This window comes from Ursus americanus, chromosome 15 (assembly GCF_024610735.1).
Source record: "Ursus americanus isolate L20-20 chromosome 15, mUrsAme1.1.p, whole genome shotgun sequence".
NCBI classification, from domain to species: domain Eukaryota; kingdom Metazoa; phylum Chordata; class Mammalia; order Carnivora; family Ursidae; genus Ursus; species Ursus americanus.
This window is the reverse complement of record NC_142141.1, coordinates 34745080-34992369: the sequence shown is the minus strand read 5'-3', so window position 1 is coordinate 34992369 and position 247290 is coordinate 34745080. Positions and strand designations below refer to the sequence as shown.

At 40.8% G+C, this 247290-nt stretch overlaps 2 protein-coding genes across 5 annotated transcripts; both read right to left on the bottom strand.

Moving 5' to 3' along the window:
• Positions 1 to 4115: 4115 nt before the first annotated feature.
• C9 (complement C9) lies at positions 4116 to 59859 on the bottom strand. Its single transcript, XM_045787320.2, has 11 exons — positions 59678 to 59859; positions 46893 to 46998; positions 46370 to 46514; positions 45967 to 46114; positions 38714 to 38852; positions 27214 to 27480; positions 23003 to 23243; positions 20199 to 20324; positions 18296 to 18474; positions 9570 to 9795; positions 4116 to 5236 (listed from the first exon to the last, which is right to left on the bottom strand). Exons 1-11 carry the CDS (start codon positions 59752 to 59754, stop codon positions 5178 to 5180), a joined length of 1713 nt encoding a protein of 570 aa, XP_045643276.1. The 5' UTR covers positions 59755 to 59859; the 3' UTR covers positions 4116 to 5177.
• A 12132-nt stretch (positions 59860 to 71991) lies between these two features.
• Positions 71992 to 229831, bottom strand: DAB2 (DAB adaptor protein 2). 4 transcript variants are annotated; one of them, XM_045787321.2, is made up of 16 exons: positions 121577 to 121819; positions 100411 to 100539; positions 93471 to 93657; positions 92135 to 92274; positions 91324 to 91422; positions 89484 to 89615; positions 89076 to 89156; positions 88549 to 88575; positions 88250 to 88303; positions 87779 to 87841; positions 82464 to 83117; positions 81313 to 81475; positions 76698 to 77330; positions 76032 to 76141; positions 75361 to 75428; positions 71992 to 73770 (listed from the first exon to the last, which is right to left on the bottom strand). In XM_045787321.2, the coding sequence occupies exons 2-15, from the start codon at positions 100432 to 100434 to the stop codon at positions 75366 to 75368; spliced, it is 2430 nt and encodes an 809-aa protein (XP_045643277.2). In that variant the 5' UTR covers positions 100435 to 100539; positions 121577 to 121819; the 3' UTR covers positions 71992 to 73770; positions 75361 to 75365. The 4 variants fall into 4 exon arrangements, with proteins under 4 accessions (XP_045643277.2, XP_045643280.2, XP_045643279.2 ...); XM_045787324.2 differs by having other exon boundaries at positions 82683 to 83117; positions 121577 to 121818; XM_045787323.2 differs by lacking the exons at positions 100411 to 100539; positions 121577 to 121819 and adding an exon at positions 229512 to 229831.
• Between the last annotated feature and the right edge of the window lie 17459 nt (positions 229832 to 247290).

The window sequence follows — 247290 nt, the reverse complement described above, 5'->3', positions numbered from 1 at the left end:
AACAAGTAAAAGAAAAGGTCACATTTGAAAAATCTATTTCTGCTTTTGACATTCGTTCGTTTGTTCATTCATTCATTCATTCATTCATTCATTCATTCATTCCCAGTTTCCTTCCCAATAGTAAGGTTAGGCCAGAAAAGTTGGAAAATAAACAGATGTGCCTTGGGATTTTACAGATTCAGAGAAGATGACAAAGGGGAAAATGCATCTCTTGAGTTCTTATTCTTTCCCACTGCCAACTAATTGCAGGTATGAATATACTCATTTTCCTAGTTTGTTGTCTGTTTAATTTAAAATAGGAATATTTCCATTTCAGTAAAACATAAATATTGGTGAAGTCTTACATTCTTTTCTTTATTTTTTTAAATACCCTATTTCATAAATTAGAATTTGTCAGGCAAGAAGCCTACCTAAATATAAAATTATCTATGACTTAATATAAAATTAGCTATAGCTGGGTGTAACCTAGTGACAATTTTTCTTTTGATCAGAAGAATACAAATGTTGCTGTTTTAAATTCTACAGTACCTCTTGGACCTTAATACTACCACTTAGCAACGGTATAAGGAGGACTTAAGAGTATCTATCATGTAGCTATGAAACAAATTTATTATAACGTAATTTGTGAGTTGATTCATTGTCATCCTAACCCTCTTTTTTTAAATCCCTTCTAGGTTGATTGATTTTAGTAAGCTACCACATGATTAAAAAATATTATTGATCTATGCATGATACTGGGAAAACTGGATATCCATAATGCAAAAGAATGAAGCTGGAGTCTTACCTTGTACAATATAAAAAATTAATTCAAAATGATCAAGGACCTAAACACAAGAGCTAAAAAAAACTGTAAGACTCCTAGAAGAACACACAGAGGAGAAGCTTCATGACAAAATTGACATTGGATCAAATGGCTTCTTGGATATGGCACCACAAGCACAGGAAACAGAAGAAAAATAGGTAAATTAGATTTCATCAACATTAAAAACTTTTGTGCATCAAAGGACACTATCAATAGAGTAAAAAGGCAACCCCAGAATCAGAGAAAATTGTTTTTTCTGTTTTTAAGTTGTATAGATGATAAGGAATTCATATCCACAATATATAAAGAATTCCTATAACTCAACAACAAAAAACAACCTGATTAAAAAATAAAGGACTTGAATAGATATTTCTCCAAAGAAGAGATATAAAAGGCCAATAAGGACATGAAAGCATGCTCAACATTACTCATCATTAGGGAAATATAAATCAAAACCACAAAGGATACCACTTTTGTATCTGTTAGGATGGCTATTATTAAGAAACCTAGAAAAGAACAAGTGTTGACCAGGATGTGGAGAAATTGGAGCCTTTGCGCATTGCTGATGGGAATGTAAAATGGTGCAACTGTTGTGGAAAACAGTATTGTGGTTCCTCAAAAAATTAAACATAGATTTAACTTATGATCCAGTAACTCCACTTTCTGGGTATATACCCCCAAAGACATGAAAGCAGAGATTCAAAGAGGTATTTGTATATTCATGTTCATTGCAGCCCAAAGGTAAAAGCAACCCAAGTGTCCAGCAACAGAGAAATGGACAAATAAAAATGTGATATATATATATATAATGAATATATAAATATAACATCAATATATATATTTCATTGCTTTTTAAGGCTGAGTAACATTCTTTGTTGTATATAGGGAAATTCTGATATATGATGAAAGATATTCACTAAGTGAAATAGATGCAAAAGGACAAATGTGCTATGATTTCACTTGTATAAGGAACCTAAAACAGTCAAATTCAGAGACAGAAAGTAGAATAGTGGTTATCAGGGCTGGGGAAGTAAGGACTGGAGGGTTATTTTTTTTTTCCTAGGTGCAGAGTTTCAGTTTAGTATGATGAAAAAGTTTTATGATGGATAGTAGTGATGGTGGCACAACAGTATAAACATACTTAATGCCACTGAAGTGTACATGTAAAAATGGTTAAAATGGGGGCACGGGTGGCTCAGAAAATTAAGCGTCCATCTCTTGATTTTGGTTCAGTCATGATCTCAGGGTTGTGGGACCAGGCCTGGCGTTGGGCTCTGCACTCAGTGGGGAGGCTGCTTGAGATCATCTCTTCCTCTCCCTCTGCCCCTCCCCTGCTGCCTCTCTACAAAAAAAAATGTTAAAATGGTACTTTGTCACAATAAAAAAAAAAATTACTCCTCTTAAAAAAAAAAATCTCTGAACCCACTACGTATTTGGAGGAAAGTACTAAGCCATTCTGCCATAATACATTATTCTCGGTTTTTAGATTTAATCTTCTTGGCTTTCTTAAATGTCACAAATATTAAAGTCACATTCGGAAGGATTTATGTCAATAGCTTTGCATAATAACAATAGTAACAGTTACCATTTATTGTTTGTCTACAAAGGCCAAAGTCATTAAGTGCGTTATCTCAATGAATCAACACAAAAATCCTATGAAGGGAATATTATCACCCCTGGAAGTATTTTAGGGCTTGGGGATTTAGTAACTTGTCTCTTGTTAAAAAGCCACACCACTCCCTTCTCTTGAATCATTTCACTGCTCTTAGCATGGTAGTGGGTAATGAACATGAGGCGGGGGTGGAGAGGTTGGGGGGAGTTGGAGGTGAGCAGAGATAGATGTTTGTCCTGTGAATTGGTTATATAGGTGTGCTTGTGTGTGATTGAGGAGAGAATACTTTTATTTCTTTTAAAATAAACCCAAGGTAAGCCTAGTCTCTCATCCACCATTTTGGGTTATTTTCATAAATAACTGTTGGGAAACTAACTCAAGGGTGCTGTCGTGGACTGTTGTATGCCCCTCCCCTTGTGTATACTAGTCAAAGGGCTTTGGGGAGACAGCGGTGTAAAGCCAGGGTAAGGATGCCGACCCACACCTCAAACATTTATTAGTTGCCAAGCATATGATGCTATCTACCAGGTGATCAGTAGAATGAATAAGCTACCTGAGTTCTGAGTATTAAAAGGGAAAACGGTAGCGATTCTCCAAAGCTTCTTTTCCCATTAGGCCCAAGAGAATATGAATGCCCATCCAGCGTCTCAGGGTCCTTTCGATAATGGCTAGGGTTCAGGGTAATCATCAGAATGTATGGCCTGAAACAGAGGACTGTTTTCCCCATGTTTCTTTCCTTGAGTTTGTGGTGTGCCCTCCTCAGAGAGCGTGCAGGGGTGGGGATAGAGCGTGCAGGGGTGGGGATATACTGCGCCCCATCTGCCTGGACCGAGCTATACCTTTCCTTCTCAGGAGTCTGCTTCCTCACAACCACAGGCTGGGCTGAGCCAGGTAAGGCTTGGCGGCCCGGAGGTCCTCATCTCCCCCAATTTCTCCTGATTCTTCCTCAGTTTAGGTTTATAGACGGTCTTCTAGGGGCTGATTCCTGTTGGGCAGTTTCTGGTGTCTCAGTGGTGCACCCTGCTGGAAATGGTCTCGAGATCCGTCACTTGGGAAGGGAAGTTGGAGGATGTGGTGGTCAACAGTGAACCTGCACCGGTCCCTCCATTTCCGGTAGGAGGGGCTCTGACAAATCATTAAGCAGACCCTGGGGAGTCTGGTTGAGGCTCAACTCTTTTCTTGTTTGACATTTATAATACAAAAGAGCACAAGGAATTCTCAGATTTTACTCGGTAGGTCCCCTTAATTCAGATGCTCTACAGCAGAGACTCTCTCAACAGAGAATTGTCTAAGAGCTGAGTTCAGTATTTGCATGCATTTAACAGATCAGAATTTTTTTTTGATTCACCCAGGTTTCTGGGGGCAGGGAACAGGAATTCTTTTGAGCTCCCAGGGTTACTTTCATAACCTAACGGGCCAGGCCGGCACTTCTATGTTTAGAGCTCCATCTCCATAACACACCTAACATATTAAAATGCATCTCATGTCCAATAACCTTTTTCTTTGTTATTTAAAAAAGAACTTGAAAATTATTTTCAAAAATTTTGCTTTTAAATTGTTTGCAAATAAATAATTTGCTGTGATCTTTCTGTAATTACGTGCATTCTGAATTTGTGCAAAGTGAGAAAAATGAACAAATTTATTTATAAATGCAGGAAATGTTTATTAACAATAGCAATTAATGGAGTCGACAAGGTCATATTGTTTTTTTATTTAACATTTATTAATTTTGATTTTGCATTTTTTCCTTTGTATTTTGAGTCTTATTTTTAGGGGAAGTCTCAGACCTTTTCAAAAGTTCTGAGGCCTTAAAGTATCACAGTATTTAAAATCATACAGTCAGTTCCCTTAATCACTTTCTCTCTTTTTTTTTTAGAAGATTTTATTCATTTATTTGACACAAAAAGAGAACACAAGCGGGGAGCATGGCAGCAGAGGGAGAGGGAGAAGCAGGCTTCCTGCTTAACGGGAAGCCTGATACAAGGCTTGATCCAAGGACCCCAGGATCATGACGTGAGCTGAAGGCAGATGCTTAACCGACTGAACCACCCAGGCACCACCCCCCCCTTAATTACTTTTTTATGTGGGTAGCCTTACCTCATACAATTCATAAGACTGGGTATTAGGCTGGACATATGAAATTGCTGGTTATTTGTTTTATTGTGTTTGTGGTTTTGGGTTTTTTTTTGGTAAAATATTACTGAATAGAGGCAATTTCACATGATTTAAGCTAATTGTTTTGGTTACAAATACAATACATTTCTTCCCTTGGAAACCTAGAGTTAAACTGGAGAGCTAAGACTAACAAGAGCAGAGTGCTCTGTATGCATGGGGCAGGCACTTAGTAGGTATTTGCTGCATGAATGCATGCAGGTACCAGTGAATGACCCAATAAGAACTAACGATGTACACAAGAATGAAATTGCATGTTACGGACTTGGGGTAATGGAACTGGTGGAACATATTAATCATACAAAGCAATTGACAATTACTTTTAAAGCCAACATTCTCTTTTTAATTTAATTTTGTTTGTTAGCAACAGACTGGCATTGCCTATGGGAGAAAGCAATCTTGGCATAGTTCACTGCCGACTGCTCATTCAAGAATAAAAAATGGAAACATCAGAGGAGTTTAAGGAGGAAAAGAAGCATTGTGGATCTGAAAGAGGAGATTTCAGAGGGCAATAGGATGTTCATGTTGCTTTTCATCTGGCAGCAAGAACTATCTCCAAGGGCAGGATCCTTAATTGGAAAGTCCTGGTTTTTACTTTTCTTTGATCCCAAGGAAGTCAAAAGCTTTATTTGTTGTTTTGGCTGGAAATCCTAGAGAAAACAAAGGATTATCAAATCTTAATGATTAATAAGACTTCAACTTTGGGTCCATCCATCCATTTATGTATCCCTTTATTCTGTTGCACCATTGTGTGCCAGATACTCTCTAGGGGCTGGGAATAGAATGAGGTTTAAGATATAAGACACATTTCCAAACTAGAGGGATATTCATCTTGTGTAGAAAGATGAAATGTCATTAGTTCTGGAAAAGCAGAGGGAAAAGTGCTCAGGAAGCATAGGCAAAGAACTGATTCTTGGAGAAATTGGAGAAGATTTCATTGAAGAGATGTTAATTGTTGTGGGTCCAGAAGGAAAGTTTTCCATGATTAGAGTAACCAGAGGATGAAGAAGAAGAATGAGGAGAAGGGGAAGAAGAGGAAAAGAAAAAAACAATCATGCCCCGGGAAGGGTCCACCACAAAGGTTCTGGTTTAACTGACGTGGATGGACATCTGTGTTTTTCTTTCTGGCCCTTAAAAAAAAACCTAACCAGGTAAATCTAGAGAACGTTAGGTTGAGAAACACTGGTGTGGAAGGAGTAGAAACACACAAGGGGAATAAAGGGACAGGGGTTGGATTGGTTGATGAGGGAGAAAATTGGAGAGCATTCTACTTTAAGTAAATAGCATGTTGAAAAAAGATGATATTTAGGGTTTTCAATCTCATCATGGGAGCAGATCCAATTTAAATGGAATGCTGGAACTGAACATTTTGCAGAAAATGGGATGTCTGGAAGAGATTCCTTGAGAGAAAGATTCAGCAAGAAAGATTTCATCAAGGAGCTGGTGGACCATCCTGAGTCAGGTGTGAAAAGTCAACTAGAAGATACTAGCGTCCTTAAAACTACTATGTATATAGGTGGAGGGAACTTGATCTTCATTACCTATGAAACACAAAATGTGGCATCTGAACCAAGAGATTTACATAAAAAACTGGTGCAAAATGAATGAAAACAAGGACCTCACAAGAAACAAATTAACCCTAAGAATACTCAGAGTAACAGGATTCCCGCAGGAAACAATTTCCACTGAGGATTAAGCCTGTAATAAGAAATTATTGAGTACACAGAAAAAAATGCCATGAGAATGAGTTAGTACACTTAATGGACAAAACAAAACAATTGCAGTGCGTAAACTATGTATTCTGGAGCAATTTAAGAGAGACTCCCAAATGAACATGTTTAACATCTTCAAAGAGATAAAAGTAGGAAAATAGTAGAGTAGGCTAGGATTAATTAAAAATAGATTAAGGTCTTGAACATAAGATCTGAAACCATAAAGGTCTTAGAAGAAGACATAAGTAGTAAACTCCTTGACCCAGGTTTTAGCAATGACTTTTTGAATCTGACACCAGAAGCAAAAGCAAAAAAAAAGCAAAAATAAACATCAAACTCAAAAGCTTTTGCACAGCAAAGGAAATCATCAACAAAATGAAAAGGCAACCTACTGAATGGGACAAAATATTTGCAAACCATATATCTAATAAGCAGCTAATACGCAAAATATATAAAGAACTCATACAACTCAATAGCAAAAGAAAATTCAATTAAAGAACAGGCAGAAGATCTGAATAGACATTTCTCCAAAAAAGACATACAGATGGCCAATAGGCACATGAAAGATGCTCATTGCTAGTCATCAGAGAAATGCAACTCACAGCTACAGTGAGTTATCACCTCACACCTTTTAGAATGGCTATTATCAAAAAGACAAGAAATAATAAGTGTTAGGATGTGACAAGAAATAACAAGTGTTAGTGAACCCAAGTGCACTATTGATGGGAACGTGAATTGGTGCAGCCACTATGGAAAACGTTATGGAGGTTCCTAAGGAAATTAAAAATAGAACTACTAAATAATCCTCCGATTCCACTTCTGGGTATTTAGCTGAAGAATATGAAAACACGAACTCAAAAAGATATACGCACCCCTATGTTTACTGCAGCATTTTTTACAATAGCCAAGACATGGAAGCAACCTAAAGGTCCATCAATGGATAAATGGATAAAGAAACTGTGGTATATATACACAATGGAATATTCATCCACAAAAAAAGAATGACACATATGGACCTTGAGGGCATCGTGGTAAATGAAATAAATCATACAGAGAAGGAAAATACTGTATGATTGCTCTTATATGTGGAATCTAAAAAACCGGAAAACAAAACAAAACAAAACACAAAACTCATATAGAGACAGAGAATAGATACATGGTTGTGAGAGGTGGGGGTGCGGTGGGAGAAATGGGGAACTGTTTTTGTTTTACTTTAAATAAATTGAATAAATACTAATAAATAAATAATAAAGAAAGATCTTTAAGATTTACTGTAAGTCATAAAAGCAAGACATGGATCAACGTATATACTTTACTACCATTGGGTAAAGAACAAAAATGGGGAAAGAAGGATCTCTCTCTCTCTCTCTCGTTCATCTATCATCTATCTATCTATCTATCTATCTATCTATCTATCTATCTTTCATCTATCTAAATATATGTGTTTTTTTTTATTTGCTTGCATATAAAAAAGATGTAGAAATAGACATCAATGATAATAATAACAAATAGTTTGTGAACACTTTCCCCAAGTTCAAGTTCTTTATTAGTCTTTTACATGTGTTATCTTACTTCGAGCCCATGAGTCCCAAGCACCTTCTGTCTAGTTTTTGTTTTTAATTAAAGCAGACACATAAAAATCGTGTTTTAGGTAATTGACCCTTCTGTGGCCATATCCATTTGGAACAAAAATCAGCACCTTGGCGAAGTCCGCTATATACAGAACAGACGTAGGAAGACCAGGAGTTCCTGCTATCATTAGAAACTCATCCTGCTTTAGGAACACTACATATCAGATAATGGAGTAACATTCAAGGGATCCAATCAGGCTCTGCAGCACACAGCATTCCCTTGGAAACAGACCCTGAGAATCTGAGTTTGTAGGCAGCATATTTATTTGTGAATGCTCTTGGGAAAAAAGGCTGCGAGGAATGTAGAAAGCAAAATTAGGAATAAGGGGAAGTTCAATTGTGATGCTCTGGCAACAGAGGCTTCAGCAACTCGCACGGGGAGCTCTGAAGCTGGGTGGTGCTTCGGAGCTGTCCTCGTTGAAGCAAGAGGGCTGGCTGCTCAAAGACCGAGCACACCCAGATACGAGCCTCCCTCAGGCGGGGAGCATAACCTTGGGTGTGGTCGCTCCATTGTTACAGGGCAATTCCTGAGGAGAACTGAAATGTTGTGTGCAGTGTCAGCAGGTAACGCTCCTAGGAGGTGGGGGGATGGGTGCTCGGTCCTGAAGGGGGATCTGGGCTGTACACCATGACACCCTCTACGGAGTCTTAGGGAATTCTGAATGCAGGAGGCATCAAGAAAAGACAGAAGCTATAGAAGCAGAGGGGATAAGAAAGTGATAAACTGAGTCATGATAGTGGTAGTGTCATCACAGTATTAACAACGAGGTAACTAGGTTGCTACAACAGGTTTTGGACATCTTGAGAGGCTTTTGTGTGTTTCACAATGATAAATGATATTTCAGAGCTTCATAAACACCAACTGTAATTGGGGAGACAGTTGTTTATCCCTGTTTCCTGCAATCTGAAAAAGCGAACCTAAAAGTCATAGGTCTTAGGGATTCAACTTTGAAGTTCATCTTATTCAAGGGTATTTATAAGAACATGTGAAAAAACTTCTCTGGAAAATATAAAACATTTTTAGAGAGATTAGGAATTTTGCTCACTTGCTTAAAAAAAATTGCGGTTGACCCTTGAACAACATGGGGGTGAGGGGCACTGACCCCCCCCGCACAGTTGAAAATCTGTGTAGAACTTTCGACTCCCCCCCAGACTTAACTACTAATAGCCTCCTCTTGGCCAGAAGCCTTACTGATAATATAAATAGTTGATTAACACATATTTTGTATGTTATATGTGTTATATAGTGTATTCTCACAACAAAGTAAGCTAGAGAAAAGAAAATGTTATTAAGAAAATCGTAAGGAGGGGAAACCACACTTACAATACTGTACTGTAAAAAAATCCACATCTAAGTGGAGCCACGCAGCTCAAACCCATGTTGTTCAGGGGTCAATCATTCCAATTAAAGAGGTTTTTTTTCATAGTTCTGCTTAAATGCAAAGGTGGCAGATCTAAAATCGCATGCTCAGTGACATATAAGTCTGATTTGTCCATTTGCATTATTCATTCAGTTTATCCTCCATTTACATGGATAATCTGGAAGTTTCATACAACTTAGTTCAAGAGCTAGTTTTCAAATTAAATAAGCTTAAAACGCACAGTTTTGTCCCTAATGATATATCATTAGTTGTTCTTACCTAAATTTTTTCCTTTACTGGTTTCACAGGCAATCCCCGTAAATGCAATTGGGCAGGAGCACAGGCATTCTCCCTCCAGCAGAATCACAGTTCCTCCATTTTGGCATGGGTCGCATTTTCTCACACTGAATTCATTGAGGTAATCTTCGAGGGCATTCTCCAAATTTTGTTTCTTTAGATGTGCATCCTTTATTTTCACCGGAACCAGATTATAGATAGGAGATAGCTGCAAGAAAGCAAACCATTTAATTTTAGGACTTTTTCTACTGATGAAGCTTGTGCAGTACCATTCATTGAATTAGTTATCAATTCATACATTCAATAAAGGCTTATTTAATGATTGGTATTGGCAGATATGATGTTAGCTTTCAAGACTATAGTAGTGACCAAAACTAAGCATGATCTCTGTGATCATGGAGATCACATTACGGAAGTAAGAAGACTGATATTAAAATAATCATACAGATTGTGGTGCTTGGGTGGCTCAGTTGGTTGAGCCTCTGACTCTTGGTTTTGGCTCACGTCATGATCTCATGGCCATGAGATGGAACCTGGAGTAGGGTCTGTGCTCAGTGGGGAGTCTGCTTGAGATTCTCTCTCTCCCTCTGCCCCTCCCTCACTCTCTCGCTCTCTAAAATAAATAAATAGATCTAAAAAAAAAAAAAAAAGACTATAGTAGTGACCCAAACTAGGCATGTCTCTGTGATCATGGAGATCACATTACGGAAGTGAGAAGACTGATATTAAAATAATCATACAGATAAACTTAAAATGGAAACTATGGTAGGTGCTAGATGGGATGGGTACATGTGTTTTAAAAATGCACAACCATGGATTTAAACTTTTCACAGGATCATATATTGACATTATTTTGTGAATTGTTTTTGCTGCCTCTTCCGCTCCTCTTCTCTCTAGCAGGTAGCCAGGTGCTCACTATCTCTTGTTGAAGTGGGGTTTCTGTGCAAGGCCAAGAACAGAAAAGCCCTAAAGGCAAATTCTTAACTGGTCTTTTTTCCCCCCTAAAAGCCTGAACTCATTGAGAAATTTTTGCAGGGAGAAGAAGTGTGAGAAGAATGCCACTGAGGGAGGAGATTCCTCCAGACTTAGTATGTCCCTCAAGTAGCAAAAAAACTATAACTAGGTCTCTGGCAGCTGTTTTGGGAAGTAGTGGGAACTGTGGTGTGCCCCTAGGGAAGCTAGGTCCATATCAAGGTCCACATCAAGGTCCATATCAAGCACCATATCAAGGTCCATATCAGGGACCACGGATCCAGTGAGCAGGTGAGTTTGAACAAGGAGATTACCACCACTGTGGACTAAATATTTACATATATCATATTCCTAGTTTCCTAACAGAAGCATCAGTGTTCTTGCATTAAGTTGGGCAACAAGGAAAGATCTTCCTCAACTCCGCCTGACACGTGAATAAAGGATGAATTTTCTAGCAGCATGAAGGGATGGGATCTCAATGTCAAATTTAATTAGACTTAAAGAAAATGAAGTAAAATGATTTATTCTGCACACTTAAATTCATGGATTAAGATACTTGGTTGTTACAACTGATATAGGGAAGCTTGGAAAGGCTTCCCTGAGAAAATGACCCTTAAGCTGAGATTTGAGGGTTTGAGGGTGCTGGGCCAGAAAGAAGAATATTCCAGTCATACAGAATTCAAAAAATTCTTATGGGGGGGAAACCATAACATATATTGAAAGTGTGTATCAAATGTCTATATAAGCAAATTCAACTGCATGACTCTAAAGAGCTGAGTAAATAAATCGTTAGAAATTGAGGCCCTTGAGTGGCATAGCACTTTGAAACAAAGTGCCACGAAATTTAAAAGAAATTGGAATCCAAAGACTCAAGAAAGAGGACATAAAAAATACCTACCACAAATTAGTGCATAAGAGTAATGATGGATTAAACAATGTCAACTGATTTTTTTTCCTCTGAGGACAATGACAAAAGCTGAACAAATAAACTAAAATTAAAAATCTGTTTGAAGGCCCTGGAGAACGAACGAGGTCACGTTGATTGGGCTAAGATCTGGGAGGAGGTGGAAATGCAGTGAGGTGAGCCTAGTGTTTTGGGGCCACATTCCCCTTGACACATTTCCTAATTTGGGAACAAGCAGCAGAAGGGCTATGGCAAAAGAGCACAGATTACTGGGCTGGGGAAAGAAGGTTGGTATTCAGGGACAGCAAAGAAAAACAAGCCATACTTTGGACTGGGACCCAAAGGACTACAACCCTAGAAGTTAAAGGGAATTGGAAGTGGAATAGGTCTGGCAAAGACTACAGTCTGGTTTGTATTAGAATAATCTTGGGGGCACCTGGGTGGCTTAGTCAGTTAAGCGTAAGACTCTTGATTTAGGTTCAGGTCTTGATCTCAAGGGTGTGAGTTCAAGCCCCTCATTGGGCTCCGTGGCATGGAGCCTACTTAAAAAATAAAAATAAATTAAAAAAAAAAAACCAATAATCTTGAATCATTGTAACCCCAGAAGCTTCCCAGATGTAAATATATATTTTCTTTGGAGGAAAATAAAATCATCCCAGGCCTCAAGCTATTCCTAGAAAAAATTTTATTTTTATTTCTATTTATTTGGGTTTTTTTTGGAAAGGGAGAGAAAGCAGAAGCAGGGGGAGTGGCAGGCACAACAGGCAGAGGGAGAAGCGGGTTCCCCATTGAGCAAGGAGCCTGAATCAGGACTCGATCCCAAGACCCCAGGATCGTGACCTAAGCCAAAGGCAGACGCTTAACCAACTGAGTCACCCAGGCATCCCCCTAGGACAATTTTTAAAGTATAGTATCCAGCCCCCCAAAACAATAACTAGGTACACAAGGAAGCAAGGCAACGTGAATCAGAACCAGTAGGAATACTAGAAACTAGAAGCAGAGTTGGGAGGATGTCATGATTTGAGTGATCAGACTTTTAAAGAACTATGTTTACATGAGCAGGGGGATAAAAGAAGAGATCAACAATTTTAGCAGGAAACTGGAAATTATTTTTTAAAACAGAGGATTTGGAAAAAATAAACAAATAGAACTATTATAACTTGATATTATAATATTCCAGTTAGTGGACTGGTTACATAGCAGCTGTGATACAATGAAAGCAAAGCTAATGAACTGGAATATAGGTCAGGAGAAAATACTGACAGTGAAGCATAAAGAGATAAAAGATTGGGAAATACAAAAAGAGGGTAGGAAACATAAAAGATAGAGTGAGAAAGCGAAAGATCCATATAACTTGAGTCCCAGAAGGAGAGAATATTTAGGAAGCAATATTTGAAGAGCTAATGGCTAAGAATAAAACAAGCCTGGGGCGCCTGGGTGGCACAGTGGTTAAGCGTCTGCCTTTGGCTCAGGGCGTGATCCCCGCGTTACGGGATCGAGCTCCACGTCAGGCTCCTCCACTATGAGCCTGCTTCTTCCTCTCCCACTCCCCCTGCTTGTGTTCCCTCTCTCGCTGGCTGTCTCTATCTCTGTCAAATAAATAAATAAAATCTTAAAAAAAAAAACAAAACACAAGCCTATAAAAGACAACAAGGTGCACCCCAGTAATGAGAAGCGAGGTTACAATTTTTTCTTTTCAATGCAGGCATATCCGAGTAAAATTGCTAAAAACAAAGGCAATAGACTAAATCTTGAAATCATCTTTTTTTCTTCAGATTTTATTTTTAAATCATCTCTCCACCCAACATGGGGTTCAAACCCACAACCCTGAGATCAAGTGGGCATGTTCGACTGAGTCAGATAGGAGCCCCAAATCTTCAAATCATCTTAGTAAGAAGGCATAGTACTTTGAAAGTAGACTGATATTTGATTTTAATAGATGCAATCAATAATATAAATTGTTCTAGGATAATGAGATATTCATAGGAGAGTTTTTAAAAAGATGACCTTGAAACTTCAATCTCACACACACAAAAAAAATCTAGATGGATCGTACATCAAAAAGTAAAAGCAAAACAGTAAATCTTCTGGAAGTTAGTATATAGGAGAGTATCTTCAAGACCTTAAAGTAGGGAAAGATTTTAAATAGGATACAACAGCACCAACTATAATGAAAAGAAATACACATTTGATTATGTCAAGATAAAAAAAATCAACATTATAATTCCTGACATGATGTTCTGGGAAGGACACAACATCACTTCTGTGGTATTCTTGCCAAAATGCATAACCTCAATCTTCTCTAAACCTAACTTGAGAGACATTTGACATAAGAGGTGACCAAAACTCATCAAAACATGTCAAGGTCATGAAAGACAAGAGAAGTCTGAGAAACTGTCCTAGGATGGAGGAAACTAAGCGGACATGACAACTAATTGCAATGTGGGATTTTGATTGGATCTTGGAACAGAAAAAGGATATTAGGGGGAAAACTGGTGAGATTTAAATAAGGTCCATGGGTTAGACAATGTTCCTTTTCTGATTTTGATCAACTGTACGATGATTATGTAAGTTGCTCACATTAAGGGCTGCTGGTCTATAGGGTGTATGTGAACTCTGTGCTATTTTTATAGTTTTACTGTCTCTACTATTTATGCAGTTCTACAGTAAGTCTATTTATTTCGAAATAAAAAGTAAACAAGAGAACATCTGTTATAAAAAAATATCCTAAAGAGTGAAAGTCCTCAAGTGAAAGAAAACATTTATAATACTTTTAAGTGCGAATAGGCTCATACACAGCACATGCCAAGCACTTCCACAGTCCACACAAATGTTCACCAGCACACAGTTTTATGAGTTAATATATGAGATTTAGATTTCAACGATGTCCTCTTTATTTGGAAGTAGCCTCTTACCCATGTTGCCACATTGGCATGAACGACATAAGCATGTGGTGGAGTTATTTTGATTTTTAGGAAAAGAAATTCATCTTATTTTACCCTTCAAAGGAAAGTCAAGGCCAGATAATCTAAGATACAGGAATAGAGGGTCATGGCGAAACTACAGTGTGGATGAAATGCATAAACAGTGTTCCAGGAGATAAAGATGAAGGTCGGGCAGTGACCACAGTCTGAGAGAAGCCTCAGACCCTGGAGGCAAAAGTCCCACAGGAAGACAAAGAACAATTAAAATGTACTTCGGGAAGTCTTCCTGAAGAGCCACGTCTTTTTCTGACGAACTCTGGCTCTCTACGAATTAAGAAAACCGTTCTCATTTTTCTAGATATATTTTCAGTGGAGGTCATCTGTCATGAAACTTGCCAACATACAAATAAATGGAAATATAATTTAATATGAAGTACGTTGAGGTTTCTCACAGGTTTCCAAACGAATCACACTATGTGCCAAATGTAGTTTTGTTGATAGAAGGAGTGTGATTTTCACCCCTACGCAAGAGAGTTCGGAATGATTTTCGCTATGTGTTTATAACCGTAATGGCTACGGCACAGAGCGCTGGTACTACAGCTCTTTAAATGCTTATGCTCTTTAACACCGGGGCGTCACTGCTCAGAGTTGTCCGATAGAACAAATGCGGTAGGTAAATAGTTCATATGACTCAAGTTGCTCCAGAAAGAGCTTCATATAGCTTGACGTGTGGGTGCGTAAAGTTGGTTGAGGGAAATGAGAAAGGGAGAATGGAGGATGGAAAAGGCAAGATGAAGACAAAAGCAACACAAAATTCATGCCAGGAGGACCCGCCCATTGGCATGAGCTGGGTCACAAATTTAGGTATATTTTCTAGTGCATTGAGTAAGACAACTGAATGCAATGGTCACACGCATATAAGAAATATTTACATGATTCCCAAGAGAAACAAAATAAGCCTTAAAACTGAGATTAAAGAGTAGACTTTCCCATGAGTTCTCATAAAGGAGACATTGTATTATGTAACATCCTTTCAGTAAATAAAGCAGTGGGTTATATAACTTTGGTTTTTCTAATGCCGAAACAGAACTTTACAGGAAGCCAGCTCGCTCTGCGCTAGCTGTGCTGATCTCGGCCGCTTCGCTCTAGAGGAAACAATACACTTCAGATCTCTCAGGCCATCATTAATAAATGTCATTTCCTCAGCTGACATGTTTTAACTAGTTTGTAGCAGTAAGCTTCAGAAGAAACCCAGTTCAGCTATTGTGTTGAGCTAAAATGTAGAAATGTTGTGTTAACATTCAGGCAAGCCAGAAATAGAATTAATATACTTCCATGAAAGTTGAAGCTCTGACAAAAGTCAATACTGAAGGCAAGGCCCTATCTCCTCTGCATGAGGAAGGGCGGAGGAAAAAATCTTGGGCTGGGTTAACACGTTCCTCAAGAAGAGGTTTGGGGTCTGCTGAAGCCCACAGGGAAAGCCATAATCAGAGCCACGAGTTATTTTTATTTATTTTTTTCATAGTCTTTATTTTATTTATTTTATTTTATTTTTTCATAGTTACTTTAGCATGGGAAAATATGTTATGCTATGTTATGTTATGTTGTGTTATGCTGTATATAACTGTTTTACTTAGAAAATCTCTGTAAAATTCTTTAGAGTGATATAACTTCCTAGTGTTTTCTCCAAGATAAGGTGTTTGTAACCTAAATACCTAGATAATTGATTTACTTTGCTCAGAGGATTAAACATAAACCAGTTGATATTTCAGTGTAGGTGGGGAGGGGTTTTGCCAGTTCTTTAAATAATTAAATGGAAGGGTCAACTATTTTAATATTAAGACCATCCCTGGTGTTTGAACATGTCATCCATAGACAATAGAATGCTTCAACTTACCAAAGAATTAATTAGTGATTATAGATTGTTTAATTACCTCATGGAATAGCTTTTAAGTCAGAAAAACACTTCTACCGGATTTATAAAATCAAAATAATTTGCAATCTATTTTAAGGTCAAACCACACTGTATATCATACCTCTTTAGGGATTTAAAGGCCACGCAAAGTCAATAAAACACATAATATTTTACTGTTTTCTGCACTTTATCTACAAGAAGATACTTTTTTAAAAAGTGGTTCCTTAGTGACTTACTATGGTTGTCATTTTCTTAGGTAGAACATTCATATGAAAAGTCCAGGCTTCCAATATATAAAGAAAAGAACTTATACAGGTAGTTTAGATGGAATGCCTACTATTCTAAAAATCTGGAGATCAATAGTTGCCCTTGAAAATAGGATAAATTATATTTTGCCTCCAGCCAGTGGGACTGTCCAAACAGAGTTGACGGAGGTCTTTGAATAGTTCCAGCAAATTTAGCAGTAAATCTTCAGCAGATGCTTTATTTACTTGAGATTTTTAAAATTGGCTCTAGAATATGACAGATGATGATTAAGACCTTCTCAGAGAACAATCTTGGATCCCTACAAAGACAGCTGAACTTTCTTTGTAGGGATGAGAAGACAAGCCGGTTTAAGTGTCCATGTGGATGTAAACATCTTTCTAAATGAATTATTTTTTCATTTAAGATATTCTGACATAGATTTATTTTTACTGAGTTCAAAATAATGAATTTAAATGTGACTTAAACATAATAAAATAAAAGGCTGTCTTCTGGGTACTTGGGTGGTTCAGTGGGTTAAGTGCCTGCCTTTGGCTCAGGTCACGACCCCACAGTCCTGGGATCGAGCCCCACATCAGGCTCCCTGCTCAGTGGGGATCCCGTTTCTCCCTCTGCCCCTCCCCCTTATTCTGCTTTTTCTCTCTCAAATAAATAAATAAAATCTTTAAAAAAAAGAGCATCTCTTCTTGGCCAACTTATTCCCCCTGTTTGTCCTACTTTTGGGGCAAAATATTTGAAGTTTCATAGATATGTTAGCTCATCTAAATGGCTAGATTTCTTTGACTTCAGTGGAAAGCAGATTATAATCTTCCAGTTTCTGAGTTCTTCCTCTACATAAATGTGATGGTTTGGATAGCTTCACTCACTCTTTAAAGACAGTAAAATGGGATGAAGGAACAAAAATTCCCAATAATTAGTCCTATCAAAATACCAACACAACTGTAACTCCAGTTAATCAAACCAAAGTCGAGGGTTGTCAAAGATAAATCTGACCCGAGGGAAAATTGTGTAACCTACAGGGAAAATTGAAAGCTGTAAAAGGAAGTAGGAAAACAAATAAGGAATAAAGGAAACTATATACCCTTTCTAGTAAGTTTGGGGAGCAAGTGATGGGGCTAAATGAGACTAGCATTTACATCTTTATAATTACAATGCAGTTTGGTTCCCTTAGAAATAAGGACTAATAGGTTTATAAACTGAAGACTGTAATCAAGATACAAAAAAGCCAGAATTTCTGGACCCTAAGAACTGCTCACCCTATGTCTTATTTTCTGAGATCTTATGAACTTCCCTTTCATGAAGGCCCTTCATGATTCTCCTGTTTTGGAAGTGGTGCTATTGATGTCCCCTGAAAGCAAGGGACAACCAGGGGCAGATGGAAGGTAACTAACAATTCTTGGGCACGTATTTTGTCCCAGTCTGTGCTAGGGGCTCTATGCAAGCAATGCTGCTAAATCTGCAAAATAAACATGAAGCCCTGGAGAGTGTAGTGTTGCAGAGGTCAGAGAACTTGACACATTTAGAGGACAGAGACCCGAACTCAGTCCGGGTTGGTGTGATCCCACAGGCCATGCCTCTCCTCTCTGTCCTGCTTCTTTCCAGGGATGAGATAGGAGTGCATTGGAATGCTCACATCTCCTTCAGATGAAGTTAACTGTTCATTTGAACCCACAGTTACATTTAATGAGAAAATGTAAAAGTCTCCTATTTGAAAATAAACATTCCTTACTTTTTGGTTTATGAGCACTGGGGCATCATTTAAGGAAGTGGCCCAATTTACAAAGTCAGTCATATCCACCATCTCGGGTCCTTTGAGAAGCTTCTCTTTCAGTTCATATGCGTATTTTTGGGTTCCTCCTCTTATGAGTGAAATAACATCATCTATGATGCCATCACGAGTAATGTTTACTGAGAAGAGAAAGAAGATATAAGTGAAACATTTATAGTTCTGTGACATTTGATTACATTTATTGAACCCTTTCATAAAGTATCGTCTAGTATATTTATTGAATTTTATTTATGTAATTTTTTCACCCCAAATCTCCAAGAGCAATTTTTATTATAGCCAATGGTAGACTTCAATTGTCTTTAAAAAAATAAAAACAGTATGACAGTTGAGATACATTGATGATTCCAAGGTCATCACTTATCCACTTGCACACAAGGAACTACACATGACTTTGGGCTGTACTATACTATACAGTTTTGGTTTCATACTTACCTTCATAATTACATTTTTATAGGCTTGTTTTAAATGATTTTAATATTGTGAAAAATCAAAAAGTGTAAAAAAGAATCAGGTGAAAAGCAAAATTTATCTCCATCCCAAATTCCTACCTATCTCTCTCCTCAGTCTCTCTCTCTCCAGACTGAACCACTTTTAACAAAATTTGTGAATCTTCTAGAATTATAAATTTTTTGAACTGGAAAGGAATTTCAAGAAGATTTTTGTTTATCCTTCCTCATTTTTATAAATGAGAAAACTGAGACTCAGACAGGTGGAGCGACTAGTCGGAGACTAGCTTAAGGGCCAACTATTGAAATTAGGACATTTGATGGCAAGTTCAGCTTTCTTTGCATTTCATCAATGGTTTCCAATCATGGCCACGTGTTAGCTTTTAAAAATATCTGGCTTTTTTCTCTCTGCCTCCCCACGGTCATCTGATTCTTTAAAGGTGAGCCTCAACCATTTGTAAGTCTGAAAATACTCTAAGATTAGAGTAAAAACTGAGAACTCCAGCACTACTTCAAGCTTGTAAATCTGCTAAATATTACCAACATGAGCAGCATTTATACCAAAGATATTTATATTTTTAAAAAGGTTATGCACTGATTGAATGTTAAGGATGAATTGGGATATCTTTTCCCCCAGTTTTATTGAGATATATAGACACACTGTAAAAGTTTAAGGTGTACAGCGTAATGACTTGTCCTACACATATATTGCAAAATGATTACTACAATAAGTTTAGTTAACATGCATCACCTCATAGAGTTAACAAAAAATTTATTTTTTCCTGGGATGAAAAACTTTAGTATGTACTCTCTTAATTACTTTCATACATACCACATGGTACTGTTAACTAGTCATCATGTTGTACATTACATCCCCAGTATTTATTTATCTTATAACTGGAAGTTTGTACCTTTTGACTCATTGGATGAAGGTAGATTGGGGGTTTTGAGTCAGGTGGAAGGCTGAGTTAGGGGAATGGTTTTGGTCTTCTCCTCTCTTAAAGGTCACACAGGGTCCTGCCACTAGCCCATTAGAAAGCTTTGTTAAAATTAGGGGGAAGAAAAGAGATCTTTCCTGAAGACATTTTTCTACCATTGGCCTTCTACCATTGCCATGAAAAATATGAAATCTACAATGACCATAGTGGAAAGGCCTTTCCCAGAGCTGTACGCTGTGTGACCTGCACAATGGTGATTCCAATGAATGCATGTCCATGGCTTACTTGTGCTTATAATGGTTTGGAAACCACCGTAAAGATAAAATAGTTTTGAAGCACTTTAAGTTTTTTTAAATAAAGAGGATACACAATAAGGAGAGTTTACAGTGACAGAGCACTGCTCATTGACAATTCCTCCTCCTTTTTTTTTAAGTAGTGAATGAGTTAGGTCATACTTACCATTTCCACCTTCACCCCTCTTTAAACAATCATTTTTATTAATCTTTCCCTTGACTTCAACTCCAGCTTTCAGAGAAAAATCCAGATTAAATCCGAGGCACCTTTGTACATCCCTTATTTCAATACCTGTTCAATGTATTTAGTTGAAAATTATTAAATAACATCTATCAGCATCACAAATAAATTCCAATTCTGCTATTTTGTAAGAAAAGTACTTACTGGGATTCCTAGATGTTATTACTAAACTCAAACGCAAGGTCATATCTGCCCTGCTTTGTCCTTGCATTAGGATCTAGTGGCCTCCTTCTGAATTTGCTTGTCAACTTAATAACAAAGGACATATACATTTACAGCTTGTTTGAAAGGGACATAAGAACAGGGCAGTTATAATAAAGTCCTTTACCTCTGCTAACATGGAAGGGAGACAATGACATCTAACATATATTGAATGCTTATCATATACCCAACATCATTCTAAGCATTTTGTATGCATTAATTAATTTAATCTTCACATTGGTCTTTTGAGGTAGGTTCTATTATTGTCCTCATTTTGCAGATGAGGATATGGAATGGCAGAGCAGATAAGTAATCCGCCGATGGAATTCAGCAATTAGCCAAGTTAGTATTTGAACCAGAGTTGTCTGGTTGTTAAGCACTTCTCTGTGTTGACTTCAGAATTTGGTCGTGGGATGCATCAACATCTCTTGATCCTCTTTGGAAGACTCTGTTCTTTATTAAAGTAGCTAGTTTATTGCTTTGAGCAGATGGCTTATATAGAGGACAATTTTGTTTTGGTCCTATGAATGTTACTTAGTAGATGGCAGTCTCGGAAGCTGACTCACTGTGGTGTGCAGATGCTACAGTTACTGGGAAGAAAAATCCTAATATTTAATTCAAGTATATAATTTATTATCTATTTAAAAGAGAGAATAATTATTTTATTTTAAGGGTAAACTGCCTCAGTTCATTGACCATGTCAGTTTTCACTCTTATTTATCATTTCAATGCCTAAATGTTTTATGGAAAAGGAAAGGGAGAAGTTGAGTTAAACCAAGGGTTTAAGTTGAAATTTAGAATTAAGGATCTGGGGCATTCAGGCATTCATTTATTCAATAAATATTTTTTGTGTACCCACAACTAGTGAGAACTTGAGAAATACCAGGTGGCTTTCCTCACGAGAAAGGGAGAGGGAGGATAAAAATGGAAGACGATGCTAGGAATCCAGAACACTAGATTTCTAACTGTAACCTAAGAAGCATAAAGGCTTCGATTCTGAAGATGGGGATGAAAATACCTAAGTGATCCCAACGAGCTTAGATTTCCTACCTCCACTGTGGACCTTTTCATGTTCAGACAGGGTCTGGACATCCCAAATTTAGGTGCAGGACATGGCTTGGTCCTCAGGTATTGCCAATGAAGAAGTGAGAAAGACGGCTTCCCTCTCAAAGATACCAGAACCGACCTAATGATCCTTGTCTACTAAGGCCAGAGGCTAAGTAAATTTAAGTGGGTAGGTCTGAGTTATCCAAGATTAAAGATTTCAGCCCCTGGAGCTTTTTCACCAAAGCAACTCTTAGCCTGAAGTGCTCCTTGTGTTTTGATTATTCTTGCTGAGCCTTTCTCTTCTGATTTTCAGGTTGCTTAAGACATAGTCCTCTTGTGTCCCCCACCCATGTGATATCTATCAAAATAGCCTACCAGGTAGGACTCATGAGACTTCATTATTCTACCTCACAGGATATAGCCCTGTAGGCAGTATAAGCCAAATAACCTCATATTCCACTCCCCCTGGCAGTGCTTCTCCCTGCTCAAGACTGAGGCATCAAGAGCAATTCGTTCTGGCCATGTCATATTTGTTTCACCTATAAAGTGCTTACCAACTGTGGGGGCAATGTCAGGCTCTAAGCTCATAGCCATATCCCATTCTTCACTTGACACCGATAGAGGCTACAGGAAAGGAGCCATGGAAACAGTTTTTGGCAACACTTCCCTCCCTAAGAGACACCCTGAAAAACTTTGAGGGCAGAAAAAGGAGATATGCTAGCACCTATCTCTTCTTTAAGGAATATTATAAGTAGTCATAATGACTCACAAAATAAATAATTAAAACTTATTAACACAGTCACTTTGCATCTACTTTATTCTTAAAAGGCTTAGATGAAGCTGTTAGGCCAGTATGGTAACTATGTAGTACACAGACATTTCCTGTACGTGTGTCAGACATTGATGATCAACCATGGCCTTTTTTCCATGTTTCAAGTGTGGTCAGAAATCTACTCAACTACCACCCTATGATTAGACTTGTCATAAGATGAGGTAAAACTGATTTTCTACCCTTCCTTTAAGACACTAGACTTATACGATCTTAACATTACTTTCTTCCTCCTCCCTAAAAGAAAATTGAGAACAATATTTTCCTTCCAATACTGAAGAATCCTTTGGAAGATAAGTGTCATACATATAATTGAATCAGTTTATTGATTAAGAAATAGATTATGTAAATTATGTCTCTTGTACTTTTTTCACTTTTTAAATAGTATTTCACTAAAAGTAGCATCACAAGTAATATTAAGTTACAGTACAATTTTGTGCATTTCTTAACAGTGCATGACCAAGTCATCTTGTTTGAGATAGAAGTCAATTTGTTGTTTGATAGGGTTTTAGATGCCAAAGGGAGAGAGTTCTCTCAAAGAAGCAGGTTATAGGACTTTATTTTAAAGCTTTAACCATTGAAAGAGATTAGCAATAGGAATAATGATTGGTTAAAACAGCATTAGAAGTTAGAACTCTATTTCCAGGTATACCTTTCTCTTCCATCGATGCTTTATCCAAAACATATATTAGTTCATAGAATCCTCCTAGAGACCCAGAGCTACTGTAGTGGGTTCCATAGGTTTCCAAAAATGCAAAATATTCCCCCTTTGCATAGGTAGCTGGCAGAGCTTTTATATCATCCAAGAAAGTTGTTGTCAGCATGGCATCACGACCTCTCATCACAAATCTTCCCAGATGAATTAATCCTTTCACATGCAGAAACACTTTTTCCTTGGTTGTAGAACAAAAGAATAAAAATAGGCGTTTCATCACCACTATTTCAAATTTAAAAATCACAAAATTTAGAACTTCCCCAGGCAGTAAGTGTTTTAGCTGTGAGCCTAGATGACCGCCTAACCCAGTAGGATGGCAAACTCAAAATGCGATTAGTCCCAACTGTTGATGAAAATGGGCAGCAACTGGAACTCTCATCCCCTGCTGGTGGGAATGTAGAGTGGCCTGATCCCTGTTGAGAACTGCTTAGCAGTTTCTTAGAAAAGTAAACATACATCTACCCTGTGGTCCGCGATTCCACTTCTACATAGTTATCTGAGATCAGCGACAAAATAGCCCACAAAAAGATCCATACGAGACTTTTAGAGCAATGTTAGTCAGAAGAGCTTAAAACTACAAACCACTCAAATGTCCAGAAATAGAAGAATTGGTCAACAAATTGTGGTATGTTCACAAAAAGGAATACTAGCTGGCAATAAAAAGGAACAAACTACCAATACATGCAACAACATAAATTCATCTCAAAAATATTACGCTGAACGAAAAGAGTCAGATAAAAAAGAGTATGTACTGTATGATCTCATTTATATGAAGTTCTGGGTCAGGTGAAATTCAGCTGTGGTCAGAGAAATCTGAAGAGTAGTCGCCTCTCAGGCAGTAGGGGATTGACTGAAAAGGGCATGAGGGAATTTGCTTGATGGAAATGTTCTATGTTTTGTTTGACGAGGTAGTTACACAGGTGGAGACAAAAGTCAAAATTCAACGGAACTACAGACTTAAAACATTGCTGTTTGCATTTTATCACTTGTAAGTTATACCCCACTAAGCTGATGGTAAAATGTTGGCAATGGAAGGAAAAGTAGACATTCTATATGCAGCCCAATCTCCCCATTTTGCAGATGGGAAACTCTGATCCAAAGGCATCAAGTTATTTGCCCCAAATCACAAACCTAGGTCTCAGGTCTCCCCGCTCCTTCCACTATGTCCTTTCCATTTCTGATAACAAAGAGAGGATAGACAACATTTTAAGACATGAAAGCTAAACAAGTGAATAGTTAAGCATTCCTAGGGATGATGGTTTAAATTTCCAGGAGAAAACTAGGGCAGTGACAACTATGTGTTTCAATGCCACAGACTGTCCCAGTCAAAACCAAACTAAATTCACACCTATGATTTTGTAGATGGTTCATTTAAGTTTCTCCTGCTATAGTAGCAGTTCACATATGTCGATTACATGGAAGTTTAAAACATTTTATTATTTTTTAAAAGTATATCTTGGTGTATATGAACATCACACCAAACTTCCTGTGTTTTAGAAGAACAACTGTTCCCACTGTATGACTTTGGGTGATGGTCAGTGATTCAGTCTTCAACAACAATCTTAAAGAAACTTAATCCATACATAAGAAGTCTTATGAATTCGCCTATTGATGATTGCATAATAATTCTCGGTGGAGTCTCAAAGACACACAAAACTATTTGGATTCCTTTTCATTGTTGCTAAAATTAGGAGCTATAGCTTGTCAGAGAGACATTAACGTTCTTTGGCTCAACTTATTTCAGAGGTAGATCTTAGATCATTTCTATCCAAATATAAAGTTGCTTCTTCCATCTTAGATAATAAAAACAAAAACTCTCAGCCTCACTTGTCTAAACATTTGCTACCAATTTCTTTGCCCTCATTAGAAGTGAAATTCCTGTAAAGAATCTTCTATACTGGCTGTTTTCAATTCTTCTCTTTCCAGTTTCTCTTAAATCTAATTCAGTCATGCAACTCTCCTCACTACTTCAGCAAAACTTCTCTTGTCAAGGTCGTCAATGACCTTCACAATGCTAAAGCCAGCAGTGGTTACTTCTTAGTCCTTCTTCTTTGACACATTAGCACGTTTGACACAGTTCATTACTCCTTTCTCCTTGATAAGGTTTCTTTTTTTTATCTTCTAGGGAAGTTCTTCTCAAACTGTAAAGTGTGGACAAATCACCCATACAATCTTGTTAAAATGCAATTCTGATTCAGTAGGTCTGGGTTAGAGGCTGAGGTTCTAGCTTCCCTGTGATGCTGATGTTGCTGACCCATGGACCACACTTTGAGTAGTGAGGTTCTAGGGCATTCTACGTGCCACATCTTGCTGTCCTCTGCTGGTTCTTCCTCTTTCACCAGACCTCTTTCTATCGAAGTTCCTAGAGTTTAGTCTTGGATCTCCTCTTTCTATTTACATTAACTCTTAGTGGTCACAGGAAACCCTGTGACTGTAAGCACCATCTACCTATGAACAACTCCCAAACCTAGAGCTCAATCCCAGATCTTTTTGCCAAACTCCTGACTTATAACACCAACTTCCTACTTGACATCTCCAAATGAATGTCTAACAGACATCTCCAACCTAATCTGACTGAAATTGAACTATTGTTTTTCTTCTCTCAACCTGCTTTACCCGAGTTTTCTCTATCTCAGTTCGTAGCAACTCCATCCTTCCAGTTGCTGGGGTCAGAAACCGTAGAATCATTCTTGACTCTACACCTGTTCTGTCTGTCTGCACACACCTGGATTCCTGCAATAGTTTTCAACAGACCTTCTTACTTTTGCTCTTCACTCTCATAATTGCTTCTCATTTAAAATATACTACTGTATGTCAATCTTCTATTCGAAAAGTTCTACTGACTTCCCGTGTCACTCAGAGAAAAAGCTAAACTAAGAACAGGCTGTGAGGCCCTTCACATCTTGTTCAGGGTAACCTTTCTAACCCGTTCTCCTTCTGGTTCACTTTGGCCCAATGGGCAGGTATATTCCCACCTTAGAGACTTGTCTCTTAACACTTCCTTCTGCAATATACATCATCCCAACTATGACTGTTTGGCTATTTCCTCTCCTTCAAATCTTTGCTCAGATTTCATTTCCTTAATGAAGTCTACAATGAACTTTCTTTTTAATATTGCCACTGGCCCAGCACTCTTGATTTCCCTTGTGTTATTCTACTTTTTGCTTTATTCCATAGCACTTATCGCTTTCTGAATACTATATAGCTTGTTATTTTGCTATTATGTTTATTTTGTCTCTCTCTCCCTGCTGAACTGTCAGCTCCATGAGGACAGGAATCTTTTTTAGTTTGGCTCACAAATGTATTCTAAGCCCCTGGAACAGCACCTGGCCACATAAGAAATCCCCATTAAATATTTGTTGTAAGATTTAAAGGATTTTCCAACTGCATACTATGGATAGGTATGCATATTAATACAGAGACAAGGTACAGAGCCATACAAAACAATTGTATGATTGGGCATAAGTACTAAGAGTGAATTATTATTATTTTTAAAGGGGAGAGCATATCTAAACAGGTGACTGTGTTATCAGAAAAGGAAGAATGAACGTTTTACCAGCATCATACTGATTACAGAAAGTGTCTTGTATATTTCAAAGGTGATGAAACAAAATTCTAAATCTGGATTAAATATAAAAAAACAAATACATTTTCAAAGCCTTAAATTAAAGGTATGATTACAAAGTAAGCAGACCAATGTCATATGCAATGTGTACAATTTCATGGCATCGTTATTTTAGAGACGCTTTCCAGTAAGTAAAGAGTCATCGGTGCAACGCATTGCAATGAATTACCAAAATTCCTCGGTCTGATTCTTCATTGTCATTCTGAAGACGGTATAAATTGAACAGTCTATTACCACAGTCTCAGTCCAAAAGTATGCTCCGAATTCTTAATACACTTGTTCTCTGTTCATCACCACCGAACATCTCACCCCCTTATACTACTACAGATCCCATGAGGCTCTTCTCCAGTTAGCATTCTTCTCCCTGACCTCCTAGCTACGTATTTGGGGATTTGTTGAGTATTATTTTTCTCTCTCTCTCTCCAGGGAACTCTATCTGCTCCAAACACTTAAACTTAAAAGAGGGGGTTTGGTTAGTTTGAAAAATATCCCATTATATCCTGTATATTGTGTTTGGTCTTACCTTTTTAGAAGAATGTGTCAAGAACAGTTGGTAAGTTTCATTTTTGGAATATGTAAATCGAAATTTACTCTCCGCATTTGTAAGACTGGAGTCTTTTTGGTCAGAATTTTCTTTAGGTATACTTTTAGACTTTTCAATTGCTTCGATAGGTGTGAATTTTAAAGTTATATCTGCATTAAAATTTGACGTCTTCTGTTGGACAATTCTTTTGAATGCCTCCATCTGTTCTTCATAATATTCAGTTCTGACATTTTTATCGGCTTTTGTCTAAAAGAGAATGATGAAACTCTGTTAAAAACAACATGCAAAAAACCACCCCAAATAAACACAGATGAAAGAAAAATCAAGCAATTCTTTGAAAGGTATTTGAGCAAGGGATTTAAGAGTGAAACACTGAAGTGACATTGCTGGGCTCTGATACAGACTCTGTGACTCTGAGGACAGGGCACAGTGATCTCTCTGTCTGGTTCCTGGTCTATGAAAAAGCGAGGTTCACCGTACTTAGCCCAAAGGCTGTTATGAGATAATGCAATGAGATAATGCATATGAAGGGCTTAGAACAGAGCAAGCTTTCAAATGTTAATATGTTAATAATTAAAGAGCAATTTGCATAACAGATGCACAGTATACTTATCATTTGTGTAAAAAAAGAAAGGAAGAGAGAAATGATAAAGCCAACCCTGACTGAAGGCTTCTGGGCCAGCACTGCTTTGAATATTTTGCACATGTTAATTAATTTAGGCAGAAAGGTTAGGACTTGAGCTGAGCACTCTCAACCTTTATACTCTCCTGTCCGTTAATACGTACGTACCTACATACGTACGTACGTGAGTAATAAAAAACTAAAAAAAATTTTAAAAAAAGAATAGGAAAGCAAGCAGGCGAAGAAAGGTTTCTGTGTGCACAGAGAATTACTGGAAAAATCGACAAAGCAGTGTTTGCCCTTGAGAAGGGGAACTGTGAAACGGAAATCTGGAGTGGGCGCAAGCTTATATTTCCTTGAATAATCTTTTGCAATGTTCAGACTTTTCGACTGTTTTTTTTTTTTTTACCACTTTCATTTTTGCATTAAAAAAAAAAAAAAACACCTGAACTAAACAACCTAGTTAAAAATGAAAACTTTCAATTGAAGAATTCTTTGCCAACTTGATTATTGTCAGGTATCAGTGGAAGGTTTGTTGATCTCAGTGGTTAAACTCTTTGCAGAGGTCCCCTGCAGTAATACTCTTGTAACCCTGGTCTGAGAAGGAGCCACCCATCTCTTCAGTCAGCAGCACAGATCAGATTCCTTAGCATACAGAGGGGGACTGTTCTGCGCAGGCAATGCTATGGTCTGAATGTTTCTGTCCCTCCACAAAATCCACATGTTAAAATGCTAATGCCCAATGCAATGGCGGGGGCGGGGGGGGGGGCTTTGGGAGGAGCCTTCATGAATGAGATTAGCACTGTCATAAAAGTACCCCCCAGAGCTCCCTAGCCCCTTCCACCATATGAGGATGCAAGAAGTCTGTAGCCCAAAAGAGGGCCCTAACTCAAGCAGACTAGCACTCTGATCTCAGACTTCCAGAACTCCTGATGTTCTCATCTCCAGAATTGTGAGAAATAAATTTCTGTTTTTCTGAGCTATCCTGTGTCTGGTATTTTGTTATACCGGCCTGAATGGACTCAGACAGGGAGGCTGAAGTTACCATCTAGTGGGAATGACTACAATGTGTATAATTTTCATTAAAGCTAAGCATGCTGGAATAAGTGGGTGAGTAAAGGGGTGATATAAAGGGGGTGAGTAACCTAACCACATCACTTCCCTGCTTAAAATCTTTCAGGCTTCCCACTGCTTTTAGGATAAAGTCTAAACTAAACTAGACTTATTCCGAGACTTATGCTTTCCCTGACTGTATTCCAGCCCCTTAGACACATTTTTTATTTCCATACCCTATGCTTTTTCCCACCACAGGGCTCTTTTATGCTGCTTTTACTTTCTGGAATGTTCTGTGACATCTGCCTTCCCCGCCCCCAATAAACCAAACACACACATATTCTCCCACATATACATTCTATATGGCTTGACCTGGTTAATTCCTACTCCTATTTCAAGTCTTAGCTTAAACATCACTTCTTTAGCGGGGAGGGGTTTTCCTAATCCCACAGACTAACAAGTCTGTTTTCTATAAGCTCTCATGTCTCTGAAAATAAAACAAAACGCAAGGTGCCTCGGTGACGCAGTTGGTTAAGCATCCAACTCTTGGTTTCAGCTTAGGTCATGATCTCAGGGTCCTGAGGTCGAGCCCCACATGGGGCTCCACACTCAGTGTGGAGTCTGCTTAAGACTCTCTTTCCCTCTGCCCCTACCCCCTGCAGGCTCTCTCTCTCTCAAGTACGTAAATCTTAACCTTAATCTTAAATCTTAAAAAAATTTTAAAAATGAAAAACCTTTTATTTTATGATTACTTGTTTAATAGACTTTCTGATGGTAAGCTCCAAAAGTCAGGGAACGTGTCTGTCTTACCCACACACCGCTATAGCCTCACCACTTAGGAACGTGCCTGGCATATAGTAGATGCCAACAAAAATTTCTTAACTTTAATGCAGCTAACAATAATAACTAATGTTTATTGAGTGCTTACTCTGTGCCGGGGGCTGTTAAAAGTGGTTTAGATAGAATAAAACATTTAATTTCTCACCTTTAAGATAATTTCTGTAATTATCCCCATTTTACCAATAAGAAAACAGGTTAGGAAATTTGTCCAAGCTCACACAGCTAGCATTGAAACCCAGAAAGTCTGACTCTGGGGCCAAGCTGTTAATTCTTCTACAACCCTGCCCAAGAGGGCTCGACCAATTCTGGCTAGTAAAATAAAGGACTCATGGAAGAGGTTGCCTTGAACTTGGCCTTGAAAAATGAATAGGATTTCTGTTGCCTTGAGATCTAAGGCTAGTGGAATTGTTGCCGGGTGAACTGGGGAGACCCTGGGCTCTAGGGCCTGAATCCAGCCCATCCGGAATGAGTCTCTGAAGGTTCTTGGTCATGACTCGGGAAAGAATTCGAGGACAGACACTCAACACAGTAGATAAGCGTCACAAAGCGGAAAGTTTATTACAGTGAGAAGTACACTCTCAAGATAGGAGAGCAGGTGAGCTTGAGAGAGAGCTGTGCACTCTGGGGATTGAGTTTCTATCTTTTATTGACAGTTGTTAACTAGGGGGTGGAATGTTTATTGGGGCAGGAAGCAGGGCTTTGCACTTTTTCTCCCTAATTTGATCAGGGGTTTCCTGTCATGGCACCTGCCCTCTTGGGCCTGTCTGGTTTGCTCTGGCTTCTTGTGGAGTGCTGCCAGGATAGGCCTCTTACCTTCGCGATAGTGGACCATGACTTCCTTGTTGCTGACTTCCAGGTATCCTGTTAGAACGTAACTGCCTACTCTAACAGGAGCCACCGAAGACAATTCTACTCAGTCTTCAGTGCTGAAAAGGGCCAGAGCTGAGCAAAATGGCACCAGAAAAGCACTCCCTAACTCTCCAGGAAGGCCATGCTCTTCCTGGTTTACTGTGTGCTAATGGGCTGCAGGATAGGGGTGGTGTAATCTGTAGGCACCTGCACTTATCCTGACTAGCTAGGAAGAAAGAGGCACTGGCAGAGATGAACTTAGCAGTGTGGAGGACTGCTGGCAGTTGTAAGAGAATATTGGTCAGGGTATCAGTTAGGAGGCCTTTGAATGGTCCTGTCTGACTCTGCTAGGATGACAGTAGTGAGTAGAGTCTGAAACAGTGAATGTGGGGTCACTCCAAAAAGAAGTCTGAGCTCAATGACAGGCAGTCAGAGATGGACTAATACTGGGAATCATCATGAAGAAAGAGCAAAAAATCCTTGAAGCGAGGCCAAGTGGCAAGATTCTAGAAAGCAGGATGATGCAAGGATAGAAGCAAGTTTCTTTATGAAAATTAAAATAAACAGACACGGAGAAGATGAAATTAGAGAGAGGGGCAAAGGGGCTTGTGTGTTCCAGAAGGCCCTGCATATTATAAGGGTCAATTCAAGCTCTCCTGTTTAATGGTTTATCCAACTGATGCTTCTTGAAAAGAAAAAAAAACACTATTTCTGGAACTGGGAGTGGAAGAGATAGAATACAACCAATAAATATTTCAGAGTTCACATTGAAGAGGAGAAGGTAGGAGAGCTGGAAATAGAAGGTAAAAAGGGAAAACTGTTAAAGACGCACCTAAGACTTTGTACAGGTAGATAATAAGAACATGTATTACTTATTATGATTATTAAAGGCATCTCTCACTAGTTGAGAGAAGGAACATGGAAAGAACAAACTGACTGCCATCTCATGACCCACCCTCAGCCAAGGTACTGAGCGAAGCCAACCCCATACTCCCAATTCTTCAGCTACTAAATTTTGGGGTAATTTGAAATTTAGTAATAGGTAACAATTATGGTTCTTCTCCATTATTTTCAAGAGATCATTTTCTGTGCTAGTATCTTAAATGTTAATGTGTTCCAGGACTTCATTCTCTACGTTCTTTTCTCTCTCATTGTGCACTTCCTGGATGATCTCAAGCACCCTCAAGATTTTAATGATTGTCTGTATGCTGATGATTCCTAAATTTCTGCCTGCAATTCAGATCCTTCTCTCTGCCTGCACATAATGTACTCTTCGCAGGATCACTCCATCTAGATGTCCCACAGACCCTCGCACTCAAAATTATCAAAATCCAAATCATTATCTCCTTCTCGGAATTGACTTTGACTCTTCTTTGGCAGATTCCCCACTCCCTGACTTCCCAGGTCTTTTTTGATGGCCTATCATCCAGTGGGGGTGTACTTTGACTTTCTGTCTCCATACTTGACATCCATGGCGAGCTTCCTTTGTTATGGCTAGACATGGTTTTAAGCACTTTGCACTTATTAACACATTCAATTCTTTCAAAATCTTATGAAGTATGTATTATTACCACCCCACTTTATGATAAGAAACTGAGATTCAGGTAGGTAAATAAGTTGCCTAATGTCTTATAATGGTAAGTGGAGGAACTTATCAGAATTTAAACCCAGGGAGTCTTAATTCAGAGCTGGCCAATTGACCATACGCTACACTTCAATTCATTGAACTCTTTGTTCTTAAATATGTTAGATTTTTAAAAAATGCTGGATTTCATTTCTTCATTTCAGTCTCTACTATTATAGATACAGTTTAGTCTTCCATCATTTCCTTCTTGGACCATAAAATAACCTCCTTGTGTGGTTATCTCTCTGGCCTTGTCCTTTTGAAATTCATGTCCACAAAACACAATGATTTAAAATGAAGCTTTGACCATGTTGCTGTCCTCAGCGGTTCCCCCTCATGCTTGGGATCATGTGTAAATTACTAAATATGGATATGAGCACCTTCATTATTTGATTCCTGCCTGTTACTCCAAATTTGAACTCATATTAGTTTATCATAGACCATAGTTCCTTACAAAATAGCAGTTTCTACAAGACCAGTCTTTTTTTTTTTTTAAAGATTTTATTTATTTATTCGACAGAGATAGAGACAGCCAGCGAGAGAGGGAACACAAGCAGGGGGAGTGGGAGAGGAAGAAGCAGGCTCCCAGCGGAGGAGCCTGATGTGGGGCTCGATCCCATAACGCCAGGATCACGCCCTGAGCCGAAGGCAGAAGCTTAACCGCTGTGCCACCCAGGCGCCCCTTCAAGACCAGTCTTATTGTTCCTTGGAAACATCCATATGCAACAAACAAACCAGCAGGTGCATAATAAGCCTCAACTATACACTGCCCAGACTTCTAAATGGACTCAAGTTGCAGGAGAAAGTACAGTTGGAATGTTCATTAATGACAATTCCAATGAAATCTTTACTTCATGACGGGCTTTTACCTTCGTTAGAAGCATTAGCTTTTAAAGAAAAGATGGCTGGGGCGCCTGGATGGCACAGGGGCTGAACAGCCGTCTCCCTTTCAGCTCAGGTCATGATCTCAGAGTCATGAGATTGAGCCCTGCGTGGGGTCTCAGCCGGAGTCTGCTTGGGATTCTCTCTCTCCCTCTCCCTCCACCTCTCTCCCCACTCGCTCTCCCCCCTCTAAATAAATAAATATATCTTTTTTAAAGTAAATATTGTTAAAATACTGCATGCGTTTATTTATTAATTCAGTAATCATTGTTTTGGCAAAGAACACAATGGGAGTTTCTCAGGAGGCCACAGTCAATAACTAGAAAACTTGACTTAGGGTGTGTGTGATGTGGCGCAATAAATCCTGGAACAGAAAGGAAAGCAGAGGCTATTGCATTAATTTGCAGATGGGGCATCGAACCAAAACAGAGAATTTAGAGGAGAAAGCTGAGGGAGGAGTGGTAATCAAAAGCCAGGTTAAGAATGACCTTTTTCTCCCTACCACAGAGATTGATTATTATCCTGCTGACTGTAGGGAAACACTCGCTCCATTTCAGCAGCAAGGTGATAAGACCAGATTTATCACTTCATACTGATGTGTGTGGAATGAATTGAAACTGAGCAAAACTAGAGGTTCTAAGCTGATAAGAAGACTCTCATGGCAGCCCAGCTGAGAAATGACAGATGTCTAAAGCTGTGGCGATGGCAGTGAGAATGGAGAAGTGGAGACAGATTCAGGAGACATTATGAAACAATGGAACTTGGAGGTTGATTGACTATTGTAGGCTTTGAGGGAGATGGGTCTGTAGAGGAAGTCTTTGGGATGATTCCCAGATTTTGAATTTGGTGATTAGGAAGATATTATTTCATTGTTTCATTGTATCCATTTAAGTGAAGAATTCAGGAGTAAGAATCAGGGACCTGGGTGTAGGAGTGGATGTCAGCTTTGGGTATGTTAACTGTGTGATGACTGCACGCAACTAGCTATACAGGTATCCAGTTCGGGGGGAAGCATGGGCTGGAAATACAGTCTTTGTAAACCATCAGGTTAGAGGTGAAAATTGAAGCCACAGGAGGGAATGAAATCAACCCAAGGAGAATATGTAGGCAGAGACCAGTGAAACAAGGCAAAGTGGGAACTCCGGTGAGACCTATATTTACGGGCTGTCTTAAGTAAAGGGAGCTCCAAAGAAACATCAGTATGGACTTGGGCAAAAGCAGTTTGAGCAAGAAGGTAATAGAGATTTGGTGTTGTGGTTGTACTGTGTCCCCCCAAATTCATGTGGTAAGTCTGAAGCCCAAGTACCTCAGAATGTGACTTTGTTTGGAGACACAATCATTAAAGCGTTAATTAAATTGAAATGAGGTCATTAAAATGGGCTCTAACCTAATGTGACTGGTGGCTTTATAAAAAGAGGAGGTTAGAACTCAGACCAGAGGGAAGAGGCTGTGGAGATATAGGAAAAATGGCATCACAAGCCAAGGAGAGAGGCCTCAGAAGAAACCAACCCTGAAGACATCTTGATCTCAGACTTCTGGCCTCTCAAATTGTGAGAAAATAAATTTCTGTTGTTTGAACCATCCCGTCTGTGATACTTCGTTATGGCAGCCCTAGTGAACTAATATAGTTAGGGACTTAACGGGACATGCAAAAATTGAGCCAGCAAATGTAGGTAAGAAGAATATGTGGAGATGGGTGTTTCCTTCTTGTGTTTGTGTTTTTTTAAATGAGAGTCTTGAAGTATTTATTCATATATTAAGGCAAGGTAGAAGATGAGAGAGAGAGGGGGGGGTTGACATAAGGCTTAAGAGCATAACTAGCAAGGTACTTGGCATGAAATCCAGCATATGGAAAAATCCAGCATATTCTACTGAGACAGAACAGAAGGATGTTAAGGGTGGACTGAGTGAGAAGCAAGTTTGTACCGAAGGACAACTTTGAAGAAAACATTAGAAAATTCTTGTCTAAGCTTGGGTAGTCTCTGTCAAGTTGAAGCTCATGCCATCTACTGAGCTCAAGATCAGAATGGTCAGATAAGGAGCTTGAGGGGGTTGCTGGAAATTTTTAACCACCTCTGTCGGGATTGGGGAGGAGTGCAGCCTGGGGGGAGGTGTTTGGACCTGCTGGGCTGTGTGGAGGCCCTGGGTGAGGCTATAATGCCACCAGTTCTTATATCGTTATGATTTTCTCTAAGCAGTACAAGTTTACAAGAGGGGCAGAAAAATAATAGGGTTCATCTAAAGTTGGAGTGTTTCTGGATTATAGAAGGAATAGATGGCAAGGACATTGATAATATTATCAAGAGTGGTCAAAATGGATCTGGATTGATTAGAGGAAGGAATTGAAGACCCCAGGAGCAAGATAGACTGGGAGGAAAGCCAGTGCTGAAGAGCTGGGTCTTGATGGGGTCCAAGAGTAGGTTTGTGGTCATAAATGAGGGCGAGAGCTGAGAGATGGGCCAGTTGCAGTGAGGCAAAGGATTAAATGTTGGATTTCCCAATGCCAGAGGCAGTACAGTTCTGGTGAACACAGGCTAAGGATGTGGTTCCAGATGTGAGTGGTTCCAGAACAGATGCAGGAAGTTAAGAGGCAACAAAAAGTTACTTGTAGTCCACAAGATATAAAAGTTACCCAGGATTTGGGTAGGATGCGGGGTGGAAACGATGACTAGAATCCAGGTGCATTTTACAATTCTTTGTTGATCTCTTAAATCTTACATATTCATGGTGACCCAGGGTTAAAGAAGATGATAATGAAATCCTGAAATCTGTTTAAAAATTGTTACTTTCAAGAACAAAAGTGGAGAGGACCAAAGAAAAACAAGGGAAATGGAACTGATTTGTACATGTCACCATCCTTGTTTTCTTCCCCATAATTGCAGGCTTCGGTGGTTCTTAGTTATTCCTTCTTCTGATTTATTAAATAGCCAGTAAACCCCGACCTGTAATGTGACTGTTAATTACACATTGAATCATAGCAAAGTCTTTTACTAATTATATTCTTTAAGAAAAGAATGATAGCAAATATTTACTGAGTGTTTGCTATGTGCCGGTGACTTCCCAGGTGTTTTAGACTGATTTATCTTTACAAAATGGGCATCAGTATTTCTATTTTACAGATGAAGGAACTGAGGCATGATTACCCGATATCTTACTGCTGTTTAGATGGGATTCCAACCTACGTAGTGTGTTCTGGAGAGCCAGAGAACCAGGGCCACGTTTGAGAGAAGAGGCACTGAGGTCAGAGTCAGATGTCATTATTAAGAAATATTCCTCATACACTGATAGTTTGGTAGAATTCTTTCAAAAAAATAAAAGACAGTAAATTACTGTCAATGAGTAACTAAGCCAGGATTTAAAAAATTAATTCATCCAATAAAAATTTGTTGAGTATCACATGTATACATATACTGAGTTGGGTATTGGTATAACAAGCTATAGGGAAGTATAAAATGCATTCTTTGCCTTCAGTTACTCTAATAAAATACACAAAAAAGAAGGTAAGCTATTCCATTGGCTATTAGAAGGTGTAGGAAAAATTCTTTCTAAGAAATCAAAATAGAGATTTCCACTGAATAAGCTCATGTTCTTTTACGTATGGTGGAAACAAATTTGGCTATTTCCCAAGACCGTCACAGAGGAGAGTGAGGCGAGTATCAGCAGTTGTGGTACCAAGGAGGTGGTCTGGGGACTTCAGCAAGCCCCCAGCCAACTCCATCAGCACTCCTCCTCGGTTAACATCGACTCAACATCCAGGCCCACAATCCCTCTCTGCTTTTTTATCAACTTGATGCCAAAACTCATTTGGAGGCATTATCCTGATCTGAACTGATAAAAAGTTACTACAGGGGCGCCTGGGTGGCACAGCGGTTAAGCATCTGCCTTCGGCTCAGGGCGTGATCCCGGCGTTCCGGGATCGAGCCCCACATCAGGCTCCTCCGCTACGAGCCTGCTTCTTCCTCTCCCACTCCCCCTGCTTGTGTTCCCTCTCTCGCTGGCTATCTCTATCTCTGTCAAATAAATAAATAAAATCTTAAAAAAAAAAAGTTACCACAGTCTTCATTCTCCCACTTTGTGTAAACATCAGTTAGTTTTGCTGCAGAAATATTAATGTGCTTGGTTTTGAGATGTTGCTCCCAACTCCCCCGGGGGTATAAGTAATATACGGGGTAAGCAACACATCACCTTGGAAAATCCAAAATACTGAGTACAGAAACCCGTCTATTTCCAGGTTTGTAAATAAGAGAAAACAGTGTATTTACTCTCCGAATGCAGCTTCAAGATCAGTCATGGGCAAGATCCCGGCCCCGACCATCTCGTGGCACTCACAGCCATCCCTACCCCTAGAGAGAAGCTAAGAGGCTGGTCACAGTGACGAAGACAGGAAAACTGTATGACGCAGACCTGAGAACTAAAAACCAAATAAAGTTAAGACACCAACAACCCCTCTTCCATCAGCAATGACAAAGGTCACCTTATCTCTGGAGTATTCTTTTTTAAGAAAGTGGAACATTCATAATACCCTTTAGAAAGACGATCATTTTCCCTTCAAAAAAATGTGCTTAAAGAAGGTAAACCTTCTTTGAAGCATGAGGGGGAGAAATCAATAATCCAACATGTTCCCTGAAATTTGTGGGAAAATGATTCTATGAAGAGAGAGAGAGAGAGAGAGAGAGAGAGAGGTAATGTGGTCACATGTGAAAGAAATGGCAGTCAAATAGTCCAGACTTTAAAATCCTTGATTCACGGGAAAGCAGGATTGCTTCAGGCTGCAATGGGTAAGGACTGTTTTACGACATTGTTAAAAATAAAATAAATACTAACTACATTTATTTAAAAGTATATGTGTTTTGGAAACCATTGAGAGTGACAACAGCGATAAAGGACTTTGTGAAAACTGAATAAAGTGAACTTTCTGGGTCGCCAATGGGACCATGAAAAAAACAGATTACTATAGCACCTGGTTCAGAATAAGCTAATTATTATTCTTTATTTAATCTTGCTTAGACCAAAGAAAATCTCTCTAATGGTGATAAATATTAATCTTTTAAATGGAATGGTCCAGTTTGTGGATGGTTCTAGAAAATCTAGGTGACTTTCAGGAAGGTGATTAAGTTTAGGGTGGCAAAGGGTAGAGCAAAAATCATTTTAAGAAATCGTTTCACAAGAGCTAGAGGGGTTTGAGGTGAATGAAAACAGCCACTCCCATTAGTCAAGCAGGCTTTGTCAAGGGGAATGCTGAGGAAAAAACAAATGTCAAGATGGGTTTTGATTGGTAGGCTAGCCAAAAATGAGCATAAATAGCATGAGCAGTGTACTTAAGTCATCATTAATTTAATTTTTAGTTTTATCAGAATCTTAGATGGTTCTTTTTATGGAGTCTAGGTATTTGCCAAAACTATCACCAAGGGCACATTACTGAGGGTTGATTGTAGACCACCATATGTTTTCCAAAGAGCTCAAAGCTACAACTCTTCTTTCTTCAGTCAATCTTATATTCCCATCAGATTCTTATTCCACTGAACTTTTCACATTATTTACTATTACATTTATTGAAGTGGCTTTTCAGCTAAAAGCTGAGCAATGTGTTTGCTTCTGAGCAGACTTACTTCATAGGCCAGAGAAGCCACGTTCCAGGGTCTGCGGTAGTAGACCAAGGTGTTTCCATCCCGAACGCGGTCACAGAGTCCATTGTAGTACTCGTTGTCAAAAGGTGTGCTTAGGGGATCCATCCCTAAGATGTTGATGCTGAAAATGAACAGAGTAACATCAGATACAGAGATCCCTGGAGCTAATGTGAGGCAGTCTTCTGTAGCTGGGAAAAGAGAGAGCTTTGGCTCATGTCCCCATCACCCCATACATGCGTGATATAATCAGGAACAGAAGCAAGAGTCTGCTCGCTTCTGCTTTCTGTCTCTGGCAGCAAGCATACCTTAGGAAGGCCTCATAAACTTCCAGGCAACTAGGGCACTGTTGAGAGCACAATGAAAGAAATGCAATACCTAGGGAGCAAGGGACCATCTGGCTCCTAGAGTCTTAACTCCACTGCTGTAACTCTTCGCTAACCTCCCTTAGTGAGCTCAGAGCCAACTCTGTAATACCACCTATTTAAATTATTTGAGAACAGAGCATCTCAGGGGGGCAGCATAACATATGCATGTAATTTTTAATCTATGAATCAACATTGGGGCTCTTTCTCTCCCCATTCTCTTTAAATTCAAGCCTTTTCCTCCAGCTGTCTCATTGCTTGTCAAGAACCCCATTCCCTCCAGGCTTATATTATTTCTATTATACTTTCCAAGGGGAAATACAAAAATGTCAGCATCCCGACAAAGCATTCTCAAAAGTTCTACTCTTTCCTCTCAGCAAAATATTTTTATTTGGCAAGCTTTAATTCAGAAACAGAAATCTTATTTAGCTTAAAAAAAGTGAAGTCTGATTTGTAGACCTAAAAGCAATGTATGAATAAGGAGCAGTTAGTTCTTTGTGAAGTACACTTCTGTGAATCAGAGGAACGGTCTTTGCTGCTAGTCTGGAATATATGGCTCCAGACCAGGGAGGCCAAAATAGAGGTTTGATCTGCACATCTATAACCGAGTTGGACACAAAAGAAGAAATTCTTCCATGGCCCTAGACCACATCCCAAACTCCAATGAACTGGATTATAAATCTGGATGGTGGCTTCAAGAGTAATTTGTCAAAGGGTGTAGATGGTTTACGCTCAAACCCACTGCTAATGGAAGAACGATAATTGAAAGAGTATCTTACTGCCAGTGGGCTGTTAAAAACATCTTCACATAAATGGCACATTCTTTTTTTTTTTTTTTTTGAGATTTTATTTATTTATCTGAGAGAGAGAGAGAGAGCTTGAACGGGGGGGAAGGGGCAGAGGGACAAGCAGACTCCTTACTGAGCAGGGAGCCTGATACAGGGCTTGATCCCAGGGCCCTGAGATCATGACCTGAGCTGAAAGCAGACGCTTAACTGACTGAGCCACCCAGGTGCCTCCAAATGGCACATTCGTAATAAAACTTTGAATCTACAAAGAAAATGACACTATAGCTCAACTTTGAAGGGAGGTAGGTTAAGGAACCAATTCAGGAATATCTTTCTCAGAACTAACTGTATAGTTAAAATTAATCACTTCTGACTTTTTGCTCTATCAGAACCGTTCATGAAAAAAGCTATGGCCCTGAAGTTCAACATAGGGCCAAAAACTAGACTTAGCTGAATAAGAAAGAAAAAAGACATTATTATCTGGTTTCCTTTTTCAAGCAGCTAATGCCTCATGGTAGGTTAACATTCCAGCTTCACTTCTTCACCCATCCCTGCATCTACAGCAAATGAGTCATACTTTTTTTTCCCCTTTGGTATGACTAAGGTTTTGATACAAAGACATGGAACACTGGAAACAAAGGATCTGCGTTTGTTTCTTAAACAAGCCTTCCAGTACATTTTCTTTGTTCTATAGTGAACTTGTCCTTCATAAATCTGCATTAACAGAGACCCTGTACCTCTTCACTTTCAGGGAACAATGACGTTAATCTTTGTTTATAATGATGATTAACTCTTCAGTGACTGTGATAGCTACGCAGAGTGTGCTGTTTATAGTAAATAGTGAGTAATATTAAGAGAGTTAATACACAGTCTTTGATCTCATGAAAATTATATGCAAATTAGGGAGTTCGACACACAACCGCCAATTTCAAAAAAGAGTCCAAGGTCGAATGCGCATGTGCCAAATGAGTAGCACAGGTTCCCAAAAAGGAAGAAACCTCCTTGGCAGGGTCATAAATAGAGGTTAGAAGAAGTAGATCTGATTTGGGCTCTGCAGAATGGTGATGGAAGGGCAGGAGGAATGGTGTGAGCAAAATCCTGGAGGTGGAACTGTGTATGCCACGATTTCAGGTAGTAGTCTTCAGATTTTCTGCTTGTCTACTCTATAAAAAATTATGATAAATTTTGCCTACCTGCACAATGTTAGTGTGACATGTAAGATTTTTCATCTTAAGTTTAAGTAGTTGCAAAAGATATAATTTCTCAGCATGCTCTAAGTATTTATATCTTAAAGTACAGTTATTTTGCCTCTTTTAAAAATAAATCCAATGAACTATCAATGCCATAGTGATGGTATCGAATCACTGCAATGATTTTATTTCTTTAGCAACTAGACATTTTATAGTAGTCCTTTTGATTCTTTATTTTTTTAAAGACACTTTCATTTTTAGAACAGTTTTAGGTTCACTGCAAAATGAGTGAAAGATACAGAGATTTCCCATATGTCCCTATCCCCTTTTGATTCTTGAATCCATATTTCTGTTCCATTTTCACCACAGTTGAACCTAATGTAATGTTATTTTAGCATGGAAGTTTTAATGGGTCACTTTTTAAAATATTTTTTTGTACCAAGAAGGTATTAATTGAAATTTTAAAATTATTAAGTATCCTTTGACTACCAGGTCTAAGTAATTAAAAACTCCTATTATATAGTTATATTAGTAGCGGTATATATAAGTATATTAAAATTTTTAAGATAGCTGACACACATAAGTAAACTTTTTTTTTTTTAAAAGGTGTCTCAATGAAATGAATGGGGCATCTTTTTAAATTAATTGATTGGTTCCTGCCTTCATGGATGAATGTTACTTATTGCTAGAAAAAGACAAGATTCAGGATCAATTGTATTCCTACTTTCTATTTTTATAGACGTAATTGTTGAGAAACTTCACTCACGTCCATCAGTGGAAAAGAAGAGAAGGAATTTTGTCATGGCAATGTCCCTTGATTCTTTGATCTTCTGAGTTTTGTGCCAGAAAAAGATCACAGACTAGTCTTTCATTAAAAATTGTTTTTATAGCCCATTATCTGATAATTGATTACAATTTCTTTCAAAAAGAATTGGAGATCAGTTGACTTACAAGGCACTGGAGTCCAACTGAGCACCAGGGTTTGGAAATGTTTCTTGGTTCTTCCACAACAGAGTAAAACTGAGATGGGTGAGGGGGGCACTCTTCTTTTGAAAGGTGAAAGTTAGGTGATGGTAAAAGGGGAGGAGGAGAGGGGAGAATAGGCTTCTCCCCTTGGATGTCACTGAGTTGTTAGGTTTCTCAAGTTTATGAAAAATATGTATGTATGGAATCAAAGATTGACTGTTGCTTTGATAGGTTAGTTAAGCCACTAACAGTTGAAAACGTACCTGTCTCCCCCTTAGAAAGTCTTTTTGCACCCCCACAGTATGCATACCCCACTTCGAAGGTTTTGTTCTGCAGAACAGCAAATTGACTAGTTGGCTGCATCCATCTGGAGAGTCACAATGAGGCTGCTCCACAGTCTAAGGCACGATGAGGAAGAAATGTTTCAAAACTTTTGACTGGGTTCCACTACTACAGAGACAGCCAGTCTAGTCTAGAATGAGCCAATTTTTTTTCCGGCCAAGAAATAGGAAAACTTCTCATGGATGGAATGTCATCGCCGGGGAAATAAAAACAGCATGCGTATTTTGGCAGCGCCTCGAGATGCCTGTGTCCATGTCGGCATCTAGAACCACAGGCAGCTCCAATTTACCAGGTGAACAGAAAAGAACCCCCCTCCGCAGACGCGGTGCTATGCTTAGATCACAGGAAAAAGTAATTCATCGCGTACCATACCTCATTTACAGCTGGTTTGGATTTGTATTTTTTCAATGAGTGCAAGATGGGTTGGGGATTTCCCTAAACACTTCTGGAGAATCTCAAATGCCTACAAGGCAAGAGGCGGAAACATTTGTGATACAAGGGAATTCTGCTGGCATTAAGAATTTAAGGCGGAGTCCTTAAGATGAGAAAACAGGTATAAATTAATGACTGTGGGTACTTGTGACTTTCATGGGTAAAAGAGTCTGATTGTACGTGACCGCTGATAAGACTTGCTGAGATTTTCCAGGTTGGATTGCAAAGAAGCAGGTTATAAGCCTGTTCCTACGACTAGGATGTTTACTCCTATTACCTCTATTCAATATATCCCAAGGGCCTCTTAGAAGAATAATGGTGATGTATGTGTAAATAAATATGCAATGTTCATGGGATTGAAGAATATCACCAACATAATAAAGCATGTCATTTTGAGAACTCTTCTTAAGTATTACTAACTGATTTCCACTCTTCTATACTCTTAATTTAAAAATTCAGGTAATCAATAGCAACTTAAGGAGTTTCATTTTCTAAGTAGTTTTGCTTTGACGTTAGGGTGTTGACTTACAGGCTTTGCAGTGATGCGGGGAAATGATGTGGGTGGGGATGAGCATGGGGGGCACGGTGAAAAAATACAGTTTTATAAAAGTCAGGGAAACTTGGGTTTAGTTCCACTAAAAACTAAAGAGTTCTGCTAGAATCTAAGGAGACTAAACTGGTCTTACTTGCTTCACTCACTTTTTTTTTTTTTTTCCTGTGAAGTGAATATAATACCTCCCCTGACAACCTCAGGACTATTATGAAAAATTAACAGAGAAAAAAATGTAGAAAAGAAAGTTCAAAGTGTTATGCAAATGAAAGCTGTTGGAGAATAATAGGCTTTATGAAGACTAAATTAGTTGTAAATAATCGTTCATGGTAATGGGAATTTAATAAAAAAACACTGGTGGATTTATTCTATGAGGACCTACCTCATTTTTCACCTCTTCAGCCAAACTTCCTCATAGCTGGGGCCCCACCCACTTGCTTTGTCGTGAAGACTCAGCCCTGCGTCATTCCCTGTCACCAGCCCTTACCGTGTGGCAAAGCATGATGTAGTTAGCCAGCTCTCTGGGATGCCTCATTATGAAACTTTCTAGCAAATGCTATATAACAAATTTTTCTTTTCTCCGAACCAAGAAAAGCAGTAGATGATGGATGATTGTTTTTCAGCCGAGTGGGCTAAAATTTCTATATCCTTTTACAAGGTGTAAATTTGCATTGAGCAAAAATATATTAATATATGCAATGCTTTGCTTCAAGCCCGTCTGTTTAGATTAAGGAGAAAACTGTTTCTGGGATCCCAAATAAAGCAAAAATAAAGTCATAATGGACTTCCTCCACGGACTCACAGTCTCTCCCTGAGGAAAGCAGCAGGAAGAGTCAGAACTCACTGGAGTGTGCAGTGATCTGCTTATAGGGTTTCCGACAGCCCCCTTACTATTTACTGACAATTATTAAAAGAACCCCGTATGTTTGGAGACAAAGAGTGTACACTGGATTCAAGACTCCTACCTTTAGGCTAAGGGCCAAAGACGCTTAGTTCGTGAGCAATACCTGGATGCTGCTAGGACAAGATTTTATAACTTGAATAAAGGGTGTGTGAAATGTTTTATCTGGTGCCTGACTCCTGGTACCCTGGGCTTTTCTCCTTACTGAGAGTTAGCAAGTGCAAGCTCCATGTGGCTTAGAGAGAGAAGACATCTCCGTTTATAGCCAAACCCGCTCCTGAGGCCTTACCTTAGGAACTGCCCCCTACCCTGGTGTAGGGTTTCTCAGCCTGAGCACCACTGACGCTGTGGGTCTGGCTGTTCTGTGCCCTGCACCATGCTTGGCACCATCCAGGGCCTCTACCCACTGGATTTCAGCAGGGCTCTCTCACCCCCTGGGTCCTCCATCCCATCCCCTATGGTTGTGACCACTAGAATCATTTCCAGACATTGATAAATGTCCTCTGGGGAGAAAATCACCCCTGGCTGAGAACCAGTACCTTAGTCCCCGTATTAGTCTTGCTTTTACCATCACCCCCATCTTCTTCCCTCTCCTTATCCCCATTCCCAGGACTTGAGTCCTGACCCTGAAGTTATTTCTAGGGACCCAGTTTCAATCTTCCCTGATGGCAAATGACAGTATTTTAGAAGCACTTATTTTCATTAATTCATCAACTGGTTGATTGATTCACCGATTTGTCTACCTGCCCCCACCCCCCTGTGTTTACGGAGCACCTATGACCAACCAGGCACTGAGATTATGAGGTTGATAAGACACATCGCACATGCCATCTCTGTCAATAGACCAGTGGATGCGGGAAAAGCTGTGTCTCTGTTGAGTACAGTTGCCAACAAATCTACTGAAAATATCTTTACTGAAAACAGCTCAGAATAACAAATGGAAACTATGCCATGGACATCCCTGGAACGGTCTCTCACTATATGGAACAGAACAGAACACCACCTCGGGCCTATGTCATTTTCCTAACTCCTACAGCACAGATCTCTAGGTGACGACGGTCTTTATTCTGTAAAACTCTTGAGTTCTAAACTGTCAAGACTTCTCATCCAAGCTTAGCTGGCCAGAGCCCCTATGTTTTGTACAGAGAATGGGTGAAACTTGCCTTTGTAATAAGAACCAGAGTCTCAACACCATCCCCATCTGTCATGAGAACTGCTTCTTCTGCCCTTTCCTCTTGGGTCGACTCTACAACGCTGTTCCCTCCTGAGAACGTCTGACCAGGTGTAGGTCTGAGGCAAGTCCCCACGGAAGACAGCCTTGCCGACAATTCAAATACTTGAATTGCCAGACCTACCCCTGACAATTCAGTGTCAAGTGTTACCACGTCACTTCGACATTGCTGTGGCCTTCCCGAGGTTCATAACCTAGGTGCGTCCTGTCCTGCCGGATTCGAGAAAATCACCTATCATCCTGATTCTACCGACCCCTCCTGAGGCCAGGCAGTTTGTCCAAAGGATCTTGAGAGACTGATTTCGTACTTACCTTCTCTTAAGCTCAAGTGTGTTGCAAGCAGAATGCAGACCCGGGGTGGGGGGGGGGCTCCTCTGCCCCCCACACAGGCCCTCCACCACCCCAGCGCGGTGGGAAAGATGGAGGTCCCTTTCGCCCATCTGCATCTAGAAACATTTAAGCCAAATACAGACCCGTAGCCTGCTGTCCGCGCCAGCTCGGATTCTTCCACAGCCCTCTCACGGCAGGGGGGACGGGGGTCACTTTCACAATCATCCTCGTCTGAGAAGTCCCCGCAGTCATTGTCACCATTACACAGAAGCCGCCTCTTGATGCATCTGCCTGCGATCAAAATCAGGAAAGACGCGGTGTGATTAACGCCAGATTTCCTCTCTCTTCCTGAAGTGGGCAAATGGACTTTAACGATGGGGGGAGGGAACGGGCACACAGTTGAGTTCTTTGCACAGCATTCACAGACAGCCGTTTGACCGGCCCCTTTCGCACTTGCAAACTCCAGTGCGTAAGAGCGGGCTTCCTTCTTTTCAGTCCTGAGTGCGCACAGAAGCCCACGGTGAGCCAGGGGGACGCAAGGATTACCTGTACCGCATTTAAAGTCATTGCCACAGTCCTCCTCCACGTCTGCACAGGCCTCAGTGGGCTCGCACTGTCGTCTGTCTCCCAGAGCGTCTACGCACTTCTGCCCGTTATATTGTCCGAAGATCTCAATGCTCCTTGAGCGGAACTGCACAAAACCAGCTGGAAATATTAGAATTTCTATGGCCAAAAAGGGATAATGATCTAAAACTGCATCCACAGCACGGTAGTCCTCTAGACCCAGTTGAGTTGATGGTTTTAAGCAGTCACTAATGTTAAAGTAACACCTCGCCTCCTAGGGTTGGCCATCTCACTGCAGAATCCGGTTCCTCAAGGCAGGCATTTACTACTGTGTGCCACGCTGAGATTTCCAGGCAAAGTGAGCCTCATCTACATAGATATTTATCTTTCCTTCTCAGGTTGGAACTCAGCGGGGGGCTCCCTGCCTCCTAGTTCTTTTCCTGGAGATGCTGGCAACACAGTTTCCATTTGGGGTCATGGATGGGGAATGACAATGAACACTTACCATTTGTTTGAGGCAAGGGTCACATTCCGACCATTCGCTCCAGGAGCTCATTCTGCAGTCTATGGGTAATGGCCTTTCATTGTCTTGTGTTATCTGTGGGGCATAACTAAGAAAACAGGACATGTCAACTTCATGGCATGATGTGTGTCTGTGTCCAAGGAGTCTTGCCGAGCCAGTCTGATTTACTTACTACTTTTCTTTTTTTTTATATAATTTTTTATGTTAGTCACCATACAGTACATCCCTAGTTTTTGATGTAGTGTTCCATGATTCATTACTTGCGTATAACACCCAGTGCACCATGCAATATGTGCCCTCCTTACTACCCATCACCAGCCTATCCCATCTCTCCCCTCTGAAGCCCTCAGTTTGTTTCCCAGAGTCAATAGTCTCTCGTGGTTCGTTCCCCCTTCTGTTTACCCCCCCTTTCTTTCTTCTTCCCTTTTCTGCCTTCCAAATCAAAAGACTTATACTTTTTTTTTAAGATTTTATTTATTTATTTGAGAGCGAGATATAGAGCACGAGCAGGGGAGAGAGGGAGAAGCAGGCTCCCCGCTGAGCAGAGACCCGGGGATCATGACCTGAGCAGACGCTTAATCGACTGAGCCACCCTGGCACCCCGCAAATCCAAGGACTTATCCTTTAACTAGAGCTCTCATTTGACATTTGATCGTATGCTGCTTTGTGTTTTCAACTGGTCTTCTTGTTGAATTCTTGTACTGCTCTGTGACTTAACTTCCAACCTAACCACAGTTAGTGATGGTGATGAGGAAAACGGGCAAATCATCCTGCTGCCTGTTTCACACTGATTCGTCTTAGATTTCCCACTACCTTATGAGCTCAGTGAGGCTAGAGACCTTGTTTCCCTTTGCATCCCCCAGAGTCTGAAAAAGCCTCCAGTTGCCTGGTTTTCTTGCAAATGTAAGCCAGCGGGCCCAGCCGCTCCTGTAGGAAGCTCCTGGGAGCCCAGCTGTCCCACCCCGCACTGTGCATGTCCTAACTGTAAGCCTCATCACTCTGCACTCTGCTTCAGCACTGACCCCTCACCGTTCTGCATTTTAACACCTCTACGTTGGCCCTTATAGCCTTCCCTTCCACCCCCAGACCCAAGCTCAGCTGTGCTTTTCTGGCTTTGAATTTTCTTTCTTTCTCAGTTCACCATTTTGGATCTCTTCTGGTTGCAACACCTCCTTGGATGATTATCTCCTTCAATGAAAGAAAAACAAAACAAAACAAAACCAAAAGCAAAAGCCACTGAATAAGAATCCTATAAATGCTCTGGCCCGACTTCCCTAAGCTAGCACCTGTCCTTCTAGAGTGCAGCCTTTTACTCCAGAGGGCTGGCCCGGTAAGGCCAAGACCTCCAGAAAGGCTCTAGATCCCAGTTCTTCTCTGAGACCTTGACCAATCGAATATGTTCTCCATTAAAACTCCTCCTTCCTACCAGTTTCTTTCCATGTGTTGTACATTGTGTTCAAATCTTTGATACTAAACGGAAACAAGCAAATGAATGAGCAAATAAAACCCTCTCTGTGAACTCTACATTTCCTTTCAGCTGCTCCCATTTCCCCCTGCCCTTCACAATGTCACTTCGTAAAGGAATTATTATCAACATATTTATGTTTTTCTTTCATCAAAAAAAAAAAAAAAAGAGCTGCATCTCCTCCTTCAACCTGCCATGCCCCTTTAGGTACCTCTTAAATTCTCTCATCCTTCTAGCCAACTTTCTTTTTCTTTTTTTTCTAGCCAACTTCCTTGGAAGGGTAGTTTGCACCCTGTCTCTTACCCCTTACTCCCAATCACTGCTCAGCCCTCCTGCCCCAGGGACACTGCTCTGGCCAAAGTCAATGATGACCGCCATGTGGCTCACTTGGTCCTTTCAGTGCTTCTCTTACTCATTTCCTCGCAAAGGTCAATGCACTTGGCCATTCTTGCTGTTTAAAACACTCTCTTCACTTGGACTGAATGACACTAAACCCCTACCCTTTCTTTTTTCCCTTCTTTCTGTTTTCTTACTTGTCCATGTAGACTCCTCCTCCTTCTGTTTTTCCTCAAGGCCCTCTCCTTAAAGCTTTTTCTTTTTTCTCTCAATACTTTCCCAGGGTTTTGGTTTCCATGCATATGCTAATGACACTCAGAAACAAGTCTGCAGTCCAGACATCTCTCCTGAATTTTAAGCTCTTGGATATAACTTCCAACTGGACGTCTGCACTTGGACTTCATTATGGTCCATTGAACTCAGCATATTCCCAAAACAAATTCATTATTTTTCCTCTCCTTTCAAAGCTGTGCCTCCCCCTGTACTTACTATCTGGGTGACCAGCACTTTCTTTTATGCAGTTGTCCTGGCCGGAGGCTTGGGTGCTGCCCGTCTTATCCTGCGTCCCTCACACTCATCGCCTGTAGCTAATCAACCATTAAAATCTGTTGTTTAGTCTCATAAATGACTCTCAAATCCATCCATTCTTCATCTCTGCCAGACGCTTCTCTGCTCTATACTAACATTACATCTCTCCTGGATGACAATAATTTCTTGCTAATCCAGTTTCCATAAATCATACACAGGATCTTTTAAAAATGCAGGTTTGATCGTACCACTCCCCTCCTGAAAACGTTTCTGTAAGCTTCCTATCCCTCTTAGGATAAAATCCGAATTTTCTAACATGGTGTGGCAGGCAGAATAATGACGCTCCAAGATGTCCACGTCCTAATCCCTAGACTCTGTGAATATTTTAGCTTCCATGGCAGAAAGGGTTTTGCAGATGTGATTAAGAAAGATTATTCTGTATAATCTGGATGGACTCATTCCAAACATGTGAGCTCCTAAAAGTAGAATGGTTCAGGGAGATGTGAAGACAGAAGAAGAGGCAGGAGAAATTCAAAGCACAAGAAGGGACCCCCCTGGCTATTGTTCGCTGTGGAGGTGGAAGGAAGCCATGAACCAAGGAAGGCAGGCAGCCTGCAGAAGCTTCAAGAACCAAGAAAATGGATTCTCCCCTAGAGCCGCTGGAAAGGAATGCAGCCCTAACGGCACTTTGATTTTGGTCCAGTGAGACCCCCCCTCAGACTTCTGACCTGTAGAACTGTAAGATAATAAATTTGTATTGTTTTAAGGCACTGATTCATGGTAATTTGTCACAGTTGCAATGAGAAACTAAACATGGTCTAGAGAGCTCTATATGGCCGCTCTCCTTCCTAATTCTTCAACCTCACTTTCTCCATCAAAGCTTTAGCCACATTGAATTTGAAATTCCCAAGATAAGCTACTTTTTCTTATGTCTTCAGGCCTTTCAACCTATTTCCAGTACACTACAATGATCTCATCTTGGGCATAATGGGTTTTTCCCCCCGTGAACACTTCTTAAACTCCTTGTGTAATTTATTTTTCTCTGTACACATTCTTATAGAATTTTGTTCTTCCTTATGTCATAAGCACCTTGGGAATGATATATTTAATTTAATTAATTCACTTACTCATGCATTCATTCATTAATTCGTCAAATATTTATTAATTGTCTCTATCTGCTAGGCATGTGGGATATAATGGTGTGCAAAACAACAAAACAAAATAAAGCAAAAACAATGATCCCCAAACTAAAGGAGCTTATATTCTAAATAACAGCATCAGTGAGCTGGGAAAATTCTAACCCTGCGTGGCTTGCATATCAAGTTCTTGGAACATAGTAGGTGCTCAGTAAATGTTTTCTGAACACGAATGAATAACTAAGTGCAAGAAGGGACAGGAAATTCTTGATCACGTTTTCTTCGGCAGATCTAAGTCTGTATTTCTCTAGGCTACAATTTCCTGGTGAACCACCCACATCCTACTTGCGCAAGACTTGTCTGTCAGTAAGGCAGACTTTCAGACTGGAGACATCATTTTTGTAAACCTGACTCTTGCCTACACCATCCAGAAAATCAGGGAGTCTGATAAGCTTCCATCTTTTAAAAGGACAGGTTAAACCTATATTAAACAGGCTGCCAAACTTTGGTGAACCTGTTTTCCCGGAGCCTGAGTATTAGTGTGTATCTGAAAGTACATGGCTGAGAAATTCTCTACAAGAACTTTTCCATAAAGCTAAGATCTCCTCTGGAACTGATGGGTCTCATCAAGAGGCAACAACAGATGCACCTTTATCACCTACAGCAGTGGGTGTCAACACATTGCATATCGTAACCCTCAGATAGTAAAAATAGGAATTGTGAGATTGTGATCATCCCTCCAAAACAATTAAATCAGGCTTTCTGAGGATGGGCTCCAGGCATCAGACGTTTTTATAAAGTACCCCAGGTGATTCTCATGTTCATACACTGTTGAGAAACACTGCTTGGCAGCATCTGGAGGATATTCGTGAAATCTGAAAGGGTGCAATTCAAGTAGGTTGGGGGTGCCCTTTATATCAAGCCCAAACTTGAAGCTATCACTAACCTGAAAATGTCACTGAGCTGGTTTACCATTGGTTTTGGGAATTACTCTAGGCTCCATTTATTAATGTCTCTATGGATCTTTTCAATATCTTTGTTTCTCCAATACTAGTCCTGTCGCCTTCAACTGGATTACCTGCTCCTATCTACCGTTTTTGTATTTATCACTTACTCAGATAATCTGGTTAGCATTTTGTTTTAGCATCTCCCCCAAAGAGATTACTCCCTTGGTTCTAGAAACTGCACCCTATAGATCAGTGACATGATACTTGTATCTTTCCCACCTGCCACCGAGAGCAGCTTCAATGAATAACTAGTTCAGAGAGAACAGTGCGGACCGAAGGATCATCATGGGAGATAAAATCCACTGTAATCACTCCAGAGTGAGGAGTCCTTTGCTGGGCAAGCCTAGAACCCAGCCAGTGATGGGGGCTGATGAGAAAGTCTACTCATCTGTTTCACGCACTGGGGCCAGGATCCTGCTCCAAAGATATTGGCATCGCCCATAGACTGTTCTCTAACATCCTTTACATAAATAATAGCACTGCATTAATTACGTACACACTGACTGCCTTCTTTCTCAACTTCTACCTTAAGGAGCGCTTTTCTTTTCTACAGGTTTGACTCACACTCTGGATTTAGTACAGAGCTCTGCCTTTGACCATTTATTGTCCTACAAGACCATGATTTGGATTCATCCCTGGAATGACCCTAACCCCTGAATGACCCCATAGGAAGGTCCTCTGATCACACCCTCGTCCTGGGAGTGGGACTTACAACCCTCCAGATACCAGGAGCAGCATATTTGCTGGCTTACTAGTTTTGTCATAACCAGATACCACAGACCGTGTGGCTGAAACAACAGAAATTTATTTTTCGTAGTTCTGAAGGTTAGAAGTCTGAGATCAAGCAGCGTGTCTGCTGCGTGGGTTTCTTGTGAGGCTTCTCGCCTTGGCTTGTAGATGGCTGTCTTCTCCCCGTGTCTTCCCATCATCCTTTCTCTTTACAGCTGTGTGCAAATTTGCTCTTCTTATAAGCACTCTTCTTTCAAGTCATGTTGGATCAGAGCCCACCATAATGACTCCATCTTAACTTCATTACCTCTTTAAAGACCCTACCTCCAAATACAGTCATATTCTGAGGTATTGGGGGTTAGGACTTCAACATATGAATGGAAGGGGAGGGGACACGATTCAGCCCACAGCATGCAATAAATTTTTTTTTTTAATTAAGCAGTTTCTTCTATTTGTCTACTAGTTTTACTAGACAATTTTCAAGTCTCATTTTCTCATTAATCTTTTATTTTGTAGGCATTATTAGTTCTCTTTAACAGATGAGAAACTAAAACCAGAATTATACTACTTATCCAAAGTTGGACAGTTAGTGGCAAAACTGGATTCCGAATCTATGTCTCTCAACTCCTAGTTCACTGCAATGTTGCCCTGTTCCCCTGTCACCAATCAAATCCTTTTTGAAATGACCTAAAAAGTCATAGCATAGTGAATACTTTTCAGATGTAACAGTCTCATGATTTTTTAGACATTTGAAAATTCAGTAAGTTAATGAGAATGTTCTCTTTCTTTCCCCCTCCCTTTCTTTCTCCCTCCCTTTCTTTCTTTTTCTCTTTCTCTCTTTCTCTTGTTCTTTCTTTCTAATATAGCCATTCTAGGTAAAGCACAGCAGTTGGACAACGTGGTTCTTGCCTGGATCTGTTTTAAGCTTAAACCTAACTGGTGTCAAATTAGGCAAAAATAAAGTGAAAAGTGTGTGAGCGTCTGGCTGTTTTCCTTTCATTGCAGATACCTGGTTACTTGGTGGCAAAATAAGAAAGACTCTGGGGAATTATCAGGAGGAAATAGTAGATAGATTATGCAAAAGGCATGTGTTCCTGAAATGAATGCATTACATAAATATGAAGAAAGAAGACAAGTGATCTTGAATAGCTCCTTCTGAGCTCACTGTTCCCTCCTGGGCTCCTCTGACTCACGAGGTAGATAATGTTTCATGGCTCAAGGACTGTGTAAGTACAATGCTTACCAACTGCTGAGTTATTAGGCGGAGTGGAGAGGTATCCATAAAGCACTTTCTGGATTCTTAGATGAAATGTGTTTATCAAGTAAAACATATCGCTAAGTGTTTTAATCTCAGCTTGAAAGTCACTTTCCAGGTCAAAGTGATGTATGTCAACACGACAGGAGCTGTAACTCTGGGCCAGAAATGCATTACATGCAGGGCCATTGATGTATGCCTGCTCCCGTCTCCCGCCATGAAGTTTCCAGCTTTAGAAAAGGAAACCTCAGGAGCAGCTCACGCTCCAGGACACATTGTGGCAGACCCAGGCAAGAAAACACCTGCTGTAGGAAGGAATCTTTTTGTCAATAAATAAGACAATGTGGCTCCTTTGAGTGGAGAAATATAAGCTAACTAGCACTGCCTTCTTAACCCACAGATCTGCCAGTTTGCTTAGTTCATGCAATTCATCAGGATGAGAAGATAATATAACAGCGGTGTCCAACACTCATTTTTTTCTGGACCTTTCCTGATTTCCCAAGTTTTATTTAAGGGCTCCTTTCATGTGCTCCTGATGAGCCAAAATTCAATGACCTTTATGGAGGGCCTGCTCTGCGTCAGGAATGGTTCTGGCGGCTGGAGCCTACGTTCTAGTGGGTGAGGTACAATAAACGAGTATCCGGCAAATATAACATGCAAAATCAGTGAAGACATACAAACTGTAAAGGAAAATAAAGCAGGGTAAGAGGCTAGAGAGGGCTCTAGGGCTGGGGTAGAGGAGGGAGTTTTCTTACATGGGGCAGTCAAAGAGCTCTCTCGGAGGAGGTGTGGTGATGTAAAAATGTGTTCACAATTGTTTTGATCTTTCTTCCCATCACAGATGGGGGCTATGTGCCCTCCATTTAAAGCCAGTAGCATCTTTCTTAATACCTTGATGAGTAGAATGCAGTGGAAGTGAGCCTGTATGACTTAAAGGCCAGGCTTGAGAAGGCCATGCAAGTTCTGCTGGGTTATCTCAAGGCATTTGCTCTGCAAGCCTTTCCCACTATGTATAAAACTGACTACCCTGAGTCTACCTCATGGAGGACAGAGACAAAGAGAGTGGTAGAGAGATAGATTCTCAAGGAGAATCAATTGTTCCAGCCTCTCATGGTTTGGGTCTTCCCAGCCCAATGACAGATATGTGAGTGAAGAAGCCATCATAAGAATCCCAGGCCCAGCCACCATCTTACTACATCCATGTGGGAGACCCATGGGAACCTCTTTACTGAGCCCACTCAACCCTTGGACTCATGAACCAGTAAAATAATTGGTATTGTTTTAAGCTGTTCTCTTGGGGCATTTTGTTACATAGCAAAACATGACCTGAACAGAAGGTGATGCTTGGTTAGATACTTGGGTGAATTCAGAGAGAAGCTATGTGAGTATCTGGAAAAGGAGTGTTTTATGCTTGGGGGTAAATAAGTGCAATGGCCCTGAGACAGTATGTCGGAGGCACAGAAGTACGGTGACAGAGCAGGGCAGAAAAAGGAGGGTGGCAGACGTGTCTGGAGAAACAGGTAGGGTGCAGCCCCTGCCTTATAGGCTATGCTGAGGAATTTGGATTTGATTCTGAGCTTGGTGGAGATTCTTAGAGGAGTATGAGAACAGGAGTAACACCAGAGTTATGTTTTCAAGAGATTTAAAAATGTCTCTGGCTGCTCAATGGCAAACTGACTAGCGGGTGTGGGCGAGGTTGGACGCAGGCCAGAAATGAGAGTGATTTGGGCTAGAATAGTCACAGTGGAGATAGCAGGCGGTGGGCAGATTTGGGATATATTTTGAAGATAATACCAATAGATGTGCTGTTAGATTGCCTGTGGGAAGGATGCAAAGAGAGGAAACAAGTGTGATTCCCAGGTGTTTCCCTGAGTAACTCAGTGAGTAGGGGTGCAGGTTGGGTGAGGTCGGTAGAGAAATCAGGGAATATTTTGGAATGTTAAGTTTGGGATGCCTGTTAGATTTTTCAAGAGCTGCTGACTTAAGTAATTAGACTTTGTGTTCAGAGAAGTGGGGTGCACCATAGATATAAATTTGAGAGTTGTCAGAATGTAAGCGCTACGTCACTCCACGAGGCTGGATGTGAGTGCGTATGTCTGGAGTAAGGGTGAGGATGAGCCAACATTTAACAGAAATGTGACAACATGTCTGTAGGCTGATGGGGAAGATTCAGTACAAAGGGAGCTATTGATGATGCAGGAGAGAGGGGGCGGAGTTACAGGAGCAAAGTCCTTGCAGAGGCCAGAACGGATGAAGCCAGTGTCCACGTGCAATGGTGAAAGCCACAGGAGCGTATCTCCCCCAGCGTCACGGGCTTCACTCAGAGGCCTTGGCTGAGTTTCAGTTGCTGTGTATTTGTTTATACTCCTTAGTAGACTGTAAGCCCAGTGAGGGCAGAGACCCCTTGTAACATGGTCAGTATTACACTGCAGTTCCTGATGTAATATCTGGCCAGTGTTGCAAACTCAACAAATATTTGCTGTGCTACCTGGATGAATAAACAAACGGCCATCCTTGTCCAATAGTAGTTGATGAGTAAATATCTGCTAACTTGTATTGAATATGAATATTAAAAACACAGGTGTATACAACCAAAGAAGGAGGGAAAACTGACATTTTGGATATCTTCGATTTAATAATTAAGCCTCGCTTTTCCGTTCACAGATGTTTGGGTACTTTTCCAGATTGTTGAGATAAAATTTAACTCCGATAAATGGAATGATAATTGCTAACATTTGGGAGTGCTTAGTTTATGTCAGAAATTCTTCGAAGACTTTATTCTTATTACCACACTTAATTTTTACACCAGCCCTATGAGATCCCTATTATTAGTATTATCACACTTCAAAGATAATGAACTGAGCCACAGAGATGGTGAGTAATTTTCTTCAGGTTACACAGCTGAGGGCACTTGGTGGGCAGGGTGGGATTCAAACCCAGGCAGTTTCTCTCCAAGGGCCACCTACTGGCCACTCTTGGCACTTCTAACATCCAGGTTAGTGCTCTTTCTTAACTATTTGAATAATGAAGAATAAGATAAATATGGAAATTATATCTATACCAAAAACACCACCTATATAATCAAAAGACGAATGACAGATTGGGGGAGATGTTTGTAATTCATACCAGAGACGACGGACTAGTTTATAGTGGTCATAGAAATCCACAAAAGAAAGACAAGAAGCTCAATGGGAGAAAGAGTAAAGGACATGGAGAGTCACAAAGGAAAACATACACATGGCCTTTAAACAGATAAAAAGATACACAACGTTATTGTGGGAATCATTTCATAATGTATAAAAACATTGAATCATCATGATTTAAACGTGAAACTAATAGGATAGTGTATATGAATTATACCTCAATTTAAAAAATAATAAAAAGGGAGAGGGAAATTAAAACTATTTCAGAATACCATTTTGTTTTTTAATGTGTGAGACTGGCAAATATCGAAATGTTGCCCGAGGGCTGTTGGCGAGGCTGTGGGTCAATAAGTACTCTCATACTCTGCTGGGGAAAGTGGAGAGTAATACAAACCTCCCGGGGCCACGGGGCAATTTTAGCGAAGTGACAAAGGTGATTTCCTTTTGACTCTGTTACATCACTTCTGGGAATTCCTCAGGTGTATTATCCACTTGCAACATGACATAGGACTAAAAATATCCATTGCAACATTGTTTGTAGTACAAAAGATTGGAAACAACCTAAGTGTTCATCAAAGATGGATTATCTGGACTGCATATCCACACAGTGGGAAATTAATCATTTGTAAGGAGAATTGGGAAGTTCCTCTTAAATTGATACAGCAGGGTTTCCAGGATAGATAGTAAAGGAAAAAAGAAAAAGCAAAGTACAAGATAGTATGTAAAAGAAAGGGGAAGAATAAGATTACGTATGCCTCTGTGCTTTAATCTGCACTAAACTATTCTGGAAGGATGTACAGAAAGCTAATGAGAGTAGCTGCCCATGAGTACAGGGTAGGGCAGGAGGGGGTAGGATTCTAAGCACTTCACATGTAAGAACATATATCTCATGAGAAGTTATGGTTAGGGAAATCAGGACTTCTCAATGTATACCTTGTTATGTTTTTTGATCTTTGAACCATGTAAATATGTTGTTATTTACAAATTAAAAATAAAATATAATGGTAGCTGTGTCCATGGAGCCCTCAAAGGTGGCCCGTCACAGTGCTAAGGACAGGGCATGAATTAGCAGGAATTTCACATAGCAAGTCACAGTTTTATTCCCACTTTGCAGGTGAGGAACAGATTTAGAGAAATTAAGGACTTTGCCAAGGTCACATAGCTAGTAAACTATGGACCTTGCGATCAAACTCAGGCCACCCGCTTCCAGGACCTGCGTTAAGATCTATGAGTCTGCCAGCGCGCTGGTTGTAACAATTCTATTCTACTTTGAGAAACCTAAGAGAGGATGCCCCGTTCATGACCTGTTCTCATGGGCACTCTTACGTTGGCAAGCAAACGATTCTTGATCTAGCCCCACAATTCACCGGTAGCAATGGCTCGCGGTCACTTGGCTTCAGGTAAAGTATGTGCAGCCGGGTGATATCCCCTGAAGCCTAGCTCTAACTCTATCCCTTCCTTTCCTCAACCAGAAAGCATATCGAAGTAATAGCGAGTTATTATTTTAAAGAATATTTCACATACACTGAGTTTTGTGCCTGGCACAGTTGCTGTAAGTACAATATACGTATAATAATGTAACTGTCACAGAGACTTCTATTACATAGGTGCTATTCTTGTCACTACTATGGGGTGAATTGTGTTCCCCGACCCCATCCCCCTGCCCAGAAAGTTGAAGTTCTAATCCCTGTACCTCAGAATGTGACCTTATTTGGAAAGAGGGTCTTTACAGAGGAAATCAAGATAAAGTGAATTATTTAGGGTTGGCCCTAATCCAATATGATTGGTGTTCTTATAAAAAGAGAACATTTAGACCCTGACAGACGTGCACAGAGGAAAGATGATTGAAGATAGCCCTGTGGTGACAGTGGCAGGTGCTGGAATGAGGTAGCTGTGAGCCAAGGATGTCAAAGATTGCCCGCCGGCAGCAGAAACTAAGAAGAATCCTATCCTGGGTCTCAGAGGGAGCATGGCCCTGCGGACACCTTGATTTCAGACTTCCAGCCTCCAGAATCGTGAGGCAGTAGATTTCTGTTGTTTGAAGCCGCCTGGTTTGTGGTACTGGGAAGTGACTACAACTGTCATCCTACAGAGGGAACCAAGGTACAGAAAGGTTGAGTAACCTGCCCAGACTTACATGGTTTGTTCCTTAGCAATGGCGCCTGGGGCTGAGTTCAGGAAGCCTCCCTCCAGAGGAGTGCTCCATTCTGATCGAATCTGTATTTAAAAAAATACTTGCAAACTCCAGTTCTCTGGCCAAACCATGTGTCTCACTTCGCGACAGATCTGAACATTCTGTTTTGACCTCAACCCTCCATGAAGGGGCAGAGCACGGAGTGTTCGAGCGGGTCACCCTAACAAACTCCTAAGGAGGGCCCTGGCCGTGAGGGCGCTTGAAGCCAAATCCGGCTCAGCGGTGCAGCTGCTCAGAGCTGGGGGGCCGCCCAAGGGGGCTGTGAGGTCCTCCCTGACACAGCTGAGTGCAGCCAGGACCCAGGGGCACGAACTTCAAAGTGGTTGCAGCCTTCCCCGCCACCTCTCATTTTGGATCAGCGGGAGTCTCAATCCAGGAATGCGGTTGTTTAAATTATTTTTTTAACTTAAGAAAGGGTCAGGCTAAGTACTAGAAGGCTAAGGCAACTTTTAGTAACTGCCTTCCCAAATCCCCTTTGTCCCCGATGCCCGGGTAAGTGAAAATGTTTTCTGAATGCAACAGGGCTTTTTAGCTCAGGAGTGGGGGTAGGGGCAGAGAAGTGATGGCATGAAGGAAGGGGGCAGAAAGGTGTGGTAGACATCGAGGCAGAATGAGGCAGAGTAATCTTTCTTTTAAACTTTTAGGATGTGAGAGACTGATATACTCAGGCTTATCAATCACACTCTGGTGAAAACCAGCTTTGTTTCAGAATTCCGAGTATTGAAAGACTATCTTGGCCTTCACATTTGAACGCCTTGTTTAAAAGAAATTGCTGGAAATGGCAACAGGTGTCCTTAGAGACTCTCAAACAGACACCCCCCGCACTTTTCCTCACCCTTTTGCAAAGTTTAAACTTTGGGGCTATCTGTCTCAATGTGGGCTGACATTTTTTACCTACTTCACTGTTAAGAAGTAGACTTTGAAAGATCAAAGCCTGCAGTGAAATTCCAGAGACAAATGGAAAAGCGACTCACCTAGGAGTGGGCCCAGCGGTCAGGACACTTATTTCTAAAATGCATAGTGCAAAGGCAAACCACTGGCCCGCAGACATCTGCTCAGGTGGGGCGGCTCCGTGTGGAATGGCCAGACAGGTCCCGCAAGGCGTTTATCTGCAAAGGGCCGGAGAACTGGCCCGACAATTACTGCTTGGTTTTGGTTGGGATTTTTGTCAAACTGGGCTTCCTGGGAGCCAAAGTCCAATCCAAGGAGAGTCATGTTGTAATTCTTGGCTTACTGTTTTCTCATATTGACGAGTGAATTCCAACAATCAGCCCGTGAGTGCTGAATTGACTAAGATTAGTGAGAGTGTTGAAAACAAACAAAAACCAAAAAACAAAACAAAACTCCAGTGTTTCTCATCTGGGGAGACTCTGGGAGGAAGAATGAGAGGGTGTGCCATTTGGGGAAAAATGTGTCTGTGGATGATTCTCAGAGAGGCATAAATTGGTGAAAGAAATTAGTCAAAGAACTAATGACTGGAACAGGAGGCAGGGATCAGGGACCGATGTGGCAATCTGAGGCTGAGCCGTGTGGGTGATCGCCTCAGGGGTGCCTCGGAGCGCAAAATGCAGTTACAAAGCTGGATTTCTTTATAGACGTGGTGGATCTTTCTGAAGAATCCAGGTAAACTCCCGCAGGCACGCACAGTATCCCGCGGGAGGATATGTTCTCCTTATCTCAGAAATGCACTTGTCAGCAAGATAGATTCGGAGATGGAGCAGTTTGCTCCCATCCATCCTAGAGGACCCCCTTCCCTACATATTTTCACTTTCCCTGGGACTTGTGGAAAGGGTAAGGTGTCTTTCTTCTTTCTTTCTTTCTTTCTTTCTTTCTTTCTTTCTTTCTTTCTTTCTTTCTTTCTTTCTTTCTTTCCTCCCTCCCTCCCTCCCTCCCTCCCTTCCTTCCTTCCTTCCTTCCTTCCTTCCTTCCTTCCTTCCTTCCTTCCTTCCTTCCTTCCTTCCTAGATTTTATTTATTTATTTGACAGAGAGAGACAGCCAGTGAGAGAGGGAATACAAGCAGGGGGAGTGGGAGAGGAAGAAGCAGGCTCTCAGGGGAGCAGGGAGCCTGATGCGGGGCTTGATCCCTGGGATCAAGGCCCTGAGCTGAAGGCAGACACTTAACGACTGAGACACCCAGGTGCCCCAAGGGTAAGGTGTTTTCAAAGTGCCGGAGAATGTGGATGTCAGAGCTGCTCTTAAAACACTGCTTGTAAGGTAGAATGACCAGGACCTGCGCAAAGCCATTGATACCTCCCCCCCGCCAAAGAATTCTAATTTAATTGATCTAGGATGGGACCCTGCATCAGTATTTTTTTAAAGCTTGCTGGATCATTCAAATGTGTGGCTAGGTTGGTATTTAGAATGACCAGCTTGAGAAACAGTATTTCGCTACGTTTCTGAAAAAATGTTTGCTGACACAGGACTTAAGGGGCCTTCATCAATACTTACTAATTACAAAGAGGCAATTTTCAAACATTAGCACATAGGCAGTCTGATAAAACAGAGGGTGGGGTTGGAGGATACCAGACAGTTACTTTTTCCGGCACTGCCTTGCCTTTCCACTAATGGTCCTACTCAGAGTAGAAGTTATTTATTCTCCTCAGGCTTTCTTGCCTCCCTTTCCTTTTCATGTGGAGAGTTTGGGGTCTCTCATGGGGCTAATTTCATCAGCTCCTGAGCTCGTCATCAACCTGCAGACTGTGCAGAATTGCCAAGTAATGAGGTGATTCGAAAGTGGGCAGCAACACTCGTCCTTACGCCAGTGATGAAATCGATGCCCAAAGACACTTCTTTCGAGTCTTAGCTAATGACGACTGGGCGGCACCCAGATATGGTAGGAATCTGTCCAGTCTGATGTAGCAAGGCTGAAGACTCTTACGTGGCTCCCGGGACCTGCCAGGATACTTATCAGAAAGAAGGATCTGGAAGCAGGCAAGATAAGATGATGTTTTATGCTAATTAGACTTAATGCTCATTGGTTAGACTTTGCGATCCTTGACTTGATAATTAGATATGAATGGAGATTGAAAATCACCTCTGTCCTAGGAGACTGACTGAGCTCCCCCCACCCCCGCCCCCGCCCCCACATGGAAGAGGGAAGGAGAATTTCACAGCTGGCTGGTTGAATGCTGAATTGTTCTGTAGAAGTTCTATTCATTTTATCCCCATGGTTCAAACTAAATGTAACGTAGCAAAGGAATGGGAGCAGTAGAATATAACAACAATATATTATTATATATATTATATTTTATTATATTTATTGTATGTTAGTGACATGTAAAATACAATATACATTTCATTTTTGTAGTGCTTTTAACTCTTCTTTGCCCTTAACAGCTATTATGTACCTGACATGTTTTAAATGAGGTTTATACTTCAGTTATATCTAGGGGAAGTGAAGCATGCTAGACAAGAGAAGTGAAAAGAATAACATTTTCATTTAATATGTAATGGCTTTCAAAGAAAAGAAAGGATAAATGTTTATCAAACTTTTCTAATGTGTCAAGCTAATAGACATATATATTATAGCTAACATATATATGTATATGTATATATATATACATACGTGTGTGTGTGTGTGTGTAATTTAATCGTCAAAATAATCCATTGCACAGTTGAGGAAACGGAAGTGCACGGAGATTACATCATTTGTCCAGCATCACCCATCTGCAGTTGCTGAGAAACTGGCATTTGACCTTGGTTGTGCCTGACTCCACGTCTCTGGCTCTTCCCACAATACATCAGCTCTGTTGCTGTTATTATTTGAATTATGTCACGTTAAACAACATGAAACTATAACTTTTCTCATAAACCCTCTCAACTCCATAAAAGGTAGCCTTCCGGTTTAGCTTTACAGATGAAGCGTGGAGAAATATGGCCAAGGCTATGTGGACAAAGCGGCAGAGGTGGGATTTGAACAAACATGTCTTAAAATCCTGATGCCAGAGTTTTCCACTCTGCTGAGGGCTCTCAAAGTTTTCTCCACTCGGGACCCTTAAATTTTTTTTTTTTTTAATTTCCCTTTGGTTTCAGTTTGCTTGGGAACTTTGTGGCACTAAATTATATTTATTGCACAATAATAATATTTTTTTCCTGTTTTTAAGGCAGAGCCACGTACATGTATACATTAGAATGTGTGACCATCAGGCAGAAACACTTAATTTTTACTGAAATGATGTAAATGTGTTGGGCATAATTTCCATCTGGATCTCTTAAAGTGATGGAAGCTGTTTTTTGGAAGTTTATTATTACAAATTTCATGGACTCCCTCAGTGTCCAGGGATCCCAAGTAGGAGCTGCCATCTCATTCCGTATCTGTTTCCAACTGAATCCCAAAAGATCTACGGGTCTTACGCCACTACACTGAAATTATAGTGCTCTCACTTAAGACACACACACTTGCCGGAGGGAAGTAGAATCGTCAAATGGCAGGCATCTTGGTTTGGGGTGTGTTCTGCTTGCTGCTATATCCCCAACATCTAGGATGGTGCCTACCACTATTAGGCTTCAACAGACAGTGGGAATTATGCATTAATAGATGAATACATAAATACAGATGAGGAAAATGATGTCCAGGAAGGGGAGGGGACACTCCCAAGGTCACACAATCGGCGGTGGGGCAGTGTCAGATTCCAGCTCTCTTCACTGTTGGTTCTATACCGTTTTCATTACAGCACTTTCAAACAAGCTCTTTTATAAAGAGAGAACAATTTCTCTATGGAGTGGTTCTGGGGCTGTGTGTGAAAGTTCAATGGGAGTGATGTAAGTCTGGCGATCCCTTTACACTAATAGGAATTCCTGAGGCTCCGATCTGTTTACAGTCACATGGAACTACTTAGGGCCCCCTTGATGGCATTATAGCGCTTCATTTAAGAAAGACTCAATACAGTCCCTTTTTCTTTTGGAGTTGACAAGATCTGGCTATACCACCTTCTCCCCTTCTGTTTATCAACACGGTTGACTGTCTACATTCACCCGAGACTTTTGACACGGTCTTCTCTCTCTTTCCCTACTCTAAGTCCGGCCTTTCCTTCAGTGATGTCAGTGCTCTCTGAAGTGCCGCCCACCTCACTCTTTCTTGATCAGTTCTATGAATATTTATCTTCACCCCATCTAGCCCACTGTCCTAGCGTCATTCTAGCACCTCTACTGCCTTCTTCTTTGCAAATGTCAGTGTCCTACTGTCTGACCATGATTTCCAAGTCTTCCGGTTACCTCATCCTCATCCTCTCAATATCCCCTTTCTCCTCTTTTTGAACATCCAGCTCCTTGATTTCTCCATTTTGGGTTTCTCGTATTGCTCTTGCCTTGGTTAGCCACACTCTTTTTGCAGTCTGTGTCAGCTTTCTTCCCTTCCTACATGGTTAAGCTCAGCCTATTGCTGTTTGCCTTGGTCTTTTTTACTCCATGGAAGACCTCCTTATTGCTAAATTTGGTGGACACTTCTTAGCCCTGATCTTTGTCCCGTAGGAGCATCTGACTTGACTGGCTATTCTTACGCTTTAAAACTCTCTGTTCCCTTAACTTCTGTGATCCAACATTCCCTGATCTTCTGCCTCTCTTTTGCCAGCTCCTCTCCCTTGTCCATTATACGATGCTGATGTTCCTCAGGGGTCTCTCCTCTACCCTCTCCACGTCTCAGTCTAGCCCTTCTTATCTTACCCACTCTTAAGATTAGGCCTACTCTTCAGAACCAGAAGTCTCATGGTTGAAGTTCCTTTACCAGAATCACCTGGGTTCTTGTTTTAGAAGTATAGATATCTAGAAGCGATACTTTTTGAAAAATGCAAATCTTATGGTGTTATTTCCCAGCTTAACAATCTTCAAGTACTTCTAAGAAATCTCAAGGTGGATTTTGATTTGCCTATGGTAATTTGAACTTGCTGTGTCTAAAATCATACACCTAACTCTTGCCCTGTCCCTGTCAAGGAAGCTCTTTTTAGAGTCTTTATTTTCATTAATGAGTCACCATTAACTGTTTTTCTGGTTTCTACATCTGGAAGTCATCTTTCTTTGTATTACATTAGTGTTTTGACAGTCTGCGAAGAGGTAAGCGGGCTCATAATGGGTACTTCATAGTTATTCCATGGTTGTTTCAGAGTCACTGGATGACTGGTTGATTTCATTTGGCTCAGGTATGTTTGGTTTTTGGAACTTGGAACTTTGACGAAAAGAAACTAGTATCTGAGGACAAAATTAGATACAGTTTTATCAGTTAACAACATGAAAACCCAGCTAAACATAATAAGGAATAATGTTTTGCATATCTTAAATTCTCTTTTATTTTCTCTTTTAAAATTATGTTTTCTTGACTCTGCAACCTCCAGGCTGAACTGTGAGGCTTATTGCCCAGGGAAGGAGATGGTGGAATAAAGCAGTGATTGGTCACCTGTGAATCTCAAAGTAGTGGGGATAGCATGGCTTGTGATGTAGGGAATGGGAGAAGATGGCCTCTCCTACTGGAGCAGAGCAGTTGTGAGAGGGAGAGAGGGACGGGGGAGGGAGGCAGGCCTGGAGATGAGTGTTCGTGGTAGGTTTTCAGGCCACACTCTGGAGTGGGGCCAGCATGGTAAGTAGGTTGAGGTCAGAGACAGATGTTTCTTTCCTTGCCATCTGGAACTCTGGGAGAGCAACTTCTAGACTTTCCCAGTATGGGGGAAGCCAAACCAGAACAAAAGTGGTTGTGGTGTGTGGTTGGGCAGAGGAGGGACTGAATTTGGCTTCATAGGTTTCTTCGGCTGTTGTGGGCCACAGAGGATACCAAGAAGTTCCCAGGCTCTCAGGAGGGATAGAGAGGGTAGCTGGCAAACTTGCTGTCTCTCAAGGACAATGTGGGCCTAGAGTTGAGGGCAGAGGGGCAAAGGCACTCACATGCAGATCTTGGAGTCCAGTTAGTGAAGACCAAGGTGGGGGCCCAGGCTTCGGGCAGAACCACTAGGCCTTGTAGGCCCTCAGCTGAAGGGTGGAGAGCAGACTCCATTCTTTAGCCAAGAGTATTAGCTACAGACCCCACACGGTAGTAGCCACGTAGGTGAGGTGTATGCTGTACAGACCGGAGGAATCCGAGGACAGTACGAGGACCTGTCTGAGGGTCTAAGCCCCTTCTCAACGTTCCTCTTCCCCCATCAAACGAAGCATCATCATGGAGAAGAGCAGGAAAAGGGGAAGAAATGTGAACCCCTGGACACATAGCCGAGAAAGAGAGTACCCTCAGAGGGAGTGATCATGGCTGGATTGGGGTTGCAGGACCCGACTAAATGTTGGCATTCACACCCAGCAGACGGGAAACCTGTGAGGAAGAGCACATTGGGGAAAGAAAAAGAAGAAAGAAAGAAAGAAAGAAAGAAAGAAAGAAAGAAAGAAAGAAAGAAAGAAAGAAAGAAAGAAAGAAAGAAAGAAAGAAAGAAAGAAAGAAAGAAAGAAAGAAAGAAAGGGAGAAAGGAAGGGAGAAGAGGAGGGACAGATGGACGGAGGGAGGGAGGGAGAGAAAAAGAGAGAGAGAGAAAGGGAGGAAGGAAGGAAGAAAGGGAGAAACCATAACATGGGTACATTTTTGCTCTCTACCCCAGTGCAGTGTAAGCAAATTTTTGGCCCAGTTTAAGAAAAAGTTTTTTTTCTTCTCCAGACATGTTTTGCTAATCCTTCTTCTCTAGGGGAAGGGCCAGTCGGTAATTACAGATGATTTAACTCAGGAACTTAATCCTATTTCTGGTCTGGCATCATCTCCTCCATTTTTTCCTCTTTACTGATCTGCACTCTTCCCTGCCACGGGGCCGTGTGTGCACTGCTGATGGGCTGCAAGGCATCTCTGCTCCGTGTGCGCTGGTTCAGTTTCTATTCTCCGCAGTGCAAGGGTTTGTGTTTGTCAAATCAGAAGAATGAAGGAAGTCATCACCACTAATAGGTTTTTTAAACCCTGAAGAACTGATAAGGAGAGAATGAAAAAGCACTGTGTAAAATAAACTGTGTCATGAATACATAATTTTGATTCAGTTCATTAAGAGCATGATACCATTGGGGGTCCAATTTTATGAAACATGTACACAACAGTATGACTGTTATAAAATTGGGCCCCTCATTGACCGTGGAACACCCAACTAGCCTGCTGGTGAGCGGATGCAGGATGATTTGTTATTTATGATGTGGAAGATACTGGAGAACATTACTCACAACACCTCTTTCCTGTGAGCAGTCTGCAGCTTACGTTAAATATGCGGATGGGAAATACCTGAATTAGAATGCTTTGTGTGAGGTTAGATCGATGTGTTGCATTTATAACAACTAGATAATTCAAACTTTTATGTGGTACTTAATTCATTCTGAAAATGTGCCCTGAAAATCCCAAAGGGGGAATCAAGTTGCCTAATAAAACATAAGCGTAAGCATGTCATGAGGGGCATAATGGTTATAGGAAGTAGAAGAGGAGAACAGGACTATGAAGAGAAGAAAATCTTGGTGAATGGAAGATAAGCCAGCATAAAGGCACTGGGGCGAGTTTTAGGGGCAGTGGAGTGCTGGACTGGTGAATCTGAGGTTAACTGCAAGGACACCGGGCACTTCAGCCACTTACTAGCTCTGTGACTTTGGGAAGTTCCTCAGTGTCCTTGTGTATAAAATGGTGGTGGTAGTAGCAGCCCACCTCATGGAACTGACTTGGAAATTAAATTGCTTATTGTAAGGCACTCAGAATACTGCCTGTGGGTGGTAAATGTCAGGTGGGTGTTTGCTGTTATTATTCAGTGACTTCGTGGACCATCCCTGAATCCGGGCCGGCTTTCCAGATTTGGCAGTTGTGTTTTCAGGGAAGTGAAATGAAGAATTGCGAAGCACGTCCTCAAGGAAGAGCTCAGGAGTTCTCCCGTCCTCCCTCCTCCAGCCTTCCAAGTGAGATGGTGTATCACTTTGGCATCCAATTACATCATGCCAACATTAAAGCCTCCTGGTCGGGGGCTTTTAGTTAACCCGCCCCCTTCTAACTTTTATAGTCTCTGGTAACCCTCATGATACTAACACACAGAAACTAGTCCTCTGCATTCTTGAGCTTACACCTTCTAGTCGAAGTACCTTGACATTGGTCTTGCTGACTGTGCTTTCCATGTGTGGGCTTCTCTTCTGCCCTGAGGGTGCTATGTCGTCAAAGACTGCTGTGATCTGCACTTGGAGGCAGGCCAAGTTAGGGTTAAACTATCACCCAGGCATGTGGGAGACACATTGGCTGGCTAATCCATCACCTATTTCCAAGGCCCTCTTGCCAAGGCAGGCTTCAACGGCATGCGACCTATGCAGTCAGACCAGGCTCAAGCACTCGAGAAGGCCCCGTGGTTGGTTTCATGCTCTATTAGTGCCACCTTGGAATTCTTAATTTTGTGTTTGGACTTTTGTTTTGAAACCAAGTATGATTGGAAAATGGAGCACGCACACGAGCAGAGGAAATGTACACTGTGTCCCTTCTCCATGCGACCGCATTTGCACAGAATGTTGATGTTGCCCCATGAACGTGGAATTCAGGTGGACCCATGATGTGTGGGAGTTCAATGAGTCAAAGCAAAAGTGAGAATCAGGTTGGTGTATTATACCTAGCATTGTGTAAGTGATAGCCCCGAGATGTCACATTCTCCTTTTGAACCAGAACTTGCTTCCAACACAAAAAGAAACACGAATGACCAAGAAACCCAATCAGATCTTTCTTACTAGCAGTGTTACTTTTCTGCATTAGCCATCTACTTATACTAAAAATAATATAAAAGGAAAGAAAAGGATAGAGTCACCCATAGTTCTTCTTTCCACCATTTTTCTTTACTCATTAGTGAACTGAAGGGTAGCATGTACTGGTAGAATGTTCATATACCAAGAAGTGAATTAAAAACAGTTGAGTTAGTTGTGTGCAGTGTTTCTACTATTCTGGTAGGAATGAAATACATACATTAAGTATATATGCGTGTATGAGTTACGAAATACAAGTTATATAATTTCAGCGATTCCACTTACCAGCTGAAGATTAGCAATAAAATTCACACTAAAACTTCAAAATTTCATTTCTTTTTTACTTAGAACAACATTAAATAGCAAATAAAATATGTCATAATAAAAAAAAGGTTGCAGAAGAAAGGATGTGTTTATGCATCAACGTCTTTAATGGCACTTTTTCCCCTGGTTTATGAACAATGGATCCTCTATTTTAATTTTGCCCTAGGCCCCATAAATTACTTAGCCAGCCATGTCTCATCCTTAACTACTTTCACTATAGAGGTTGGCAAAGCTAAAAGCTTGATTTCCCATTCTCCTTTGCACCAAACGGTGTCCATGTGACTGAATTCTGACCAAAGAGACATAGCAAAGTAATTGGGAAACCTCGAAAAAACCTGAAATGCCTGATACAAGGAGCAGACTTTGATTGTGCTGCTCTTTCCCATTCTGCCCTCCTTGAATACTAACGTCATATTTGAAGCTGTGCAGCCATCTTGTGACCATTAGCCAAAACCATGAGAATAGAAAGCCAAAAGGCTACTAAAGTTGGGGTGAAAAGCTAACATAGAGTCCATGTCCTTGAGAGCCTTGTTGAGCTGCTCAGCCAATACCAGCAGCCATCAATCTAGACTTTTTATGTGATAAAAATAACATGCTACTAATTTTAACCACTGCGAACCTTTCCATTGGTGTAGACCATTCATTACCGATGGACACATGGGCTATCACGTGACAGTCTGTTCCGAGAGTTTTCATCAAAAAAAGACAACTCTTCCTGCTTCCAGCTCTATCATTTCCATCATCAAGCCACTAGGCCAGTCTCTCAGGCTAGTGAGGGAGGTGGGGAGACAAATATCATATCAGCTTTCCATTCCCCTCCTCCTCCCTCTCCATTAGCTCCTGTGTTCCAACACTTGTCTTAGCAACCCCCAAACCAAAGTCTCTGTGATAATCAATTAGCGTTGGTAGGTACCTGGTAGAGGTAGCCTCAGACACACCCCAGAACCATCCACAGCTCAGCTTCAGCCCAGTCGGGTCATCATGTAACTTTTACAACAGCAATAATTTCACTTTCTTACAATTAAGGTAAAATAATAGTAATTGAAGTTAACCAAATGAAAAGAGAATGGACAGAAAACTCCATAAGTAGCATCAGAAGAAAACTTAGTCATGAAGACTTTTCGAGTCAGGTATTTTTTCTGCTTTTATAACCACCTCAACTGTGGTCAAGGCAGAAACCCAGTTTCTTTGCCACGGAGCAACCCACACTGTCATCTCCTTGGAGACTGGAACTCATATATTTCAGGGCACAATAGAGGTTTAGTAATGAAGCACACAATTCCAGAAAAGCAAGGGCAAACAAGGGGCTCAGGCCCTCATTAGGTGAGATGACACATGGCTGGCCCTTGGCCATCAGCCTGGCTGTAATTAGGACATGTTAACAAGGCCGCTGCTATCACACAGCCTTGTGTGTGTCTGAGTTTGGCATATCGATTTAGGACTGAGTCTTAGTTATTTTTAATAGAAGAAAGTTAGTTAAAACAACATTTCCCAGCAAGAATTAGATGTTTTACTATTTAGCAATTTCCTCCAATGGTAATAGCTTAAATATTTACCAGGGACTTTTAGGGAGCTCCTGTCTTTTACTAGAAGACTTTGTATTGAACCTATTCCGGGAACAAGGGTCAGAGTCCTCACTCATCAGTTTATTGCAGGGTCAACCGAACTTCTGAGTTAGCTGCATCCTCTGTTCTTTCCCCTCCCTGCTTTCAGCGCAGGACAGACACAGAATTTGCTGTGTTTGGCTCTCTCTAGACACCATGGTTAACATTTTGATGGAAGAGTTCAAAATCACGGACTAAAAAGATATCCCCACCACGATGCACAGTTTTACAATAAAATACCACAGAAGTCACTCAAGAGTTGGAGGGATTTTAAAGCATGGATGCCATTCTCAGATGAGATGAAACAGTGAGAGATCCCACCCCACAGAATTATGATATCAACAGAAAGAAATTACGTTGTGTAAATGGTAAAGCACTTCATAGATGCAGGATTATCTCGAGAAAATCAATACCTTCTCCCTTTGTATTGCCTTTATGTGAGGAATTTGGGGGGCATGCTGGCTGTTCAAGTTCAGCTTTTAGCTTAGATCTATCTGCTGCCTCAAAGAAACCCTCCTCCAGGTATAATAGGGTTACCTTAAAACCTGAACTTCGGACATATGGGTGTGACTATTACTATTACTAAATAGACTTACAAAAAAGAAGTCCGCTTCTACTGTGCAGAGACACTTCAGTAAGCACCTCTCCCTGCTTGGCCAACAGTAGTTCCTACTGCACTGAAATGAGTGTCCTCCCCTTGTACGTATGCGCAAGGGTTAACCTCTAGCAAGATCTTACCGATTAAGCCACATGGAAACAGCACACAGGCTCAGTGGGTCAGACACACTGCAGAGCATCTGGATAAGCCAGATAATTTGTGCAACATGTTCTTATCAGCAGCCTTCTCCAGCACATCTGTGGCTTACTGGAAGCTGCTTTTGTGTCGAGTCTGTTTTTCTATATTCTACTCATTGTTGGCAGAAGGGGACCAAATGTTTCAATTAAGGGGAAAGGGAAGGCAGTAATAATGAACAACCAGCCTATAATCATAAATGCCTGTCAATGATACCCACCTGCTCCCAAGTTTGTCCTCCTCCTTAGAAAAGCATAAGATCAAGCCTTTGTACTGAAGCAAGTCCTGCCTCAGGGTCATCTTCCCAGGAGATCTAGGTCTTTTAAAAAAAAAAATGAGAGCCTTGAACTTTTACACTAAGGGAGGGTATTTAAGAGTGTCCTCGTGCTAAAGATGTCTGACCCTGGGCCTGCCCACCTCACACAGAAGTTCTCCCGAGTGGCCTACACCAGCCTAGATCAGTCCACACAGTTGTGTCTTGGTGAGGTCAAACATAGCTGAATCAAGAACAAGGAGAGGCAAAGGGTAGAAGGTGTGAACCAAGAGCTCATTAATAAATGATTTTTATACTAGATGTCAGTAGAGGTGGTTCTGATACAGGTCTTATCCACTGGACTCCCATTAAACTCCCAGGAAGGGAATATGTGTAGGTGGGGAAGAGGAGAATGAGGCACTAAAAGATATCCGACAATTGTTTACTCATGGTCTTATTTCACAGATTTCCACGTTCTCTTCATCTTTGGGACAGTCCAGAAAGTACTAATATTTGCTCACCTTGGACTGATATATTTTATACCTTGACTGTGACACATCAACTCAAAGCGGGGGTCAAGCGTAAGAATAAACTGATGCTAACACATGAGATTTGGCCATTCCAGTTTATTGAAATGAGTAAATTTATAGCTCTATTTGCATACAGAAAAGTGCACAAGAAAACAAGGATGTACAAAACAGCTGTGTGGCTGATCACCCATTTCAAAATTTGTCCACTTTCAAAAATTCTACTACCTAGAAATAATTGCCTCCAGTTGAGCACATTCAGGTATTTGGACATATAAAAAACTATTTTCAGTTCGTGTTTATAATGACTGAGTAGGAAGCCAGATGGAAAATTATGCCATACATGATCAGCTATTGCCATTAAACATAAAACCACAGGACTTCAGCTTGAGCTAGTTGGGGCTAATCAATAAAGGTTCGTGAGGCCACCATCTTGTTTAGATCCTGAGCAGTCATCCTCCTCTTCTACCTAAAGGTAACGTTGTATGGTTGATTAATACCCACAAGAACCTGAGCGTTTAAGGGTCAAGAGACAACATTTAACAACCCAACATAAACATAACAAAATGAAACTCATTTTGGCAAGAACAAATCCTTCAGAACTGTGCTAACGATATGACTGGAAATGAACTGGGAGAGTTTCCAAGGTTATGAGGAGGAAAAATACTGCAGACGTTAGATTTTCAATGAGAACACCAAATACTTGTTCTACAGCTTCTCTCCCCTCCACCCAATCACCATCTATCTTCCTCCTAACTATGAGATTGTGGCTCCAAGCAAGTTTTCCAGTTATCTGATAAAGGTCTAGCGTGACCCCATATAAGCACCTAATATATTTGGCACAATCACATTGAACTTTCTGATGTGTTGGCTCTTCAGAATACAGTCCTTCATTGCTGAGTTGAGTTCAGTTTTTCTTTCGTTTGTTTCAATGTGAACTGCTCTTCTGGAACTTCAGCTCGAGAGGATGGCCTCCTATTCCACAGAAAGGGTAAAGGTTGTGTCCATTTGCACTTCTAGTTATGGGATTTAGCGATTACTGAGAAGGCAGAGATGTTTCAGATCCATGAATCCTTAGATTTTTTTTTTTTTTTTTTGCCCCATAAAACTCTGTTGCTTGTGGAAGGGAGGTAATGCTATATAAACCTGGGAGCAAAACTGACTGAAAAAAGAATCAGAGGGAAGAGGAGAGGAGAGACAAATGATGCTTTTCCCTCATTTTCACTGTCTAGCAAGAAATTGGAAAAAAAAGAATAACAATTTTGCCCTTAAGAGAAAATAATCTTCAGAGAGAGAAGTTATATTTTTAAAAGGGTTCTTAAGTGTGTCAGATTCCCAAGTATCTAAGGAAAAGTTGGACTTGCTCCAATTTTACTTTAAAAATTCTCTATAAATGTTGATATGAAGCAAGATTTAAGAAGGTGCCTTGTTATACTATAACCTTTAGGTTTTAGGCTATAAAACAGAACCCCAAACAACTTCAAACAGTAAGGATTTTAACATTTATTCAAAACGGGTCATCTGAGGAGTTGTGGTGGCTGCATCTCCCAACTGAGGGTACATGGTAGAGTGTTCTAGAAACACACTAGGCAATGGTTCAAGTAGGGAAACTACTTCATTTACATTTAAGCTAGAGAATTTAGATTCTTAATTTATTTAAAGCCATAGATTCAGTTTAGCTTTAATCTAAACAGAAAAGTGAAAGGCATTTTACAAGTGGAAGAGGCAGCAAGCAATAAGGCAACAGATAATACGTCAAAGCTGGAACGAGAGCAGAGGTCAGGACGTGTCTGGCTATTAGCTTTGTCCTTGACTACTAAGGCCAACCTTTTTGTTCCTCTGGACAGTCAGCATATCAAGTTCCTAGAGAAGTACAGAGAAGAAAAAAACCCGCGGTTAGAATTTTTGGGTTAAATATCAATATTAAATATCAAATCATCATTTAAAACCTCAATAATTGTATTTCCTAGGGCTGATACGAGAGGCTTAAATAAGATAATCAATGCAGAACGTGCAATGAAGTGATTAACACAAACGTTCAATAATGTTAGCTATTTTCTCCCATGATCGTGTTCCCCCACCTCCGACCCCAGCCTGTAAGCTAAACAAGTTCACCAAAATAATCCTTCCTTCAGGACCTAAGAAAGAAAGGGCCTCCAAGGAGACCTCTCGTCAATGCAATTTAGTGCAAACAATCCTCCTAGACTCTGGATGCAGTTTATTCCTATTTGTCCATGTTTGCCTCCCTTGGAGACGAGGGCGAGGATGAGTCTCTGCTGAGACTTCTAGCCCTTCAGCATATTACACTGCTCTATCAGCATTAGAAACCATCAGGCTGCTTGTAACCTGGAGCTTTTCCTCAGCACCAGAGGGGGACTTTTTAGGGCTGGAGTGGGGCCCCAGAACTTGCTTTTTCAATAATCTCAGCCCATTCTCTGAAGCTGACTTTACAGAAAAGCCTTTTAAGTAACACCGTAATTCTAGAAGTCAAGGGAGGGGCAACAATCCAAACTGCAAATAAAGTCAACCTGACTATTCATGTCAAATTTAAGATATTTGTCTATTTAAAATAATTAAATTCTAGATGGGTCAAGACAGGTTTTAGCAGGAGTCCCACCTGGCTGGGGCAAGACTGAAGAAAATGAGTTTGGTCCCTCTCGTTCTTTTTATTACTCTCCCGTACCAGCTAGGCCCTTCCTCCTCTACAATGCAGCCAAGGCTTCTTTCATCCACTAACTTCAATCTTCTGAAATCAGACAGAGTTGCTTCCACTCACTGTTGATAAAGAAAGGGTCACGCTGAGCCATCCCAGGGTCTCAGTCTAAGGTAGTTACACCTAACAACTTACCTAGGATAAAATCTAGGATAAAATCTACCTGCTGACTCATCTGGTCATATGCCGCTCATATGAAGGAGATATGGGCAGCGGTCATCACTCTTGGATTTAGTACCTTCAGACTATTTTAGACTAACTTTGAGACCACTTACAGAGAAATAAATTGATTTGGGAGGTGGCATCTGGTCAGCTGACCTGTTCTATAGTTTCAAAAGATCTTCAGATTTCCAACCTTCTATAGGAAACTAAGTAACTACTAGGAGGCTTTGCAGTCACTTCCGTATGAAAGTAAAAACAAAACAACTAGAAAGCTATTATGTGTTATTACGTTTTATTGTTATGCAAAAATGTTATTTTGAAATATCAAAAACATAGGCTATGATAGAAATCCATATCCCCATGGATATGTTACTATTTTGTACCATGTATAAGAATTCTATTCTTAAAAGCTCAGCTTAGTCATTACTGAATTAGTTAAGCGTAGGTTTTCATGTCTATTACTTCTAAGGTACAGAGATTTAACCTTGTACCAGTTCTAAAATTAAAATTCCACCCTCACCGGTGGCCCATGCCATGCTTTCTTACCAAAGTTAAGCTTAATAGGATCTTCTACTTACAGAAGTTAGGCAAAAGGATTTCCGAAAGGATCCCTATATACATCAGAAGATGTGGGTTGAGGAGCCATCTATGAAGATAAAATCATCCAGTCAATAAGTTTAATTACAGTTATGAAGAAAAAAAAACCTCTCTATAAGTAAGACTTCTCAAATTCCTTTAAAAATCACTCAGGTCACAGACAAATCAGATATTATATGGGTCTGCAGTGATTTGTGTTTGCCTGCTTACACTTCGTGATGCATATTTACTATTTACATCCAAATCAGGGTTCACACGACTCATGCTTGCCTCTCCAAAATGAACGGTACTGTTTCTATGAGCTAAAGGATCGAGGGCAGGAAATCAGGAACCTAAGTCCTTGAAAGATTTTTAAAGATAGTATTATTTTGGCTCAGTTTTCTCCCAGAGTGCTTTTGCGAGCCAGGCAAAGGGAGATACAAAAGACTTTTTCTATGTGATACTCATTTCTCAAGCTCAGGATAGCAGCCCCTGCAAAAATAGTCTCTCCTCAGTCTGAGTTGATGTTTTCACTGCGATGGTTCTCAGTGATAAATCTTATTTAAACATCCGTTAGCACCAAAGAGTTATTACACAAACAAGATGAATTCACGACGCAGTAGCTCTGCGTGGCGGTGCTTTGGCTCAACAGCTTCTAGTAGTTGATACTTACAGAGGCTTGGGAGGAACTGAAAGGATCTTTAGAGAAAGGGTTCTCAAATGCGTTGTCAGCAGATTTGGTAACTGGCAGGGAACCTTGTCTGGGAGCTGGCTTTGGTGGTTCTAGAAGACAAAAACACCAAGAAGTTAGTAGACAAATTTTTCCCAAACGTAGGCAAAAGTCCTCTCATCAAGCTTATCTCAGAAATTAAATTCCATTCTTTTGGAATTTACATCATGGAACAAAAATCACCACCAAATACTAGGACTCCCGGTGATTCTTACAGCAAATTCATCAGAAGAGGAGGCAGGTATATATATGCATATGTACCTGCAGTGGAAGACATTCAGAATTCCCTCACTAACTCGGTGGAGTGATGGTTGAGGCTCTGTTATACAGCCTTCCACGTGCCACAAGCCACTGACTTTCAATAGCTCTTGGCAGCCCTTTTAGGAATTGTCACAAGAGGGCAGCATTGGGCCAGCCCTTAGAAACAGCTAAGGTGAATAGTTGGCTCCATAATGTAACCAGTCAAGTTGTCTCCATAACCACTGATTACCAAAGAGAGCAAGAGTTAGGTTATTGGTGGGTGGGAGAGGGTTCTTCCAAGGACTCTGTGGGCCCATACGACAGGGGAAATACTCATTGGTAAGGCAGACAGAGAAGTGGGTAGCTTACCATTGATCTTTTTCAACAGCTGATTAGCATCAAAGTCATCATGGTCTGCATTCTCCTGAGGAATGCCAACTTTGCTGTTGAAATAACTGGAGAAGGCACTTGAAGTCCCAGAGGAAGTCTGCTCTCCTTTCCTTGCAGGCACAGCAGGTGGCTGCCGCAGTTGGAAGTCCTTAAACATTTCTTTCACTTCTTTGACTTCTTTATCACCAAGTGGGTCCAAGGCAGTGAAGGCATCACTGGAGATGTCCTTCGGAGGGCCAGTTCTGGGAGGTGGTTGAGGAGGAGCGACCAGAAGAGAGGAGAGCATAGAAGGGGACTGGGTAGACACAGCAGAAGCTGGAAAAATATTGCTCTGGAAAGGGTTCCCCAAAGGGCTTGTTGAGGACCAAGTATTGGGTGCCACAGATGCTGATGGGCCCCAAACAACAGGGGCTGGAGGAGAAGTTGAGGCTGCAAAGGATGAAGGCTGGCTCCAACCTGGAACAGCTGGGCTTGTGGTGAAAACTACTGGCTGACTGAATCCTGAAGGCTGACCACTCATCATGGCTCCTGGGACCACTGAAGTGGACTGATTGAAGACTAAAGATGTTGGGTTCCATGGGCCTGCCTGAGGGGGGCTAACTGGTATACCACCTAAAGAAAGCAGGAGAAAGGACTCATCAGGACACAAGCTTGAAGAGGATTCTTGAGTTTCAGAAAGCACAACTCTGGGTGGGGGTGGGAGGGGCATTTACCAGGCATTTACATGGCAAACACCTTCCTTAAGCCTTAAGGCTGACATGGAAAAAAGGTCCAGAGAGATTAAATCACTCTAAAGATTAACTAGCTAACACAGAATAGCTGGCATTCAAATGTTGGTTGCATTTTGAAGCCCTTTCTTTCTACCACAGATTTTTAAACTATTCTCATTAGAAGGATAATGCACTCCATAAGGACCTAGTCATGAAAAAATGAGTACTTATCACAATGATCCATTTCAAACAGCCAGGACAGAGCCTGTTGATAGCATGAATGCATTTGTTGAGTGAATACATTTACATAAGCAAACCATACTGATTACGAAGTAGTTAATTAAGATAATCCATTGGGTATTCTGAGTCATTGATTTGATCTTTTCATTTGGCAGCCGGCTCCTGTCTGGAGTCTTATGGAAAGCAGCTATCACGCGTGTATACGCGGCCTCAACATGCTTGCATCCTGAAGAAACCATTTCAGTTTCCTTGCTTTTAAATGCTGCCAAGGTTGACACAGCTATATAAAAGGATGATAAAATGTGGTTGATGCCAAGATAGTTTTAGACTTTTACACATATAAATGGAGGAAAGGCTGGTTATCCTGGGAGTGCTGTTTCAAATAAAAGTGCTTCCTGCCATGTGTCACTCACTAAACCTTGCCAGAAGTCAGAGCACAATACTCAGAAGAGGCAGGGAGGGAGAGAAGACAACATGAAGCAACCCCCCCCCCCCAAGACCCTAAGAACACAAAAAACCAAAACCTTCTGAGGTAGCTCATTGCCTTTGTCCGGGCGTCTAATCTTTGTGGGGGAATGGCTCCCTCTCTGCGTCTTCGCCATGTTGATGAAGACTTGATGAAATCACTAAAATACAGGTCTCTCCAAAGTTTTCCCCCTCTTCTTGAGAAGCTCATTCCCTACAGCTTGGTCTCATACATAGGACATTGTCTCTCCTGCCTCTTCCCAAGTATATGCCACCACAAACAAAAATACCTAAATTCAGCCTCGTAGCTATTCATGAATGATGCTCTGCTCTCAAAATCTGCTTGCTTTGAGCTTTAGAGTAAGAGCATTCTTAAGTTATGAAAGCTTTCTAACTGAACTAAGAAAAGGCCTCCAAACTTCTAACCTGAGTTAGGAATGTTTTGTTTCCAGAGTGAGAAATATTTTGAAAGTGACGTTCAGGGGCTCATGTAGCAAGATATTCTATCTTAAATTTTCTTAGTATTGAAGATTGATGTTACTTGACTCAACTGTATCATCATGAAGCCTATTCATCTGGCCATGAAGCTGTCCGGTGGGCTCAGAGACAGTGGTAGGTTTCAGAAAAGGTCATCTTACTAAATGAACATGCTTGTTTTTGAGGTTAGGGAACTGGGTACAAGAATACTGATTATTAAAATTGGGAAGCTCACGGTCTGTGACAACAGAGAGTAAAACTCAGGCTTACCAGCTCCAAATCCAGTGCCTTATTCTCCTGTTCTGCCTCCTTGGTATCAAGGGATAAAACTATTTTTTTTAAATGGAAATTAATTCGAATACTTATTTTGTAGTTACAGAAATCAGACTTGAGCATACATACTCTTTTCACAACTAATCAGGGGAAAGGTCCTCTCACATTCTATCGTATGGGGTTCTAAAAGTGGGTTGGGTTTGAGCAAAGTGATTGCTAGCACCTTAAAACAAATTTATTTAAATTTTGTTAACCAAAGCCAGAGTCACTCACTGATAATTTATGCCAACTGGATGTGCAAATTGGGTAGAATTTTATCTTTTTTCATGTTGGATGACTTGCTTTCCCTTAGGAAAATGTAAGGCTTTAGTCATTGATGGTATTAGAGGAAGTGGTGGTAGTTAAAGAGAAAAATATTATATCTGCCAGGAATTAAAGGCTTTCTCAGTATATGCTTATGCCAGCCTTCATTCCCATCTGATGGATTTCATGTGTTGTGTTTCCAAGATATTTTAGGCTCTGCTGGAGAAAGTAGAGGCAAGGGGTAAGGCAAAAGAAAGTGTGGGTGTAAGAAGTTAATTTGATTACCTTCTGATGCTAGATTAAAACACAGGGTAGCTAGTCGAAGCGGAAGTCTCAGCTTTCTACAATACCCTCTCCCCACCCCCAGTTCTCCAGAAGAGAGAGTCCCCCAGCTGGGTCTAGCGGAAGCCAGACCTACAACCTTCCATGGTTTGGCTGAGGATCCCGGCTAGTGGACAGCGGCTATACTGTAGAGCTCAGTTTGAGTCCCATGTCCAAACTTGGAAGGATCATCAGTATTCTGCAGTTGTATACCCCAAGGCCTCAACAGGGGCACCTAGCCAAAAAGCTTCACTTCGTCTGAATAAATTAACAGTTATAGGGTCCAGCTGTATTTTCGAGCTGACTTGTTAAATATTGGCTGTAAAAATTCTTTGGGGCATTGATATTAGACTGTCAAGCTCTGGGATGCGATCTAGTTGCAGGCATGCATGCAAGCTCTCAACCCTTCTGCAAGGAAAAGCACCCACCAGCTCTACTTGGGGGGCAGGAAAAGGAGCGATGCAAAAAAAGGGGAAGCCCGCAAGAGACATGAAGTGTTTAGGGAGAGTCTTGATGGTGTAAATGCAAGCAGAGACCTGGAACAAGTTGGCTTCTCACACCCGCATTGATTTCAGCCACTCAGCGGTTGGGTAACAACCCCCTCTTGTCGCCATACTCCAGATATGTTTAAACAGATTTAATATGACAAAATGAAAATATTTTCCTTTGCAGGAAAGCAGCAGGGGAAACAAAGAATAGGGTCCTGATGATTTACTCCACAAGGGACAGAGAAAACCAAGAGCCCTGGTCAAATTTTACAAAATGGGGGAAGAGAGTCCCTCTTCATCCATAGCTCCCCCAACCCACTCCCAAAACAGAGTCTGTTGGGAGTTTGTAGAGGTGCCAAGAAGCAGAAAAATAAAGAGAATCCCCAGCAGGACAGCAAAGACTGCTGTCGGGATTTCTGAAGACTGTACCATGGAGACAGAGGGGAACTGGAGGCTGCGGGCAAACAAGAGTAAGGCTAGTCCTCAGCCAACTGGCCTTCCCCAGTGTCCTGCTATGGAGTGGCTCCGTGGCTCACGTGAGCTCGGCACATTTATGAATGAGCACTGGCACATCATGGGCATCTGGTAAATCCCATCTCTTCCCTCATCTCTGTGTTCTTTTTGACTTCAGGTCTCTAGCATTTGTCTTCTAACTCTATTAAGATGCTCAGATAGCCAAAATATTGGCAAGGAGCAGCTAAGGCTTAAGTATCCAGAGACCAATCAGGATACATGCCTGTCTCCTACCCATCATATGCCTAGGAACAGAGCTGGGCTGAGAACATAAGACTTGCATTGTATGACTTATATTTGCTTTGGACTTAACTTATCTCCCCCTCGGGAGATACCCTTGGACAGGATACCCTATCCAAGAAGCAGATCAATTTACTAGGAGATGGGACTTTGAGCTAGTAATGGCAAATTACATAGCAGACCTGCGTGTCACCAATTTCTCCAATACAGATGATAGACAAGACTCTCTTAGCTCTGCCTCATTTCTCCAATGAAGCTGGTCTGAGCATCAGAATCCCTTCCAGTTGTTGTCCATAAGCCATTGCCAGTTGGCTTGGGTAAGTGCAATAATGAAAATGGTTTTCTTTCCACATGCCAACTTCAGGAGCCAAATTTCAGTTGCAAGTCAAGAGTACCAAAGGAGGGTGGGGTCTACGGAAGTAAAAGTGGGAGAAAGGCTCCCTGGGATACTCTGATCTTCTGTCCCTGGAACCTCTATGGATATGAAGTGCCTTCCTCTTGCACATTATGACCTTGTAAGTGAAAGCAACAGAGGCAAATCTGACTCGATCTCTAAGCACCTACCTAGACCTGCAAGGGGTCCCACTGGGGCAGAAGCATTTGTTTTGAAGAGATCCAGAGGGTTGGTCTGTAGGGTTGCAGATGGTCCTGTAGGTGATGTCTGGCCCGGAGGTTCTGAGACGGGAGGGGTAAAGATGTCTGATGCAAGCAAGTCTTTTGCTGGAGACTGATAGGGCAGAGAGGGAGACACAAGAGTTACTCAGTAATAGTGAAAGACAGCTTTATTTTGTCTCCTATTCTGTACCTCAAATTTGAGAACCACGAAAAGAAAAATTTATTCCTCTTACTAATAAACTACTACAAAAAGGCAAAGCTCCCCTCCCCCCCCCCCAAAAAAAGACAGATCCCTGCAATGGACAGAATATCGGGTCTTGGTAACTGAAGTAAAGAGCTCTCAAGGTGAAATCTATTTTACTCATTTACACACTTGTACCAGTCTAGTCTCCTTGACAGCTAAAAGCTTGAAGCTGGGAATGAAAGGACAACTATAAATAAATAAGTAACCTACATATTTTTGATTATTCTACTGGGTTTAAATCAGTCTGCCTAAAGATGATACTTTAGTCTAATTATTAGGCCAGCCTGCCTATCCTAATGACATTTTTAAAAAGATATTCACAGAAACCACATTTTAAATTGCTTTTGAATGAAGTGGTACTAGTAAATATTTAAGTGTCTTTTAAAGCAATCAATCATTCAGTCAGCATTGAACAGAAGAGGCAAACTCAAGAATTTTCCACCACCACCTTGGATATTTATGCAATAGGAGGGGTGTGTGGGGCATGTGTTAGTGTGGGGAAGGTACACAAGGCATCACAAAGAACCCTTGCCCTCCCCTTCCAGAACATGACGATCGAACTTACCAGAGGTACAGAAGCATAGCAGCATTAAAAATGGAAAAACTTGTGTTTAGTTAATAATAAGTGACAAGACATGCAAACGGAAAGCAGGGTGTGAACACACTGCTGAGTGAGAAGCTTAGAAAGGGCAGCAATCAGAGGAAGGTATTCCTGGAGAAAATGTGCCTTATCCCACCTTCTATTTCACAGCCACACAGGAAACTATAAGAGCAGCAGGAAAGAGAGCTTGCATCACACCACCCTTTGGTACCGAACATGCATTCTGCCAATGGGTATGTGGAGAAGACAATTCACCTTAGCAGTCCTTCTGCCTCTTCCTGGTTTGGTACTTTGTGGAGGTGGGATAATGGCTATGGAGTCATGTGGTGAGGACTGGACAGAGCTTTCCAAGTCCTGCTTTACGCCATTCAGTACGGACAGTCCTTTGGGAGGGCTTCCCACAAAAGGGTTCGGGGAGGATTTGATATGGAAGCCGTTCTGTTCTCTTTCAGATACCCCATTTTGAGTTCTCACCGTTGGCTGTGTTTGCGTACTTGAAAAGGGCCATGGGTCTGCCTGAGCTTCCTGTTTGCCAGTCCGGTTAGAGATTTGGTCAAACTGTTGACCAAAGTAATCAACATCCCCATTCAGGGGCCCGTTACTCAGTGGAGTAGACAAGCTACTCAAATTCTCTTTCTTCTGATCTGAAGATTTGAGAGAATCAAACGAAGAGGGTGTCGATTGGTCTGGCTGTGCAAAAGGATCGTCACGGAAAGGATCAGGATTAGGGGTGGGAAAGAAGTTGAGATTGGCAGAAAAGGCATTTTCAGGCAAGAAAGATGCCTGAGGCTTTGGTCGAGGAAGAGAGCAGGAGGTAATGCCATTTGTTAAGAATGGATTTTCTCTTAAAGAATTCTGATTGGTGTCGATTTCAGAGTTTAGATCCACTAACAGGATATCTTTGCTTTCCTATCACATTTGGGAAGAAAAAAAAAAAGAGAAAAGAAAGTGTTAGTCCATGTTGAGACTTCACATAAGAAAGCTCACAAGATCATCAGGATCGGCACAATGCCCATTAAAGCTCGGTCTTGACCGGCCCGGTGACCATTACCTCCTCCCATCACCTCCCTGAGCGCCTTTCTTTACTAGCCGTGGAATAGGTCCTCCGTGTGTCTCCCCTACCCATTGACCCTTTATTTAGATCTCAACTTTGTTGGCGCTTCGTTAAAGTGAAACTGTACTGTCTGCTCGAGTCATGTGTCTGCTCACCCTTGCAGACTGGCTGCGTTCACAATCCTCCTTGTTCCCATTCTTGCCTTTGCAAATCTTAAAGGGAATCTATTGCGAGTCACTCTAAGCAATTATCTAAGCATATTGAGCTTGAATGTAAGAAAAGACCTCAGAAGCCTAACCCAGCCTCCCACCTGAGGCATGGTCCCCTCTATTGTACCCTCAGAGTCATCTCTCTAAATTTATAGTTCTGGTTGTGACAAAGTTTAAGGTCAGCTATATTTCCCTATAATTGGTCTTTCCTCTAAGGGGCAAAAACAGATTTCCCACCGTATCACATGGCCTGTCAGATATGCCCCTTTAAATATTTAAGGATCTTTTTAAAGGTCAAGTTGGATCTCTCATTCCCATCATCCTAGTCTCCTCTGGACACATCCTTCTGTCTGTGTCCTTCTAGAAAGAAGAAAGTGATACTTTAAATTCTGATACACTCTAACCACATTAGCCACTCGTATTTGTGCATTTTTTCATAATACAGCTTAGAGTTGCCTGTGTCATGACAGTAATCTCATCTATTTGGTGGATAAATTCAACTAATCTTTAATTTATCTTTAATTTATGTACAATGTAATCTTTAATTCACGTATAAGGTAGAGATGTGGGTTTAGAGTTAATTTGAAAAACATATCAAATACTTCACTGTACACAGTCTATTCCCTCCCTATCTTAATTATTTGCATTCTCCGTTGTTAGATAAGCTATCCCTCTCAACAGAAAATCAGCAAATTTGAAAAATCTGGCATGTCTTTGTTCAGGTCAGTGACATAACGAATTTGGGCTCGCCCTGGGATAGGGCTGTCAAACTGACGCACCCTCCTTCTGCCCGACTTCGATCCATTAACTGCTCCCCTCTGCAGCCACAGAAGAATATAAGCAAAGATGCCCAGCTGAGATGGAAGGTAGAGGTCTAGCGTTACCCCGGGCAGCTTATTCAATAGTTTTGATCATTGGGACAAAAACCACCTCAAGGGAATAAGAAATTCTCAAACTAGTAAGTAAAAAGAGGGCCCAAATGGACCTCCTTGGCTTTAAAAGAACAAATTTTTTGAACGTTTAGGTCTTAAATCAGGCCTAATTGGTAGTCTATGTTTGGCTTCCTTTACTGTTAGGTATTAAAATACAATTCTTTAAAAAGTCAGTTTTTCTCTTTATAACCAGAATTTGTCAGAAGAAAGAGCTTATAATTAAAAAAAATTTTTTTTAATCAAAGAAATGGATTGGAAGATCTCTTAACATAGGGATCTTTAACAATCAAAAGATAGGACAAAATGTATTACAAAAGCTTGTGATTTCAATATTTATTCATTTATGATGAGCCACCTCTGGGTTAGAACAGTTGGGTGTTCACAGCTGGTGGAGTTCTCCTTCTCAAATACTTCAGAAGAAGTTCTTAGGACACCAAACAGGAGCCACAATGTTAGACTTCTGAATAGTCGCCCTATAAGTAAAATGTATAAGGCTCTCCTCAGGTTGGGTTTGTTGTTAATCCAGGATTAAGAGTCTAATTCATAGACTACGACGGGATGATGTGAGACTCCTCATCCGCCCACTAGGTCAGAACTTCATTAAAATTCTCTGTTGGATTGTCAAACACTGTGTCTGCTCCGCCATCATCTGAGCACTGGGGAGAGAAGCATCGATAACATGAAGGTGAAACGCAGTCCCGGCTCATAAGGAGCTCCGGGAAGAGGAGGAAGCGGGCAGCCACAGAGGTGTCTGCGCCAAGGTGAGCTCTTGTATCCTGAGTTCCACAGCCTAGCTTTCTCCAGGAAGCTGATCTCTCCCAACCATTCCAGCCTGAGGAATCCCTGGCCCTCCCTGCACAAGCTTTCAGTGGCTTCCTGCTCTCCCCTGTGTTTAAGTAGCCAGCCTTTCAAAATGACCTACAATAGGACCCAGTTTATTTTTAGCCTAACTACTCTCTATGTTCCTACCCACTTCAAAGATCCAACTCAAGTTCAGATTCTTTACAAAGCCTTTTCCCATTGCTCTTTCTACTTCAGCGTCACCTGTGCCCACCCATGGCCTCTTATGTATGCATGACACCGTGCTTTGTGCCCTGATCCCATCCCTGTCCCAGACTTAACCTCCTTCACGCCTTATGTTCTTCTCATAATAACTGTGCTTTCAAATGGTCATCTTAAAAGTCTGAGAACATGTCTTTTTGGTTTTTTTCTTTCCTTCTTTTCCTTTTGAGTGGCAGTATGGGAGAATATTATTCAGTTATTTTCTAATAAAAATTATGTTCTAAGGGATACCACTTAGTTTGTAACATGAGTTTTCTTTGAAACACATAAAACTGTTCTGTCTGAATGCTGGGGGAGGGGCAGATGGGTCAGGGAACCAGTAATAAAGTCCAGGTAATTTAGATTTCTTCCTCCCTTCATCTCTTCCAGAGCAACTGCTCTAAGTGTGTGAATATTTTTAAACATTCTGCTTTTATCAAGTAGAGATAAATCTGTTTTGTGACCTATGAATATGGAGTCAATATGCAAGAACACACGGGCAAAATCCAACAAGCACATAATTAGTGCCATTAGCATTCTCTTACTTATCAGATACCATCTACTTTGACGGTATTAATTACTTGAATTTATAGTTAGTTTAAAACTCACTTTTATTTCTATAAGCCCAAAATTCTTAGAATGCATTAAGTCTAATATAACTAAGACTCGGGATTACTCATGTTGTTTTCATTTCCTCTTTCAGAACTTTCTAGAAGTCTACAGAAGAAGATTAAACAGTTGGTGCTTCCTTGCCTATCCCACCGGAATTCTATTTCATAGCTTGGGTGCTTTGATCTCTTTCAAGATCCGTGTTTGAATGTCAGTTACACGTGGAAAGTAGATCATTCAAAGATCAGTTCACTTTGGGAAGGGGCTACTATAGAGGAGGAGACAAAGTTGTCTAGGAATCAAAAGGACCTCAGGGCTAGGATAGACATTTCAGGATCATCTAATCTTGTCTCTCAAAAAGTGTATCCTTACGATGGTAACAAACATTATGAAGAATAAAAGGTTCCACAGACAAGTGAGTCAGGACCCACCGCTGAAAAGATCATTAAGTAGGCTTCTTGTCTATTGTAGGCTTTTTAGGGCCTCTGAAATGCTGTTATGCATCCTGAATCTCATAGGATCGGGGACAGAGAAGAGAGCATGCAGCCCCTGCCCCTTCCCATCTCACGGGCCTGAGCATCTCATGTGAAAGTTCATAGACTGCTATTCTCTGCAATACTCTGGCAAGGTAGACTTACCCTGTCCTTTATCTGCTGCCACTTTCATTCCTATGACCTTCTTGGTCATGTAGACTTGCTTGATAATTCCCTGATATAAGAGACTCCTAGACAGACATTCCTCTCATTATTCTAGACTGATGCTCTTTTTGTCTGGTTATTGCTTTCTCATCTTTTATGGTCAAGTCCAGAAACTCATTTATTCCAAGGCATTACAGGAACCTCTAAACTAGACAAATACCATGCAATTAACATTAATTAATAGGTCTTGTGATTAGTTTTAATGCTGGTCTCCCTGCTTGATAGTAAACTCCATGATGTCATTGACATTGTACTTTTCACTTCTGTGCCCTGCAAATGGCAGGTACTCAAGAAACTGTTAAAAAAATAATAGTTAAAAGAAGTCATTGAAAATTACATGGGTAGTTTAACTTGAGCCTATTTTGGAAGGTCTGAGACTTGTGCTTAAGCCCTGAATCTGGACCTCTTTCTTGGGTGAATGAATTTTTTTCTGAATCACCATTTCCTTACTTATAAAGGAAAATACTGCTCCATTCTCACAGAGTTGTTATGGATCAATCAATATTTAGAAGACTTGATACACTATAGTGTCCTTTGAAGAATGAACAACTTTTTACAACAAGGACAGTCCTTGGTTAAACATAACTGAGCATCTTATTTGTTTTAAGTCTTACTTCATACCAAGCTTATGCTGTTAAGTCACAATAGAAAAAATAGAAAAATACTGAAGAGGCCGTGTGGTTTTATAATTAATCATCTAGCAAACACTTCCTTCGAGTGGGGCTCATGCCAAGGAAAATTATTCAGGTCCCTTTCTGATCCTAAGTAATACCAAGAAGGACTGCACTGCCTGTCCTACGGCTCAGCTCTAAACTCCAAGCAAAATTAATATATCTGAATTAGTGCTGATAGGTTCCCATGGTAACTTTAGATGCAAATCCGTTCTAGTAGCCAGTTATACTTTATGTGGAAAAATCAGCAGTTACCTTCCAAGTTTCAACAAGATGCTCAAGATTTCTGGTTAATTGCCAATTTGAGTTATAGATGTCACTTTCATTACATTGCAAATTTAAAAACAGGCACTTACTGTTGGACTATTTAGGTCAGGAGGTGTAGACATGTCCCCAAACAAATCCATCTGGTCAACACCCTTAAAAAAGTATTTGGATTAGATTCAGATGTGTCTACTAAAAAATATTACTTTGTATATTGTTGTAATTGTTTCCTAAACTAAGATTTAAGAAAATCGTTGTCATAATTTGATTTTCATTTAACTAATACAGATTTAGTATTAGACTATTTAGGCCTGGAAGCTCAGCATGTCCCCAAACAAATCCATCTAGTCCACACTCTGAAAAAAAATTTGTGGATTAGATTCAGATGTGTTTACTAAAAAGATTACTTTGTATCTTGACATCAATGTTATATTACTGTTTAGGGAAATAGTTGTCATAATTGGACTTCCATACAGATTCAATGCAGATTTGGTATTGGCAACATGTATAGGAAGTAAACCCATGTTCAGTTAAATAAGAGTCATAAAAAATCACATACATACCAATTTCAGTTTGTTAGCTTGGTCATCAAGGGTCAATAGGGTCTCATTCCCATTCTGAAAAGATGGCAAATGTTTAAGGGTTTAGTTGGTGAGTTTTCTTATAAAACGTAATTTCCTAGTGTATTGGCTTGCTAAGCAATTATGATTTTGGCACTGATAATTCAACTATACATCTTCTATGGCCAGAGGGATCATGAACACAGTCATAAGCTAGGAGGGGAGCATGCCCGGACAGGTAGCAAACAAGGACTTCTACACATCACGTGTGCAATTCATGAGAAGTAAAGATGCAGTTTTACCTCTACTGCTTTGTTGGCTTCCTCCATCTAAAAAGAAAGACACAAGTTCAGTGATCTCAGTAACTACAGTTAAAGGGAGTTATATCTATCTATCTATCTATCTATCTATCTATCTATCTATCTATCTATCTATCTATCTTTATATATACCTATGAGTACATGAGCACAAGGCAAGAGAGAGTCTTGCATATTATTTTGGCCCTACAGTCCCCTGCCCTTTTCATATCAATACCAGATTTGAATACACTTTCTGAGCTTAAACTTGCTCATCCTTTGTAGTCTTTGGAAACAATGTGAAGCTTGTGGGGAGAGAAGACAAGAGACAGGGACTGAAAATCAGACATGTCTAACTGTAACATCCACCCATTGCTCTACTGGGAAGAACAGACGATATATTTCTAAACTTTCTATAATTGAAAGAGACACAAAGAAGCCAACTCTCCAGATGGGCCATATGTTTGTATAATGTTCAAACATGGTCCTGAATAGTCTCAAGTTTAATAGAGTCAATATTGGGCAGTACTTGCCTTTTTCTTTTCTTCTTCCTTTTTCTTTACATTATAGATAACTTGAAAGAGGTCTTTAAGATCAATGACTAATGGTTCAGCCTGAAGCAAGAAAAAGCATCTTTATGAGTATTTTAATATTATTATTTTCTTCTCTTTGTCTCCCATCAGTTCTGATTAGTACTGTTTTCCTCCTTTCTCTTAAAGCTCCTTACCATCCTCCCCTGATTTATGGGGGATCACTGCCTTTCCCAATCCCCACTACCAGATACATAAAGGGCAGCAGAGTAAATAAGTATTTAACAAAACAAGAAGGACCATGATAATTTTCCAAGTCCCTTCAAGATTTAGGGGAATAATTCACTATTGTTCTAAAATCACCATTGACCTAAGTTCCCCTCCAGGGATACCTCAAGGCTTGAAGCTTACCTGTTGCCCTGTTTTTATGGCAAAAAACTGATGCTGGCCTTCTCCTCCACACACATAGCCAAATGCCCGGTTGTCTGTCACATCACGGGCAATGAAAGAAATCTTATTTACTGGATGTTCATGCTCTATTACCTGAAAAAGAAACATAAAAAATGATATATTAATAAAGCTAGAATCTATATGGTAGCACAATGAAGCATCAGACACCTAGGCATATATGAAAAGGCCAAAACATTTAAAGGAAGAAATTTTTGCTTCTGGTTTAAGGTTAGAGCTACATTTATCCTGGCTAGTAAGGGCTCCAAAAGGAACAAAGAGTAGAAAACAGAAGTGTGAAAAACACGTCTTAAAATATTGATAATTGTCTTCATCCCAAAGATGTGAGGCCACAAAGCAAGAAAGGATTGAGGATCAGGAGACCAAGAATTTCTAAAGCAAAGATGGGATATTTCACTGCTAAACCACCCAAGTGGGTCGACTTTCCCAACTAAAAGTCAAACTCAGGTGAATAGCATAACTAAACTAGAACAGTGATCACAAGGATCCTTTGACAATGGCTCTGGGTGGCCAGAAAACCATCCTAAGTACTATCAGAACAATTATCCACAGAATATTCTGGAAGTTACCAAATGCTGGCATCCAGTATTTTGCATGTTCACATCAGTATCGAGGAGTTACATGGGGCAAGGGGTTTCTTGGTTTAGTAGTGCCTTCTCCTCTGTTCCCCCGCTCCCCCTTCTCTTGATCCTTTCAAGCACATGGCAGGGCTCAACTCTTCAGAGATATTTGTAGGTGGTCATAATGCGTCTTGGTTTTTGTTTCCAAATCCCTAACACCACTGGAAAATGTATATTGGGTATCTTTGAAGATTTGGGGAACAAGAGAATGCTTGAAGGAAACTTGCCACCATTCTCCTGATGGGCTTGGGAAAATAAGACTTGAGAGATGATGGAGAATGGAAATAGCAGTGCACGAGGACCAGCAGGGTGAGTGACAGGTGTCAGGGTTCCAGGGCTCTGTATGTGACCAGTGGGTTTTGCATGATAGATAATGGCCATCTCTAGGAAAGGATGGATAATAATTGGAGGTCTCCCCAATTACCTTGAGACTGTATTTGACAGCAATGAAAATGAGCTACAAACGACATTTTAAGTAAATGAATCTTATGATGTTGAGTAGAGAAAATAAAGTCCCAGAGAACCTGAAGTATAATCTGATCGTCTTTTGATAAGGTTACAAGAAAATAAACAAAATAAGTAAGACTGTTCCTATGCAATAGAATAACAGCAACCACCCAAAAATGAGCAAGGTTATATCTGTGGGGTGAAGAGGAAGGGAAAAGAGAGAAGGAAGAAAAGCGTGTCACAGGTAATATTCTAGCTTCAGGTTAGCCAGTACGTTTGGTAAATATATTAAATATATTTACCAAATAAATATATTAAATATATTTACCAAATAAATATATTAAATATATTAAATTGTAGTAAATATATTAAAATGAGACCCAGGCATAGATCAATGACAGCATCAGAAACCAGGGGTTAGGGTTAATCTAGTTCTGTGTACCTGGGGTCCAAAAAAATACTGAAGTGATATTTATAGCACATCTGTGTTTATAGACGGGAGGTTCACATCTATTACAGAAAATGAATTTCAAAATAAAGTATTTTGACTCCTCACCTCCTACCCTATTGTTTTCTCCCTGTTACTTTTGGAGAAGTAATATATACTATTTTTTTTCTTATAGACTTTTGAAAAGGAAAACAGGGAGCTGAGATTTATGTCAAATTGTTTGTTAGACTCAGGTGGTCAAAAGGTGTCAGTGAAAGTGAATTCTTACCCCAGTTTTCTCATCAATTATTTTTATTCCAGAAAGGGAAATGTTGACCCAGATCCTTTGTTTGTGTTGTCCCTGAGACCGACCAGCTGCCGCCATTCCCTGATGAGATTGGGAAAACAAGAAAAATCCAGTTAAAACTACCCTATGATGCTTTTGATACTAAAACTTTTAAAAGACAGCTTTATTTTCAGCTTGGTTTACCATCTACAAAAGGATTAGGCACCTTTCATAATAGATGGGAGGAGTGAAATAAAAGACATTGATCCAGGACATCATGAGTTAGCTATGTGAACTTGGACAAGTCATTCTAATTCTGTTGGGCTCAGAATAGTCATTGGTAAAGACAAGAAGACTGGATCAGATCTTCAAAGATGATCCTTCTAGGTCTGGTCTTTTTCAACAATTTTTATTTATTTAATTAGTTTCACATAACAACAGTACTAGAATTTAAAAATTAAAAACAAACAAACAAACAAACAAAAACCAAAGGGCTAACACGAAAGAGCTATAGGTTCCAAATAGAGACCTGAATTTTACCTGAATACTTCCAGGATCTAAAACTTGATGTGTCCAAAGGAAAAAGCATCTATAGCCCTGCACTACATGATTAAGGCAGGTCTCTAGAACAGCATTCACAATATGAAAACAAACTCAAGACTCCTCAGAAAATGGGGCATCACTGGATCAATTATGGGATTAGAAATGTTTTTCTTTCAAGTAATTGAGATATAGGTAACCATAAACTTCTAATATAATTCCCGCTGTTCGATATTTGCTTGAGATAGAGACTAAGGATGCTTTCCCCTTTTACCTTTAGTTTCATCATAGAATCTTGGCTCATTTTATCCCCTCTTGCATCGGGCACATCATCGATGCCAATTAGTTTGGCCTTGTATTTTACACCATCACCTTTGAATCTGGCCAAAAGATACTCATCCGTCTTTTCAGAGCCTGAGGGGAAAAAAAAGAAATATAGGATAAAATTTATAAATGTCTTTAAATATCATCCCCAGGTATGACAAAATATGTTCTAGAATCTCTAAATCTGAATAGTATACCTATTGGTTATATTACAATTACTCAAATATGCAATATTCTATCTTTATTCTTACTCCTCTGAGTAAAATTGTATTCTGTAGGGGCGCCTGGGTGGCACAGCGGTTAAGCGTCTGCCTTCGGCTCAGGGCGTGATCCCAGCGTTATGGGATCGAGCCCCACATCAGGCTCCTCCACTATGAGCCTGCTTCTTCCTCTCCCACTCCCCCTGCTTGTGTTCCCTCTCTCGCTGGCTGTCTCTATCCTGTGGAATAAATAAATAAAATCTTTAAAAAAAATTGTATTCTGTAATACTGTATATTGTGTTGGGGTGGAGAGAAAATTAACTCTGCAAAATGGACTGAATTATAGGAAACGTATGGGACTGTGTGAGGTGCTATTTGGGGATATTCTTCATCCTAAATTAAAAAATATTTTTAAAAGAAAATAAGAAGGATAATGCTATTTTTTAATGAAAGAAAAATAAGCTACTGCACTATTTACTAACATTTTGAACTGCCAAGAAGGCAGAAGAAAATTATGAATAAATTCCTTTGAAAATCATTAAGATCCTTATCTCATCTTCATAATTTCTTTTGCTCTTCTTAAAGAGACTGCAGTCGTCTCATTCCATAGCTAAAGAAGAAGAGTAAAAGGCAGGCAAGCCACGGCATCTTCTCAAGCTATGAATGATTAAGGACTCTGGCAGTTTCTAGTGGTACTTCAGGTCAAGAGAACAGGGTCTAATAAAATAAAGATCTCGGTTTCTGAAAAACAGCTACTTCAGTAAAGCAAAGTGGTAAAGAGGTTACTGAAAGATAGTCATCTAATAATTGATAGTTTGATAATTTATCAACTAAACAAGCTACTATGAACGCTTGCCAGCAGGATCCAGTTGGTGCAATCACAGGATTCAGAGACACATCTTATTATAAGTGGAGCGGACGAATCTCCGCCAAAGGCCAACTTTCCTGCTGAGGAGAACTTGAGAGTAGGCTGAGGTGGAAGCGAGGCAAGAGCCAAGTCTTACTTCGTTCACCTCAAACCTCACATGTCTTCAGAGGTAAGCAACACTCGCTCCCCTCAATGGCCTCAAGAGGATTTCTCCATACCTTTCTTTTTTTCCTTCTTTGATGGTGCTTTTGGTGCAGCCTGTTGGTCAGGCTGACCGTTCGTTGTGCTCGTCTCTACTTCGTTAGACATGGCAGGAAGGCAGACAGCGAACTCCAGTACCAGCAGACACGGAGTGACACCAGACGATCCCTGAAGTCTCAAATGAACATAACCTACTACAGACACCTGTGGGCAGAGTTTAGAGGCATAATGAGATCGTGACACAGCCAACCCAGACTGTATGCTACTCGGCTTGCAACTCATGGTTTGTGAGTATGTATCTTCAGACTCATGTTTGGTTTTTCTCCCCTGTCAGACTGAACTCTGAAGAAGAGCAGGTAGGACTGTTGCCTTTGTAGTTTCCAAAATGGAAAGAGGGTGTTTATTGGGTTTTTCTTTAAGAATTGACATCTCGTAACATTGAATGATTATCTACCCAAGTAGTTTGTATTGGAATTTTGGCATAAAAATCTAGTATTAAAGGCAGGGATCAAAACATGTCACACATACAAAAATAAGAATTCACAGCCAAGTATGAATATATTGGATGCTGAGTCTGAGATGATTGCAATTGGCATCTGAAATTGGACATTATAAATTCTGCTTCAAAAACCATTTAGTTGTAAAGGCAGTGTCAAGAATACAGTTAAAAATGTTATCTTATTCCTATTGATAAATATATATATTTTTTACATGTTGTGATTCTGCGTATGATTTCCAGGGCTTTCCTAGCACTATACTTTAGAGGACAACCATTTTTGACATTAACACTTACATGTATCAGGGGAAGAGTGAACTTATGGGATGTCTGTCGTGCAATGCATTGAGTGGAAATACTTGTATGCTATTATTTAGCATTATTAACCTCAAGACAGCTGTGGCATATGTTCTCATAAGACTCCCTTTGTATCATGGCAGGTAAAAGAGAAAAAATTAGAGTCATTGTAAGCACACAGAAGTGAACTAATGTTTCAAAAGACTCTTTCCCCTCCCAGAAGTCAAAGTTTCTACACAGCTTCTGAGAGAGTGTTAACTTTCTACATGGACTGAAGACCAGAGGGAAGCAGCCATTCACAGTTTTGTTAGGACCTGTTAGGACCACCCATGGACTGCTATAGTCCTCCCACCCCAAAAAGCTCTCTTAATTCTGTTTTTAAAACACCCCTTTATATGAGCTTTTTATTTTTATTTTTTTTTAAGATTTTATATATTTATTTGAGAGAGAGAGGAGAGAGAGCACATGTTGGGGGGGGAGGGGCAGAGGCAGAGGGAGAAGCAGGATCCTCGCTCAGCAGGGAGCCTGATGTGGGGCTCAGATCCCAGGACTCTGAGATCATGATCTGAGTCAAGGCAGATGCGTAACGCACTGAGCCACCCAGGTGCCCTATTGGACCTTTTTAAATTCAAGGACCCAGTCTGCCACATGGAAATGTATGTAATTATCTAGATACTAAAGGGTAAAAAGTAAGTCTTACATTTTTTTGCTTCTCAGTCAGCATAAATTGCACTTCCCTGGCTTCGTAAATGTTAACACATTTTCCTCAAGATGCACACTTCATCTCCCCCCCATGAGGCTTTAAATGGTCTTTAGAGTCTTAATAGTCTTGAAAAACACATATATACAGAAATCTGTGTAGGATTAATGTTATCTGAATTATTTAATTTGGAGATTTAGTAGTTAATTGTGCTCAAAGACACCTGACTGGTAGGCAGCCAGGCAGACGGTCTCCTCACAGGTGCAAGTCTTATGTAGCAGGGAACTCCAAGCCCTATTTACTCAAGATTTAGTTGGGGCAGGTACTGGTAGGCTTTTATGTGTATTAACTCCAAAAAATTCAGAGTAACCTCATGAGTATTATGAAATAGTAGTATTTCACTTTTTCAGAGGGCAAGCCAAGGCACAGGGGTTTTAAATTATACAGCTGCTAAGTGGTAAAACCTGGGTCTAACCCAGGCTGTCTGGCCCCAGGCCAGAGTTCCTCACATGTTACACTCACGGGTCTCCTTTGAGAAGCCCCATACTAGCTATAGAGATGCTCTATTACACAAGTAGTGGCCCCTAAAAAGATACGTCCAAAATCCTAACCCCCAAACCTTTGGATGTGGCCTTATTTGGGAAATAGGCATTTGTAATTGTCATTAAGGATCTTGAGTTGGGATCGTCCTGGATTTGGGAGGGCCCTAAATCCCATAACAGATGTCCTTATAAAAGAAAGGCAAAGGGAGATTTGGGACAAAAAGCCACGCAGAGGAGAAGGTAATGCGAATACAGAGGTGAAGACGGGATTGACATATCTACAGACCAAGAATGCCAAGGATTGCCAATGTCCACCAGAAGCTGGGAAAGAAGCACAGAACGGGTTCTTCCTCAGAGCTTCCAGAAGGAACAAACCCTGTTGACATCTTGATTTTGGGCTTCTGACCTCAAGACTGAGAGAATAAGTTTCTGTGGTTTTAAGTTGACTAGTTTTTGGTGATTTGTTATGGCGGGCCTAGGACACTAATGCCACACCTCTATTTCGTATGCCTTGATTGATTTCCGTGGTTCCCAAGATTTGTTTCCTGGTGACATGATAAATCTCCTAGTCATATCCACACTCTTCCAATTTCAGGAAGCTAATAATTATTTTCTTAATTTCGGAGACTTTGTTACAATTCTAGAGGATATTTGCCCATGTTAATAATAGGAGGTGAGACTAAGCTCTGACCTAAGGCGATACAAGGACATGCATCCTCCTGCGTCCGCACCTTTTCCCCATTGGGCCCTCTCCTTTAGAAGCTGCTTAGATCTCATCTCAGAAATAAGGAAAACACTTCCCTGTAACCCTCTAATCATCATCTCATGATCCTTTCATGATTAAACATTTGAACTTGATAGTCTTCTACCCTCTACTTTTTCATATTCCCTTCCTCTCAAAGGACTTGCTCATCTCAACTCTCTTCTCAGAAACTCAACTACAGCTGCTGATGGGTGTCCTGACCAAATCCAATTACTTTACTGTTCAGTCTCTGGGGGATATTTGACTGCATGCATCAGACACCTACCCCCTTTCGTGAGCCTTTTCCCTCCCTTCCTTTTGCTCCCATAATAACCATGATGCTCCTATCCATGGCTTGTGCTTTCTGTATTGGAATGATCTGGATTCTTTTTTTTAAAATGAAGTTCTTCTAAATTTTAGAATAACATTGAAGCTTTCCTGCTTGGTCTTATGGTGGCTCCCCTTACATCTAGGACAAAGATTCAGACGTTTTTTGTTTTGTATGTGAGACTTTTTTTTTTTTTTAAGATTTTATTTATTTATTTGACAGAGATAGAGACAGCCAGCGAGAGAGGGAACACAAGCAGGGGGAGTGGGAGAGGAAGAAGCAGGCTCCTAGCAGAGGAGCCCGATGTGGGGCTCGATCCCAGAACGCCGGGATCACGCCCTGAGCCGAAGGCAGACGCTTAGCCGCTGTGCCACCCAGGAGCCCCTGTATGCGAGACATTTGTATAGCAACCCAAGTTTCTCATTTCTTTCGAGCATTATTTGCTTTTTGGCTCTTTCCAAACTCCCCTCTCCCCAACATCCAGCTCATCCCACTTACCGATTTCCCCTGGAGAGCATAGGTAAGACCTCTTCCAGAAGCCTGCCCCTCCTCCCCTCCAGTTCAGCTTGAAAATAATCTAGGTAAGGGAGTTTACTGACCATCCTTGGAGCCTAATATTGCATTTTTCTGCTGGATGCTCTTTCTGACAAGAAAATATTTTAGGTCATTAAATTTGGTAAATTTTATTCTAAAGTGAGAATATTTCAAAGGAATTTGAGAAATACCACAAAACATTTTGAGGGGCTTGGGAGTGGGAATCATGATATGTGAAGTCATAAAAGTGATACAAGACACAGCAACCTCACAGCTCAAGACCAGGTCTCCAATCTAGTGTCGGCAGACGGGGCCAAGATGGGAGGGTTCTAAAGTGAACAAGGTTTTACAGCGAAAACTTCTCTTTTCAGACACTTAAGTACAACTGTTCACACCACTGGAATTGTGTTAAAGGTATTTGGTATCCTTTAGTTATATCCTTCCACTGTTTCGGAATGAGCAGTTATAAGGGGCCAGGAAAAAAAAATTATTAGAGAGAAAAATGTTTCTTTAGCATAAATTCCCGGAAGAAAAGGTATACGTATATCAGGTTGCAATAACCAAAGGTAGGTCTGCGGTGCGGGCCATGCCATTTAAAATGTATCCATGTTCCCTGAAGTGATCAGAGAGCAGACTCTGCCCCAAAGCCCCAAGACTCAGAGATAAACTCCTTTATAAAGAAATGGTAAATAGGTTCTTTGAAAGAGTTCGGTAAAAGCATCCTTTCAGTATCCCATATACCAGACAGATAAACATTTATCTTTCTCCCAAGGTTAAAAGGGCAAATCCCCCATCACAGATTCCAAATGTCCAAGCTACCATCTGACATATAGTAGATGGAGAAAGTCCTGCTTCTAGACTCAGGTCCCTCTGTAGAGAATAATCAACTTAAGGATGGAAAAACTCAAATGCATAATTCTTCTGACAATGTTACAGAATTGTTCATTGTTCCCATAAAACCTTCAGCAGGTTTTATAATGAATTGTTTTTGGAAAGGGTTTGGGCCTGGAAAAGGGACCTGAGGGCCAAAAGGTGCCCTACTATTTTCTTTGGTTACTTTCCCAAATTAGGGGCATTGTTTAAAAAAAATTATCTAGAGTGAATTAATCTCTGTGTTCTGTTTTAAAGCTCTAGTAACGTAAAGGTTTTAATAACAGGGAAGAAGCAGATGTAGGATATCCAGAAAGCCTACAGTGTTCTTATTCCTCGGGTTTAGTCACAGAAACTCTTCTGACCAAGGAGCACAAAATTAATCAGGAAACACACGCAAGGCGGATTATCATAAAGCCAGGATTACAAATGAAAGCTCAAAAACATATACAGAGGGTCACGTGAACAGCTCCACATCTAACCCTAGCTGGTTCCCTTTCCTAGGGGAGGGCTGTTCCTTTGTTAGAGACTCGAAGACAGGAGGCTAAGAAGACACAGCTGGAAAAAGAGGAGTGTCTAAAGCTATTGTAGATTCTTGACTCCTTCTTAAGGCCTAATTATAGGACAGCAAGTTGTGAAAGAAACTTTGCTAAGTCAAGAAAATTAGCTCCCATTTGAGCAAAGATACATAACTTGGATTCTGGACTTAACACAAACCTCCCTGAAAGAATGCGGGAACTTCCCTTTTCCATGGTGCAAGAATCAGATGACTAGAAGAGATTTTGGAGTTTGCAACATCTTTTTGCAGTTTCTGAGAAGGTTCTGAGAAATGTATACCAGAAGACTACTTGAGTCATCTTATGACAAGTATATCCCTTGCACAAGGAAAAAAACAGCAACAAACCAAAAAACTGCTGGATTGTTTAGCCCTTAAAGTGATTCATGCAAGATATCTAGTATCTAGAACCCCGGAACGTACCCATGTAGGGATGAATTTGTGTAGGGAGAAGTTTGGTCAGCACCTCCTTATTCTTGCTGGCACCATTTCCTTCAGTAAGATTGTGTGGGTATCAACAATGATAGGATTTAATGATTCCAGGGTTCTCGGCAATATCCTGACACAAGTATCCCCCTCTCTCCCAGGCAACCTTCCTACCCTAATTATACACAGCAGAGAGAAATCTGCTTGGTCAGTCTCAAAATGCTGGTAAAAGGAATAACTTTAGGACTTACTTAATGGTAGCTCCATTCCACAAATGGTAGAGAATCTGTTTTTACGTTTAAGGAGGAGGGGACAAACATTTTACCTACCAAGCACCTGAAACATTTATCCTGACAGCTCTGGGAAATAAAATGGGTCTATTTTATAAGTAAGTTCATGGACTCGTAAGACAAAATCAAATCAATCACTAATAAGTTGTTAGGCTTAAAATTGAACATGATCTGTGTTCCCTTGTCTCCTATAGATGCTGATGGCTCTTATCTTCTTGAAAAAAATCACATTGATTTTAACCTGTATTTTCTAAGCTGCTTTTAAAGTCATCATCCCACTGACTTGAACATACCAGTTAACTTTTCAGAAAGAGTCCCATAAAATGGACACAGGAGAGTTAAGAAGAGTTAAGAACAAAGCAACATAAAGATCTTTGCTAGAATGTCCAGTACTTTGTACTTATCAGAAAACATGCTCCTTTGTCCTTTGGAACTTTATGCCTGTCTCCGCTGGGATACCACATTAGGACATGTGAAATATTAACCTCTAAGGCAGATCTCGGGGTCCAAGAGGGCAGCAAGCTGCCTTCGCCATTATTTCCCAAGTAACCTTTCGAGAATAAGGGATGTTGCCAGAAATGATACAGCAAAGTTAAGCTGTTTCTGACACTTGATGTAAAACCTTTCTCCTTAAAACTGCTCAGAATCCTATGCTTTTAGGGAAGGCTTACTCTACTCCATGAAGGCCCGGTGCAATAGACAGGAAGATTGTTGCAGCCTTTTAACTGGGGGAAATGAGACAATGTGAATGCACCCTCAAAAGGAGTCCTTAGGAGAGTTTCTTGTAAGTGCTGACGCTGCCGTGGGGGCCTCAGGGACAAGACATGCCTGAGTCAAGGAGGTACACACAAGTTATGCATTGACAGAGAGCATTTTCCATTGCATTGAACCCACAGAAAGCATGCTGTTGGACCTGGAGGACTGAACCGAGAAGCTTTTCCCGGTCTTTGGAACCAAGTCAGACCAAGAGTGCCCCAAACAGTGAATTTTAGGTAGAGGTAGGACAGTAGAGCTGCTAAAGGCTGAGGCTTGGTGGGCGGGTGTGTGTGTGTGTGTGTGTGTGTGTGTGTGTGTGTGTGTCTTACACACTTTTGCCATTTTCTAGCTCTGCAGCTCGGGGCAACTTCTCTAATATTCACATGTGTAAAATGTGAATAAAGTTTTCAGAGTCATTACCAGAAGCCTCAGCGCCTCCTGCATAGAAAGAGCTCACTGGAAGGTAGTTGTGCTGAAATCCAAACTGTGTCTCACATGCTGTGTCCGGTGTAGTCTTGTGTGGCATCCAACATGGCTTTTCCACAGCGACTGTTTAAACAATTTCAGAACAACGAGGACCAACAATAAACAGCTAGCAAATACAGAGACAAGGATGGAGTGCTTTAACCAGGAAGGCCCAGGTGAAAAAGTGAGCGTGTTTGCCTGGGGTAGAGCCCCTCCTGTTCAACTCCGGTTTCTGAATCTACTCCAAGCCACCCAGAGACGCTGAGTCAAATCCAAGACTACACCATTACCATGGGCGGTTTAGAGGGTCTACCTCAGATAACCTGGGGAATTTTTACTGGAGAGCTCCTAGAAAGATGTCCATGCCACACCCAGGTCGGTTAGATCCAAATCTCTGGGGGAAGAGACACAAACACCAATATATTTGAAAGATTCCCAGGTAATTCTAATGTACTGACAAGTCTGAGTTCCAACCACCCACTTCCATGACCCTTTGTCCCCTTAAAGAAATATCAAGTGGTTAGACTTTGAGCTGGAAGAAACCCAGGGAATAATCGGTCACACCATTTCATTACTAAAGATTAGAAACTGAGGGCAAGAAAGAATGTACAACTTGCCTATCATTAAACGGCTGGTTGGGATGGAGCTGGTGTCCAGAGCTTCACATGGACTCTACTGTCCTATTCCTAGAGATTATATGCATAACTTTTTTAAAACTATTTTTAAGAAGACAGTGCTAAACCCATTACATACAGACTGAACCAAGAATACGTTCCATTTAGTAGATACAACAAGCACAGAACAGGAAGATAGCCTAGCAGAATTTCATTTCATAGATGTTTTCTGAACCAAAACAGAAAAAGGACTTTATGTGGTCTAATCACGCATTGTCACTGGATTCTTTTTTACCTAGGTAGCTGGGGTCCTGTTTGGTCAAACTGGCTTATTAATGTTGATTTGGCTGCTTGGAAGAAAGTATTTGGCTAGGTTTGAGCTGCAGCTCACAGATCAAAGAATTCAAATTCATTTTAGTACATTCTCTACTATTCAGTGTGTGGCCTTTTCATTTTTTTTTTTTAAGCATGACAGGAAGTTTGATTTCTTGGGTTGGCGACTTTGAATATTTTTGACTCATTATGACCTCCCTTAATTTTTGTACCCACCACACCCATTTTGTTTTTAAAGTGAGTTTTTATTAGGAATATCTCCTACTAGAGCCTAAAAAATAGCCATCATAATAAATAGTGTTTAGGAGACTTTAAGCTTTAAAAAGGAGCTTAATGCTCTCCAGATGAGGGCCTATTCTCTAAACTGGGCAGTGCAAGCAGTTCACTAGGAATGTCTGAAATTGTTCACAAGTTGAACTGAAGTATTAAGTTTATGCTCGATTTTACAATCATATTATTCAGTTGTTTCAGTACAATGACTGGTTAGAGTACTTAACTCCCTGGAGTTAGAAAAAGAAGAAAGTGTAAATTCATAGTCAAAGTATGCTCTTGCCTCTTGGGATAGCTGGGTATAAGTTAGCACGCTTGCATGATCAAAGACATGCATAGAGAACTGAGTCTAGAACCACTCACTCAGACTCTAAGAAAGACTATAGCGTTGGACTATCCCTGTGGTCTTTTGACCACGTGGAATTCTCGGCTTGGAGTTGGGTTAACTGACGTTAGAGTGTATACCCATCTCAAATGTAACATCCCGTCAATCATTCCACCTCAGTTCTTGAGCACCACCCAGCTTAGACCGAATACAGCAGGAAAACTAGAATCTGACTTTATCCTTTAACTCACTTCTACAAAGGGAAGGAAGTTGATATTGAAACTTTGGAGGCTTGAAAATCATGTTTCTGTCATTGCCGTACGTTGCTGGCATTGGATCATTTGGGTTATGCTCTACCATGGTACCCCTGACACCAGTGACCATCTGGACATGGCTCAACTAGCTATGGTACATGTGCTCTGTCTATCTCAAGTGAGTTGGGCAGGGCAATGCAGCAGACACAACCTGACATGGAAAAGAAAATGGAGGCTTTCCGGTCTGGTGAATAGTGTGCTTCAGCCCTATTTATCAGATCTCTGCATCTGGGGGTTCCTGGGCCCTGATCCCCCTAACAATGTGGTATTTGTTTCCTTATCTGCTCTTGTCTCATTTGTACTTATACCTCAGGAGCCACATGGAGGAGTGAGACTGGCAAGGTAGTGACTGCGTCCTTGAGTCAAGTTCATAATATTAAGTACCATCTTGAAACACCTTATTAGCTGTTGCTTTCTCTATTAGAGAGCTCTCAAAGTCACCTATGGAAGAAGCCATGAGTGATTCCCACTAATTCTGAGGAAAGGCTAAATATGGCTTTTTGTGGGGTGGGCGGGCCATACACCTTGGGCTTTAGGCTCAAAGGTAGCTGCTGGCAATATGGTGGGTAAATTTGCATAGCAAGCCAAGACATTTTTGGGAAATGGTCAAGAGACCAAAGTCAACATGGGGCAGCTGTGTGTGTTTTGGGGGGTAGGGATGAAGGGAAGACTCTTTGTGGCTGAGGAATGGGTATTCAGTAAGCAATCTACTCTAAAGACCTGGGCTGAAACGTCAGGGATCCCACCTAACCCAGCCAAGAAATGCTTCCACACTTTGGGCAACCTCATTAGTACAGTGGTACATGTGAGCAGGCTGAAAGAGCTGTGTGACCAGAGGGACTGTGGAGACGTGACAGAATTCTGCCAGGCACTCCTCCCCTCATGCTGAGACACTACTGCAGGGTCAGTGATGGCAGCATCTGCTTCTGTCACCAAGCACTTGCTTCAGGGGAGAAAACCCGGCATGTAGCCTGCACCAAGGTGCTGTCATAAGGCGGGGGACACCATGCTGTAAAGACAGTGACAGAAAAGGGGCCCTTGTGGAGTTTTCTATTTCTAGTTATGAAGTGATCATAACCAGAAAGTATGCTGAAAAATCACGTGGAAGGAATAAGATTTTTAAAATCTGAAGTGTTGCTAGATAACTGGAATGGGCAAATGGAATAAATCAGATTTAAAATCTGAATTTAGAAGAACTCTATTGTGTACTATTAAATGGTAAAGTAGGATACTATATTTCAGTCTGCTTTCCTCTCATCCTAAACCAAGGGAAGGGGGTATTCTAAAGAATGAACCGTTTATATGAACAATTTTAGGGTTTTAAATGTAAAAAAAAAAAAACAAAACACCACTGCTAACATGGAAGCCTCTAGAAATTTTCTATTGCAGGGCCTTTGGGGCAGTGATTTGAGGAGAAGCATTATGGAACTGGTACAAAAACACAGTAAACATATGACTTTTACTTTGAATTTGGCATTTAAATGTATAACGGATATTACCTTGCAGGAAAAAAGTAGTCCAAAAGCTAATGAACCGAGTGAGGGAAAAGGACTGTCATTGTACCATTTGATTCCTAGGCCAATACACTGACACTATTCAGACCTTTTTCTTTTCTTATCTTTTTTAAAAGACTTTATTTATTTTCTTGAGAGAGAGTGAGAGAGAGAGTGAGAGTGAGAGAGAGAGCACAGAGGGAAAGGGAGAAGCAGACTCCCCGGTGAGCAGGGAGCCTGATTCCGGGCTAACATCCCAGGATGTCCAGATCATGACCTGAGCCGAAGGCAGATGCTTAACCGACTGAGCCGCCCAGGCGCTCCTATTCATAACTTTTTCAACAGTCTTCCCTCACATATATGTATATCTAACCAAACTGACCAGCAAGTATTTCATTTTTTTCATGTCTATTCTTCTCAAGTTAGGTTAGCTAGCAAAACAAGCTCCTCTTTCTAGCCGCAAGCCAGTTTTAAAATAAATCATAGAAATGAATCTTAGTTGGTGTCCTAAAACACACAACATCACGTTGTGCTTTCTGGTTCCCATATGAAATAATCCTGAATTAAGTCAAAATGGGTGTACAGCCTATCTAGCATGTGGATTTCAGGATACAATAATTTTTTCCTTTGAGCCCTTCACCTATGATACTTGTACTATAAATCCTAATTGTTAAACACAGTCCACTTTCTACTGTAGTGACGTTACAACAGTCGTCTTGAAAGTCTGCGTGGATGTTCGCAGAGCTAAAGAAAGCATGTTATTTAGAACCATCTGTATTTTAAACATAAGTAAGAATGAAGTGCCACGTACTCCAGTAGAATTATTTTATGATATACTACAGCAGAGCACTTTAAAAGCAAGCAGGTAATCTTAAACTTTTCCTCTTCCAAGGCAAGAAACATTGCCTGATATTTGGTTTCTTCTTTAATAGCCTGGCTGAATTATATTAAATCCCAATGTGGTTTTCCTTTCCAGGCAGAGGCCCACATTTATATAATCCTCAAAGCCAGTGCTTGAGTGTTTCTGTACCTTTCCACAACTCATGTTTCAGAGACAAGCTGTGTTTTGAGGAGCTTAAAGGAACAAGAATCCAGCTGCCTTGTACCATCAGCACAGAAAAGTCGAACTGCGGTGTATGTGTCGTAATTGTATACGGACAGGCAGAACTTCTTTTTCTCTCTCTGTCTGTACATAGACCAAAACTATGAAAAAAAAGTTCTTATAGCTATGTAGACACAACACCAGATCCATTTAAGCGGTCTCACCCTGATATGTCCTCTCTGAGTTCTAGGTGGCCTTTCCAGTAGAATATGTCCTTTGTTTTAGCGCCCAACACCCCCTTAGAGCTGGCATTAACCTTCCACGAGAAACTTACCATTGGCTCACATTTCCATGTCTGATAGGACCTTTTCTAGTTGGGCCAGATATCCACCTCCAACAGGGCATTCATGCTTCATCTCTAAGGATGATGCGGACCCTGCTAACCCCCATGGTTAAGAATATATGTGTTTTTAAAACTACTTTTTGTGATCTGTGTGCTTGATACATCAATTACCACTTTACGGATGGTTCTTCATAACTTAGCTGATTTCCCTTAGAAAAGACTTGGTTGTTTTTAAATAAGATGAAGACAAAAAGAATCATTTACAAAATAAAAAGAGACTTTCTATTTATTTGTCCAATTTCAGGTCTGCATAGGACCAGCAACCTGATAACCAACCCTCTCCCCTCCTGATATCAGGAAGGTTAGCAAGTGCAGGACACTATCTAAAAGGCCAGGGGAACTCTTCTGGGAGAAATAAGAATACAGGCTCATTACTTCTGGGTTGCTGACCAGATTTGATAGGTTAACAGCTAAGAAATCCCTAGGAGATTTCAGGGTTCTGGTAGACAAGGAGAAAGGTGAGTCTGCCAACTTGATTTCTTGCTTCTTGAGGTGATACTACTACTACTACTCAAGGCTGGAAAATTTAGGTGGCAGGATCCAAAAAAGGTCCTGAAATAGCTAGACTAGCTGCTTGGAAACTGTGTTTATCTACAAATTTTCCAAGAAGCTGCTGCAGGTGAGCACAAGATGGCAAAAATGCACAAGTACCATTGAGCTAACATGCACACTCCGTCATTATTCTGTCCTCTTTTCGGAAATGCTATTGGACCAAGCAAGCAGTGAGAAAAAGTAAGTGCATTTTTAAATTAAGCTGAAGGATGGGAATAGTCGAGGTAGCACATTAACCCATGCTAAAGGAGGCAGACCGGGGATTTTAGTTGCTGTACAATTGAAGCAATTACTTCAAACAATAAATGTATAGGGTCTTTTCGCAGCACAGATAGATGAGCGGGGAAGTTCCAGCTGCAATTAGAAAACCTACCGCTCAATGTCAGACTTTCGCTTACAAAGCCTAAGCACGTGAGACGGGTTTTGTTTCATGAACTCTCTCTCTATAAATCCAAGTAAATGTAATCGAAATTATGCCTGTTAGAATCATGTAAGTCTCACCATTCACTGGGCCTCCCTTCCACGAACACAGCTAGACAGCTACCTTAGGAATCATGAAGCACAATCAGCACGTTCGGAAAAGTGATGCAGGGAGTCTTGTATCTACTAGAGCCTTCAGCAAAAAGCCACCTCTATGTGATCCCAAACGTTAAACAATGTTCCTAATCAAAGAAGCTTTCAGACAGTCCATTTCCATACCATCTTTGGCAAGTCATTGAAGTGACTTCTACCAACAAGATTAAAACGGAGGGTGGTATTTCAGAGAACTAAGTGTTCTTACAAAATGAAGATATAACTTACTCATCTTCTTCTTTAGTTATAGTAATCAAAGAACACAATGGGTAGTGAGGAGGGCACGTATTGCATGGAGCACTGGGTGTTATACACAAATAATGAATCATGGAACATTGCATCAAAATCTCAGGATATACTGTATGGTGACTAACATAACATAATAAAAAATTATTTAAAAAAAAACACAAGGAAAAGACCTTAATCTGTACAGATTTAAGAAAAAGTTTATTCTAGGACTTAAAGAGTGACTTGGAAGATTTTCTAACTTACATATTCCACTGGGTTGCTTTCTTATATTATCTTTTCTGACATTAAATATCATTCCAGGGCTAGGAGAAGGGATAAAAAAAAGAAGTTGTTTTGATTTGCTGCATGAAAATAAGATATCTAAGAAAATTATCCTGGTTATGTCATTAGACAACATTTCCAAAGGCTCGAGTCTTGAATCATTCATTTACTTCTGTTCCTTTTTAAGATAAGCTCCTGAGGTAGCATTAACCACTGACTTTGAAGAGCCTAGAAAAGTGCTATTTTTTCCCCAACCACAATATGATTTTGTTTGTTTTATTTTTGATCTAGTTAGTATTCTACAAGACTGAAGAAGTAGTGTCTTACTTTATGTGAAGTTATAGTCAATGTAATATGCTGTTTCTTATAAACCTATACTGCTAGCCTGATAAACAGCTCAGTTTGGATATTTTAAAAAGCAATAAATGAATTAACTAAACAAGTCATCAATTCATATGGTGCCAAAGGTATCACTATTTCCCCCAAAGGGCTTAACTTATTTGAGATGATAAATTTATATACTAGGACAATCTAGTTTTTCTGGTTTTCTAGACTAAAGACTCACTTATTGGATCGATGTCTGTGTCCTTTAAAATGTGTTATTCAAAGTCATCTCCAGCTGCAGATAGCTTTCTAATGCTGGTTAATCCTCTACTCCTTCCATGTTAAATGAATATGTTTTAAGTTAATAGTGAGATTACTACTGTCTAACAGTTGTGCTAGAAACGTTTGAAGTATATACTGTTTTGTACTTATCAGAGCTTTGGCTAGACATTGTGTCAAGTATTTTTCCTTTGTGTTAGGTTATTACTCATATACCTGCCTAACACTCAGAGACCCAAGGATCCTTTAATGGGCAAGCTTTTGTTTTAAAGCAAGAACTTGGTAAAAAAAAAAAATTCTGACTTACCACAGGAGCCTTTCCCAGAATAAGCAGATGGATTGAGAGTTCTTCCTTCTCCCAGGCCTCTTAAACATACAGCATCCATATTGGGCTTTTTTTTAAAGATGATAAAACATGGGGGTGACACTTGGGTCTATAGTTCTAGCATAAGGTGAACTAGTAGCAATGGTTGCTTATGACATGCCACTTTGCTGGGCTTTCACTGAGATCTCCTGGCCCATTATGAGATATTCCTATTTTTATTGAACTACGAAAAGGCTTCTGGTTAGCCTACGCGGGAATGTCAACATCAATGACTCACTGTAAAGGAAGTTTCCCTGGTTCATAAGAAATGTAATATTTAAGCAACATGTTTCATTAACTTTTAGAACAATCTCGTCTAGTTTCTGAACTAGTAATGACCTGTTGCAAAATTCTGTGCTTGCTAAGTAATTGACACTTAAATACTACTGCAACCATGGGATGGATAGAAGTGATTAGATTGGTGCCCCCTGTGTAGTCTCTCTTTATTATCCCGATTATAGTCATTAAATAAATGTAACTCGAGCCAGTTCTAGAAGCTTTGGACGGATTCACGGTGGCATCTGCTATTTTCTGGTCTTAGAATGTCGGCATTTTTAGCGTCAGAGAATGTAATTAGATCATTCATTTCCTCAGCTGAACTCTGTAGCTCTGTGCAAAGACAAGTCTTCTTTGAAAGCCGCTATTCAGTTCCTAATCCAATCTTTATTAAAAAGATTCAATATTGTAGACAAGGAGGTTAAAACAAATCCTCAAAAAACTAATGATCAAGCCCTTCTATACCCCACAGATGCCTTCTAGTGCAGCAAAATCTGAAATTAGGGATGTTTATAGTTGTTACTTTTTTTTTTTTTAACTAGGAAGCAGTCCTTAACAAACTACAGAGCATGGAGATAATGAGTTACACCAAAGAAAATAGTGAGAGAAACAACACTAAAGACTAAATTTTCTTAGTCCCACTAACATAAGCGAAGTTCTACTTTTTTTTTTAAAGATTTTGTTTTTTTTAATTTTTTTGACAGAGATAGAGACAGCCAGCGAGAGAGGGAACACAAGCAGGGGGAGTGGGAGAGGAAGAAGCAGGCTCATAGCGGAGGAGCCCGATGTGGGGCTTGATCCCATAACGCTGGGATCACGCCCTGAGCCGAAGGCAGATGCTTAACCACTGTGCCACCCAGGCGCCCCGGAAGTTCTACTTTTAAGGCTAATTATCAGAAGTGGATGTAATTAAAATTTCTTTCTGAGGGTCAGTCTCTCCAGTGTTGAGGTTCCCTACCCTAAGTTCCATTTTATATTTGCACCTACATCTAAGAAAGTCCCTTGAAAGGCTAAAAACAAATGCCTTTCCTTTCGACTCTGAAAGCCCTGTCATCCATTTCACACCATGCCTAGCCAGAGTGACTATACAAATGGGAAGTCATTGGCTACCCTAGATTTTGCCCTGAAGTTACACTATTAGAAGATTAAGAAGGCTTTCAAATACTGCCAGCTTTTTAAAAAATTTATTATTATTATCATTATTATTTTATTCAGAGCATATGGGGTTTGGTGATTAATCTCTGCTCAAAATCACTATAATTTAGAGACTGAAAATGAAGTTTACCCCCAAATGTGAGCTAATTCATGTAATAAATCTGTGTCCCTACTATGTGCCAGGCACTCTTCAGAGCTTGGGATATGTCAATGAGCAAGATAAAGATCTATTCCTTTTTAGGGAAACACATAATGGATTACAGGGAAACACATAAATGGATTACAGTCTTTCAGAAGGTGATAAATATTCTGGATAAAAAGAGAGCAGAGTGGATGGAAAGTGCAAGGTTGGTGATGGCTTAAACAGGTTTGTTAGGAAACCAGAAGGAATGCCATATTTTTGTAAGTTAAATTTATTGGATTTTTTTATATGCCAAGTGTGATATATGATGCTTAAACTCTCATTTAATGCTATGGGGGAAGTGTTATCATCCCTACTCGACTGGAGAGAAGGTGAAGTACAAAAGTCAACCAACCCCCTAAAAATCCCACAGGGCTAATACATATGCTCTTAACTTCTTTGTTTTAGAGTTATACAGGCAAAAAGGGAGAATTAAACTCAGTTCTTCAGACTGGAAGAATGTGAATTAGCCAGAAAACACTTTCAGGAAAGAGGAATTGATAGCAGTGAGTAAAGGATATTTATGTCAGCTTGGCTAGAATACAGGACCGTGCTGGGTGATACGAGGGGAAAAGGTTGAAAGTTGGGTCAAACTGGATTAGAGTGAATTTTCAGAACTACGTTATGTCTAGACGGTACTGGGAAGACTTTGAGGTTTTGAGCAACGGTGTGGAGGCCGGGGTGGCCACAAATCTGAGTATGGACCATGGCATCAAAGAGTCACATCGCTTCGTAGTATGATAGTTGCATGAACTTGCCACTCAGTGATTCGACACTGCCGTTTTTTTCATTTAATACTTGGCTAATCTTTTGGAAACAAAGTATTTTAATTGAAAGGTTAAGGTCTAACAATCTCAAATGTCAGATCCAAGGTTATCCCATCTTGCCAAGCTATGATGTGTGGTGACCCTCAAACTTCAAATAAACCAAGTGTCCTAAAGGTAGCTTAAAAAAAAAATCAAAGACCATTATGTCTAATAACCTTCATTCTAAGAAGATCCATCTTATCCTAAAAATAGAATTCCCATAATGCCAGTTTTCTAAACGCTGATATAGGTGAATTGGTATTTTGAAATGTGATCACCTAAAGGAGTATCCTTTATAAAAGGCAGCTACCGACTAAAATAGTCACATCGTTATAGCTTCTCATTTGAAGCGGATTATACAGCATTTCCCCCATTTGATATATGTTCTCCATATAACTTGAAAGACTAGAAAGATCAGTACCAAGGAAATGCTGGTTAAGAAGGTAGTGAGCACGGTGAGAGACAGATTTCTGCTTCTTATGCATTTCGAATAGTGATATTAGGGTGACATGTGCCTTTCTGCATTTTTAAAATTAAATTCCTTAGAAACAAGCTAATTTGCCAGATAGTAATATTTAAAACATAGGTAAATCTACAGTCTACTTTGGGTTACAGATAGAAATGAGGGTGCTTTAGAATTCAGTCATGTGAAATTAAACTCAAAAGCTAAGAGAACCTACAAAATGAACACATGCATGTCTAAAGCATATAGAATGCTGCCCACTATAAGCTTTGAACTATCGACTTGGGCATCATTCACTGATACTTACATCCAGAGTTATTGAGAAAAATTTCTGACGTATTAAAAAATGAACAGTAAGTTTGGATCAAATGGTCACTAGGATTTGAAAAAATTCTTCTATGCTGGGTTTTAAAACTTGGTCAGTGTATGGTCTATTGGTTTTTAGGCTGTTTTCCTGGGACACATTGGGGTCTGTGGAACAGTAATGAATTGGCAACCCAGTTCAGGCATCTTAAGGAGCCTAAAGGACATCACATCCTTACCCACATTACAGCTGCATTATGCTAATTAAAAAACAGGTTTCTTTTTATTTTGGCAGAAATTGTGTTAAGGGATAATATTAATTAACCAGTGCTTGTGCCAAAGGTTTCATCTATTCCTTCCATTTTTATTGGGTTTTTTAGGAAACAGTTTAGTGGCAACTTTAAAAAGAAGAAACAGAAGGAGAATAAGAAGTTGTCCTTGGGTGAAGTATCAGGTTGGAAACTATTCACCACTACGATAATTATTAGCCAGGTGATTACACCCATCAGGTCAGATCGATGTATGAGCTGTGAATACTCCGTTGGTAGAAGTTAACCCAAGGGCTTGAAAAGACCATACCATCTGGAGAATTTCAGTAACAGCTTGTCTGCCTTTCTCAGGCCCTGAGCAGATATAAACTAGAGGAACATATGGATGTTACTCATTATAAATAACCTTAAGTTAAAAAAAAAAAAGATTCAAAACTGTTTTACTTATACCAGCAGATGATAAGGTGAGCTGGAGTTTCCCATTTTGCCCACTCTGTAATAAATCACAATCAATGTTGCAAATGAGAGCAGCTTGTCACTCATTCACTTGGCCATCTGGTTATTGGTTATTGAACACCTACTGTGTGCCAAGTGCTTCACTCTGCTATATATACAGTGCTGAGAGAGACGAGGCCTCTCTTCTCAAGGGGCTTACCATATAGGCAGAGGAGAGAGAACAAGCACGTAATAGTTACAATCGGTGCTAAGTTTTTTAAAGGAAATGTTTCTGATTAGGGTAGAAAGCCTCATTGCCATTAATAATGTTTAATAAGAGCAAAATCAGTACTACTTCAAGGAATCCTATATAAATTGCTTTCTTATTTAAATCAACCGTGGAAAGATGCAAATTTGGTCTTAAGGGTTTAATTACCCTCTCCAAAAGACAGTTTTAAAATGATGACATTAACTTAAATCACGAATTAGATGGACGATATTTACGTTCAATGTTTGGGAGTCTTCTAGAACCGTGTTACAGCCTGGAAGAGCATCTGTGTGACAGAGCCCGCAGGAGGAAAGAATCTTGTGATACGCTCGGTTATTAAAGAACGTCAATGATGATTTCTGAAAAGTTATCCAAATTTCTGAATCAACGTTATTTTCATAAACACCAGAAAGAAGCACTCTGCTCACTTGGCGTTCAGTTTTGTCACTTCAGAAGGGCAAGCAATTCAGAATTGACATGAACCTCGGTAATCTAGAAACAAACACATTCTGTGGCACTCTTAATAATCAGATTTTCTGAGTACAATAGATCAGGCAAAACTACTGAATCACAGATTTTAATCAAACAATATAATGAAAATGTAACCAGGCCACTCCCAAAAGTGGCTTTGGTATTTAAGTAACATCGTCTACTTACAAGAGCATTAGAAAGGGAGTATCCGATAGTACCGGGTTAATGTCAGTCTCTAAAAACTTGGACTTTATTATCAATGCAAATAGGAAGCCCTTAAACAAGTGTTGGTGGCATGAAGTGTAAGAGTCCAGACCCTGAAACAGAACAGAGTTGCTTCCCTTGTTTCTATTAAAGAGTTCTTATACAGAAAGTTGAACATTTGTATCTCTATACACTATCTGGAAACAGAACTACAGAATGTATTTTGTACGTGGATATGCCTAAAAGATCAATAACAGTACTGTCTGTAGTTTAGCACAAAACTAAGATTTTATCGTAGACTGTTCGCATGTCTACCGAATCTGGCAAACCCGTGACCCTCTCTATTTTCTAGAACTATCCTTTATGTCCACTCCCCTCCTCCCTCCCCACCAAAAATTTTTTAAAAATTATTTTTAGTATTCTTCCCTAATCTTGCCTCATCGCCATCCCAAGTTCCTGTTTCCAAAAAAGCAATACTTCCTTATATCATGTATCTTGTCCCTCACGATTCGCCAACTCGTATTACAGTGTCATTTTGGTGTTTTCTGTACACGTAACATAAGAACTTTTTAAGATATTTAGAATACTTGAAGTGAAGAAACTGTTTGTGGGATGAATTTTTCCTTCACCTTCTCAAAGAAGTCCAACGAGAATCTAAGTTGTAAGAAACCACTTGTAACTGACCTACTTTTATGGTTGAATTCTTGTGGGAATGCCCTATTAGACCTCATGGCCTTCCTGATTTTATATTAATCAGGTATCTCTCTATCTCTCTCTCTCTCTCTCTCTCCATATTTATATATAGAGACCTGTTCCCTAGAGAAGCTAATCTTTTCCATTTGCCCTGGACACACAGACACACACACACACACACACACACACACACACACACACCGTGCCTTCTTGTGTTGCGTCCTTAGGCTGTAATACTTACTGCCTTCACCTACGTGGATTCCTTCCCATCATTCAAAGTCCACGCAAGGTGTGTTGCCTCAGGGGAATCTTCACTGACCTCTCACCAGCCTACTGTTTTTCTACACTTGCCACGACCTATCGTTGCCCTCTGATTCATACAGAACTCTTTCCCCAATTCAATGAAATTTTGAGGTCAGGTCCTACTTTTCGATACCCACATAGTTTGGTAAAGAGTAGTGCACTTACAACATTAGAGGTAACACATATTTTCCATTTGCCTCGTAATATTCTCTTAAGCAAATCTTTTCTCTACATTGTTGATTTGTCATGAAATATAGATTTTTCTTCAACTGTTAAACGATCTCTGCTCAAATTCATTCTGTCAACAGAGCTGGGCGAATTTACCTGAGTCAGCATTTTGTTTTCCTGATTTAACAAAGAGATCTATTGCATGACAAATACGGACTAAAGTTTTTGTCTTTCTATCCAAGTCTCAGCGCAATCCATCGCTCCTTTCCAAATCCAGCTCTTTCCTCTCTGCCATCTGTACTTTCTCTTGGTCAAACTGGCCAGTCTGTGTCTTTGGACATGCACCTGCATAATTTGCTTATGTGCTTCTCTTAGGATGCATTTTTCTTCTACCTGACATCCACCATTCTTTTAAAAGCTAAGTCCATTATCACACTGGTGTCCTTTTCTTTTCTGGACCCTACCCGCACCACTTCATTATAATAAAGCCACATATTAGTTGAGTATGTGTCATTTTCTCGAAATTTCTTATAAGCATCAATTGTTGGCATTTGTGGGTCTGCTAGCAGGTGTCAGGTCAATATTATGAACCAACTTTCAATCACAGCTAACCTTTAGTAATTGAGAACTTTAGACAAGCTGAATAAACCAGAAATCCCCAAAGAACAAGTTAACAGGCACCAAACAAGCATCTATGCAACAAGATACCCTTCAGAAGACAGCTTCACCATTGAATAAAATCAGCTTTTCAACTGTTTGTCAATTGTCAATATGTATGTTTCTGAAAAGCTTCAGTTACAGGTAAACCTTGGTCTAAGCAGAAATTGTTATTAAATCTCCTTATTATTAGTCAGCTGTGGATGGAAGAACCTATTCGATCAGTTACATATTTGTTTCCTACTTCAAAAATGGGATTGCACTTAAGGTGTTTAACTTTAGAAGCAAAGGTTTAAAAGAAAATACCCAAACACAAAAACAAAAAATACTACCACCACCACCGCCCAGTGTTAATGTAATTAAAGCACAGCTAAGACTTTCTTTTAAAGGACAAATATTTGCACAACTACTCAGAAGAACTAAGAAATTCCCGCTTCTGATCCTCTGATCTAGAGGTTGGTTATATGTTTCCCCCCTGGATTAACATTGTACCCCAAAGGCAGACTGGCTCAGCATTCTTTTTTTTTTTTTTTTAAAGATTTTATTTATTTATTTGACAGAGATAGAGACATCTAGCGAGAGAGGGAACACAAGCACGGGGAGTGGAAGAGGAAGAAGCAGGCTCATAGCGGAGGAGCCTGATGTGGGGCTCGATCCCAGAATGCCAGGATCATGCCCTGAGCCGAAGGCAGACGCTTAATGACTCTGCCACCCAGGCGCCCCTCTGCCACCCAGGCGCCCCCAGCATTCTTCATATAACCTTGCCATGCCTCTGACAGGTGTTCGAGAATATGACAGCTCAATGATAACAGAATGCACTTTGGCATCTGCAGTACATATCACAGAAGATTCAAACAGGTTTGGACCCCTAATCGGACACTTAAAATACAGAAAATAAGTGTGGTCAATTGTGCGAAACGTTTAGAACAAGGAGGGCAGCCAGATCCAATATGGACACATTTAGTGAGGCCATTCATCACTTTCCAGTTCTTGGAGTACGGATTAACTCTAGACCTTAGGAGGACTGAATTGTCCTGCCCAGATGAGATTTAAGTGGTACCTTAAGAGTTAATATTTGTGGGCCCGTACTGGTTTATGAAGCATGGCCACATTCTCCTGCTCGACCCTCACATTGAATAGTTTCAAGGTGTGCAAGAAAGAAGGTCTTCTAACTTTTCAGCTGAAATGTGTTCATCTCTAGATTTTAGCTTGCCTCAAGCTCACAAACAATTAAAGCAAGAGTATTTTCCAAATATCAGCCGAATTGTTGCACTGAGAATTGTAGTTCCAGAGCGGGTGCATTTCTGAAGCAGCAGCTCTGAGAAAGCATTTGTTTATGGCTTCACACTTAACTTTAACTTGGAGGCAACTCATCTGACTGATGGAGAAAACGAAGCTCAGACCTGGTATCTCTTGTCCGAAATGGCAAAGTGAGTCGTGGACACGGCCATCTGCAGTTCAGAGTCTAAGCTCTTAAGCCCTGACCTATGTCACCTCCTTGAGACCTGATTCCAATTCTCTAATTCTGGATCACACCCTTGTATTTCTCAGTCGAAGGTGTGATCTCTGTAAACATCAGTCTCTGATTAACATCGGTCATTCTTAGGACTGTTTTGCAAGGTGGGTGAGGCAATTAAGGGTCAGGGACATGGAGCAGCATGCCTAAGAAATGGCATAGCTGTCATCCCAATGTGGGTCCAGAGTCTACATTCTTTGTTCCACGTGATGTAGACATTCTTCTAGATTTCCACTCACTAGGTGTTCTTCCATTGCCAGGCTAGCGACATAATCCACATAATAGGTGCTTACTAAATATTCAGATAAACACCAAGATTTAAATCAGAAAGAGTCATGCTTGAATCCTGCCTCTCATCTCCCATCTCATGCTATGACCTTGAGCAAGCTGATACGTAATGATCATATCTGAACTAAGAAATACAGATATCTTTTCTATCTAAAGTTACTTATAGTGAAAGATAAATGGGAGAATGGAATGGTACTTTATAAACCATAAGTTCTATAAAAACCAAGTGTAGTAGATTCATTTACCAGTATGGACAAGCCTTCATCTGCACTCTGGGCATTGCATGAAAAACAAAATAAAAAGTTTTATAGGTTAGAGAAAACCATCTGGTTCACGGGTAAAATGATCTAGTTTACCAGAATCTTTTTAAAAAGAAGTAACTGGGATAGTCTCCTAATAAATGGAGATTAATTACGCTCTTAAAAAACCCAAAAGAGGAGAAAGGATTTGGAAGTGAGGTGATAATACAAAATAAGGAGTATATCGATTTTCCTTGGATCAAGAAAACAATACTTGAGATAGCAGGAACAATGTCAAGGTCTGTGCTTTTTCATCTTTTTCATCCTAAGATCTGGTTAAATTGAACTATGTTTAAATGCTTTGCTTTATTATTTCCATGACTGTAGGAATCCACATACTTTGTTATGCTTTCCACTGAACAACGGAATTATAAAACAAATGAATATTGAAAGTTACTCTTAGATCACGTGGAAGGCTTGTTGAAATACAGCTGGATGAATCCCACTGCTGGAGTTTGGCTCAGTGGATCTGGGATGGGGACCAAGAATTTGCATTTTTAACAAGTTCCCAGATGATGCCAGTGTTGCTAGTCGGGGGACCACACTCTGAGAACCACTATTTTAGATGAATTCTCTCTAGCGGTGAAATACACGTGAGTGTATAAGCGTCCAGTCTTGAAAGACTGAATGAATTGGATTGTGAAATGGGAGCTTATGTGTTTCATCTGTCACATAAAGATCTCAGTCTATTTCAGAGCAAGACTGTGCATCAGAGAGAAATAAGGCAGCCTTTTATCCAGAGAAAAATGTGAAACCATATATCCCTCCCCCAAATTTATTCCAGGTGGAACAGCGTTTTAAATCTCACTTTTCTAGGATTGTTACTTCCTATTCTACCTGCTCCCTTACTCTGTGGTTACCTAAAAATTTAAGTGACAGCCCTCCTGCATTCTGCCTTCTGGTAATTTCCTTACAGCTGAACACTCAGCCTGCTGAGTTCACTCAGAATTCTTACTGGTTTAAGGCAGTTAAAAGGTCACTTGCCTCTAGCTAGCTTATACAAGTTACGGTAGCACAGAAAACCTGCCAGGCTTCTTTAATACTGAAGCAATAGCTCCTGTGTTCCTGAAATTTCATAAGCCTTCATGTTGTGTTACGTTGATGATGTAAGAATTAGCAAGCGTTAGACAATTAAGTGTTAAGATTAAAATAAGTTGAGAAGAGGAAAAGGATGAGGTAGGTAGTCAGGAGAGGCTACCTCAATGAAAAAGTAGCTTCCATTTTTAGATCAGGAAGCAATTTGTCCAGATTTTGCTCACCCTAGAGGGGCAAGCTTCCTTCCAGGGTAGAAGGATGCGGGAAGGGGAGTAACCATGGCAACCTGCCCAGCTATGTGGGCAAGCATAGGACGGGGCCGCACGCACTTGGAAGACTTTATTTCTAGCCCAGTCGCTCCGGTTCGTAGGGGTGGTCCCTCCTTTCCCACTTCCTTCTACCATAATGCTGACTTGGGGAAGAACGCTCCCACTCCGTAGGGAGGCTGAGAGGGGGTGGAGACTTCAGTGAGACCAGGGGAGGTCAGCTTGACCAAAGCAGACTCCAGGCTTCCAGGCGGAGAACACAGAGTAACTCCCTGTCTGCTCTAGCGTGAGCACAGCAAACACCGGCCTCGCTAATACTGAGTGCTTGAATGATTAACAGTTCTCAGGTAGACGAGCAGCGCCCCATTTTGATGAAGGGATTCTCCACTCTGCCTTCCGTTTTCACAAAGACACATAATTCAGTTGTTCCAGGGGCAAAAATAAAACAAAACACCCACATTTCTAGGTCACAGAGAATAAAGTATTCTTAGCATATTAGATTAAAAATGTCCCTAACAAACTGGGTTAGGTACTCTTATTCTCTCCAGAGAAGGAAGCTTAAGGACCAAGGGGTTATGCAATTTGCCCAAGGTCACGTGAGCAGCCATGGGGTAGCTGGGATTTGAATCAAGGAGGTAGGACTCTGGAACCCATGCTCTCATCCCACTACCTGATTGTCCTGGGGGGGGAGGCAGAAACTGGCGTGAACGTCAGCCCTTCGTGTCCATCCTCAGCATCACGGGTTCCCTGCATCCGAAATTAGTGTGGTTTTTGTGCAAGAGGAGACTGAAGGTCTGCTCTCTTTCTGATTCATACAACCCAGTCGGGCTACGTCACTCTGAGTTAGGTTTCCACGAAGCCCAGCGACCTGCTGTTGCAGTGTCACCAAGACGTGACTTTGGCCTGCCTCTGTGCGACTCGGTGGCATGGCTTCAACTTCAGAAGTACACGCAGCACCAGGGAGAATTTTAAAATGCCACATCCTATTGCTCGGGTGTTTCTTATTGCCAGTATAGGTCTCGTTCTGATTCCTTGTGGAGGACAGAGAACCTGACATGTTCAGTCTGTTAACGGACACTCCCCAGCCAATCTGCTCTCAAGCCTTCCCATGTGGGGACGCATGTTCTGATGCCATGAGGGCAACTGGACACACGGGAGAGCCCAGTGTTCAGCAGCCTGCTCGAGCATTTCGGCATCTTGGCTTGTCCTTGAGAAAAGCATCAATGAAATCCCCAAGGCAGGAGAGATTGAGGGAGAGAAACACATAATACCTTCAAAACCATTCAGATAAAAAATATCAGTGGTAGCAAGCCCAGGCTTACGGTAGAATTAGAAACGAAGCAGCACATACTTGCTGCCCTCGTATCCACAAAGCCTCCTGCTGGCCAGTAAGGCAGAGGCCTTCCTGCTCTCTTAATCTTCAGATAATTAAGGCATGGCCAAGCAGGCCAATAAATATCACCCCCAACCATCTGATCAGAAGTTTCTAGAGGTCCCTGTACCACCTTCCTGCCAACAAGAGTCTTAAAAGCAACTCCCTCAACCCAGACAAGGTGACTAAGGTCCATTCAACCCTTGGAGTAAGACAACAAATAAACCTAATGCACGGGAATTTGGACTTTTAGTTGAATATAAAACTGTCAAAAGTCTTGAGTGGAAATGCAGACTCTCCCTCAACAGATTAGACAAGGCTTTTAGCAAGTGCCATGCATGGCTCCTTTCCCTCTCCTAACATCCGCAGGTGAAGATCCAGTTGCATCCAAGACCAGAATGCCAACAACGTACGTTTCATGGCTGAAAGGTGGAGGACGGTCCACTACCCGCAATTCGTTCTAGCCATCCAGTAACATGTAGGAGGCTCTGGCGTAGAGGAGAGCTGGTTTCCTGGGCAGTTGTTTGGATAAGAAGGGACAGAGCTGACAGTGGGAAGGGAAAGGGGAAGTGAAGTTATTTACCAACAGGAAAAAGAATCCAGTCTGCCCTAGGGGGAGACTGATGAGGAATTTAGAGGAAGTCATCAGTCCCAGAAATACACACTGGAAAAGGCTACTGGATCTCCTCCGTGCTTTCTCCAGGGGACTGTCCACGCTGCACACTCCATGTTGTGTGAAGTGTGGCACTGTGTATTGCCACATACCCAGAGCTTCACCAAAAAAGTCTTTTCCCCAAAGGTTACGGAGAGCTCAGTCCCAAATACTTCTGAATTCTCAAGGCAATAAACTTTCCTACAGTGTCATTGAGGCCCGTTTCCCTTCAAGGAGGGAGAGGCAGAACCTGGGGTGGGCGGGGCACCAGGCCCAGAGAAAAGTAGCCTAATCCTGGTCTGACTGTGGGTGTAGGAAGCAAGCACGGCGATGTCCAAGACCAGGGAGACAAGCCGTTTGGTAGCTGCAGTGCTCCCCATTCCCAGCTAGTTCCTCCCTCCACGACAGCTAGTAGATGCTCCCGTGTGGGGAGCTAACCTCAAGCCTGTAAGGAAGATCAATTATAAATCCCATCAAAGCCATTCTGAGAGCCTTATCAGACATCTTGAAGGCATTTCGTAGCTGCCTTCGTTCTTCAACCATTACTTCTGTTTGAGTTAGCTCTGTCTTACCTCCTTCTCCTCCATTCCCCTGCTTTGCCTGATTAGGGCCAGAAATTTTTTCATTAAGTCACTTTATAGTGTAATAACAACATTTACTATTCACGAAGTCTCCCCTCCATAATTGTTAAGTCTTTCCATGTGTCTGGAAGCTTATTTCTGCTCTTCTCATTTTACAAGGGTGCCTGTCTTCCTTCCAAACACAAACTAAAAAGAAAGAGGAAAAGGTGGCGGTGGTGGGGGGTGGTAAGGGCGTGGAGATAACATCCAGATTCTTTAAGTGCTTTTAATCCAGTTAAATTTCCCTTTGGACTCAAACAGTTCCCTGCTGACATTGACGGCAGACCGAATTCCAGGCTAGGAATTGAGTCAAGCAAGAGGAAAGGAAGCAGAGACGAGTAACAGAGTCGGCTCTATGCTATGAAAACCGCTATGCTGACTGGGGCTCCATGGTTTTAACCCATTCATTTTTCCCCCCTTTTCTAGAATTCTTACTTAATCTTTCCAGCCAGTTTACAGCAAGCAGGCCAACACACCTTTTAAACGCTCCAGGGATTTAAAACAAGTTTGTTCGGTCTCTTGGACAGATACTTTCTTAAGAATGCGGGTGTAAGACAAAGTTCACATTTTCCTGCCACACGTTGTCAGTCACCAGGAAAAAGCTTCTGGGGGGGGGGTACAAACCGGGTCCCCAGCCTTTGTCACATGGCAAAAATAAACACCCTTGGAGGAGTTAATGAGGCAGTCAGTAGCCACACCAGCGTTCTACCAGGGTTACCCGCAGAGCTTTTAAACAAGCACACACACACACACACACACACACACACACACACACACACAAAGGGAGGCGCTTGTGAAATGTCACAAGCTGGACATCTGCAGCCGGACCCCAAAGGTAAATGCAGTCCGTGGAAGCATTCCTCTGATGTCAGGCCACAAAACCGCTGTTTCCCCAAGTACGGTCTCCTTTCTAAGATTCCCCCCCCCCCCAGTCCCAGAGCTGCACCCCAAGGGGGGAAAAGCCAAGAGGGGCGGAGATGGCGAAAAATGGAGCCAAGGGGAGGAAGGACGGGAAAGCGACTCACGGCTAGCTAGCGCCTCCGCGAAGCGAGCATGACTTCCCTCCCGCCGCCGAGCCTCCGGGCTGCCGCGCAGCCGACACGGCGGCCGCGCTTAAATAGCCGCCGGCCCGGGAGCCTCGGAGCCGCGCGGCCACTCCCGGCGAGATATGGTTCTAATCAGATGCTGGCAGCCGAGGACTCCCCAGGAATGCGCCGGGATGTTTTTGCTGCCTGGGCTTGGTAACTCCCCCTCAACGTGTCTGCTGAGTCTTCCAAACTTAACTGTTTATTAACTCGAGCCGCAGCCACGCAGAGCGCCCGGCTCCCCTCGCTCGCGAGCCCCGCCAGCGGGGGGCGATCGCAGGGGGCCCGGGCCCGGCGGGGGAGGGACGAACAAGGGAGGGCGCCGTCGGAGCCCCGGCCGCCGGGAGCTGGGGACGCGGGACAGGGGAGGGGGCAAATAAGGACAGGAAAGGGAAACTCCGCAGGAAAGGGGTGGGATCCACCCGACCTTCGTTGCACAAATTCCTGCGCCGGGTTGCCACTTCAGCGATGTGGCACACAAACGTCCTCCTAACCCGTCGGGGCCCTCGGAACAAAGGGCTGCCTTTACTCCTGACTTTCCTGGCAAGAGGCAAGGCTCCCAGCTCCGATCTGCCGTTTCTCCGGTGGAACGTGTGATGGCTCCTTTACCGGCATTGCTGGTGCGGGTGCCCTTAACTTGGTGGGACATGTGTGTGTGTACATGGAAAACATACGGAATTTATGGACGAAATAAAATCCTGATAGATATAAAAACAATACTCTGAAATGGATGCAAACATACACGTCCACCTCTGTATAAGCTATCTAAATAAGCCGTGCCTCTGATACAAAGATGATGTCCTGACCCTCACCGTTTGTACTCCCGAGTGTAGACTCATAACGTGACGAAGTGCTCCCTACACCTCGAAGAAGAATACGCAACATGAGAAATAAAATATTCGAAAATATTGACACGCAGTGCTCAGCAGAAGGCACTCCATAGCTTCGCGAACCTCCACAAGCTGGGAAGTCATCTTCTCCCTATTTTAAAATCATGAACAATTGTACAATACCCCAGAAAATTCTGTCACTTTTTAAGAATTTGAAATTATTTTGTGAAAAGCATGTCTAGGTTCTCCCCCCCCCCGAAGTTGGAGAGAGTGTGTACTAAATGTGAAAATGCCAAATTAGGACTTGGATAAGAAAGGGTTACTGCTTTTACTGAATAAGGGACACACAGCGCATTTACATTTTACCTCTGGGAACTGAGGGTTCAAATCGGGCTCATGGGACACCAAGGATGCATTTTGTGGTCCAAGCCTAGCCCAGCTGCAAAGCCGCTGTGTAATTTGGGGCAGCTCAGTGTGAGTGGCAGTCCCCACTCTCAAGTAGGTCAGGCTTGGGACCGCCCGGGAGCTGGGGGCACAGAGCAGCATAACCCCATGACAGGGAGAGCGCCACCTCTCCTGGCCTCTATGATTTCTGCCACCTGTCTCATCCCCTCACACCTGAGGGTGCAAGGGTGGGGAGGGTGGTGCTGACAGTTTTCAATGTTCCTCTGAGGTAATTTGCTATTATTAAAAAAAAAATGACTTCCTGTGAATGATAAGAAGTATGTAGACTTTAAACTTAAGACAGTATTTATAACATTTACGCAGAGAACTCTAATTCTGGTACATTTTAGGACATACTGCTTTATTTCTAAGACCCAGGAGTCCAGAAGGGTGGTTACACTTCCAAAGGCTGAGTAGCTGGACAAATGACAGCTGATTTCAGGAAATAGAGGCATTGGCAATTGGGGGAAGAGGGGGGTTCTCTTTTAACCTCTGTAGGTAATACTTTCTCAGCTCAGAAGTGACCACCCAAACCCATTTTTTTTTAATCAAAAGACTGTTACTAGAAATGTTAACATACGTTTGCTCTACCACACGGAAGGGATATGTCTAAGGAGCCAGAGGAAGAAAATGATTTCATCTGCCATGGGCTGGAGTTTCAAGAGAAGACTTTGATGAAAACAGTCCATTTATGAGCAGTGGGCTCACACATACAGCTTAAAATAGACAACTCTGTCATCTTACACAGAAATCTGAAGAGTCAATAGTGGAGAACTCTGATTTGAAGAGTATTTTTATAACTCTAGGGTGCTGATATTGCTTCTGGCAGTAATTCAGTGTTCTGCTCACAGTAAGAAAAAAAAAAGAAGCATGAAAAGAAATTTAACTCTTTTTATCTCTGATGGAACAGTTTCCTGTCCCATAGAAATTGTTCTCTTCTCAGGAGGTCTAGAATGAATGTCCTTGCAGCCGGAGAATCACGCCCAAGCCCACCCCGACGTTAACCCTGCCTAAATGGTCTTTTCTTATCCTATTGAAATTAATGTTTAGCGCATTAAGGTGAGGAAAATTCAATGCAATGTTTGAAAAACTATGGTCCTTGCATGACTTTCCCTTGCATAAGACCTGCCTATGAGGGAGAAGGAAAAAAAAAAAAAAACCTGACGACTGTGTTCCCAGCCTAGGAAAAGGGTAGTTAATCCCGTGATGGCTTGCTGAAGAATGCATGGTTTATTATTAAAGTAATCTCTTAAGATTTTCCTGGAATGTGCTTCCACAGCAGCTCTGCCTGGGCGAGCTATCCTATGCATGTGTCTTTTCTTCCATAATTAAGCTGGTTTTCCCCCCTTTAGCTCACAGACCTAAAGCTTTCTCTCTCCCTTCTCCAGCCCTTCTTCTGCCCCCTCCCTAGGGCTCTTGTCTCCCTTAAACATCCCATTCTGAATCCTGCCATTTCCCATGAACTGTAAATGGCACTCCAGATGGATGTGGTCCTAGGTGAACTATCTGTGTACCTTGATGCCTTGCTGGACACTTCCAGATGTTCTAATCAAACAAGGACTGGTGACAGTTTGTGGACCTAGCAAAGTCACAGCTTTTCTTCTTCCTCTTCAGCGTCACAAAAATAAATGAAGAAGATAGCTATTGTTCCCAGAAAATGTTCTTTGACCTTGACTTATCCTGCATATTTACAGACATAGAAAAACTGATCCTATCAGATTTGGCTGTTGGCAAGGCATGACAAATATTGGAGGTTTTCCTATCTATTGATCGATCGATCGATCTGAAATATTTGGATGGAAGTCTTATTGAAGACTGCCTGTTTTTCTTTCGTTTTGTTGGTTGCACCTGCACAGCACCTCAGAACTCAATGCTTACTCTTTGCTGTGATGTGTAGTATGAGTAAAACTCAAATGGTGCTTCAAAAGTTGGGATATTCAAAGTGAAGGACATCTAAAAATTCAATATGAGGGGCGCCTGGGTGGCGCAGTCGTTAAGGTGTCTGCCTTCGGCTCAGGGCGTGATCCCGGCATTATGGGATCGAGCCCCACATCGGGCTCCTCCGCTATGAGCCTGCTTCTTCCTCTCCCACTCCCCCTGCTGTGTTCCCTCTCTCGCTGGCTGTCTCTGTCAAATAAATAAATAAAAATTAAAAAAAAATTCAATATGATAAACTTATCTAAGTAATTGCATTTTGCTACCAATATAAACTTTTATAATGAGAAGTTGTAAAGGGGAAAAAGAACACTCATATGAACTACTGGTTAAAACATCTTATTTGGAAAGCAATTTGAGAACAGCGGTTAAAAATAAAAATACATATAAATCTATAAAATACCAATATTAATTATTATTGTAGCCAACAATTACAGAGCTCTCTATCCTATGAATAAGAATCTATCCCTAGAAATAGAGCAGAGATGTTAATCACTGCATTGTCCATAGAGTAGGAACCTGGGAACAAATTTTGTCTGTCAGTAGGAGAATGATTGAATAAGTTATGATTCATCTGCAGTGCGAAATCATATGCAATCATTTAAAAGAATACCTTAGAGTTAAGCCTTGTAATATGGAAGGGTTTCTATTACCTAATAGAGGTGTTGAGTGAGACAAACACGACACAGAAAAAAATGTAAAATATGGTTTTGGTAATATGAAAAGCAACACCTAACCATTTAAGTTTGACTGTGTGTGTGTGTGAGTTTGTGTGCCTAATTATAAGGGAGACTAGAGTGGATTGCATTATAGACTACTGGGGACCTCATAGAGATGAGAATAGACAGGGGAAGGAAGGGTGTCAGAGCTGTACAAAGAGGGAAAAGAAATGAAAATAACCTTTATGCAGATATATAGAGATCACATTTGTGTATCTAAATGAAATGGTATACGTGCAGGGTTGCATAATTTTTAAAAAATACACCAATTCACTTTAAGATAAGGGAAGAGAAGAGTTATAAAAGAAATCCATAAAACAGCTCTCACTCAGGTGTTTTCCTCAAGATGGTTCAAAAGTAAGTATTCATCAGTGTTCTCATGATCCAATTCGGCCTCTAGAAAAATAGTTCTCAAACATTCATGTTCACAGCAGACATTCTGGGAACTTGCTACAAGGGTGAATTCCTGGCCCCAGCTCAAACCAGGACTGGAAAGGTGTGTGGGTGGGTCAGTGGGTGAGGGGGGCCTGAAGTGCCTGGGAATCTGAGGGCTTAACCAGCATTTCTGGGTGATTCAGATGCTCTAGTCCTGGGGACCACACTTCGGGAAACATGGAGTTCTCCTGCAGGTACGAGCATACTCATTCTGTTCTTCTCTGAGTGAGGAGAGCTCAGTGGAGAGGGAGAAGAGCAAGGATGATAGGAGGCAGGTGCCACTGGTCTTTAGACTCCTCTCTCTCCCCTTGGCTCTCAGCAGCTTCAGACAGTGTCTGGCTTTGGTGGTGACTCTCTCCCTACCCTTTCCCCTGTCATGACTTGTTTTCAGAGAGAGATCTGATATCAGCCATTTGCACTGACCTATACCCAGATGTTTGCATTTCCAATCCTGTGTCTTACTGTGGCATGAAAGGCACAGCTCACTTTTTAAAGAGATCTCAGTTATCAGGAAGAATAGGGATAGTTTTTTTTTTTCCAATTTTTGATCAGTTGGAGGCAATTGTCAAGTCCACCATGCACCCAGTTTAAGGTTACCCAGAAAGAGAGAAAAATTATGTGACTTCCAACTCCTGGGATGACCCCCTACTATCCCTGAAGTCATACTAGATCTTGGCTTCAAAGGGAGCATTGGAAAACTGAAATCGGATATTATGTACATGCTTACCTTTATGGTATAACAAAGGAAAGTGGGATTTAGGATCAGATCTGGGTGAAAGTCCTGGCTCCATCTCTTACTAACTGTAGGATTTAGGGCAAGTGGCCTAACTTCTCAAGGGCTCAGTTTCCTTATCTATTAAATAGGTGTTCCCTGTCTTCCACTCTTGTTTTGGTTTTTGGTAGAAAACAAAGGAAATCATATTCAATGAGAAGTGTTTGAAGAATTTGAGACTATATGAACACTGTGAATCATGTTAAAATTATGGGAAAAATACATTACTAGAAAGGTGTTCTTGTCCTAAATTATTTTTACCACCACTAGAAGAGATACTGTCTAGTGAATCATGTGTTAGATAAAATTATGTTCCTCTGGCTGTGGTGAACTTTCTTAAGGCTGACTTCTCATGTAGAACAGTCCTGGACCCTGATTTTCTAACAGATGAGTGAGGATCACTTTAATGGATCAATTTCATCCTTTCAAAGAGAGCTGAGTAAATTTCTGCTGAAATGGGGACATTAAAAGGCGGGGGAGACAGAAAATGAGAAGAGCGGGCCTGAAGCCTCACCTCTTGTACTTTGGAGTTCAAAGTTGCTACGACTGAGAAGGTGCCTCACTGTCCACAGACACTGAATTCAATCCAAAAATATTTCTACTCTGCTCCAGCTATGGCCACGTGCTGTGCTGAGACTGGCCAAACAGCCTCAGTTCCAAACCAGAACGGCCATCTGCGAATCAGGAAGGAACACTATTTTCCGTAGTCACTTAACCCTCGGGCTCAAAATCACTTCTTAATTAGAGAAGGGGGAGAATCCGTGTCTGGACTCCAGGGTAATTCAACTACCCAGTTATTTGGAAGCTTATATATGTGAGTGGGCCCATGCTTATGTGCATTTGCAGAGGCCCTGCACCATAGATTTCACTGGATTATTAAAGGACCCCATGCCATAAAATAAGGTTACATTCCATTGTGCTATGGGTGCATAGCCACATTCTGCCCATCATTTTTATCTGAGGATTTTATCTGAGTCTTTTGTACCAATCTGATATTTGTCCTCACAACATTATTGTCAAACAGGTTAGGGCAAGTATTACTTTCTTTAAAGGTTAAGAAATGTAAGTGCAGAAACTTCGGTTTGCTTCTGTTTCTAGAGCTAGGGACAGAGCTTGAACTTACTCAGCTCTCCTGAATGATCTGGAATGTATGGCTCATGCAGTCAGGGCCTGAGCAGTAGTATGGGGGTTACTGGCAACCCTTAGGGTTCACTGTATGCTGTCTGGATCTGTCCACACCTGGGAAACAGTATCCATCGTGGAGTTGTATCCATCTCCTTCAACTGCAGGAGACAGCGGCAAATAGAAGAGCATTGAGAGCAAGGCCCACTGGACAGTGAGGGAATTTCCTGGGGTCTGAGAACCCCCAGGGGCTCTGCCAGGGTGGCCTGCCTGAATTGGGCACGTGAGTGAAGGCAAGAGACTCCTCGAGCATATGAGGTGGGTTAGGGAGGGAGATCTATGAATAGAGCTCTTCCCAAATATCCAAAGACTTGTCCTGTGGGAAGTGGAGTAGAATCCTCTTTTTGGCTACAGATGTAGAAGGGGATCCTGTACTGGGTTGGACATTGTCTCTCCTCCCCAAGATTCCTGTCCACATGGAACCTCAGGCTAGGCCTTATTTGGAAATAAGGTCTATGCACATGTAATTAGTTAAGATGAGGAAATACTGGATTTAATGAGACCTTACCTCCTTCAATGAAATCTTTTTATTTGCCTTGTGATGCTTTTTGGTCAGAAGACCTTGACTTTTTATTATATCTTATTTTGCATTTGGCATGATTCTGGAATCAGTGTGTCTCCCAGTGTGAATCTGAGCTCCATAGCTTACCAGCAGTGTAATGTGAGGAAAACTACTGGACTTCTCTTCTATAAAGTGAGGGAAATAATAGAATTTCCTTCGTAGTGCCATTCTGAGGACTGAATAAGTTGATCTGTCTAAAGGACTTCAAGTAGCAGTTAACACACAGTAGAGCGCTAATGATAATGTGAACTTGTCTGAAGATCTTAAAAGCATAATTTTTAAAATATTAAGTAAATTTGAAAATAAGCTTACCCTAAACCTTAGAGATTTCACTTCTAAGTCAGCTTAGAGGAACTCCCATGCATTTGCCAAGAAATGTCTCAGAATGCTTACAATAGCAAAAAGTAGAAACAACTTAAGTGTCCTTCAATAGGAGAACAGACAAATAAATTGTGGCGCATGTATTCACTGGGAATACTCTAACAATAACAGGAATGACATGAATGTATGACCCAGAACGGCTTATATCAACACAGATGAATTCAGGAGGAAGAACAAATACAGATGAATACAGCAAGCATGATGCCATTCATATATGGCTTAAAATGTGAAAAATAAAATTACTCAATACTTAGAGACACAACTATTCATATAAATGAGTATAAAGATGTGCAAGCATGATAAATCACAGGGGAACCTGGGTGGCTCCGTCAATTGACGTCTGACTCTTGATTTCTGTTCAGGGCATGGTGTCAGGGTCCTGGGATGGAGCTCAGCATCAGGCTCCATGCTTAGCGGGGAGTCTGCTTGAGGTTCAGTCTCTCTCTCTCTCCCTTTGCCCCTCCCCCGGTTCTCTCACTCTCTCCCAAATAAACAAACAAATCTTTAGGGAAAAAAAGAATGATAAATCACGAATTCAAGATAGTGGTTTCCTCTGAGAGAAGGAAGGATACATAAAAGGGAGGTCCAATCACACTGGTAATTTTCTTTTCCTAAGGCTCGGGTGAATATTGTTTTCTTTTATATCTTTTTATACAGTACAGTTGCTCTTCTAAGTACTTTATAGATATTCATTTATTTAACCCTCACAAGTGTTTTGAGTTAAAACCTATCATTACCTCCATTTTACAGATGAAGAAACTATGGGAACCGATCAAAGGCACAGAATTAGTAAATGGCAGAGCAAGGCTTCAAACCCAGGTAGTCTGGTTCCAGGGTTTGTGATTTACCCTTGTGCAATGCTGACTCTGATTAGAATTTTATAAAGAATCGAAAAGTCTACAAGTGACATTAACTCTCCAGCACAGCTTTGGAATGCCCGCTGATCACGTTCTGCCTGCTTGTTCCTATGACTGCCCTGCCCCCGGGGCCCCTTGGCCTTCTCTGTCCCACTTTGGCTTTGTACCTCAGCTCCTAATGTTCTGCTGCCCTCCTGGGATCAATGGACTGATTTGGACTCATTTTTCTGGCTTTGATCATGACCTCAGCACCCTTTCCAGGACGTCTGTCCCTGGTGTCTAGACTTTGACCATAAGGAGAAAGTTCTGTCCTGACCCTGGATCTGGCCTTGAGAGAGAGAAAATGGGAAGTCACGCTACAGCTGAGCATAGCAGTGAAGAGCTGCTGAAAAGCACTGTCTCTCTGAGGAAGGCTTTAAGAGAGATTGGGTAGGGATCCGTGGGTGGCACAGTCAGTTAAAGTATCCGACTCTTGGTTTCCACTCAGGTCATGATCTCAGGGTCTTGAAATCAAGTCCCATGTCAGGTGAGGAGTCCACGAAAGTTTCTCTCTGCCTCTCCCTCTGTCCCTACCTTCTCTCTCTCTCAAGTAAATACATACATACATACACACATAAATCTTAAAAGAGAGAGAGAGAGAGAGAGATTGGGTAGCAGTAGAGGTGGTAGCAGATGTGTGTGTGTCTATGTGTTTGTGTGTGGGGGTGTGCATGTCCGTGTGTTGGTTCAATAGATAAGCTGCTGTTTTTTAGGAGAAATACTGATGAAAGATACAAGTTGTGGGGGTGATCCAAAATAACCAATAACCCTTGAAACAATTTCTACCTGGCTTTCAGATATCATCCCTCCCTCTAAATGGAGCTACCCTGATTTTTTTCCCCCATGACAGGCAAAGCATACTTATTCTAGTTAATATTGAGACTGATTCTTCTCCTCAATCTATCTTTGGTAAAAGAACTTTCCTTCAGGCCAGCCCAGGGAAAGAAACCTCATCACCAGCTTCTGTTGGGAGAAAAGCCAATACTCCTGAAACCCATCAGCGGGCCTCTCCCGCTGTCGGATCGCTGTCGCTTCAGTCTTCTGTGGAAGAACTGAGCTCACCAAAAGTGTGTTTGCTGAAGAAACACCACCTGGAAGGCTAGGCTGGGCGTGGGTTTGGATGGATGAAAACCGGTCCAGAATGGTGCAGTTGTTGCTGAAAATGCTTAAGTCCTAAAGTCCTGTTGCCGAGGCCAACCAGGAAATGTGTAATCATAAACTTTAAATGTGTTTATCTGGCCAGTGGACACATTCTGTTATTTTGGTTTATATTGAGGCAGTTTTTAAACTAATGTTAGACATTAACTACACTCAGTAATTTCATAACACTGTCTCGTCTCGTTTCTCTTTCCCTGCTCTCTCCCTCTCTTCTCCCCCTCCCCCCAACTCTGTCACACACACACACACACACCCCTTTATATTTTGTTGTGATTGAATTTGAGTTATAGGCAATAGTTTGTTGGTAAACCAGGTCTCCGAATAAAAAAGTTCCAATTTACTGTGCTTGCTGATTTCCATGGAGTAACTACCCCCAGCATGGCTTATTTCAAGGTGTCATGTGACGTCATTGAATGTGGAGATGGAAAGAGATTTGCACATTCAGCCCCAGCACACCCCTGTTATAAGGTATAGACTAGCCATGTTCTCCCCTAATATGTTGACTATGGAAGGGTCTCTTTTCACAATAGCCCTGATTAATAATAATCAGTCAAATTGGTTAATCAACTACCTACAAATGAGGAACGTCAAGTGAAGTCTCTCTGGAACATGGTGTGTAAAGACCACAGTGGTCCTTAAATAGAATAATGACTTTGTTTTCCTGCTTCACACTGTAGTACAATGAGAATCACAAGGGATTAGGATTCAGCACATAAATTAGAATCCTGGTTCTGTCATTAACCATTCATATGATTGGACAAATTGCTTAACTTCTCTAAACTTTACATTTCTTACCTGTGAAATGGAAAACAATGCATGTAGTGCAGGCTTATTTCAAGGATTAAATGATATAGGAATGGATGTAAAATAACAAATTCTTGATTCATAGCAGGCCCTATGGTAGCTATCATTGTTAACTGCAGGAAAAAGGAAATGTTCAATTCCCATTTTAAGATTTTCTCATAAAACCAATTCTTAAACTTTGGGTGCTTGCCTTCATTCTCTGGGAATGAATATGAACAGGTGACTAAACTCTTAATAATAAAAGAGGTAAGTATTAATGGGGGAAAAATCTGGAACATTTTTATGTGTAATTCTTATTATCTGATAGCTTCTAACTACTTCCTCTGCTACTGCTGTGGTCCAAACCATCATCCAATTTCTCCCATGGATTATTGAAATAATCTGTAAAAGATTATGCCCTTATCCCTCTCACAGTCTAGTCAATACAGCAGCTAGCGGCTCTTGTGAAAAAATGTCCAGTAATACCACACTTTTGTTTAGAACCCTTTGGTAATTCTATCTCCATCAGAGTCAAAGCCATTGTCCTTAGAAATGGCTTCCCAGGCTGTATTGTTCTGTCCTCCACCCCATTACCTTTGTCACTGCTGCTGTCACTGATCTTCCCCTCCCTCATTTCACACACCAGGTCCATTCACATCTCAGACTTTCTCTCTTGGCTACTCTTTGCCTGGACTGTCTTTCTCCAGATTCGTGGCTGGTTAGCTCTCTAACCACTTTAGTTGCTCGAATGTCACCTTCTGACGGAGAGTGTTTTTGACCATTGTATCAGGTTGGATAGGGTCTTCCAGAAATTCATGTCCACCTGGAACTTGTGAATGTGACTGTATTTGGAAATAGGGTTTTTGCAGATGTAATCAAGTTAAGATGAAGTCCTATTGGGTTAGGATGGGCCCTAAATCCGACAACTGGTGTCCTTATAAGAAAAGGGAAATTGGACACAGACACACAGGGAAGAAGATGACGTAAGGATGGAGGCAGAGGTCGGAATCCTGCAGCTGCAAACCAAGGTACACCGAGGACTGCGGCTGTTAACAGAAGCGAGGAGAGAGCGTGGAATGGATTCTTCCCTGGAGCCTTTGGAAGAAGCAGGGTCCTGATACCTCCTTGATTTCAAACTTCTAACCTCCAGACTGTGAGAGAATACATTTCTATTGTTTTAAACCACCTAGGTTTTGTTTGTTTTTTGGGTATTTTTTGAGAGAGAGGAAGAGTGAGGGAGCGCTCATGCATGCAAGTGGGAGAGGAGGGGCAGAGGGAGAGGGAGAGAGAGAATCTGTAGTAGGCTCCACACCCAGCACGGAGCCCCACACAGGGCTCAATCTCATGACTCTGAGATCATGACCAGAGCTGAAATCAAGAGTCGGACGCTTAGCCTACTGAGCCACCCTGGCACCCTAAACCACCTAGGTGTTGAGAGTTTGTTACAGCGGCCCTAGAAACTAACGAAACCAATCAATTTTAAGTTGCTGCCCTACTACCTTATCCTAGGTATTCCCTCTTCTTATTCCCTCTTCTCAGATTTATACTTTCCCAGTAGCACCTACCCTAATGGAGCCTGATGATTTCTAACTTCCCTTAAGCAATATGTTTCACTGATAGTAACTATCAACAAATCATTGTAATCACCAAGCATGATTTAGCTTTCCCTTCTCACCTTCTTTTCCAAACTGGAAATGTTTCTCCTTACCTGGGGGACATCCTTTCTTTAGTGAGGGGAATGCCCACTAAACTGGTCTGACTTCTACTGTTCCTCTTGTTCCAGGTTCAAGAAAATAGCTACACGCAATTAGTTCCTGCACTGATACAGATCCATCAACACAAGTAAAACCAAAAAGAGAGGATATACAGTGTTTACTTTGAAGATCTGATTTTTAATAGGTCCAGAATATGAGCCTGTTATATTCTATACTTGGCATATAAACAGGCCAAATAGACTCCCACCATTTGGTGCTTTTCAAGGATCACTTCTGTGAGATGTTGTAGGAAGCACACAGCTAATGGTGACGTGTATTTGAAGTAGACTGAATCTAATCAAGCCTCTAGATATATCTACCAGTTTAGGGGACATATAGATAAAAGATCAAATTAAATGACACCACCAGGCATGTCAACCAAATCCATAATGTGGCACATTATACTGGATAAATGGCCTGCTTTCTCCAACAAGTCAATGGTGTTCACGAAATAAGAGTGGCGTGGAGTGGGAACAATGCTATAGATTTATAGAGACTTTAATAGGCAAACTATGCAATTTTATGAGTCTTGTTTGGATTATGAGACAACAAATAATGCATTAAAAGAGATTTTTGAGGCAGAGAAATTGGGATTTTAGAAGGTATTAAAGCATTACTGTTAATTTTGTCAAGTGTGTAAATGCATTATCCTTATATATTAGAGATGATATCTTGGATTTTCTTTAAAATAACCTACTCCATACCTCAAATTGAGGGGGGGGAATAGACAAAACAAGATTGTTTTTTGTGTTTTAGAAAGAGAGAGAGAGAGAGCAATGCAAGTGGGGGCTGGCAGGGGCAGAGGGAGTGGGAGAGAGAGAATCATAAGTATGCTCTACGCCCAGCATGGAGCCCGACATGGGGATCAATCTCATGACTCTGAGATCATGACCTGAGCCAAAATCAAGAGTCAGATGCTTAACCAACTGAGCTGCCCAAGGGCCCCAAAACATGATTGTTGAAGCAGACTGATGGGTCTATAGGGGTTCAATATACAATTCTCTCTATTTTTGTTTATATTTGAAAATTTCTGCAATACAAAAAAATTAAAGACCACTGTTATCATTGGGTATTTCATGGAGTTCATTTGTTCATCATTCCTTCACTCGTTCATTCATCCAACATTTTCCATAAGCTAGATACTGCTGGTTCACCAGTTGGGTGCTGCAGATAAACAAGCCATGGCTTCACTCCCTAGGATTCCATCCTTTAGCTCAGAGGGCTTCCCACTTGGAGCTATTTTATAGGAAAACCAATATACTTTCAGCATTTAGAAGCCCAGAATTCAAATTCTGGATACCATGGTGGCCCTTGACTGAGAAAATGGCTTTGCTTCCCTAGTTCCCTTCTGGAGCAGACACACACGGTGTGCATGCTGGAGGAGTGCCTTCGGTATCAAGGGTCAATTCAGTCTTATTAGCCACACCCTACTCAACATTACACCTTATCAGAAGGCCCAGGCCTGGCCCCCTCTTTGATACTCCTCCAAGTGCTTTTTTTCTGGGTTACTGATTTCAGGCTAGAGTCAGATGATTTGCAAAATGACCTACCTTTCCTGTCTGCTTCACACCACGGGGGCGAAGAGAACAAATAGGTACAAAGTCTGGCTTCTGAGCCCTAGAAGGAGGCCTGTATTGCTGTCATGTGCTTGCCTGCTGAGATGTTCCAGAGCTTGTTTTTTCTTTTTCCTGGTTTGATAAAGTTAGGGAATTAATCTACAAAGATTTATGTAGATTTTCTTTTGGAGGTGTCTTTGGTAGTCAGAATATAGCTGCAAAAGGCAATTCTACATTGCGAAGGTGCTACTGATCTCTTCCGGGGGGCATCACTTCTCTTCCTTATCCTTCTGTTGCTGAAGCATGAGTGCCGCCTCTAACCAGAGAGCAGAAAAGGAATGGGATAGGACTTTGACCTTCGTGAGGATGATGTTGATTATGCATTTTTGAATGCAACTTTAAAAAACTTCTAAAAATATTTTCATGTGATCCTCATATCCTTGTTGCAAATTAGAGCAGTACAATTGTCCCCACTTTAAAGGTGATAACAATGGGGCTCAGAGAATCAGGGAACTCCTTCAATCAGGGTCCTTTTTCTACTCCAATAGAGGGTACAATGGGCTGGGGTATAGTTGACCTTGTTTTAAATTGAGTTTTAAATTATCCCTAGTGTCTCTCTTAGCACAGATGCTATGAATTTACCTAGTTTTTATTTTATTTTGCTAGATGCATGCACTCTTTTTTAAAGGTTTTATTTACTTATTTGAGAGAGAGGGAGAGCAGGAGCAAGGGGGTGGGGGCAGAGGGAGATGGAGAAGCAGACTCCCTGCTGAGCTCAGAGCCGGAACTCTGGGCTGGATCCCAGGACCCTGAGATCATGACCTGAGCCAAAGGCAGACGCTCAACTGACTGAACCACCCAGGCACCCCCAGATGCATACACTTTTTAATCTCCAAGTACCTTTGGGCACTCTAATGTAAAATCTTAATGCCTTTTATTTCTCTTTGCCTAAAATATTTTAGTTGAGTCAGAAAATTATTTTGGTACTATCGTATGTGTAATAAATGGCACTGTATATATAATATGTAGGACAACTCAGGGCTTTCTCCAAACAGGTTGTTCACCAAACCAGTTGATCTTCTGCAGCATAAAGGTAGGATTCTTCTGCCTTAAGTCTGCCATCAAAATAGGACAACTGTCCTTTGTTATTTGGATTAGTGTAAGTCTCAGAGTAGTGGTGAGCCAGCACACCTGTCCCCTGTGAAGGATTGCCCAGAGGACAGGCGAGGGAAACATTAACATCTCCTCCTCGTGGCCATCTGGTTCTTCTTAGCTGAGGAACGCTCACGGGTTAGGGCAGTCCTGAGGAAAGCTCATAGGGAGAGGTAGAGCCTTCGATCCAAGCAAGGGAAACGATGTGAGGGAATAGAGGGAGGACAGAGGTAGAGTTGGCAACAAAGCGCTACTCATAAAGAAGTAAAACCTGAGATGAATCAGGTGAAAAATTTATTCTTTGGATTGGGAAATATTCGAGGCTGAAATAATCTTGTTGAAGAATTATTCATTATTCAAAACTATTCATTATTATTGCATAGTCCCTACACTGAATTGCCACTAAGTCTGGACACAACGTAAAGATTTTTTTTTTAAACCATAAAAGTATTATGTTGATTAAAGAATTAAGTGAAGGTATTTATCTGAATGGATCTTCTTAAAATATAATAGAAGAGAGTCATTTTAAAGAATACAAATGTTAATGAGGACACAAACATCATAAGATAATTTATTTAAAGTAAGGAAGGCTCAAGTTTGGTATTCCTCAGTAGAAAAGGTCCTTTTTCTACTCCAATGGGGTACAATGGGCTGGGGTATAGTTGACCTTGTAGCTAATATCGGCACAGCCACTACTTTGTGTCCTGTGGCAAATAACTACTCTCTGTGTGCAGCATTCTTCAATTTGAAAGGTACCTTTCCAGTGTATTATGATAATAGAGAGAAAATCGATCATGACAGAAATGTTATATAAGATACTATCAATACGCATTTTTGATACAAAAAAAATTAAACATACACATTTTGGTTTCAGCTGATTTATGTAAATCATAACATATTTTAAATTGCAAATAATTTGACAATGCTCTGAGTCAGAGATCATCTTACTTTTTCGGGGGAGCACCTAAAAAAAGCACCTAGGCACCTGCTTAGTTAGTAAGACTCATGGTTATTAACCCTTCTCTAAATTACAAATAAAGCCCAGGCAGAGAAAGATGTTGTTATTTGCACTGAGTGTATAATATATCTACAGACTCTGAATAAATACACATCCAAAAGCAATTGTGAAATTAAAAGTGGATTATAACCTATTTAATAATAATATTAGATGTTTCATATTTGTCTCCTAGCAACCAAATAATGTGGATAGGTAAAGAAATTTTTTGAATATGCCTCCAATCATTATTATAATAACATATACAAATCGAGTATTTAAAAAATATATCCAGATATATAATCTTTTAGTTATCACATAAATATTATGCAGATCCAAGTACTGAATTATATGGCAATGAAGCCAATATTCCAATTAAACCTTCTAAGAAGTAATTAAATGGAATAGATTTTTTTCTCTCATTAAGTCTACAAGTGATATTGAATACTGAATAGATTTCTTAAGTCTTCTGATAGCTGTAGAATTTCTCACAAAAAATTCATTCTGGCATGGGTCCTGATTTCTCTTTCATACTCCCCTTCTCCAGTTGAATTTGCTAATAACAAAATACAGAGTTTCTCCTAAAATTGTTAGATTTTATCATACAACACTAAACACAACTGATTTAATAGAATAAAAAACATTCTGCTTCTTGGGGATACTTTTTGGAATTTGCTACATACCAATCAGTGTGTCCTGAATTTTTTATCTAAAATACCAGGATTTACTTTCTCTTCAGCTTAATTTTATTGGAAGGCAGGGTGGGCAAAGAACATCCCTTTAAAAGTTCCTATACCACTCCAACTTGCTATTGAAGCTTGTAAACATTAATGAAAGTTTGGAAGGTGACACTCTGCGAAAATATTTCAGTCATTCTGAATAAGACTTGAAAAAACATTTCCACAACATTGAACTCTGGGTAAAAGCTGGAGGCCTGGGCACCCAAACAATGCTGCTTCTATCAGAAAGCAAGCCAAACATGAAATGGAAATCATATTTACTTTCATTTCCTGCCCTTGACACTTGAAAGAAGGAAAGAAAGAAAGAAAGAAAGAAAGAAAGAAAGAAAGAAAGAAAGAAAGAAAGAAAGAAAGAAAGAAAGAAAGAAAGAAAGAAAGAAAGAAAGAAAGAAAGAAAGAAAGAAAGAAAGAAAGAAAGAAAGAAAGAAAGAAAGAAAGAAAAAAGAGGGAAGGAAGGGGGAAGGAAGGGAGGAGGAAGGGAGGAGGAAGGGAGGAAGGAAGGAGGGAGGAAGGAAGGAGGGAAGGAGGGAAGGAGGGAGGGAGGGCGGGCAGGAAGGAAAGCTATGGGCACACTTTAGGAACGCTGCCTGCATTTGTGTATGTGTTGATGATTGTGAGGGTATGGGTATGTCGGATTTCAGCTAGAGAGGATTTTCTACATCTCTACAATTTCTACACCAGCTTGAAACCAAATAATATTTAATCACTTCCATAAAAATGCCAAAATAAGAAAAACATGCATGAAAAAGACAACAATCTGAAGAAGGCAGCTATATATGTTAGAGCTGTTAGAGCTGACCACAAACGTCATTCACAAAACAAGCAAGCGGCCTAACTAGGAATTTTCCAAATGCTTGTTTTGGGAGAAGTTAACTCCCATGCACAGAGAGCTTTAAAATAGAAGACGAAAATGACAGGTTAGTGCCGACCCTTTTTACTGATTTATCCCTAAAATAAAGACAGCATCTTGAATTAAAATGCAAGTCCCTGGAGGGTGTTTATGAGAAAGCACCACATATACAAATAGTATATTAGCATGCCGACCCCTTTCTCAGACACAAAAACCTGGTCCAGACCAGGAGGAGACCTCTGGGTAAGAGGCTGACTCTGCTCTTCCAAGCCGGCCCACCTCCTCCTGGTTTTGGAAGCTTTTCCACTTTCAACTCTGTTCATTTCTCTTTTTGGTGTTTTTACAGAATGACAGAATTTATCCAACAGGAAATAGTGGAATAGTTTTTGCAAGACCTCCATTTCCCCATCAGTGGCTTGAACAAGAGTAAGGACTACCACGTCGTGTGGCTGGACTTTGCAAAGAGAGCTTTGAGGCATATACATAACATCGGTTTGACTTGAGTTGCATTTGGAGAAAATGGGAACAGTCTGGTCTGCAGAGCTCCTAGAACCATAGACTCTCAGGATCGTAAACAACCTTGGGAGCCATCCAGCCCTATCGATAGATCTCCCACCCCATCCTTCCATTCCTTCCACCAGGCCTCTTCTCCCCGCCCCAATTTACCCTGGGGACACTTTCAGCAAAGGGGATTTCCTGAAGCCTTCCATTGTGTCTTTACTTAGGTTAAATACTTTTTCTGTTTGGTCCTGGTGGAAAGCAGAGTATAAGAACAAGGAATCATGGACACTACATCAAAAGCTAATGATGTATTGTACGGTGACTAACATATCATAATAATAAAAAAATTTAAAAAAAAAGCAGCAGCCTCCTTCAGCAAGCTACAATTTTTGCTTACCTTTTTTAGGCTCTGAGACATTGCATAAAACTAACCCAGATGTCAGCTGATGTATTATGAATTTAGAATGGGAACCTTGAGTTCCTTCCTGTCTCTCCATGGATTTTCGGGGGAGATGATTTACAGTTTTCCGGGCCATTGCTGGCTTGGACTCTTGTTTCTGCTACTTTTTTTTTCTTCCTTCAGTTCCTGGTTTACTCTGCTCTTCCTCATCTGCCACCTCTATTTTGTACCATGTCAAACTCAACATTCTTCCTTGCTCAGTTCACTCTAACCCCCTTAGGAAATCCACCTAAATCAAGACATTTGCGTGTCTTTTCTGAAGGTGTTTGGAGATGAATGGGATTTACATATATACTGACATATATATTAATTAAGTCTGTATCATATTATATATGTTAATAAATATTAGAAATACATATTTATTTATTGTGACATATACACACACATATTTGAATATTAGACATCCCTAGAATTAAAAGTCATTCTTTGCTCCTCTGCAGAGCCATACTCTTTCCTATCCTCGAATTCCTATTCTTTTCATATACGGAGTGATTTAGAAATCCCTATGGTTTGCTCCCTCCAGTCTTTGCAAGCTTCTAAATTCTTCTTGGCGACAGGCTGAGATATCTTTATTTCTTTGGTGCCAGCCTTTTCATGCCCTCAGGTTCTCCTTATCATCCACACCAAAGGTTTATCAAGACATTTTAAATAAAACTGCTTCCCCCCTTAAGGAGGATATACAAAATATATACAAAAAGATATACATAGTATATCTTTAAACGCTTAGTGTTTGAGAATCTCTCCAGGTCTTGCCCAGTGGAGAATGCATTTGTTGAGAAGGTTACAAGGAAAAAGGAAGAAATCAAACAATCGAGCAGAAGAATAGTAAGTACCGGATTAATTGACTGAACCTACTGCAAGTGCAGATTTTTCAAAATTTGAGTTGCTGGTCCAGTGGTGCTGAGCCAGATGTGCAAAAGTAAAAAAGGTAGGTCCTTCTGAGCTGAGAGCGGAAACGTTGGCCCTCAGCTAGATCAAAAATCTACCGAAGTCTGCAGTCGTGTGTGTAAATACCCTGAAGTGTTGAGGAAAGCATCCAGGGGATCAGAGTGAGACAGTTGGGATCGCAAGAGAGCGATGACGGGATTCAAGTTTTCCCAACATCTTATTATTCCATCTTGGCTTAGGGCTTTAGAAAATTTAATTGAGGCCAAAACCAGTATAAAAATAGAAGAAAATGGAGAGTACGTGTTAGCTAGGAACTATGACTATGCACTTTAATTTTTCAGGATAGCTCTGACTTCAAATGTCTCACATAATGTTCATATCATGCTTATTGATTTATGGTTCAGAAACGATGTTTATTCCATACATGAGCCTAAGGAATTATTTGAGCTAAAACATGGCAAATCTAAATTGCAAATACAGTATTCGGTTAAAGAAGGCAGATTGAACTCACATGTTTATCCCCTCTCTCTCCCAAGCCCCCACTAAACTTACGTGAATAAAAGCCTATAAACCTAAAAGGACAAAGAGAAGAGAAGAGGGCTTCAGCAGACAAGCTGTTTGAACAAATCACTGAGTGATAGAAAGTAGATGAAGGTGTAGACACTGACTTGTTAGGGCAGAGGAATCCAGACCTTCTGCCCACGCAGGTAGCATAGTAACTGTGGTAAAGCCGTTCACACTGAGAACCCAGGAGAGGCTTAGCTCCCAGAAGTAGCCAGTGTGGTAGATGGAGAGTTGAGGAATGGGAATGGACCAAGGGGTGGAGATGGTAAAGTTTTCTAAGTTGGTCCTCTCTTCAGGGAATGAAACCCTAACAGGTTCTTCTAATTCCCCAGGGCCTTCCATGAACAGGACATTCATGCCTATAACACCTCCCCCTCTTTGCTTATCGTTACCACAAGAGACCAGAGCATCATTTATTAACTAGAGAAACTGAATGAGAGTGGCTGGTGATTCGAAGACAGGCGTGGTGATGGATGAGTGAAGGTGACAGATAAGTGAAGACACTAGAGGTGGTGATGGATAGCATAACACAAGGGAACTAATAAAATTCTGTTCTCATTAGAAACTTCTAGAATGGTTTGATTCCCTAGTCCCCTTTTCCTTCATATAGACACAACATATAAAGAGGATGCTGCCCAAAGACAAAAGATTAGAAGGTTACTTTTCTAGAAAAACTGAATCACCAGAAGAAAGGCCCCTATAGACCGGAGGTTAGGAAGCCCTGACGAAATGGCCAGCTCTCTACAAGTCCTCCCTGAAGGGGTCTGCCAACCACACATGTGTGCACCGAGCTTCCACTCAGATTTTAAAACTCCCCTCTTAACTGTGAAAAAACAACTTTGGGTCACCAGAAGGTTAAGGGGAATCCTCATCATGGAGAGAGGAACCAAAGTAAATAAGGTGGAAACAGGGGAAAAGAAGAAAACAGAGATAATGCAGGGATCATGCAAATGCTAAAACTGTTTATTAAAATTCTTTGGGAAGAATATTCTTGGGAAACTATCAAGTCCATAAACAATAACAGATTGCTGTAAAGAAAAAAAACCCAACAGAGTTCTTAGAAATTCAAAATATGATAGTGCTGTTTCTCTGATAAAAATATGAGTAGTAGGGTTGGAAGATAAATTCTAGGAATGTTCCCTGAAGTAGAACCATAATACTAGGAGATGGAAATTTTGAAGAAGATAAAAAGTCATAGAAGATGAGTCTAGGAAGCCAATAACTAACTGGTGGAACTTTCAGAAAGAGATAGTAGAGGGAAAAAATTATATGAAGTACTGAATAGGATGAATCAATATGGGTAGATAAGCATCTCCAGAAAGACAAGACAAAAGCGGTTATCCAGTGCAATCATGGTGCAACTTCAGGAGCCAGGGCAGAGGGGGAAGATCCGGATTATTATTCCTCATTAATTTGATCTTCACAAAGTGAAGGTAATACTAGTTCAGATAAAGGGTTTCGCTGATCTTGCCACTTTATCCTTAAGCCCTTTGTTGGTTCACCATGTCCCCAGAACCAATTTCCATCTCCTCTGCACAGCAGACAAGACCATTCAGGGGGCTGCTCCTACCTCACCTCACCTCTTCCTGTCCCACAGTCTTCTGGAACCCTTTGCATTTGCCAGAACACAATGTTGACATCTCTCTTGCTGCCTACTGTTTTCTTCACCTGAGTATCTCTCCTTTCCTCATCTGCCTTGTCCCTTTGAACGGCCAAATGTTCTTATTTGTTTTTGAGATCTTGGCTCCGATGCTGCCTTTCTGGAGTGCTCTCCATCACCTCGGCTGGACTGGGTCAGGTCACCCTTCGCTGCTCCCATAGGGTGCTGTGCTCTGTCTAGTAGAGGGACAGTCACTCTATGTAATTCTTCAGCAGATCTTTGTATCCATGTCCCCAATCAAAAGCATCTTGAGCACAAAGACCGTCTCTTGTTTACTTAGTGGCCCCAGCACTGACCGCAGGACCTGCACATAGTAGGCCCTCTCTTTTCTTGTAATAAAGAAATCAAGAGAAGGAAGAGATAGGCAGGACTATAGACAATCAGGAAACCAAAACTGGAGAAAGCTGGCAGGTCTATTAATGCCCTTATAAGGATATTTAAAGCTCTTCTCTTTCCTTTTTGCCTTAAATTACCATAGTTCATCAATTCAAAGATAAATTTTTTTTCACAGTTCAATAATTCTGAAGTTAGAATGTGTCATACACATGATGGCACACACAGATTTTTAAATTGGCAGCATTTCCATTTTTTTTAGTGGTAGATAAAATAATGGTGTGTCTTGCAATGAAAGGAGTTGTAGAGTTAATGAATTATGGTTCGTGTAAGTTAAGCACAGATACAACACATACACCAAGTCTGTGAAGGAATAGAAGGGAATTGGAGTCTTGAGATAAACCTACAGGGCATGATGGACAAGGACTGGAAGAACTCCGAGCTACAAAGTTTCTTGGCGTGGAGAGAAAAGAAGGAACAGAACCATAGAAGAAGAGTGAGAGTAGTGTAGGAAAGTTGTGGGGTTTTTTCCAGATAAAGAAGATAGGCTGCAGTCGATAAAGCTCCTTACCCCTGTTTGCTTGCCCAGGTCTTTCACAGAGTAAGTGGTAATGGTGACAGGTGAGTTTGACTTCTTGTCTGGCGGTGGGGAAATAACAGGTTTTAACTAGGTCTCACAGGCCACGCTACCAGAAGCAGCGTGTGTGTGTGTGTGTGTGTGTGTGTGTGTGTGTGTGTGTGTGTGTATGCAATTATTGAAAAGAAAAACAGGGATTCTTGTTTCAGGAGGCGTCACCAGTCAGTTAGGAAAACTTGGAAAGTGGCAACCCTCCATGTCCTTATAGGCCACGACACCAATACCAAACCCCAAATTAGCCATTGTTGGAATAAAACCTCTGTTGTTGCAAAACCCAGTCTCAAACCAACTCTCTCTGGGTATAATGAAGTGAGAGACAATATTAGGAAAGTATTTCTAAGAAGAATAGCAGAATGTTCGGTCCAAGAGGAACCCTACACTTGAACCAGTAGTGAAAATTAGTGAGGGCAGGTTACAATGATAGTGGCGACACAACTGTGCTAAAATCAATGTCTTGGCAATTTGTGAGCAAATGAAGCGTGCATGCTTCCAAATAAACAGGACTTCTGCCAGCTACCTGCTGTAGTGTCCTGTGGGACACTCTAAATAGAATTTAGTGGATATCCTGACGCATTTACTCCCTCCTCTCGCCACGACTTTATTAAGGTATCCAATCTTTTACATTCTTTCTGGGTTTTATTTCATTCTAAATGTTATGGCTAAGAGTAATTCTACAAAAATCATCACTAAGGGAAAAAAAAAGGAAGTAACCCACAAACCATTTCTGAAATGTGACTTCTAGAAAGAGCTAAATAATAGTGCCTCTTTTTAACGCTGAGTAAACTTATCTTTGGCAATAAACTGCTCACCCCTCCAGGAACCGAATCAACTGTTTCCTGGTAAAATCCTATTGGAGCTCAGCGGAGGAAACCCGTGACTCCGTGTTGCTTACCCAGACAGTTGTATCATTCATGTGCTCACAGATGGCCTCTCCATTAGGTTTTACCACAAGTCAGTCACAAATATTATTGTAAAAGTAAAAAGTGATACTTTTTTCTTCTGGGAGGTTATCACTTCAAGGCCTTAATTGTCATGGGGAGATTCTTTAAATTACGGAAGTAATGAAGAAATGCTGTCCTTTACAATCAATGAAGGAAAGAGGGTAGATTCGGACACTCGCTTTTCTGAGTTACCTCCCTGCACAATTGGGTGGCCAAAGGACTTTGATACTGGGCTCCATTTGTCTTATTAGAACTTCCTCTTAGCAGGATCTTAGGTTTGATTTTCTGACAGTTGTTGACCGTCCCAGTGACTCAGGATCACACTTTCCTGCAGCACCTCTGGGAGCTCTGGAGATATTTCACATTTCCAAAGAGGCATCATTGTAGTTTTTGTGTGAATGGATACCCCAAGCAAACAGTGTGTATCTACAAATTGAGCGAGTATTTCTTAGACAAAGATGGCCATTGTAGCCTCAAACGAGCCTATTTATTTGGGTGAAGGGAGTATTTTGTGAAGGAATGACAAGCTGAGATATATTTATTAATGTCTCTCAGAGTGTGTGACAAAATCTGGCAGAGGAACTGTGAATGGAACAATTTGTCACAATTTTATGGAATCCTTTCACACGCAGACTCCATGCCTTGTCCAAGCTGCCTAAAGCATTTAATTTTTCGAAGAGATTTCTTGGGCAAAATTCCCACGGAATCCCCCCTCTTATTTTCAAAGCTTTCAGCTGTTACTTATGTACATGAACTTGCTTTCTTGCTTTTTCCCATTCTCTCCAGGAGAATATATCTCTTTAGGAACATCCTGGAAAAAAGACTTGAGTTTTCAAAGAAAAGTTGTAGAATTTCTATTTCTATTGGGTATTTTCTTATAAAAATGTTAATCAAATTACATGATGAGCATTTTCTGCTCGCAGACGTATTTGCAAGAACCGGTATCAACAAGAATGTGGCTGGTTAATTGTTTTGTCGATAGCTGATTGCTATTTCTCAGTGCTTTTGTGCTCCTGTCGGCTTCTGCTGGCCGCACTACTTTTCCTTTATCTAATTACTGCTTCTATAATTTTGATTTTTGCTATTTACCTCTAAGACATGGGGTTACAATTGCCACTAGGTAAGACATGGCATAGAGCCCAAAGATGTCCTGATATTTTGGTAGCTTAAATGAATGTAAATATATTTTTCATATATTTGAAAATATATTTTAGAACATTTTATAAAATACATGCTTACACGTATATATGTATGTATAATTTAAAATATAAAATATTAAATATATATGCAACTTTACAGAGCTTGGATGGCTAACCAAAAACATAATGGTGGAAATTTTAGGGAGGCAGAATTTGGCTCACTGTCTGCTTTCTAACCATCTGTGACAGGAATATCCTGTCACAGAAAGGCCTGCTCCAGGGAACAGTGGGTTTGTCCTTTCTAGAGGCGTTCGAGCAGAGACTGGCCTTTTGCTGAAGATACTGTCAAGCACTACAGGCATATACAAAAAGGTCTCTAAAGGCCCTTTCATCTCTGGGACTCCATGAAATAAAAATACTATTTGAAGGAAATTGAGTCTTTACTTCATGCTTGTTTTAACTGAAAGGAAGGCTGAGTGAGGGAGAGAAACATCATTAAATTTAACTGAATGTTAAATGTTGAGATTTGGACAATCCGTTTATACAGCATGGTATTTGTTGTCTAAATGTTTATCTTAGAAGGGATCAGGACCATAATAGCCCTTAATCATGCCTGCATCACTTAACTAGTAGTCTTATTAACCAATTTTTAGGTTTTTCTCTAAGTTCGGATGGCCATATCCTTCTGTTATGAGTTGAATTTGTCTCCCCAAAAAGCTATGTTGAAGTCATTACCCCAGTACCTCTGAACGTGACCTGATTTGGAAATAAGGTTATTGCAGATGGGATTCGTTCAGATGAGGTCTTATTGGCGTTGCATGGGCCCTACTCCAATATGACTATTGTCTTTAAAAGAAAAAGGCCAGGTGAAAACCTAGAGACATGTCATGTGAACTTAGAGATAGGATTGGAAGAGATGCAGCTACAAGCAGAGGAATACCAAGGATTGCCAGCCTGCACTGGAGTCTACGAGAAAGGCATGGAACCGATTCTCCCTCACAGCCCTCAGGCACACTGAGCTCGGCCACCATTTTGATTTCTGATTTCTCTACTCCAGAATGGTGAGAGAATAAATTTCTGTTACTTTCAGCCACTCAGTGTGTGGCACTTTGTTACAGCAGCTCTAGAAACTAATACATCTTTCTTATACTCAATGACCTTTAAGAGTGTGCTTATATTCTTTCAGAAATCTTCTGTGCATATGCGTAATGTCCTGTTTCTTTCCAGGAGATATTGGGAGTATATCGTAAAGCTGCTTTGTGCTTGGCTTATTTATTTTTTAACTAACATAATTTTAACTAACATAATTTAACTAACATAATTGAAGCTTTTTATATATCAATACATAAACAACTACTTTGTACTTTTGAATGGATGTATGTTAAGCCACTGCCTGGATTTAATAACATATTTAACCTGTCCTCTACTGATGGCTATTTTAATTTTTTAAATGCAAACAATACTGAGTGGACATTCCTTTTTGAACACATTCTTATATGTATGTGTGATAAATTCCTGGTAGTGGAAATACCAAGTCCACAGATATGTGCATTTTAAAACATGATAGTTTTTGACAAATTGTCTTCCAAAACAGTGGTTCTAGTTTACCTTCTTACCGACATATTAGCCCGTATATCAGCGCTTCTACCCACATTGTATGAGACCACACTTTTGATTTTTTCCTTTATCCTTAACTGTGAGTAAGGTTAAGCATGTTTTCATATATGTTTTTTGGTTGTTTGTATTTCATTTCCTTAGAAATTAGTCAATTTCTCTAATGGGTTATTTTAATTTATGTGTAGGAGCTCCTTTTAAAATTTTTATTTCTTAGCCCTAATGAACTGGCGTGAGGAGAGGACAGTGAAAGTGGCAATTATTAAATGTGAATATTTTTTAAATGTCCTAAAAGTAGCTTTTGTATATGGAAGAGAATATTCGGAGGTTTACTTTTGCTTAAAAATTTAGCATTCGGGGCCACCTGGGTGGCTCAGTCGTTAAGTGTCTGCCTTCGGCTCATGTCATGATCCCAGGGTTCTGGGATCGAGCCCTGAGTTGGGATCCCTGCTCACCGGGAAGCCTGCTTCTCCCTCTCCCACACCCCCTGCTTGTGTTCCCTCTCTCACCGTCTCTCTCTGTCAAATAAATAAATAAAATCTTAAAAAAAAAATTAGCATTCAATTTACTAAAGCTGAAAATTCAAAACCCTCCGTCTTACTTAAGTTTTTAAATTCAGTTTACAAGTTTATTAATCTATTTGTAAATCCAGATAATTTTTAGTAACCGTTTTTAGGGGAATTTTCAATGTGTACAATCACATTTATATACTTAGTTAACTCAATTTCTATGTATATTTAAATTAATTTTGTAAATTTAATCTGCTTGACTTCCTTTTTAAGCATGCCCATTATCTATCTGAAAAACTTTCCAAAATACTTAATATTTTTCTAAAATCTTAAAAAAATGCACAGAAACATAATGATGTTTAATCCTCTTTCATATTCAAAGCTTTTATAGCCATTGTATGTGAGTAAACTTATAGTTAAAATCAACTTTTGCATTACGCATTTTAAATTGGAATTACCTCATCTCTCATTTTAATATGTCAAGTTCCCTTAAACATTAGTAATATTTTAGAAATACCAAACATAGTTATAACATCAACCAAAAACATTAGTAAGATCACTTTGATTCTCTTAAGCACACCTCTATACTTAATTTTAAATTTTTCTAGGGTCGAAGAATGCTTAGCTACTAAAGGAATTACATCATCTAATATCATTTTGGGGGTTACATTCTCAGCTCGCTTGAAGTTACATAACAATAGAAATTTAGGTCAAGACAGTCATTGAATTCCGATAGAACATTCTGAGTCCTATTTATAAGTTTATAAGGGACTTCATCGTTTGAAGGCTAGTATTTTAGTCTTCTCAGCTCTCGGAGTGGAGGCGCATGGCCTGTCGAAAGGACCTCTTATCTTTCATCTAATTGATTGCCTGAGAGATTTGGCCTTTGTGTGGGGGGAGGGACTTTTAAAGATAGAAATTATTATTTTTTGATCTAACTCCATAGGTGGAGTTAGTTACATAGGATAGGAATCTGCATTCTTTAAATATGCTTCCAAACATCACTCTTGTAGATATTGAAATAACATCAGCTGAACCTATATATTTTCTCATGGCTTGCTCTTACGATTCAGTTGCAACTTCAAAGAACATTCTGTTGATAAAAGGAATGGCGAGGTGCTGATTGCAATCCATCTGTAGCTTAACCACTTTTGGAAAGCCACTTGTGTCAAAGTCCTCAGACATCTTGATAACATGGTACCAAGTGAAGGTCTTATACATACCCTACACACATATTCAAATGTGTTCACAAAGACATTTACCCAGAAATCTCCGTGGCAGCATTATTTATACCAAAAAAGTTGGAATCAGACTAAAAGCCATTGATAGGGGACAGGTTATACCACCTATTAAAAGGTATTGAAAACTCTGCTTCACATTTCACAGGGCTGACGATGACCTAGCTTTTCGCTCTAACACTGTGGTTTCTGGCGAGCTCAGCACTGAATCCCCAACTCCTCACATCCCGATGCTCGCTTCCCCGGGGACAATCTGAAATGCCGCTGACGTAATACGGAGAAGGGAGGGAATGCATTTGGTTGCAAACCGTCATCCTGATAATTCATTGCACCCCTACCAGTGTATTTATCTGCTCTACTTCTCCATAGGGTGATGCTTATGATGAAAGAATATACAGCATTTAGAAAGGAGTAGATTCGAACATCCTTTACTCGCAAGTAACGTTTTGGGACTACAGCCACTAGAGTCTGTTTGACTATATACATATTTAAAAAATAGGGACCACAGAGGCACTAGGCACGGCTTTTGCCTTCGAAATTTGTGATCAGAAGGAGGAATATTCATCTCTTCTGATAGTATTTTATATTATGGGAATAAAATGTTAGAACCAGAAAGAATCTTAAAGTTAATTGTTGAGCTTCCTTATTGCATAAATAAACAGAAGGGGCCAAGCTACCACATTTCCCAGGGTTCGAAATTGCACAAATGCAGCACACGGTACAGGATTCTTAGTTAGAGGGGGGCAAAGAATGCCCTGAGATTTTATGCAGACTCCTGCATTTAAGTGAATATCTTTGATCTGTAGAAGACCCACAGTTTTAAAAAGGTTTTCAAATATCCGTGCAACCAGGAACAGGCGTCAGTAATTGTTTCCTCCCAGGCACTCTGACTAAAACTCTCTGCCTGATGACGAATGTGCCAATAAGAAGTAAGTCCTAAGATGCAGAGGCTGAGTTCCCCTGACACTTCATTCACAATCCTGTCAATGCTTTATTCTTTGCCCTATAGAGATTGCAACTCTTTAATTAAAAAAAAAAAAAGTAAGGATTTCAGCAGAGATAATTATGAATTACTAGTTTTGCAATCTATAAATATACAGATATAATCCCAAATGTGAAAATAGCTGCACTGGGAATTTAATAATTTTTCCTAAAGAATTTAAGTATTGTTAATCAATACTTCTGTAATCCGAATGCCAAGGGGGTCATTTCTTTAAGGTTTAAATAAAAAGTGGTTCCCTTCTCATTCCACATTCTTATTGTTCCTCCCAATACATCTAGAAATCGGGGGTGTGGTGGGGGGAGGGGCTTTTATGCTCCCCAACCCCCATCAACTAAAGCTCCTGTTTTGTATCTGTTCCAGGCCATTCTAAACTTGAATAAAGCCTGTTACTTTGTTATTTTCTAAAATCCTTGGCTGACTTTAGGGAAGGTTTAGGGCCATGCAGGGCATTTCTGTTGCAGCACTACAGATCACTGTAAATTGAGTATTGAAAACTCTGTTCATACATGAACTCCAACACTCCCACCCCTGGGCTTTCTCATAGAGCCCTCCTTTTTTGTTTTCTTTCTAATTCTTAAAAAGACTTATTTATTTTTATATATAGAGAGAGACAGAGCATGCTTGAGCGAGGGCAGGGTGGGGAGTAAGGGGGACAGAGTGGGAGGGGCAGAGGAAGAGGGAGAGAATCTCAAGCCACTCCACCCTGAGCAGAGCGCATGCGGGGCTCACTCTCACAACACTGAGACCATGACCTGAGCCAAAACCAAGACTCGGGCACTCAACTGACTGAGCCACCCAGGCACCCCTCCCTTTCTTTTTTTAAATGGAAGTGTAGTTGACACACAATGTTACATTAGTTTCAGGCGTACAACATAGTGATTCCACAACCCTACAGTTATGCTATGCGCACCACCAGTGTAGCTACCATGTGTGGCCACACAACACTGTTACAATGCCATCGACTAGAAGATTCTCTGGGCTATATCCTGGAGGCCTGCTTCTGCAGGCTTTGCAGGTTGCCATGCTGCTGAGCCCCTCTTTTTTCCTCTTTACTTTCTTCCCACTTTTCTCTTCTTCCTTACCCCGATCATTGCATTACTGTTAGCTGTTTGTGAAGAACACCTTATCCAATTGTTAAAAAAATTGCCATTTTACACATCATGTTTCTGCAGAGGACTCATTTTTTCCATCCAAAGCAACATCTCAAGGTATTCTCCCAGACAAAGATAGTTTTTCTCTTTAAGGGAAACTCTGGTGCCCACTATTAAAATTATAGGTGTGTCTATAATTGTAAAACTTAAAATTATAGGTGTACATATAACTTTAAAAATTAATATGAAAATAATAAAATTATTTCATTTTATTTTTCATCATACTACAATTCAACTTTCCTTCCCAGGACTTCCCCATTTCTTCTCACCTGTGTGCACCCAGCTGCACTGTATGGGGTGTAAACATTTCCTTGCTTTTATCTGGTGTTTATTTTGAGGCCTCTTGATGGTTTTCTCCTATTTCTCAGTTCTCAACATTTATATTTCTCGTTCAGAAATAGTTTTCCTATGATCTTTGGGAAAGCTTATATTTATGGCTTCTCCACACTTAGAATGCCTTTGTTTTCTTTTCCTTTTTTCTTCTCATGATCGGAAAAACAGGGGGGAAGAAATCCCACTCTCTATATTGCTAAAGCCATCTTCCAACTCCGAGATGCCTTCTTCTCAATGAAGAGAAAACAGCCGGTAAACCCACAACTGACTCACAGAGTTTGCTTTCCCTTTCTCTATGCTTTATCACCTACTCCATTTGTAATGCAACCTCTTTTATAATTCTGAATCTTTAAAATAAACTCTAGTCTTTATTTGGGGACTACACCTTTCATTCCCTGAATGCTTCAAAACACATTTGAACAAAATGCACCAAACCTATTTTACACTAAATCTCCTGGGGTCCTATTGGCATAAGTAGCTAGTGATGTTTGGGAGATGTCAGGGAGGTTGGGGTCTCAGGCAAGGCCGTGTGGATGCTCTTTTGGAGGACTAGACACATAGATGTGATTAGGAATGAGTAAGAAGCCACTCTAGGAATTCCAGGAAGTAGGACAACACGTCACTTGGGGAATGGTAGGAAGAGCACACTTGAAAGGAGTGATGTTGGGAAGGGCTGCCCAGAAGGAGGAAAGTGGTCCGGTTGAGAGCAGATCAGAACCACCAGATTAGGACTGGAGCAGTAAGGCTAAGGACAGCAGATGAGCTACGTGAGGCAAGTGCTATGTTTGGTCAACTGACTGCACGTGGAATGTCAAAGTAAGAAGCTGAAGATTTCTCAGAATAGATCCTCAAGAATATCTGAAGACATATTACTTGGTCTGGTAGGGATGGAGGAAATGAAAGATAAACTGTTAAAGCTTTGTAATATTCAGGGGCAGTTGATAGTTGTACACCCATTTCAGACAGTGCATCAAAGATGATTGATTTCCTGGGAAAATTTATGTCTTGCAGGGAAAAGAGTTCCTAATTAGCATCTGCTTCACTTAGACCATGTAAATGGCAAACACCGTTCGGGCGATGTCATAGGTCCTATATTGTTTGAAAAGCTGTCTACATTAATCAAATTAATTGTGAGCACTAGCCTTTGGATTCTCAGATCATTTTTTTTAACACACGTACAAAATGTTTCTACTGGTACTTTAGAAAGTCTTTTTTTAAAATAGCTATGTCTAATGACTTTTTCTTTCAAAATCCTGTGTTTAGAACAATCACTGATGTCTTGTAATAAATTGCTTCCAATTTCATTCTCGTCTTAGGCAATGTGATCCAGATCTGTGGTTTTAAAAACGATTTGTTTGCCAACAATTCCTAAATTTCTATCTCCAGCTCTAACCTCTTCCCTTAACTCTAGGCTCCTATACCCACTGTCTCTTCTACATCTCTATTTGGAGGTCTAAGAGACACTTCAATCTAACAGGATCAAACTGAACTCTTACTTCTCTCTGTTTCCCTGCCTTCAACCTTCTTCCTCTTTCTTTCTCTCAATTGAGAATACCAGCATACACTTGGTTGTTCAGTTTAAAATTTAACAAAGTCTCCCCTGGTTCACTTTCTTTTGTCCTTAATGTTGATGCGACTTGTAAGTTGGGTCTTGTCTATAAAGTTCCATGAAGCTGCCTACTTTTCTCCATCTCCTTGGCTGGACTCTGGACTGTCTTCCCTTCTAATATTGAATGCATTATCCACAAGGTAGGCAGAGTAACCTTTCAAAAATTCAAATCGAAGCATCTCTGGACATCTTTCTCATACTTAGAACTGGAAACTATGTAATCCTATGTCCATTTATCTCTCTGGTTTCAACTGATCACTTTCCCTTCTCACATGATAGCACAGCCACACTGGATTGCTTTATGCTCCTTGAAGAGCTCAAGGTTAACCGTGCTTTGTGGACTTTCATGTTTATCGAGCTTGACCTTCTCCTTCTAGAGCCCCAGATGTCTGGACCCTTTTAGTTCTCTAGTTTCTATTTTAAATATCACTTCTTCAGTTTAGCCTTAAATTAAATAGTCAGAGTCCACCCAGGAAAATGAAACCACTCCTAAGTATTTAAAATAAGAAATTTAACACACAGTATTGGTTACCTATGTGGTGGAAATGCTGAGAAGCCAAATAGGAGATAGTAAAACAACCCGGAGATTAGCAACAGCAGAAAGCCACAATCAACCTTTGGCAGGAGGGACAAAAAGAGAAGGTAGGTTTACTGAAGTCCGGGACCACAGCAGAAGCTAGAACCACATCAGGCATGACAGGTGAAATCCAGGGAGGAGATATAGCCTCTGCTGGAGACACTACCCAAAGTGGGGGTGGGGGGTAGGGAGTGGGGTATGCACTGATTTCTCCCTTCTTCCAGCACTCCAGTCTCATGTCAGTGATTTCATTGGTTAAACCCAGCCATGAGTTAGTTAAGGTAAAAGCCTGTGGATTGTGACCTGCCAAGGTCAGCCCCACTGTGGTATAGAACAGAGCAGGACACTGAGAAGAAATTAATCTGAATGGAGTCAGATCGAGGACAGGCATGTTACCCAACTCAAAGTGGTCCTCCTCACCCAGACAAGTCCTAGCCCATCCTTCTGTTCTCACCACGGCACATTATCACATAGTTGCTTATCTGTTTACTTTTTATTGTCTCTCTCTAGGTCATGTCCAACATAGCATCTGGCATATTTTATGGGCTCAATAAATGATTGTCAAATGAATATAAAGGGGAAACGATGATCTCTATAAGATCATAGTAAAAAAGATACATAAAGGATTACTTTAATGATTTTCGAAGTTTGTGCACAGTGTAACTAGGACTCCAAGCTGGGTTATTCATTAAGTCAGTGGTAGGTCCACATTTCTTATAGATTCTCTACCTGCGGGGGAGGGCAGTGTATCTACTGTTATACTTTACTGAAGAGATGATTATGTACCTTTCAAAATGAATACCTGTTGATTCAGTCTTAAGAGTTTCGTTTTTGTTTCCTTAGCCATTCTTCTTTAAGGAAAACTTTACTGAAATAGCTAAAACATGTTTTTAAAATATTATAGAATGCTTTTGTTTACAGGTGAATGTTTCTAAAATCAAGAAATGCTAAGAAAGACTTAGATATCTAAGAATTACAGAGTGCCTCTTTCAAGTCACCAATTTCCCCAATTAGTAATAAATCTGTTGTATCCATGCTGTTTATAGCACCTTTAGCATGAAGACCTCAGAGCACTGTGGACACAGTTTAGCGTTGCCTTTCTGTTTTTAGTTGAGAAACATAAGATTTAAGAACACCAAGAAGTTCCTCTCAGAATTATAGCATCAGAGGACCAAAAGAACCTTAACAAGATAATCAAATCCACTCCCTTTGCTGCCAAGGCATGCATTGAATTATTGAGCTAAAACAGATTACATCTAAATCCACATTTGTTAAAGGGCTCTCAGGGAAGAAGATTGTAATGACCCCATTCTAATAGCATTTGCTGTTCATAAGTGTTTCCTGATATTTATTCTTTATCCCTCACACTACAGGTTAAGCTTATTTGATCTCACTCCTTCCTCACCTCCCAATTTTGCATTGCTTTTTAATGTTTTCAAATACAAAAATCTCATCTCTGTAACAAAATCATCAATAAGAATTACATTGTTTTACATTGTTTCAGTTCACACTGGAGTCTAGGTTCAGGGATGTGTCAACTAGCTGATGGACTAGTTGATGGCTCTTTTGTAAATTTAGAGGTTTTGTAAAGGTGTAGCAGCAAAAACACTTAAGAATATCAGATTTCATTCACTTTAAATAGCAGTTTTGTCAGTTGCATCAGGCGCTAAAAGACAGATTCTATTATTTCTCAATTCTCAGTAAAAATTTGTCCCCAACAGAAAGGTTAAAACTGAACGGTAATGTAGTACTCTCTCAGGCTTGGTATACTGACACATAGAAATAAATATGCAGGGGCGCCTGGGTGGCTCAGTTGGTTAAGCATCTGCTTTCAGCTCAGGTCATGATTCCAGGGTCCTGGGATCAAGCCCCGCATCCAGCTCCCTGATCAGTGGGAAGCCTGCTTCTCCCTCTCCAGCTCCCTCATGCTTGTGTTCCCTCTCTATCTCTCTCTGTTTGAATAAATAAATTTTAAAAAAAGAAATATGCATAGAAATACTCAAATACCTAGTTAAATGACAGTGATAAAGATTGTAATTTTAGAACCTATTTTAAGTGGAGAAACTTAGTGATATACCATGCAATCTACATGATAGTGGGGCAAGAGAGATTTAATAATAAGCATAAGAATAATACAAAGCAGCAGCAACTGACCTTTATGGAGTGCCTGTTGTGTGCCAGACAGTCTTCTAAATCCCTTTACATATATTAGTGAATCATCACAATCACTCTATGGGTTGCACTATTATTATCCTAATCTAAAAAAAGGAAAGCTGATGTACAGAAATGTTAAATGTCCAAGAGTATGCAGTTGGTTGCTGACGTTCAAATCCAAGAACCTATCGCTCCTAACTGCTAAACTATAGCTTCTGTGGGTGAGGGGACGGGAACTTGAATAGGAAGTGTCCAGGAAATGGCATATGATGGTTCTGGTTTCAGTTCTCACTACAAGAAGAAGTGACTGTTGCTTGCCGCAGCAGACAGAAGACCACTGTTCTCCCAGAGGAAACACAGCTGCCAGAGAGAAGGCACACACAGACACAGGATCTGGTGCAGCAAAGCCATGGTCAGAATTTGAGGAACCTACTGGAGGGAAGCAGAACTTTATGAAGAACTCAATCAATAAAGATGAATAAAGGTGATGCTTAGAGCTAACTGCTGCATGGGTAGTGACCTAGACTTAGAAATAAGGACTTGGAAGCAAGAGATGGACATTCGAGGCCAAACAAGATCATGTTGTACAGATACCTGAAGACACACGGAAGGTCAGATGGGATCAGATCTGTTTCCATAGGCCTGAGCCACACAGATGAGGTCTTCTGACTAACTGTTTAGTAGAACACATGGGTGGTCTTCTACGGGTCATTGTTTATAATTAGAAAATTGCAGTGCATAAAATGAGAATGTAAGTCGTGACTGTAAATCTCAGTAAATCCTTTCACCATACTACAAAAATTCCCAGTCAAAAGAGTCCTTCTATATATTGCCAAAAATGAATTCCTCGATGGAAGAGTGGAGTGAACACCCACCTGACTCCAGAATTCTTTCAGTGTTGACAAAGTTTAGGTGCCACATGCTATGGATACAGGGTATATATGTCAGCATCATCACCTGGTGTTACATTGAAAATGCAGGTTTCCATAATTTTTCTAGCTATTAGATAAGTGCACAAATACATGCACATATATTGCTATCCACACACTCACATCCATTCCTCTAATGCATTGCCTTCTCCCACTCCAGTCTCCTAAACGGACTGTCAAAATCTTCCCATGATATTGCCCCACCATACTGAACAGATATATTTTTAAATTTTTCTATTATTTTCTGCAGACACAAAATCATCCCATGTCCCTTCACCACCTCCACCCCAAACTTGTTCTTGCTACTTCTGCCAGTAATGAATTTCCAGCTTCTAGCTTTATCCAAATTCGGTTACTCTTGAAGGCACAAATCAAGCATTATTTCCTCAGATAATATTTTCTACTGACCCTGATCATTCTCGTTTTTATTCTCCTTTGGTACCTTTTATGAATGCCTCTTTGGTAATCAGTCACATGGTGTCCTGCACATCGTTGTGTTTCATTTGTGTATGACTTGTCTGAAAAATCAATCATATACTTCTTGGGCCTAGGACCTCACTTAAACTTCTTGCCCTTGCACAACTCTTAGGACAATGGCAGGCATATAGCTGATTCTCAATGCACAATTGTTTGCCATAAAATGAATTGAAAGCACTTAATTGTTTTACTTCAGAATTACTGACGTCAATAAGTAAATTATTTTTGAAGGACTTCTATCTTCTTTGGATTCCAGAAGGACCTGTGGGACACACTCTCTGTCAGAAAGAGTCAGAGCTCCCTTTAAATCCATTGTATGTTCAATGAGATAGACTGAGTATATCCTCTTCTCTCCATATTTTTTTAAAAAGATTTATGTATTTATTTTAGAAAGGGGGGGAGAGGGGCAGAGGGAGAGAAAGAATCACAAGCAGACTCCACACTGAGTGCAGAGCCTGACATAGGGCTTGATCTCACAACCCTGAGATCATGACCTGAGCCAAAACCAAGAGTCAGACATTTAATTGACTGAACTACCCAGGCACCCTTCTCCATGTTCTTTTTAATTTGGGTAATTTATGCCTCTCTAATGTTGGACACAAAAGCATTTCATTGAAAGAGAGATGGAGGGGAAAGTTCTATTATTATAGAAGCATGCAATTGTTCAGCACAAACATATTGTTATGATAGTCTTCAAGTTGACTTTCTCAAATGGAGTTGATGCCTTTGTCAGCTTAAGTCCTCTATGTCCGGAAATTGGTACAATTCAGTTTTATTGGCATTGGTATTTGGGCAGGGAGCTATTGAATGGAGTATTGAGAAACAATGAACCTAAAATATAAAATTTACCTGATACGTTAAACTCCATGATCATATACCATAGTGATATGTTTGATAAGTTTCAAACATTCTAATCCACCTTGATAAATGTAATACTTGTGGATCCTTTAGCTATATGAAGTTACCTAAAAACTTCACATTATTTGTGCTTTCAGTCTTAACCACCTCCTAGAATTCTGACTTTAGCAATACTAGTAATACTGGCAGTTAACACTTAGGAAATACTTGTTATAGGCCTACAATGATCACAATTAATCCCTCGATAATCCTGTTATAAAGGTATTATTTTTACTCTCTACTAGAGATGAGAAAATTGGGGCTTAGTGAGCTTGAGTTGCCTCACCAGGGGACACAGTTAATGGAACCAGGACTCAGTGTTCTTCTGACTCGTTAAGCTCTGCTAGTCTCAACTCTTGCTGTGGTCAGCGTCAGCATCACCTGGGAGCTTGTCAGGGATGCACAATGTTAGACTCCACCTAGACCTACCGAACTCTCATTGGAATTTTAACAATTTCCCAACAGATTCCAAAGCACGTTAAAGTTGGGGAAATGTCTGTTCATGTCTTCTGCCCATTTTTAATCGGATTATTTGGGGTTTGTTTGTTTGTGTATATTGAGTTGTATAAGTTCTTTATATATTTTGGATACTAACCCTTTACTGGATACGTTGTTTGCAAATATCTTCTCCCATTCAGTCGGTTGTCTTTTAGTTTGTTTATAGTTTTCTTTGCTGTGCAGAAGCTCTTTATTTTGATTAACCCACTAGTTTATTTTTGCTTTTGTTTCCCTTGCCTCAGGAGACATATCTAGAAAAATGCTGCTATGCCCAATGTCAGAGAAGTTACTGCCTGTGTTCTCTTCTACGGTTTTTATGGCTTCAGGTCTCACCTTTAGTCCTTAGTCCATTTTGAGTTTATTTTTGTGTATGGTGTAAGAGAGTAGCCCAGTTTCATTTTTTTTGCATGTAGCTACCGGGTTTTCCCGCCACCATTCTTTGAAGAGACTGTCCTTTTCTCATTGCCTATTCTTGCCTCTTTTGTCAAAGCAGGATGAGTGAAATAGGTGAAGGGGATTAAAAGTACACTTATCTTGATGAGCACAGAGTAATATATGGAAGTGTTGAATCATTTTATTGTACACCTGAAACTAATATAACACTGTACATGAACTATACTGTAATTAAAAATGAAAAAGTTTGAGAAGCACTACTCAAACGCAGCTGGTTATAACGCTTCCATTCTCCACCCCCTCTCTGCCTGTCTCTATCTTCCTCTCTTATGTGTTGTAAATTTCTCTCTCCAGACTTCAGGGGGTGTCACAGACTAATTTATAAATATATCTTTGGTTTTTCCTTGGACTTTACCATTTCTTTCCTCAGCTTTCTGTATTTTACATAAACCTTTAGGAGATTTGTTCTAACTCTCAGCAAATTTCAGTTGCATTTCTATGGTTGTTTTCCAGTTCTTTATGGGGTTCTTAAACATGAATAATGCTAAAAGGAGAAAGATGCTAAAAATACTATGTCAAGATAGACATACAGTTTTTCTTTGTGCGGGGAAGGCATGATGACTCCTAAAACCATTTCTCACATACCCAGTACTATGTTGACTTCCCCACCCCCAGTTTTTTGAGATTTGATTGACATATAACTGTATTCAAGCATACAACATAATGATTTGATATATGTATATACTGGAAAATGATTAATGAAATAAATTTAGTTAATATCCATCACCACACATAGTTATAAATAATTTTCTTTTCTTTTCTTTTTTTTTCTTGTGTGTGTGTGGGGGGGGTTCTTTTTTTTGTATTCAGGGACACACACAGACCAGTGTCCATAGGGAGCAATGACTACCACAATCTTGGCTGAAGATAGGTGCTAGGACATGAGGAAGAATGAAGCAAATGGATATTTTCTGATTCCCTTTCCTGAGCCATAATTATTCACTCACAACCATTCATTCCATATGTTCAACTCAATCCAGGAGTCCCTGTGCCACCCGGGCCCCACACTACTTCCTAACTCAGGGAGTGACACACCATTCTTTCAGTTGTGCAAGCCAAGAATCCAAGACCCTTTCTGGATACCTCTCTTTTCTTTATCTCTCTGTCCTTCTGTGTATGATGTCAGTTTCTAGATTTCTCTTGAATGCATCCACCCTTCCATGACTACAATAATCCAAATTGCCATCATCTCTTACCTACACTATTGCAGTGGCTTCCCAGGTGGTACCCTCATCTCCTTTTGCTCTTCTCTCCCCACCCTAATTCAAGAAGCAAAATAACAATTTGAAGCACAAATCTGATTAGGTTACCCTTCCTTCTGGCTTAAAGTAGTCAGTGGTTTCCTTTGACCTTAAGATAAAAACAGAACTCCCTAATTGGTCTTCGAGGACCTGTCTCCTGCCGCTTCGATCCTTGTCCCATCTTGCACAAATGACTCCATTCTTTCTTTATGACAACCACAGTCATATTCAACAAGTATCTAGTGAGCAACTCCTCTGTGCCAGGCTCTGTGCCAGGTGCTGGGGATACAACAGGGAATAAAGCAGGTGTGGTTCCCCATCCTGTTGTCCGAAATATAAATCAGAGCATAAGTCTCTCCTTTCACAGGACTTATTGCAGGCACAACTTCATACTTGCATGATTTTTAATTTATGGCCATTTCCTATATAGACTGTAAGCTCCATTCAAGCAAAGATTTTGCTCCATTGTTTTATTTCTAGTACCCAGCGTGCTACCTGGCATATAATAGGTACTCAATAATTATGTATTGATGAAATGAATTTTAGATATTTATACCTAAATCCTCACATTAAAATTTACCTGCCACATATAGACTTTTTCGATCTTTTTTTAATAATAATTTTTTATTATGTTATGTTAGTCACCATACAGTACATCCCTAGTTTTTGATGTAGTGTTCCATGATTCATTATTTGTGTATAACACCCAGTGTTCCATGCAATACGTGCCCTCCTTAATACCCATCACCGGCCTATCCCATTCCCCCACCCCCCTCCCCTCTGAAGCCCTCAGTTTGTTTCCCAGAGTTGATAGTCTCTCATGGTTCATTCCCCCTTCTGTTTACCCCCTCTTCATTCTTCCCTTCCTTCTCCTACCGATCTTCCTGCTATTTCTTATGTTCCATAAATGAGTGAAACCATATGATAATTGTCTTTCACAACCCAACATTTGCAGCAACATGGACGGGATTGGAGGAGATTATGCTAAGTGAAATAAGTCAAGCAGAGAAAGACAATTATCAGACGTTTTAGATCTTAAAATATTTGGTTTCTTCTTAATCTTGTCATTTCATGAATCATAGTTTAATGTCAGTCACAAACATGGATTTTTTATTAACTTCTTCCAGAATATTTATTTATTGCTTAGTGATCAGTGCCTTCTCATTCCTCTCTATTATCTCTCCAGATATTAAATGATAACCCCTGTTTTGGTAAGGACTCCTGAAGTATCTGGGAACATTATTTCCTGCACAGTAGTGTCCACTTATTAACCACATGGAGCTTGCTATTTTTAAGCCTTCTTCAGTTTCTGATTCACATCTAAACACTGCGCCCCACCCCACAGTGACTAAAGTTCAAGAACAGATTGTATAATGGCTTTCAAACATCTAAACATACTGCACACACTTATTACCCCCTTCCCTTTCTTGAAAAAATAGCATTTCTCAATTTGTGTTCAAAGGGTTCCCTGGCCAAATACTACTGGGAAATAATGGCTTAAACCCAGCAAAACAAGCTTCTTGCTGCAGCATTTTTTCAAAGCCCTTAACTTGTTGTTTCACACCGTGAATCTCCAAGTGTGTGTGTGTTGGGGCGGTGGGCTATATTACATATTCAGAAGGCCAGTTTTTTCAAACACATTTGATCGGGGGCTCCTTTCTCCAAGCCCACTTGTCGAGCTCTTTGGGAAATACTCACTTTTAAACTAGCCTGATTCTAGCTGTGGAATAAAATGTCAATAGTTCACTGTTACTACTTAAAAATGAACTGTTTTCATTTTCTCCGGAAGTCAACAGACTCCTGAAAATCCGTGTGTCCAGTTCAGCTTCAAATGGTTCAAAAGAACATCTGTTATCTGACCATCTAGTGCTGGCAACTCTCTTGACCAAGAAAACTACAGCGACCTCTCTGCTCCTAAGGGGTGGGGAGGAGAAGATAGTTGGGACTGAGTACTTATCATGTGCCAGAGCTGCTGCAAATGCCAACACACCGTGCCTCTAAATGTGGCCGTTATTATTCCTGATGATGAGACAAGGGACATTCAGGGTCACTGAGCAGTGGGAGATCTGGGAATCAAGGCAGGGCCCTTCACTTCTAAACCCTGTCTCCCTTTCCCTGGCCATACCATCCTTGATTTACATGCACTTTTGGTGGAACTCACTAAAAAATAATGCGAATATTGTATAAAGAAATGACTAAAGTCCTATGGAAACCATCGGAACAGTTTTGCTGTTTCCTAAAGATGGTATTCTTCTTCCCTACATGAGCTTTTCACCCAGAACCCAGCTTGGAAAGTATATTCCTGGAGAAATATGCTGCTGGCAAGTCCTCTGCCTCCACCACTCAGTCCTCTTTAAGTAAATTGTGAAATTTCCATTAATGCAGAAGTAGAACTACTTCTCAGCAGAAATGCATAACTTGTGTTTGTGGTTTATATTGGTGGCAGATGTGATTTCCTTCATAAAATCTTAGAACTGGAAGGAAGTGAAGAGACTGTCATAAGGTCCCACTCATGCATAACGAGGGCAGTTGAAGCCTGAAAAGAGTTAATGATTTGTCCAGAATCTTATCAGAACTAATAATACAAGTCAATATTAATGATGATGCAAGACAGTAACTATTGTGTATTGAGAAACTATCAGATAATATGGCCTTTGTAATAGACTTGTTGTGTATTATATATTATCTCTATTTTCAAGTGGGATGTCTGAAGCTCAACAGGTGAGGTAAATTCACACAAAGCCACACAGTTAATAGGTAGCAGATCCTGGGTTCAAATAGTTTGACTCCAAGGTTTAGGCTCTTGACACCATGTCTTTATAGTGTGGGCTCATCAAGATAAGCAAAACTGAAGTGATTCGGTCTAATTTTCCTCAAACCTAAATCAGATAGAAAATTGGGGGAGGGGAGCAAGAAAACCTCAAAATCACATCATTTACATGAGATATGATTGAAGAAGAATGGGCCTGGATTTAAAAAAACATATATCCTTGTCATTGCTCTAAAGTGAGGGGTATTCCCTTGGCATAATCATGGGGGATGGATTTATGTCAGTGGTGATGTCACAGCCTGAAACCATTTTGGAATTCCTTTCTATGTGGTAGCTTGCAGTATGTTTTGTTTTTTATTTGTAAAATATTCACATAATTTTTTTTTGTTATTGAAGTATAGTTGACATAAACGTTATATTAATTTAAGGTATACAACATAGTGATTAAGCAAGTCTGTATATTACACAACGCTTACCACAGTAAGTGCAGCTATCATCCGTCACCATACAATATTAGTACAATATTATTCACTATCTTCCCTATCTGTACTTCTGTAGTATTTTTTTAATTATTTCATTAGTGGGAAAATATTTTTATTTGAGAGCAGATTTAATTTGTCCCGTTGTTTGGAATCTAGGTCGGTGGGTAAGTGGGGATCAGGCTGGATGATAATGGTGAATATCATGTAATGGGACCAGTTTCCTTGAGTGACTTTATTTACAGACTCAGAAGCTCTTATCTAGAGTTAAGCTCGGTCCTTTGATTAAAAGTGGTGTCAGTGAAATCCAATATTCTTTCAAATCTGCATGAAATTTGAGAGAGCTTCTAGACTGAACCCATATGTGCCATATAAAGTAATTCGAAACAGCTACATATGAATATACAGCTTCTTTATTATTATTCTTTATTTCAAGTGAGTATGAGATTATGATGATAGTTATAAGTATTTAATTATTTTCGTGGTGTAACTAGTTCCTTATTTTGAAATGTTACCTATCATTTCATTCAAGGCTCCGCTATATCACACTTGGTCCAAGACAATGCCCTCCCAAAAGGAATCTCTGAACCATTATAACATTTGCTGTCTGCTCCAATTTCTTAGACTCTAATCAAGTACTACACAATTTTTATTTTACCTTTCATGATGTCTGTCTTATAAAGATTGTAATATTTTTAAGAAAAGAAGAAAACAAATTTAAAGGTCCTTGGCATCCATTTTTGTTTTGCTTAGCCCTGTGGTGGATGCATTATAAAATGAATGCTTTTAAGATGCAATTCTCCCCTCCATCGCTTCCTCATTTTTGTATATCTGCTGTCTAAGAGTACAAACTGAGTTCCTAGAAAATTGTCAGTATTCAATATCTTCTTCCCTTTGATGTTACTCACTCTGATCTTTATTTTCCATGAAAAGTTCCATTTACCAACATTTCTTCTCTATATTTGGAAACTGCATTGACCATAATTATATTCAGTTGTTGATTCAAGTGCAAAGTTGGGTTGTTTTCAAGTGTTTTAAGTCAATGTAGGCAACTTTCATCACTAATTTAGGCTCAATCTCCTATAGAAAGTTTGGATATTCGGACCTAGAAAAGTTTTCTGGGATAAATAAAATTTCAGTTTTACTGGGTTAAGAGGTAAGTCTTTCTTGAATTTATGGCCTAAGAATTGTCTGCCACAAACATCTATTGTTGCTGTTTGATAAGACTGAGGTCAAGCCAAAGTTATTTATTGAAGTGTGTTTATACAACACCTACTCTCTGTCCAGCTCATGCAGATTTCCTACTTTCAGCAGTGGGAGGTTGGCTCACAGCTATAATTCCATTCTGAGACAGCCTCAGAACAAAATGAGGCAGTATGGATCAGCACCCTAAATTCTTTAAAATCCATCCACTCCAGGCCGAGGAAGACAGTGGTGAGTGAGAAGTAGATTTTTCTGCCAGTGGATAAGCCTCATCCCTGCAAAGGAAATGTTCTTGGTCTCAGAAGGACTGGCGAAAAATGCAGAGGGTGCCTTTCTACTTTTTCCATCATAGAGGAAGAGTGAATTGAGAGGCTTACGAAACCACAAAGGATAAAATATTGCTGGCCAATGGAAATAGACACATTTGGAAATCAGGAAGTTGGCCTGCTCCAGAAGTGGTGTCAGCGAATGGAGCTCCAGCATTGGAGGTCCCTTGGGAGAGGAGGGTAGTCTTTAATGCTTACTAATGAGAATCTTCAGAAGAGTTAGTCCATGGGGATAGACTAGAAAGGTGGGGTGATAAACTATGGTAGGGCTTGAGATGTCCATCTGTAATGGAGCTCAGTTTTTAAAAACCTGATAATTTTATATTCTTCCTGGTTCACAGTAACAAATGGCATGAACATTCGCAAAGCATATCAAGTAGGGAATTCCAAAATCCTACACAGCTTTATCAAAGCAGTCTCATTATCTTGTGAATTTGACAGAGAAAAGCCATACGGCAAAGAAACTTGTACTGCTTTGCGTCAAGCAAAACTGAAGTAATATTCTCAAGAAGGAAAGCAATCTGAACTAAATGGTATGACCTAGTAGATGACTCATTTTAATAAGCCTTCTAGAACACGACATCAGAACTGTTCCTAGGAGTTTGGTTGGTTAAAAGAAGGGATTTCCCATAAGGTACTCTTAAAATACAGATTTCTGTTCCTTATCACCACATCACCACCACCACCAGTCCCATTCTCCACCTACTCCCATCCCTAAAGATTCTGATTTAGTCCCTCAGTGCTTAGGAATCTTATTTTCAACAAATATTTAAACACCCATGTTTGGGAACCTCCGGTCAAGGAAACCAACAAATTAGGATAATTTCAGCCATTGGTTTTCCATTCTGACTGCATATTGAATCATTTGGGGAGCTTTTAAAAATACCAGTGCTGGGGTGGGGAGTTTCTCTCCCAGAGGTTCTGACTGTTGACCTTCCTTAGGGTATTGCTTGGCTAGAGTAGCAGCAGGAGTGGGAGAGTCTATGACACACAGCTCTATTCCCCAAATGTTTGAATTTCTTTTGCAAATTACCTATATATTTTTTTAAAGAGTGCACCTGCCAAAAGATAGAGATCACGAGGAGAACTCTTCAGAATAGATGGAAGATCCCCTAAACCCAAAAGAATAACACTGAGCAAAGATTCTCAGTTGTCCTAAGAGAAAAGGCAGTAGGAAACTTCTGGAAGCTGCAGTAAATTTTATCTGAAGCCATTCTGTTGCTCCCAGACAGGCTCTGCATTTTGACTCATTTCACTGAAATCCATTATGTTGCCATATAGACTATCCAGATACTACAATCCCAACTAAATCTTCGTTGAAATTTAATGTGCCATTTTATTCTGTAATTAAAGTATTTGTATCTTCTGTATTACATCTGAATCCTCAAGATGTTGGGTTCTGCCAGTGTCATGACTACCTAATTCCTTGTTATTCTATTTAACTCATCAGAGTGCATGTTGATAGCTTGAAGAGTGTAGTCTCTGCCTATACCACTGGCCAGTGGACCAAGACCCAACATAATAAAATGCACATTCTTGACTGTCCCTAGATGGTTATCTCTAACCAGTCTCTTGACTGTCCCTAGGTGGGCATCTCTTTAGATGCCTTTTACATGTCTTGTTTGGCCCTTAGTAATAACTAGATGGGAACTTGAAAATGATAACCATTTTGGCTAGCCTTTTTGGCAAGAGTTCTAGGACACAACTATTTTAGAGTACAAGAGGAATTTCTTGTTGTCAGAAGCTTGTAGAATGCATGTTGTGAATGAAGTAGTTAGAATAGACTTCTTTTCATAAACAAAACCTTCACAAGTGTTTTAGGAAAGGGAGGGTATGGGAAGGGAAGGCGATATTCAACCATCCCAAAATAACTGGTTTATTACTACAGGAAAAAGATAAGACGAAGGCAGATTAGTCACATTTCCTTATTTGTTATTGTACCAAAATTATCCTGTGAATTGCAGCGTCACTTTGCATTGCTATTGAGACTTCTTAAATGCATCAAATCACTGAAACTGGAGGAGGAAAAAAATTACTTATATCAAAGCACAAGTCTTCATAACAGTGAGTGAGTGACTACGGTCATTCATTTATATTTGCTTTGCTTTTCTTCTTCTTCTTCTTCTTTTTTCCCTTTTGGCAACAAGTCCAGCACTGCTCCTTTAAGCTATCTGGTTCATTGCAGGGGTGCATAGCTGATAATAAAACCAAGTCTTGTTCATATTAGCTTACTTCAACCTTCTTTGCCATTCATATATACACGCAGATTTGCTTTAGATTTCCTTGGCCTGCAATTAGGATTCTCAGCTACTAATATACTCATTCAACATATATTTATTAATCATCTGTCTTGTGCCATGCAGCACTCTCTGATTTATCACCTTGGCTTATGTCACTTCATGTCATAGGAGTGACTCACATATAATAGTAATGTCTCCAGCTTCCAGCTTCCATTTTGTTTCTCTATTTGCCTATAATAATAAAAAATAACAACGATCGCTAATACTGCATGGCATTCACCTGTGCAAGTCACTGTTCCGTGTGCTTTATATATGCTTTATCTGTCTTTTTGATCTGCATGAGAACCCCATAAAGAAGCCTTCATTTTAATGTTCATTTTTTAGAAAAGAAAACTGAGGTACAGTTTAGACATTAAATAATGACATAATTTCTCTGAAGACTGCACAGCTAGTAAGTGCTAGAACTTGGTTTTGAACCTGGGCCATCTGGCACCAAAGGCCGTGTTCATAATCACCATGGAATTTCTTGTTGTGTCTCTGAACCCGCCATTAGCAGGCAAATCTCTGGCCTTTGCTTTGACTTAGCCCTCTATGATGATGCGTCTACCTGACTTATGTCACTCTTAAAGCAGAACTCAGAAACTGAAGACCTGTTCACTGCATACTTCTAGCCTTAATTTCAAAGATAATTCATTTTGACAAAGTAAATTTTTTTCTAAGCTCTTTTTTTTTCAATAGTGTTAGAACATTTGCTTTTTTCCAAATGAAGGCTTTATTTTCTTTATTATAAAGATATCACATGTTCTCATTCCAGTTAATTCTAAGATTATTTGTTTCTCTAGTGTCAAGTGTTTTATAAATATGAGGTCTTTCTGTGTACTTGATTTTCCTTGGCTAATGTTTAGCATAATCATTTACACATTAAAAGAAGCAAAAGTTTTAAGTCAAGGTCAAAGCCTTCAGCTACACAGTACAGTTAGAGAGTTCCCTTTGTGGCCAAAGTCATGTTGTTCAGCTCATAATCCAAAGTGGCATATGAGCCAGTATCAAGTGACACATGAGCCATTTGTCATCACCACTCATTTCTCTCCTGATACCTTCTTGATTTTTCATGGACCTTCTCTTAGATTCACCGAGATTCCTCATCATCCACTCATGAAATTACACTGATTTAGTCTCTGTTCCTTATCTTTTGACTTGAAAGATCTACTGGGATGTAAATGAATGGTTAAAAGTTTCTACAGAGCTTTTTCCAGAATCTTAGAGCAACAAATAGTTTCACGATATCCAGAAAATGGTCACATAGACCATCTCTAAAGAGAAAGAAAATGAAGACTTTAGATTTGATGAAGAGAACAATGATGGCTGTTGTGATGCATGCTTTGGTAGAGAATTTTTTTTTAAAGATTTTATTTATTTATTTGACAGAGAGAGGCAGCCAGCTAGAGAGGGAACACAGGGGGAGTGGGAGAGGAAGAAGCAGGCTCCCATGGGAGGAGCCTGACGTGGGGCTCGATCCCAGAACGCCGGGATCACACCCTGAGCCGAAGGCAGACGCTTAACGACTGAGCCACCCAGGCGCCCCGAGAATGTTTTTGAAGACTATAAGAATTTTTGAGACCTTGTTGGGAAATAGTAGGATGGGAGGAACTAGGATCCTTCCCATACCACCTCCATGTACTCCTCTTACACACACCCAGTCTTGACCTGCCATGAGTTGCCAGGGAAATTGTACACACACACCACACCACACCACGTATTTATGCCTCAACTGTCTTTTCCTTTCTCTTCAGCAAGGTCTGCCACCTCCTTCCCTTTCCAAAATAGGCAAAGGAATAGGCATGTAATTTCAAATGACAGACTTATGAAAGACATCTCTTGATGTGCTTATTCAACAAAACGCCCTCACTCACAGATAAACAGGAAGTCAGGAGGTGACTTTGTGGGCCCAGCCTCAGTTCATTGATCTCTAGAGAAAGATAAGTTGAATAATTGAAAATTAAAAAAAAATCACTGAGTTATCCAGTTTGTATATCTCTCGATCCAATTAACTACACAGACACCAAATGTTCATTTTATGTTATGCCGTGAATGCCTTTTTTGTTGGCATTATTGTGAAAGGACTTTGCGGTTCCTGGGGAAAGGCACTCTGTGGTGCTATCAGCAGTTTTTCTCCTTCTGACTTGTTATGATAGTAACTTTTGTTTTTATAGTCAACACTCAGAAATTCAGGCTAATGTGAAACACTCTAAGCTTATGACTCAATTTTTCTAGAACCATCCTGGTTTAAAATATTTCATCTTACCATCCCCATAAACCGCTGTCGTAGAAAAGTGAAGCTGGACCAAATGGTGTCTTTGGATTCGGATGAACTAAAATTTGAATCACAGCTCTGCCGCCCACTAGGCTGTGTGACCTTGGGGAGGATGTTTTACAATTTGAGGGCTCAGATTATTTTTTTTAAATGTGTTCTCTCTTCTCAGGGTTTAAGTGAGGATAAAATAAGATTATGCACACAAAGCTATAACATAATGGTGGCTGTCTAGAAAATGTATACATATTAGCCATTATTGTTAGTTAATTTAAATATTTTTGTGTCGTACCACTTATTCTAGACAGCTTTCCGTACCCAGAAAAATCCCCTAAAATTATTTTTGAAATCCAATATATTTTATTTGTAAAATACAATAGCTCGATCTAAAGACAATGGTGATTAAACAGATAATCTCCATGTGTATTTTAAGTTAATATTTTGAAATTTTTTCTCAGTTACAAAGAAATGAATAAGTAACAAAATTTGAAATTCGCTTTTATCCTTTCTTTGGCTATTGGTGTTTTATGAAATTGCTAAGTGAAATAATGTAGGGAAAGAAAAGGGGAGGCACACGACATAAACAACAAATTGCATAATTGTTTCCTGACTATTTAGATAAGGCAGAACATTTCTTCTAAAGTGTTAAAATAGATACCTATTTGTTCTGATTGCAATCTTGTGACCTGGTGAAAGGGAAGAATGATTAGCCTATTACAGAGAGGGGAGACTGAATGTGGAAGTGTAGGGAGTACATTCCCAGAAAACGTTGGCCCAATTATTAATTGCTTACTGATGCTGCTTCCTCTAATCCTTGAATCATACTGTCTATCAGCTGAGTCATTCGTTTATTTCTATTAAGCAAATATCTATTGAGTATCTGCTATGTGCTATCTAGATGCTGGGAATGAACAAGTGAACAAAGCAGACCAAAATCCCTGACCATGTGGAGTTGGCAAAATAAATAATTAAACTGAATATTATGTTATATGGTGATACAAATTACAGAGGAAATTAAATCAGGAACACAGGATGGGGAGTAGTGTTCTTAAAATCTTAATGAGTGGGGGTTAGCAAGGTGCACGCTGAAAAGGTGACATTTGAGCCAAGACTTGAAGGCGGCAAGGGAGAGGGCCATGTGGGGACCTGCGGGATTTGCAATCCAGGTAGAGGGAACAGCATGTGCAGGATACATGAAGACTGAGGAAGAAGGAGGTCTGGGGTGAGTGGACAAAGAAGGAAGTAATGGAGGCAGGGGAGTGTCAGGAAGTGTAGGGTCTTGCAGGCCGTTCCGATGACTTTGGCGTTGGCTGGGACTAAGTACTTAGAGGTTTCCAAACAGAGGAATGACATGATCCAACTTAAGTTTTATTGGGATCACTCTGTGCTGTGTGGAGAAGAGATAAGAACCCAGGATTGAAGCAGGTTAATCAGCTAAAAAGCTATTGGAATGATTGGCGCAGGCTTAGCAGAGGAGGTGGTAAGAAGTGGTCATTGCTGAAACAAGAGCCAAGAATTGGCTAAACATAACTGGATGAGGTTTGTGAGAGGAGGAGAACTGAGAATGACTCCAGGCTTTTTGGCCTGAGAAACTGGAACGGTTGAGTGGACACCATTATGTGGTTATCTGAAAAATGCAATGTCTTGGTTCCAGAAAATAGTAAAATCATTTCATTTGCACTGTACTTATTTGAAATGTGTAAATTCAATTCGAGCAGGGGCTGAGATGACATCTACCATTGCTTTTCCTGGAGATAATAGATTGTCTAAAGAAATAAATCATATAAACAAGACTCCAGAAAAGGCTCTTTGGACAGAAGGATGTATCAAAACTTACTAAACAGATTTTTTTAGCAAGCGTTCTCTCCTGGCTCCATTGCAGACTTAAGCAAAGATAATGGGCAGGGTGGGTCCCAGGTTTGGGTGTTTAAAAAAATCTCCCTAGATGATTCCAACGCATGGGTCCTGAACCCCCAGCCTGAACTTTCTCATTGCCACCCCTTCCCTTCAGTCTGCTGAGAACTACTGTGTTTTATGGAGTTAGCTGATGTTTTAAGTACGGGTGAAGCAACTTGGAAATGGCTTGTATATTATAAACTACACACTGGTTACAGTTTTGCATTCCTCAGAGTGTGTTCTTCCAGGATCTCTGTCAGCGTATTGGAATTACAATGCTCCAAGAAGCTTCGAAATCATCGAGACCCACAAACAGACTTAGTAGAATGGGCTAAGGCTCTAGACGGACGAATGCTTATTGGAGTTCCATGTTAAGAAACATGCTGAGGCTGTTTCTTTGGTCAACAGAAAGTTTACAGGTTAGCACTACTGGCCATGGAAGCAGGAGGGAAAGTGACTCTGCACATACCACATACCTGCCATCCTGTTCTGCTCCCAACCTCTCATCTCAGGGGAATTTTGCCCACCACCCCACAGACTGCCAGTGCTCCCAGTGCTGCTTCCAGAACACTCCACACACTAGGCCATCTGTGACACCCTAGAATATAAATGCCCCCCACAGACAAGCACACATACTTGTACATATGATAAGAACTTGAATACTGGAACTTCATAGCTCACAATCAGGACTTTTTACTAATCTGGACACATCTGAATTACTGAGATTTTACTGTATATAAAGGGCAATTTCCTTAAACTTAAAAAAAGCCTTTCTGTTGTTTTTATTTGTTTTCCCTTTCGCTTTATTTTGTTTTTAAAAAAATTTATGATCTGGCCTGAAGTGGAAACCATGAAATAAAAACTGTATTTTATAGACTGCAGTGGATTTATAGTTAACACTATGATCTACAAAAACTGGCATAAAGAATTTTTTCCTTCTGTCTCCAGGCCCATGGAATGTAAAGGAAGTGGCTGAACAGCAGCTGCAAACAATTACGAAGCATTTTCAGTGGTCTTGTGAAATGCCGTGAATTCAGAGCATCACCTCAGAAGCCCGGACTTGCACCCCTCTGAAGAAGTGCATCACCATTGGGCAAACCCATATTCTGCCCCTCCCTGGCAAGCTTTGTGGATCAGACTTTCACTGAGGTTCTGTTTTCTGACACCCTGACATAAAGAGCCTCTCTAGCTTTTTCTTCTCCACCTTTCTGTCCTTGCCTTGCTTTGGTTCCATCTTCTAGAATATATTTCTTATGATTCCTCTTGTTTTAGCACATTGCAATTCGTCAATGCAGGAACTGGCTGGTAGAGAACAACTCCTTTCTGCAATTGCTGGAGGAACTTTTCCTTTAGTCTCATCCAACACAAGTGAGCTAAGCATGAAATGCTGCCTGTACGAACTTTCCTATGATTGCACTGGGAATTTCTTTCCGAGTTTTCGTGGACTAGAAGAGAGACTTTTCTGAAGAAACTTAACTCCTTAGGCTAACGTGGAATCTGCCACATAAAATGCAACTGAAATGTGCATAGGAAACGATGGGTGCCATCACCAACTTTAACTTGTGTTTAGAGAGAAAATGCTCCACGGGTGATTGATAAGAGTGATAGGAGCTGGAGCCTGGAAGAAACTTCAGTGATGTGACCCAAGACTGGACGGACTGATGGCATTCCAGGCCTACTTGTAACTCTCACACCAGGCTCTTGATTACATGGTGGCCCCAAGTCATATCATAGAGACCGGAGAGGGTCAGCAATAATTATAGACTCATCTAGTCTTTGGTTAATGATTTACCTTTCTGTCATTGCCACAGTGAAAGAATAACTTTGCACTGTAATGATTCAGCCAAGCTAGGTTAAGATCTGGATGAACAGAAAACTGGCAGAGGCATTAGAAAAGACACTTTGATCTTTCTCCTTCTATATTTTAAGGAGTAAATAATTGGATGAAATTAAAACATACACTCAGGTATCCTATGTGCAAGAAATCGGTCAGGTAAGGACCGGCTGTGTTAGTTCCCAGAAGAAAAGGACTGACTTTTCTGGCAGGCTATAGTAACGGAGTCCCCCTCCAAAGTTACAACATGAGGAGTGGGAGAAGGAAACAAGCACCCCCACCCCTCTGCCCCGACATCTTGCCTACTTGGCATAGACACTCTTATCCAACTTCAGCAAGAGGCTGTAGTGATGGAAGGCTCGTCACTTCAGTGCTGGGTGGTTTCAGATCTCAGGGTGAACCCATGTTAAGGAAAATGATCCTTGTGCATTTCCTTTTCTTTGTGAGTCCAATGAAAAATAAAATTTTCTGATAGTCTGTCCTCGAGTATGGAAAATATTTATGAGAATGTCACAAGCTTGAGCAAAGGCATGTTTGATTGTGAAGTATCAAAGTTGAAGTTTGGGATGCAACCAAGAAAAGGAAATAAAAGTATTCAAATCAGATAATGAAAAGCATGGAGTTATTAGTCTAGAGTTAGCATTAGAAAGAACGTATCCCTATAACTTCGGGGTGAATTATTAGAAAACATGAACACTTTAAATTGTCAACGTCTGAAGCAAAGTTTTAGTTTTGTTTGTCCCCTCTTCTCACCACCCTCCCAATATTTTTACTAAGAAAAGATGAGTTTGTCTACATGTGGTGTTACTTTCCAGTGCATCACAGGACAGGGTCGTCGCCTTCATACGCTGGGTGACCAGCAGTCTGCACTAAACGACAAAAACATTCTCACATCAGGATTTTTGATAATGAGTGACCTCTGGGTTTACTTATTTATTTTTTTGAGTAGTTCATATTTTAAATTTAATAGGCATACCTTGTAAGGAGAAAACAATCGTCTGCCCTATGGTTTGTGGATATTATAAAGGCTGGCAGGAAATGAACCAAAAAAAAAAAAATTGGAGAAATACAAGAAGTCTTAGAACTGCCTAGATTTACAGAGAACCTGCCCCAAACTGGAGCTGTTTAAGCTCAAGTGGCTAAGGCTGTGGATTCGGCATCACTACTGAAAGATCTGAAGTTATATGTGAATCTATATCTCCTCCACTTCCATCCTGTATGGAGATAGGCCAGATTAAATCAAAACAGTGGGATTAGGTAAACTATGCAAAACGATGCAATAGATTGCAGAGCAAATAAAGAAAAAAGAAATAATGAGTTGAGGTCGTAGGTGAATATTTAGATGGGTTCATTGTATGTAGGAATTGAAGAGAGTGAGTCCTTCCCTTTCCAAAGAACCATTCAATTGATTCTCCGGTTTCCTTTGTTACTGGCTTTACAGACACTTTCAGAGAAGTTACTTATTATGTTAATATTTATAACATGTTTAACTATTTTAACCAAGGTGATTAGCTAATGTAGTTTTACTCGTAGAGCCGGTTTGGATCTCTGAATTCCTTCCCAAAGAAAGTAAAAGTAAAGCAACATGGAAGGAATATTTTTGGCTTGTGGGTTGCCCGGTTCTGGGAAATTAGTATGCTCCTAATCTTAATAGCAATTTTCTAACTTTTGGAATTTTTCCGTTTCAGATCGTTGACACCCAAAGGTCTTTCATGCCTATTCAATTACCAAAGGTTTGAGTCTTCAATATAGATTCTAATTTTCACACATCAACCTGCTAGTCTTTTTAAAATTTTTAAATTTTTAAATTGTGAAGCATAACGTCCATTCAAAAAACAAAAAAAAAAAACCCTAAAACTAGCATTTGACAAACTGGTTGGAAGACACCATCCGTGCCCCTGTCACCTAGATCAGAGATGTAAAACCCAACTCACTCAAGAAACCCCCTTCCTCCGCTCTCGCTTCCCCTACTGTCAGGACCTGGGTGATACTCATTTCTTTGCTTTTCTTTATAGTTTTATGACCGTTGTATGCATCCTCAAATAATATAGCTTTTTTACTCTATTGAACTTTATACCAAAGGAACCGTACTATAAACATCCCTTTGTGTCTGGCTTCTCTCACTGAATAATGTGACTCATTCATGCTGTTAATTAGCTGTAATTGTTTTATTCCCCTCCCTGTATGATATTTCAGTGCATAAAGACAACCTGTGTTACTGTTGGTTAATATTTGTGTTGTTTCCAGATTGGGGCTGTTACGAGCATGCTATGAGCATTCTTGTTCATGTGCCCTAGAACATGCCATGCCCTTCTCTAAGATATACCCCTTGGAGGGCAAGTGCTACATTATAGGCTTCAACGTTACTATATGACATTGAACTACTTTCCAGACTTGCACAAATTTATGTTCCTACCTACATTGTGTGAATGTTTCTCTTGCTCTACATCCTGACCATCACTTGACATTGTGATACTTTTTAGCTTTACTCATCTGTGCATTACCTCGTCATGGTTGTAATTTGCATTTTCTGATTACCAAAGATGTTGAGTTTATTTTCATGTTTATTGCTCTTTTAGTTGCCCATTTTTTGATATGCCTCTTCAAGTCTTTTGAGGATTTTTATGTAAGATTGTCTTTTTTTCCTTATTAATTTGTAAAAGTTCTTTACCTATTTTGAAATCTAGTGCTTTGTTGGCTATACATGTAAAGGTATATATCCTCTATCTATCTATCTATCTTTCTAATCGATACATATGTAATTATATATAAATTACAGACTATATATAGTTAGAGAGGTAGTACATATAATAAATATACAATATTATATATTTATTAATAAATACACAATATTATATATTTATTAATAAATACAATATATAATAAATATATAATTAAAAAATAAATAAATATAATCTCTACTCTTTTCTTCAGAGAGACTGAAGGTGACTAGTTAATGTAGTTTTATGTATGAGGGTGGGTTCTGCCCCAATGTAATGATATATATAGATTTAGAAGACAAGAGAGTATTACTGTCTATGCTGTCTCAAAGTTAATAATGCACTGCCTTCTTATTTACTCTTGCAGTGTCAAATTCAGAGCATGTAAAATCGTTAGCAGAATAGTACAGAAGAAGAAAAGAGGATTCTAAACCTAGAAGGAACCTTAAAGGTAAATATATCCCATTAAAAAATTTATGTTGCTCAGGGACACCTGGGTGGCTCAGTTGGTTAAGCATTTGCCTTCTGCTCCAGTCATGATCCCAGAGTCCTAGGATCTAGCCCTGGGTCTGGCTCTCTGCTCAACAGGGAGTCTACCTCTCCCTCTCCCTCTGCCCCTCCCCCACCCATGCTCACGCATGCGCGTGCGCGCTCGCGCGCGCGCGCGCTCTCTCTCTCTCTCTCTAATAAATAAAAAATCTTAAAAAAAAATTCATTTCGCGGGGAGTGCCTGGGTGACTCAGTCTGTTAAGCATCCCACTCTCGGTTTCGGCTCAGGTCATGGTCTTGGTGTGGTGAGGTCCAGCTCCGCCTTGGGCTCCGTGCTCAGGGCAGAGTCTGCTTGAGATTTTCTCTCTCCCTCTCCCTCTGCCCTTCCCCCACTCTCCCACTCTTTAAAAAAAAAATAATAATAATAAACCTTTAAAAAATATCGTGTTGCTGATTTGACAATGTGGCCCTGCCTGAGGACCTGAGTAGTAAAACATAGGTCTTGATGACTCCAGTGCTCTTAAGAGTTACATGTTAGGAAGAAATCTTCCATTGACAATTTCAGTTAGCATAGGTCTCCTCTTTGAGACCTACTCCATAGAAATGGTTTTCAATATATTAAGAAAAAAAAATCAGAGGTTCGAGGAGATGGCAGCAAATTTAGTTGTTCTATTACTTCTTTAAAAGAGGAAATACTCGAGGGGAAAATGTCCCTTATTTATTTCCTACAGAATGCTAGTTTTTCAATCTTTCCGGATCAGGCTTCCTGCCTGGAGGGTTGGGATCTTAATTCCAGAAATCTGCAATGTCGCTCAGATCCAGAATCCATCTGTGGTCTCGGGATGCTGGGAGGCCCAGTGGCCCTGACCTATACAAGCATCTTCCCTTCTTGACTCCCAGGGCTCCAGGCAGTATGTTTACTCAAGGCTTTGGCATTTATGTTTGCTCGGCACATTTAGTCACATGGAATCTTTAATGGCCACTCTGACTGCTCCGTGCCAATTGCAAAGCTGGGCCCCAAAGGAGAGCAATAGGAAAAAGGAATAGAACTTGGCAGGGAGGAAGGAAGCTTAGAGAAACTGCAATTTTCAATTTTTGTTTTCATTTTATTCTTTCTGGAGTGACTCTGTTTTCATGACGGCATTGATAGAAGCATTTGTTGTCATAGCTTGAGACATGATAAACTATATTTTCTATGACACTGAAAATGAAGTAGAGTAATAAATTAATTTGGAACTGGCTGTATCTCCCAAGAGCAGAAAAAGGATCTGGCGAAGGGTAAGTGAGGTCCAAACTGACCGTGACAAAATAATAAAACAGGGTCGTTTTAAAAAGCAAGCTTGCGATTGGTCCATATAAATAGACATAAATTGGCAGTTCTCTAAGTGTGGTCTGATGACCATTGGTGGGCCTGTAGGATCCTCCAGGTGGCCTTCGAGCTGTTCTCTTATAATTTCAGCATTTAAATACAACCATATTTATACTTTCTTAGTAGTCTAGCATAAATCAGTTTATAGCCTTCATTAATGTCTGTTTAAAAACAACATGTCTCAATAATTTTGGTCAGGGTATGTGGTCTATGATGTCCTGTGCCATATGGAAATGATATGTGGGCCCGAAATACTTAAGAAGACCTAGAATCACATAGAGAAACACTTTAAGTATAAGTTAACATTTATTACATGCACACCATGTGTGGGACTTGTACCAGGTAGTCTTAGGAAAGGATTTAGTACCCACCGACTACTTATTGCCCCATCCCAGGTTATGAGTTGTATGAGAATTAGGAATGGAACTTTAATTCTTTTATTTTATAATCTTCTGAGTGTTTCCCTTTTTTTTTTCAGAAAGCATGCACTTGTTTATTTATTACTTGTAAAAGTCCTTTAAAATAACATGCTATCTAAAATTAACTGTTTAGTCAGTGTCAGGCACCATTCTAAAGTTTACATACATTAACTCATTTATTTTAATTTTAAAAAATACTAAGTTTGGTGCTATTATTCCCCCACCCTCCTATTTTGTAGCTAAGGAAACGGAGGCACATGGACATTTCTTAAGACCGCACCATTAGTAAGTGACGGAGTCAGGGTTTAATCTCAAAGGTCTGACTCCAGAGCCCCACATCAGCGGAGACTTTGTATTGACTTGATTCTCTGAGGATTTTATATTTGTGGGGAAAATCAGCAATATAGAAATTAAAAAACAATCAGCAACAAAAGTAAATATGAAAGTCTACCATAATCATCACTGGGTTTAACCCAACGATGGTGGTTATATAGAAGCTTCGCCTAGACTCTAGTTGGTAAGAAAGAACAATTGGTTTTACATGCTCACAGGTCCACTTGGACACAGAACTATGTGTCCAAAAGCTTACATCAAAATGTCACCCTGATATGGTTACATAAAAATGTCTCACTTGGGGGAGCACACTGCTACGACTCCATTTAACTGCCTGGCACCTAGCATTTTTGTACCTGTGGGAGGCCTTGGATTCATGTCACGAGTGCAAAAGGCAGTGAGTAGCAGGAACAGCAGGTATGTGAGCTGAACCCCAGAGGAGACAGGCAGCCACCCTGGGTAGAAGGCGGGTCAGTCAAGGGCTGTCTGTAATGCAAAGGTCCACGAGGCAGCAAGGCTTCCAGTCAAGCCCTGTGGCTTCACCACGGAAGTTGCTGTTGTGCAGAGATTTCAAGGGGCCTGCATGTTCCTTGGTATTCTTCGTTCTCCCCGCCACTTCTTAGATGGCTAGTAAGCCACATATGTCCACCCTCTAGCTTAATATTGGAGAAAAGATTTCGAAGAATAACCTAGGAACCTAGAAGCATCTACCCATCCTGATTAGAGGAATTCCCCAATGCTCACTTTCTCATTCATAGACAAATCACCAAACAAAACTACACGGCGAAGGTCCATTAAAAGCTTTCATAACATGGAGCAGAACATTTAAATAAAGGTGTGATGGAAACTACAAGCATCTGCAGAAATGAGAATTGATTTACAAGTACCTGCTTTGATTCTTTATGAAAATCGAGGGCATATGGATTCTATGAACTAAGGGATTAGATGTGAGAAGGTATGAGAGCAGACTGGGATTTAAATATAAAGCAAAACTTTTGTGGCTAAGAGGCAGGTAGAAATAAACAGGGAACTGTCAACGTGTTAGGGAAAGAATAAGAGAAAACCAAACTCCGATCATGGGATTGCATTTACCTTAGAAGCACCAGCACAGTGAAAAACTGTAGGAAATAAATGGAGTGAGTTGGAAGACAGAGTTGAACATGTGTTCCAGAATCAGAAGGGGCGAAGAGACAAAATGATCTCAGAAGAGATCAGATACGAAACACATAGGAGGAATCTCAAGCTATGAATAACGTATGTTCCAGAGGAAGAGATCACAATAAATGAGAAGGAGCAGCGACAAGTGTAAGAAAAGAAAAAATGTGCTGAAAATGAATCTGATCCCATAAGTTGATTCTTATCCTGTTTCTGGTAAAAAAGCATTCAGATACCCAACACTTTAAAAGGTTTCTCCTATTTCTGCTGCCCAGGATCCATTCTCCTCCTTGGAAGGAACTCATAGTAGGATGAAGGGAGTGGAAATCAGAGAAAAATAAGAAAAATGGAAGTGAGCTCTCAGACATGGCCTGTGCTCCCCATGATACAATTAGGGGTTTATTTTAAGGATCTAAAATAGATGGAACTCCATATATGTAAGTATATTAATAATCTAAGCACAAAAATTAATCAGAATCTTTCATTTAGTGATAAAAAGACCACAGGCTACACACTGAGAGGTGCTGAGCCCACCACTGACGAAACGCACACCCACATGTGCCTGTTTATCTTCTTTGCCTCACTGTCCTCCCTTGCGAAACGGGAAAACAGCTAATAACTGTCTAACCTACTGCAGAATGGTGTTATAAGCATATGAAGAAGACCACACACACAAAAGTCTCCCACAATGTAGATGTTACTAGGAGCTCAGGGACCCTAATGTCAAATCGGGTAACTGGTTTGCATCCCTTAAGTTGAAGGAGCCATACTAGCTGATTTTCTAAGAGTAACATAAGTTTAAAACCAAGATCTTTGCTTTGCGGAAAAGCAAGCTTCACTTATTAAGAAAGAAGCATACACTAAGCTAAGCAATTGCATTTCCACAGTTCCCGGTTGCATCAGATAAAAAATCGTTAAACATACATCAATCATATAAAATAACAGAAACAGTCACAATAGCAGAAAGTTATTATAGGATCCCTGTCTCCTGCTTTGAAAATAAACTTGTCAGCTTTGCTTTATCATTTATTTTCCATGGTGTTTCCAATTTGCTGGATCAGTATTCACATACCAGCAGGAGACTATTTTCTTAGAATAAATAATAATATGTCCCTCCAGACATTCTCTTCATTGTACTTTACAATTTTATACTTATTATAGAAGGACCTCAAGGTAAAACTCAATACAAGAACAAAGAAATAATGTTATAGAGAATGTGTCTTTAGGCAATACTCAAACGTTTTCTAGAACATTCCTAGAGAAATTGCATAGAAACATAGCTGTAGGAGGAGAGGTAGGCATGCTGTTTTCTTTCTGGGTTCCAGTACTACTGACTCTCATACAAAGGAGTTTATTATTGGAACCCCGTGTCTTCACTGATATATTAATACTTTCAAAGAGCTTTGATTCTTGGGGCCATGACCTCGGGAGGACAGTGGTTAGTCCAATCTTTAAAAGTATAACACTGTGTGTTAACTTTACTGGAATTAAAATAAAAACCTAATAAAAAATTTTTGAAGTAAAAAAAAAAAAGTAACTTTGCCCATCAAGGCTGAAACTAGGGCAAGGCCAGGGAGCCACTTGACTCAGAGCAAATTTATGTGTGTTCAAAAAAATCTCAGTCAATGAGGTATTTGAATGCAACATTTAAAAATATAAAAATTAGGGGCACCTGGGTGGCACAGTCAGTTGGGCATCTGACTCTTGATTCAGGCTCAGGTCAGGATCACAGGGTCCTGGGATGGAGCCCACGTGGGGCTCAGTGCTCGGTGGGGAGTCTGCTTGAGATTCTCTCCCTCCCCTGCTGCCCTCCCCCCTTCACACTCTCTCTGTCCCTTTCTTGCTCAAATAAATACACGAATCCTAAAAAATAATAATAATAATAAATAGAAATTAATGCAAAAAACCATGATGAACAAAATCTGGAGGGAAACACCCCATCACATTTGCACATAAAGACAGGATGAAAACATCATTTTTGGTGCTGAAATCAGATGACCAAAAAAAAGTTCTGTCTTGAAGGGGGAATAAAGTTGAGAGGGGACAGACCAAGGAGTATGTGCTGAAGAAAGCAGGGAACGCACCCCTGACTGAGTGACCGTGAAGGGAAAGGGCTTTCAGATTGATTACTGGCACGTGCACCTCAGAACTCATTTTACCCTTGGCTCGACAAGAGCCATTCTCCCAGTTGCCAACCAGTGTCTCTTCAGGCCTAGAAGTGAGGGGGAGGTGGAGGGGGTACCTAGCTTCCTCTGCCTTCAAAGCAATTTATACAGATTTCTTTGGCATCATCGATAGGCCCTCGTGCCTGAGGGGCCTGGGGTGGATATTTAAGTGGATATTCCGCCAAGAGGATAAACGCTTGTTGTAAAAGAAGAACTGCTTTTAGCCACATGTGTTTTCCCCAATCCCTGATACACAGACGCTGGCCAGTGCGGGTGGGTGGAGCAGTGTTCCCCTCAAGAGGGCACAGCGAGCTCTTCTGGGGGTGGCTCCCCTGCCCTCCTGCGTGGCCGCTGGCTGTGCCGCAGGCCATCTGGATCATGTATGCGTGGCGGGCAGCCAGAGCCCGGCAGGTCAGCCGCCAGGGCATGGGGGAGAAACCGTGCCCCCACCCACTCCCAGCCTAAACAGTTACGGTTGCTCTGGGCACTCATGCCATCTCCTTCCCTCAGGAAAGAGGAAGGAGATGGAGAGGAACAGGATTAACAACAACAACAAAAGTGCATTTCAAGCTGAGAAGCGAACAGATGATTCAACGGCCTTCCACATTCCTTTTGGTGCCCTGCTCAAAGTAAATGGCAGTGGTTTATTTTTCTTCTCCTGTTAAATTGGAGCATGGGTTATATGGCTTTCTGGGTGGGCAGTTAAATCTTTGGTCCAGGTTCAGCTGTAGTTCATATCTTAGCACTGGAATGCATCTGTGCGCTCGTAAATTAACCTCTACTCTAAATATCTGCCCAGACCAGAAGGTTGGGGATCGAGCTCAGTGACAAGAGCCATGGTGATATGCAAATCACTTGTTCAGCCGGTGAAGGATGAGTGGTGGGATTGGGAACCGGAAGCCAGCCGTTAGCCAGAGGGTGCCATGGGCTACAGGCCTCCCTGACTGCCGGCAAGCTTCTGAGGAGGGGGCAACCGGGACCAAAGTACCGGAGGCTCATTTTCTTACTCCTTCTTTTCCTTCAAAGTGGTGAGAGAGATCTGTGAGAACTGAACAACGCTCTGAAGTTGGTTGGGAGAAAGAATTTATAATTTTAGCCTGGGAAGGGCTGATGTCTGCCCTTCTTCACTGTATGTCTGGGACATTTTTAAGGGTTAGCCTCAGACTCTTCTCTTCAAAGAAGCTTTCCCTGCCATGGTTGATGGATATTTCATATGGTGTTTTTATAGCCTTATGTTCCAATTACTTGTGAATATACCAATTATTCAAATCCATGTATATGAATTTCTGGAGGGAATTACCACCACGTCCAACTCATCCTGAAATTTCTTGCATAGTGTCTTGAACATAACTGAATGTTGGCTGAAAGTATATTAAATGAATGAATGAATGAATAAAACCATAAAGTTGTATAAATCCAAGTTGGTCAACGTGTCATTAGGCAAGTACATTTTAAAAAATTTAGGTATGTGGCTCCCTGAGGATTCTCTACAGACTGATGCTAGGCTGGCACCTGTGACCTTTGCCAGAGCCTTCCTGATGATTCTGATTTGGGGATAGTTGTAGGAACAGTCAAGATTCTGCATTTTCAAAAGGATAACCAAATGTCTGATATGCAGTTACGTGTGTGATTCACTGCTTTAGGGTGTCTTAGCTGGTACTAGAAACATTATAAATAAAATAATAATCATAATAACTGCTACTGATGGGTTACTATATGTCAGATACTGTTCTTACTGCTTTGCATGTTTTAAGGCATTAATCTTCACAATCATCTGACAAGGTGAATACTACTATTGTTCTATAGGTAAAGAAACAGAGGCACAAAATGTAATTTGCTCAGTGAAGATGGAATTTGAACTCAGTCTGGCTCCAGAACAATGCTCACCTATTATACTTCCCTCCTTCTCACTTCGGTTTCTGGAGATAGTGGTTTAAGCCTGAATTTTGACTTTCCCTTCAGCTCATATCTTATTAAAAGGACAAAAAATATAAAAATTAAGAAGAAATAAAGAAATGTCCACATGACAGTGAGAAGAACTTTGTTGATCTGCTCCCCAGTGAAACATCCATAGTGGGTAAAATTATAAAAGAAAAATCATTTAAAATGCCTGGAAATTGTCCTAAGGGCATATAGCAAAAGAAAAAACAATTTTTTTTCAAGAAAATGTATTGAATCTCAGTAAGAACAGTGAGTCTGTGGCACTGGAGCTATCAACAAAATAAAGGACAAAGCAGAACTGATTATCTCCATGGATGCAGAAGAAGAATTTTACAAAATCTAACACTCCTTCATGAGAAAAATACTCAGCAAACTAAGAGCAGAAGGGAACTTCTTTAGCCAGATAAAAGGCATCCATGAAAAACCCACAGCTAACACTGTGCTTAATGATGAAAGACTGAGCATTTTCTGCTAAGATCAAGAGCAAAACAAGGAAATCTGCTCTTACCTTATATATTTAACTTGTCCTAGAGCTCCTGGCCAGGCCAGTTAGGCAAGAAAATGGAAATGAAAGGCATTCAGATAGGAAAGGAAGACCTAAAATGATCTGTGGATGACTTGTATTTATATTTAGAAAATCTTAAGGAATCCACTAAAAATCTCTTAGAATTGATCATCAAACCCAACAAGGTTGGAGGATACCTCTAATATACAATATACAAAAATAAATTATATTTCTATATACTTGCAATGAGCAATCCAAAAAGATTTTAAGAAAAAAAAATTCCTTTACAGAGAGCATTAAAAGTACTTAAGTAGGGGTGCCTGGGTGGCTCAATCAGTTAAGCATCTGCTTTGGGCTCAGGTCATGATCTGGGAGTCCTGGTATCTAGCCCTGCATTGGACTTCCTGCTTGATGGGGAGTCTGCTTCTCCCTCTCCTTCTGCTCCTCCTCCTGACTCATGCACTCTCTTTCTCTCTCTCTCACTCTCTTTCTAATAAATAAATAAAATCTTCATAAAAAAGTACTTAGGTATAAATTTACAAAACAAGTGCAAAACTTGCACTCTAAAAACTATAAAATTAGTTGGAAAAATAATTTAAAAAGATCTAAATAAACAGAAAGGCATCCCATGATGTACTGTATGGTGACTAACACAATATAATAAAAAATCATTAAAAAAAAAAAAAAAGAAAGGCATCCCATGTTCATGGATCAGAGAATAATATTAAGATTAGTATTACTAAGATTATAATACACACCAAACTGGCTTACACATACAATGCAATCCCTATCAAAATACCAGATGACTTTTGCAGAAATTGACAAAATGGTAAAAAAATTCATAATCAAAATATAAGGAGTTGGATTTTCCTCTCATTCAGTGGTGAAAAGAATAGTCTTTTCAACAAACGGAGTTCGGACAATTGGTATCCACTTGCATAAGAATGAAATTGGACTCCTACCTCACACCATATACAAAGTTACAAAATGAATCAAAGACCTAAATGGAAGAGATAAAGCTATACCATTCTTAGGAGAAAACATAGGAGTAAGTATTTTTGACCTTGGAGTATGCAATGGTTTCTTAGATATGATACCAAAGACATAAAGAACAAAAGAAAAAAGATAAATTAGATTTCATCAAAATAAAAAACTTTTATGCCTAATATGCTTCACCATCAAGAAAGTGAAAAGACAAACTACAGAATGAACTTTTAAATCCTCTCGCAGAGAAAGGAGTCTTGAAGAAAAATACCCCTTTCCCCCTAGAACCAAAGTATTTTAGCAGTGGTACCATTCAGCTTTTTTGACAGTGTGGGGATATACAAGCTCTCATTCTCTATTGTCTTTTAATGAGTGCTTTGGCAGTGCCCATCCCTCTGAATGTTCTTTCCTTTTTATTCAGAAAGTCTACCTCTATGGATCCACTCTACTAAAAGGCTCACAAAAATACACAAAGATTAATGTACAGGGATGGCTGTTAAAGGATCATTTAACAATAGTAAACAAAAGGAAACAATCCAAAGCCTATCAATAGAGGAGAGGTTTAGCAAATCATGGTATAGTAACCATTGAGATGATGGTTGTCTTCCTATTACCATAGGAGTGCAGTAACTCTGTATAAACTAACAAGGAAAGCTGTTCACAATTGACAGAGAGAAGGGGAAAAGTCCATGACAGATGACAATATGTACAATGCCTTATTTTATACTAAACATAAAACAAGGCTATTGTGTCCATTATTTCTTAGGAGACATCAAAACATTATTAAAGAAATATGTGTTCAACTTATCTTGGTGCCGACTACAGATCAGTGCCCATATGAGAAGAAGCTCAATACCAAAGAAAAACATACAGAATTGGAATATTTTCCCTTTTAATGTTTGATTTGGGGGCATATATTCGAAGCCACTCTTTGTTTATTCTAAGATGTCTTCAAATATGTACTCCAAATTTGGTGAATATTCGTCCAGAAAATTTTACATAATACAATGACAAAATAAGAAGCAGAAATACAATTCAAATTTATAGATATGCATATATAATAACCTGGAAATATATATACCAAACAATGTTCAGTGGCTACCTCTTAGGTTAAGGGTAGAAAAAAATTTAAAAAATGAATGGAAGGGATATTATCTTTTACCTTGTACTCTCTACTCTGTTATATTTGAATATTTAATCCTGGCATTTAATACTTTCATAATTAAAAAATAAAGAAAACTTGGTAAATTAGATAAAAAACTGAAGGATAAAAATGCAACTATGTCCAGAAGGTAACACGTTTTTTCTCAAAAGTAGCTTTGTTTGCTTTTTAAAAAAATATTACTGTTTTTTTTTTCTTTCTAGTCCTGGAACACTCAAAAACTGACCACTTCCTTGAAATCATTTTAGCTCTCTATAGATTTCTTTCTTCCTAGTCAAACAGTATTAAGACAGACCAGTTTAAACTTCTTATATTTAAAAGCCCCCCATCTTGAAATCTCTCATGTGCCTCACATTCACTTTCTCTGTCAGGATAACATCTCAGTTGTGTTCAACTTTCAGTACTCACTTCTTATTATTCTGTTAGTTGGCCTGACTTCGTTTAAGATTACATGAAAAGATGTGCCAAATGGCACGACCCATTATTAAGAATCTAGAGTGTGCCAAGTTTTGAGACTTGCACAAAGTGTTTTCAGTATCACTTACTGTTTTATGTGTATGCTTGTCAAAAGCAATTACTCCTGATTCAGCAAAATTCAATGCTTTCTAACAAATGATCAGAGGGTAAACAACTCATTTACATGGGGAGGTTTATATTTTCAGAAATGCCTCAAGGGAACCTTTCCAAGAGGCTAGAAAGGAATTCAGCGAAAAGGAAACAGCAGGAGGATCCTGTATTTCTCTGCAGTTCAGCAGTACTGCTGCCAATACCAACATCATAACATTTCAGGGCTCAGTTTTCCATATTTTGAAACTTCATACAGAGATTCCATCAAGGAAGTCCCTCTCCTATCAGACCCAACTTTCTCCGTTAGTGGCTGAATATTCTACTTCATGACATGTGAGTTAAGCTGCAAAAGTCTTTACATCCTGAGAATAAATCAGAAATGATGGGAACTTGCATTAACTTAGTGGTTCTCAAACTTTGGCTTGCATCAGAATTGCCTAGAAGGTCTATTAAAAACCAGCAGATTGCTGGGCCCAACCACAGAGCTGCTGATCCAGTGAGTCGGGGGTGGGGGGGAGCCTGAGAATTTGCATTTCTAGCAGGTTTTTAGGGGATGTTGCTGCTATTCTGGGAACCGCTCCTTGAGAACCACCGTCTTAACTCTTCAGCAGCTAGGACTCCAATTCCTAACTAGATGCCTTAGCTCACTATAAGGTATGTTCCTGGCTCTCACATGTTTAGGAAGCTCAATATTAGTGTCATGGTCTCTGAATAGGATTATCCTAAGAGAAATGAATGATACTTGTGGCTGTTGTTTTTCTAAAGAAATTCATCTGGGTGCTGGTGGAAAGTGATTGATCGGTGCTGAGAGGGATTTCCAGGGGTGCTGATTATTTCGGTGTGGCAACTTCTCCGACCTTTGACACCATGGAATCAACTGGGAAGAGTGGAGACTTGGGGGTTAAACGTAGGCACCATGCTTTAAGATTTTATGGTTCTAACATTCCAAAATTCGTGGCCCCTAACCTCGTGTCAGTCCTGACTGGAATTGTCTGTGGCCCCCAAGGAGAGCGTGAGTGGAGGCAGATGTTTCTAAATCACGTCCTTAGAACTGATCATATAGATAGGTTTTGGTCTTTAAAGAAATATCTTTCTAGTTCTGACTTATAATTCAGCAAAATTACCATATTCCAGATTGGTTTGGCAACTCTGCTAGTTAATTAATAACCTTATTATTAATTAAAAGTGAAAGCTAATATTATTACAACATAAACTGGAGTTATGCCAGGAAAACTGGAATCACATAAATATCCAATTTAGTCAGCAAAACCAACGTGCCAGATGCTGTGCTAATTGTTTTATATATACTTCAGTGTTTTCTTTTTACTATGTTTTATTGAAATGGGCAGAACTTTTATTTTATCACCAATTTCGTCAAATTGATTTTCAACTGATTCATACTCATTGGCACAGTTTTCCAGAGAACTGAGGTTTGCCCATGAGAAGCCAAAGGCAACTCCAATTTTTGCTGAAAACGTCATTGGAGTGGGAGGAGGCTCTACAGACCTTCTCTCCATGCACGCTTGGGTTATAAGAAGAACACTTTTACATCTTAACTGAGAATTTTGGAGAATTATGAAATTGGTGCACATTATTAAATTTATACTAATATTTAGTATTTATAAAAGTTTTCACAGACTTTTAATGGCTTTTTGATCTTTTAAACATTCCTGTAAAAGTGTGGTTATCATTTCATTTCACAGTTAAGATAGCTGAAACATAGAGGTAAAGGGGTTTATTTAGGTCCCCAAACAGCTACTTTGTGAGAGAGAGAGAGAGAGAATATGAAGGCTAGACCCACAGTGGAGGTTCCTTCCTTCTTCCTTTGTAAGTAGTAACATGATGGAAAGAACGGACTTTCTAGTCAAACACAGCTGGTCTGGATTTCCCCTCTCGTCCTTACTAGCCACATGTCACTGAACTAACAATGATTTAACCTCTCTGAGCCTCAGTTTAGTTAGCTGTAAAATAGAGCCATCGTCTACTCCTTACTTCACGCAATTGTAGTAAAGATTAAAATTCATTATGTAAAGCATTGAGCACATAAGTATTCAAAAGATATGGTTGTTACTCGTGCATATTGGAGATTGGGATTGTAAACTGTAGGTTCCGTGAAGCCAGGAAGTATGTCTCCCTTGCTCGTTGTATTCCCAGAATGTAGCACCGTGCCTGACACAGAGAAGACATTCATTAAATGTGTGTTGAATGAATCAATGTACCACAAATAGTGGCTACTTATTCTTCGATCAGTCACATGGCTTGATTTAGATTTCAAAGTGTATACCAGGCTATTCCTGTGGCCTCAACCCATCTGCTTAGAAATCATACCAGGAGATCATGATAGAAATAGTTTGTCATTTGTGATCCTCTCTCCCAAAGAAAAAGAATAATAAATTTCAGTTTTTACCCAGAAATCTTATTGAAGCTGGAAATGCTCTGGAGCATGACACAGAGCTCAGGGAGACCTGGGTAAAGCTCAGGATAGAGGATCTTCAGCTAGGTGAACAAAAAGGAATCGGTGGGTGTCAAAAGCAAGACGAGGGCCGCCCAAACCCATTTTCATCTAGGAAACACTTTTACTTGGGGATAAATCTAAAGGTGGTGAACATGTACAGAAATGCCAGAGTTGTTCAAGGGGATAGGTTGGTGTAATCTAGTTTTTCACTGTTCTACATAATCAGGTTTGGTTTGAAATGTGTGTTGCTTTGCATGCCTTTGCAATGACAACATAAGAGAAATGCCAGAATATGTCCAGAAATAATCCTCTTCCCGGGTTCTTGCAGACCAGGCTTACCATCACTGTCCATCTCACTCATGATGTTGCAACCTCGTGTTTTTCACTTTCTCTGTCTCGACCACAGACGAACTTAGAGTTTATCAGTTCTGATCCCTCTCACTTCCAGGCGTCCAGTGATTCCAACGTGACATACTTTCCCCTCATCCGATGAACAGGAAAAGTGGGCTGATAGCCTCACCCACACGAAGGTGTTAGTGATGTATATTATTTCTCTCAAAATATTTACAATTTGAAAAACAAATGCCTGGAGAGGCTAATCCTTGTCTCAAGGGATTGATTATTTCTTTTTTCCCAAAGGGATTGATTTTTAACGATGGAATTCAGGCTTTGTACTACGTGGAACTAAGCATGAGCTAAGTAGCAACAGGAAATTAACCCTGCGATGGTTTCTCCTCACCCTGCTATGTTCCTCCTTCTCTCTCTGTCTCTGTCATCCCCTGGTCTAGATGTCACATTCAACTATTGGAGGAAAAACTCACAAAGACACAGGGTTTGGAATGGTTGTGCGGGCAGCACATTTGAGAAATACTGACTTCCATAATTGCTCAACCCAATGTATTAAAATAAAAAGATGAGACTAGAGCACAGGCAGGATCATTTTATATGATTGTGATAAATTTCTGTGCAGATTCTAATAAGTAAATGACAACACACTTAACTCCAAAATAGACACCATGAAGGAAGATCCAAAAATTGTCATTTTCTAAACCATTAGAAGTGGGCATTGTGTCTTTAGCCTAGGAGAACCTCAATCCTCGGGCAGTATTCTCGAGGGAATTAATATACTATACAATACATTCTATGAGGGCAGAGGCCTTGCTTGTTTCCTATAGAATCTATAACACTGGGCCCGGTGCCTGACACACAGTAAAGGCTTAAGAAAGATTTGTTCAATGAATGAATGAACAAACGCATTCCTCAGACTTTGGTTTTGACGATGCTTATGTTGCCACAGAGTGGTGAACGTTGAAATGGGGTGCTCACGGCAGCTGTGTAGGGATCAACGACGGAGGTCTCAGGTGCTGTCCTTCCAGCGCCATCACGGTCTGTGCTGAGTCATGCTGCTCAGGGGCTGCTCTTTGCTGACAATTGAGCTTAGGGTGCGGGTGGGGCGGGGGGAGCTAATGCACGCCAATCGCTGGGAGACTCAGGACTTTGCACCAACATTGAGTTCCCATCAGCCTGGCCAAATCTTTCTTGGAAATGCACTGCCATCTGCAACTTTTCAACCCAATCCTCCTCTCCCTCTCTCCTTCCACTGATGGCAAACCTGCATTTCCACCTTAAGGATCTCCTTGACTTTTCTTGTCCCTCCTCCAGGAAATCGTCGCAAATGCAATGCTACCTTGAGACCTACTTCTAAGTGATGCTGAAATAACACACAGGTATATATAGGAGCTAAGTCACAGAGAGACATGACCAGTTTACACTTAACTTGTGTAAATCCAGACCTGCAATTTGTTTGTAACAAATAAATAAGTAGATACATTCTCATCGTATCAAATTGATCATCTCACTCAAGTATACTTAGTAGCAACCTCTTTTCTTAGACTCATCGCCTCCCCACTACTGCTGTCACAAAGTCACCCAGATTACATGAAATAAGAAAACTATTGGTCTGGATATGCATTGGGAAGCAACAAATGCATTTATAGCACCCCTGCAATTTCAGATTTAAATGAAATTTAAAATTTGAATTTTAATTCATCCACTGCAGGTTAAAAAAAGTAGGGACAGAATGGCTCTCATTAAGCCTATTGCTTAGTATCCCTACACAGAATCCCGGATCATCTGAAGTCCTGGATGGGCATGCTTACCAAAGCTTGGTTTTACAGCTGACTCAACAACCCCACTTTGGGTAATTTCTGAGTGATGCCTCGGGTGTCCAAATACACTATGAAAAAGAGGAAATGGTTTGGAATTTGAACATCTACCTAATTTTGACACTTAATCACATATCTAAACTCACATGAACCAAGAATTCTTTGTGTGCATGGGTCTTATATTTCCTATGGAATGTTGATTTCCAGATGATGATTATGCAGTGTAGAGCACAGGGTAGATATTCAATGTCCACTTGTGGATGCATATATGAAAATATCGATTGCTAAGACTTAGAAACAGATCCAAATGAGCAGGATTCAGGTTGAAGTGTCTTCAGCAGACAGTTGGTTAATAAAACCAACAACCGAAATGCAAAAGATGCTATTTGTTCTTGAACTGAAAAATGATTCTTTCCAGCAGGCAGAGAAGGCCATTACCCGGAGGGCCCATCTTGCCAGGTCCAAGTCGTTCCCAGGGACCCCGCAGCAGCCAGCAAGCACAGTCATGAACTGGAATAACATTTACTGGAATGGGATGGAGAGGCCTCCTTTTGGATGACTTGAGGGTGATTCAGAGGAATACTTTATGAAATTTTCACAGGGTCTCAAATTCTTCCTTGTTTTCAAAAATATATGCATTTCTAGGCACAGGGCGAAAGAAGAAAAAGAGGGGAACATGAATGATTCCAGCTCATTGTCCCTGATGATTTCGGCATAGACTCTGTGGTTGCTCTTTTTTTTTTTTTTTTTAAATGTAGTCCAAAAGGCTAACGGAAACACGATCCATCAGCTGTGAAAAATGACTAAGTGCTAGCTGTTTGCAAAGGTATTAACCATGTGACTCCTACACTATGATGGTTAAAAAAAAGTCAGTGTGGGTTGCTTTTTCACACCTCTGTGTGTGTGTGTGCGTGCGCGAGTGTGCATGTGAGTGTGTGTGAGTGTGCGTGTGTGCACGTGTGCATGTGTCAGGCTTGGCCAGGTTTGCTCTTGGCCTAGGTCTGCACAGCTCTGGTTTCAGTTGTAGGCAGCCCTGGACAATTTGCCTTTTTCTTCTGTTTGGAAGCTCTGCTGATAATGCTGTTTAAAGGGCTCAGGTGCTGACAAGCTGGGCACTGTCAGTATCTAGGGTCACAGGAAGTCCATCGAATTACAGAGCTGCTTTCACGCCACACACTGGAGCAAGGAAATGAATCATGCGCCTCTTTCCCTGTCTCCCTGTCCCGGGCAGTCTAGACCGCTTCTTCAAATTCAGATTTGATATTAATTGTTTTAGCAAATACTTAACGCTATTACTGTAAATGGTAATAGTAATCCCTTGAATGTGTTTTTCCTTTAACTTTTACAAATTTTAAGGTAATCTTAAAAATCATCTATCCTTCCCCCCCCCCCCATCCTGACCCCCGCACAAACGTGCTCACACACGGGCTACGAAAGCCTGGGATAGAAACCAAGTCTTTCTGATAGTCACATCAGTAACGAGCCTCACATTTTGGCGTACATCAGAGTCATGGCGAGGAGGGGTGCTGGGAAAAACACAGACTCTTGGTCGCTACTCCAAAGACCCTAAATCCTCAGGACTGGCTCTGTGTATCTTCTACACCAAAGTCTGAGAACAACCAGTATGTTAACTTCCTGATGCGGTCTCTACCCAGTATTTGAAGGCACTTGTTTTTTTAAAGCTCTTTCTCCTGTCACGCTACCCTCTGCCACAAGCTACTCTACCAGCACGGTCCACTTAGCTACCCATCTTAGCTCTCCTGAGGCTTGCTGGCACTTCTCCTCTTTCCCTCAGCCCCCACGTGCTGGCTCTTCAAATAGCCAGCTTTGCAGTTCTGGAATCATTGATCTGGGCCCCTATATATAGAATAAGAGTTGTATTAGATACATTTCTGAAATGCCTTCTTACTCTAAATGCTGTGTTTCTCTAGATAGCTAGTAATTTTCTCTACTTGTGCTGTTAGATTATCGAGCGATCCCACAGCAGCTGTTTTGGCTCGTAGGATTTCCCAATCTGTCTGTTGGCCGCCGGTTTGGGAGGCGTCTTGTCCCATCAGACAGACTTAGCAGAAACAGTGTCTGGGGGTGTGGCTCATCAGGAAGTCGAAGAGAAGGACACACTAACTGGAGACGGGAGGGCGGAGCCCAGGAAGGAGGCCAACGGCAAGGGGGGTGATGCTGAACACAGGGTGAACATTTAGGTAGTCTAGGCTAGTGGCAGGTATACACAGAGCTAAATCCAGAAAGCAAAATCCATTGAAGAACCAAAGGAAATTCAAGTATTACAAACAAATACTGGGGGTGATGTTTGAAGAGGGATGTTTGGGGACCTAGGCTAGTGGCAGGGACACCCAGGTCTAAATCTCAAAAGCCAAACCTGTTTAAGAACCAAAGGATGGTAGGTATCGTAAACAAAATTTGGGGCATGGCTGCAGAAGGGTATCGGGAAAAGAAGCACAAACTCAGAGTTGGCTGACAACGACTTTTGATTTCTCCTTCTCTGTAAGATGCCAACTGTGCTTGCCACCTTTCCCCACAGGCAAAGGGATTTCAGCCTGTGTTCTCAGCCCCCTCAGGCTTTGGACTGGTCTGGCCGGAGCGTTCAGCGTAATGGGAGGTTTGGGCCCACCAATGGGTGGTGTGCGAGATCGGACTTGCTCTGTTTCCAGGATCTGCGATTCATGGGATGGGGACTGAGAAAGCTTGGAGAAGTTGCAGCTGTCCCCCACTTACGTCTGCAACATCCACCTAGTCCCCATGACTGCCTTTTGGCCTTGGCGCCCCAATTTTTACCCGTTTCTTGGAGCTTTGCCAGCTGACTTGAGGGAAGTTTGTATTAGTTCCCTAGGGCTGCCCTCCCAATGTACCACAAAACCAGTGGCTTCAACAACAGAAATTTATGGCCTCACAGTTGTCAAAGCTGGAAGTCCCAGATCAAGGTATCAGGAGTGTTGGTTCCTTCTGAGGACCGAGAGGGAGAAATCTGTTCCATGCCTTTTTCCTAGGTTCTGCTAGTTTACTGGCACTGTTTGGTACTTCTTGGCTTCTGTTGTATTATCCCAATCTCTGCCTTTATCTTTACAAGCGTTCTCCCTGTGTGTGTGTGTGTGTGTGTGTGTGTGTGTGTGTATCCCAATTTCCCCTTTTCATAAGGAGACCAGTCATATTGGATTAGGGGCCCATCCTACTTCAGTATGTCCTCATTTTAACTAATTAATTCTGCAATGACTCTATTTCCAAATAAGATCATATTCTCAGATCCTGGGGCTAGGACTTCAATATATGATTGAGGGAGAGGCACAATTCAAGAACCCTTTAATAGGGCTCTTGCCTAGTTTTTTCCAACCTATTTTTCTTATCCCTGCAGCTAACTGCACCCTTAGCTATTGACAGGAGTTGAGCTTTCAACCAGATAGATCATTTGGAATCATGATACTGATTGCTAGTCACCTGACTTCACAAAGCACACAGCCTCGAATCCTTCTGGCACACTCTGTCTACCAGATCAGACTCTCCTGGATAGCAAGGCTGTCCTAGGAAAACATCGAGTGTGTCTGGAAACTTGGAGTCAGTGCTTTGCCCTGTTTCCTCTCCCCTGTTTTGAGGCCCATGCTATAGACAGGCTAGCACTCTCTACCTTCCTCTATTTCTCAACACATCCTCTGCTTATTCACACACTCCTTCTCAGGACAGCTCTGTGAAGGCAATATCTTGGAAGCATCATAGCTGACCTCCCAAAGCAATAATAGTGCTTCTTACAGGCTACAAATGCATTATTAATTAAACTAATAAATCATGTAGGTTAAAGCAACACTCCTGTGCTTTAGAATTCACAAAGTACCACCAAGAATATTCCCAAAAAGTCACATGTGGACTATTGGTACTTGAACTATGAGAGACCTACAGGAAATCTATAGGTAATGTGACTTCAACAATGGATTGAATTATCAGAAAGTGAACAGGCATCTATATATCTACTTTACCGTTACATTTAACTCACTGGATTATTCCCGAAATCTCATTAATCATTCATTTGACAGACTTCTGCTTTGAGCATTAGCTCTGCACTAAGTACTATGCTAGATCTGGAGAGTATAGATGAATGAGAGCTAGTTTCCAATGTGAAGGTTATCAGCTTCCCCATTCCCCTTTCATGAAATTATTCAGAAGACAAAGAATTTGACTAGATGATAGAAATGACTGAACTTGCCAAGTTCACAAGAAGAACGTGAAAAGATTGATTTCTTATATCTGGGTGTGAAATGAGCAGTAGAGGTGGGGGGTTTGGACTGTGACTTTTGTTTAAACATCAAGACCATCACATTCTGTGGAGATGGTTTGTAGTTAGAAGCTAATTAGTTCTCTTGCAGTGAACTTGGATAATCTCCTTCCTCTGACATAACTGTGAACCCTCCCCAGGAGCCCCGGAAGGCCCCAGCACATCAGGGCCAATGACTATGGTTGGATGACATGTAGAAGAGCATCTCCAACAAAAATAACAGGAGTCCAGAGAAGGAGCAGGGTGGGGGTGGGTGGCAGGGGTGTGAGGGTGGTGCTATGGGGGGGTGCTAAAAAAAGAGGGGCTGGGAAGCTGCTAGATTTTCATATCTGTCACAGTAGTAACAGATTCTGCCAGCACAGCTGCCCCAAGCTTTCTCCTGTTTATGGTAAAATGGCAACGAAGGGAAATTGTAGATGGATATTACCCAAGGAACAAATTTTCTTGGAAGCCTGAATTCATGCAGATAAATTGGCCTTTAGGCAAGTTAAGAAAGAAGGAAAAGAGAAAAGTTCCTATATGGAACACGAGGCAATTTTCTGTTAGTTCAGGCTGTACATCTTGGCCCCACCTCGGCCACCTGGGTGGACTGCTCCTTAACATCTTCTCCATTACCTGCATGCTTGGGTGGCCCATGGCTACAAGCTCCCCATCCGCACTACAGAGACTGGCCTGCAAGGAATCATTAGACCACCAACGTGATCTCAGCACGACCATGTTAAGTAGGCTGAAGTCAGAGACTGTGAATAGGTGTGGCCAACCCAGCTGCATACATGGATTTTAGAAGTCACTCCAATTAAATTACCTTGTTCTGGGTAGCTCTGGGTATTGTACTCTACTATTGACCCTCACTCTACAGCTGAGACTTCTCCAGTGTTTTAATTTTAGCTGAGGTGGTCTTCCCTCAGCTTAACAAAGAGCTCTAGTCTTCTGAGCCAATATGTTTACCTCTTTCTCTTCTTCTTCATCTTCTTCCTCTTCCACTTTCCACTTCAATTCTTCATCTGTTTTTACTCTCATAATGGTTCTATCTTCTGTGCTCCTTAAGATCTTCATAACTAGCACTATTATTGCATATCTTGCCTTTAGGAGAGTTATATCTATGCAAGTCTTCCCCCTGCTCACCTCTCATTCTCCCCACCACCTAGATTTCCTGGTGGCAGAAGCTGTGTTTTAGTCACCCGAGCCTCTTGCACAATGCCTGGCAAGGATGGCCATTTATGCCAATCTGGAGGTGAGAGAGGGGCAATTTCAATTTCCAAACAAACATCTCATGGTGATGACACAGACATTTCACATCAAATCAAACTTTATTTCTGAATCGAGTGTCTATAGAGGGAAAGACAGTGTGCGGGAGAGTATAGAAAGAACATTGTCATAGTTCCTGACCTCAAGCAAGTGAGCTTGCCATCCAGTTAAAGTGGCAGCACAGATAAATAAATGGCTCTATAATAACTTACAGGCAGGGTAGGTGGATGACAGGGGTAAATGCACGCAGCTCAAGGTCAAGAAACCCAAAGACTAATCTCAGCTTTTTCAGGAGCAAGTTATAAACCCATTTTCTCTGGGGCTCAATTCTTGAACAAAGTGAAGGAAATCAACTCCATTAGTGTTTTCCAAAGTATGATACACAATTTTTTTAGGTGACAGAAAGAATTCAGAATTAAACAAGAAAAAAAATCACAAGATAAGAAAGTTATTTCCTTTTAAATTCTCTTTTTGGTCACAAAAAAAAATGGGGCAAGGAGCAGCCTCAAACTCAATGTCTTTACCTATTATAGCAGGACTGAACAACATTTTGTTTTCATTTTATTTATTGTCAGGCAAATTTTTTGCAAGTTTTTGGCCACTTATGCTAATAAGATTTACTTTTAAAATAATGTGTTTAAAGATTTATTTATTTACTTATTTGACAGAGAGTGGGAGAGAGAGCAAGAGAAAGCACAAGCAGGGGGAGCAGCAGAGGGAGAGGGAGAAGCAGGCTCTTCACTGAGCGGGGAGCCTGATCCCGGGCTCCATCCCAAGTCCCCAAGATCATGACCTGAGCTGAAGGCAGATGCTTAACCTACTGAACCACCAGGCACCCCTAAAATAATGTGTTTTAAAAAAATAAATGAGTTGATTCCAAGAAATATATCAAAAAAATAATAGACCATTTCATGTGAGTGTGACAAAGTTGTAAATGTGGGGCTGGGATATTCAAAGTTTAAGCGATACCAAATAAGCAACCCCAAGATTCTTTTCAGCCCTGTGCTTCTTTTGATTTTGCAATTATTTCCAAGGGAAGATTGTGGCTAACAAGAGATAATATGTACATCAAGGTGATTTGCTGACAACACAATATGGGAAAGGATCCACTAAGGAAAATAAGATAAAAAGAGAGAGAGGCAAACCATAAAAGACTCTTAACTCTAGGGAACAAACTGAAGGTTGCTGGAGGGGAGGAGGGAGGTAGAGGGTAACTAACTGGGTGATGGGCATGAAGGAGGGCACTCGATGTAATGAGCACTGACTGTTACATGCAACTGATGAATCACTAAACTACCCTGAAGCTAATAATACACTCTATGTTAACTAACTTGAATTTGAATTAAAAAAAAGAACTAATCTGTGATATAGATATAGATAATAGAGATGTAGACATAGATTTAGATTGTTATATAAAGAGATACAGATAACAGATATGCAGATGTATATGCAGATATAGATAAGCAGATAGCAATAATATCCATAATTATGAATAATTATCTATGATACAGAAAAAAGTGACAGATATGTTTCCATCTTCCTCTCAAGGGGAGAGATAAGTCTTTGAATTCTTCAGTTTGGATTTCTCTTAACTTAGGGGAAATGCTATTTTTTCAAGTTTTAACCTGCAGAGGTATTTAACCTGCCTTGTCTCAAATGGACAAGATTACTGAAAATTTCAAGGGAAGTGGCCTCACATCAAAAGAGTGGTTGGACGGTGGGAACTAAAGAGAGGGCTGCAAGTCTCTTCTTCTCAAATGCGACAGCCTCTCAGATGAGGTGGTCTGTACTGAAAAGCTGGGGTTAGAGCTGGGGTTCCCATGATCCCTGTGGGCCCTCACCCCAGCCCCCACCATCTACGTGCGGCCTGGGCAAGCCATCAGAGCCAGTGACCAGGTGTGAGGCCAGTGAAAGAGGACTGCGCCCAACCAGCTCCGGCGTTGTGGAAGAAGACACAGAAACATGGGGATGGAAAGATCTCTTTTCTGGACATCTCTGAGCTCTCAGACCCCAAGAAGAAATGATATCAAACTTCTCATCAACCTTGGTGAGTGAAGCACTGAAATTAGATTTTTAAGAAAAAATATAATGTGACCTCTGGACTTTAATTTGTGGGAAATTGCACTCATTTTATTGAGGAAGGAGGAATGGAAGAAACTGGAAAGGCACAGGCTTTCTTTTCACACCCTCTTCCCTTTCTTCCTTTCCTCTTCCTCTTTCTCTTTTCTTTCCTTCTACCTACCAATCACACATATATGCATACAAATTAAATGTTATTTCATATAATATATACAACATATTATTATAATAATATAAGAAACCACATACCAATTATTACATGCATAAAAGATACAAAAAAAATTATAACTGAGACATGGTATCTTAGGTGTCAAATAGCTTATTCCATATCCAACACTTGGCCATGACATGGCCTCAGCACACTGATGAAATGCCAGAGCATATGCTCTCAGGGCTCTCATCCTCATCTTACGAGCACACGTTTAATTAAACCCAGTCCCATGCTGTGTTCTCACAGTCGACATCATGTCTGTGTTCCTCTGCAGAAGTGCTGTGCACCTCCCCTTGGATGTGTCACGTAAGTATAATTTGCAGTTGCACATAATTACTTTTCAAATGTTTCCACATAACACCTAGCAGAGTGCCACGTAGATATTATTTGTGAAATGGATGGATGGATAGATACCTAATAAATTACATTAGTTTAATTTTCTCTACAGTCAAAATTTCCCACCCCATAAAACCCTGAGGAGGCCTTTCCTCTGACGTTTCACTTCCAGCCTGGCGAAGTGGAAAGCCGTGATGAGTATGGCAGTTTACTGCACCATATTATACAATTAGTCCTCCTCCAAACACTGTGACATTTAGGAACATAGTGTCATTTTCAGACACAGCCAGTTACAATGAGTCTGAGTAGAGCCTGCAGAAAGAGAAAGACCCTAGGAGAAGTGTCTAGCCAGGCGAAGAAGGGAAAGTGGGCTCTTTTACCGCACCATCTCATCTGGTCACTGAGCTTTGTGGCTGAATAGCAAGTTAGCCTGCCTTTATTTTTGAGGATAAAACAGGAATATTTAGCACTGCCAAGAGGAAGAATCCACATTTTTTTTTCCATGAGAATTGCGGCCAAGGGGGCATTTTGATAAAATGGGTTCAGAGATCCCAGTTCGTGCCTGGTTTCTATTAAATATTCTCATCTTTCCAGTGAAAAATGGGAAGCAATTTCATGCTTTCATTATTCAACCCGATCTGGTTTCACCAAACACTCCATGGTTGTGGTCAATTCAAAAAGATGAAATATGTTTCCTCACTTGAACATGCAGTTAGGAGGGAGGCCTGCTGGGTATTAGACCCACTGTGGTGGCCATTCTTAATGGCAGAAACACGTGCTTGATGGCAGAAACACGTGTCAACAGAAGCCCAAAGATTGTCTTTACTGAGAATATTAAACTTGACCTTAATTTTGTCCATTTAGTCTGAAGAGTTTTAATCAACTAAGAATACTTCCACAGAAGGCCTCAGATTCAGTTTCCTTGGTGTCCCGACAACATCTAGAGTGATGTTATAAGGAGTTATTCATATTAAGAATTAACGATGTCATCACCATTCTGATTTTTCTGCCCCATTTCCACCCAGTGGCGCATGGAACCTCGTGTCCTAGGACTGCCAGCCATTCCCTGCCTCCTTCTCATTATTCATTCCCTCGTGGGCTCTCTGGCTGGGCTCCCTCAGATTTAATGAACACTGATTATTAGTGCGTTCTGACTGAAAGCTAGAATTAAGAATAGAGCGAGATGACAAACTTCCAAAATGAGAGAATTCTGGGTTCTGCCTGAGGAAAACAACATTAACCCAATATCCTTAGATCATGTGTGGAATGAACCTAGCTAAGCCCCAGTTTCTCCATCTTTAAAATGGAAATCCTAGTAGCATTTTCAGGAGGCTGTTGGAGAATTGAAGAGTTTATGTGCATGCTGTGACCCTAATAAGTGAGGGTTACCACTACTTTTTGTTGAGAACAACAGTTACTCCCTACCATCCTGTTTAACCTACCATTCTGTGTACTTCTTAACTAAGACACATTTGAAAACTCTTTGGTGAAAAAGAAGCAAAAATCAAAAATATTCCTTCAAAGATGCTGAGAACGAGATGGAGGAATCGTAAGTAAATGTATCTGAGGAAGAGAGAGGCCGGGGCTAACACAGGTTTTATGAATTCTCCTGGGTCGACTTTAATGCCTCCAACTAAGTTCTGTGCGTCCAGCTTGCCTCCTGCCCCAGTCCTTCCCAGATGTTCCTGCTGGGTGAACGCGGTTTTGCCAGACCATGACAGTTCCTTGCTCAGAAACCTTCGATGACTTCCTATGATTTACAGAATTGTATCCCAAACCACATGATCAGTTTTGAAATTCCTTTAAAACTTCATCACTCTTTTTCATACGCTCCAGCCAGATCCGACATGTTTTCTTTCGACAGCATGCTCTATTCTTTCCTGCCCAGCACTTTCTGTACATGGTTTCCTTCTCTAGAAATCTTACGAGGAGCCTACTTCAAAATATGATTTTCTCCCTGGTATTCTTCCCTAATCCCACCAGTAAAGAAGAAGTCTCTTGGACTTCTGAATTTCTAAGTACTTTTTATGTACCTCTGTAATGCCTATTAGAACATTCTGTACTGTTATTGTGGTTATTTTTCTAAGTTTCATCTCACAGATTGGATGAGTAGCTACTTAAGGCACCACTGACATTTTAATTCTAGTCCACACAACACCTAACACATGGTATGTGCTCAATACATGTTTACTGGATAAATGAGTGAATGGCAGGGATTGTATTAAAATTTCTCAGTGTGGTTCAAATTTCCCAATATTTAGTGTTATCTGAAATTCTTATTTTTATATTCAATATTTGTTTGTTTTCCTTCCATTCCTCTAGGCTCCCCATGGAACAGGGGTCTTGGGCCACGTTGTGTATGCCTGGTCTATAGTAGGCCATCAATTAATATTTTAATAACAATGATATTAATAATAACGACAAAGGTAAAAATTTCTGGGCAGCTACCACATGTCAGACTCTATATAGATTATCTCTCTAAATCTCAAATCAGCTCTATGAAGTAGATCTTCCTTTTAACAGATGAAGAAAAAGGCTTCTAAGAGTTTAGAGAAGATAACAGGCTCAGATCTCAATGTTCTAAAGAGTGTAACTGAGACTTTAACTTAGCCATCTGACTGCATTCCTTGCTCTACGGCCTCCATATGCAGTCCATATTTAATAAACCAAGTGAAACACGTCCACTGCCTTATGTGATCAGAAACTATCGGATTGCATTACTCTTCAAGGCAACAATTTTTAACATTTCATCTTCAAGTTCTTTGCACTCCCTTCCCCAGTGAACCCCGTTTCTGTAAGGAACTATGTGACCATGGCATATCATTTCTTACCATAAATAATAGTTAAAAAATTTATCACTTTGGACACTCCAATTACCGGTAGATAATATTTTCTTCAAAGAGACATGCTATGGATGAAATATTTGTGTCCCTCTAAAATCCGTATGTTGAAATCTATTCCCTCAATGTGATGTATTAATAAATGGGGCCTTTGGGAGGTGAGTAGGTCATGAGGATGGAGCCTTCATGAATGGCCAGTAGTGCCTTTATGAAAGAAGCCCCAGAGATCTCCCTTGTCCGTTTGCCATATGGGGTTACGGGTCCAAGGCACTGGCCATGAGCCACAGAGTGTAAACCAGATACTGAATCTGCTGGTGCCTTGATCTTGGACTTCCCAGCCTCCAAAACTGTGAGAAATAAATGTCTGTTGTTTATGAGCCTCCCACGTGTGGTATTTTTGTTGCATGGGCTAAGACAAGACAGATATTGGAACAATGTGGAAGATCAAATGCAGAAACACGATTTTAACAAAAGGATAGATTGCATGACAGTAATTCAGAAGCCAATAAATTAAAAGAAAAAATAATTAGAAATAGCAGATTTGGTGAGTGTACACAGATAGAGTCTTGATTTTTGGCTTTTGAAGCATTTCCTAAAATTTCCTAAAGTTTTCATACTGGGTCCTGAGAAAGACTTGAGGTGATTCTTAAAAATAGAAATTCCAGGGCCCAACCCCAGATCTACTGATTCAGAATCCCAGGGTGGGGGTGGGGGAAGGAAGGAAGAGATGTCCCAGAAGAATATTAGATTTAAGTAAATCTGGGAAGACATTCAAAGAATGTTTATTCATGTGAGTAATACAGGATGCACAGAGATGATAATATGAGGCAAGCAAGAAGGCTTTATGAAATTCTTTACCTGGAGAAAAAAAACATTAAAAGCTACTGCATACATCTTGTATTTTTTTTTGTCTCTTTCCATCATTTCTCATGTATTTAAGTTCAGAATTCAATAATTACCTTAGATGAAAGATTTAAAAGTTCAGGTTTTTTTGTTCATTTCTTGACTCTAAGGGCCTGTTCCTTTCTTTTACTTATAATGTACACACGCGCGCACACACACACACACACACACACACACTCCGTTCCGTGGCAGTAACAAAATCCTCACATTCCAGATATGTCTTAGTGAAGCATGATGGCTACGAATTCTTAATATTTTCACGTTACTTAGAGCACCAGTAGGTAGGTTACCCTGGCCCCGTTCCCAGAATTTAACAGTAGGGGTCTTGTGAAATGCTAAACGATGTGTATAACAGTATTCAGGTTCTCCAAGAGCCAATCCGTCAAAACATTTGCTGCTTTGAAAATGTGTTCTTCAAAAAAAAAATGGGCATATGGAACTTATTACTCTGCCTGGTGGCGTTCAGGCAGCAGAATCCAAAATAAGCAGAAAACCCTTTTGAGGACACCATCCTACCTTAAGGTAATAGGGTCTCTAAAACTGTCCTTCCCCGACCTAAGAGGTATAGAACTCACAGGAAATCACAGAGTTCCAAAGACTTTCCTGGGCTCCAAAGGTTGGAGTGGCATGAAAGTAGGCAGAAGCTCTGAAAAGACCGAAGAAGTAAGATTTAAATCAAAAATCTGAAAATATTTTGACCTGTTTCAGTAGTGCTCTCTCAGCTGGTATCCCTTTCTGGCTCAGTCATTGGCCCATAATTGTTTAATAAATACCTGTGAACAAATAAATCTGGCATTTTATGGCTATCTACTCAAGTAGAGACTAGAATGCATAATTACACACTTGTGGAAATTTGATGGATGGAAGAGAAAGCAAATTCCCTTAATCCCCAGGGAATAAAAGAGACATTTCCACAAAGAAGAAAACAATCAAGAAGAGGAACACGATTAGCCTCCTCTTATTTATTCCCTCCCCACTGATATCTATGTCACAGGGATTTAAGAGGGTTGGATGTGTTTTTTAATTTACATGTCCTTATTTAATTGAAATAGTAAAATATCAAAGGAAGCTGATCGATAGAAGTCATGAAGGATCAACTTACTTTCTTTGAACCCGCATAACACATGCTGGACTAGGTATTAAAAGAACACCCACGTTTCATTTTCATTAGCAGCAAGGACAGAAAATGCTGTTATCAGTCATTGCAGACAGCAAGAACAGAATTTAGGTTTCGAAGCTGAGAAGCCTCAAACTCCTTGCTGTGTTTTATTATGCATAACTGAAATTCTTCACAGTTACAAAAGTGTAAACTCCTCTTGATTGCATCAATATGTACTTGGAACAGGGAGATACGTAGACCACTCATGGTGAAGGAACGCTAGCTACATTTAGATTGGTTTTGAAGGTATAAAAGCAAGTCTGGAAAGCGTGGCTTTTTGTCAACGACGTAGGCATTTCATTTCTAATTTCTTGAAGATCATAAGACAAATATGTTGCCTCGCTGTAAAATCTCCCTCACTTGAAATTTCCTGTTAAAGACAGGTTTTTTTAGCATGTTTGATCCCCCCCCCTCAACACTGAAGAGCATTACATGGGCCCCTCTTTGATGGTTTATATTCTCTCAATGCAATGCTCACTTGTGCTCGTTACCTTATTTTTCACTATTTCATGATTTGTCTTTTGTATTTTATGAGTGCTTCCTTTGGGATTTTTTTTTTCCTAGAAAAATGACAAGAATGATCCACATAAGCCTATAAGAGAGGTTGTAAAATAAACATTATACCACGTGTGGGGTAAAAAAAAAAAAAAAACCAACTGCAAATGGCTGTTCTCACTTTCTGGCATTTACACACATGGCCATCTGTTTGAGGGCTGTTTCACTTGGCTCTTGCCCAACCTTTATGTAACCGGCCGATTGAAAGGAAATGACATCACCAAGTTTCCTGAAGACTATCACTGGAGCCTCAAAAAGTTAGGAGACAAATTGCTTAGTAAAGAGAAAGATGTTTTCAAATGTCTCTTTTTCCTTTCCACCCCTTTCATTCTTTTTCTAGCATTTCTAACCATCTCTTTTCCCTTTTCTGTACCTTCCGTGTTGAAATACTTGTCAATATTTTTGCTATCCACTTGGGGGCTCCTTTTGTTTGATCTGTAAGGAAGTTAGAGAGAAAAACATGCTCTTTTGGGGGGTTTACACAATAAGATTATCAGGTGTTGAAAAGGAAGGAGTTTTGGGACCTAACAGCCGGTAATAGATTTGACTGACTTCTTCGTTCAGGTGACAGCAGGTTTTGAACCTGTAGACCTGACCTTTTCTGAGGTAATCCTCCCAAGACCAAAATTGTTCTGCTACAGAGGGATACCTCAGCTATCCCCCCGTTCAGCTCACAGAGCATGAGTGAATGGAGAGGAACATTTGGAAAGTATATCGTATTTGTTGCCTACACCAAGACATCAAAGCTAGGAAGGGTGGAGGCTTTTATAGCACAGTTTATAGATCCTCTCACCCCAGTGTCTCAGTAATTTGCACCACTGGACCAAGGAGCCCTTTCATCCGATTGCAAAATTAAGCCATCTCTAGGGGAACCCTAGCACCTGTTTTTAAGGCTCACGGTTGTATGGAAAAAGTATTAGTGTTAGAGGAAATTAAATATATACCTGCTGTTCAAACTTTCTCAGGATCTCGGAGTAATAGAGGGACTCATTTACGCAGGAATCTCTTTAGGCTCCTATGTTAAAACTGTTTTGGGATTTTTAAATGCCTTCATAGGATCCAATCTGCTCGTGGTCTACTATCATAATGCCCTGCATCTGCATTCTTCCAAGTAGGGATGAGAGCGTCACTTTAAAAGTGTGTCCTATTTGTTCGTACCTGATTCATTTAAAACTGCCCCCCCACCCCACAGCCATTTGCTTCTCCACTTTTCCAAAATCACCGTGGGCAGTCGATTCTTTGGGGGCCCCACCCAGATTGCCTTTGCCAGCTGGTGCATCTCCTCAGGTGTTCTGAGTTCTTTCTGGAGAATGGCCATTAGCTGATGAGAGCCAACTGCTGGGGAAGTGAAAGCGTCACCATTCCCCCCACCTTCCCGAGTGGCGCACGACTGCCAGGTTCAGGGATACAAAAGCCTGGCCACATAGCACAGCCGCAGCAAGGTGAGACCCATCCGTGGTGTGATTTGTGCTGCAGTCTCCCGTGCGCCAGTCAAGGCCATGCTTCGCCCAAGGCCGCATGCTTCCTTGGCTCTTTCCCCTTCACTGTCCGGCTTACCCTACTTCCTTTCTGGTTTATCCTAAAGATCTCTCCCTCCAATCGCATGTATCTGAAGCCCTTTCTTAGGCTCTGTTTCCAGGACCTCCTACCCAAGATGCGCTGGTTATCGACCATGGTATCTGAATGAGGAAGTTACAAAGAGCTAATACACAGGTGTCTAAAGCCTAAGGAGGGCCCCTACCAGAGTTTCTACTGCAAGCCAAGAGGGGAAGCTGGGGAACTGAGTCAGCAGCCGTATCTAAGGAAAAAAAATCAAGGTAAGAATGTGAGAAAGAAGGAAACAACAGTGCTAGTCACATTACTTAAAAGAATTTTGAAAAGGTGATGAAGATTACAGAGGTAGACGACAAAATGTTGCTTAGATTTAAAAGAGTTTTAACACACGCGAATTATGAAAATCTCGAGGACGCAGAAAAGTAGAAAAATAATATCAGAATCATTTATTCTGGCTATCCAAATATAGCCACGATTTTGGTATATTTCCTTCCAGTTTTTTTCTGTCTATCTATATTTGTGTTCATATGTATCTATTTACATATATTTATACATTGAGAACTGCTATGGATACAATTTAATATCCTGAATTTTCTTCTCGAATATTGCATACACTTTTATGTCAGGTAGTACTCTGAAAATCTGATTTCTGATGTCTACCTAATATTAAATCCTATAGATTTACTATACTTTAAATATATTCCTATCATCAGAAGGTAGGTTACCACTAGTCTTTTATTGATTATAACACTGATGTAAGGAATAATAGCCTTCTACATAAATCTTGGTGTTCATTTCAGATTTTCGTTTATAGCCTACATTTATAGTAGTAGAATTACTGGTCAAGCACCTGGAATTTTAAATAAACCGCCAACTTACATTTAAAATTTGCCTGCACTGCAAGAGTCATTTCCCACAAAGGATGTGCCAATGTATAATTGCTCCAATAAGAATGCCATTTTATAACACCGTTACCAACATTCCATGTTATCAAACAAATTAAATGGAAGCAGATTTAGTACATTAAAACTAATTTTGTAGTTAACATCATATTTGTGTGTGTGTGTGTGTGTGTATGTGTGTGTGTGTGTGTTGCTTGGACCTTGTTTCCTCTTACTTCAAGACGAAAGTTGTTTTTGTTAACTCTAAAAATCAGCATGTTCTTGATTGCCTTTGCCCTTTTTCATGTGCTGTATTCAAGCCTACAAAAAGAGACCCTAAAGAAACCCTAGGTTCGAAACCATGAAACGAACTGAATTGCCAGAGGTTGAGGGAAGAAAAACATAGTCCGTCAACTCCTTGTTTTGGAGGCAGGAGGCCAAAACAATGAGTTGAATTCTTTCCCTCCACTAGAGTAAACTGATTCTTCACTCGGTTGAATTGTCTTTGTATATTGACATATTACACCCCAAACGCAACTCCTCTGTGCTTCGTCTTACAGACGTTTCAGCCCCCCAGTGAACCTTAGCACACACCTGAGCGATCAAGAACTGTGAGCAGTATCGTGGGACATTGTAGCAGTGAGAGCACGCAAGTCGGCATGGTACAGGAGAATTTAAACTAATGTGGAAATACATGGCAAGAAGAAGCGTGCCAATGACCCAATGATGGCTGGCAGGCTGGAAAAGGAAACACGGAAGGTGAGGATTCTGGAGAAAAGTGCACAGGAGCACCCCTGCAGGGCCACGCAGGGCCACGCAAGCCACGGGGAAAGGGAGCCAACCATCCTCAGACTTCTCCCCTATTTCCTGAAATTTCTCTTAAGGAATTGGGTCTGGTGTGTTCCTTATTTTAGAATGCACCAAGGGACATGCTAGGTCATCATTGACTTACTCATCCGATAAGCATGCTATTATAAATAACACCCAAACGCTTCCGTTATTTGATTTACAATAGTGAGCAAATTGTGCGTGTGTGTGTTCGCTATATGTACGCATTTGTGGGCATATGGTTTCAACGATACAACATCACTGTTAATTTTCCAACGAACTATATGCTTTGTTAACGGTGTGGAGACTAGAAGAGAACAAAGAACAAAAAGGAGACATGTGAGAGAAACAAACAGAGTAGGGGAGGAGGATCCCTGGCATAATTGGGGAGGAGTGGAAAAGCAGAGGAAGGGGTCAGCGTTCATGCCTAGCTAAAGTCTGCAGCAGTGAACACTTTGATACAAGGCGGATTTAAATTCTCTGTGACCGAACAGACCATTTTCCATTTGCTGCTTCTTTGACACTCAAATTCATAATGGTGGTCTTCCCCATAAGGTGCTTTCCCAAAACCCCCATTTTCGTTCCCTTTCTTTGTTCTTTTTCTTTTTCTTTTCCTTTTAAGTATGGTGCTGCCATTTGGTGACCCTGATGCTCATAAATTCCACACAAAAATACATTTTGGCACATAAATGAAATATGTTTTTTTAAATGTTGTAATCTTTTTTTTAAGATTTGTTTATTTATTTGACACACAGAGGGAGAGAGAGATTGAGCACAAGCAGGGGGAGAGGCACAGGGAGAAGGAGAAGCAGACTCCCCGCTGAGCAGGGACCCCCCCCCCCCCCCACCATGTAGGGCTTGATCCCAGGACCCTGGGATCATGACCTGAGCCGAAGGCAGACGCTTAACTGACTGAACCACCCAGGTGCCCCTAATGAACTACTTTTTAAAAGAAAACACAGTTTGAGGCGTTGCAGGCTTTGCTTGCTTATCAAAAATAATTTGATGAAGTTTTATCTTTAAAAACGTGTTCGGTTCAGTCAAGTAATGTTGGCTTTTAACTAAATTTTGTCCCTGAAATGAGTTGCCCTCGAATTGTGCACAGCTTTATTTACCTCTGTTCTTTGTTCTTGCCCTTTCCCTGACTACCCATGAGTTAAAATATGAACCCCAAAAAGTTTAGCTCCCCGAAGAGTCATGGCTGTGTCAGATTGAACCGCGTCAACTTTCATATTCTCTAGCTGGTGATTCAGAAATTTGATATGCCTTAAATATGACTTTGAAGCTGATGTTTAGCAAGTGTGCACCATATTTTATCAATTCCCTAAGATTTGTTTTCTACAGAGAAAAGATTTGATGTCAAAGGATATCTTTAGGTGGCAAAACTTCAGGGCCCTTCAGACTCGTATGTGAACTCTTTAAAGCCGTTGGGTCCCTGAAGTGCTGAGTGTGTGGAGGGAGGCATGGATGGTGTCTGAGATAGGCTTCGGGGTCTCCGAAGTGTCTGATTTTGCACCTCTTCCTCTCAAGGTGCAGTCGTGGATGAGACTGCTCTGAATGACTGGTGGGATAGGAATTGAGCCTATGGCTACTTGACATACTCTTGTAGAAAGATTTTTAATGTGTTGACCAGTAGACCATTCGGCTGAGGTAATTTTATATTATGTAGCATGGATGATTTAAAAATCTAAATCCAATAAACACATAGAAGACACACCCTACCTTAGCTATGTGTGGTTATATGTACGTGTGTGTGTGTGTGTGTGTGTGTGTGTGTGTAGCTTTGACGTATACATACAGTATCTGTGTGTATGTGTATAATTTAGAAACCCTGCTTTAGCTATGTGTTAGTTTTTTCCCTCTGACCATACGATTCTATTTTAAACATGAAGTAAGATGGCTTAAAAATATTAATTATAGAAGCCAAGCTTCTCTGAGTCATGCAGTGACCTTCCTCCACCCTACCCCCACCCTGCCACCTCCCCTGTTACTTTTGTGCCTTTGGCATAACCAGCTTTCTTTAATGAGACAGAGATTTCCTTTCCAAGAAATGAGTGCTAGCTCCAGACTGAAAAGATGAACATGCTAATGGGGGTGTCTGGCTCCCCCAAACTGATTTCTCCAGGTGTGTGTTACAGATGCACTGCTATTTTGCCGGTTGCTTTAGAGTCTGTGTTTTTCAGCGGCATTGTCTGTATCTAAGGGGATAAGACTGACCACTAAGAAAAAAATATAATGAACTTACACCACGGAGAGTTTTTCTACTTTCCTTTTCCTTTTGGTGGTGGGCGGACCTTGGTCTTGCAAAGGCAAAACTCACAAGAACTTTATACCTTTGGCTTAAACATTAAACAGAAATAGAAGAATTTAGAACGTTTGCCCTGAATGAGTAGACAGATGAGTTCAGCCTCAGGAAAAGTTGGAATGGGTTTCCTCCAAGTATGAAGAGGGCAGAAGGCGCTGTTTTGTTTTTTCATGGCAGAGGTTGGATCTAGAGGAAGTAAGAGGGTTTTTGGCTAAGTCTAAAGAAGTAAAGGAGGATGAAAACGGGGTTACAGTATCTGATACCGGACTCCTTATTGTTTGTGTCACTATTTAAATCATTTGTTCACAGTTGGTCACAAGACCTTAGTCTCTATTCCGTGCTAGGAGAGTATTCTTTCAAAAAAACAGGAAGCAACCCTTTAAGTAATTGCAGATTTACAGTGACGACCAGGCTGATCCCTGCTCTTTGTCGCTGCTTTCCTGTTTCAGTCTGGGGGAAGTGGCAGAGAAGAGACAGGGTGGGGGAGGCGACTTTTCACAGTGCTGGTTAAACGGAGCCTGGCCTCAGCTTACTGGATGAGTGATGAAAATACTTTAAACAGTTGCCAAACAGCTCAGTAGAAAATATTTGACATCTCACCTACATCAACAAGCAAGAGTTAAAGGTTAAATCACACACACTCAAGTGCTGGGGAAAAGGATATGTTTATGTCATCAACTTTCTTTGTTCTAGGACCGCCCTATGTCAACAAGGAGATAGACACGTTCCCTGCTCCGAGCCACCAGGACAATAGAGGCTGAGCCACAATTTGTGCATGGTGACACATCCCCTTCTAAGCATTTGTGGTTTGCTTCTAGTGACATGGGCTTCTTCACGGGTCTTTACGGGCTTCCAGATAGCTCTGTATTTAGAACAAGGTGGTGGTGGCCTTTGCTCTTTGTCCGTCCAGATTCTTGAGATCCCAGGCATGAAGCTCAGTGTAGAAAAAGGAAAACCTGGGAAGGAGAAATTTGCTTTTTTTTTTCTTTTCATACATTTCCTGTGTTGATTCCAAACGCCTTAGCCTCCAACTTAAAATCTGCTAAGTGATGGGTCCAAGGAGAGGTACTTTACAACACTGGTGCTCACACACTAGAAGGGTTTTTCTGGAGAGACATTTAGTGCCTTCCGCAAGGAAAAAGGGAAAAGATTGGGCAGGAAATTTCTTGACCAAATCAAGAAAGTTTTAAATTGAAATGTGTGAGGAAAAGAAAATACACCCAGATGACTAAGATAAAACTATTGCCACAGGTATGTCATGGAAGGAAAAAAAATAGTCTAGAAAACGCTTCTTATCTTTTGGTGGATCAAGATCCCTTTTGAGACTCTGGTGCTTATGAGTTCTGGATTATCTTCTTACACTAAAGTTTATACCCATGTTCAGGAGGATCAGAGACTCCTGGATGACGCTCTAGAAGTCTTAGCAGTCAGGGGGCCCCTGGGTGGTGTAGTCATTAAGTGTCTGACTGGGTTTCAGCTCACGTCATGATCTTGGGGTCATGAGATCAAGGCCCACGTCAGGCTCTGCACTCAGTGTGGAGTCTGCTAAAGTTTCTCTCTCTGTGTCTGCACCTCCCCATGTGCTCACTCTTTCTAAAATAAATAAATAAAATAAAATAAAATAAGCCTTAGCAGTCAGTCCAGGGCTCCCGTTAGGTGGCTCTGATGTGGAAAGTAAGAATAGGTATGCCTATCCCATGGTCAAAGCACTTTTACAGCTGAATGTTTCCTAAAATCAAGATTCTAGCTCCCCTTCCCTAGATGGTGCTGGAAGAGCAAGGCTAGATCTTTCTACCTTTCTTTCTATTTCCTGTAGATGCTGTCTACCCATCAGTTGCTAGATTCTTTTCATATGTTAACCCTGTCATTAAAGCTACAACAAAATTGCTGGCTGTTCTAATTTCTGGCCTGGAAAACATTTGCCCAGGTCTGTGGACTCATTCTCTTTCCAGTCTGTTAGGAATATGTCTAATTTAAGATGGATACATTAAGCAATTATCACCGGATTCCATGAAATATTGGCATCACTTAGAAAGCATCCTTTAACCTGATTTGGGGTTCCCTGACAGTCTGGTCAATTTTCACATAGCATTACAGGTACTGCAGAACCCCCAAGTAAAATTCAGACTCATTACTTCAGAGCTACAGTGGCTTTTAGGCCTTATTGTTTAATGATTCAAAAGATAAGCACAGATTTTTATTACACTATTTTTGATAACTGTGTTCCAATGTAATTGTTTTTCTTTGAAATATCATGGTTTTAATGTATTTAAAAACATTATTCCAAGAAGTGGTCCACAGGCTAGTCAGACTGCCAAATCAGTCCATGGCCGCAAAGTTTAAGAACACCTGGCAAAGAGCAATAGAAATAAGTTTTCACAAGTGTTTGCCTGGCATTCAAAGTTAGTAGGTTTGCCGGAAATATTGTAAAGGTACCATTGTCCTTGCACGACTGGGCTGTGGCCTAACAAAGGTGAAGATGTCCTCTCACTCGACAGCAGAATCTGGAACCGAGTAGGATGAGAGGGCTGGCTGATTTGGTTGCTAGAGTATGGCTATGTCTGCCTTGAGGAGACCATTCTTTTTTCTTTTTTCTTTTTTTTAATTTTTTCTTATTGAAGTATAGTTGACACACATTACATTCGTTTCAGGTTGAGTCAACCATACTCGCAAAGTCCTTGGCTGGGCTCTTGAGGCAGGAGCTGAGACCACCAAATCTATAAGGTCACGTGACTATGCTTTTTCTGCCTGCTTATTACTACATGTTGAAAAGAATGTCAGAATGTAGACTGAGAACTACTTTCATCAGAGCATAAGCACGGCCTGGTGTGGCTGTTGTGGGGGGAGCTTACGGCCCTTACTGACAGTTTTGAACAGCCCAATTGACTTCTCTCCGTTTACCCTCTTTTTTTTTTTAATTGGTCTTAGCAGTAAGCAGTGCAGTGTTTTCCATGGGCATCTTGTTTGCTTTTACTTTCCTACACTGCAAATCTTACAACCGTTTTCTTTTGTGTTGGCTGTTTGGGAAAGCGTTAACTGTTGGCTGCCTGTAGCAAGTACGTAAAATTTCGTGGCATAACTTTTGTACTTGTAACTCATTCTTAGGAGGCAAACTAGTGAGTGATTAAGAGCATGAGCTCTCGAGACAGACCATTTGGGTTCAGATCTACTAGCTTACTAGCCAAGTGACCTTGGACATGTTAACCTTTCTGTTTCCTTATCAATCCTCATAGGGGTTACTGTCATTGAGGGAGATAACTCGGGCCGAGCACTCAGAGCAGTATCAGAGTTCCAGGAAGAAAGAAGAAGTGTCAGATATTATCCCTGACTCCAAATTATTTTCTGAGATTATTTTTTCTCTGCCTCATGTTTGATTACTTCTTTTGTTCATTGAAAGCTTGTTACTATACTGAATACATGGTTTATAAACCTCCTCCCTTCTTTCTGGCATCCTGACAGCAGTGTGGAGGATGGATTTGTGAAGAATGGGATTAGAAGTATGGAAGTCAGTTAGAAGAATATAAGAATAATCTATTTGACAGATGATAACTAAACCTGTAGCAGTAGGAATGTGGAGGAAGATAGGTATTTGAGATATTCACAGGATTGAATTGACAGGACCTGGTGAGCCATTTTAGGTTAAAAATGAGTAATAGGAAATCTGGGAAAACTTCCAGTTTGCTACTTTAGATGACTGGGTAAATGATGGAACCATCAATCAAGATCAGGAATAGAGGTAGGGATAAACAATGAGTTAAGTTTGGGCCAGGTTGAATTTGAAGATTTTTGTGGGATTATTAAGTGAAGCCCAATAAACCATTGAAAATAAGCACCCACAGATCAAGAGAGCTTATAAGGTTGAATACATTGATTTAGGATTTAGCAGGGTATATATTTTTAACAATGCTTAAAGGTAAAATTGCCTGGTAATAAGTGAAAGCCAGGAGACTTTTGGGAAACAGTCTTGAGGACAAAGGCTGTGACTTACTCATCTTCATATTTCCGGTCTAGACACTAGCCCAGTCCCTGGCACAGAGGAGATTCCCAATCATTTCTTTCATGACTTACCAATGACCACTATGACTAAAAAGAAGACTGACTAAAAGAAGAATGACTAAAAAGAAGAAAGCCTCACAGGTGACTGAGAAGGAGCAATTAGAAAGATGACCACGGATTAGAAGAGAGTGATTTCTTAGAAGATGAGGGACCGAGTTTTAAGAATGAAGTTACAGTCAACACTTGGGGTCTTGGATGGCAAAAAAACTGAGATGAGTGTGCTGTATGACAGAACCAGGACTTAAGAAGATCTCAAGTATGGAAATCAGAGTTAAATCTCATGGTTACTTACTAGGGGTAAATGTATAATCCTAACTTAGGTTTAGAAAATCAAATGCAGAAGTACTGGAAGTAGATGACCTGGTTTAATCACATTCTGGAGTGTAATAGTATGCTGAGAGGTCAGAATAAATTAATTCTAGAATCTGACTGCCAAGGCATATAATTGGGCAATGCTATTAAAAATATCCAGTATAGGAATGTGGGATATCTTGGTATATGTCACAGTTACAGTTTGGGAAAATGCATTTCAAGAGGAAAAGTTATAAAACTATTGTACATGCTGGGAACAACAAGCAGAATGAGGAAGCATCTAGAAGTCATGCCATTCACTTGGAGATTGGTTGAGGGAAGACATAGGAGGGACATGGTATGTCCCAGCTTCATGCTGCAGGGACACTAATCTTATTCTGTGTAGTCAGGCTTTGATCAAAGAGTGGAACTATTGAAGTGATAAACAGAGAATCTAGCTCACTTTGAGAAATTTTCTATAATTAAGCCTGACTCTCAATGGAATTAGCACTTAGTGGGAAAAACAGTGAGACCTCTCCTCTGTTTATTTATTGAACTAATATTTTGGAGACATCTACCAATGTTCCTAAGATAGAGATCCCTAGGTAGTAGGGACATAACAGGAAACCAGTCTGATTCCTGCCCTACTGGATCTTACATTTAGATACACTTATTTATCAAGTGTTTATTAGGCTCATGCTGGATATTAGACTAGTCCTACCCCTCAGGGACAGAGTGAGAAAGGTTTCTATTCCTGTGGTCTTTACAGCCTGAGGGAAGAAGATATTAAGCAAATAAAAATACAAATCTACATAACGTTGCAGATTAGATGATCGTTTCTACTATGCAGCAGGATGAATTCTAGAAGGGAGAAATTAATCAGAAGAATAAATGTGGTTTGGTGAGCTGTGGAATGGTCTCTGTAAGGATGGGCCAATGGCAGGTAAATATGGAGAGAACAGTATATGAAGGGTATGTTCAAGGAATGGAGAGAAGTTAGGAGTCACTGGAACAAGGTGAGTTTGGTGAGGGCAATGTCTTGTAGGTCTTTGTAAGAACTGGCTTTATTCTAAATGCAATGGGAAACCACTGAACAATTTCAGTGAGGATGGCAATATAATAAAGTAAAATACATTAAAAAAAAGAAGAAGTCCTCTGGATTCTGCATGGAATGCATCACAGAGGGGAAAATTGAATATGGAGGAAATAAGGACTCCATTGCGTCAAATTGATGAGAAGTAATGGTGCTTAGTAGGAGAATGGAGGCGGTAGATGGATTCAAAACATATTGTAGAGTAGGCTTAATGGTAATTGCGGACCTGATTTGAATTATAATGATTTAACATGGGGAGTTAGGATGAGGAGAATTTGGAGAATAACCCTTAAGAACCTAGCTCCTGGGACTGGCTGCACTGTGAGAGACGTCTTCGGAGAGACATTTTTGGAGACCCTATGTTTGGCGTGGTGGAGAGATTGACTATGAACATGAGTTCCTTTTGGACAGGTGAGGCTTGTTGGGATGGCTGTAGACATGCAAATGATATCATTTACAATCAAATAAAGGCCAGAGACTCCATGACATGTCCCCTAGGGACAGGTCGATGACATCTCTTGGTGTTCAGGTGTGCCTTTGATCTGTCTCCCTTCCACTTCCCCCTTTATCTCAGAGATGGAGGGAGAATTTGAAGCTCAAATATTTTGCCCTCATTTTGTTAACAGAAAACTGTGATAGTGACTCTTTAAGACTTTTTTTTTCTAGGAAGGAATTCAAACAGAAGCCTTGCTACCTGTGTTGATTCAAATCAGAGCTATAAAAATGCTGTTTTTCAGATTATCTGCGGTCTTTTACTTGTGGAATTTATGTTCCACATTCTTTGTTAGTACTGAGGATGACCTTAGAGGTCTCTTTTTATAATGAAGATGTTCTCTAGAGATTTGATTGTTTGCTAGCAATCTCAGAGAATTCAGTGGAATATATGTTGCAGACATTTCTTTCATTGAAATATATCATAGAAGAGTCTAATGTGAGAAATTGAAAAAGTTGCCCAGAAATTGTTAAACATCAGTGTTTTTTGATAAGATTGGTGGCGGGTATGAGAGATTAGATCATTAAGTCTGGGAAGATAAGCATTCCTATGGATTAAAGTATGATTAAGTGCCAAAAGGTCTTTCAAATAAATACTTAAATAATAATAAGAGTTTATTATTAAACTCTTATGGCCATCGAGTAGGATGATGTGGAGTTTCATTATTCTCCTCCAACCCCCCAAAACAAGTCATTTTTCTTTATATAGTCTCTTGATCCATTGCATCTACACTTCATGCAACAATTTAGACCACCACCTTATTTCAATCCATCATCTGATATGTGGGCTATTGAAATAGGGTCAGTCCTGCTTTCTGGTTCTTCTTTCTGCCCTCCTGCACACTGCCATCAAAGCAAGTTTTCTAAAATGCTTCTTTCATCATGCTTCTCCTGCATTCAAAATCCTCCCGTCGGTTCACATATTAGGACAGTTAAAAGTCCCACCTCCTGTGGCGGGTAGAACCTTCATAGGACCCGGCCAATCCTACTGAGGGTATTTTCCCCATTCATCGTCCTGTAAACACACCGGAGTATTTCCACCTCTGTGTTTGTTTATGCTGCTTCTTCGTCCTGGAACACCTAACTCCTCCTGGAACTGCCCCTCCTCTTAAGGCCAAGACTGAGCTCCACTTCTGGGAATGCTCCCAGGGCACCGGATCCTTACAGATTTTGCACTGCTTGTCCCTTGCTTCTTTATATCATTACGTATTTTGTCCGTTTGCATGTCCCAGATTTCACATCTGTGTTATTTTCCTCTATTGGGAGAGAACCGTCCTTATGAGGCTTCCCTGCCCTGTTTCTCAGCAACCGTCTCCACAGTGCCTGGATGCCTGGCCTGAGGTCAGTGGGATCCTTGAGATCATCTGTATCTAGACTCAAGGCATTTTCCACTGAGGAAAGAACACAGGCTAATTGGGAAGCCTAGTTCTGGAAGTAAGAATGAAGAAAGATAGCTTTTGCCAAAGGCTCAGAGAGTGTATTGTGCAATAAAATGTGCGGCGTGTTTCTCTTTCCATCTTTCTCTGTCTCTTGTCTCTGGCTCAATGTGAAAGCTTATTTCCCCCTTTCTTGTACTGAATCATATTTTTCTATTTCCTCCCAGAATCTGTTTTCTCCTTCAGTCTTTCATCACCCCTAAGCATATGTCCCTACTCATCTAAGATTCTTTTTCTCTCCCAAATCATCTGAAATTGTTAATTTCGTTGTCTAACCTTTTCTCTCTTTTCAATTATAACACTCAATTTCCTTTTTAGTTATTTATTCCTTAAACTTCATTTTTATTCATTCATATTTTCTTGCTGGGTCGAGAGAGACTTTGACTTCTTCTCTCCCGCTGCGCCTCCCCCCTCCCCCAGGCCCTAAATAGTTCTCTGCTACAGGAATGGACATTTCTATATAAAACACAGTGTACATTCAGGTTAAATGGAGAGATATCCTCTTCTTCTTGTTGTTCCTGGCCAGTCGGTTATAATTTTGTATTCTTTTTTAATATTGTCTGAAGGTTTATTTGAAACTCAAGGTAAGGTTTTATAATAAGTTACTTTAGAGTACTCAGGTCTGCTGATACACTGTATTACCTGCTACATCACCTGCTGTTTACATACTAGCTTGATTTCTGTTATGACTTGGAGCTCTCTGATAATCGATGACTGTTTTGTTTGTTTTTGCCTTTACAATCCTGCCATTTAAATCTCTTATATCTGGAGAAAAACGGAGTATCCTCTTCACATGATATGCGGTAAACAGTACTGTCAGATGCATACAGAGGATGAAGGCTGTTGTCATTTTTAAAATAAATGAATGCCTTTCTTAGCCATGTAATCACAGCAACCCTCTTGGATGAAGTGGTGATTTCCTTCCTTCTGATTAAAACGAGTTCTTGTCCTAACAGTGCTAATCTCATGGACTCTATTACTCAGCATTATAATAGGGAGGGATAAACTCAGAATAGTTGCTCAACTGTGAGCTCTATTTGTCCTGAGAGAGTAGGTTGGGAATGAAATGCATAAAATTTAGGTGAATATTTTTCGTGTCAGGACTTAGTAGTTTCTTCTCCATGCCTGACTGAGACCAGAAAGTCAAACCCCTTCTACCTTGAAAGATTCCCAGACTGCAAATAAAAAATTCACCAAAGCGAAAATGCTACCTTTGTGTTTTAAGGCATGGTTTGAAACTGTGCTTCTATTTCAATTAATTTATTTTTTGCCTTTCCTGCCCCATATTTACTCCATTTACTTTGAATGCATATGGCTGCCCCTTGAGGGACCTCGGCTTTCTTTAGCTGAGTGGCCTGCGCTGTTACTTGAAACACGAGAGGTTTCCATGCATTTTGACTTTCCATAGTGTACCTTGTCTTAGCTTGTTGTCCCTTGAGGACAGAGCAAGATGAAATAATAACAATGCTAATAATAGCTTATATTTATTAAGCACTTAATGTATACAAGGTACAGTTCTACCCATTTTATATAAACTGCCTCGATTCATCTTCACAATAATCCTATGATATAGGTACCATTATTATAATATCTGTTTTCAGAAGAAGAAGCTGAGACACAAAACTAATAAACAGTCGGCTCCAGACCCCCCTCCCCCGGCCCAGGGTAGCTGGGGAAAACAACAACAACAACAACAACTGGACTCTATTTCCCACTATTTTAGTCACGACTTTATAATAAAACTATAGTGATAGAAAAGATAAGAATACTTATATTTGGTGGCAAGGATTGCTTGGCTACGTAGAGGAAAGGATTGATCTTCCAAAATTAGTAAATAAGATTTCTGGAGTCCCCAGAATGCTTGGTGAGGTCTGGGAAAAAGACATTTATTTGATGCTAAAATTCCATGCCCCAACTTTATCCAAGAACATCAGGGCTTAATGTGGACAACATGCAGTTAATACAGAGAGACGTAATCTTTTGCTTCGGTGAATATGCAGGACCCACCAGGGAATCTAGTAGTGAGATATTCTGGGAGTCGGGGGGAAGGTGTGTTGTGAGACGGGAAGTTTAGGAGAGGAAACAATGAAGGGCTTTATATTAAGCCCATGGTTAAAGGATCACACTGATGCCAGAGTAGTTGGTTGTCATTATCCAGTTGAAATCATTCTTGAAACACACCAGTCATCTTACTAGTTGCTTGTGATATGTGCCATAATTGCATATGTTTGAAAATGCAAATCCTAGATGAGTTCCATATTTCTTTTTAGGGTCATATGTATTTTAATGACAGCTGCTTGAAGTGGGTAATGACATCTGTTAATGGAAGCCTAAGTCCAAGGACAAAGTCATCCCTGTGTGTGAATAATGAGGAGAAACAGGAATATATGATAAGAATAGCACTTGGGCTTTTAACAGAATAGCCTTCCTCTAAACAAAACAAAGCAAAACAAAACAAAACAAAAAAACCCTATACTTAGTGCTCTCAATTACGCACTAAGCAAGAAACAGGACTTTACTCCAGAACCAAAAAAACGAGATATATAGAACAATATTTAAAACCAATATTTAAAATTTCAATTGTCCTAATTCCTGCTTACCATAATTATGATATTTTCCTTCAACTGGGTCATCGACTCTCTTCTTATGAATAGAAACCTCCAGATGATGCTCATTCCCTGAGAAAATTTGCTCAATGGCTCTTCAGTGATGTGCTAAATAGAGGCTCCTTCTTGTGCCCTTTACATTTATTAAGTTATTCAATCCTCATAGCAACCCTGCATTATCACTGAGGCGTAGAGCATTAAGTAATTGGTCCCGGGCAGCATAGCTAGTGAAGGGATTTGGACTCCAGAAGTTACACTAGGAATACAGGTGTGAATTGCTATCAATCCGCAATTTTAAGTCTATTAACTGGTTCTGAAGCAGTGTTCCAGTGAGCTGAGCATGGGAGTGTCAGGGACAAACTCCCATTACTCCACAGAACAAGACAAAGATAATGTACCATCTTGTAATAAGATTGCACTAAGCAGATCCCTTGTACATTCCAGATAGTAGGTCAGGCGGCTTGTAAGTCAGTTGAGTTTCACCCTCCAGCTGTGTCCTTTGGTTTTATCAATATTAAATCACACAGGTGGATTACTTTTACAACCTATTCTTAAGGGGAGGGGATACATTTCAAACATACTTGAGCAGAGGAATTTTCAAGCAAGTATGATTGCCTTATATGATAGGAAAGAATGAGGGAAATTAAATGTTTTGAGTGTCTCCTGGAAGTATCTGTATGCCACCAGGAACTAGCATATAATTTATTTCAGTTCATCTGTCCAAAGAAAGTATGAGGTCATAATTATTATCCCCACTTGGTAAATGAGAAAACTGAGGTTCAAGAAGGCTTACCGAGTTTCTTAAGACCGCAAAAGGCAGAGCCAGAACATAAACCGAGGAGTTTCGATATTCAGAATCCACATCGATGATTTCAGGGTGCACAAGTATTACTGTGTTGGATGCAGGATATGGTTTCCAATTTTAAGGATATATTTGCATTAAGCTATGCAAATTCCTGTATTCAAAGATGGAGACTGTGGTCTGGGGGAAAGATGCCTTTTCCTAAAGATCCCTGCAAGGAAATTAATGTGTCGGACAGGTAAGGACTTGGAGATTTCTAGGATGGTGTCTCCACGGATGGTAGTGCATTCATAGGAGGATATGATTTGCTTAAAAAATTGACTGCAAACGAATTTAATGATTCCAATTTGGGGCATGTTAAATTTGAAGTGACGTTGCAACGTATCGACAGAGCCGACTAGTAGGCAACTGAGAACAGAGCTCGGGAGTGAAGTCTGGGCTAAATTATACACAGTGTCTAGATGGAGATTTGAATCAGGGAGTGGATGAGATTTCCCAGGTTGAATATGGAGGAGGAGCCAGGGGCTAAAGAGAGTTCTGCAAATCACCTAAGGGCTGGGAGCTCTAGAAGGAGAGCCTGCAAAGGAGCCTGGGGAGCCCTCGTGGAGGTGGCAGAGCCCCCAGTGTCTCCGAAGACTAAGCAGAGAGACTTCCATGTGGAAGGGAACTGTCAGGTGCAGTAATAAAGAGTATTTAAGAGAATGAAAGCTGAAAAGGAGTCATGTGACAAAAATATAGAGCAAATCACTGGGGATACGTTAAAAAGAAAAAGAAATCGATGTGTTTTATTAATGGAGTTTCTAGAAAATGTTCTCAAATCACAGGCAAAGCTAATGTTTCACTATAGACTGACCCATTACAAGCAATGGAAATCATACTGAAGAGAGAAAACTTGCTCCTAACAGATTAGGTCTATATCACGTAATCATTTGAGATGGGCCACATCTCCGGGTAAGCTTGAGGAGTGACAAGGAAGCCGCACGGTTGGGGATGGGGTTGGGGAGGGAACTCTGAGTGTGGAGAGCATGCGTCCTGGGAGGTATTGCATGGACTCCGACCACACTCGGAATGAGGTGGGAAATATTGGGGGGGGGGGTTGAGCAGAGGAGTGATATGATCTGACCTGTGCTTCCACAGGGTACATGCAGATGCTACGATGGGAATAGAGTGTATGGAGTGCGGACAAAGCAGCAAGACTAGTTCAGAGGCTACAGGGATCCAGGAGAGAAGAGAGATGGTAGTGGCTTGGGCCAGGGTGGTAGAGGTACACGTCAGATAGCAGATGCATTTTGGAGGTGAAGCCCACAGAGAAAATACTGGAATAGGAACCGGAAACTGCATCCACAAAAATTTTTCCTAGTATTTTTTTTTTTTCTGTAAAAATAGCTGGTTGGAGGTAGAAGCAGCATTAAGATGGATGGTTTTCCAGACTGGGGGAAATCACAGCATATTTGGACGATAATGAGAGCTGTCGTAGTAAGGAAAAAGTTAAAAGACAAGTGAGTGACCAGAGGGATGTCCTTGCATAGGCCAGAGGGGAAGGGGGCCCTGCCAAGTGGAAAGAATGGCCTGTTTCTACTCAGTAGTCTAGACCACGACCTGATAGTTCCCAAACTTTTCATGTATGGCTCTCTTTTTAATGTGAACAACTTTCACGGACTTTCTATGCTAGCAGCTGTACTTTGAGTACTCACAGACGAAGAAAACAGAATTATAACCGTATTATTAATTATAATCGCAGCAAAGTTGTATTTCAGAAAGAGGGCAGTTATGCGAGAGACATTTGTTGTTGCTCTGTTTGGTGCATATTTAGACCGATGTCTCCTTTGAAACCCCAAAGATTCACGCCTACAGCCCACAGTTCAGAAAACCTGCTTTAGCAAAACTGCCCAACCAACCCCTTGCTTTCTGAGTATGCCCGGGTGCTTTGCTATTTCATCCGAGACTGTGTCTTCCACACCCCGCCGGGCATGGTGCGACGCCTCCACAAATTCTTTCCAATCATACACTTCACTTCTTTATGTTCCAATAATTGCTCTTGTCCTTTAAACTGCTCATATCGTTTGTATGGTAATTGAATGCACAGCATAATACCTCTGGACACCTAAACACTTCACCTCTATGACTCATGTGGGTTACATAGCTTCTCTGCTCTATTACCTGAGATTATTTCAGCCTGAAATTACATCTTGTTCATCTTTGTTTCTCAGCAGTGGACATTTCACTATTGAATGGAATGGAACTACTTGAAAAACTGGATTCATTTTGCGGTATTCCAGAGGACAGAATAATTAGTGGACAAAATTAAGAATAAGAATTAAAATTAAGAATAAGATAGATTTTTGGCTTAATGAAAGGAAAGACATTAATAATCTTTTGAGACCTTAAAAATTGGAAAGACTATTATTTAAAATAACCAGTTCCAGGAAAGTGAATATATCTGAGTCATTTTTTTCTCCCAACTGCCATTTAAGTTCTGTGCACTATACCAAGTGTAACAGATAGCATCACATTTACTCTTTATAATCGGCCCACAGAGAAGGCATTTTAATCATCCCCATTTTACTGGAACGGGTCAAGCAGCTTGCCTCGGTAGACAGCTTGTAAGTGGTAGTGTTGGTATTGAAACTCGAGTCTGTGTGATCAAGCGTAGATATTTGACTTGAATGCCTCACTGTGCAGGAGGGATGTATAAGCTCCAAGGTTATAAAAGAAGATACAACTCTAGGAAAATGCGAGGTATCTAGGTAGAACCCTATGCTTTTATTATAGTTCAGCTGGCTTGCTTTCCAAAAGAGAGCCATGAAATGGACAGAGAAGGAGAAGTCATCCACAGTGAGGTGCCTGAGATAATCTTTCACTTTGTTCATCCCCATTTATTCTTAGATCCAAATTATCCTTGATTCAGAATGAGAACAAGTCCAAGTTAATTGACAACCACACTGTGATGAGATAACCATTAAGTGGGCCTGGGGAGCCAGGGAGACCGCTCCAAATGTTGAGGAGACCTCGCTTTTCAGCACCGACGCAACTCTCAGACTCTATCGTTAATGCTACCATAGTTCTCAATATGCACCTGAAGTATCTAGGTGCTTAATTCATTTTACCTCCCTTCTTCATTCTCTTTGAGTCCACATATATTCTGAGACTTTCTTATATACTGTTAGTTCTAAGTTCTGTTATTTCTTGAGTATAAATAACAAATAAAAGAATCAATTTTATTTGATAATGTGTCATTTATGAATATAAAAAAATTCTGCAAATTTATATGGTAAACCATTTGTCCAATTCTTCACCAAAGAAGAATGCCATATTTTGGAAACCTTTTATTCTTGATGTTTTGTTCAAGAAAATATGTATTTACCTGCATAGAATGGGACGAGGATATTGAATAGGGAAATGTCCTAGGTGCACTCTCTTATCACATTTCAATACGTTTGCTCTTTCAGCAAATAATCTAATTTGACATTGAGAAGCTTGGAGCACAGAGGGAAACATTACCACCCCATCCTTCTGTGTTTCTGCTGGTTATTTTGACGTCCACTTCAGTATAACTGAAAAAAGCTTTATTCAAGTGAACATCAACTTCACTTTCCATAGAACTATGACCTTAAAAAACTGATCTTTTAACTTCCTTTGGGGAGCCATGTGACTGACTGCCTTGTCAGCAAGCTACTTTTCCTGAAGCTAAGTTATTTCCTTTCCTACAGAGAAAAATTGCTGTTATCACTTCCAACCCTTCAGTAATAGCCTTTTTCATGTATAGTATATGCTTTAAAAAAAAAAAAGATGAATGTCTCTTCCTTTTTGCTTATTTGCTCAAAAATTGTTTATCCTAAAGAAAAATGTAAGGATATAAGCACATTTCATGTACTGTGGGGAAAAAAAAAAGTCAGCATCTGCAGAGATTTCTGATCCAATAGATAGCTAAAATTCTCTAAAACAGCTACTTTAAGACATTCATTTCAGATACCTAAAACCCAAGAAAAATATGGTCTGGTTAAAGCCAGCATTACCCGAGTACTTCCTGATTTCTTTACAACTTTTTCTTCAGTTTTTATCTTGCATAATTTTTCTGTAACATTTAACTAACACTGGAACTACCGTGTGGCGTGACATTCCTCCCGCCTTACTTTTGAGACACTGGTCCCATCTTGATTTCTTCTCTTGACTTTCTCTCACCCTTCTTCACTAGCCCCTCTTCTACCTGGCCCAGTCCTTTAAATGCTCTAGCCGTATCATCCTGCTTTCTTTCTACATGTTCTAACTGGACATTCTCACATCCACGCGCCTAGCTTGAAGCCTCATCTAGTCACTGATTTTTTTCCCACATACAGCCTAGACTTCTCTCCTGAGCTCCCACCCAATTGCCCCCTGGGCAGCTCCTCTTAGATGTCCCACAGTCACCTCAAACTTAACATGTCCCAAACTGCACCCAGTATCTTCTCAGCCAGCTCTTCCTGTGTTCCCGTCTCCATGAGAATGTTTTTATACACGCAGCACTAAGCTTAAAATCACTGACTCACCCTCAATTTAATTCCACTATTAAAGATTCCTCCTATCTGCTCCTTCTCTTCCTTCCCCATTGTCATGCACTGAGCTCACGCACTCACAGCTCTCCTCCAGATGAGCACAGCTGTGATCTCCTAAGAGTGCCCTAGTTTCTTATCTCTCCTGTGAAGTCAGACATTCTGTATATCATCTTCTTTCTTTAAGACCTTTGATAATTCCCCATTTCATATACAGAAAAATCCCAAGCTCCTTAACAGATACTACCAAGCCATTTACAGTTTAGCCCCAATGGCTCCCCCGGCCATTTTCCCCACACTCTCCCCACCTACCCCAAAGGCATATGCATATAAAGGCATCTTTATGTCTTTGGTCTTTGCAAATGCCATTTTTATCTGTTCTTAAAATGCATTCCACCCTGTCTGATTGTGCCATTCGTTTTTCAACAGCCGACTCAAATACCATCTCTTCTTTGAAGTCTACCTGACTTCTCCAGGTGCACCTTCTCTCTCTGCTTCTACTGCCCTTAGAAAGAGGTTATGGCAGGGCCTGTTAGCACGAACCTCTTCCCTTTCCTGGCCCTACCTCTCAGCTCAAAACGCTGGAAGTAATCCTAGAATGGGAATACGAGGTGGTGGTGTCGTTGAGATAGACCTCCAAGCAGGTAGGGTGTCAGTGTCTTGTACTGGGTAAAGTGGAGGAGGGCAGAAGGTGAGGATAAACTCATGCCTGATAACTGACTGCACCAAGGCTTCATATCTGAAAGCAATTGGAGAATGATACGGCTGCCTCGGATGTCCTGAAGAGAATTAATATTCAGCAGAGTACAATCGGGAAGAATGATTTAGAAACATAAAAACTTCATATTTCTTATTGAGTTAACACTGCTTAGTAAACTAGGTACTTCTGTAAACCCATTTAAACGCGCAGAAACTCCGCAAGGAAATAACAGATTTTAATCCCAAACCATCAGCAAATTTTCCTTAACTGATTTATCCCTGATTCCAAGGAGTAACACCATCGCTATATTTCTAGTGAACCCTCTGGAGATCAAAGCATGATCAGAGGTCCCATGAAAGACATGTAGGAATGCACAGTCTTGTTCTGATCCAAAGTATGATTCTGGCTCATAGTATAAGGATAAAGCAAAGATAGGTGGCAGCTCCTACTCAGATCGAAGTTTAGAATGAGTACCTTTCCAGCTGCCGAATGATTGGGAACTTGCTAGAATCACTGAGGACCCTGTTGATTAGGGGGTATATTACTGTAAACCAGCCATGTTTGGAAGTAACTGATATGTTTGTTCATCTTCTCTCAAGGGCAGAAATGGAAGATATTTTATTATGTTATAGGATATTAACAGTTATTTCTCCCAAAATTATTCTGAGGGAAGACTGGGCCATTCTTGAACTTGTGTCTGATTCTTTCTCTGTACTCTCAATTCTTTTGCTTCCACTGCTTACCTGTATATTCCATTCTACATCACCGGTTTCTCAATTCTGTTCCTGCCAGCCCTGTATTAGTTTCATTAAAGTCTATTTTCTGAAAGATATCTTGCTTTCTCAGATTATTTTCCCATAATCCGTCTGAAAACCCAAGGCACTCCACTACAACAGAATTCTTTGGACCGTATAATATCAGCCTTTAAGGTGATTGTATTGCCCACATACTTGGTCAGAGAGACCTTTGATTTTCAACTTCCTCCTGGAAAGATGCCTCTTCTCTGGAATTTCCTGTGCTCTAGCCAATTCCCCATTACCTCCCTCTTCTCCTGGACTCCGGTTTCCTGACTCTCCCTGGAAGCCAACATTTATTACTCTTGGGGGTCATCCTTGACAATAATGTAGAAGCAATAGTCACGGAAATGTACATGAGAGATACCAATAATGTCAAATGTAGCTCCAGCAGGTTCTGAATGTAAAGGTTCGGCAAACACTAGAAGGAACCAAGTAATCAGAGGTAGGTGAGCATAAAGATTGCCTAAAACATGAGTAATCAGTTAATTCTTAACATTGTGTGATTTCACATAGGACTTCAACCCAACATGAAGGAGAACAGAAACGATTTCCAATGATAAGCAGTGAGGTTGGCTTCCTTACCTTCCTCCCCCTCAATTTTTAAATGGGCTTAAGTAATGTGAAAACCAGAATTCCCGAACAAATAAGAACTCTGGGTGCATCGAAATAGCTTTTATGGTAACAGTCGGTAAATTTTGGTGAGGTTGTTATAACGGCTCTTTTTTATACCCCGGAAGTTCTATTTTAAACATCTACTTCCACCAGAGACCCTGGGATTGCAATACACTGTCTGAGATACGCTTCATTACTGGTGATGAAAGTCATTGTGGAATGCTGTTTCGCTTTACAGGCTGCCAGCAACTTGTACAAATATCTAAGACTCTTTTTTCTTCCCCTTTTGATTTAAAATATCACATATAAGGCTTCGCATTAAAATCAGAGGTGTAGAAGCTGCTGATATCTGTAAATATTTCATCCTGCAGGTCCTCCCTGGTCTGGAAAACGACCTGTAGGGAATGTTGACTGGAGCCACCCATTTCTTTATCATAATAGCTCCCCCTGCTGCTTCAAAGTGAAGGCTTCACGATTGTTTGCCATTTTCCTTTCAACTTTTGAGGGACTCTGGAAACATGGCTGGAAAACATTATCCTCAACTGAACCGTGGCCAGGAAAGTCTCAGGAGGGAATTCTTTCCTGACATAAAATTAAACCTGGCTTCAGCATATCTTAGGGGGAAAAAAGGAGGAAAACTTACTGTTGATGTTTCTTGGCTTGATTTTCTCTCTGTTCTTAAAGCAACATTATTTTAAAAATCTGTAACAAAACCAGTCATTTGCCAAGTCAGCCCAAGTGTCCCAGCGGCTCACAGCTCAGGTTTCTCTGTCTTGCCCTGTTCTATTGCCTTACTCCACACATACGTTGCAAAATTTATTCATACCCAAATGCTTTTCCACTTACCTGCGGTAGGAACAGTGGCGCGCTCTCTCTCTCTCTCTCTCTCTCTCTCTCTCTCTGTTGTGGAAGGGATTCTGGTGCCCAAAGTCCCAGAGTCCCAGGCACTGTGGCACCAAGGTCGTGGTGGGACTTCCAAGTCACAGTAACCAGGCCTCCAGGTGACTTCTCCTCCAGCCTCACTTGAAAGCTTCACTCGCCTTCAGAAGTGACTCCTGAGCAGTTGACCCCAGGCAATGTATTTTCAGGTCTAACGAGATTCACTACTTACTTGGAAAAGAAAATCTGGAAGCTGTGGTTGGCGGCCTTTGCCTCTCTGTGCCTGAGGTAGATGGTTATTATGTGACCTGATGTCACTAGTAAGAAGATGGGAGGTTATTTATTCACCCAACGGTCAGATGTTAGAATTGAGTCAGAAGGAAAAAAAAAAAAATAGAATTGCCCGCACCAGAGCACTGATGACTCTGCTGGTGAAATGTCTTGAGTCTCAAGAGGAGGCCAGACACACTTGCCAAATCAGTGCTGGTTTAGGGTCACCCCCCTTTTCTGACATGACCTTCTTTTTTGAATCCCATGAAAAACAGTGAATTAGAAACAGTTTGTCCATGAGTGTGGAGGAAGTAGAGCAAGTGCATTGCCACTTCTGGGAATTTCTCTAGGGTGTAGAATGGTCCTTACAGGCCCTTGGATGTTCAGACATTGGTCTCTGGCTCTGAATCCAGCACTCACATTAAAACACACTTACAGGATTAAAGAATGCTGTGTGGGTCTGTCTCGTCACTCTGCACCCTGTGCAGACTAGAACTCAATGTGGGACACACTCCACAAGCCCTGCGGGGGAGTGGCCGAGTTGGGCCACAAACACACCAAGCACTCGCCTATTGATCTGGTTGAAGATCTGCTCCTAAGTGGCCCTCGTTGGAGATTATCTCCTCCCACTGGCTGACATGATAGACTGCTTTTTTGGAGGGTGAGGCACTCTCTCTCTAAGGCATGCATTTACAATCTAAGTATTTCACGACAGGAGAGTAAAATAACATTTTACAGTGAATGCATTTTTAAGGAGAACAGATAGCCAGTTACATTGCCAGGCCATAAGGAGGGGGGTCACAGTCGTGATGGCAAGTTGTGGTTCTTTGTGGAAGGTGGGTTGAAGCAGAAGGGTCAGGCCAGAGGCAGCGGGAGAGTCTGGGAGGGCCCGGTCAGAATCACCGGTGGGGAGAGCTGGCCACGTCTGGGGATAAAATGAAAGCACTACGGGCTGGGGCTTGTTTGACGGGGGTGGAAACTGTAGAAACCTAGAAGCATAGAGGTAGAGGGAGGAGAGCGGGCTCTGAAAAGAAATTCAGCTTCTCTCTCCTACTTGTTGGAGGCTTAATCTGAGAACTGGCCCCGTCTTCTCTAATATCCGGATACTTTATAAAGTGATTTGATTGTTCCTCATCCTGACAAGTGACATTCTTCTTCATCTGCTTGTGGAGGTCTCAGAATAAAGAGTAGGGAGATGGGTCCCGGAGCAGAGGGCCCCATCAACTCCAGCTGTCACCACTGGAGCCTGCCTGGCATCTTCTCCCACCTGCCCCCACGTGGAATTCTTCTCTCCACACTCCCATTCCACTTGCACCTCTGTACACGAACACGACCCCGATGGCGTCACTGGCCAGCTAAAACAAAAACATTAAATGTTTACATTTGGTCGACTGAATAATTTCTTTCCTGTGGTAGATTGATTTATTGGTACCAACTATTAGCCCCCCTTGCTGTGAGAGGATCAGACATCCACATCCAATGCAATGTGACTCCCGTGCCTCCTGTGTTGGGGGGTATTTTTGCCCTGTTGATACCTGGCTTGGCCATATGACTTGTTTCAGCCATAGCAATGTGAGCAGGCATGACATACATCTTGCGTCTGGCAGAAGCTTCAAAAGCCATCGTATGTTTCCGTCAGTCCTTTTCCTTGAGAAACCATGTTTCCCCAGCAGGGTCTGCTCCTTCAGCCAGGGACTCAGAATAGGACAAGAAGGCACAAGAAATAGAGCCATAACAGCCAATCCCCAACCACCAACGTGTGACACAAATAAGAAGCCAATGTCTGTTGTAAGCCACCAAAGCTTGTTACAACAAGCAAAATAGACTAATAGAAATCCTTCCCACAGTTTCGCCCCAACCCACTTGACTGAACTCACGGCACCACCACTGTGTATGCACCCTACGTTCCAGCCAATCTAGAAGCATCTCCACTTCTCCATCTCTGTGTTTCGGCTTTTTATTTTCTCCTAGCTCAAACTGTCTTTCCCCAGTCTTAGCAAACCTTACTTTAAAGATTCTTCCAGCTAGCTCAAAATCTTTCTCCTATATAAAATTTTTTTCTGAATGTCTTGGTTCAAAGTGATTTTTCCTTCCTCTGAATTGCAACATACAGTCCATGTTTATGCTGCCCATCTGTCCCTTTAATAATAAGAAGTGGTGTTTACCGAGCACATACTATGTACTAGATGCTGGTCTTTAACCAGCTGTGTTAGTTTGGATACATTAAGATGAGATGAAATGAAAGGTTAATTGTGAGTGAAAAGCCTGTGAAGGATAAAAGGGGAGGGAGTAGCAGAAAGTGGCAGGAGCCTTCCTACCACAATGATGTTCTGACAGTGCAGAAGGAGAGAAGAAGGAAGGAAGCCTGGTCTCACGGGGCAGTACAATTCCAAGAAATGTTCTGCCAACCCAAGGAGAGTCTTCAAGGCAAGGTCATCTTTTTGAGATTCTCCCGTCTCCTAGAATTGACCTTCTTTGGTACCCTCACCATTGTTGGTCATTGGCTGAGAGCAGCCTTGTGGGAATATGGCCCTAGATCCAAAAGGATAGTAGCTGGGCTTGTTCATCAGTTATGCTCCCACAGCATGAAACCTGGGCAATTCTTTCTTGTGGCCATATCATGTTAACATTAGTTCATCGAATCTTCACCAAAGTTCGATGAGGTCAAGACTGCTATCATTCCTGTTTCAAAGTAGGAAGACTGAGGCCCAGGGAGATTAAGTGACCTTGTTACCATCACTCAGCTAGCAATGGGTTGGAGCCTGACTGGTCCTCTAAACTATGATTGACTTTAACTCCAGGCATTTATTGTGTGAATGAGTAAATGCACCCTTGATGTCACCTGTGAGAAGGTGAAAATCAGAGATGATAGTCATCAATGCCACCCTGTTCTTATTGGACCCAGAAATGCACAGTCCTTTCTCCAGCTATCATGACACACAGCTTTTCCCTCATCTGTGGGTCAAGACACAGAACTGGATGTGTTTTCAGAAGACTACTATTTGCTGTTCTGATAGAATATGCAGAAATATTTTATGAATAAAACAACTCATTAGAAATGTATTCTAAAACCCCAAGGAAACAGGCTCTTTTTCCTGTCATTCTTGAGCCATCAATTCCAGTCCATTTCCTTCTGAGTCTAATGGACAATGTGTTGTTAATCTTGCAGGCTGTTACATCATGCCTGGTTTTTTGGTCTATGAAAGCAAATTTCATTTTCTCCTAAGAAATCATTTTCCTTCTTGTTCTGTGACTATGTTTCCCTTTCGTGAGAAGTTGTGAATGATCTTGCTGAGAAAAGCAAAGATAGATTCAGATAGATAGTTTATATTTTGACAGGAGACCTAAACTACTTCTCCCCACCTCAAAAACAAACAAAATAACAAACAAACAAAAAACAAAGAAAAGAAAACAGAAGAATTTTTAGGGTTAGGGTAAGTAAACCATTGTGTCCTATCTCCCTATAAACCAAACACTTTCCCTTTACCTTTCTCATGAGTCCACTTTAAGAAAACAAAAACAAAAAAACCCCAAACATATATATGAAAAGATATATAGATAGATATCTATGGATGGATATGAATGTAGTCGTCTTTCTACTGCAGTGTGGGGTCCTAGAGAGTGCTGGCATGTAGCTGAACGTACCTGCAAGAATCTTTCTCAAGGAAAAACTAGAAGACACCAAACAAGCAACCAGACAGACAATCAACCTCCCAAATCCTCCAAGGACTTTTCCACTTATTACTGTTCCCCTGACCACAGTGTCCGGGGATTTCACCGTTAAGCGCAGGGTCAAGCCCTGCCCTGGACAGCACGGTGCCAGTGGTGTCCACTCTCTTACAAGCACCTCTAACTGGTGCAATAAACAAGCCTGCTTATCGGGCCTGTAATTAAAAGGCACTTTACCCCACTGCCATTTTACGATTAATTCATTGGGGATTGTTTCTGGTTGTTTTTTGTTTTGTTCTGTTTTCTTTTCTGCCTTTGGAAGAAAACTATCAGGCACCATGACATTTCTGGCCATTCTTATTTTATAAAAAGAAATCCCAAATTGCTTAAGTTACAAAACACAGTTTTATTTCAGAAAGCAGCTCTTCAGTCATACTACATTAATGCACACTGCAGTTTGCAGTCAAAAATACCACTTGTCATCCACTTGCCAGAGCGCTGGACACGTCTGCCTGGTGTCACGGGCTTCCAGCTTCCTTGCCAACCTTTCCTGTCATGCAATAGCTGTTCTTTCTGACTCTGGGGCTGAGGAAGGGAGAAGATTAGGGGACAGGAAAAACTTAATTGTCATGCCTGTCCATGGCTTCTTGTTCTCAGAGCCCCACAGATAGTCTGCCAGGTCTCCCAACCTGCTTGGCCCCTCGGATAGTATCAGACAACGACTCTCTTCACCTTTGGCCTGTTGTTCACTCCCCCCACCCCCAGCCTTCGAAATTCTCGTGTTTTATTTTATACAGATCCTCTCAGTAAGGATCCTCTTGTCCTCAGGCAGAAATTCTTTTAGGCCTTTTATTAGGTCCCATATAAAAAGGCCCCAGGCTGGCATTCCTCCGCCTGGCCCTAGGCATTATATATCTTGGCTTGCAGTTGGAGGGAATAAAGTTAGTCCTCACTGCAGCTCCGTCTGCTCCCATGGAACAGCAGAGGGTCTCTCGCTCTGGCATGTGTCGGAGAAATTTCCCAAACTCAGGCAAAAAAGGCAGATTCTCCATGTCATCTCCTCTGAAACCCCCCTCGCTAGTGAGGAGCCAGCTCGCAACCCTGCCTCCCCCTGGGGTAGAGGGTGGAGCTCACAGTACAACTCTATCTCAAGCTCTTCTCCTCCATCTTCCTCTTCATTTCCCATCTGGGGACGCTCTTGAAGTGGTGACAGGCTCAAAATCCTGTAGCTGGGTCCTAAGGATTTCCTTGGAAAGTTGCGTCTTGATTGACAGCCTCTCCACTCAATATGTGACATTGCTTATGTGGCATTTCGGTTGAACCTTCCATTAATACTATGCTTCAACTCTTTCAGTGTTCTCTGCGTCCTTTTCATGTTCTTCTACGGCACATTCTACCAAGTACCTAACACATATCACCTCCCGGGGCCCCCGGTGGCTCAGTCGGTTAAGCATCTGCCTTCAGCTCAGGTCATGATCCCAGGGTCCTGGGATCGAGCCCCGTGTCGAGCTCCCTGCTCAGCGGGAAGTCTGCTTCTCCCTCTCCCTCTGCTCCTGCTCACTCTCTCTCTCTCAAATAAATAAATAAAACCTTTTAAAAAATAAAATAAAACATGTCACCTCCCTGGGGCTTAGCCTTCCTTCCTCCTCCCCATCACCTTCCTTCCTCCTCCCCATCACCTCTCCCCATCACATCTGAGCTTTGGGGCTTCCATCCTTAGAGCCCCGGTCTTTGCCAAGCAAGTTGTGAGGGCGCTGTTCTTGCACTCTTGCTCCACACCGCACAGGGGTGTGTTAAAACGCTGCCAATTGAAAGTGACACCTGGACTCAGTAGTTGTTTAAATTTGTGGATGATTTGTTGTTCTTGTCGTTGTTCTTACTTTTTAGCAAAATGCCTTTTACAAAACTAAATACTTCAATCCATTTGTTGGTAAATGTTTCAAACAAGTTCAAAATGAGTAAATGGGGATATAGCTAGAGTGGGGTCCCCGAGACTGCCCACCTGGTCTCCTCCACAGCCCCAAATTCTTCAAGAAACACACTTGGAAAAAATCTCTGCTTTAAAACACGAAATGACTTTTGAAATGGGAGCAAAGCGTGGGGGTTGATTTGAAGAAGGAATGTGTCCTCCAAAGCCCTTCAGAAGCCATCTGTATTTGGAAACTAGTGACTAATGGCCCCAGCCCCAGTTCCCTGCTTACTTCGGCATGATCAGCTTCTAAATGCCACCTCTTGGTGAGACCTCAATGCGCCTTGGAATTTGGTTTATTTATTTCTCTAAAACCTGAGCTTCAGAAATGAAATCCCCATGAAGGAACTCATAAAGGCAAAAGGTCTCTTTTCTTTAAAAGACCAAAAAACAAAAACAAAACCAATAGCTCTAAAAACTTGATTCTGTGGATTATGATGTTTATGGCATTTTAATGCCACTCCTTAAATCCCTAAACCATACGAACCACTGAGATTTTAACAGACTAATCAGGCTTCGGGCCTTTTGAACTTTGATTGCCAGCCACTGTTATTGCTTTGAGTTTTCCAAAGGAGAGGCGAAATTTCCCTTTACCCCTCCCACATTGGTTTCTTTCCTGTAAACGTACTAATGCTGTGGTATCGACATCATCTCGCCAATTTAGAGGAATGGCCCCTACTCTTTCACTGTCCCGCTCCCCAGCCTAGAGGGTTTTTAAAGATTCTCATACATATTCAGATCTTCTGGTCAGGCATGTGGGGAGAATCAAGTGGTAGCTACCTGGGGAACGACTGGCAGGATGACTCTACTTCTTTTGGGGTGAGAAGAAGGGTTTATGAAGAGTAGAGGGGAAAAGATTCAGAAGCAACACTAGAAAAGAACATAATCTCTTTTTTGCCCCATAGTATTTCCTCCTTGGTGACCCTGTGAGATCTTGTGTTTTCAATACAGGACTCCAAGGACCCTGCTGTAGTGAATAAAACATGCTAGTGTGACCTTGATGGGCCAGACACTAGGCATGATTAGAGGCTAAAAGTCGCGGACCCACAAAAATTTTGGACAGATTATTTTGCACTGCCTGCACTTTATCCCTGGGAAAGACTGAGCAGGAGGCCAGGGAGGAGGCCTGTGGGGACATCTGGTGTGCTTTCCTTGCAGCCTGGGGCCCTCGATTATTGAGAGTCTAAAGAGAGCTGAGATTCTAGGAGCTTGACTGCAGGAACGGTGCATTCTCCACACCAGCTGTGGAAAACATTCTCAAGACCTACTCCTATTAACCTCCTTCGGGCATCGAAAATGGCAAGAACCCTCTGTACCGACTGAAAATGTTGAAAGCGATTATTACCTTTAGTAGTGATTGTTGCCATTTTTGTTTAAAATTTATTTCAGAAGAATGCTGAACTAAAGGATAGATATCTAAAGATTAACATCTACTAATTAGAATCCTGAAGCCAGAAAGGAGCCATCAAAACTTTAACTACAAGGGTATCAGCTTACCTCATCCATGAACACCTCTGGACCGCTCTGACCCTTTTATCTTCTTTGATATCTGTAGTTCATACATGCAATTTGACACAGAAGTAGGTATTATCTTACGTTGTAAATGACTGTTTTATACCCCTGTTTTGAGTGAACGAAAACATGTTAAAATTTTAAAGCCCCATGCAAAGTTTTCTGGCTCAGCACTGGGTACAGGACAGGTTCTCAGAAAATCTTGGTATGTTGATTAGTGATTAGCAAATCACAGGAACTGTCAAATGCATTCAAGACCCTGATGGCTAAAACTTGGTCTGCTTCTCCTTATTGGCGATACTGACCACAGAAGCAAACTGAGGGCATTACACGTAGACATTTGCGAAGTTGTCAATTTCATGGCAGTCCTGGCAAAGGAGGATAATCTGTTGAAAATGCTTAAACCTAATTCATATATTGAATATGACTAATTTTTCCTTCCTTGTCAGTGAGAAAAAAAAACAACAACCAAACATTTGTGTGCCTGCAGCATTTTCGCTGCAATATAACATAAAAATTAACACACACTCTGGAGCATTCACATTCCAGCTCTGCCATTTATTGGTTGTGACATAGAAGAATTATGTAAATTCTTATTTTCTCTTTCTTAGTTCTTTCTTTCTTTCTTTCCTCCTGTCCTCTGACCGCAACCATAAAGTTGTTGCAGGATGACTAGGTAGCTTAGTGGTTATATCTCACACTCTATACCGTTCTAGAGGCTAACCACCAATGTAATGCAAACACACATTCATAGTTATACACACATACATACCCAGATAGAGAATCACAGGTGATCGATGATAGATAGATAGATAGATAGATAGATAGATAGATAGATAGATAGTTTTAACTACTCTCTTAAGAAGTTAGATTATGCCAAAGGGAAGACTCACCCACAATCCAAATCCGGACAGGTTTAGGTATACAGGTGGGGTATATACTTGGGATAGAACATTGGTATTTGTAAAAATGGGAGGAGCATAGAAATGTTGGGGTACGAAGGGGACCTGGGGGAGAAGAGAGCCGGATGATCAGAGTGGAGCACAGCCTAGGTGGAGGAGGAGAGCTGAGCCCTCATAGGTAGAGTGGACCAGAAGGAACTTGGAAGACAAAAATTACTAGGCAATCGTGAACTTGCTTGCCATCCGTCTCCCTGTGTGTCACTCGTGTATCTTTTATAAAAGCCAAATTGCTCACTGAGGCTTTCTTGTGGAAGTTCTTTTTGGGGGTAGCAGCGGAGGTGGGGGGATACTTATCAGAGGATAAGTCTCACTTTTTAAAATCTCTAAAATGGTGATAATAGCAGGGTTAGAGTAAGCCTCAAATGAGCCAGTGCTTATGAAATGCTATCCTGTAATACACAATTACTAAAAAAATTATTTTAAATACGTTGTGAATTGATTTATTTTTAATTTCATAACTGCTTGTGATTTTATAATTACTATTGATTAGAATTGCCTTTGCATGGCAATATAGTAAAATGGTTGAGAGTACAGGCTTTGGAGTTAGACAAACCTGGGTTTAAATCCTGACTGCCCCTTTGTGGTGTGCATTCAGGCAAACAACCTCTCTTTTTTTATTTGTAAAATGGGGATTATAACTACATCATACTGACATGGTGTAGAGGGGAGGGCTAATAAAACAACATTCTAACACTGTATTACTCAGGATTCTCAAAGGAAAAGAGATGACGTAATCAAATGGGGGTAATTTGAAGAGGGTTTAAGAAAGGGACAATTTATAAAGTTGTCGGTAGGCCATAGGGAAAGTGGCATAATGGTTAGTTCTGTATCCTTAGGCTAGCCATAGAGGACCACACCCCTCACCCAACCCACCCCTCTGAGACCGGAAGGTAAGGGTAAGGACTGGAATCCAGGACAGTTGTGTGGAACAGAGGATAGGGAGCCGCTTGATAGGACCCATAATGATCAGCATCTCTGAGCCACGGTGGAGGTGGGGTGCCAGATGGAGAGTGGACATAGAGAGGCATGGGAAGTATTCAGCATAGAAATGATTAGCAAAGTGCCTGATATGGTAAAACTCAATAAATGATTGTATATATTAGACAGAATGTGATACGTAGTATTTATCATCTTGAAACTACAGCCTTTTACCTGTACCCCAAGAAGTAAAGGGTGTTTGGTTTTATATGTCTAGTGGAATCAATGTGATTAAAATATTGGTTCTTGCCAATTCACTGGGTTCATGAGAGTCCTCTCACAGAGTCCCCCGTTCTCAGGAGGCACCAGCAGTGTTTTCAGCTCCCCTGCTGAACTGCTTTCTCGTGACAGGAGGCTAAACGTGCTCCAGGAGGAGCGACTGCACGGTGCCGATGGAGCCCCCTGTTCGCTTACTTCCCAGCCGGGCCGCCTGAGCCAGGCCACTACGCCACTCCGACACTCAAGTGCAAAAATGGTCTCTGAAACACTGGTAAACCCCAAGACTCAGTCTCCTGTCCTTTATTTTTCTCTGTCTACAATCAATTCTTGAGTGTAGTTTCACAGCTTTAAGTACCATAAGTAAGGGGCACCTGGGTGGCACAGAGGTTAAGCGTCTGCCTTCAGCTCAGGGCGTGATCCCGGCGTTACGGGATCAAGCCCCACATCAGGCTCCTCCGCTATGAGCCTGCTTCTTCCTCTCCCACTCCCCCTGCTTGTGTTCCCTCTCTCGCTGGCTGTCTCTATCTCTGTCGAATAAATAAATAAAATCTTAAAAAAAAAAAAGTACCATAAGTAAGCAGATGACACGGAGCCCAGGGTCTACCCTGAACGCCACATATCCAACTGCCAACTTACCATCCCCGCTTGGACGCTAAAAGGCGTCTTAGACTGAATTTGTCCCAAACCATATGCATGATTCTCCCTTCTCCACCTGCCCATAACCTCCCCACAAAACAGAGAGAGTCAGAGACAGACACAGAGACACACAGAGAGACACAGAGAGAGAGAGAGTGAGAGAGAAGAAAAAATTCTTGCTCCTGCCTAGTTATTCCATCTCGTCTAACAGACCTTCATCCTTATAGATGCTTCGGTCTAAACGCCCATTTATCCTCGACTCCTCTCTTCCTCTCATACTTGACATGCTATCAGTCAGACAACCCTGTCAGCTCTGTCTTCAAAACACATTCACACCCCTCCCCATCCCTACGGCTCTAGCCCCGTCTGAGCCACTGCCATCACTACGTTAGAGTAATTTGGATCCACAGCCTCTGACTGGTCTTCCTACTTCCACAGTTTTCTCCTTCCCCACACCATAGTCACATCCTCCGCGTAGATGACATTTGCAAGTATTATTCATGTATATTTGCTTAAATATATATGCTTAAAATGCTAAATTACTTCTCAGTTTCTCCACGTAAAAGTCAAAGTCTACCATGTTCTGTGAATCCCTACACGACCTGTGTCCTCACTCCCACTCTCCATGCTCTGACCTCACCTCTTATTTCTCTACCCCTTAATGACTCTGTTCCAGCCACGCTGGGGCTTCCTTACTGTTCCCTGCTGGAACATTGCATTCGCTGCCTCCTCCAACCGGCTCTCTCTTTTTCCTCCTCAGGTGTCCTGACTACATTTCCATCAGGTTCTGCTCAAAGCCCCTGGCCCGGCAAGGCCCTCCCTGATAAAGCATATGAAATTCGCAATTCCACCTCTCGGCTTAATTTTCTCCCATGGTGTTGTTATCACCTTATATATATTTATACTCATTTCTTTTCCTTGTGCTTGCTCTCTTTCCTCCAAATACAAGCTCCAGGAGGCCAGGGACTATGTCTGTCACATTCACTGCTATATTCTCACAGCCAAGACATGTGAATGAATTCACTCATAGCTCCGAATTGTTAAGACAGTTATCGGTTGATGGTCCAGTGAGATGAAAGTCCTGATAGGTTCTTTCTAATGTAAAAATAGATGTACCATTCTGGACTAGACTGTTAAGTACTTACTTATTTTATGTTCTATTGCCAATAAAAGTGTGAATAAATAATGTGATTTTAAGTCTTTTTTTAATTAAAGGAAATATATATTCATATCTAGATACCTTTATCATATGTGGGTGTTAGGATGCAAACATTAAGACCACAAAAATGCAGTGAAATGATCTGCCTGTCATGGGGCCCAGAATGCGGAGGAGTCCTAGCAAATATTGGTTTCCTTCCTGCCATCTTTCTGGAAGCAGAGGTACTTCTGTGTTCCTGGGCTGGGGGTGGGGGATCGGGTATGCATTTTATAAAACCTGTTACTCTGGTTATAAAGCTCTTCAAATTCCAATCAAAGTAGCTGTGGACAACAAGCAAAAGCAGCAACACCACCACCAGATGATTTCTGCAGAGTTCCCAAGAGTTCTTCATTTCATCCTACATCAACAATTCCTGAGTGCATACCCCCAAAAGGTGGAGTGTCTTATGATGGCCTAGTGCAGTGTTTCCCAAACTTACTCCCAAGGAAGACAAGCATTGACAAGATATTAACTGGAGTCCATCAAAGGCAATATTTCATGGTCAAGTAAATTTGGGGAAGACAGTTAAATAAGACTAACCAGATTCCAAGTTACAAGTCTTCCTTTTGCCTCTTATATAAAGCCTGTATTGTGAGTCTTCTGGAGAAAAGTCATAAATGTAGGATTTTCCCAACTTGCTTCGCCATAGAACCCATCTTTATAGACCCTCGAGTTCCACTGAACACCTTTTGAAATAGTATAGTTTCAAAAAATTTGATTCAATTTTCATATAATCCTCTCAGTTGGTAGGAGAAATATTATTTTTCCATCTTCCAGTGTTCCATTGTACAGGTAAGACAAATAAAACTCTCAGCATGATAAACTGGCCTTCGGTGTAGGTTGTAAAAGGGTAGACTGAACCAAAGTCTTTTACTTAGAATTTAATTTGCATTCCATTACACTACATTGCCATCTCTATTAGTCTTCTAGGGCTGTTGTAACATGTTATGACAAACTGGACTGCTTCAACAACAGAACTGTTTTCCTCTCAACAGTTCTGGAAGCTCGGAGGGAGATCTGCCTCACACGTCTCTCCTACCCGCTGGTGGTTGCCAACCATTCCTGGAGTTACTCGGCTTGTAGCTGTGTTGCTCCAATCTTTGCCTTCATCTTCACATAAGTTTCTTCCCTCTGTGTGGCACTAGTGGCACAGGGCACTAGTCATTGATCTTTCTACTTTAGTGTCTTAATATATATGAATTTGTTACGTGTAAGCTTAAAGCCCTCATTTTCCTAGGCTGGAATCTAATCTTTTTTTATGACCCAATATGGAGTCCTCTTCTCACCTTTGGTCAAAGTAGTCGCCTTTGTTTGAACATTTGCCAGCTTCTTTCTTTTTCCTTATTTGAATTTACCTGAATTCCATGCAGTATGCTAGGCACAATGCACCAATTTGGCACAAAGGGGTCATGATAATAATTTTTTAATGATTCTCAGGACATGCATGGCTTTTAGGTCACGCTAGCCTTTTGGGACATTGTTGAAGGTATTGGAAAGAAGTGTTCTTCCTTTTTGAGATTGCTCAGCTGCTACAGTTTAAGTCTAGAGTTTAAGTCTAGTGCTGGCGACTGTTCTTGTCCCTGCTGGGGAAAAGCCGCCTGAGAATTTAGCTAACATCAAGCACGGAAGAAGAGGGAAGAAGAAATGAAAGAGGAGGAGAGGTGGGGGAAGGAGAAGGGGAAGGGAGCTCCAAAAAACCTGACCCAACTGAGGCCCTGGGTCCAGTCATTTCTGAAATTCTTTATTCCAAAAACCAAAAGGAAAAAAAAATCTTTTTCATTTAATATAGTTTGAGGTAGACTTCCAGCCTTTGTCTGACACTATCCAGAAAATTACAGTGTAAAATTCCTTATGTCCATTTCTAATCTGCTAGAGGTGAGGAGGGTGGGGCTAGGAGCAAGTTTCTGCTTTGGGTCAAGCTGTGTTAGGCATATTCTATGTCATGTCATTTAAGCCTCAGGACACTTCTGTCAGGTATTGCTACCCTGTGAATACAAAATTCATAATATTAGAAGATTATTTTCCTTTAACTTGTAAGAATGAAGTTTAAAAATGAAATGAATGTGCATGTGTATTTGTCTGGGTATGTATTCATGTATGTATAGATACATAGAGATCTCCACGTACAAATGTATGTCGCATGTACATCTATGTTCGTCAGTGTGAAACAAACAAGATTGACCTGTTAGTGGTAGAGAGACTTCGGCTCCCTGTTTAGAATCAGTGCAGGGGTTTCCAAGGTTGTTAACTCACTTGCATCAGGAAAGTCAACTCTCAAATGAAACCTTGAATCGCCTATATAAATACTGAGAAATATAGTTCATTGCACCACGGACAAGCAGTCTGAACCAAAGAGACAATTGAGATCTTCGAAATTACTGGAAATCAGATGGAGGAATCAAAGAACAGCAGGAGAGTAGGAACAAAGCATCCAACTCTATGTTCAGTACCTTGGAGGGGAACCTGTGAGGTTTTTCACCGGAAGCTCTTCATTCCTTTTGATTCCCCCTGGCTTTTGATTCCCCGTGGGTGCCTCTGAGAAGGCTGTAACTGTTTAATTGCAAAATTAAGTGGAGTGACCCTACTGTGGAAAATAAGACAGTAGAAACTATTTTCAGTGTCTTAACCCTTGCTATGACAATCTAATCATGTCACCACTATCCTCACACACCCATTGAATGACCAGAATCTTTTAGTGACTCAACATCATCCGTAGGATAAAACATCTAAACCTCTAAAGCTTGGGGAATACATTCTACCAAAGGCCCCTCGATCAGAGCTGATTCTTGTCTCCCTGGGCAGCTTGGTTTCATCACTTGTGGCTTACACTCCAGCTAAACCAGTCTGGTTCCAGTTACACAAACCTCTCGTCCTCTTCTGCCTGCACGCCCCTTCCCAATCCTATTTGCCTGACAAATGTCTCATTAATTTTCTTAATCTCTTGCAGATATCGCCTTGACGGGGGCCTAAACCCAGAGTTCATCACCTTGCTCCCTGTGCTACTCACACCTTTACTTCTGTAACATTTTTTTTCCGTCAGAGATAATGAGGATAAGATTTCCATTAGGTATCTATTGATACAAATGGGGGATTTTGCTTTGAGAAATAGTCGATTATAGTGGGTATAGCCAGAGGCTTTGGGTCAAACTACTTGAGTTAAAAATCCTAATTCTCCCTCTTATTACCTGTGAAACCTCGGAAATTTCCCTTCCCTGGGCTCAATTCTCTCATCTGTAAAATGAAGGTAGTTAATATTAACACTCCATAGGATCACTGTGAAGATTTAGATAATCTGGATCAAGTGACGGTTACAGGTATGTTCTCAACACATAGTATATTATTCTGTCTATTGGCTTAAGGAAGAAGGATGTTCATCATCAGGAATTGGCCAAAGTTATGCCCAGAGCACAATCAGGCCATTGTCAGGACAATGCTTGGCATGTGCTCTGTTTTCCACTCTTGCCTACACATCAGCTGTCCACACAGCTGACCAGAGGAAGGAACACCATCCTTGCCCATCACCCAAGAAGACGTCTTTCTTTGTCTTGCTGTTCCCAAACTCCTCCAAAGTTTCCAGTCAAGTTGTCAGTATATGGTACTGCTGATGTGGGGACATAGACAGCCACAAATTCAGCCTTCTCCCAAATTCCATGCCTATTTTGTTGGCGGAGCCTTAAAAATTTTACCTTAAATTTTTTTTTTTTTTTTTTTGCCTTTTTTAACTCTGGTAAGTAGCTCCTTCCTACTCTGTCTGAAGTGTCTTCTTTGGAAAGAATGAGTGAAACACAATTCTGACAGGTGCTAGCCCCCCTCCTATGATCAAAGACCTCAGAGCCACCAGTCCATCCCCTGCTTCCCAAGAAAAGGCACATCAGTGGACAACCACAGCAGGAGTTCTGGGAGCAGCATAGCCCTGCCAGGCAAACACGCTCATTTAAACCAGCCGTATTATTGCGGCTTCCTAACTAGTGTTGTTGCAAGTGAATGTGATTCCATGTCCTGGGGAAGCCCAGGATGCAGAGCTGTGGGAAGGTCTACGGCCCACCTTCGTGCTGGTGAAGCCTGGTTAATCAGATGTACACCAGGAGGGAATCATTCCTGCCTACAGGTCCGTGTGCCTCTCATAAGTTGCTCCTTCTACAAAATCAAATGTGATGTGTTTGGTTAGATAACCTAAAGCATACTTCCATTGACCTGAATCATTCTCTTTTCCTCCAAAATGAAAGATGCAGTTAAGTTCTCCACGTTTCTCTTCCATGTTGGATGAAGGCAATTTTAAAATAGAAGAATTCCCCTTGGATTCATGCTTCTACCTTCCTTAAAGGGCAGTATTAAAGATGAACCAACATCATGCCAAACTGAGCAAGGCACCAGATTATACTTTAATGAAGCGAATGTGAACTTTGACCTTTAACCCTTGCATAGTGGTCACACAGAGCAGTATTGTCTTATCTGTTAGCATCTATAATAGAGTTTCAGGCATTTACTTTTAGAGAAAATAACCCGGTCATTTCAGTGGAACAAGATGGACAGCCAAGGTCAATGAAGCATCACAAACAAGTGTTCCAGCCAATCCTGGAGGCAGAATTGGGGGTGACTTTTTTTTTTAAATGGCATGTAACAAATAGGATCTGAGTGGAATTTTTATGCAAAACCCCAGACGATAACTCTTGGCAGAAGAACTCTATTTGTTTTTTTTTTTTTTTTAGCCCATCACCCCCACCCCAATCTGTTCTTTTCACTTTCTGAAATAAACACTTTGCTTTGCTAATGCTGGGAGGTGTAGGGCTGGGGAGTCACTCATTCTTTCCCTCACCCATAGAAACAATTTCTTAAGGTGTAAGTGAGATTTTTCCCCCCACCTCTGTCAGATGAGGTAGAGCCTTCCCAAACTTGGAAAGTAATCAAAATTCAGATAGGAAAGTCCCAGAGTCACCTGATGGAATCCTTACTTGCTTTTCTCAGGCAGGAGAAATATGTCACGTTCCCCATCTAGTGGTGTGACTTGGAATCATCCACAAAGGTAGTCTAACGTGAACTCTGGGAGCAGAAGATATTTACCGAATTTCAAATTCCAGCTGATCGTCCTGATAAAGAGAGTGCAGATAAGATAGAATTAAAAGATAAAGTTTCTATTCTCAAAGAACTTATAATGTGTGGAAAGGGAGGAAAACTACTTAACAATCATAGTCTAATACAGTAGAACCCCTTTCTCAGCAGGGGATATGTTCCAAGACCCCCAGCGGATGCCTGAAACTGCAAATAGTAGCAAACCCTATACAGGCTGGGTTTTTCCCTATATGTACACACCCATGATAAAATTTGATTTTTAAATTAAGCATAGCAAAAGATTAACAACAATAACTAAGAATAAAATAGAACAATTACAATAATATACTGTAGTAAAAGTCATGTGAATGTGGTCTCTCTCATCTTATTGTCCTGTACTCACCCTTCTTGTGATGCTATGAGGTGATAAGATGCCTATGTGAGGGGGTGCAGTGAGGGGAATGACATATCCTGACACAGAGCTAGGCTCCTAATTACCTTCTGACAAGATGTCGGCGGGAGAATCATGTTTCCAGACCACAGCTGATTGCAGGTACCGGAAACGGGAAAGTGAAACCACGGGTAAGGGAGGAGGGAAAACTTGTATAAACAGTTTTTCATATATTCCGAGAACATGTAGGCTCAGTACAGGTGCTTGACCCCCTTGTCCTCTCAAGGTCCTCACTGGGCCCTTGAGGAGTTGGTTTGTATGAGTTTGGGGCAGGGGCAGGGGGAGAGGGAGGGAAATATTAGCCAGCTGTAAACAGGAAGTGGAGTGTGACCCACCTGAAAAGCAAAGATTGAGTGCTCCTGGAGACAGCAAGGGGACCACCAGGCGGCTTTCCTCATAAGGCTCCGGGACAGGGGACATGAAAAACCCTCGACCTGAGAAGAGAGTAACTGATCTGGGGGAGCCTGGCACAAAACCCAGGGACACTGCAGATGTTGGTGGAGAAGCTCAGACAGCTCCCAGGCCTGTCACCTCGGGGACTCGAGAAGGGGCTGCCACAGTCCACAGTTGTCCAAAAGAGGCCTGATTTGCTGAGCCAGACCATTCCCCTCAGGTGCTGACTGTCTTCACCTCGAGATCTGGGGAAAGCCCAGGAACTTGGTGGCCTCTCTCCCCATCCATTCATTCCAGGATCACAGTTGGTTGTCCTCTTGACACCGGCCTCCAGGAGCAGTAAAGCATATTTTCTTTCTCTGTCTGCTAAGCAATAGATTGGCCGGTTCTAAAGAATCTTCCTCCTAATAACATGCTGGTTGTGGGTCTGCAAGGGTGGT

What these genes read in the sequence shown, in the direction of transcription:
- C9 (XM_045787320.2), bottom strand. Translation starts at nt 59,754, where the DNA reads ATGTCTGCGGGCCAGTGGTTTGCCTTTGCACTATGCATTTTAGAAATA. An exon ending in TGACTTTAAATGCGGTACAG is followed by an intron (nt 46,115 to 46,369) that starts GTAATCCTTGCG and finishes TTTTGATCGCAG; the next exon opens with GCAGATGCATCAAGAGGCGG. An exon ending in GCGCGGACAGCAGGCTACGG is followed by an intron (nt 38,853 to 45,966) that starts GTCTGTATTTGG and finishes GTTCATTTTCAG; the next exon opens with CATCAACATCTTAGGGATGG.
- DAB2 (XM_045787321.2), bottom strand. Translation starts at nt 100,434, where the DNA reads ATGCAGGAGGCGCTGAGGCTTCTG. An exon ending in CTGACCTAAATAGTCCAACA is followed by an intron (nt 83,118 to 87,778) that starts GTAAGTGCCTGT and finishes CAAATGTGATAG; the next exon opens with GAAAGCAAAGATATCCTGTT. An exon ending in GAGGCAGAAGGACTGCTAAG is followed by an intron (nt 81,476 to 82,463) that starts GTGAATTGTCTT and finishes CTGCCCTATCAG; the next exon opens with TCTCCAGCAAAAGACTTGCT.